A 288,358-nucleotide genomic window follows, 5' to 3' on the forward strand; every position below is an offset into this window, starting at 1 on the left:
AAACGAAACGGCCAAGCCACATACTTTTGGTGTAGAGCTAGTAAAGTTAGAGGGCTTGTAGAGTTAGAAGCTTGGCAAGAGATCTGATAACTTTTTGACTGTGCGAGCCTTATGGTTTCGTTTGGGCAACATTTTACATAAAAATGGTTTTGGTGGGATTTCACTTCTTTTTGTAAGTTGCTTATGACAATCTTCCATCCCCTAATTTAAAGGGTTGGGGTGATTTACTATTAAAAATCCTGAAATAAGTATCTGGGAGCATCTGTTACACGATGTCCTTCTTATTGATTCCCCATATAAACCCTTCACTCCGTAAGGGTAAACTTTGGGGTTGAAATCTGCCTTCACCCCGTAAGGGTAAACTTTGAGGTTGAAATCTATTCTATATCCTTCCCCATACCAATACCTATCTACATACCAAATTTCAAATAAATCGGTTCAGCGATTATTGATTCCCCATACAAAATTAAACCCCCTCTTCGTCCCCTTAGGGATAAAAAATTTCAAGTTTTTGAATTTATTTGTTGTTTGTGTACTAAAACTATCTTACATACCAAATTTCAGCTTCTTAGAGGACTTCAGGAAGTAAACGGTATTGATGATCTTCAAGTGAGTGAGTCAGTGTCGAAATCGAAGTTTTTAGATATGAATAAAATCTAAAGTAAAAGAGCTATGCAATTGATATGCTTATAAGTCCGAGAACTTTGTTTATCTGGTATAATCCAACCCCAAGTTATGAGGGTTCCAAAAAACGACAAAGCGCTTCGAGAAAAGGTAGATAGTGCTCTTGCGCTTTGCTCGTCTTGGCGGGGGCACTTCCGTGCCCCCGGATGTTAAAAGATGATACTACTGTAACTAATAAAGATTTATGTTTAGTTACCCACTATTTTCGCGTAAACTAGCCAATTTTTATATCTTTAGTTATTAAGGCCCAAAATAATTATTTTCACTTATTATAAATAAATCCTCCTGATATGAAGTATCAAATATTGTTATTTGTATATGTATAACTCTTAAGTTAAAAACAATAAAATCTGTTATTACCTACTGTCAAAATGATTCTTTTTTACGGGATTAAGTAATACACTGCTAGTGTTCAATAAGGCCCATAATAGGACTTTTATAAAAGGTATATATTCCAAGAGTATCGTAATATTTTTATAACTATTTTGGTATAATTAAGAAACTTAAATAAATGAGAAACCTATTTGAGTGAGTTTTTCATACTTCATATCCTGTTCATTAAAAAAAAAACATTTTAATTTAAGGTGGGCTGTATATAGGCATATACGGCCCACACGGAATATACAATAAGGTAAGTGAGGCCACTTACCTTATTGTATATTCAGGATGTACTTATACGGTGTAATATTGAGCAGTTGGTTTATAATATACAAATAATGATATTGACGTTGAATAGGACAGGACATGACAATAGGAACCAGAAATAGGTATAGTTGGTCAAACCGATTTGCCAGTAAATAAAAACAAAAAACTATATTCATCCTTTTCTTTTGGGTGCTAGTACTAGTGTAAGTCAAAGATAGTATGATGATTCTCTTTGTCTATGTTTGAAATGAGACAGTCCTTTGACAAACTATGTATAGTAAAAAATAGTTGTGAATATCTTATACATTTTTATTACAATATTAGTCAAGATAATGAAATATAGCTGGTCAAGCAAATCTTCTCACTAAAAAAAGGCGCGAAATTCAAATTTTTTATGGGACGATATCCCTTCGCGAATACATTTTTCAAATTTGCCGCCTCTGACAAGATCTGATTGACCAGATTGTATTTTTACGTAAAAAGATATTTTAATTTCACGTAATGTCCGCATCTAATTTATATATGTGCACGGTAAACCAACAAATGAATGATAAGAAAAGACAGATAGTGTTACTGAGCGGGAGGTGGGGCGAGGGGCGAGGTATAGGTAGGCTATGATAGGCTCTCGACCGCCGCGCCGGCGACTGACGGACCAGCGCGGCGTATGTATGAATTTCGCGCCTTTTTAACTAGATTTTACTATTACAATGCAAGCTACACACAGAAATTTCTTACTTTCCATAATATGGCTGCGTATATTATTTTATAGTAATAGACTTATTTTTACAGACTCTAATTCAATATTAGATATTATAGGACAAAAAACGTATATTAATTCTAAAGCATATATCTTATTCTTCTAATTTTTTAGCTTGCCTATTAACTTTAAAATTTAGATATGTTGTTGTGGATTTATTAAACTTTAATTCAATATCGACAAAATAATAAGCTAATTGTAGTTTGACAAAGAAGCACGTTAAAAAAAATTCTAATAATTTTACATTATAAAGCGTCATACATATTATTAACAATGGAACTTAAACATTGCACTTTAATTCAATATTAAAAAAACATTACTAAAAATATATAAATACCTAATTTATATCTAACGCTCGTTCTAACTTTTCATCGTATACTGCAAATATGCTTAAAAATATGTCCCATATGAGATAAGTATCACTTTTTCAACTTTAGAATTATCAAAACTTTTAGTGCAAAAATCCGGTCCCACTATTGAGCTAAAGGGAAAGTTCAGATATTTAATTAAAATACATAAATACCTACTAAGATATGTGTTCCGCAATAATTGAAATATTTTATTATATTCTAATATATTTATTATTCATTAGCATTTCAATATTAAGAATGTTTTTATTTGTAATTTATGTCTAATTCGTATAGTATATTCATATATATGGTACAAAAACAAGTCAAAAAACAATAAATAAAAATAACTTAAAATTAAACGAAATACAAACTATTCTAAAATAAAATAAAACTAATCTAAACTAAATCTAAAAAAGGCCCCTGTGGCAAGGTCCCCAAGATGCTGGCTGCGTTACCCCGCTGAACTGCCAGACTAAAGCGTTGAGCGAGGTAACTGCCAGCTCTCGGGTCCCCAGTTGCGTCCCTGAGTCTCTTTGAAAGGTTTCCAAAGAGACTCAGGGCGCCAGGACCCCACGGACCCAGGGTCTCGACGCCGAAAGGAACGAAAATGTATTCGGCGCCGAGACCGCGATACTTCCCAACCTTTGCGTTTTCGGCCGCCTCCGCAACAGCATTTCAATTATGTATATGTTTAACGAAGATATTGAAGCTTCAATTAATAGCTATTTCGTTCCGCTGTGTAGCGTTTATCGATATATAACATGATTAAAATCGACTTTTCACATCCCTAAAAGAACACACATACACGCTTTTACGCACACATTCACAGCCTGGATGCATCAAAAAAGGCAACACTTGATTTGAAGTTCACCTTGTCAGCAGTATGGTTGTCCTTTTTTGACAAATGGCATTTTAAAAGAGCGAGGAGAGAGAAATGATACTAGTTGCTGCGCCGTCAAATAGAACAATAAACGTAGGGGCCTTGGGCTTGGCTATATTGTGCTGCCAGACCGTTAACTATTATTTCCCAAGATCTGTCAGAAATTTTAACGGAAATTAGTAAACATTTAAACAAGCGTTCTAATGTAAATATCACTATTCATATGTACGTTTAATAAAAACACATTGTTTATTTGATTATCAAAATTTAGTTTTTGTTGACCGTAACATTTATAAATGATTGAATAATTTTCAATAAAAGGCAGAAAATTCCTATCACATTACCATAGATATAAGAATATATACAGATGCCTTCCAAGCGAGCTGTCAGTGGGACCACTTTTTGTTTAGTGTAAGAGCCGTAACACACTACCGCACCGCACCAAGGTCATTGTGGGATGCACCCATAAGTAAGAGGGAGAAAGAGATATCGCTTTCTCCCTTTTACTTATGGGTGCGTCCCACAATGACCTTGGTGCGGTGCGATAGTGTGTTAGCTACTTAAGATTAACAAAGCGACCCACTTTGCTGTAGCCATGTCGATAAAGTCATATCGATAAACTACCGACATTTCTTGCAATTTTAATTTTACTTGAAAGGTTTAACTATACCTAAAATGAACAAAAACGCTTTTTTTCTTTATTGTGGTTATCAGATCACAATTTTATAGTCACGCCCCAGGAGAGAACCAAGGGAAAGTTCAGATATTTAATTAAAATACATAAATACCTACTAGAATAGGTGGTCCGCAATAATTGAATTATTTTATTACATTCTAATATATTCATTATCCATTAGCATTTCAATTATGTTTATGTTTAACGAAGATATTGAAGCTTCAATTAATCGCTATTTCGTTCCGCTGTGTAGCGTTTATCGATATATAACATGATTAAAATCGACTTTTCACATCCCTAAAAGAGCACACATATACGTTTTTACGCACACATGCACAACCTGGGTCGCCTAAAAAGGGGCCACTTGGATTTGAAGTCCATCTTGTCAACAGTATAGTTGTCCTTTTTTGACAAATGGCATTTTATAAGAGCGAGGAGAGAGAAATGATACTAGTTGCTGCGGCGTCAAATAGAACAATAAACGTAGGGGCCTTGCACATTACAACACTTTATCATAGACAAGGAGTGGTAACGTTCAGAAACAGTCAAACTAGAATTTGGTTGGAGTATATTTTACACCATGGAAAAATATTTAACAGTGACATGGATTTAAAACGTCTATTAATTTACTGAATATAATTGTTCATACGAAACAAAGTTATAATATTCTATATTAAGTCCGTGTCAAGTTGGTGTCAAGGTTGTTTAGTGACAAGTTTAGACAAGTTGATTGCATAAGTTGCATAACGTATCGCCAAAGCCTCACCGGCATATTTTTGTTTTGACCTTTAAAAAGTTACAACTGTCAAATATTAATGTATTTAGCCCGGAAAGTTCTTTTGCAAATATCACCTGTTTTAACAAATCTTGTGCCAAATAAGCAAGCAACTGTTATTTCAAGTGGATTTGGCATCTTTGAGAAAAGGTATAATATTAGCGCAGCGCTGTAACACGCACTTTTTGCAAATTTATTTAAGCGTATGGCGTATTAATATTGTAAATTAATTGTGAGAACAGGTTGTGTTCTCTCGTGGTGCTCTTCCGCCTGTACCGGTATATTCACTACGAATATACCTTTCTTTTTTATCAATTGCTTATTAATGTTATTATTTTAAATATCAATATTATTATAATACTGGACTGGCCAGCGGGCACCCAAAACATTTAACAGTGAATCAGTGAGGAGACGGAAAGCGCAAATTAACTCCATTAGGGTGCCACGACTAAAAGGTTTAAAATAAATAAATAAGTTTGAAAAATGGTTTTATTATTGCTAACCGAAGATCACTGCTTGATCTCAACTTCCACAAGACAAGTAGTTTAATTGCGTTCGTGGTTAGTATTCCATTTGTCCGCACAAAACGATTTGCCTCGTCTTTTTTGGTAAGGATGGCTAAGGAAAGGAATGCGCTCCCGGCATCTGTCTTCCCTGAGAAATATGACCTCGGTCTCTTTAAAGCTAGAGTGAATTGGCTATTATTGAACTGGTGAGCCCCATCTTAGGCTCTGTCTTCACTTTCCATCAGGTGTGACTAGAGCCAATCACCGATCAGTTTATTATAAAAAATAAAATAAAAAACACTCAGTACAACATGTCTCCCCAGGTTCTCCAGCAACATGTCCAAGACAGCCCTAGTGATCCTGGCGCAGGGAGCCGAGGAGATGGAGACGGTCATCACAGTTGACATGCTCAGGAGGAGCGGAGTAAGTTATTTGACGACCGGGCTGGCCTAGTGGGTAGTGACCCTGCCTATGAAGCCGATGGTCCTGGGTTCGAATCCCGGTAATGGCATTTATTTGTGTGATGGGCATAGATATTTGTTCCTGAGTCATGCATGTTTTCTATGTATTTGTCGGAGTAGCCACAACACAAGCCTTCCTGAGCTTACTGTGGGCCTTAGTCAATTTGGTAAGATGTTTATTCAAGTGTCTCCTCAAGAACCAATACAAATTTAACAAATGCTCTTTTCAACTAGAGTTGCCATCTCTAAAATTTAGCAACCAGGACAAAAAGTTTTTGGTTTATATAAATGATTTGCCATGTGTAGTAGAAAATCTTTGTGAAATTGTTCTTTTTGCTGATGACACATCATTACTTTTTAAGGTTGATCGTAAATCTACCGATTACAGTGTAATTAACAGCACACTCGTTAATGTACTAAACTGGTTTACTATGAACAATTTGCTTCTTAATGCTAAGAAAACTAAATGCATTCGATTTTCTTTGCCGAATGTTAAACCAGTCGATACTAAGATACTTTTGAATAATGAATGCTTAGAGATGGTAGATAAAGCACTGTTTCTTGGTTTAACATTGGACAAAAATCTACAATGGAGTCCTCATATAAGAACTCTAGCAAACAAATTAAGTTCGGCCGCTTACGCTGTGAGGAGAATTAGACAATTGACTAATGTTGAGACAGCTCGCCTTGTTTATTATAGTTATTTTCATAGTGTAATGTCATATGGTATTCTGGTTTGGGGCAAAGCAGCTGACATACAGACTATATTTGTCTTACAAAAGAGAGCCATTCGTTCTATATATAATTTAAGGGTGCGTGAATCATTAAGAGAACTCTTTAAAGAAATTAATATTTTAACTGTAGCTTCCCAATACATATATGATAGTATTATTTATGTTGTTAAGAATCTAGACTCCTTCACTAAGAATTCTGATGTCCATAACTATAATACTAGAAATAAAAATAAGCTTGCTATCAGAAAGTTTCGTGTTCGTAAAGTACAGAAGTCATTCGTTGGGCAATGCATTCATTTTTATAACAAGTTACCTGAGGATGCTTTAAGATTACCCTTTCCAGCTCTTAAGAATTACTTAAAAAAGTCATTGATGTTGAAGGCTTATTACAGAGTCGAGGACTACTTGACAGACGAACATGCATGGTCCAAACCAGAAACTGTAATAACGACAAGTAGCAATTAAAAACATTGTATTATGTGTAGAGTTAAAGGTGACTCAGCTCAGGTAAGAAAGCACATCAAATTGTATGAAAGCATCTCATAACAATCAGTTAGATTCATATAATATGTATTCTCATTTCTTTTATTGATTTTATTTTCTTTTCCTTTTGTAAGATTTGATTTGTTTTCTGAAAGAGCTACGTATTTGTGATTTCATGTACATATATGTTTATTTTTTATATCAAATTCTATAAAGTTATGTACTCACTGAGTATAATTGCATGAATTCTATAGTAATTTAAATTGTATTTTTCTTAATTACTCGTAATGCATGTTAATTATAAGATGTAATAATGTTTTGAAAAGATGTGTCCCGCCGAGTTTGTTGCCGGTCCCATATTGGGATACCCTCCTCCAATTGAGGGGGGATTTAAATCTTCTCGGGGCAGAGGTGTACGGTTGGAGCCGGTAAATTTATTTGACGTTCATAAGCGCATTGTAATATGCCTACTTGAATAAACTATTTTTTATCTTTATCTTATCTTTAAAACCGTAAAATCCCCAGATATTATTTAAAAAAAAATCAAAAATTTTATTTCAATTCAGTTCAATTAACAATTTTAAGTAATTATACAGTGCTTTTCACAGTTACAACTGAATATCACTTGTTATACATATTTATATATGTACTTACATGAATACTGACACTGCACAAAACAAAAAACGGGACTCAAAAATTACCTGTGACCCTACACTAGGCTAGGCCTGTATCGTAGGCTGACACAAAAACGATTAAGTACCAAAAATTTGTCAGTTATCTAGCGCTAAAGAATTAAGAAATTAAACTAGTAAGTAACAGAATTATTATTGGAGCTCAGGAGTCTCAGGACCCGGACACGTCAAAGTTTTGACCACCCTAAATAGCCGAAAGGGTGGATATTGCCATACATTATCAAACTTCGGTTTTGTAGGAAGTGTCCTTTCTGTACGGTAGTACTACTATTTATCCTGTGCCTATACATTGTTGTATTCCAGGTGACCGTCACGGTAGCAGGTCTCGACGGGAGCGCCCCCGTGCTGTGCTCACGCCAAATCACTCTCGTCCCCGATAAGGCTTTAGCTGACGCTTTGGCCGACACTCCTCAATATGACGCGGTATGTAAATATTAATGTCGGCGGCCGACCGTAAAATCAGACAGATCATGAAATTCCTAGGCATATCGTGAACAGTCAGTGATGGTTATGGGTTAAATAACACGCGACCCTTGGAATGAATGCATGACCTGTAAAGATAGTTCTTAAATAGTCCTTAATGTAAAATAAATATATATTTCCGCCAGTAACTGGCCACCCTAAAAATGAATCCCATTCCCCTATAAATAGAATTCATTTTAGTATAAGGTGGCCAGTTATTAGAAACCTTATACTAAAATGAATTCTGTTTATAGGTGAATAGAATTCATTTTTAGTTTAGGGCCGCCAGTTATTAAAACCAACCAGTTACTGGCGAATTACCTTATAATGTATTTGCAGGTGATCCTGCCCGGAGGTCTCGAGGGGTCCGACCGTCTGTCCAAGTCGTCGGTCGTGGGTACTCTGCTCAAGGAACATGAGAAGGCAGGGAAAATTGTCGCTGCTATCTGCGCTGGTAAAATTAGTTTTTGGCAAAAAAACATTTTTGGTACAAGCTTTTATCGCTGACTATTTTTCTTACGACAGACAACTAACAATTCGACAGTTCTAAAAACCCCTAACACAATTGTGTTGTTCCATCACAGAGTTCCTATGGCCACCTCCTGTCTCCATCATCAGATCAGCTCGATGTTACCATAATATTGCATTGTCATCCGATTTATACATGCATACAAAATTTCAGCTCAATCGGAAACCGGGAAGTGGATCAAATTTAACTTGCAAGATTTTATTACAGACAGACAGGCAATGGGACAGGTCAAAGTAAATAAAAGCTTGTAAAAACCGGTCAAGCGCGAGTCGGACTCGCGTTCCAAGGGTTCCGTACATAAGTCCGACTCACGCTTGACTGGACATTTTTAATAGGTTTTCCTGTCATCTATTATGTAAAGTACTGTAGATGGTAGGCACTAGCACGAGGAATGAAAATGCGAAGTTACACTTAACAAGGAACTTTAATTAGATTTTGAGATACAGTCGAGTGACATAGATCGCGTCTAGCAGCGGACTGCCGCCGGCGCATGGCAACGTAGTGCACATTACTTGCATAACATATGACATACAATTTTGAACCTTAAATATTAGACATTAGCATCTAACCTAACCTACCGTATATTCTAATTCTTATGTCTCCGATACCCAAAGGTTGTCTGGAAGAGATCGCTCTTAAGCGATAAGACCGCCTGTTGTTACCTCTACTGTCTTTGTTTATGTTATTGTCCATTTATTGTAAACTACGTGTATGTGAGGTGTGCAATAAAGAGTATTGTATTGTATTGTATTGTATCTAAATTAATATGACAAAGTTTCCTTAAAATAAAACTTAACTAGTTACATAGGTAAACATAGGTATAAGTACTTGTATAGTGGGCGCATGGCTAACAAGTACTATTTTGTGTATTTTTTTCAATATTTTAGGCCCAGTAGATAAAGGGGGGGGGGGGGGTCGGATAGACAGACAGACGCACGAGTGATCCTATAAGGATTCCGTTTTTTCCTTTTGAGGTACGGAACCCTAATAAACTTACATATAATATTACTTTATGTACAAAGAATACTATTCATATTTATTTCTTGTTTTTCAGCTCCTACTGCGTTCGTGGCGCATGGAATCGGTCGCGGCAAGCGCGTCACGTCATACCCCACTACTAAAGACAAGATCACTGATGACTACACCTATGTTGAAGGCGAGAGGGTGGTCGTAGACGGCAACGTGGTTACTAGCAGGGTAAGTTAATTTATTGTTGCAACTGCTACTAGTGCTACGTCATCGGCCACAAGCGCGTCACGTCATACCCCACTACTAAAGCCAAGATCACTGGTGACTACACCTATGTTGAAGGCGAGAGGGTGGTCGTAGACGGCAACGTGGTTACTAGCAGGGTAAGTTAATTTATTGTTGCAACTGTATGACGTAGCAGTCATAAGTGCGTCACGTCATACCCCACTACTAAAGACAAGATCACTGGTGACTACACATATGTAGAAGGCGAAAGGGTGGTCGTAGACGGCAACGTGGTTACTAGCAGGGTAAGTTAATTTATTGTTGCAACTGTATGACGTAGCAGTCATAAGTGCGTCACGTCATACCCCACTACTAAAGACAAGGTCACTGGTGACTACACATATGTAGAAGGCGAGAGGGTGGTCGTAGACGGCAACGTGGTTACTAGCAGGGTAAGTTAATTTATTGTTGCAACTGTATGACGTAACAGTCATAAGTGCGTCACGTCATACCCCACTACTAAAGCCAAGGTCACTGGTGACTACACCTATGTTGAAGGCGAAAGGGTGGTCGTAGACGGCAACGTGGTTACTAGCAGGGTAAGTTAATTTATTGTTGCAACTGCTACTAGTGCTACGTCATCGGCCACAAGCGCGTCACGTCATACCCCACTACTAAAGCCAAGGTCACTGGTGACTACACATATTATGTTATGTAGAAGCCGAAAGGGTGGTCGTAGACGGCAACGTGGTTACTAGCAGGGTAAGTTAATTTATTGTTGCAACTGCTACTAGTGCTACGTCATCGGCCACAAGCGCGTCACGTCATACCCCACTACTACAGACAAGATCACTGGTGACTACACCTATGTGGAAGGCGAGAGGGTGGTCGTAGACGGCAACGTGGTTACTAGCAGGGTAAGTTAATTTATTGTTGCAACTGCTACTAGTGCTACGTCATCGGCCACAAGCGCGTCACGTCATACCCCACTACTAAAGACAAGGTCACTGGTGACTACACATATGTAGAAGGCGAGAGGGTGGTCGTAGACGGCAACGTGGTTACTAGCAGGGTAAGTTAATTTATTGTTGCAACTGTATGACGTAGCAGTCATAAGTGCGTCACGTCATACCCCACTACTAAAGCCAAGGTCACTGGTGACTACACATATGTAGAAGGCGAGAGGGTGGTCGTAGACGGCAACGTGATTACTAGCAGGGTAAGTTAATTTATTGTTGCAACTGTATGACGTAGCAGTCATAAGTGCGTCACGTCATACCCCACTACTAAAGACAAGGTCACTGGTGACTACACATATGTAGAAGGCGAGCCGGTCGTAGATGGCAATATTGTTACTAGTGAAATGTACGTAAAGGGCGAAATTAAAGAAACACGATGTGACTTCAATGGAGGTTTATTCTAAACTAAAAACATGGTCTGGTCATGGATCATCAGTGCCCTGTTTATCAAAAGCTTGTAACTTGTAATACAAGCGGAAGTCCCGCTTTGACATCTTTTGTTAGAAAGGGACTTCCACTTGTATTACAAGTTACAAGCTTTTGATAAACAGGGCACTGATCTTCCAACCCAGAAAAGAAACTATTAGGCCTTAGGGCCCTCCCACATCTAGCGTCTTTCGAGCGTCGGCGTCTGGTCAGCGCTATGGAAAATACGTCGCTGCGCAGTTGCGTCGACGTTGCGTCGAGCAGCGGCCATAGAATTGTAGACGCCGACGCTCGAAAGACGCCAGATGTGGGGGGGGGCCTTATTGGAATTAGTCCGGTTTCCTCACGATGTGACCCCGAAAAGTGACTGGTAAATATCCAATGATATTTTGTACAGTCAACAGTAAAAATATGGGTGCACGAATCATCTCAAAAATATGTCCCATAGCTCTTATGTCAGGGAATTAAGAACTATGCGACATATTTTTGAGTAAGCTGTCTACACCCATATTTTTACAGTTGACTGTACATATAGTTCGTTTTTTTAGCATTAGTAATAATAATAAGGTAAACAATCTTGATGTATCTTTTAATTGAAAAACACATTTTAATACGGCTAATATGTAACAATTATGAATCTAATACGATCATTTATATTCTTCTGCTTTCATAAGTAATAGTTACTGATTTTTAAAAAGCGTTTAATTTCAATTAAAAGACATATTAAAATCGCTTACCTTCTTCCATGTTTTTTTTTAATGCTAACGCAAACGTTAGGTTAGGTTAAGTGCTAACGTTTACCTTTCTAATGCTAAAAAAAAACGAACTATAAGTTCCGAAAAACTCATTGCTACAAGCCGGGGTTTGTTTGAACCCGCGACCTCCGGATTGAAAGTCGCACGCTCTTACCGCTAGGCCACCAGCGCACATAAAACCTAGCCAATACATGAAATTAATGTTTTTTTTTCAGGGTCCCGGCACGGCATACTGGTTTGGACTCTCTCTCATCGAGCAGCTGGTCGGCAAAGAGAAGGCGGACCAAGTGGAAAAAGGCATGGTCATCAGCTCCTACTAATAGCATTTATGGATACCGCTTATAGTTCGTTTTTTTTAGCATTAGATAGAACTTGCAAGAAGGTAAGCGATCTTGACATGTCTTTTAATTGAAAAACGCTTTTTAAAAATCAGTAACTATTGCTTATGAAATCAGAAGAATATAAATGATCGTATTAGATTCATAATTGTTACATATTTGCCGTAATATATTTTTAAAATGTGTTTTTCAATTAAAAGGCATATCAAGATTGTTTACCTTATTTCTAATGCTAAAAAAACGAAATATAGAAGAGGCCACATACATAACATAGAATATACACATGAAACTGCGCTATTTTAACACATCAGAGCAAGAACCCGACTGTCGCGTACACTGTTCGTAGCGACTACTCGCTACATACGGCGAAGACGTGGCTACGCGCTAAGAACGTAACCCGTAGCAATTAATGTGTTAAATGTGCACAGATGTAGTGGATAATTGTTTTCCATCGTATTTTCTCGGAAACTTTTTTTTAATTTATTTATTCATAATACACTAAAATACATTGTACAAATAACATAAAAACTCGCCAAACTGTGAAGTATGATGGCGAGATACGCTCTTTTTTATGCAAGTAACAACCTATTTGGGTCATACCCGTTTTATAGTATCTAGTACATACTTGAGACTCAAGTCATAAATAATAATAATAATGAAAACGTTCGTATTTGTCATGGTACTTCAGTAAACGTCAGTACTTTTTGTACCGAGACTGACGGAAATAGCAAGACACGTTCGTACGTTTCCGTGACAATACGATGGAAAATAATTATGCACTACATCTGTATAATTTTTTATTTTCATACCGTTTTATGTTATTTTTTAATTCTGTACCGCCATTCGTTTTATTCGCCTCTTCTTAGAGTTATAGCAAGAAATCTGCAGCGATTTTGACAGCCCACGCAATGCAAGTGTTATTTATGTCATAATTTCATAGAAGTTTGACGTTTAAAATAACACTTGCACTGCGTGGGCTATATAAATCGCTGCAGACTTTTCTTGGTCTAACTCTGAAATGCGGGAACTACAGTCACTATCCTGAAGATTTATCTGTAAGTGTTATTCGAATAAATATTGTCAATTAAACATGTGTCTTATTTCTAACGTGTTTTTTCTTTTTTTTTCGTCTGCGTAAGACACAGACAAAACATCCTCTAGACCGAGCATAGTCGCGCTACCCCCTCTGCCACGCATACGGTAGTTTTACTCCATGTTCGAGTCGAAAGTGTCTTTTGTGTGACGTCCGTGTCTTTGAACGGACCAATCACGGCACGGGACTTAGCTCACCCCCGCATTTTTGGCATCATCGGTTGCATGAAATAATTGTTCTAAACTCGGTCTAGAGGATTCCTATTCCACTCTCCTCCTGATCTCTGCCCTAGGGGCACGAGGAGAGTATGGCGATACGAGTCAGCGGACTGGGATGAGATGCGGCATTTCTTTGCGTCTTTCCCCTGGCAGCAGGTCTGTTTTTCTTCGGGTGACCCCTCGTGTTCTGCTGAGGCTGTTGCGGATGTGATTCGGCAGGGAATGGAATATTTCATTCCGTTCTCCGACCTATCGCTCGATCACAAGACCCGAGCATGGTACAATTCGGACTGTGCTCGAGCCGAGGCCCTTAAGCAGTCTGCATACCAGGCTTGGGTATTAGCCCGCGATACCAAAGCTGGAGCACAGAGGGTTCGCGCGAGGAAAAAAGCCTTTAACTCAGCTGCCAAGTCCTGCAAACGGGTGCTTCGAAAGGCTCGATTCGACCACGTCAGTCGAATAGGGGCCAAACTCGCCTCCTACCCTCCTGGTAGCAAGCGGTTCTGGTCCCTGTCGAAAGCGGTCGAATCCAACTTCTGCCGATCCACATTGCCACCTCTGCAGAAACCTGATGGGACACTGGCCCACTCCGCGACAGAGAAAGCAAACTTGTTTGCTTCTCTGTTTGCGAGCAATTCACGTCTAGACGCAGGCTCAAAACTTCCACCTACGCTACCTCAATGCAGTTCCTCTATGCAGAGAATTGCTATTCATCAAAAAGAGGTACGCCGAGCTCTGCAGAATCTTGACGTGAATAAGGCCAGTGGACCAGACGGTATACCTGCACGTGTACTAAAGCAGTGTGCGCCTGAGTTGTCTTCTGTACTGACACGCCTGTACCGCCTCTCTCTCCAAACAAGAACGGTGCCGATATCCTGGAAGCTTGCAAACGTGCAGCCAGTACCCAAGAAGGGTAGTCGTGCTGATCCCTGCAATTACCGACCAATCGCCATTACCTCCATGCTCTGTAAAGTCATGGAAAGGGTACTTAACGGCAAGCTGCTGGCATACCTCGAAGCAAATGATCTGCTCAGTGACCGTCAATATGGCTTTCGCCGAGGTCGGTCTACTGGGGATCTTTTAGCGTATGTCACGCACTGCTGCGGCGAGGCCATCGAGAAGCGCTTGCTGTTTCACTGGACATCTCGAAGGCCTTTGACAGGGTTTGGCACGCAAGTCTCCTTAGCAAGCTTCCTGCATACGGCATCCCTGCTGACTTTTGTAGCTGGCTATCTGATTTCTTGAGTGAACGGTCGATCAGAGTAGTTATTGATGGCTGCTCTTCGGACCTCATGGCCATTGACGCCGGTGTTCCTCAGGGGTCTGTTCTCTCCGCAACCCTTTTCCTGCTCCACATTAACGACATGCTGCAACCCAGCATTGTAGGTTATGCAGATGACAGTACGGTTGTTGAGAGATAAGGTAAAAGTACGCTCCACCGAACGCTCAATATCCGTCCGTATCACCGAATTTCTTCTATTTTAGGCTATAAGTCGATTATTTACAGCTGATATTTACTTGCGTATTTTTTTTCCACGAGTTAAATACCTATCCCTTCAACTATGCCTCAGAGTCGGCCAATTTGTCCCGCAGTTGGGACGTGGCAACTGATCGAAACGGATCGTTGCTCCCGATTGCCACTTTGTATGGGCAACCTTAAAGAAATCGGTAAGAAGTTGCGTATATTTCTTAAGGTCATAAAACCTTTTAAATTTATTTCTGTGTTTCAAAGTATGGTTTTTCAGTGTGACTACTTAATTAGTTTGTGTATTTTAGTAAATTTAATTAATTTAGTGCAGTCATATTATCAGAAATTAAGCTTAATGTGAGTTCGGTGATGAGTACACCGACAATTTGATTGGAAGGTATTATCGAACAGCGTCCGAAATCAGGGAAAGCGTATGTTTTTGAAATTATTTTTTTAATGGTTGATTACGAACTATTTAGATTAACTACCTAATTTCACAAATAACTTAATGTATTTGTAATTTTATGAGCAATTGCCGAACAACAATAACCTATATAGATTATTATAAAACTGCGTTTGAAATGTTCATGTTTTACGACTTTTTGGCATCAAAATAAGGTTTTTGGCAAGACTATTATCAAACAATAATTTTAGATATTTTACGTCAGTATTAACAAGAACTTTATACATGTACGGTTTTGTAATGGATTCAAGTATTAAATTTAATGATAGATTTGTAGTTATACCACATTGATTACGATTAAAATACTATTTTCAAAATCCGTTCGCGAAATAGGTTCCACATATTTTCCATGTTTCGTTCACCGAACGGCCGTTCGGTGAATGGTACCCATGGTCTCTGCTACCGAACTCATGTTTGCGTTGGCCATGTTTCTATTCGACGTTCATGAGAATATCATCCTTATTACGATAACGGCTAGGTCGATATTTATATGTTTATTTTTTGTGACCATTATTTCAATGCCAGCGCTTTTCAAACTTTAGACATACTTATTGGACGCCTGATAATAGTCTTGGAACGTGGACAAAAAAACTGAATAGGATAATAAAAATAATGAAGCATGATGTTCAAAAATTTTTTTAGATTCCTCTCGTCGTGGGCGATTGTGATTTTTTAAACTTTTATCTTTTGTTATGAAATTCCGGGGTTCACATACAGGTTGGCTAAAAATTAACTACATTCCCATTCCCAGGGAGGTTTTAGGATTATACTGAGCAACTTTTACTATGGGACCAACTCCGAAATCGTGAAAAAAAATTTACCCTTCCATAGAAAAAGGACCAGCCAAAATTTATGAAACAGCCAAATTATTTTATACATATGCGTACATGTTTTATAATTGTTGCGTACCTTACTTACTGACTTATTTTTCAAAAGAATTATTTCAATAAAAAAGACACGTCAAGATCGCTTACCATCTTTATAATGCTAAAAAACGAAGCATAGTAGGGATTTAATAGTGAACTACTGAAGTTTGAGCACCACTCATCACCATATTTTCATACAATTATTTCCTAGTTCGGTAATGCGGGCTCCCTATTCGGTATAATGTGCAAATCACGTTTCTTAGTTCGGTAAACGGTACAAACAAGGAAATTGGAAGAAATGACTTTAAAAATGTTTTTAATACACGTCCAATCAATTCAGTAATTTATAGGTATGTTTAAATGAGGACAAATTTATCTATGTTTCTATTTTAGTATTGAACATATTCGTAAGAAAATATCAGAACGAATAAAAAAATTAAACGTAAGTCTAGGGCTTAAGCATTCGGTGAAGCGTACATTTACCTTATTTGGCTAGTGCAGGGGACAGCAGGGAGGATATACGTTCACAGAGAGGCCATGGTTGAGCGAATGAACTTGACCCTTAGTCTCGTTTCCCAGTGGGGTGATGACAATCTGGTCACGTTCAATGCCTCCAAAACGCAGACGTGTCTATTTTCCGCAAAACGGAGTCCATTCGACCTGACTCCTTCTTTCCGGGGTGCATCTGTACCTATTACCGACAGCCTGGAACTCCTCGGCATGGAGCTGAGTTCAGTCCTCAGCTTCGGCAGCTTCATTGAGTCTAAAGCACAAACTGCGGCCAGAAAGCTGGGCGTCCTAAATAAGGTGAAGCGATACTTCACACCTGGACAGCTTCTAACACTTTACAAAGCTCAAGTCCGGTCGTGTATGGAGTATTGCAGCCACCTGTGGGATGGCTCAGCTAAATACCAACTCGCCGCTTTGGACTCAGTGGAGCGCAGAGCCAGGAGGATGATTGGCGACAAGAAGCTAACGGCTAAGCTTCAGTCTCTGGCCCATCGGCGGAAAGTCGCCAGCCTGTCGGTATTCTACAGGTTGCACTTCGGGGAGTGTGCCCAAGAGCTACACGAGCTTATTCCACCGTCCCCATTCTACCATCGGACTTTTAGACGCACGGCCGGTTTCCATCCTTACTTGGTAGATATTCCACCAATTCGCACGAAGCGCTTTGCTTCTACTTTCCTTATGCGCACTGCCAAGAAATGGAATTCCTTGCCGGCGTCTATATTTCCGTGTTCTTATAACCCGGCAACCTTCAAATCAAGAGTGAACAGGCACCTTCTGGGCGAGCTCGCTCCATCGTAGGCCACGTCTACGCCTCGGCTAGTCTGTGGCCATGAGTAAGCCCATTCATAATTAAAAAAAAAAAATGGCAGGGCTTGGAACCGGTTTTGATAAAACGGTTAATATAGTTCCTAAACCGTTATATTATTTCGTTCATTAATAAACCGGTTAATTGATGATTAATAAAAACTATTCAATGACCTGTGGGCCTCAATTTCCATACCGAATTTCATTTAAATCGGATCAGCGGTATAAGTACAGTCAGTAATAAAAACTTGTATCAAAAATGAGATTTTGACAAAGAACTTCAAGATTATTATTTTTACAGTCAGCAGCAGATATACCTGAGCGGGCAAGGTGTCCAAGAAAACATATACACTTCAATCGTCATAAAAATAAGGACATCTAAGTTGTCATTTTAGCGTAGACTTTCAGTTCGTCACATATATCTTAACTTCTGAGTTTTTCTTTAACACATACACCCTTATTTAATCACAATGACAATAATGGTTAGAAAGCCAGTGGTAACTAAGCAATCAAATTCAAGCTGCTGTCATTAATACCTACACGCACGTACGTCAAATCACGTACGTCAGCAGCCTGGGTGCCACCAGTTGCTAAGCAGTTGTTATTTCAATGGTAACTAAGCATCAACATTTTATCTGTTTAACTTTTAAAAAAATACTGTAGCAACTACGAATTGACACCTCCTTTCTTAAAGAAGTATTTTATCGTCAAGTGTCAAACTTAGACAATAAATAAGTATTAAGTACTTAGATTCTACGAGAATGATCGGTTTTTTATTTTAACTATCATAGGCGGCCGTTCTTCCAAACCGTAGAGCATATTATATGTTAATATATTTATTTAGCCCGCTTATTGTACTAAAATATACTATATAGTACTAAAATACGATGCTCCGAATCGATCAAAGAACGAAGGAGAAAATAATAGAATTGAAACTTAACACGTTCACTGTCCCAATCTGACATGTAAACCTTATGGCTTTGTAATAGAGGCTAGCCGTGGCCGAGGGCAGTAAAGGTGTTAAGCATATCCAACTATGACTCCTCTCTTTATTTTGTTGGCTGGACTCATGATCCGGAAGAACGGTGCCTCCTCTTCTATAGATGTACCTATGCGATAAAACCATCACTGCCATGCATATACCTACGTAATATGCTAACTGTTGACCATAGGAATGACGAATTTTGTTTTTACAACTTAGCAGAGAGGATAGAGTATAAGGAGGTATATGTATACAGTATGTATCAGAATCAGAACGAAAGGTCAAGAAAGAGACCCATTAATGTTTAGGTCATACTGAGCAACTTTTACTATGGGACCAACCCCGAAACCCCGGAAAAAATTTACTCTCCCATAGAAAATTTCAATATCAGACCAGCAAAATGTATGAAACTTCCAATTATTTTTCCGCGTTTTCGGGGTTGGTCCCATAGTAAAAGTGGTTCAGTGTTCATGCAGTTATGACCTAAACATTAATGGGTCTCTTTCTTGGCCTTTCGTTCTGATATATACTGTATATCTTTGAACTTATTGTTAGTATAACCTAGCAGTGAACATCAAATGGCATTCCGCACAGGAGTAATCTAAGGAACGCCCACTGCGGTTTCAAACCTACAACGTCCTGTTAGAAAGCCGTACATACGCTACATGTGACATATCTTCAAAAAACCGGGCAAGTGCGAGTCGGACTCGCGCACGAAGGGTTCCGTACCATAATGCAAAAAAAAACGGAAAAAAATGCAAAAAAAAAAACGGTCACCCATCCAAGTACTGACCACGCCCGACGTTCGACGTTGCTTAACTTTGGTCAAAAATCACGTTTGTTGTATGGGAGCCCCATTTAAATCTTTATTTTATTCTGTTTTTAGTATTTGTTGTTATAGCGGCAACAGAAATACATCACCTGTAAAAATTTCAACTCTAGCTATCATGGTTCGTGAGATACAGCCTGGTGACAGACGGACGGACGGATAGCAGTCTTAGTAATAGGGTCCCGTTTTACCCTTTGGGTACGGAACCCTAAAAACATATAAACGTATGCGAAATTATTATAAAATAAAACTACAAAGTAATAATAGAAATGAAACCCAAAAAAAAAAGCTGTAATCTCTAGGTGCGTCCGACTGAGATTTGAACCCGCGGTCTCTGCTTTGAAAAGCAAACGCCTTAGTAACAAGACCACAACGTGCCTTGACAATTGGCTCTAAATTCGGCTTCAGTTAGCTTTCGCTATGTGTCACTCATTCATTTTGATGATTCTATTCAATAATAGAAATAGTTTGCAGTAAGTTGACTGACAGGCCCCTGTCAATGGTTGAAGGGCAAAACGTGAGATAGATGTATGTGATGACAAGACTGTACTGCTTTCGATGATTGTCAAAACGCTTTACCTGAAATTAGCATAGCTATTATTCATTCCATATACGACCATACATGTATGCTTTAAACGTCTATTTTTCCATATTGTTCAGATATATTTGACACGTTGACCGCTTAGATACCAGTGGTTTTTCGACAGCTAAGGTATCAATGATTTGTTGTAAGTGTAGAAATTAATGAATAGCGACTGTTTAGATATTTGTGACATGTTGAGCGCTCACAAGTAAATGCTACCATGACAGACAACAACTTTTTGACAGTTTAAACGTTTACCTCTCTTTGAGCACCTGGAGAGTATAGCGACTTCTGCTGCTGACTGTATGTAACAAAAGACGGCGCTTCAAAGTCAAAAGATTTCGTAGAAAAATTACAAAAACATAAATAAAACAGTTTGTAAGATATGTGACCTTTAATCTCCGTGACTTAATACTTAATAATTAATAAATTACATCTATCGATTTAACACTTATACAAAAATTCTAGAAGTAATATTCGATAGTTTAACATTATGAATACATATTTACATTTCATCAAAAACGAGACAAATCCTTAACAAATTAAGAATATGGGAAAATTCGATAACTCGAAGAAAATACAAATGTATGCAATTGTATGTCAGATGTCACATTGTTTGCGTTACCTTTTGAACGCCAAACGGCGCATCTATATGCCGCGCCACTGACGCCACGGGGGTAATATTTAGTTTTGTGAATAAATAATGCCAACCTAAAAGTAGGGTGTTTTTCAGCAGATTTTCATAAAAAAACGATCGACGTCAATTGCCGTCTGTGGCGAAAAGGTTAACCGTCTAGACACCAAGTTTATAGTGCAGTGTATGCTGTAAATGTAACCTTCATGCTTTCAAATAAGGTTCATATTGGCTCGCTTGTGTCCATGATGTTGGCATGTAACATTTTTAATTATGGTATAGCAGCTGTAGCAGAATCCACGCAGCACTTCTAAAGTATTTTACCCATGGTTGTTTGATAGAAAATGACTTATTATAAATATATCAAAAATCTTAAGGCTATGTCTTTTATAAGAATTTAACAAAAAATAAAAAATATATTCTAATATACATAAAAATACAATGACAACAACTAACACTATACAAATAGAACGTATTTTCCTAGAAGAAGTTGAAATTTACTACATTTTCAAATACAACATTAATAATTAATAACTATGCTTCAAAAACGATTTTATATTACAATTCATACTAGTTGTTACTTATGTCATTATTAAGAGTAAAAATTATGAAAACTGTATTTACATTACATCCCCGATATAATACTATAGTTCGTTTTTTTTAGCATTAGAAAACTTGAAAGAAGGTAAGCGATCTTGACACGTCTTTTAATTGAAAAATGCTTTTTAAAAATTAATAACTATTACTTTTGAAAGCAGAAGAATATAAATGAAAGTATTAGATTCATAATTGTTACATATTTGCAGTAACTTATTTTTAAAATGTGCTTTTCAATTAAAAGACACATCAAGATTGTTTACCTTATTTCTAATGCTAAAAAACGAACTATAATATGAGAGTGGTATAGGGGGTATTACTGCAATGTTCTGCCGCCAGAGTGCAGCACTAAGCTAGCTAGTAAACCATAGAGTAACTTATACATACTGTAAACTGTAAGGCCCCATTCGCACGACAGCTTTTTCAACGCGCTTTAAAAAAGCGTTTGAATGACACAACACAAATGGATAACCTTATGTATGTATGCACACGACAGCGGTGGTCTTTTTATCAAGCGTTGTTGGATTTTCGACTTTAAGCCTTTGTCATTAAATCGAATTTAGAGTGCGGACAGATTCAAGCGCTTTTTTAACGCGCGTTGAAAAAGCTGTCGTGCGAATGGGGGCTAACTTAAACTGTTATTTGACAAGTTTTCACAGACAATAAAATATGACATTGATGCATCAAGGCGGTTTGTTAACAAGGGCCTACCGGGAAACGGGCAAATCGAAATTTAGTTATCTGCCTCTTTGTCGCTCGAATACGCAAGAGTTATAGAGAGGTTAGATAACGAAATTTCGATTTTCTTGTTTCGCCCCCTATGCACAGTTTCGCGTAATATTCCCTATTAGTCCATTTTATCGAGATACAAAAACAGAAATTAAATGTTTTATTTCTGTACACATGGTTATTTAATCTATGTACATAAAAATAATATTAAAAATACAAAAAGGCGGTCTTATCGCTTAAAATAAATCTATCACATATAAAATAGGCTGAAGATATAACAAGAAGTTTTTGTCATCGATTAAATTTTTTATACCACGACGGTGGCAAACAAGCGTACGGCCCGCTTTACGTGAAGCGGCCACCGCAGGCTATTTTTGAGATTTCTTATTATAAATTAATTTGTTTTACCTTAAACTTACAGATTTCATATAGGTACGTTACATTTATATACATCTTTTAATATGGACAAATCTACCATTTTGCCAAATCTTCGTTACGCTTAGCACACTAAAATACTATACAAAATTAGATACTGTTAGAATAGAGGCGTGTTTAGATATTTGTATCTGATGGCGACTGTACCAACAACGGTCTTAACTGACCATTATGGACCTTACAAGTTTGCAATAAGGCCCATTTTGCAAGTGTGCGAACGCGGTGCTTCCGAGCTCTGTGGTAACTGAAAACCTCGAAAACGACTAACATGACACTTGTTATTAGTTGCCGCCATCTTGAAATCTAGCCAGTTTAAAATGTAAATCTTAGTGTTTTGTATTGATTACCCTATTTCTCCTCTATCTCTCTCCTGCTTATGCGTCTCCCCTATATGTCTCTGTAGCTCCTTCAGCGCACTTCTATCTCGGACAGAGCATGCACTTGTGAGGGTGTGAACTAACTAAACCATATTGCAAAGACATAAGGTATATTTAAGACCAGACATTAGAAATCGACGCGACTACTTTTTACAGTGTTTTTACTCTATTTCTCCTCTATCTCTCTCCTCCTTATGCGTCTTCCCTATATGTCTCTGTAGCCCCTTCAGCGCACTTCTATCTCGGGCACATCATGCACTTGTGAGGGTGTGAACTAACTATACCCTATTGCAAAGACATAAGGTATATTTAAGACCAGCCATTAGAAACCGACGCGGCTACTTTTTACAGTGTTTTTACTCTATTTCTCCTCTATCTCTCTCCTCCTTATGCGTCTTCCCTATATGTCTCTGTAGCTCCTTAAGGCAATGCCCTGTCTTGGACAGAGCTTGCACTTTTGACGGTGTTAACTGATTATCCACTTTATTGCAAACATATAAGGTATATTCTTTGTCAGCCATTTAGGCCGAAAACCTAAAAAAATCACTAACATGGCGAGTGTAAGAATATCTTCTTTTAACCTATTTCTCCTCTATCCCTTTCCTCCTTATGCGTCTTCCCTATATGTCTCTGCAGCTCCTTCAGCGCACTTCTATCTCGGACAGAGCATGCAATGTGAAGGTGTGAACTAACTATACCCTATTGCAAAGACATAAGGTATATTTAAGACCAGCCATTAGAAACCGACGCGACTACTTTTTACAGTGTTTTTTACTCTATTTCTCCTCTATCTCTCTCCTCCTTATGCGTCTTCCCTATATGTCTCTGTAGCTCCTTAAGGGGCCCACTGATTAACAGTCAGCCGGACGGTATCGGCCTGTCAGTTAGAACAAAATTTTGACAGTTCCGAACAACTGACAGGCCGATACCGTCCGGCGGACTGTTAATCAGTAGGCTCCTTTAAGGGCAGTGTACTGTCTTGGACAGAGCTTGCACTTTTGACGGTGTTAACTGATTATCCACTTTATTGCAAACATATAACGTATATTCTTTGTCAGCCATTTAGGCCGAAAACCTAAAAAATGACTAACATAGCGAGTGTAAGAATAGCTTTTTTTTAACCTATTTCTCCTCTATCTCTTTCCTCCTTATGCGTCTTCCCTATATGTCTCTGTAGCTCCTTTAACGCGCTATACTGCCTCGGGCACAGCGCGCACTTGTGCGGGAAGGCGGAGGGGTCGCCGTGCGCGCGCGCCGTGTGCCGCGCGCGAGTCGTGCTAGACGCGAAGCTGCGGTGGCATGTTTCGCAGGTGTAGGGTTTTGAGGTGCTGTGAGACTGAAAGTCAAATGTTATTAGTTATTATAGTTAGTATATATGTTAGTAGTTATTATATTATATCTCTCGCGTCTATTGATGGTTCTAATAATTACAGTTCCTTCATATTTATTTTTCTTTAGCTTAATTTAAAAAAAAAATGTTTAAAGAAATATCGTCAAGTGACAAGCAAAAGTCACTAACGGGTTGTGCACAAATCACGCGAGGTGATTTCGGCTACTTTTTGACTCTCTACTTTTTGAAAATCTTGTTTATTTTTTTATTTTCGTTAAATAGACTCGCTATTTTGAAGTGCAGCTGCAGAGTGAAGATTTATGTTTAACGAAACCGACAAAAAGTATCTACTCACATGGTAGGTTTTTTTTTCTTAGTTTCGTTCACTGTAGAAAAATACACGTGAGGTTTCCTTATACCCCCCTCCCTTACGTGATTTTTTCGTGACCCCCCCTCCCCCTATCGAATCTCGCGTGATTTGTGCACAAGCCCACAGGCGTATGGTTGCCTGTTCATAATAAAAGTATACTCACAACTTTGAGGTGCCGCTTGAGACTGGAATTGGTCCCGAAGCTGGTCTTGCAGATGTCGCACGTGAATGGCCGTTCGTTGCGATGTGTCCTCTCGTGTACCTGTCAAAACATGTACTGGTAAATAATAGTACAAGTACCTATGAATAAAGAATAGAAATGACAATAACTCTGCACTTAGGGCATCTTATATAACTGACAACTACAAAGATTTACTGCATAATACCAATGACATATGTAACTTCGTATAAGATGAATAAAGTCTAAGAAAAAAACGTGCCTCGGAAATCAAGAAAAAGTCATTCTCTGATAGATGCCGCAGACACCTTTGGCCTACGCTCGGCTAGATGGCGTGACGACACCGTTTCATATTTAACAATATTAACACATAGATATCGGTGAATGAACATGGGTCAAAATGATATAAAAATAATAAAATCATTTATCCATATATATATTTTTGTTTTGATAATTTTATACGTCTTTATTTTGAGTTTTAGTCGTGTGTCGATAGATGGCAGTCATTTACAGTGACTACAAAATGTACTATGACAGGACCCCTCTATACTATCTATTCTCTTTGATTATACTACTTTGCATAGTATTTTCTCGGAAACGTTCGTATTTGTCATGCTACTTCAGTCAACGTCAGTACTTTTTGTACCGAGACTGACTGAAATAGCATGTTTCCGTTAAAACACGATGGCAAAGGATCATGCGCCAGGGGTGGTCCTTTGTCAATTATTTGACTTGTATTTGTATTTATTTATTGTATACATGTACAGTACAATGATGCATAAGAATACATGGTGTTGATTATATATCTTAGGAATAGTACATGCTACCCTGTGAGGGCATTACAATGACTTATTTCTATACTTATGTTATATTTTGTAACATCTTATATGTAGTACTAAAGATTAATGAATAATGGTATTATACAGTTTAATTACATACATTTAAATTTATTCTCATTAATTATAATAGTATTTGTCACATCTAATTAAGTGTCTAGTCAATTTAAATCTTTGTCATTAAGGAATTCGTCTATACTATAGTAGCATTTTTTTATCAGTAGGTCTACAAGCTTTTTCTTGAATACGCTATCTCTAATCTCGGTCGTTATACTGTGGGGTAATTTATTATATATTTTAATGGCTCTTGTAATCTTTTGTTCATAGAGATAGTCGATAATCCGTCGAAACTTCAAGATGGTTCTGACATAGACTAGGAATCCTCTAGACCGAGTTTAGAGCAATTATTTCATGCAACCGTTGATGCCAAAAATACGGGGATGCGCGGGACGAGGTGAGCGAAGTCCCGTGCCGTGATTGGTCCGTTCAAAGACACGGACGTCACACAAAGACACTTTCGACTCGAACATGGAGTAAAATTACCAAATGCGTGGCAGAGGGGGTAGCGCGACTATGTTCAGTCTGGAGGATGTTTTGTCTGTGGGTTCTGACGACTTTTTACTACGTAGTTATTTCTGTGTTTTGCGGTAAACGTAACAATTGCTTTGTATTTCAAAGGAAATTTGTTAATTGGCTTGGCCAAAAAGAAAAACGAAACACTAGAGTAAATTTCAGTTAATAACAACTTTTTCTTCTCAGTCGATTAATGTGAGGTCCTTTAACCTGTACAAGTGTAAGCTCATTTCCCTTTCCCAATTAAATGTGTCTGCCTGTTGCACCGTAGTTTCCGAATGGATGCACCGATTTGAGTGTGATTTTTAGGGTTCCGTACCCAAAGGGTAAAACGGGACCCTATTACTAAGACTTCGCTGTCCGTCCGTACGTCCGTCCGTCTGTCCGTCTGTCTGTCACCAGGCTGTATCTCACGAACCGTTGCCGCTATAACAACAAATACTAAAAACAGAATAAAATAAAGATTTAAATGGGGCTCCCATACAGCAAACGTGATTTTTGACCAAAGTTAAGCAACGTCGGGCGTGGTCAGTACTTGGATGGGTGACCGTTTTCTTTTTGCATTTTTTTCCGTTGTTTTTTTTTGCTTTATGGTACGGAACCCTTCGTGCGCGAGTCCGACTCGCACTTGTTTAATCGAAAGTATTGTGTAAGATGGTGACGACCGGTCTGGCCTAGTGGGCCTGCCCGCGAAGCCGATGGTCCTGGGTTAGAATCTTAGTAAGGGCATTTATTTGTGTGATGAACACTAATATTTGTTCCTGAGTCATGGGTGTTTTCTATGTATATAAGTATGTATTTATCTATATAAGTATGTATATCGTCGCCTAGCACCCATAGTACAAGCTTTGTTTAGTTTGGGGCTAGGTTGATCTGTGTAAGATGTCCAATATTTATTTATTTATTTTATGGTTTTTAGAATTTTTAGACACATTTCCACTAACTATAGTGCTAGTTACATTACCTGCAAGTTGTAGCTCTCGAAGAACCCTTTCCCGCAGTAAGTGCACCTATAGGTGGCGCCCCTGGCGGCCCGCTCGTGACATTTCATGTGCATCTTCAATAACGCCTGCGACCCGAATTTTTTTGAGCATTGCTCGCAGCTTTGGGTTTTTTCCTGCAAAAGTTGTTCGTTGTAGTGAAACAATTCTGGATACCACATCATAAACGCGTCTTAAGCGAAAAAAACCGGTCAAGTGCGAGTCGTACTCGCGTTCCAAGGGTACATTAGTCATTATTCAATTTTTAACAATGTATTTTTTTATGTGAAACGGAATGAAATGTTTTTAAAAGACCCGTAGAAGTCTGATCAAAAACTAAGTAATTAAGTCCGACTCACGCTTGGCTGCACATTTCCAATAGGTTTTCTAGGTTTTCCTGTCATCTATAGGTAAAGAAATATATTATGTTATGTATCTTTTTTTTCTTCAAAATTTTAGACGCAGTAGTTTCGGAGATATTGGGGGGGGGGGGGGGGGTCGGACAGAAAAACAGACGCACGAGTGATCCTATAAGGATTTCGTTTTTTCCTTTTGAGGTACGGAACCCTAAAAAATGAATATTATGAAACAATTTTGAAGAGACCGAGCGGATTTACTGGACTCAAAATTATTTCTTCGTTACTAACAGAACCTAAGTACAGTCGCCATCAGATATATCGGAGCAGCTAAGGCGCTCACAAATATTTGAACACGCCTCTATTGTCAAGGCGTTAGAGTGCGTGTTCAGATATTGTGAACACCTCGGCCGCTCCGATATATCTGATGGCGACTGTAATACAATATGTACAAATCATTTTTATTACACAACCTCAAACTAAATGTACTAAGAACAAATACCGAATTGATGTATGTAATATATGAAGGCAGAGGTAAATGACATGCGGCCTTATCGCTAAAGAGCGATCTGATTCAGACAACTTTCACTGTTTATTGAAGTGAAAACTTCTTTAGCGGACTGTGCACTTTATGTGATGGGGAATGTTAAACTCGTAACAGGTGTCACGTGACCGTAAGACGGACACGTGACCTGATCGAAAAACTGTTACATTGAGTATTTCTTTATTAATTTAAATGCCATCTAGTGAGTTTCCCTCTAACTGGTACTAATATAACTCGAGTACTAACAGTGATGTGCGTAGGGGTTTCAAGTGATGCGACGAAATAACGCTAGATGGCGTTAACCTCAATTATACATAGTGCGTCATTGAGTTTTCACTTCTGCCGGCACTCCCGGAGTGCAACCCGTTGTTTTTCACTTACTAAGTGTGTGTCCCTGTGTTTGGCCAGAGAGTGCGCGTACTTGAACCGCTTGGGGCAGTCGGCGCACGCGAAGCCGGGCGCCGCGCCCGCCGCGTGCGCCGCCATGTGCGCGCGCAGCGCCATCCACCCCGTCACCGACGCCTGACAGATCTTGCACTCGCGGACTCTAGTCGGGTGGTATCTGGGGCAGAATTCGTACTTTACGATACAAGTGCTAAAAGTAGGAAATTCCAGAGTGGCGATAAATTGAAATACGATCGAAGGGAGTGTTTTAAATCGACACGAGTTACGAATTACCTTTTCGCACGTGTATTGTACAACGTTTTACAGTACAGTCGACGTCAAAGATAAGTTTACACTTTTCGCCTTCTCACAAAGGAGTAAAATGAGTCACAAAGGAGTAAATAAACATATTTTTGACGTCGACTGTACATATGGCCCTTTAAATTTTTGACATAGGCACGTATTGACTTAATTCCGCCCCAAGGCGGTAAAGTAGCACCATATGTACTGTAAAAACAATATCAAACCTTGAACATCAACTAGAAAGAAACATAAAGTAGATTTTTTCATGCACGATATGTCTTTTATGAGCCGTAGACGAATTTTGTGCATCTGTTTTAAAAGGTTTTTCGTTGTCCGTGCTGCATCTAAGTATATTATATACAAAACCTCATCAAAAAGCTAATCTAATTTCATCTATAGTTTTAATTGTGTTTTTTTTTTATGATTTACGTGAAACGTGTTACAATTTGGTGCCGTGACCAGGAAATATGTCATTTTTCCCCAGCAACCAAAGGACGAACATAGACGGTTAAAAGTGGTTAAGGTAAACTCCACGTCCACGGATAGCGAGCTATCACTCATATCTTAATCTAACACGCTCGAGTAACTACAAAATCCACTAACATAATTGAGGGTGAAAATGTTGAAATCGTTACATAAGAAAAAAATAAAAAAGAATTGCCTAGTTATTGTAAATTAGATTTTATGTCTGCAGAAAGGCATCTATTTTTATATAAAGACGTATTTTATGTCTGCAGAGAAACATTCAATTAAAGAACACTTACTTCTGCCGATGATTTTTGAGACTGTTCTTCACTGAGAACACCTTGTCGCAGTCCTTACACGGGTGCACGTCGCCCTCCGCCCCATCTTTCACTTCCTGGGCATTCATTCTAAAAAATAATATTTTATTATACTCTGGGACCTAAAGAACCTGGCCGAGGACCGCGAAAACTGGCGCATACTCCACCGACAAGAGCCATACTCTTAAATAATGGTGCTGATGATGATTATACTCTGGTAACCCCACTATGTCAGTAGAAAAAAGCGCGAAATTAAAAAAGGACAACCCTAGGCATGCCTACGTCAATTCTTGGGATTAGTTGCCAAGCGAACCCAAACTCCCATGAGCCGTGGCAAAATGCCGGGATAACGCGAGGAAGAAGAACCCTACGCATATATACGTTAATTACTGGCCACCGGCTAATAACTGGCCACCCTAAACTAAAAATGAATTCTCTCTCCCAGTGGCCGCTCCCTCATGACTGAAGATCGTGGCCATCGGTGGATGTGGATGAATAATGAATTCTATTCATCTGTAAACTGAATTAATTTTAGTATAAGGTTTCAATAATTGGCTACCTTTCAATAACTAGCCACCTTATACTAAAATGAATACTGTTTATAGGTGAATAGGGTAATTCACCAGTAACTGGCCACTTTTAGTAACTGGCCACCCCATAACCAAAAAATGAATTCTATTCACCAGGCAGTTATTGAAACCTTATACTAAAATGAATTCTGTTTATAGGTGAATATAGTTCATTTTTACTTTAGGGTGGCCAGTTACTAAATAGTGGCCAGTTAATAACGAATTACCCCTACTACACATTTTATACAAGTTTTCACAGATTATTTGTTACAAGTCAATACGACATTAATGCATCAAGGCGGTTTGTTGACAGTTTTTGCTGGTGGCGCCCCCTACGCGTAATATTCCTTGTTAAAAGCATAAATTATCATACATCCCGGACATTTGATAGGCCTGCGTTGGTATACAGATCCAACACGTAGAGGCCCTTTATTATTATTTGAATCTCCGTTTTAAAACTCTCGGGTCTTTCGAGCCCGGTCATTTATAAGGCGTGCGTGGGGATATGGATCCAACACGTAGAGGCCGTTTGGAGAGATTTGATGTCATGTCATGTAGAACACCTGCTGGAACCCATTCATGGGTACATCAATAGATACCCATGAACCGGTTTCAGCAGGCATTGGAAGCTATTATAAGCCTGTTGTGTCCCATTGGTGGGCAAAGACCCCTCTTCTTCCACATAAATTACCTTTCAATAATCCTAGCCTCTCTCTTCATACTCTTCTGGAGCTCTCTCTCCTTCTCCATCCTGTGCCGCGTCTCGCTGGTCAATCCGAATGTGTGCCATTTCGTGTGGATCAGGAACCGTTTCGGGTGTCTGAAGAGGAGGCTACAGTGGTTACATTCGAAGTAGGTCTTTGGATTTGAGCCTGGAATATAATAATTAATTAAATTAAAAAAATAGATATATATATATTTGAAAAAAAATTAAATGAAAAGTTTGTTATAGGTGATTTGTACATATTGCAATTAGTTTTTATTTGAAATATTTTAAAAATCTCTAACTAAATAAAATGAACAGATTATAATAAAAACATTTCAAAGAACCGCCGCTAGAAAACTTGTAACATATAAATAAAATACATTTTCACTTCTCATGGTCGGAAAATTGACATTTAAGTCGCATGTAAGCGGCATAAAGTTGCTTATTATGCTGTAGAGCAGCGGTCGGCAACCCAACCTCACGTGTATTTTTTTTATTTTTTTTCATTCGACCTCATTTTAAGATAAATAGTATTGTATATAGAAAATCTTGTTTATTTTTCTATTTTCGTTAAATAGACTGGCTATTTTGAAGTGCAGAGTAAAGAAATCGAAAAAAACCGACCGAGAAAAAAATATCTACTCATGTGGTAGGTTTTTTTCTTAGTTTCGTTCACTGTAGAAAAATACACGTGAGGTTTCCTTATACCCCCCCTCCCCCAACGTGTTCTATCGTGATTTGTGCACAAGCCCTTGGCTGCTAAAAGGTTGCCGACCGCTGCTCTAGAGCTTAAGTAAAATCATCTATTACGACCCTTATTGATTTAGCAATAAAGTCCAAATTGTGCCATACAAACTGTCAGCCGTGCCGGTGCGCGCCCGACCGTCCCGAGTACAATTTTCTTTAGTCTTGAATAATTATGGTAAAATAACCTAAAATATATCAAATATTTTAGGTTATTTTACTCACAATCGAAGTAAAGGCAAGTAAAGTAAAGATCCATTTTTACCCAAGCAGGCATAAATGCATGCTTGGGTAAAAATGGATCGCGTTATGCCCTTGTTGCATAAATTACGATATACTATTGTAGCAACTACTTTACAAATAATAATAAAAAACCGCATATAAATCAGATACTCAGAAACACACACACACACACACACGCACGCACGCACGCACGCACGCACGCACGCACGCACGCACGCACGCACGCACGCACGCACGCACGCACGCACGCACGCACGCACGCACGCACGCACGCACGCACGCACGCACGCACCTACACTAATCTTACCCTTTCTCGCAGCTTCCTTTGCTACTGCAACGTTATTCTCTTCAACGATAACAGCGTCCGCGTCTAACACATCTCTCGGTATTGCGTTACTGTCTTTGAGGAACGGTGGACTCACGCTTTCGTTGCATTCCACAGGCTCCACCTTTAAGTAAGAAATATGAACTGAATGTTTGAAATATTGATTATTTTTTTCTAGTAGTAGGAAATTAAGACCCGCTTTTTGTTGAAACTATCAGTAATAAAGTAAGAATACAATTCCTACTAGTCAATCCTTAGGTCAAACAGAGATTAACAATGTACAATGATCACAATGAGAAATTGAAAACTTGCATAAAATTAGGTACAAAACCATTTAACCGCTAAAGATGTCAACTGACGCGTGGCTACAGCCCAAAATCAACCTTCCTGCATTACGAGAAGGTTCACAATGGTGCGCTATATAAGATATGCAAAATACAAGAATAAGAATACCTTTACTTGGACTACATCTTCAATAATCTCTTTCTTGATGTCAACTTCTGCTACTAAGTCTTCTTTCTCTGAATCAGATTCACTGGACTCTCTCCATCTTTCCTCTTTTTCCATCTGATTATTATTCATAAGACTCCGTCTTAAAGGTTCACAATGAATTTCACTCTGTATTTTATTTTCCGTTTCATTGTTTGTTTTACTTAAATCATCTGGCAATTCATTTATACCAGTTTTCTTTGTTTTAGTATGATCTTCCTCCGGATTTTGCAGTTTTGTATTTAAATCTATAGATTTTTTTGCGGAGCTTTTACTGATTAAATTTAGACCATGTTCTGATTTCGTATCTTTGAGTTCCAATCGGGATCTTAGCAAATCGGTATTGGAATTAGTATCATGTGTGCTTATTTTATGATTTAAATTAATATTTGTGCTTCGTAATTCTTCACTATTATCCAATCCATGTAATTTCGTGTTTCGCATATCAAAACTTGATCTGTTTAATGCATTATTTAAAATAGATTCATTATTTACATTTTTTGATTTTTTAGGTGTGCTATTTATAAGTATGTCTTCAATAAGTTTCACTGTATTCTCTAAGCTTTTTCTTCTATTACTGTCAATTATAGACTTTTCTGGTTTTGTTGAATCATGACCATAGAATGGATTTTCTTGTACTGTATTATACTGATCATGATCTGACTCCATTCCTAGATGTTTTTGGAAGACTTTAGGATGTAATTGAGGTATATTAATTGGTACCTTCCGACTGAGTTTCTCTCTGTAATTCAAGTTGTTTAAATCGAATTTTCTGCTTTCTGAATTATGGTAATTCATCAAACTAGGCCCGTGTTCGCTGTGTGTGTTCAAATTCATGGGCAGAATGTTGTTTTCAAGACTGATTGGTGTCGTATTATGTGGTAAATTAGGGTTTGGATGGACATAGTTTGTTTGAAAGTTAATTTGATGATAGTTTGGGAAAGGGCTCATGGGATGCCCCATATTTAAAGGCGAGTGACCGAATGATCGATAATCCGGTATATCGTAGACCGGAGCTGCAGTTTCAGGTGCTTGTTGAGGCATTTTGGGCATGTTACCCAAGTTATGCCCTAAATTCATTGGATTTGACATTTGAGTCATATTCACAGGCATTCCCATGTTAATAGGTACATCGTTCGGCCCGTAAGGCCCACTGTTGTGTAACATAACTAGTTCAACACTCCAATAAACACTCTATTTAGATTTAATGTCCATTTTGTGAGTTAAAATCGTAAAGTAAACACGACCGCAAACAGTGTGAAAGCCATTTTGACATATTTCTCGTCCACCCAAAAACCGGTAAGAAATAAGTGATAAGGATTGACTTTATACATAGATTCCGGTTTATTAGAATCGATCGATTGGTTGGTTCAGCGTATTTCATAATAGTCCGGGAGCCGGCTGCATGAAACAAACCTCATCAAAAAATAGAATATACCTACCCTGTAGAGGTACCTGACATTTAGTAGATTCCAACGCACTTGGTCGGCCTAGGCTTAACCTGGCAGATTTTGTACAAATGGCAAAAACGTTGGACAAAAATTCATCAAAAAAAACCTCATCGAAAAATAGAATGAAACTTGTATGGTAGGATACCTGACCTTGAGGACAGTAAAAAAAAAGTGGTCGGCCTCACCTTAGCCTGGCAGTTTTTGCAGTCCGACCAGATTTATTGGGTCACGTGAGAGCTACAATTTACCTCATCGAAAAATAGAATGAAACAAACGGATTATAATAGCTAAAATAAGCCTGTCGACGTATGTCTTGGTCGGCCTCACCTTAACCTGGCAGTTTTTGCAGTCCGACCAGATTTATAAAAAAATCATCAAAAATTTTTTATCGAAAAATCGTATGAAACTTGTATGGTACGATAGCTACCTTTGAGAACAGTAAAAAAAAAAGTGGTCGGCCAAATCCTGTGTTGGCAGGTTCCTGTGTCCGACCAATTTTGTGGTACCACGTAAGAGCTACAATTTACCTCATCGAAAAATAGAATGAAACAAACGGATTATAATAGCTAAAATAACCCTGTTGACGTATGTCTTGGTCGGCCTCACCTTAACCTGGCAGTTTTTGCAGTCCGACCAAATTTTAAAAAAAAAAAAACCTAAAATTTTTATCGAAAAATCGTATGAAACTTGTATGGTAAGATAGCTGCCTTTGAGGACAGTAAAAAAAAGTGGTCGGCCAAATCCTTTGTTGGCAGGTTCCTGTGTCCGACCAATTTTGTGGTACCACGTGAGAGCTACAATTTACCTCAACGAAAAATAGAATGAAACAAACGGATAATAATAGCTAAAATAAGCCTGTTGACGTAGGTCTTGGTCGGCCTCACCTTAACCTGACAGTTTTTGCAGTCCGACCAAATTTATAAAAAAATCATCAAAATTTTTTTATCGAAAAATCGTATGAAACTTGTATGGTACGATAGCTGCCTTTGAGGACAGTAAAAAAAAAGTGGTCGGCCAAATCCTGTGTTGGCAGGTTCCTCTGTCCGACCAATTTTGTGGTACCACGTGAGAGCTACAATTTACCTCATCGAAAAATAGAATGAAACAAACGGATTATAATAGCTAAAATAAGCCTGTTGCAGTAGCGTGCCTAGGGTTTTGGAGTAGGGCAAGCCGAAAGATATGTTTTCGTAATAACTGTCCAATCTTCACTCTTCGGGGTCAAATGCATCTGCTAGCGTGACGAGGCGAGCTAATCACAGCGCACGTCTGCTACGGAATGAATAATGTCATTTTGTTTTTTGTTAGACAAATAGCTCGAGCTTGGTTTGTCGCTTTGAACATGTTTTTCTAGAACGCCGTCATATTTTGATAGCAACGATACAAGTTCCAAAAAATTGCCCCTATTTAATGAAGTGTTTGACTCATCGTGTCCTCTAAAAGGAAGTTCTTGCTGTGCTAAATGGCACACAATATCGACTAACCTCTGAAAAACACTACGATTGTTGTCAACACGCATGTTATGTTTTGATATTTCTTCTGATAATTGTCGCGACAAAGAGGCCTCGATCCTTTGTTTCCCAAAATTGCTAAAAGAAATCACTGCACACATATGTTTACCGGAATTCATGTGCCTCTTTATTGCTCCAGATAAATTATTTAAATCGTTATAGCCAGAAGTATTCCAAACGTTAATATCGTTCGAAAAAAATATGCAACACCAGCAATACATCTTATTTGTATGGGAACAACCAACAATCCAATGAGTTTTGTAGACGGCCCTACAGAAATTTCTCATACGCGACTGACTTGACTGAGAAATACACAAGTCGGGTGTTGGTTTTGCCGCGGAAATTAGGTCCCGTTTTTCGACAAAGGTCAAAGACTTTACCTTGTTTTGGTTGACTAAAACGTGGACGCATTTCAAACCGTCACAAGGAACCACTTCTTGATCCATTGTTAACACTTATTAAACTAAGCGCCACAACAATGAACAAATTCACATTCACTGTTTAATCAAATTCACTTAAACAAACTTTCGTTACTTTCGACTCGACCACTGACTCGGCTCAACTAAATAATAATACACTTGAAGTAAACGCGAACGCGCGCTGTGCGAACTTATGCAGCTAACTTCACACAAAATCCAAGCATAAATCGTCTTATAAAATTGCTATACATACCAACAAATAGTTACATCGTTCTTTGACGGTTTGTAGGCTGATAGTGCCCAGAGCGGGACGAAAAAGCAAGCACGGTTGCAAGCCAACGAGTGCGAGTTCGAGCAGGATAGCTAGAACATCCTCCGCCTGATTTAGTTCGCGCGGACGAGGCGCCACGCCGCGGCATAATTTTGCAACACGCTCGTGCCGCGGTTCGAGGCCGCTGTGGCTTGAATTTAATAATACGGGTTCGTTTAACGCGCGATTTTCAAAATAATCTTTATTGATCTTATCACTACGTAATTTCGGTAAGGCAATTAGTTGCCTTAGGGCAAGCCCGGCTTTTGGGCTTGTATGGAAGTCCCGCCACTGGCCTGTTGACGTATGTCTTGGTCGGCCTCACCTTAACCTGGCAGTTTTTGCAGTCCGACCAAATTTATGAAAAAATCATCAAAATTTTTTTATAGAAAAATCATATGAAACTTGTATGGTACGATAGCTGCCTTTGAGGACAGTAAAAAAAATGGTCGGCCAAATCCTGTGTTTGCAGGTTCCTGTGTCCGACCAATTTTGTGGTACCACGTGAGAGCTACAATTTACCTCATCGAAAAATAGAATGAAACAAACGGATTATAATAGCTTAAATAAGCCTGTTGACGTATGTCTTGGTCGGCCTCACCTTAACCTGGCAGTTTTTGCAGTCCGGCCAAATTTATAAAAAAAACATCAAAAAATTTTTATCGAAAAATCGTGTGAAACTTGTATGGTACGATAGCAGCCTTTGAGGACAGTAATAAAAAAGTAGTTGGCCAAATTCTGTGTTGGCAGGTTCCTGTGTCCGACCAATTTTGTGGTACCACGTGAGAGCTACAATTTACCTCATCGAAAAATAGAATGAAACAAACGGATTATAATACCTAAAATAAACCTGTTGACGTATGGCTTGGTCGGCCTCACCGTAGCCTGGCAGTTTTTGCAGTCCGACCAAATTTGTGATACCACGTGACAGCTAGAATAGGACCACACATGCTGTATTCCATACGCATCATGACTTTGTGTACCTATCTGATGGGCGGGCGTATATGAAACGCCTTCTTGTACGTGCAGGTGATCCAGGTATACACCAAAGCTTAGTTTTCAATCGAACACTTGTAATATAAGAGGAAAAACTGCACGTGATCCTTCCAAAATTTAAATAAATGGTAAAATGTTCCTCCACGATGTTCTCAACGGGCATCTAGACTGCGTTGGATTGCTGTCACAGTTAGGGCTCCGCGCTCCCACGCGCCGAACTCGTCACACCACACTATTCCATATTCCCTGGCATCGTACCAATTATGGCCAAAATTCTATTCTATTAAATTCTGAGTAGAATCGCACGTACCTATAATAAATCGTTCCAAAACATTGACCCTTTCTTCTCCTCCAGACGTGTTTTCAAATCACAAATTGCAAAGCAACTTTCCTGGTAGTCACGCACTATCACACCCACTTACACACATACACCCACCCACCCACACACACACATACACACACACACACACACACACACACACACACACACACACACACACACACACACACACACACACACACACACACACACGAACACATAAATTCCAATAAATGCATACAAACTAATAGATTCGCTCGTTTATGTAGGTACTGTATGTATTTTTATTTTACTATTTTTTATTTATTGTTTACGCAAAATTAGAGCTATACGAGGGTTGCACTGAAAATGTCGGGAATAGAGAATACTGTCGCATCTAGACAGTCAATCTTTATTTTAATGCATACTTAATCTCAAACTGACCACGCATATAAATTTTCTTTTGAAAGTAATCATTCTGTAATGCACACGGCTCATAATCCCAAAGTCCTTTTTGTATGGCGATTTTGGAGCCTTAGTGGTTTTGTATGAAATTCGTGGAGTAGCCAACGGAATTGAAGTTTTTTTTACATATATATATATATATATAATATTTTTTTACTGTTGTCATATGAATATTTAGGAATGTCGAAATCTGCCGATATGCAACTTTTTTGGCAGTCTTTTTAATTAACAGCACAAATGCGATTTTAATTTTTGACGTCGCTTTGGAATGACATGCTTCTTTAAGATCATCTATGGGATAAAATGAAAGTGACTTTCATATTTAATTTTAACCGCAAACGAGCGTAGGATGAACTCTAGTTCATAAAAAAATAACAGAAGCCCATTGTAACTTTTATTTGTTCGCTGAGGGCATATTGAAAACCGTTTAAAAATTTGATCGGAAAAATCACTTTGCCAAAAATTCAAATAATGTTCGACATACAATTTTCAAATTGCCAGTAATTCTTAAATACAAATGACAACCAAATGAAATATACCTTAAAAGTTTTATAAAGAGTTACATTTTTATAAATTATATGCCTCTTTCTATTATGTTATTTCTAAGTGTCCCATTCCCGAATATTTCAGTGCGACCCTCGTACCTACTATTTTAGGATTTTTTTCCAGTTTACAGTTATTATTATTTTTTTCTCTTTTTCCTTGTACCTTAAAGACTTACAAATTAAGTTATATTTACGATTCTTGTACAGCACAAGTTACAAGTCTACCCACAGATGATTTTTTATTATGTATAAATTACAGGAAGTTCTGTTATTGGCTATGCTATAAGTTCTCATGTTTTTTGTATATTATTTAATGTAAACGCTGTTGAACTTCTCAATAAATATAAATAAATAAAAATACACAAGATAACCTCACATATATTAAGTGATTATCTTATTGTTATTTCTTCGACTCGCAAAGGCGTTATGTGTCCTTCAAACCATTTGATCTTATACATTTCATCTCTTAATGTCCAGCCACAATGTGTTGCATCAAATTTGATGCAAGTGGATTCTGCCGCACACTGCCACATTGAATTTATGAAAGCCGCCCGTAACAAGCCATACGTCAACAGGGTTATTTTAGCTATTATAATCCGTTTGTTTCATTCTATTCTTCGATGTGGTAAATTGTAACTCTCACGTGGTACCACAAAATTGGTCGGAGACAGGAACCTGCCAACACAGGATTTGGCCGACCATTTTTTTTTACTGTCCTCAAAGGCAGCTATCGTACCATACAAGTTTCATACGATTTTTCGATATAAATTTTTTGATGATTTTTTCATAAATTTGGTCGGACTGCAAAAACTGCCAGGTTAAGGTAAGGCCGACCAAGACATACGTCAACAGGCTTATTTTAGCTATTATAATCCGTTTGTTTCATTCTATTTTTCGATGAGGTAAATTGTAGCTCTCACGTGGTACCACAAAATTGGTCGGACACAGGAACCTGCAAACACAGGATTTGGCCGACCATTTTTTTATTACTGTCCTCAAAGGCAGCTATCGAACCATACAAGTTTCATACGATTTTTCGATAAAAAAAATTTGATGATTTTTTCATAAATTTGGTCGGACTGCAAAAACTGCCAGGTTAAGGTGAGGCCGACCAAGACATACGTCAACAGGTTTATTTTAGCTATTATAATCCGTTTGTTTCATTCTATTTTTCGATGAGGTAAATTGTAGCTCTCACGTGGTACCACAAAATTGGTCGGACACAGGAACCTGCAAACACAGGATTTGGCCGACCATTTTTTTTTACTGTCTTCAAAGACAGCTATCGTACCATACAAGTTTCATACGATTTATCGATAAAAAATTTTTGATGATTTTTTTATAAATCTGGTCGGACTGCAAAAACTGCCAGGTTAAGGTGAGGCCGACCAAGACATACGTCAACAGGCTTATTTAAGCTATTATAATCCGTTTGTTTCATTCTATTTTTCGATGAGGTAAATTGTAGCTCTCACGTTGTACCACAAAATTGGTCGGACACAGGAACCTGCAAACACAGGATTTGGCCGACCATTTTTTTATTACTGTCCTCAAAGGCAGCTATCGTACCATATAAGTTTCACACGATTTTTCGATAAAATTTTTTTGATGATTTTTTTATAAATTTGGCCGGACTGCAAAATCTGCCAGGTTAAGGTGAGGCCGACCAAGACATACGTCAACAGGCTTATTTAAGCTATTATAATCCGTTTGTTTCATTCTATTTTTCGATGAGGTAAATTGTAGCTCTCACGTGGTACCACAAAATTGGTCGGACACAGGAACCTGCAAACACAGGATTTGGCCGACCATTTTTTTTTTACTGTCCTCAAAGGCAGCTATCGTACCATACAAGTTTCATACGATTTATCGATAAAAAATTTTTGATGATTTTTTTATAAATCTGGTCGGACTGCAAAAACTGCCAGGTTAAGGTGAGGCCGACCAAGACATACGTCAACAGGCTTATTTTAGCTATTATAATCCGTTTGTTTCATTCTATTTTTCGATGAGGTAAATTGTAGCTCTCACGTGACCCAATAAATCTGGTCGGACTGCAAAAACTGCCAGGCTAAGGTGAGGCCGACCACTTTTTTTTTACTGTCCTCAAGGTCAGGTATCCTACCATACAAGTTTCATTCTATTTTTCGATGAGGTTTTTTTTGATGAATTTTTGTCCAACGTTTTTGCCATTTGTACAAAATCTGCCAGGTTAAGCCTAGGCCGACCAAGTGCGTTGGAATCTACTAAATGTCAGGTACCTCTACAGGGTAGGTATATTCTATTTTTTGATGAGGTTTGTTTCATGCAGCCGGCTCCCGGACTATAATTAAATATCATTCAAAAATTACTACTTGGATTGATCATTATACTAGACGTTATTTTAGTATGAAAATTTAAAGTAAAAACTTGAACGCGCATATAAATAAATAATGGGAATATGACAGACGTTTACCTCAAACCGATAATGCATAGTCTGCATAGCACTGTTGCGTCACTAGAACAATGTTGTTCTCATTGATTTTTTTTCCGGTTTTCAGTCATTGTCTCTTTGACATTTGTCAAAGATGGTCGTATTCGTAGTTTGTGTACTTTGAATTATTTACGCGTGATTCATTAACTGGATTACAAACATCCTTTAATTACCCAATTAAACTGAACAAAAATGGCGTTGAGCGCTAAAGCGGAAGATTACTTCCGTACGATGAATCCGCTGGCCGCAAAAATGTACGAAGACATTTGTGAGGCCAAAAACTCGTATGAAAACATCTGGGATACGCTTACTGAAAAGGAAAAGGTATGTTTATTTGCTTCCTTGTTTGCCGTTTTCTATTATTTAACCGCTGCTTGCGTTCTTAAGTAACATTTATGTAAGAATCTTGCACCGATGCACTAATTTCATATACATGAGGGCATTGCCCCGCAATTAAAAATAACTCTACCTCGAGTGATAGTATGGAATTAAGTTCACGTTAGTGAACATTGAATAGCAGGGAAACACACGCCACTCAGTTTTAATTATCACTTATGATCTTGGAGATAATATTAATTGAGCTTTTCTATTTAATCCTCTAAATGAGTAGGTACCTAGTAAGCATAGAGTTATTATTAATTGATTACTATAGAGAAGCCAAACCAAACAATGAAATTGTCGCAATCGCAACGTGTACCACGCGAACAAAACGTCGTAAAAGCCGTAATATTCATGGCGCTTACGCGTTTCGGTCGCGAGAGTCACACTCCGCTTCTATGGTTTGTTGTCAAAACAACAACAACTCATGGCGCAAAATACTGGTTATCTGTGCCGGTTCTATACGTTAGTAATAATAGTTGAATGGTAGCAAGTGAATAAAAATTAATTTATATCCATTTTTGTACACATTGTACAACATTCTATACTGCAAATCGTAATTAGATTCCAAAAAATGTTGCCACTGCAATATTTTTTTTGTAAAATAGTAAATTCCTATTTATAAATAAACACGCTAAGATAATTTATTTATTGGTGATTTTACTCCTACGATTTAAAAAAGTACTTTTACTTACTTATTTTTACATAAATACAAGACGCGCTAGTAAGAAGTGGCAACATTGTCCCACTTTTTTTGGAATCTAATTATGATTTTCAGTTTAACAAACTGTGCTAATGTTGCCCCCTTGCTGATGACACAGAATAACAACAGGAAATAGTTGATTGACCCTCATAGGGTCCACTCCACTCCACTACCACTCCACTCCACTCTAGGGTCGTCCACTTGAGGGATTAGCAAATAATATGTATATTTCATTTTTAATTCGCTACTTGCGAAATATCATTTTTATATACATATATATATATATATATATATATGTATTGTTTATTTATGTATTGTATTGTTTAGACATTAAGGATTATAATAAGTCCAAATTTGTGTAGCAATGTAGGTTTATATTCAAATTTCGTCAAGTGGACGAAAACTAGCACTGGACTAAAACTAGCGCAATGACCCTATCCCTTTGCTATTGTTTTAGTTATTATAATATATCTGATTATTCTATTGTTGACATCTGTATTGACAATTTATAGAATGTAATAATGTTTACGTCACAATAAAAAAGGAAAAATATCTCATATACATTTAATCTGATTATTCATAAAAAACGATTGTTCCAGACTGAAATAATTAACGAATCAATCATAAAACCCGAGATCTCTCTAAAATATGCTCTACTTGACACGCTAGAGTTTGATTTAGACAACCCGCCGGTCCGCAAAGATGACCTCATGTCATTCTTCGGCCGAGACCACGGGCAGAGGATCATTCAGGATGAGAACGCTTCGTATAGAGACGAGCATTCCGCTCCGTTCCTGTATCAGACTAAAAGCCAGCTGAATCTTTGTGTATTGAGTGAACACAGGTATGTTTAATCTATCTGTCTATTAACCGGATTAACCCCTTTATTCTGAGTTAGAGTATGTCTCTAAGCTCAGTGTGCCGCTAGGAAAATGCCAGCTCTTTCCATTGGGGTCTGTTGTGGGCCACTCTTCTCCAGTTCGGGCCCGCTGTGAGTTTGAGTTCATCCTCCCATCTTGTTTGAAGTCTCCTCTGGCTCGTGCAACCTCTTGCGTACCAATCCTTACGATCTTGCTCCATTTTCACATAAAACTTTAAATTGTTTTGTAACTTATTGTTACCTTTGCCAGGCCACCAAAAGAGCCCCCCACCTCGCCGCCCCCCGTGATGTCAGAGCTAGCGATGTCCCACTCTAAGGTCGTCAGCGAACTGAAAAACGCCCTGAAATCCCACGACATTCTGAAGTACAAGGAACCCCAAGAGAAGGATGCTTCGCCTGGATTCATTACCAAATTTATGGGTAAGGAAGTTTTTAGGGTTCCGTACCCAAAGGGTAAAACGGGACCCTATTACTAAGACTTCGCTGTCCGTCCGTCTGTCTGTCACCAGGCTGTATCTCACGAATCGTGATAGCTAGACAGTTGAAATTTTCACAGATGATGTATTTCTGTTGCCGCTATAACAACAAATACTAAAAACAGAATAAAATAAAGATTTAAGTGGGGCTCCCATACAGCAAACGTGATTTTTGACCAAAGTTAAGCAACGTCGGGCGTGGTCAGTACTTGGATGGGTGACCGTTTTCTTTTTGCATTTTTTTCCGTTTTTTTTTTTGCTTTATGGTACGGAACCCTTCGTGCGCGAGTCCGACTCGCACTTGCCCGGTTTTTTTTATTAGGGTTCCGTAGCCAAATGGCAAAAAAACGGAACCCTTATAGATTCGTCATGTCTGTCTGTCTGTCTGTCTGTCTGTCTGTCTGTCTGTCCGTCCGTATGTCACAGCCACTTTTTTCCGAAAGTATAAGCACTATACTGTTGAAACTTGGTGAGTAGATGTATTCTGTGAACCGCATTAAGATTTTCATACAAAAATAGAAAAAAAGCAATAAATTTTTAGGGTTCCCCATACACAGAACTGAAATCCAAAAATTTTTTTTTCATCAAACCCATACGTGTGGGGTATCTATGGATAGGTCTTCAAAAATGATATTGAGGTTTCTAATATAATTTTCTTCTAAACTGAATAGTTTGCGCGAGAGACACTTCCAAAGTGGTAAAATGTGTGTCCCCCCCTATGTAACTTCTAAAATAAGAGAATGATAAACCTAAAAAAAATATATGATGTACATTACCATGCAAACTTCCACCGAAAATTGGTTTGAACAAGATTTGGTAAGTAGTTTTTTTTTAATACGTCATAAACCGTAAACCCCAATTTTATTATGTTACTTGCTGTTACGGAACCCTTCATGGGCGAGTCCGACTCGCACTTGGCCGCTTTTTGCGTTTTGTCCTTTAAGCCGACCACTAACAGTCAGTGGTCGGCTTTATAAAGCACTTGTGGTTTTCGCAATCTCACATCAGTGTACGGAAGTAGGGTTACCAGATACAAATTTAGAATTTTCTGACAAAATTCCTGATTTCCGAATATTTTATAATGTTTTTGGATTAATTTCAGTAAATAAAAAAGTCCATCAATTAAAAAAAAATCCTGACATTGTCGTGTTCCGTGCCCATTCTTACAAAAGGCCAAAATTCCTGACATGTCAGGAAAATTCCTGTCATCTGGTAACCCTATACGGAAGACCTCAAGTTTCATGGCATGTTGAAATATACAAAAGTATGATACTTTTGTATATTTCAACATGCCATGAAACTGCATAAAATGCATAACAAGGAGTACCTTCGCTGCGCTCTGCAAATCAAGTCTGCAAGTAGGGTTTCTTTTTTGCGATAACACAAAAACGGCTTAACCAATCATGTTTGCTATAGTTATCATTGAAAGTATTTATGAAGCTTTACTTAAACGATTTTATGGACCCATGGTTCAAAAGCTACAGGGGGGGGGGGCACATATATTTTTTCTTACGAAGCAATTATTACCGCACTTTTTTTTACCACTTTGTCGGCATAATTGAGTTATATTGCCAAATGGCTATCGATCGATGTATCGTATCGATGGCTACGGAGCACAGCCGCGGACAGACAAACAGACGTACAGTCGCCATCAGATATATCGGAGCGTCCAAGGTGCTCATAAATATCTGAGCACGCCTCTATTGTCAGGGCGTTTAGAGTGCGCGTTCAGATATTGTGAACACCTTGGCCGCTCCGATATATCTGATGGCGACTGTACCACAGGGTTCCTAGGTCTAAACTATGTCAATTTCAGGTAACTTCAAACCCAAAGACGAGGAGCGCGAGTGCCTAGTGGGCGGCACCGCGGCGCAGATAGTGGCGTCCAGTGAAAACTTCTTCCGGACCAACTTCAAGAGTCCGCACTCGGAGAACAAGTTCGAGAACTATAGGAGTAGCATTGCGAAAAGCAGCAGCGGTAAGTAGTTCTCTGTTTATATCCTCCTGAGTCCCGATGTCCTTTTAAAAGGACAAAATTAAAAACTGCAAAAATGACTCCTGGGACTTATGGTAGTGGCCTCTAGCGAGAACTTCTTCCGGACCAACTTCAAGAGTCCGCACTCTGAGAACAAGTTCGACAACTATAGGAGTAGCATTGCGAAGAGCAGCAGTGGTAAGTACCCATTATATTTATATCCCCCGAAGTCCCAATCCCAATGTCCTTTTAAAAGGACACGTTTAAATCGAAATAAAAATGATTCTGGGACTTGAAATGAAAGGTGGCATGGAATGAAACGGCACATATTTACTCTTATAACCTCCTAAATCCCAATGTCCTTTTAAAAGGACAAAATCAAAAACTGCAACAATGACTTCTGGGACTTATGGTAGTGGCCTCTAGCGAGAACTTCTTCCGCACCAACTTCAAGAGTCCGCACTCGGAGAACAAGTTCGACAACTATAGGAGTAGCATTGCGAAGAGCAGCAGCGGTAAGTACCAGTGCTATATTTCAATCCTTCTAAATCCCAATGTCCTTTTAAAAGGACAAAATCAAAAACTGCAACAACGACTTCTGGGCTTATGGTAGTGGCCTCTAGCGAGAACTTCCGGACCAACTTCAAGACTCCGCACTCTGTGAACAAGTTCGACAACTATAGGAGTAGTATTGCGAAGAGCAGCAGCGGTAAGTACCAGTGCTATATTTCAATCCTTCTAAATCCCAATGTCCTTTTAAAAGGACTAAATTAAAAACTGCAAAAATGACTGGGACTTATGGTCGTGGCCTCTAGCGAGAACTTCTTCCCGGACCAACTTCAAGAGTCCGCACTCGGAGAACAAGTTCGACAACTATAGGAGTAGCATTGCGAAGAGCAGCAGTGGTAAGTACCCACTATACTTATATCCTCCTAAATCCCCAAGTCCTTTTAAAAGGACAATAATCAAAACTGCAAAAATGACTATGGTACTTGGGACTTAGGATAATAGTGGCGTCCAGTGAGAATTTCAAGACCAACCTTTAGGACCAACTTCAAGAATTGGCACTCGGAGAACAACTTCGAGAACTATAGTTCGTTTTTTTTTAGCATTAGAAAGAACTTGCAAGAAGGTAAGCGATCTTGACATGTCTTTTAATTGAAAAACGCTTTTTAAAATTCAAAAACTATTACTTATGAAAGCAGAAGAATATAAATGATCGTATTAGATTCATAATTGTTACATATTTGCCGTAATTTATTTTTAAAATGTGTTTTTCAATTAAAAGACACATCGAGATTGTTTACCTAATTTCTAATGCTAAAAAAACGAACTACTTATAAAGATTATAAACTGCAAAACGTAATTCAAGACCAAATAAAGTAAGACAATGTTGCCACTGCAATAATTTGTTTGTAAAATATTAAATTCCTTTTGATAAATAATCACGCTAAGATACTTCATAGTAATTTTACTCCTACGATTTAAAAAAGTACTTTTTATTACTTATTTTTACATAAATACTAGACGCGCTAGTAAAAAGTGGCAACATTGTCTTACTTTCTTTGGTCTTGAATTACGTTTTGCAGTATATGTAGAATGCAGTTTTGTTTCTTTATAAAAATAAAGGAATGTCTCCTTTAGGCACAGGGCGGACACGCCATACATCGAAAATCATTTGCGTTTATATGTGTGCACGGCACGTCTGTACACGCGTCATTGTGTGAGTAAGTGGCTTAGGGCTGACTCGTGCGGCGCGCGGGGAAGGCGAAGCCGAGGTTTGCCGAGGCCGGCCGAAGGACACGACGAACGGCCCGCTGCGTTGCATAATTCGACCGAAATACGTAAAAAAACAAAATATAGGTTTATGTTTAACAAAATATAGGTTTATGTTTTATTTCGCTCCAATTGTTGAATTGGCTTTGTCAGTTTATAGTCCTGCACGTACTTGGACTTTCAACACGCCATTATTAAATGTACCTTATTGTTGATGCCTATTGATTATTTTATATAACATTTTAAGAAATAATTATGTAAATTATTTCTTAAATTCTTAAAATTAAATTAAAAATCAAACGCGAATGTCCCGCGACCAACAAGTTTTTTTTTGTGAAAAGAGTGTTAAACTAAAAATAAAACATTTACTAGAAATATTTGTGTAGAAGGTCTAGTTACCTTAGGTACTTTAAATATTAAATGTTGGCTTAACATTCACAAATTCAACGAACGGGTTTTAATTCATATGATATTATTATTTTTACGCAAAAGTATAGCCTTATTTACTGATACATATTTCGTCTCTTTGGAAAACTATATTATTATTCATTTCTACAATAAGTAGGTATCCGTACTACCCGTACATCGCACAATACACCGGCATTTTGAACGTTGCGTCATCGCGTCGCGGCGTCGCTAGCCGAACTGAGCGTACGTCAGGAGTCCGTCAAAACTCAGTCGCGGGGCGAGGTAATCCGAGTCGGGGCGGGGCGGTGCGTGTCCGTTCTGTATGATATTGATAATACTATTACTTATTCTGTGCTTTAGGTAATATGACCCAACATAAGATAAGTTTTCCACACTGTATATCGGAGCGGCCAATGTGCTCAAAAATATCTGAACACGCACTCTAAAGGCTCCTCTTTACGTTGGGCCAACGCCAACGCCAACGAGGGACGCATTTATGCGTTAGAGGGAGCAAGTGATATTGCTATATTATTCTACCGCATGGCTGCGTCCCTCGTTGGCGTTGGCGTTGGCCCAACGTGAAGAGGAGCCTTAACGCCTTGACAATAGAGGCGTGTTCACATATTTGTGAGCGACTTGGCCGCTCCGATACATTTGATAGTGACTGTGTAATTACTAGAGTAGGCATACCTACTTTACGCACATGTATTTCTTAGTAAAGGTTTCAACATTGCCACATTGAATACAAGTTGATATAACACGTACCTATGTTACTCATAACAAATGTTAGCTTAGGCATTGTGCACATGCGTTAGGTCATCTATGTAGCTAAATGTGCTCCCTACCTTTATGATTTAACCCTCTTCTTCCTCGCGTTATCCTGGCATTTTGCCACGGCTCATGGGAGCCTGGGGTCCGCTTGACAACTAATCCCATGATTTGACGTACGCACTAGTTTTTACGAAAGCGACTGCCATCTGAACTTTCAACCCAGAGGGGACACTAGGCCTTATTGGGATTAGTCCGGTTTCCTCACGATGTTTTCCTTCACCGAAAAGCGACTGGCAAATATCAAATTATATTTCGTACATAACATAACTTACATAAGTTCTTAAAAACTCATTGGTACAAGCCGGGGTTTGAACCCGCGACCTCCGGATTGTAGGTCGCACGCTCTTACCGCTAGGCCACCAGCGCTTCTTTATGATTTAACCCTCAGTTCTCGAAATTTGTCAGTCAAAAAACGACCTTCGACATTAAAGGAATAGAGGTATACATTAGAGATGCGGATAGTTCCCTGAGAGAAAAGTACAACAAAAATACACTTAGAATTACAAAAATAAACTTAATCCGGGGACAAGGAGAGTTAACTAATAGGAACAAATTGACTTTTGCAATTTCTATTAGTTCTTGCAATTTCTATTAAGTATCTGTTTGTTGAAATTATATTTGGGATTACTGAGCTGTTTGTAGAAATAAATAAACTTTACAGAAATAGTGAAACGTCCATAATTATTACTAAAACTTCATTTTTTCCCCCAGTACAGAACTGTTTTTTAATTCCTGGTGATGATTTTTCTCTCAGTGTTGTTTGGCTGGATATCGGATACCGGATGTTCGGTATTCGGCCAAAACCACTGTTCGGGGCATCTCTAATTATGATTCAACCCAGCCGTATATGCAATAAAGTTTGTATAATTATTTTTTTATTTTTATATTTAGAGCAATTATGTCATGCAACCGATGATGCCAAAAATGCGGGGGTGCGCGGGACGAGGTGAGCGAAATCCCGTGCCGTAATTGGTCCGTTCAAAGACACGGACGTCACACAAAGACATTTTCGACTCGGACATGGAGTAAAATTACCGTATGCGTGGCAGAGGGGGTAGCGCGACTATGCTCAGTCTATACTTCGTTTTTTTTAGCATTAGAAATTAGGTAAACAATCTTGATGTGTCTTTTAATTGAAAAACACATTTAAAAAATAAGTTACGGCAAATATGTAACAATTATGAATCTAATACGATCATTTATATTCTTCAGCTTTCATAAGTAATAGTTTTATATTTTTATAAAGCGTTTTTCAATTAAAAGACATGTCAAGATCGCTTACCTTCTTGCAAGTTCTTTCTAATGCTAAAAAAAACGAACTATAGAGGATGTTTTGTCTATGACTGGCCTATTCCCTTTGTTAGTCATTACTCATTAGCTTATCTACGTGCTTAAATAGTTATATATGTCTCATCCGTACTAATTAGATAATGATATGAATCATAAGGATCCAGATACCTAGTTATTTAGTGTGAGTACAGTCACCTGCAATAATATGTTACACACCGAAGTCACCGAAGGCCGCAAAAATATCTGTCACGATCTTATTTGTAGATCCATATCATCCAAACCTCGATAAACTTTTATTTTTACATGTGAAAACTGAATGGTGTATAATAATAAGTGGTTCGGACGTTTGTATTTTATTTGGGGTAGTTTCATTTCATAACTTTGACGATAAAGAGGAAAACCCACCTCACCCCGTAGTGCCTCGTATTTGGGGTGAGAGGGTTTTTCATACAAAGGTGATTTTGGAAGATTGTTGGATTAATTATTTTTATTATGCGTATTACTAAAGCCCCATTTTAAATTGGACTACATTATTTTTGTAGCAGTAGCCTTAAAATCCCTTCTCACCCCCCTCTCAAACCTTCTCTCCCCATTCATAACCCAACTCTCCCCGCGAAACGTACTCACCCCGTTTTACAGTAATATTTGATAACTTTTTTATTTTCAGACCTCTCGGAAGAGAATCGCGGCCTCCTCTCCTCGAGCCAAGCGTCGTCGGGCACCGACTTCCAATCCACCGAGACCTTGACCGACTCCGTGCCAAAGACGGGTTATGATTTCTTGGACAACTGGTAATAGCTGTCCGATTGGTTATAAGCCTTGGACAACTGGTAATAGCTGTCCGATCGGTTAAAAGCCTTCCTGGACAACTGTTAATAGCTGTCCGATTGGTTATAAGCCTTCCTGGACAACTGGTAATAGATGTCCGATTGGTTATAAGCCTTCCTGGACAACTGGTAATAGCTGTCCGATCGGTTAAAAGCCTTCCTGGACAACTGTTAATAGCTGTCCGATTGGTTATAAGCCTTCCTGGACAACTGGTAATAGATGTCCGATTGGAGATAAGCAGACAGGAATCCGCGGGGCAAATTGAGAATTAAGACTTTATGTTTGTGCACTTATGGTACTATTACAACAAAATAGTTAAAAATTAGTTTTTTTAAGAGCGATGGGGGCCTAGCGGTGAGAGCGTGCGACTTGCAATCTGGAGGTCGCGGGTTCAAACCCCGGCTCGTACCAATGAGTTTTTCGGACCTTATGTACGAAATATCATTTGATATTTACCAGTCGCTTTTCGGTGAAGGAAAACATCGTGAGGAAACCGGACTAATCCCAATAAAACATAGTTTACCCTCTGGGTTGGAAGGTCAGATGGCAATCGCTTTCGTAAAAACTAGGACCTACGTCAAATCATGGGATTAGTTGTCAAGCGGACCCCAGACTCTCATGAGCCGTGGCGAAATGCCGGGATAACGCGAGGAAGAAGGAAGTAAAAATTAGTTTTTAATTGCCTAATCGTTTTAAAACAGCCAAAATTTTTTTGTAATTAGTACCATAAGTCTTAATTCACAATTTACCCCGCGGATTCCTAAGTCTGGTTTTTAAGTCTTCCTGGACAACCGGTAATATATGCCCCTATCGTCAACCAATGGGTCTAAACGTTACGTTACGATTGCCTAAAGAAAGGACGCACAGCATGAGGAATTTCGTACATTCACCCGCCTGTTTCTATCTCTATGGGCGCCATTTCATTTATTACGTAAGACGATTATGCCGGGGGGGGGGGGGGGTCCAATAAATAAAATAAAATAAATACTATAGGACAATATTACACAGATCGATCTAGTGCCACAGTAAGCTCAATAAGGCTTGAGTTGTGGGTACTAGACGACGATATATATAATATACACATATGTATAAATACTTATATAGAAAACATCCATAACTCAGGAACAAATATTTGTGATGAACACACAAATAAATGCCCTTACCAGGATTCGAACCCGGGACCTCCTGCTTTGTAGGCAAACAATATACATTATTTTTACTTACAAGGGGGAGGAAGGGGGTTTTCGTAAATTATGACGTTTAATTTAAAATAATATTTCCACACTGTATGCTATCAAACACAGAGCAGAGTTAGCTTAAACGGGCTCCAGTACCTTTGTAGATATGGGGTTGTGCATAAATCACGCGAGGTGTTTTTGACTACCCCCCTCACCCCACACAACGTCACGTGTGTATTTTTGAAATTTTTTCATTCGACCTAGGGGCTGTCCATAAATTACGTCATCGATTTTTGACCCTCCCCCCCTAACATCATCCAAAAATCATGCTTCGAATGACCCCGTTTCCTCCTACGGCATGCTACCATCATCCGATGTCCAGACCCCCAAGACCCACCGCAGCCCCAGACCTCAAGATTTATGGTTAACGAAACCGAGAAAAAGTATCTACGCATGTGGTAGGTTTTTTCTTAGTTTCGTTCACTGTAGAAAAATACACGTGAGGTTTCTTTATAACCACCCCCCCCCTCCCCCAACGTGATCTATCGTGATTTTTTCTTACATAGGGGAGGGAGGGGTCAAAAACTGACAGAAATCGTCTTACGTAATAAATGAATGGCACCATTGTAGGCGCATAATGATATTGGTATCCCGATCATACAGTGTCATTGTCGCCATCATCATGGGCAATATAAGGGCCCCCCCACATCTGGCGTCTTTCGAGCGTCGGCGTCTACAATTCTATGGCCGACGTCGACGCAACGTCGACGCAACTGCGCAGCGACGTCATTTTCCATAGCGCTGGACCGACGCCGACGCTCGAAAGACGCCAGATGTGGGGGGGCCCTAAGTAGGAACAGGCGTGTCAATGTACCGAATTCCACGTGCTAAGCGTCCTTTCTTTATTGTCACAATACAATACAATACCATTTATTTCTCTCATGTGTAGAAATACAATGATTCAACTATTTCTTGTCATTTGTTGAGATGGGTATTTTCACTAGGGAGCAAAGTTTGTTCAACCCTCTCGCAACGCTCATGATTAGTTTTCGAATCACTCGCTCGTGATTCAATTTTGGAGTGTTTTGCTCGGGTATCAATATTAGCACGAAAGGTTAAAACAACAACTTGGCCCCCTTAAAAAAACAACTTATTACTAGTATAAGTTTTAAAACGTAAAAGAATCTCAAGCGGACAATGTTGTGCCGAATTATTAGGGTTTTTTAAGTACATTTTATAATTTTTAGTGTTCCGTACAAAACTTTGTTTACGGAACACTTATGGGATCACTTCGGTCTTGCAAATCAGTTAAATACGTTTTTCTCAGAGACCGTTTGACATAGATACCTAAAATTTGGAACAGTTATAGCAATTACCACCACTCATATTGTGAATAAGTCAAAACTGCTTATTTCTTATTAAAGGGGTAAATTTAGGGGGTTGAGAGGGGTAGGCTGAAACTTTTTTCATTTGTAAGAATCGTGTGGGGTACCATTAGAAAGCTTGCAAAAAATTGAGTCGATGGACTGATTTTGACTTCATTTTAGACTGCAATAGTTTCGTCAAAAAATGCATTTAAAGTTGCAAGTTTTCATACAAAAATTTTCACCTCTGTCCTGGCGATTTTCGCGAAAACTATAGCTAACAGGCAGCTGACCAGTCAATACCCAACTTAAAGAAGCATGGAGACGGCGGGAAAATTATCAGCTTAACTTTATCTTTATTAGTTTTTCAACTGCAGCTTGACCTTTGGTTGCTTAGGGCTAGCTAACTGATGCTTACACTGGTCAATTCATATTAGGCGAGAAACATCCTTAGTTAAAACTTTGGCATTGAAATTTATGACTTATGTCTTTGACATAAAGTTTAATTCTGCTTGCTTATTTTTGTGGGATATTTAATTTTATCTTAATAGCCTACTATAAGTATGAGAGAGATCTACAAAATACGACCTTATTATATTGCAAATAAGTTTCAATTTCGAACGGGCTTTCCAAGCAATGGACTAGCATCTCAAAAATCTGAAAAATTCAAATTAAGAATTCCGTTCTTGACTGTCGTTGTGTTTTTTTTTTTCACAATAGGACACATAGAGTTAGTAAGGCGTATAGAGATAATAAAGTCATTTAATATTTATGAACAGCTTTGGCCTCATGTATAGATTTTATTGAGAGTATCTGATTCGTCGAAACAATATACACAATATTCCTTTTCATTAAGTACCATTACATTTCTGTATTAATTGTATAATTATAATATCTATTAATTATATTCAGTACTTATGTATATTTTTGAACGGATCGGTGAGCAACAAGATTCAGGGCTATAACCGCGAAAATAGAAGTTCGCAAATTGCGAGCATTTTTCTCTGTCACTCTAATTACGCCTTCATTGGAGTAAAAGAGAAAGATCCCCGCAAATTGCGAATTTCGGTTTACGCGGTAGCCCCTCAGTCCTGTTACGAGAAAATAATTTTGGAAGACATTAATAAATAGTACCTATATGACAGTTAAATATCACAGTTTTTTAGAAACAAAGGTAAAATTGACGAAATATTTAAAGTAAGCCGATCTTGTTTTTTAGCAGTTCTAAATAATATTAAAGTCTATATATATGGCATAGAACTAGAAACAAAATCAAATAAAAAATAATAATGAGTTCTAAATTCAAATTGAAGGAGTTATGTTACATTTTAAGGTATTATAGGCCAAGCGCGCACCACGATATAAATTTTTGCGACACGATTTTAGAATCGCGCTGTAATATATCGCGAAAATTCACTGCGCGCACTGCGATGAAAATGAAAAAGTCGACCAGTCGCTTGTCATGAAACGTGTCTTTAATATGCGATTGCTGTATGACTGGTGATCCCCGTCTATTTCCATAATTAAATGGTCAACATCTAGCGTCTCATTTTGAGACTCCATTGGAGGTGCAGGTGCCGAGATGTTGGGGTTTGGAGAGCGAAATGCCGACTGAGGTCCGGCCGGGGTGCGATTTTATTATCATAGTGCGCGCGGGGCCATACAACTCCGCATGCTGCAATTCACTTTGGGACAATCGCGTCGCGAACAATTGCGGAAAAATGTGACAAATCACAATTTAAAAATCGCTGCGATTTTTTTGTCGCATATGCGCGCACTAACATATAAACACATACGTTGCATTTCTGCGACAAAATTATCGCAGGACAAAAAATCGTGGTGCGCGCTTGACCTTACTCTAAATTATTATAATACATCAAGCATTCGCGAGATGCTCGACTTCGGTATTCAAACACAAAGCAATAGTACAAGAATCTAACTAAATGCAAAGGCCGAAGGAGCGATTCGAAGATCCGAAGCGTCCGACAGACGCGCGCCTCCCGTAACTTTTCCAAGTATTTTTAAGTACAAGTGTCTAAGTCGCAAAATCCAAAGGCTGAAGTCGCATTGGGCCGAAAGTCCGAAGCATCCAGGAGGTCAGTTCTAAACACAGGTAATTAATACAAGTGTCTAAATGCGAAGGCCGGAGGCCGAGCTCCGCGTAGGGCCGAAGGCCCGACGCCTGCAAGATGTCAGTGGTTAAACACAGAACTGACAGCCTGGACGCTTCGGGCCTTCGGCCCTACGCGGAGCTCGGCCTTCGGCCTTCGCATTTAGATACTTATACTATTGTTCTGTGTTTAAGTACTAACATCCTGGACGCTTCGGGCCTTCGGCCCTACGCGGAGCTCGGCCTTCGGCTTTCGCATTTAGACACTTGTACTATTGTTCTGTGTTAAAGCACTGACATCCTGGACGCTTCGGGCCTTCGGGCTACGCGGAGGTCGGCCTTTGGCCTTCACATTTAGACACTTGTACTATTGCTCTGTGCTAAAGCGATGACATTTTGCTAAAGCTCGGCCTTCGGCCTTCGCACTTAGACACTTTGTACTATTGTTCTGTGTGTGTAGTTGAATACGGTACCCTAAAAACAGGCAAACAACCTCTGTAAAATGTAACGATGCGAGCGGTACGGCTACCATCAGTTTGGCATTGACATAAACGCTACCGTGGGCGTGAACGTAATTTACTTTCTATGCATCTCGCTCGTACTGACATATTAGTGCGAAAGAGATATACCTATAGGAAGTAAATTACGTTCACGATATCGTTTATGTCAATGCCAAACTGATGGTAGCCGTACGGAACACTAAATGCCTCGAGCTATCTCGGACTTGGCCAAATTATTATATTATTAAATATATTGTTTGTGTTGCAAAATAAAAGACAAGAAGTATCAGCTGTTTTCCTAAATGATGTATGTCCTGAAGAAAAAAAACTGTAGTCGGGTATCAGTTTTATAATGCAATTAGCTATGTACAGATGTAGTGCTTAGTTGTTTTCCATCGTATTTTCTCGGAAACGTTCGTATTTGTCATGCTAATTCAGTCAACGTCAGTACTTTTTGTACCGAGACTGACTGAAATAGCAAGACACGTTTGTACGTTTCCGTGAAAATACGATGGAAAATAATTATGCACTGCATCTGTGGTCGGGTAACAGATTTTTTTATGACAACTTACTATAATCCTGACAGTTTAATACTTAATGTTAATACATATTAGGTATGAAAGATAACATATACTTATTTTGCATCCATTGTGCTAGTATTATTGCTTGCCAAATATTAAAATTAGTTATACTAATCAGTGGTAGGGGGCTATTCATAATTCTGCCGTGCTAACAACATATGTAGTAATCGCAGTTGAAAAGTCATGCAATTGTTTATCTTATTCTCTTTGAATAAGTTCTTTATTTAAACGATGATTTTCGTGCAAGTACTGCACATACAATAAGCAGGGCAGAATTTACGTCATTTCAAATTGGGGGGGGGGGGGGGTCTGGACATCGGATGACGGTAGCATGACGTTTAACGTAGGAGGAAACGGGGTCATTCGAAGCATGATATTTGGATGATTTTAGCGAGGGGGGGAGGGGGGCAAAAATCGATGACGTAATTTATGGACAGCCCCTAGGCCTGTAGCTTAATACAGATGTAGTCCATAATTATTTCCATCGTATTTTTACGGAAACGTGCGAACGTGTCTTGTTATTTCAGTCAGTCTCGGTACAAAAAGTACTGACGTTGACTGAAGTAACGTGACAAATACGAACGTTTCCGAGAAAATACGATGGAAAACAATTATGCACTACATGTGTACCTAGTGTGTGTGAAAATTAATTTATCCTAGTCTCCGTTTCAGACTAGATGTCACTAGTGGTCGAGTTAGATACTCATATTTTAATTACTACTTGCGTTTAAGTTTTTTTTATGTATTATTTATTGCTTTTATGGTCTATTTAAGGCTCTAAAATAGCCAAAATAGCAACTTTAACTGAGTGCATTAAGGTTGTTATTTCAATGTCAAACAAAGCGTTTCTATTTATATTTTTTTGATTAAGGGCCATCAAATGTTTAATGGTTCACGAAGTTAATTGTCTATAGCCAAAGAAATTTAAAGTCTGTCAAGCTATTTCCGTCAGTAGAAAAAAGCGGCAATTTTATGTAGGCGCGAATGGTAGGTTTATGGTGCGTCCCATGAAATTTGAATTTAGCGCCTTTTTCTACTGACAAAGTTGTTTAAAGTCTATTTCAATAGAACTTGCTAACTGTGTAAACAAACCGCCATATTGAAATTGTCTCTGAATGATCAATTTACTAGTGATGGGCAAGACTCCTACATACTACTTTACTAATGTCAAACCATATCGAATAATAAAATACCAAAAGTAAAAAACAAGTAGTTACTTATTTTTAATTTGTATAATCACGATCAGGAGACAAATTAGTACTTAAGAATCATGTATTGATGTATTTTATAACCGTGGCGGTAGGTACAGAGCGTGGGTTGGGTAGTGTGTAGCGGGTTTATATTACAAACTTTAGTCACAACACTACCCATCATAGACAATTGGGTAGGTAAAGTTTTTTGAAGATAGGCAAATTATATTTTTTTCCGATAGTATTCATTACAGCAATCACGGAAATGCAGCTCTTTTATTTTTATTTCATTTTATTGATTAAATATAATTTTTTAAATGATCGATATGACGTTTGTGAGGTGGAATGGCAGATCCCAATAATTCCTTTGCGCGTCGTAAATGGTACGAGATAGAAAAAAAAACGATGTCAACTGTCAGTGTCACTTAGCTCTCATTCCCGAAAAATAACGGACAAGCCTCATGTTACCTTGCGAATTGCTATTAATGTTATCATTGAGATTTTCGACGACCTCAGCACGACCCACGGACTTCTGATTCCCCACGACATCTGCGCGTATTTGGACAAAGATTGAATTTACTTTCGATAACTTGGCACTGCATAATTATTGGACAACGTTTTCTTCCCCACCCCTACACGACGGCCCCTGCGCTGACCCTTGGACAGAGTTTTGCAAGAAAAATAAGCGAGTTCATACGAGATTGCGAGCAGATTCTACAAATTTGAAATTATTATCATAACAGTGATAAGCACAATGCCGTTGAATTAGAGGAGCAATGGCCGTACAGGAGTACGTATCCGTGTAATACATAGGTACATAAAACTATCTTCACTTGTGTTTTGATTTTTATTATTAAATTGCCATGAGCTGTTAAGTTCGTAAACAAGAAATCGGTCTAATTTTTTCTAACAATTTCAACCATCTGTTAGTTTTGTGTGGTTATCCTCATTTTATGAATGTTGTTCTTATTTTCAGGTGGATGTGGAGTGTAGACTGTAACTTTTCGTGATGAGGGGTTCGTTGGGTGAAGCGTAGAAACTCGCCGCTGGAACGCGCTGGCCGTCGTGCTGTCTCGAAGTCCGCTATACCTCCATTTACCGGAATATGTGTTGTGTGAAATAAAAACACATATATCTGAGTTTATTTACTGGAGAGTGTTCAGGCAAGTGATAGAGTTAAGCTCTCTGAGTTCTCTGAATATGCTACAAATGGCGCGGGTTTATATAGGAATGGCCGGGCGATTTGTATCTCTGAACTAGTGGGCATTATATGCAGAGTGAGTTTTATTTATTTCTGTCAATCTCGTTAATTATAAGCACGTATGAAAGGAGCACGAATCCTAGACTTATAAATAGATACAATATTAAGCACGTATGAAAGGAGCATGAATCCTAGACTTATAACTAGATATAAAACATTCCACGCAATTCATTTGACATAATATGTGAGCACAAAGTAAAACATAATATACAAAAGTAAAAATAGTAACCTAAACGTAAAGACTAATCTAACACATGCATGACCCTAATAGCTATTTACGACAGTCTCCCCCACGTGTGTTAACACCGTCTTCATGCGCGGAGTAAATGGGGATGAGTCTAGAAACTGGGCGGCGGACGTCACCTGCGCGTGTGCGAACAATGGCCATCCAGGCCAGGATATAGCTGGGCGATTACGCCTCTGGGCCACGTTCCTCGTTACTACGTCACCTTCATGCAGTTTCTTTACGTTTTCTTAGCGAGCAATACGGCTTTGAAAACCTCGGCGGCAACCAGACTACCAGCGGTGGCGCGAACTAACCGTACATTATTAATGAACGATCGCCACGCGGGTGCGAGTGAGACGGATATAGGCCTGTCCCAATCGATCCCTGTCCGCCAAACGAAACGCAACATATCGCGATCTTGCTCTATTATTTCGATCTGTAAAAACATCTGTTTGACGTCGGCTAACACCGCGATTTTACTTTCGCGGAAGCGCATTAATACGCCAAAAAGTGACTTTAACAGGTCGGGGCCAGCCAACAGCGCGCTGTTAAGCGAACGTTCGCAAGCTGTGGCGGCCGTGTCCCAAACTAATCGCATTTTGCCGCGTTGCGGGTGAAAAGTTGGGAAATGCGCCAGAGGCCACGTCCGGGGTGCCTCGGGGGGCGGTGGCGAGTCTATTTTCTCCGCGTAACCTTTGTCAAGCAACATACACTTTGCATATTCGGCTTTAAGTTTCGCATCGTGGTCTAGCTTTCGTTCTAGACTGTACGGCCGTTGCAATGCTTGCGCTTGGTTATTGGGGAGTTTCTCGTCATTTGACCGCCAAAGTAAGCCCGAGCGATACCTTTGCTCCCCCGGTATCTTTTCGCAGGTGGCTTTTAGTAAATCTAGCGCACGTTGGTCGGGGTCGACCCGAGGCAACTTTTGCGAAACGCCTAATGATTCTACCTCAGAATGCCGTTTCACAAGTTGTAAGGCCTCGTCGTCCGCGGTATTAGGCTTTGCGTGCCCAACCAATTGTACCGCGGGCGCGATTCTGTCCGCAGTTCCGTGTAGCGTCAAAGTCATTGTCGCGCCTTCGTCAAGTGGCGCGAGGGTTTGGACGGTACCTAACGGTTCCGACACCTCTACAGGCATGACTTTGTGACACGTCTGCGGCAGTCTAACATTGAGTACTGCAGGTGCTGCCGGGACTCTATTACCGCTCGCGGACGCGGCCGCGTTTCGACCGTGTAATAGTTTATTATGTCCGGCTTCGCACTGATTCATGCCACACGCGACATATTGGCACCCATAAGGCTTAGGGTGACTCGCGCCTAAACATCTACAGCACAATTTAGCACCCTTTGCCAAGTCCCATCGCTTAGATATAGTCGCGGCTAGAAATTTCAAACACTCACTAACTTTGTGTTCTTTGCCGTTCTTACATATGGCGCACGCATCGCGCGAGACAGAGACAGACGATGTCTGCTGCCTGGGCTGAGCTCTGGTTGACGCTGGCTTTTTTTTTAAATTACTATCGCGGTGCTTTACTTGAGCTATAGTCGATTTATTAGAACGCGATCTATTTCTCGTATCACGTGTGTATGATTCGCGGGAATCTGACTCCGAATCCGAACTATAGTCGCGAAAGGACGCGGGGGCGCGGGACCCAGTGAGAGCGCTGCTCGATCGACTGGGCCCGCGCACAGAGGAAACCGCGCTTCGTTCACTTCGCGATCCACTAGACGTATCACGGTAGAATGCGGGGGCGCGAGACCCAGAGAGAGCTTGGCTCGATCTTCTAGGTTCGCGCACAGAGGAAACCGCACTCCCTGAATTCCGTGATTCATCAGACGTGTCACGGTAGAACGCGGGGGCGCGAGACCCAGAGAGAGCTTGGCTCGATCTTCTCGGTTCGCGCACAGAGGAAACCGCGTTCACTGCATTCCGTGACCTGTTAGACGGCTTATGTCGGTTTACGTGCTTGGCCGCAGTGCTAATTTCGTTAAGAAACTCGGAAATCGCAACTAACCCGGGTGATTCTACGTTAGACTGCCGGTATTTGGCCCATTCATAGCGCACTATCAGATTCAACTTATCCACGATTTTATTCACGAGCTCAGGCGCGTGCAAGTATTTCTCTTGACGCAAGGATCTAATGGTGGCGACGGCATTCGCTACATGCGCGGCGAATGAGGTTATATTAGAATTGTCTTCGGATAAACGCGGCATGCGTTTAACGTTATGAATTTCCGTAAGAACAATCTCCTCAGGGTCGCCGAACTGCCGTTCCAACGCTTCCATTATCTCGTACGGATCCTGAACCGTGTACATTATTGATTTTACGGCCGTCCGAGCTTCGCCCTTAAGTGCGCGCCTAATCCGACTGACGTTATTGACGGCACTAAACATGGGCGACGTATCTTCGAACTCTGCCCTAAATGATATCCATTCGGAGATATCTCCGCCGAATGCAGGTAATTCCGGCGGTTTATGGTACATTGGCGCGTAGGTACCGTGCGGTACCTCTAAAGTGCGCGGGGTTGGTTTGCTAGTACGTTCGACGGCTGCCCGCGGCGGCGGTGGCGCGGTCTGTTTCGGCGGCGGGATTTTAACGTTTTCCTGTGCGATCTCGTGCTGTAACCTCGCTTGTCGTTCTACCCAACTTCTGGTACGTTCTTCGACGGTCGCGTCACTGCTGCCGACAGACTGCGCCTTCAGTTGCGCAACCTGCAGCCGTAAATTTGCAGTGTCGGACTCTGTCTTAGCAACGACCAGACGGGCTTTATGAACCTCGAGCTCGGCCATTAGCACGGCCAATTGTTTATCGCGTTCCCTAACCGATTTGCGACTTTTATGTGAATCGCGATTAGACGGCGCCCGCGACGGCGACGGCGGCGCATCGGCGTCTTTATTCACTAGTGTACCTGACCTACTACGATTTACTACCGTGGCATCTAACGTTTCCGAGTGTACCGACTCGTTTCCACCGGTAGTATTCGGGCTGCCACTGGTGCCCTTGCTCCACGTATTTGTCTCGCCGGACGTAGTCTTACCGGACGAGGGGGTAGGGGTGTCCATGCTGGCTGCGGGCGCAGGCGGGCCCTTGGTGCGTGGTCGTAGGCTCCTTGCTTCCTTTTCGGACATCTTTCTGGCTGGAACCACTTCACTTCACTTAACACACGCGGGGGTCCCTAACTTGACCTGCCTATATCTATGACTGACCGTTACCGAGCGTAACGTCAGGCCCTAAGCGTAGCGTGGATCCCTCGTGGCACTGAATCTCCCGCAATGGCAAAGTGCAATGCCTAGAACGTTCGAAAGCAGTGTGTGGGTATCAACCATGTGACACATGCAACGAAAGTTGCCAGGACACGTGAGCGGAGGACGACCTACACGCTGCACGGTCCGACCGGCAAGCCGGTAAATGGGTACGGAAAGGTATTGGGGTTGGGTCTGAGCCGAAGCGAACCTCTAGGCCCAGCGCGTTCTTTATTCAGTCTTGCCGTCTGAGTCAAGCAATGTCGCTTAAAACTCAGCGCGTACTTGTTTCTTTTTTGCCGTCTGAGTTAAGCAATGTCGCTTGAAACTCAGCGCGTACGTGTTTCTTTCTTGATTCTGAATTAAGCTATGTCGCTTGAAACTCAGCGCGTACGTTTTTCTATCTTCATCCGGCTTCAAAAGGACCAAACTGTGGAGTGTAGACTGTAACTTTTCGTGATGAGGGGTTCGTTGGGTGAAGCGTAGAAACTCGCCGCTGGAACGCGCTGGCCGTCGTGCTGTCTCGAAGTCCGCTATACCTCCATTTACCGGAATATGTGTTGTGTGAAATAAAAACACATATATCTGAGTTTATTTACTGGAGAGTGTTCAGGCAAGTGATAGAGTTAAGCTCTCTGAGTTCTCTGAATATGCTACAAATGGCGCGGGTTTATATAGGAATGGCCGGGCGATTTGTATCTCTGAACTAGTGGGCATTATATGCAGAGTGAGTTTTATTTATTTCTGTCAATCTCGTTAATTATAAGCACGTATGAAAGGAGCACGAATCCTAGACTTATAAATAGATACAATATTAAGCACGTATGAAAGGAGCATGAATCCTAGACTTATAACTAGATATAAAACATTCCACGCAATTCATTTGACATAATATGTGAGCACAAAGTAAAACATAATATACAAAAGTAAAAATAGTAACCTAAACGTAAAGACTAATCTAACACATGCATGACCCTAATAGCTATTTACGACAGTGGATGTAAACATTCATTGGCGGTATTATACTGATGGCTAATTAGAACCATCGAGCCATGACATACTTCCTTGCAGTGTTATTCGGCTAAGCCTCGAGCATCCTGTGAATCTGAAGGATATAATTATTTCCATAAAAAAGAGCAATCGAATTAGGACCAAGATATCCCGAGAATCTAAAGACATTTTATAAAAAATGCAATAAAATGAAAATGGGAGACTCTCTTATTTTAACAATGTCATGACAATGTTATGGTCTATACTTATTAAAATTTTAAAACCAACATGTCTTTATCTTTGACTTGATAATGTACAAATGATTTGGGTTAAGTTTTATGAAATGCAACTTATGCTAAAAATCTATTATTATTATAGATGGTCAAGCAAATCTTGTCAGTAGAAAAAGGCGCGAAATTCAAATTTTCTATGGGGCGATATCCTTTCGCGCCTACATTTTTCAAATTTGCCGCCTTTTTCTACTGACAAGATCTGCTTGACGCAGTATATATAGACGGTCAAGCAAATCTTGTCAGTAGAAAAAGGCGCGAAATTCAAATTTTCTATGAGACGATAACCCTTCGCACCTACATTTTTCAAATTTGCCGCCTTTTTCTACTGACAAGATCTGCTTGACCAAGTATATGTCAAATTATCGTGAACTCGATGTTGCTTAAGGCGTATCCAGATTAGTCAATTTTTCGCCAATCTGATTAAATTGCCCGATCGAATCGGGACGTACGGACGCAAACGCCAATTTGGCTCGCCGAATTCAACCGCCGATAATGACCGATAAAATGAGGTGCGGACACAAGAACACCAATTTGTGAGGCTAGTATTTTCGTTATGGGGCATTTTTTCAATTTAAATGTCTCTAATATCACCATAAATCTAAAATTGGAGATTGACGCCAATTTCATTTCTGATCAAATCGACCGATTTTATCAGTCCCGTCTGGATACCGCTTTAGCACCGCGAAAGGGCGCTGCGCGGTGCGCGCGGATTGACGCATGCGCGTACCGTATGCTTAGTATCTATGGTAATATAATTTTAAAAAATATGCAAATAAAAGGCGGCAAAGTTTATTCGTTGTGCAATACTCAATAAGTTACCGCTTGTTATTTTAATACTCGTAATAAACAAAATGAGTTCGAGTGACGAAAACGACATGGAATAGACGGCACACCGTCTCATTTGAAAGCAGAAACAAACTTAATAATGAATAACTAGCTTCCTGCTAAGTCCAGGGACAAATACAACAGGACTTACGACATGCTCATGCTGTGGAAGGACACAAGAAGGACAGCCAAAACGCAAGAAACACCTACTCTGAAAGTGGTTTTTAGCGTATTTCTGTGACCAAGTGAAAACTAAAAAGCCATCTACATTTAATATAAACTAAGAATATGCGTTGTTTTTTTAATTGTATTCGCGTCACTTTACCCCTATTAAATACGCTTTACTAAATTGAATTTGTTTTATTTCCTCACATAATTTGAGAATAGTGCTTACTAAGTATACCTCAATGGAAGCAAAAATGTAGTATTTTTGCGAGTTGATACACTTGCTACTTGTGTATAGTGGCAAATGTATTAAACCCGCAATCAACACTAATCAATATGTAAACAGGCCCCAACGTGAAGCACATTTACCCTACAGACATACTTATCCATATTGACCATATTTGAACCTCTCAACTCTCTTCAAGGGCACGCCACACAGCGTGATCCTATATACTGTTGTAATGTTAATGCTTAAGGATAATAATTTGTGGATTTATAAAATAAAACGAAACGGAATTTACTGGATTTATATTATATTATTTTGGATTTATATTATAAGTTTTCTAAAGTACAGTCGCCATCAGATATATTGGTGCAGCTAGGGTGCTCATAAATATCTGAACACGCCTCTATTATCAGGGCGTGCGTGTTCAGATATTGTGAATACCTTGCCGAGCCCATATATAATAGCCAATAACGACCTAGTTATAAGACTATTACAATCTTAATCATCATGTATGTATAATACAACAATCACGTTTATATAGTCCTCACAAACGTATAAGTTACCATTTTGGCCAATATATCTTCAAAGCTTGGCACCGAATCGCTGTTAAAGACTTTGGTGTGCTCAAATACGCTGAATTTGGAAAGTAACGTCTGTACTGTCTTGTAGACGGTACGACGCACTTTGAGTTCATCTCTGTAATATTCTATTTCCATTCGAACGTTTCCGGGATCGTCTCCATCTATTGTGTTGATACTGAGATCCAAAATGACTCGTATAGCAGTCCAGGAGTCGTGGTGAAGGCGTTAATGAAAATGTTCTCCAAGAAGCAGTGCCAAGTAGTCGAAAGCAATCGTTATCATTATCAAAATATCCGTGTTGAGCGTGCTAGGGACGTTAAAAATACTTATTCTAGAAATCACACCGACATCCAATTACAAGAAAACACAAATGTTTCGTCCGACCATTATTTTCCAATTATTTGCAAGTTATTTTCCAAGAATGACACTGACAGTTGACATCGATTTTTTTTCTATCTCGTCCCATTTACTATGCGCAAAGGAATTAATTACTGGAATCTGCCATTTCACTTCACAAACGTCATATCGATCATTTTAAAAATTATATTTAATCAATAAAATAATATAAAAATAAAAGAGCTGCATTTCCGTGATCGCTATAATGAATACTATCGGGAAAAAATATAATTTGCCTATCTTCAAAAAACTTTACCTACCCAATTGTAGAATTTAAAAGAAACAAAACCGCCATTCCATCAGGTCCTAATAACCTAACTTATGAAACCATTTTAAACTTTTAATTAAATATCCAAGATACAGTTACATATTTATGTATTTTATGGAACGGATCGTTTCAATAGTGTATATGTGTATGGTTTCAATGGTATTTGATGAGGTGGTGTGAAAATTCAAAGAGAAATAGTGATAATCAAAATTGCGTTGTTTGTTTACATAGTTTGCAAGTTCTATTGGAATAGACTTTACACGGCTACAATATATGAATTAGGTATGGTTTAATACCATAATCATTAATCGGATCCATAGACATCTAAAGGTATTCTTGGATAATAGCCGTTTAGATCACATATTCATGCGTGTATAGGCGTGTTCACACGGGGACAATTTTTCGCCAATCTGATTAAATTGTCCGATCAAATCAGGCCGTGCGAACACACAACAATTTAGATTATGACCGATATAATGGGGTGCGGACGCAAGAATACCAATGTGTGACGCTAGTATTCGCGCTTGGGGTTATTTTTTTTTATTTAGAGCGCTCAAATATCACCATAAATTTAAAATTGGTGAAAGTGGCCAAATTGGCGTTTGCGTCTGCACCACCTGATTTGATCGGACAATTTAATCAGATTGGCGAAAAATTTTTCCCGTCTTGATGGCTTCAAAGCAGTTGAGGGTTAAAGATTTTCTTTGCATTTACGAATCTCGGTAGTCTGATTTTATAAAATATGCTAGTTATGTATAGAAAATATAGAAATTGGTGTGCTCTAAAAATAGTTCTTGCATTTGTTGTGTATACAATGATTTTTGAAACGATATTTATTGTGTTGTATATCCAAATATATGAGTGCTTTTAATTGGTTGTTTTATTGTAATACAAGCCTATAAAATAAAACAATACCGCAACAAGGTCGCGGTGCGGTAGTCTGTTACGGATTTTAGGTGTTACTGGCCTACAAAAAGGATTCCTATATAATAAAACAACGGTATAAAAGAAAACAAAACAATATCTCGAAAACTTTTAATCTTAGCATTAATACTTAAAGTACCATTAAACTTAAAAATAGAATCAACATATCCATGTACTATTAAAGTAATTCAGTTACAATGAAACATCTTTTACAAATAATTTGTAATTATAAAAAATCTGCAGAACTGTCATCTCCATATTATGGCGACAATCAATGCCCTGTGCGAGCGGGACAGAACTATAATTATTCGCGTGCGATAGAGATAGTGAATGGTCTGTCAGTGCACGAAATTCTCCGTGCTTAGTATCCTTACTTTAGCTTAAAGAATTATAAATTACTACAGATACCAAATTCCAAGCAGAATAATTTTACTTCTGTAGCTTTTTCTACACAAAAATATTAAGACATGTTAAAATTATCTTAAACGTAATTTTATCCGGTATCGTCTTGGGTCGTCCCATTAGTTTTTCGTCAAGTTCTTAAATTAGTCCTATTCTGCTTTCGTCACTCATTCTACATTGAGAGCCACCGACGACTGTGACGAAGGTAGAATGAGTGACGAAAGCGAAATAGGACTAATTTAAGAACTTGACGAAAAACGAATGGGACGACCTTTGGGATACCTTTTATCCCACGTCGCGCGCTCGCTAGAGACGGTGCAGTCTAAGCTCCTGACGAAGATTCTCAAAATGGATCGAAATTAGAAAGATCGACTAAAATTTACGTTTAAAATAATTTTAATTGTTAAAAAGACCCCATGACCGTATCTTAGGTTGGTATCCATCTCAATTTCTTTGTTCAATGCGCCTTGCGTCTCACTCTCTCACTAAGCAAAATATGAGACGCATATACACAGTGGACCCTTACAATTTTCCAAAGATAATATACAAGATTTGGCGTACATAGAAAACGTCAATCACACACACCATTGAAGTTCAATGCAAAATTTACATTATAGTAAGGACGCCGAGCACGAAGAATTTCGTACAATGACCCGCCTGTTTCTATCTTTTTTGCACGCGCGTAGTTTGACCAAGACAACTGCAACGTTTAGACAGCAGACAGTGCAAGCGTTATTTATACGTCATAGTTTCATAGAAGCGTTACGTTTAAAATAACACTTGCACAGTCTGGGCTATCAAAATCGCTGCCGACTTATCTTGGTATAATTCTAATTATATTGGTGTCCCGCTCGTGATGCCGGCGGTCAATGCCACTGTGCGAGCGGGTCAGCAACACAATAATGCGCGTGCAATAGAGACAGGAACAGGAGGGGGTCAATGTACGAAATTCTTCGTGCTTTGCGTCCTTGCTTTAATAAACTACCTAAATTTAATATTTCTGTGGAGATGACAATGCGTTCTTCATGTTTTTTAGTAAACTTATTCTAGATGTCAAAGAAAATTTAATGTGTCAAAGGATGTTTGCAAAAATTGCACTTAAAAGTGAGAAAAAACACACAACGCCAGCATCAAACAGATAAAGTGAGACCAAGTTAACTGTGCACACTTCAGTGACAGAGTGTAAAGTGACACCATAAACGTAAAATTACTATGAAAGTATTATGTTAACAATAGCACTTGCACACTTTGTTACTGCAGACTTAAGATTTGAAATGCTAGTACTAAATTTTGTTCTTATAAAACACACGGGAAAATCCTGAATTTCAATTAAGGATAGAAACATGACAATAGGGTAATTCGCCAGTAACTGGCCACCCTAAACTAAAAATGAATTCTATTCACCTATAAACAGAATTCATTTTAGTATAAGGTTACAATAACTGGCCACCTTATACTAAAACGAATTCTATTTATAGGTGAATAGTATTCATTTTTGGTTTGGGGTGGCCAGTTACTGACAAATTAATAATTGTTTGCAATGCAGCAGTTTTTTTTTAACTGGGCAAGATTCAATAAAGAATTTCAGTGACATTTAGCAATATTTCTACAAACACCCTTTCAACTTTATTTTATATTATGATTCACAATATAAAATAACTCCTACTTATTAAAATAAAAGCCCCTATAATCCACAGTATTTCTGTATTAGTATTAATGCTGCTTTACTGGAAGACATAGCACAAGTGCGCCGCAAAAGTCGCGCGAGAGACAAACTACGTCTTTTTAACTGTATTCATTAGAAAGGGACGGGTGGTCTATATTGCGTGCAAGATAATGACCGCAGTATAACATATCAATACAATGTTTACGAACACACCAATGTTTTAAATTTTTTATCACTCGAGTATGAAATTGAAAAAATACAGCACATCTTTACCCCTTTATTCATAAAAGTTTACGGGCCTGATTTAGTCAAATTATGATTTGTCCTTTTCTCACAAATACATAAGTCAAAATGACAGATAAGAACAAACGATTGTTAGCTAATTGAGGTTTTTAGTGCGTTTATTAGGGGATTAGATATTTATTTGTGTATATATAAAGCAGTGTGTGTACGGTAAGCATAAACTCTAATGATGTTATTATGAAACTCGCCTTCTGCTCGTTTCTTAAACACACTCGTGTTTTAATGCCTTTCTTTATGTAGCAGTCACATAAAGTACTATTAACAAAGATTACACATGTAGTGCATAATTGTTTTCCATCGTATTTTCTCGGAAACGTTCGTAATTGTCATGCTACTTCAGTCAACGTCAGTACTTTTTGTACCGAGACTGACTGAAATAGCAAGACACGTTCGTACGTTTCCGTGAAAATACGATGGAAAATAATTAAGCACTACATAATAGTATTTATTTATCTCTGATATCTATCGCAATTGCAAATATAATACTAATACAAATCTAATGTAGATTATAGAGAGCATTGGTGCTGGTCATTATACAAATGATTATTTTAATACTTTGTCCCATACATTTCTATAGGATCAGAAACTTTTTGGCGGCAAGCTCATGTGACTTAACCCTTTTCCTTAGTACGATATATCGACCACATACGCGCCAAAAGATTTTCAAATTTAGCATTCCGATTTACAGTTTAAATTCGATTGCACTTTCGGAAAATGTGAATTGGAATATATTTATTTTTATTCATTATTTTATTATTTCGTTTTAGACAGGCAGCTGATGCTGGTGCGTCTAAATCATAGTTCACTTAGCACGATTTCACTGTTTAGATAGTCTATCTGTGTATATATTTGGATTTTTTGGGAAAACGTTGTTGGTACGGCTTGGAAAAGGGGTTAACTTAGATCATGCGTAATATGTGACGTCCCACGGAAAAAGGTACCTTATGCCGGCTGGCGCTTACGTCGCATAGCGCCGCTTATAGGAGCGGCGTTAATAATAGCGTAAGCGCCAACCGCCATAAGCTACCTTTACCCGTGGGACGTCATATATGTAAAGACAAAGTAGAACAATAATCACAGTTTGAACGCTCTAGTCACTCTGTCCGGCGGCCTGACGCAGCAACACATATATCTTTTCCTTGATCCAATCCTTGTTGTACGGTGCGTATGTGTTGGTGGATTTTTGGTACACTAGACAGCTGAGATCGGCAAGCTGAAATGGAATATAGCTTTTATTGTACTGAGGAAAGAAATTGGTCCCCTAGTACAGCGGTCGGCAACCTTTTAGCAGCCGAGGGCCACATAGTAGGGGGTCATCCATTAATTACATCACACGTTTAGGGGGAGGGAGGGGGTCAAGAAAATGTGACATGGGGGAGGGGGGAGACACAAACTTTGTGACGTCACTTTAACTTCATCAGTAACCGAAAATTTATTTAAATTATTTTATTGTTGTACTTTTAAATAACAAGTTTTTAAAACGATAATCGTTTTTATTCGTTTAATTTTCTTTCCTAAGGAGTTTTGGGTTATAAAATTACTAATAATATCGTCAAAAATATTTTGATAAAATATTAATAATACTTAGGTACTTACTTAATACGGCGATACGATACGGCTTAATATTTGGCGATTTCGTAGAAAAGGGGTTTGCCAAATGTGACCAAGTGTGACAAGGAGGGGGGGAGGGGTCAAAAAACCTAGAAATTCGTGTGACGTAATTAATGGATGACCCCTAGTTAAAGTTGACGCGGGCCGCACTTTGATAATATTTATAACTTGCTCAGACGGCTGCTCTAGGGTAATCCGTACAAGGTGGGAAGAAGTTGATATCTGGTGGGAAAAAATGGAAGAAATTTGAACCTTATGTCATTTTATTTAAAGTTCAAATTTCTTCGGAAGAATATCTCGAGTTATCAACTTCCCGCTGTGTACGGAAATGTTCCCATACATGTTTTTCCTATGTATTTAAGTATCAATTTAACACATTTCACTGTGTATATGAATAAATATTATAAGACATTATTACAACAATATACAAAGTATAAATGTATTAAAATAAAACAGCTCAGGAACAAATATCTGTGATGAACAAACAAATAAATGCCCATACTGGGAACCCAGGACTTCCTGTTTCATAGGTAGGGTCACTGGGTAGCCCCGAATTATGATAATAAAATTTAATTAATAAACAAATAGTTATCATTCCAACAACTGAGATATCAAGTATGCCATCTTCAGGTTTATTAAAAGATATATGTGTTATACACTTTAAAAAGCAGTCCACCAAAAGAGGTGCAGTGATTAAGTTACTCTGAACTAAATAATATTTTTCATAAAATCAAAAAACACAACTTAAAAGTCTTAAAATAGGGCTCTAAATGTTTGTATTGCTTTTACCTGATCAACAAAGTCGAACAGTTGCGAAATGTCGTATGTGATAGTCGGCGTATTAGGGTTTCGTCGTTTTAAGTGCTCTTCATAGATCTTGCACACGCCCTCCATGCAGTCATTTACGCTCTCGTAGTCTGAGTATGTCCTGGTCTCAGGCCTGGGCCCCGGTTGAACCAGCAATATTGTGTGAGACTGAAATGAGAAACATAACCTCACTTACCGCCATTTTTTCCGTTGAAATATTTTATTTTATCTGTAAAAAGTAAGCGTTACTTACCATTTCTGAGTTGTATTATGCTTAGAGCTATATAATGCTGTTAAAGATTATCCCGCAAGTGGTTATTGGAGATGAAATAGGTTTATGCCCGCTTTCCAGAAAAAAATGTTTGCTCAAAATCGTGTACTCTTTTGAGGTTCGTTCAGAAATTGAAAAAACTCAAGTACAATAAAAATAATGAAACATCATACTGATAAAATTTAATTAGGTACAAATTATGAATATTAAATAAGTGTTGATTAAGTTTTTAAGATTTACTTTTTCCTTGCAATTCTTAATTATTATTAAAGATATAGCTGAATCTAAAAAAAACATTTATGTTCGCATTTCCAATGCATTTCTAAACGAAATAAATGCAATCCATTCTACGCATACTTATTTTTAAGGGCCTAAGCGACTCATATTTGCGTTAAGAATGTTAATGAACTTTCAATTATTTAAAAAAAGCAGTAATTAATGTTTTGTGGTACAATTTACTGGGCTAAACGATTCAAAACGGTAATTAGGTAATAAGATTAGCAATCCATCACCAGCTATCATGAATAGGAACGTTATAAATCCAAAAAAATTCCAAATGGCGGGATCATTTCTTCAATTGACACCCGCTTACCCAATCATCGCAAGCAAAATAGAAGAGCCTTATCTTCTATTGGTTCATTTGTAAGATTATGTCAAACTCCTAAGTTTTTTTATAAGAAATGTCAAAAAGCCATAACAATGCTGGATCCAAGATTTCCCAGCCATTATTCCTAAGTATTAGAATAAATAGATAGTAATTTTGTTTTAAAGTAACAAAAGTGATATTTTGATTTAAATGTATGCATGTATAATTATTTTATCCACTGTATAAGCAAACATACTTCGTTCACATAAATAACTTTAAATACTGCCAAAAATGGATGAAATCTCGCAAAATATCAACAACTTTGAATCTTTACTCAAGAAACGTTTAACTAATAAGCCCCTAGCACTGTACGCTGGCAGTGGACACAAAAATACTACTGAAACTAGTAAACTATGTCCCAAAGAAGTATTATTAAGTGTAACAAGACAGGTAAAACTGATGCAGAATGCGGACACAGCGGGCTGCAGGCGACTTGGTGATACACTTAATAAGTACAAGAAGAGAGGATTCTTGCCCGTTAACAAGATACCAGTTTACACAGAGGTAAGAGCTAAAATCTGTCATCATAACAAATATACCTATAGTTACAGACACACAGTTGACCATAGTTCTGTAGAAAGCGACCAACTTTTTATTTTTGTCAAAGTGACTTACACCCTAACTCAGTAGCTTTGGTCGCTTTGTGCATTGATAAAAAAATTGAGTTGGTCGTTTTCTGCATAACTACGGTCAGTTACAGGTACAGACAGTCTAACCTAACCACATTAACCACAACCTAAGGTTAATGTGGAGAAGACCAGGGCCTAATTTTATAAAGCTACAAGTTACAATTTACAAGCGGAAGTCTCTTTCTAACACATAGGGTCAGAAAGAGACTTCCGCTTGTAAATTGTAACTTGTAGCTTTATAAAATAGGCCACAGGTTAGACTGTCTTCTAGCTTTTTCGTTTTCCTCCTTTCTAACTTATTTTCTACGAAAAGAATCACAAAAGTCCAAAAGTCCCTTTAAATTTTCTTTGCTGCTGTTTGTGGAGACTGGTCTGTTTAAGCTAACACGAGCTATTATACTTAGTAACTTAATTTTTATTAATTAATTACAGTGAGATGCCTCATTCTGTTCTCGTATGTTTCTTTTCTCTTAATGAATGTATTAATTATACAGGATATTGACTCTTGGAGACCCTATACATCTCTAAGGATAACTTGATAAACTATATAATCTTATAGTTCTGACACCTAGAGACATTTACACCTCTAAATATTATAGATTTTTTTGTGTGTTTTTTTATCTGTATTTTGTATGTAATTCGACATTAAGAGACCATATACATCTCTTAGTAATTGTAATACGTTAGATTGTTAGTTTTATTTTATAAAATTGTTGATGTTATTATTTTTGCTTTTATGTAAATTCAATGTTGACATGTAAAAGTGCCCTTGTGGCCTATTTGCTGAATAAATGTTGATGTTGATGCTTATCTGGATCCAAGGATTGGGATGGGTTTTTTCTTCATACAAAAAATATGGGTATTATTATGTTCTTGTTCGTTCTTTGGTTTATTATTTCAGTTTTAATGGGACAATTTAATAATGCTGCCTAAATGATTCATCATGATCGTAGGACTGAATCATATGATCACTGAATCATATGATTCAGTCCTACGTAAAGAGCATAAAATAATTAAAAATATTGGGCTACTTAGGGTTTTTCAAAAGAACCGGTTCCAAGCCTTGTCAAGATCATTCTAATTAAATTATCTACATCTTTTAGGTACCCCAAAAACTCCCTACAAGATTCGAAACACAATGTGTCTCTGACACGCAACTGATCAATGTTGTAGAAAACGCTGAAATCATTGACAAACACAGAGGCGTTACTCAGGAATTTGACAAAACATTTTGTCAAAAAAGTGACAATGATACTGATGATGACAGCTTAAAATCCAAAACAATAATAGATGCAGAAATATGTAAAAGTGGAAATGATATTAGTAAGGACAAAAGAGAGGTGACTAACAAACTTAGTGGGTTAAACACTCAAGATAGTAAAATGTTTGACAATACTGATCTTACTTGTGCCATGGACACTGTCACATGTTGTGAAAATGATGTGCCAATTGATTTAAATGATGATGTTAATTTAAACACAAGTCAAGAGACCCAAGGCTTTAATGAATGTGTGGAAATTTTTGATGTCTCTGAAGTTGATGCAGAAAGGTCTGCTAGTCCTGTACTAAATACTATTAAAGGAAGTGCTACACCACCATTAGTTGTGGATTTGTATACTTTTGAAAAATTTGAAGATTTAGCCCTTCCCATTATAGAAGAATATGGAGACCTTAAGTTAGCTAAAAATATGATAAATTCTCAAATTATAGGCAGAGAAATATCTATAACTGATCATTTTAATGAACAAGTTGGCAGGGATAGTCCAGTTTTAAGTAAAATTGAATGTGTAACTACAAATATTAATAAAGAAGAAGTTGAAAATATATGTACATGTAGCAATAAATGTGTGGATAGAGATGTAGAGTATACAAATGAATCAAATGACGAAGATGTTAATTTGGGTAGTGGCAACAAGGCAGAGGCAAAATTTAAAACAGAAATTAAGGATGAGATCCTATTTAGTAGTGATGAGGAATATGAATATCTACACAAAAATGTCCAAGAATTACCATTGACATGTGCCTTGGAAACATCTTTTTATGATAGATCAGATGTATTAGATAAAACTATGTATGTAGGATTTCAAACTGCCAGCAACAAGTCTATACAAATAAATACAGATTCGTTTACAAAAGCCAAAAGCATATTAAGTGATATTGATAATGAAGAAACAGGAAAGTCTCTCAGTGATTTAGTAGAGATATTTGATACTGGTAAAGCTGTAAGCGCAAATGAAGAATGTGATAAGTTATATAGTAATAAGCTAGAACATGATACTTACAAAGTCGAAGAAGATGAGATTAAGGATTTAACAACACCATCTTCAAGTGCCAATGATTTTACGAAAAGCAAAGACGACACACAAACATTTTTTACTTATGAACGAGACGAGGAAGTTAAAGATGATATTGTTATGAGTCAAATCATACAATGCAAAAATATATCAAGATCTGGTACACTACATAACAGTATTATTTCTGATTGGAAAATAAGTGACGCAGTGAATTCATCCCCAATAGAACCAAATAAAGAAGTTGATGACGATATCATCATCAGTCAAGTCATACAATGTAAGAGTATATCAAGAACACCTAACATACATAATTTAAATACTGCAAGTATAGGTCAAGAATCATTACTTCCAAATGCAGGTATTGCAAAAAGAAAATTGGAAGGTTTTAAAACAGCCAGTAATAAAAAGATCAAACTATCAGATAAAGCATTAGCTAGATGTAAAAAAGTATTTCAAGATATTGATTTAGGAGATTCTGAATACGTAAGCTGTAAATCAGACGTTGTCGAAACAGAAGTAAATTTTCTTGAAGATCTCAAGTCTCAGGATTTTAATGTTTCGTATGATGACGGTTTAAAAACAAATTTTGATACAACAAGAATAGCACATTTATGTGAAAACGTATCTGATGTTGCTAATACAAAAACAAATCCAGATGTAAATAATGGTGATTCTAAAATAGACAGTATTAAAGAAGAACAGCTTGGAATTAAGGAAGTCGATTTGCAAATAAACGATAAAATTATACTACAAGAATTTGAAGACAACGAAATGCCTTTTGAAGAAACCAATAACAACACCTTCGTAGGTTTTAAAACTGCTAGTAATAAAAACATAGATGTTTCTGTTGACGCTGTGGCAATAACTAAACATATATTTCAAGATATTATAACTGTCCCTACTGCAAATGATTGTAACAGTGCAATGAAAAGCGCTAGAAATGTAATTGGTGATAGTGATAAAAACGATCACGTATTCAAAAAGCCTGCAGATTTTTGGAAATCAACTACAAATCAAACAAAATCATCGATAGACTCTTTGGACAAACTAAAAAATAACCACCGTGAAAGATGTAACAGTGAAAAGCCTCTGTCTAATGAATTCATTGGTTTTAAAACAGCTTCCCATAAAGAAATTATTGTATCAGAACAAGCTATGGAAAAAACTAAAGATATCTTTAAAGATATTGATGAAGAAGTAATAAGAAATGCCGATAATAAAGACAAAATTAATTTAAAAACCGAGAAGAAACATATTGATAAAGACGAGTTTAATTGCGCAATAGACACTCAAGATTTTCTCGCAGAAGAATTGACTCGTATTGAAGATTTATTCAAAGACAAGAGTATAGAAAACCAACAATCTATTAGTCCTACATTCCGAGGCTTTCAGACAGCAAATCACAAACCTATAAATATTTCCGAGAAAGCTTTAGAAAAGAGCAAAAAACTATTAGAAGATATAACTAAAAAAGAAATTGACGTTAAATGTCATTCAATAGAAAACAAAGTTGATATAGACCACAATGCAATCGAGAAAAGCAGAGTTACGTGTATTGATAATTTGAACAATGATACAGGTAAATTCAATGGTAACAAAAATAAACCAATTTTTACGGGCTTTCTTACTGCCAGTAACAAAAAAGTGGAGGTCTCGAATAAAGCGATAGAGGCTAGCAAAACATTATTTAAAGATATAGTACTGTCTCAACAGGAAAACATAGGACAAAACGAAGAAGCAACTGAGATTTGTGATTCTGAAATTACCAACAATAAAATTAAAAATTTGGAATCAATAATATCAGAATCTGATAGTAAAGCAATTCAAATATCAGGAACAGCTTTACAGAACCGAGCAAAATTTACTGATGGTTCAACAGATACTCATACAGAACCTCCTACTTTTGTAAGATTTCGAACAGCTAGTGCTAAACCTATAAACATATCTGCTCATGCTATGGAGAAAACGAAAAGGTTACTCAGTGAATTTGAACTTAAAGATGGCATAATGTTGGACGAAGTCTACTGGCAAACAGATGCACCCAGTATATTTGTTGGTGCTGTAAGTGATAATAAGAAAAATACTATATCTGCCAAAACTCCGGCTAAAAGTAAACAAATGCTGAACGACGTTAAATTGAGAGACAACTTTAACAATGACAATGACTTTCACGATGAAAATATAGCAAATAATTCTGTAAAGACTGAAACCAAAAATATTCAACAAGGATATGAAATAACTGACGATCCTTACCAAAATTCAACTAGTCAATTTATTGGTTTCCAAACGGCAAGTAATAAAGAAGTCAAAATTTCAAAAGAAGCTTTAGCTAGAAGCAAACAAATGTTTCAAGATGTTGGTCTTGATGCTAAAGAATGTGACATTGTTGAAAAATATTCTCGACACGAAGAAAATACAAATCCAGTACTCAAAGACTTTAAAACGGCTAGCAACAGGATAGTAAGTATTTCAGACAAGCAATTGCAGAAAAGCAAAGAAATCCACAATATGAATAACGATTTAACTAAAACAAACGTAGATGCTCTAGTGTTCAAAGGATTTCAAACCGCGAGTAATAAGAAAGTAGAAATATCAGAAAAAGCTCTAGCGAAAAGTAAAAAGTTGTTTGAAGATCTAAATTTGAGTCAGCTAGACAAAGATCCTAAATCAATTTTAGATATGCATGAAAAGCATTCTGGTGGATTCGAGACAGGTAACAAGTTAATCGAAATATCGGAACAAAAGTCAGCAAGAAATAAGGATGTACTTAAAAATGCACATGATGAACATGAAAACGACAGTATTAAAACTGACAGGTTCCCAGCATTTAAAGGGTTCCAAACTGCAAGTAAAAAGAATGTACCTATATCAGAAGTAGCACTAGCGAAGAGCAAAAGATTGTTTGAAGATATGAATCTCAGTCAGCTGGATAAAGATGTAAAAATACCCGAAGATAAACACAATTTTGTAGGTTTTGAGACAGCTAATAACAAAAGAGTCAACGTATCAGAACAAGCATTGGCAAAAACGAAAGTTATATTTAAGGATATACATCTTGAAAAAGAGAAAGAAAAGCTAACGAAAGATACTACTCCAGGTTTTAAAGGATTTCAAACAGCGAGTAATAAAAAAGTGGATATATCAGAAAAAGCGCTAGCTAGAAGTAAAAAGCTTTTTGAAGATATGAATTTAAGTCAGCTAGATAAGGAGTCAAAAATGACAGAAAATGAGAACTATGTTGAAGGCATTCAAACAGCTAGTAACAAAAAAGTCACAATATCAGCCCAAGCATTAGCAAAAACCAAGGAAATTTTTGTAGAAAAAAATTTTGAAAACGATAATGATAGTAATAATTCAACTAAAAATGTAAAAAAAGAAGCAGTGTTTAAAGGGTTTCAAACTGCAAGTAATAAGAAAGTGGTTATATCAGAAAATGCACTATCTAAATGTAAACAGCTTTTTGAAGACATGAATTTGAGTCAGCTTAATGACAATTCTAAAACTACAGTCGATTCATATAAATTACCAACTACAACAGCTAAGGAAGTAAACGCTCCAGTTAATGATCATAAAATTAATATTGTTAATTTCGAAACTGTTGCAAATAAGAGAGTCAAAGTATCTGAACAAGCTGTGGTGAAAAGTAAAAATGTATTCAAAGATATACAAAACGAAAACAATGAACAATATAATCAAGAAATTAGGACTCCAGAAAACAAAATGTCTACAAACAAAAATGTTAATAATGATGTAATAGACACACAAGTGTTAAATGATTTTCAAGAAACTTTGAACACGGAAGATTTTAGCAAAAACACACCAACATCCAAAAGATCTGGAAGTCCTATTCTTTCTTGTCCCAGAGCTAAAAAAAGGAAATTTGAAACACCGTACAGAACAAGTAAGAAATTGGAACCGAAAAACCCTTTTGTACCACCAAAGTTAGCTAAAACATATCATTTCGATGACAATTATAAGAAAGAAAAGAAATTCACACTGAAAGATATAGAACGTCTTGAAAAGGAATATACAAAATCAAAAATAGATCCATATATACGAGAATTTAACATAGAAAATCTACATAATTTTACATTTAAAGATAAAAGAAATGATTATACTGCTGAGAAAATTACTACAGATGACCTTAAAAGAATCTTTCTTGGTTCAGTGAATAAGAAAATTGTACCAGATGGCTGGTTAGATAATCATATAAAATTAATTATATGGAAACTGCTTTCATATGAAATAAAATTTCCAAATGTCATGGAAAACACATGTACGGTCAAAAATGTATTGGAACAGTTGAAATATAGATACAATAGAGAATTATATCATGTGCAAAGACCGATTTTAAGAAAGATTTTGGAGAAAGATGAAGTGGCATCGAAAACTATGGTGCTGTGTGTTGCGGCGATATATGTGGACAACGTCAGTGTTGCCAGGTAATTGTAACAATTTATCCTTTTTACAAGCTTTTATGTAACTTGAAATGTACCTATTTGATATTATCAAAGAGAATAGAGTGTATAGAGGCGGATTGTCAAAAGTAAATTATGTAGCCACTGTAAAACTACTGCCATCTTTCGACAGAAGATTAAAACTGTTAAAATGCCATTTAGGCCAAAGGTATGGTGCAATCTTTTCGAGCGATGGCACTATAACCTTCAGCCTACTCTCGAGTATCTACTCGAGAGTAGGCTGAAGAAACGCCATCTGGCGTTAATATTAGTATTTAACAAGTTAACACATCAGTGAAAGAATAATTATCAAACTCAAATGGTGTTCTAACAGTTTTAATCTTCTGTCGAAAGATGGCAGTATATGTACTGTAGCTACATAATTTACCATGACAGTAACTCTCTAGTTCAAATTCTCTTTGCTATTATGTATATAATGTCTGCTTGCACGGATCAAATCTTGCAAGTCAAATTTGACCCACTTCCCAACTTCCAATGAAGCTGAAAATTTGCATACATATGTAAGTTGGGTGACAATGCAATATTATGGTAGCATCGAGCTGATCTGATGATGGAGACACGAGGTGGCCATAGGAACACTGTGATCAAACAACGCAACCTAATTGTGTTTGCGATTTCTAGGATTGTCTCAATGAGTATTAGTTGCCTGTGGAAAGAAAAGTACAGTCAGCGACAAAAGCTTGTACCAAAAATGTTTTTGTTTAAACTTATTTGTATTTCAGTGTGAACCCGACATCACAGAACGTGGAATTGCTGCTCACTGACGGATGGTACTGTGTAAAAGCCTGCTTGGATCGTATGCTGGTGAGAATGGTGACCACTGGCGCTATTGTGGTAGGCACTAAGGTATGTAACTTCTTTATACAGATAGAGTCTGTATAAGAGTTGAGTCGTGAAATGTATGGGGCCCCATAGCCCCCCCCCCCCCACATCTGGCGTCTTTCGAGCGTCGGCGTCTACAATTCTATGGCCGACGTCGACGCAACGTCGACGCAGCGTCGACGCAACTGCGCAGCGACGTCATTTTCCATAGCGCTGGACCGACGCCGACAGACGCCGACGCTCGAAAGACGCCAGATGTGGGGGGGCCCCATACATTTCACGACACTTCTCTTTCCGCAGAGACTCTAGTTAGCATCAAGCCTTCTCTGTGTGAACGTTTTTCAGTGTAGACCTTGCTTGGATCGCTGGTTGGGCTTGGCGTGCATATATTTTTCAAAATTGAAAATATAATAGACACTATTTGTTAAACTATTTTGAATTGGCCATATTACGCAAAACTCTAAGTAGAGGGAGTTACTAACTTAATCACATGGCCTACCGTGAAACGCGACAGTCGAAAGCTCGGTTTCTGCCTCTATCACTCTTGCTTATTCGAACGATAGAGAGGCAGATCGATTTTCGCGTTTCGCTGTAGGCCACCTGTAAACAAACCGCCTTGGTGCATGAATGTCATAGTGAAAACTTTGTAAAAAAAAACTGTTCAAGGCCCAGTATGTATAATAAGTTACTCTATGGTTTACTAAACAAATTAGTACTGCACTCTAGCGGCAGAATATCGCAGTAATACTCCCTATTGATATGGTTATGTTCTTGTTAACAGATGGCAGTGTGTGGCGCTGAGTTGATAAACTGCGAGCAAGGCGTAGCACCCTGGGAGGTAACTTTTTGTGACGTTTCCAACCAAAAGGTACCACATTATCGGTGGTCCATAAAGGTCGATTTCAAACTGAAGCTGATATATGGAGATACCGGCTTATTAGTAACCGATAATAAAAAGACACTTTTGATTGAGAATGGCACATTTTTAGGGTTCCGTACCGAAAGGGTAAAAAAGGGGCCCCTATTACTATAGTTCGTTTTTTTAGCATTAGAAATAAGGTAAACAATCTTGATGTGTCTTTTAATTGAAAAACACATTTTAAAAATAAGTTACGGCAAATATGTAACATTTATGAATCTAATACTATAATTTATATTCTTCTGCTTTCATAAGTAATAGTTACTGATTTTTAAAAAGGATTTTGCAATTAAAAGACATGTCAAGATCGGTTACCTTCTTCCAAGTTCTTTCTAATGCTAAAAAAAACGAACTATAAGACTCCACTGTCCGTCTGTCTGTCACCAGGCTGTACCTCATGAACCGTAATAGCTAGATAGTTGGAAATTTTCACAGATAATGTATTTCTGTTGCCGCTATAACAACAAATACTGAAAAGTACGGATCCCTCGGTGGGCAAGTCCGACTCGCACTTGACCGATTTTTATAACTAGTCTCCCGCCTTTGACTTTGTCCGCATATCGTTTAACTATCTATATATTTTCAGGACACATCGTCTGTCCGTCTAAAACTCCACGGCAACAGCATCCGCCGAGCCCGCTGGCTCGCCCGCCTGGGTCCCCGCACTGACCTCATCCAGTGTCCTCTAGGTAAGCTATGGCCGAGCGTAGCGTTTCCGTTTCATTGAGCTTGGGCAAAAATGCTTTCGTCCGATTGCTCTCCTCTCTTTTGTATTTAACTTCACATGTTTTTTAGGGTTCCGTACCTCAAAAGGAAAAAACGGAGCCCTTATAATAGGATCACTCGTGCGTCTGTCTGTCTGTCCGTCTGTCACAGCCTATTTTCTCGGAAACTACTGGACCGATTAAGTTGAAATTTGGTACACATATGTAAATTAGTGACCCAAAGACGGACATGTAACGTAAATAAATGAATTTCAAACATAGGGGGTAATGGGGGTAAATAAGAAAGTTAAAAAATAAAGTTTTTCAAACTAGTTATATCGTGTTATATAGTTTGAAAAACTAAAAGAGCTCATTTTGAGAATATCAATTATTTTTTTATAATTTTAAAATAGATATATGAGTTATATGACCCTCCTATCCGGGGGGAACCTTATCTTTATCTCCGGAACTACTGGGCCTAAAATTTTGTAAAAAAATACACAAAATAGTTCTTTACCTGTAGATGACAGGAAAACCTATTAGAAATGTGCAGTCAAGCGTGAGTCGGACTTAATTTCTTAGTGTTTGATCCGACCCCCACGGGTTTTTTCAAAGACAGTTTGTTCACGTTCCACATAAAAAAATACATTGTTTAATGGGTAAAGTACGAAACCCGTGGAACGCGAGTCCGACTCGCACTTGACCGGTTTTTTTTGCAATAATTGACTGTTTTTCGGGTTCCGTACCCAAAGAGTAAAACGGGACCCTATTACTAAGACTTCGCTGTCCGTCCGTCCGTCCGTCCGTCCGTCCGTCTGTCACCAGGCTGTATCTCACGAACCGTGATAGCTAGACAGTTGAAATTTTCACAGATGATGTATTTCTGTTGCCGCTATAACAACAAATACTAAAAACAGAATAATATAAAGATTTAAATGGGGCTCCCATACAACAAACGTGATTTTTGACCAAAGTTAAGCAACGTCGGGAGGGGTCAGTACTTGGATGGGTGACCGTTTTTTTGTTTTTTTTTTGCATTATGGTACGGAACCGTTCGTGCGCGAGTCCGACTCGCACTTGCCCGGTTTTTCTCTAGGTGCAGCTAAAGCAGATGGCGGTAGAATGGCCGCCACAAGAGTGGTGGTGACGAGGGTGTACCCCCCGCTGTACGTTGAGAAAATGGAAGATGGAAGTACGGGTAAGATATTAACCTATATTTCGTTTTTTTAACCGACTTCAATTTCATAGAAGGAGGAGGTTCTGTATTCGGTTGTGGCTATGTTTTTTTTTTATGTATGTTCACCAATTACTCCGAGACCCGTGGGTCGATTTGAGTAATTATTTTTTTGTTTAGCATTAGTAATAAGGTAAACAATCTTGATGTGTCTTTTAGTTGAAAAACACATTTTAAAAATAAGTTGCGGCAAATATGTAACAATTATGAATCTAATACGATCATTTATATTCTTCTGCTTTCATAAGTGATAATTTTTGATTTTTAAAAAGCGTTTTTCAATTAAAAGACATGTCAAACTTACCTTCAAGTTCTTTCTAATGCTAAAAAAACAAACTATAAGATCGCCTTATTTATGAACTCTGAAGAACAGTTACTTCACAAACTAATATACCCTCGTAAGACCCAAGGTCCAACATAAAGTACTTATTCAGTTCGATGAAATTTAAATCATATTCAATTGGAACAGAGTCGAATTTCTTTTGATTCATTCAGTTCTCAAACAAAAGCAAAATCAACTCTATTCCCCGCACTAAAGGTTCAAATTTCTGTGGCGAATTATGGGTTTTTCTCTATGGCTGGGCCTTAGGAAGATATATATCTGGGTGACGGAGCTTTGCTCGGAAAACATATAAAAACTCAAAATTTCCCCCCCCCCCCCCCCCGAGATTTTTGGCCCCCAAAAATAGTAATTTTAACGTTTTTTTTGACAGTAACACTATCGGAGAGATTAGAGCAGATTCGTCAAATGAAATACGAGTCGGAGCGGCAAGTTATTATGGAGAAACTATATGAAGAAGTGGAGAAAGAAATGTCAGATCAGGTAAATAATGAAAATTTCATTTTTGGTACAAGCTTTTATCGCTGACTACTTTACTGCCCTCCTAACAATAAGTGCAATAACTCATATTAAATTATCATTAAATAATATACCTTGTTCTCATACAATGTGTCACACAAGCGACTGAGATTTCAAAATTAGTTATTGCACTTATCGTTAGGAGGGCAGTTTACCAGTGGGGAGACACTCCTGACTTCGTCCAAACTCGGCTCCGCTCGGCTCAGCATTGCTCCGAGCAATTATTACGGTTGGCACCACTTGACTTCCTCGTGCGTGCACGACCACAGATAAGATAATCACATGAATTTTACTTACTTACTGCCGTGGCGCAGCGACCCGGAGTGGATCTTGGCCTCTGACACTAGGGTCCCCCCACATCTGGCGTCTTTCGAGCGTCGGCGTCTGTCGGCGTCGGTCCAGCGCTATGGAAAATGACGCCGCTGCGCAGTTGCGTCGACGTCGGCCATAGAATTTTAGACGCCGACGCTCGAAAGACGCCAGATGTGGGGGGGGCCTAAGGAACGCCATGCTTCTCTGTCTAGCGCCGTTTCTGTCCAATCGACACACACAAATCAAATCAAATCGACACATGAATTTTGACAACCCTAAATAGCCGAAAGGGATACTGCCATATATTAGAAAGGGACATGATTCGACCCTGAACCGCTGTCAAACTTCGGGTTTGTAGGAAGTGTCCTTTCTGTACGGTAGTACTATTATTTCTACTGTGACTTCACTATCCACAGACAACTAATACTCATCGAGAAAAATTCTAATAACCCCAAACACAATAGGCATGTTGACATGAATCGCGAATATATAACATGTTATGTTTTTACCATAGCAGGGAATATTAGAATGCTGAAAATCATATTTTAAATATTTTTTTTGTAATAATTAGGGGTCATCCATTAATTACATCACACATTTAGGGGGAGGGAGGGGGGTCAAGAAAATGTGACATGTTGTGACAAGGGGGAGGGGGGGGTCATAAACTTTGTGACGTCACTTTAACTTCATCAGTAACCGAAAATGTATTTAAATTATTTTATACGCTAATTATCATTTAAATAACAAGGTTTTCAAACGATAATCGTTTTTATTCGTTTAATTTTATTTTTTAATCAGTTTTGGATTATAAAATTACTAATATTTCTTTTATTAAAATTAAGTATAGACTAAATAAATTAAAACTAAAACTAATAAAATAAATAAATAAATAAAACTTACCCACCTACCTTAGATCCCCCAGATCTGTCCCCTGCGGAAGTGTGCCCATAAGGCTGGCTACATTCCCACGCTGAATAGCTATGCCTATTCTTTGGCCTAGGAATGAGCCAGCCCTAGGGTCACCCGTCGTTTCCAACAGTCTTTTTTTAAGGTCTTTAAAAAGGTTGTGGGCGTCACGACACCACGGCCCCAGGGTCTCTACCGCGAACGCCGCAAATATGTGGTTGTTTGTAAGACCAGCATATTTGCGGCGTTTTAGGGTTTCAGCCGCTGCTGCCGCGCCGCCAGCTCTCTGAGACGTGGCGACTAGATGGGACGGCGCTAGGGTGTCTACACATGTGGCATCCCAGATGAGCGGCCGTCCCATCTGCCAGGGGATGAGGGTTATTCCATCGGGCCTCTTGCCATCGTCGCGCGCCAGACCGGCTGGTTCCAACGCGGCCGGCACGCCCACGCTGACAAAGGCCCGACGGATGACATCGTTGAGGCTGGCGTGGCGGGACAGGCGGCCGGCACTCCTTATATTTCTTTTATTTTGATAAAATATTAAATAAATATTTGCCGATTTCGTTGAAGAAATGTGACGTCACACCAGGGGGGAGGAGTTTGCCAAATGTGACCAAGTGTGACAAGGAGGGGGGAGGGGTAAAATAAACCTAGAAATTCGTGTGACGTAATTAATGGATGACCCCTTACGTGTCTATCTATACAATGAATACAGTTCCAAAAACTTGTCAACATGCCTATTAGGTTGCGTTGTTTTATAACACACCTATGGCCACCTCCTGTCTCCATCATCAGATCAGCTCGATGGTACCATAATATTCTTAGAGCATTTAATAACTGGATATGTCATCGCTGTCATTTTCTTTACGAATCAGTCTGCCGATTTTTGCGAGGGAGGGGACGACAAATGTATTGCTATTTCTACATGATTTGTAATTTTGTACGTAACGTACATCAACATCAACATCATCAACATCAACATTTATTCAGCAAATAGGCCACAAGGGCACTTTTACACGTCAACATTGAATTTACACAAAAGCAAAAATAATAACATCAACAATTTTATAAAATAAAACTAACAATTCAATCTAACGTATTACAATTACTAAGAGATGTATATGGTCTCTTAATGTCGAATTACATACAAAATACAGATAAAAAAACACACAAAAAAAATCTATAATATTTAGAGGTGTAAATGTCTCTAGGTGTCAGAACTATAAGATTATATAGTTTATCAAGTTATCCTTAGAGATGTATAGGGTCTCCAAGAGTCAATATCCTGTATAATTAATACATTCAAATAGCCATGTCACTCCATACAAAAGTTTGCACAATTATGCAGGTTTTTCGGCAGAGGGGAAGCTCCTAATGGCCACTTCAGTTATTAAATACTCTAATATAATATTGCATTGGCAGCTTTCTGGCTCAACGTATTAGCTTAGCAATACAGCGGGGAAATGCTGCCAGCGTCCTCGGCACCATGCCAAGGGGGAGGGGGCCCAATTTCTTGGACATTTTTTAATTCAATTTAATATTAGTTTTTAGTTTTAATTTAGTTTTATTATATAGATAAGTTAGTTTATTTTTATTTTTAATATTTGTATCTACCTTATAAATAAATATAATATTGCATTGTCACTCGACTTACATATGCAAATTTTCAACTTCATCGGGAGTGGGTCAAATTTATACTTGGTCCAACCAATTTGTGAGTCATTAAGAAAACACAGATTTTAGACATCCGATATTAGGGGGCAAAATTTAATGTCAGGGAGTTCCTAAATCGATAAACTTATTATTTCAGGAATCACAAGACTCTGAAGGCTATTCGAACGAGAAATGTATGGATAGCGGCTCGCAAATATCCAGAAATATGAAGAGAAGCAGAGACCCTGACGAATACAAAGTAAGGATTCTAATTTATCTTCATTTCTAAGCATTGTGGTATCGTTTCCACTTTCCGGGCGTTACAGCTTAACCTCCTGAGGCCCACTTGCACCGTTCCACTAACCCGGGGTTAACCGGTTAAACCAGGAGTTGCCACGGTTAGCCATACAATTTGACACTAGGTTAACAGTTTAACCGCTTAACCCCGGGTTAGTGGAATGGTGCAAGTGGGCCTAAGGCCCAGCCATACAAATGAAAAATGCAAAATTAGCCACAGAAATTTGAACCTACAGTGTAGGAAATAGAGTTGATTTTGCGTTGTTAATAAACTGAACGAAACAGAGCAAACGCAACTCTGTTCCAATCGAATATGATTTAAATTTCTTTGAACTGTATAAGTACTATAGGTAGGACCTTGGGCCTTAGGAGGTTATTACAAAATTTAAAAAAAAACATTTTTTTTTTTGCTACCTTGTGACACAATCTACTATTTCCAGTCTCACCTAACCAAATCTCAAAACCGGGTGCTAGAAGAGCACGACGCGAGACAGAGAGAGAAGCTGATAGAGCGAGTGAGAGAGAAGTTCCATCAGAAGCTAGAGAAGCATGGGTTGAAGAGTGACAGAAATGTGGTGCCGCTGTTCAAAGCGAGGGTGGCTGGTGTGACGGAAAAGGGGGGGAAAGTTGAAATAAGTAAAGGTAATTATAATTAATTTATTAATTTTATTATGTATGGTGCATTCGGGTAATTACGAAACATTATTGCACTACCTATAGTTCGTTTTTTTTAGCATTAGAAAAAAAATAAACAAATATTGACGTCTTTTATTGAAAATAAACTTTTTAAAAATAAGTCACGGCAAATATATAATAATTATCAATCATATAACAATTATTAACCTTCTTTTGCTTTAGTTTAGTTACTGATTTTTAAAAAGCGTTTTTCGATTAAAAGACACTTCAACCCAGCGTAGTCTTTTTCCAATGCTAAAAAAACCGGGCAAGTGCGAGTCGGACTCGCGCACGAAGGGTTCCGTACCATAATGAAAAAAAAAAAACGGTCACCCATCCAAGTACTAACCACGCCCGACGTTGCTTAACTTTGGTCAAAAATCACGTTTGTTGTATGGGAGCCCCATTTAAATCTTTATTTCATTCTGTTTTTAGTATTTGTTGTTATAGCGGCAACAGAAATACATCATCTGTGAAAATTTCAACTGTCTAGCTATCACGGTTCGTGAGATACAGCCTGGTGACAGACGGACAGACAGCAGAGTCTTAGTAATAGGGTCCCATTTTACCCTTTGGATACGGAACCCTAAAAACGATCTATAGTTAGTGTTATCTACATTTCTCCATGAACCATCTGGTATAGATAGATTTTATCAAAATATTGACTGCATTTCGTAACCTCGTCTTCATTTTCATGAGATTTTAATAACAACACTTCCGTGAGTCACAGACACATTAAATATATTAAGAACGACTAAAATACGTGTGTGACTCGTTCTTAATATATTTAAGACATTTTCATGATATTTTTAGGGTTCCGTACCCAAAGGGTAAAACGGGACCCTATTACTAAGACTTCGCTGTCCGTCCGTCTGTCACCAGGCTGTATCTCACGAACCGTGATAGCTAGACAATTGAAATTTTCACAGATGATGTATTCCTGTTGCCGCTATAACAACAAATACTAAAAACAGAATAAAATAAAGATTTAAATGGGGCTCCCATACAACAAACGTGATTTTTGACCAAAGTTAAGCAACGTCGGGAGTGGTCAGTACTTGGATGGGTGACCGTTTTTTATTTTGCTTTTTTTTGTTTTTTTTTTGCATTATGGTACGGAACCCTTCGTGCGCGAGTCCGACTCGCACTTGCCCGGTTTTATTGTTTTTATAGGCGGCGCGACAAATATTTAAATAACATAAGTACATAACAATAACGTTACTACTCGGTGTTAAAGTTGTTGTTTAACCCTTGTGCGTTGAAACCCTCGCAACGCTCAATCCCATTTTTCAATTTGGGAATGTTGAGCGCGTTGCGAGGGTTTCAAGAGGTCTCAACATTCCATTTTTCGAATTCAATTTTGGAATCTTTCGCTCGCTCCGGTATCAATATTAGTACGAGGGGTTAAACAAGTTTGCCCCCTTGTGAAACAATAGTTATTTGTACAACAAGAGATCAAAGTTTGATATTTCTTCGAGTGCTTATTTTGAGTCCCGTGCAAGCGAAAGATTCTATAATAATTTAGAATCTTGAGCGTAGTAAGGGATTCAAAAGCGCACGAGATGTAAATAACTTTGATCTCGTGTAGTACACAAAATTTTTCACCCGAAGCTGTGAGAACATACCTAGAGGGACAGAGATAATAGAACCCAAGTATATCGAACTTGTATTAGACCCCGCATGTTGAAGTGACATTTGACTATAAAGGTCACTTGAATGACATTTTGTCTCACTCAGTGAGCAAAATGCGATTTTGATCACTCATTTTGTCTCACTCAGTGAGCAAATTGCGATTTTGCTCACTTAGTGAGACAAAATGACTCAGTGAGCAAAATCGCATTTTGCTCACTGTTTTTAAGAATCAAAGTACCCTTGTTCGAGCTGCTGAGGTCAAAATATTTATTTCTGGTTTCAGGCTACTTGTCAATTTGGAAACCATCAGCTGCTGTCTTAGAGTTGTTGACCGAGGGCGCCTGGATCGAGATCCTGAACATCATCCCTACTGGGATAAGGTACCTATATCTTCTCCCTCGCGTTGTCCCCGCATTTTGCCACGGCTCATATGGGAGCCTGGGGTCCGCTTGGCAACTAATCCCAGGAATCTAGGCACTATTTTTTACAAAAGCGACTGCCATCTGACCTTCCAACCCAGAGTGTAAACTAGACCTTATTGGGATTAGCCGGGTTTCCTCACGATGTTTACCTTCACCGAAAAGTGACTGGTAAATATCAAATGATATTTCGTACATATAAGTTCCGAACAACACTTTGGTACGAGCCGGGGTTTGATCCCGCGACCTACGGATTGAAAGCGGTTCAGGGTCGAATCGTGCTGTCCCTTTCTAATATATGGCACTATCCCTTTCGGCTATTTAGAGTTGTCAAAAATCAAGCCATTATCTGTGGTCGTGCACACAAAGGGACGTCAAGTTGTGTGAACCCTAATAATTGCTCAGAGCAATGCTGAGCCGAGCAGAGCTGAGTTTGCCCGAAGGCAGGAGTTTCGCAGCCATGGTTATGGTAATCAAATGTAATCCTTGTTTGTTACAGGAATTCAGAAATTCAGCTTTCATCGGGCAGACAGACAATTTTCAATCCATACAAACAGACAAATGACAAATTTAAACAGTACATAAATACATTACAGCGAATGTGCTATGAAATCAAAGAAATAACCCAAAATCCTTCAATGGCCACAAATAATAACGAAATAGACACCGTCGGCATGATATTCTGCATAGAACCATCGACTAAAGACTTTAAGGAGCAAAACTTCCAAAATGTCTACCTAGCGGATGCAGAAAAAAATATTATCTGTGTCAATTTCTGGGGCGGATTAAAAAAATTCGGCTTCGAAAATGTTCTAGACACAGGACAGATTGTAACTTGCGTTAATTTACAGAAAAGAGCTGGTAACACCAGGAAAAGTATACCACAGTATAGGGTGACAGAGTTTAGCTATTTCACAAAAACGCCTAAGAACAAAAAGGCATTGGAAATCACGAATGAACTGACAAGCAAACTGTCAAAAGTTAAAGACAAATTTTGTGAAGATTGTCTTGTTTTAAAAAACAATTATTCCATTTTCAAAAGGAGGGACAGTGAAAATGTATCGCCGTATAGATTTGACTATAACTTACCTAAAAATATGGGGTCTCCGCTGAAGAATTGTGATGCAAATTTAAATCTTACCGGCTTGGATTTTGAGTCCAGTTTCAATTCGCAAGAAATTTCCCCACAAATGTTGCTTAGGAAAAAGAAAGTCAACGAGAAAATTGAAAAAATAAGATTGAACTACGGCGAGCCGCCTCCTTTGAGCTCGATACATATTATAAACAAATCGAAAAACGCCTCTGCGACGTACAAAAGCCCGTTAATTTCAAATTTGGAACGTTCAAAAATGGAAAGTCCCGGCGTACAAAATGTTGCCAGCCCTGTGACAGTTAACAGAACTTTTGTGAAAAATGTGAATCCTGTGAAATTGAATTTTTCTAGTGAAAATTTGGACGAGAGTGTAGATAATTTTGCGGAGGATTTCGACGCCAGTCCGCCATTGAGCCTTGATTCCGATATTTTAAATTAACAATTTTTATGAATAATGTAAATCTGAAGTTTATATTGTACCATATAGTAACTAGAGTTAGACCAAGATATAAGTCTGCAACGATTTTGATAGCACACGCAGTGCAAGTGTTATTTTAACCGTCGAACTTCTATGATATTATGACGTAAATAAAACTGCACTGCGTGTGCTATCAAAATCGTTGCAGACTTATCTTAGTCTAACTCTAGCACACTTTATGAGTACTTTTGTGATGGCATTTCAGTTGTAAAGCTTTTTAACTGATAAAAATAATGTGATAAAAATAAAATCATAGTGCCTAGACTCAATATTATCTAAGTATTGCGACATTTCATTCTGTATGTTATTTTTAAAGTTTGATATGGTTATTGTTATAAAAAATAAGTTCAAAAACTAAAACCCGACTACTGCAAATCGCGCTCTAAAAAGAATGAAACAAGATAGAATTCTTATCTAAAATTATCAAGCAGGAAATATTATAAATGTTACCATTTTTTTTATATAAAAATACAACGTAATATAATTTACTGATTTTTTTTATATATTTACAGAGATTCAGAGGATCGCCGTGGTCGTATGCCACGATTATAAACTTAAAAGTAATGTGGCATACGACCACGGCTATCCTCTGAATCTCTGTAAATATATAAAAAAATCAGTAAATTATATTACGTTGTATTTTTATATAAAAAAAAATGGTAACATTTATAATATTTCCTGCTTGATAATTTTAGATAAGAATTCTATCTTGTTTCATACTTTTTAGAGCGCGATTTGCAGTAGTCGGGTTTTAGTTTTTGAACTTATTTTTTATTTAATTAATTTTGGGGCATGATCTCGTTACTAACTTTTTGAAGTCACTTTATATTACTTTTGCGAGGGCGTCCTCAGTACAGAAATGCACGCAGAGCGCCGCCTATATCGGGCTACGCCCGACTCCTTTAGTGCCTATGAGGGCGCCGATGGCGGCCGTCTTTGGAACGCGTACGTCGGGTTACGCTCGACACTTTTAGTATGAGGGCGCCGAAGGCGCCCGGCTTTCGAATGCGTACGTCGGGCTACGCCCGACTCTTTTAGTATGACGGCGCCGAAGGCGCCCGGCTTTCGAACGCGTACGTCGGGCTACGCCCGACACTTTTAGTATGAGGGCGCCGAAGGCGCCCGGCTTTGCAACGCGTACGTCGGGCTCCGCCCGACTCTTTTAGTGTGAAGGCGCCGAAGGCGCCCGGCTTTGGAACGCGTACATCGGGCTACGCCCGACACTTTTAGTATGAGGGCGCCGAAGGCGCCCGGCTTTGGAACGCGTATGTCGGGCTACGCCCGACTCTTTTAGTATGAGGGCGCCGAAGGCGCCCGGCTTTCGAACGCGTACGTCGGGCTACGCCCGACACTTTTAGTATGAGGGCGCCGAAGGCGGCCGGTTTTGCAACGCGTATGTCGGGCTACGCCCGACTCTTTTAGTATGAGGGCGCCGAAGGCGCCCGGCTTTCGAACGCGTACGTCGGGCTACGCCCGACTCTTTTAGTATGAGGGCGCCGAAGGCGCCCGGCTTTCGAACGCGTACGTCGGGCTACGCCCGACACTTGTAGTATGAGGGCGCCGAAGGCGCCCGGCTTTGGAACGCGTACGTCGGGCTCCGCCCGACTCTTTTAGTATGAGGGCGCCGATGGCGGCCGTCTTTTGAAAGCGTACGTCGGGCTACGCCCGACTCTTTTAGTATGAGGACGCCGAAGACGCCCGGCTTTGGAACGCGTACGTCGGGCTACGCCCGACACTTTTAGTATGAGGGCGCCGAAGGCGCCCGGCTTTGTAACGCGTACAGCCAGCTTCGTACGGACAGCGTGCCTCGTCCGTCTCTTGTATGGCTGTTTCATACCTTTTAGCTGATCTAGACTTCTATACCTATTCACGTTATAAATAAAATATTGCAGGTCATTAAAAAAACACCATGTCTAGCGGCCAAACAAATTTCTTTTGCAAAAACCTTCTTGTATCGCCGTAGTCGCGTAACACGCGGATATAATCCAGAGCGCTTGTAGATTCATAGTTCGAATCTAACTAACCGATAAATTAATGTTTTATCTGGCGTATGCAAGCAAAGCCGGGTGCAAAAGCTAACAATATTTATATATTTGAAATGTGCTAATCGAGCTCTTTCCAATGATGTATAACACATCATCATTACTTAATTTTAGTTTTTTGGTTCGTGACTTTATGACCTCTAGAGGGCGCAGTGTTAATTTTTTTGTGACGCCATATAGCCTATAACCAGCGGACGATTAAGACGATTCGAATGACATATCGTTTGTTAAATTATAATAAGTACTTTAGAAGTTATGAGGGAACAGATGAACATACATACATACATACATACATACCCACATACATACCGGTCAAAATCATAACCCTCCTTTTGCGTTGCCGTAGTCGGGTAAAAATTCGATATATACTTGGTCAAGCAGATCTTGTCAGTAGAAAAAGGCGGCAAATTTGAAAAATGTAGGCGCAAAGGGACAGCGTCCCATAGAAAATTTGAATTTCGCGCCTTTTTCTACTGACAAGATTTGCTTGACCGTCTATAGTAATCATCATCATCATCATCATCAGGCTATATTAGTCCACTGCTGGACATAGCCCTCCCCTAAAGAGCGCCATAGCGCCCTGTCTTCAGCTTGCCGCATCCAGCATCTGCCTGCAGTCTTTCGCAGATCGTCATCCCACCTGGCCGAAGGGCGTCCTACACTACGTTTGCCGAGTCGCGGTCTCCACTCAAGAACACGTTTCCCCCAGCGGTTGTCGGTATGTCTATAGTAATACTTGTATGAAACTTATGAAAGTGCCTTAAAGTTACCAGTATTTAATATTTGTTGTGCTACTAAGAACAGTTTGTATATAGCCTGAGCGATAGCAACAAATGTTATTAAAGTATGTTATTGTTGAATTTTTGTTTTTATTTTATGATACATATAGAAATATAGAGTATAGACAAACAACATTATAAAAACGTTAACGCACTGGACAAGCCTGACTGGACTGCTTCAAATCAAATAACCTGAGCCATCTGCAAGCTAATATACTCTGTATGTTTAGGTACAGTCAGCCAAGAAAGTGGTCTACCACTTTTAGACTTACCATCTGATTGATAGAGTCGAACGACTGTACTTAAATAAAAGTAAACAAATAATTTGTACATTTTCAGACCAAATACAAAACCACCTGGATCTGTCACTGAACGACCTAACTTTAACCTACATTATTTGATCATGTTATGTTTTCATCTACCCTCTATAAGAAGCCATTTAAAAAAAAATATCCCCAATCATGCATACTAGGGTTGACAATTCGAAATTTTGCGTTCTAATTTGATCGGTCACAAGATAATCAAGTGGGATCAGGTCAGATTGTGCAGAAAATTGTCCCGTCTGGACTGCCCTTTAGAAAAAAAGACAAACGTAAAGTTAACGACTTTGAAAAACGCCCCAACGCTGTCACATCAAGGTGACCTTCAAGTAAAACCAGTTTGACGTTTGCTAACCTATAAAAACTATTTTCATTTGGATATTCTACCCGCGAAGTCATGTATCCCGCACCCGAATTTACGTAAATAAATTCCGTAATACCTCTTACAGTGCCAACTCGCTTCCCACCACGTTTTACTTAGTGTTTTAAGTGATAAAACTGTGTAGTAAAACTTCTTGCTGTCGGTGATAACTTACGTGTTTTTAATAGGTAAGTGCAGATATATATGAGATGTAAGACCGCTCAACGACGCTGCGTTTCATTCACGCGGCGTGGTTAAAAATAGGTTTAAATATCTTCCGGTTTTACGACGTAATTTGTATAACAAAACATTGCTTCGATTTACATTACTATGTATTCTGTCGGTCAATATTAAAACATAACGTATTATTTTACGTACGTAATATTTATCAGACTAGTTTCAGCGTTCAATACTCTCGGCACTATTTATTTTATCGTTCAATTATTATATAATTTATTATCAGTTTTAGTCTATTTTGTTATTCGTTAGTCATTTATGGGCTGTTTTACAGTCAATTTTTTTTCTAGATTTTACTAAAATTTGGTGGACCGAGTGTCCTATTTTGTACAATATAAGTAGGGAATGCAAATCGGTTATTTTTTGTATGGAAATAACCGCGGTTTCGGTTAATAACCAATTTTTCCATACAAAAAATAACCGAAAATAACCGATTTGCATTCCCTAAATATAAGCTCCATTTCGTATGTCCTAAAAATACAAAAAAGGTAGGTATTATCGTAACCTATTGTAACTCAACAAAAAATAATAGTTGTCGAATTTATTCAATAAAAAGATGTATTAATTAGTCTTGCAGAAAAGAGAAAGTCAATAAAAAAGACATTCTCCTCAGATCATTAATTCTCGTTCCTGTAAATAAAAACCTTGCTAATCTTGGATATAAAATATGTAATGATTGTAATGAAATGTTCTTGATCTGCTCTGTTTGCACCCAAGGGGTACAAATGGGACCCTGTTACTAAGACTCCGCTGTTCATCCGTCTGTCTGTCACCAGGCTGTAGCTCATGAACCGTGTTAGTGATTTCTGTTGCCGCTATAACAACAAACACTAAAAGTTCAAAGTCTATTTATCTAACTCTGCATTAATTAAGTGTGGCAGTGCTACTATGAACGTCATATATTCACACGAATTTGATGTATAATGTAATGGCACACTAGACACTGTCACTGCATAGTTTGTGCAGTCAACATGTGGTGTGACTCTACATATAATCACTTTTCTTATAACAACAATAAATAAATAAATAAATCTTTATTGTTCAAAAAACACATACATGCTTTTTTGAACAATAAAGATTTATTTATTACATAATCAACTAGAATTTGTAAGAACAATTTGACTTACTTTGTGTGTGTGTGCGTGTGTACTAATCCGGATACAAATACAAAATTTTGAGGTCCTCTCATGGTAAAATAAGCACCATTTGCACCATACCACTAACCCGGGGTTAACCGTTTAAACAGTTAACCCAGTATCAAATTGTACTGGTAATAATGGTAACTCCAGGTTTAACCAGTTAACCCTGGGTTACGGAATGGTGGAAGTGACCCTTAGTGTATTTAATCTTGGTTACAGCAAATACCGGTTATAACAACCATTATCATTTAGTCCCTTCAATGTCATTATAAATGGTTTTGACTGTACATGATAACAGTTTGAAAATTTAACAAATATGAAAACTTTATTAATTTAGAAAAAAAACTGGCCAAGTGCGAGTCGGACTCGCGCACGAAGGGTTCCGTACCTTACGCAAAAAACAGCAAATAAATCAAGTTTCTTATGAAAGGAAAGGTTTCTGGTGATGATGACCTGGTGAAGGTCACGGGAGTCCGCTGGATGCGGGTGGCGCAAGACCGGTCATTGTGGCACTCTTTGGGGGAGGCCTATGTCCAGCAGTGGACATCCTCTGACTGATATGATGATGATGATGATGATATGCGATATATCTTAAATATTTATTTTACTCTGTTTTTAGTATTTGTTGTTATAGCAGCAACAGAAGTATATCATGGGCCCATTTCTCAAACGATATTAGTCTAATATTATTAGTGTGTTGTCATGACAACCCATACTATTTGACAGTTCGTGGACTAATAATATTAGTCTAATATTGTTCGAGAAATGGGGCCCATCTGTGAAAATTTCAACTGTGTAGCTATCACGGTTCTGGATCCCGTTTTTACCCTTTGGGTATGATACCCTAAAAATTATGTCTATTTATTTGACAAGCTAATTGACAAGCGCTGGTGGCCCAGCGGTAAGAGCGTGCGACTTTCAATCCGGAGGTCGCGGGTTCCAACCCCGGCTCGTACCAATGAGTTTTTCGGAACTTATGTACGAAATATCATTTGATATCTGCCAGTCGTTTTTCGGTGAAGGAAAACATCGTGAGGAAACCGGGTCTAATCCCAATAAGGCCTAGTTTCCCCTCTGGGTTGGAAGGTCAGATGGCAGTCGCTTTCGTAAAAACTAGGCATACGTCAAATCATGGGTTTAGTTGTCAAGCGGACCCCAGGCTCCCATGAGCCGTGGCAAAATGCCGGGATAACGCCAGGAAGAAGAAGACCCTAAAAATTATGTCTATTTATCCCCCTTGCCAATACGTGTGGCTTTGGATAACTAGAGTTATACTGTTTATCACTGTAATAACGGCAGATAAGGCCGAGTTATATGCCGTTACATAATCGAAAACAAGATAATGGAATTGAAAGTGAATGAGTATTGATAAAATAACATTTACAATAAAAGTGAGGAGAGGTTAATCAACTTTGGATGCTTTAAAGTTTATTGCACATAATACAAATAAAATGTACAAATGGCGGACTTAATGCCTAAAGGCATTCTCTACCCGTCAACCATAGGGCTAAACAGAGATGTAATAAAAATGGTGCAAGAAGAAAAGTAAGAGAGAATTAGGAACTATTGCAAACAACTGAAAAACATAATAAACTCATGTATCGTGATAGCTAGACAGATGATATATTTCCTCTGTATTTCTGTTGCCGCTATAACAACAAATACTGAAAAGTACGGAACCCTCGGTGGGCGAGTCCGACTCGCACTACCGTATATAGTTACTCTTACTGCTGTGGTGCAACGACCCGAAGTGGATCTTGGCCTCCGACACCAAAGACCGCCATGCTAATACTCTGTTGACAAAGCCGTCTGGACGCCCTAGGTACCTACCACTGGAGAGACGAACCTTAGCGAACTCGGCGTAGTCGACTGGCAGAAACGGCTTTGGACAGTGTAGCATGGCAGACTCGTACTAGTCCGGTTTTATACTTATACTATAGTAAACTAGCAGAGAAGCACCAAGAATGTCGCCTCTGGTGGTTCGGCCACGTTTGTCGCAGGCCAGCTGACTACGTAGGAAACATATGGCTTAATCTAGCCCTTGACGGCCCCCGACCCCAAGGCAGATCAAAAAAGCGATGGCTCGATGTCGTGAAAGGAGATATGAGCGTGAACGGGCTCACAAGAGACGACGCCCAGGTTCGCGCAAAGTGGAGGAAAGAAAGTAGTAAAGCGGAACCTGGCAAAGGCCGGGATAACGCTAGGTAGAAGAAGATACTACAGTAAACTCCCTAGTACCTATTCTATTCGTGCTACAATGGTGCTTTTTAGGGTTCCGTACCCAAAGGGTAAAACGGGACCCTATTACTAAGACTTCGCTGTCCGTCCGTCCGTCCGTCCGTCCGTCCGTCTGTCACCAGGCTGTATCTCACGAACCGTGATAGCTAGACAGTTGAAATTTTCACAGATGATGTATTTCTGTTGTCGCTATAACAACAAATACTAAAAACAGAATAAAATAAAGATTTAAATGGGGCTCCCATACAACAAACGTGATTTTTGACCAAAGTTAAGCAACGTCGGGAGTGGTCAGTACTTGGATGGGTGACCGTTTTTTTTTTTGCTTTTTTTGTATTTTTTTTTTGCATTATGGTACGGAGCCCTTCGTGCGCGAGTCCGACTCGCACTTGCCCGGTTTTTTATACTAAATACGATGCGATCATCGGCCATGCACGTTTTACCGCCGCGATAAAATAAAGCGAGAAACGTAAATGATATGAGATTGTATACATTATGCATTTAGTTTACGTCAACATTCACGTCGTCGTTCGTCGTCGACGAACCTATTTCAATCATTTATTCATTTGCAAGAATGTAGTACCTAATAGCACTAGTAAATTGTACCTACACAAAACAAGTTCTTATAATACAAAAATGTCCAATACATTCTGCTTAACATAGCATGCAAAGAAGTTTGCTTAAACTAAACTTAATTAAATTACAAATATTTTAAAGTAAGATTTTTCTGAATAAACAAAACGGAGTCGGTCTCGCCCACCGAGGGTTCCGTACTTTTTAGTATTTGTTGTTATAGCGGCAACAGAAATATATGTGAAAATTACACTGTCTAGCTATCACGGTTCATGACTTTCATGAGATACACCCTGGTGACAGACAGACGGAAGAACAAATCTTTTGGGCACGGAACCTTAAAAAGGCGTCGTGACTCCCTAAGTGCTAATTTCCAAATCTCACGTTCTGATTTTCTACCAGTTCCTGATTTGGATTAAACACTGTTTTTCAGGCACTTAGCTCACTGGATACGATTCACACGCCGCGTCGCTCCGATGTTCGAGCGAAACAACCCTATGCACGTATTTTATTTACAACATGTCTTAATTTAAGGGGCCCTCTTAGGCAAGCTCACGTCGGGCATACGGCCTAGCGACCGATGTGCGAATCGGATCCAGTGTGCCTAGCGCCTAACGCTACGTCTTACGTAGGCGAACAACGCGCGAACGCGGCGCGGCGCGGCGCGGCGAAAGCGGCCGCCGCCGCGCCGCGCCGCGCCGCGCCGCCTGACATTCGCGTGCAAATCGCGCCGCACCGCGTTCGCAACGAGATCGCTTACGTAGGACACTTCTATGGGCATCAAAGGATTGATTTCGCCGCGCCGCGCCGCGCCGCGTTCGCGCGTTGTTCGCCTACGTAAGACGTAGCGTAAGTAAGTAATAGATTACATAAATTTACGTCTAAAAATCTGCAGTGAATGCCCACACCGGGATTCGAACATAGGATTTCCAGCTTCGTACTTCGTAGGTGCGCAGACTTCTAGAATCTCCTAATAATTAGGTATCTAGGCACCCTGAATTGTGTTTCTATACTTTTGAAATCTTTGCTCCCGAATGACTTAAAACTCATCACATTAATCTCATTATACATATCATGTCAGCTATATCAAGAGAATTATGCCAGACTAAAAGTTTTAAAGTGAAAACTGCATCGAAATGAGTCTAGTTTTTTTGCTGACAGACGCACGTAAATGGATTATAATTTTACACCTGACTTCATAGATAGTCATCTCAAACTGTATTATCACCAATAGACCGTATAGAAAATGCAAATAACATTGAGGTGTCTATGTCGGCGGCAGATCGTAAAACCAGGCATATCGAGATATTCCTAGGCATATCATAAAACGCCGCCATTTCACGATCTGACTAAGATTTGCCCAGGCATATCACGAATATGACGATCTGCCAAAAGAGGCGGCAGATCGATCAGAGCAATGCATTCGTTGATATTCCTAGCTTCATACCGGGCGCATCGTAAAATAATTCCTTTATAAGTTTATGTAAAAACATCGCTGAAGTCCCTCTTGCATTGGGTTACCAGATGACAGGAATTTTCCTGACATTTAACAAATCTTACTCAAGCATACTCCCCCCGCCCCCCGTTGTCGTCGTCGTCGTCAAAAATATGAATGTCAGGAAAAATATTCGGTAAACAGGAATTTTGTCAGGAAATTCTAAATTTCTATCTGGTAACCATACGCTTGCATGTAGTTATGTACTTCTTCATCCTGGCGTTGTGATGGGAGCCTAGGGTTCGCTTGGCAACTAATCCCAGGAATTGGCATAGGCACTACTTTTTACGAAAGCGACTGCCATCTGACCTACCAACCTAGAGGGTAAATTGGGATTGGGATTAGTCCGGTTTCCTCACGATGTTTTCCTTCGCCGAAAAGCGACTGGTAAATATCAAAATGATATTTCGTACATAAGTTCCGAAAAACTCATTGGTACGAGCCGGAGTTTGAACCCTCGACCTCTGGATTCCTGTTGCCTCGTATATAAAACGAATGTGATCTTAACACATGCGTGTGCGCATGTTTACACGAATGTCACGGCATATATAAGTAGTTTGTTTATATAAATACCTAATCGTATAGGCGCCGTGTGTGATATTCAGTGATATGATAAGAAACCATGCCTGTAAGACATTTCATAAACACGCATGCGTATTATATCTATAACGAACTTATCTATAATTATATTATATACCTACATCAACACGATGTTTGGTGTTACTGAACACGTTTTTACAAGGTTTAATCATCTGGTTATCTTGTACTCATGTCATTGTCATGTACTCGTACGAGACATTGTAATGTTTTACGAATGTATAGAATAGGTATTTTGGAGGTGTGTCTCATATCAGTCATATCATAGTGAAGTTAAGAGGAAAAGACCCCTCCATACAAACGTAGTCCCAAATTTCTTCTCTGCACTGAGAGAAAAATCATCACCAGGAATTAAAAAACAGTTCTGTACTGGGGGAAAAAAGAAGTTTTAGTAATAATTATGGACGTTTCACTATTTCTGTAAAGTTTATTTATTTCTACAAACAGCTCAGTAATCCCAAATATAATTTCAACAAACAGATAATAGAAATTGCAAGAACTAATAGAAATTGCAAAAGTCAATTTGTTCCTATTAGTTGACTCTCCTTGTCCCCGGATTAAGTTTATTTTTGTAATTCTAAGTGTGTTTTTGCTGTACTTTTCTCTCAGTGTGGATACTAACATACATACTTACATAGTAAGTTTGTTTGAGATATAAGTTTGTTTACATACAATTTGATGTACAGATGTAGTGCATAATTATTTTCCATCGTATTTTCACGGAAACGTACGAACGTGTCTTGCTAAGACCTATTACCCGTCCTACTACTATCCGTACTATCGTCGTACTAGACTATCCGTCTGTCTGTTTGTCACCAGGCTGTGTCTCATGAACTGTGATAGACAGTTGAAATTTTCACAGCTGATATATTTCTGTTTTTTTTTTGCCGCTTAACAACAAATACATACTAAAAACAAAATAAAATAAATATTTAAGTGGGGCTCCCATACAACAAACGTGAATTTTTTGCCGTTTATTGCGTAATGGTACGGAACCCATCGTGCGCGAGTCCAACTCGCTCTTGGCCGGTTTTTTTCTGTATTGACATAGTAGACGTTATATAATAACCACATTTTGGATATTCGCCAGACCCATCAGCCACTGTTATGATTTATATTTACTCGTTATAATAAGTACAACTGCACTTTCAACCCCCATTTCATCCCTTGAGGGGATGAAAACCGGGATAAAAAGTAGCCTACATCTTATTCTAGGATGTTAAATATATGTGTGCCGAATTTCATCTAAATCCGTTTAAGCATTATTGAGTAATAATCATGTAAACATTTACTTAGTTCGTCCAACCAGAATATTTTGTTTTCTAACTTCTTCTCATAATGTGACGTTCCACGGAAAAAGGTACCTTATGGCGGCAGGCGCTTACGTCGTACAGCACCGCAATAATATTGGAGCGGCGTTAATAATAGCGTAAGCGCCAACCGCCATAAGGTACCTTTACCCGTGGGACGTCAATTTGAACGTAAGTTAACTGCCAAATCTTATACCTTTAAACAAGCAATTCTTTTATATTTATTTATATATATATTTCAGGGATCTGGGAAACGGTTAACGATTTCGATGAAATTTGCTGTATGGGGTTTTCGGGGGCGAAAAATGGATCTAGCCAGGTCAAATCTCTAGAAAAACGCGCATTTTTGAGTTATAAAAAAAACCGGGCAAGTGCGAGTCGGACTCGCGCACGAAGGGTTCCGTACCATTATGCAAAAAAAAAACAAAAAAAAGCAAAAAAAAAACGGTCACCCATCCAAGTACTGACCACTCCCGACGTTGCTTAACTTTGGTCAAAAATCACGTTTGTTGTATGGGAGCTCCATTTAAATCCTTATTTTATTCTGTTTTTAGTATTTGTTGTTATAGCGGCAACAGAAATACATCATCTGTGAAAATTTCATCTGTCTAAGCTATCGCGGTTCGTGAGATACAGCCTGGTGACAGACGGACGGACAGACGGACGGATGGATAGCGAAGTCTTAGTAATAGGGTCCCGTTTTACCCTTTGGGTACGGAACCCTAAAAATCGCTTATTTCAGACTCGTAAGTCCATTGGGGTTAGTTGGGATTATTATATACTAGCTGTGCCCGCGGCTCCGCCCGCGTGGAATTCGATCTGTGTCAGTAAGCGGCTAATTTCTAATCCTAATTTCTCTCCCTCTCCCCTGGAGGCGGAACTTGAAGTATAGTTGACAGATGGATATGCTAGAGGACTGCAGTCCAGATACAATATTTTACAATTAGGTACCACAAAATAAAACTACAATCCAAAATCAATAGTTTTGCGATATAAAAAAAATTTCGATATAAAAACGCAATTTGATAGACATTTGTACATTTTTACTTTTAGTATGGAAATCAGTCACATCATTTTATCACGAAAATCAACAGTACTACAGCAGTCGCCATAATTATAAAGTCATTGAAAACGCGAGCGAAGCGAGCGCGAAAATTTTTCGATATAAAAACGCAATTTGATAGATAGTTGTAAATTTTTACTTTTAGTATGGAAATCGGTCACATCATTTTATCTTGAAAATTGACAGTGCTGCAGCAGTAACGTTGCAATAGAGTAATGCTGCTGCAGTCGCCACACATCAGAAAGTTGTTGAAAACGCGAGCAGGCGTGTCTCTCTCCGCGATTTCGTCGCTTTGCTACAGGTAGCTAAAAGTACATTCGTTCGGCCCCAATTTTGGGGTTTGCCATAAGCCGCGCGTGGCGCTGTCGCCGCCTAGCGGCCATATCTGTGCTGATCGTAACAGACGCGTTTTGTTAGATAGTGAGTCTTCTGAACTTAGTACTATCAATTATTCTGTGACGCGAGCGAAGCGAGCGCGAAAATTTTTCGATATAAAAACGCAATTTGATAAACAGTTGTATATTTTTACGTTTAGTATGGAAATCGGTCACATCATTTTATCACGAAAATCGACAGTGCTACAGTAGTAACGTTGCAACAGAGTAATGCTGTTGTAGTCGCCATACATTAGAAAGTTATTGAAAAGGCGAGCGAAGCGAGCGCGAAAATTTTTCGATATAAAAACGCAATTTGATAGATAGTTGTACATTTTTACTTTTAGTATGGGAATCAGTCACACTATTTTATCACGAAAATTGACAGTGCTGCAGTAGTAACGTTGCAACAGAGTAGTGCTGCTGCAGTCGCCATATCTTAGAAAGTGATTGGTAACGCGAGCGAAGCGAGCGCGAAAATTTTTCGATATAAAAACGCAATTTGATAGACAGTTGTACATTTTTACTTTTAGTATGGAAATCAGTCACATCATTTTATCACGAAAACCGACAGTGCTACAGCAGTAACGTTTAACAGAGTAATGCTGCTGCAGTCGCCACCCGAATGTCACTTTTATCATAACTTATAATGTTATTGTAGACGCGAGCGAAGCGAGCGCGAAAATTTATCGATATAAAAAACGCAATTTGATAGACAGTTATACATTATTTTTTACTTTTAGTCACAACCAGGCGCGAATCCAGGATTTCATACAGAGAAGGGACGGGACAGTTTTCTATCAGCCTAGCTTCGCATAGGGCTCGACATTTAAGGGTCTCAGCGAGGTTGTTTTCATACAGAAAAGATGCAAGAAAGCAGAGCTTTGAATTGACCAAGTAAATTGAATTGGCGAAGTGTGAGTAAGGCAGAAGGCCCAGCTGCGAAAGAGGAAAGCTTGGATTTGGATCCACGCCCAAGTGTAATTAAGGGAGAAGATCAACTTTGCCATAAGGCAGAAGACCTCGCGTAAGACCTTACGCCAAACTGCAAAAGAGTGGCTTGAAATCGAATCTATGCATGTAATCACGACTCTTCTACTGCTCGCTCTTTGGCTTCACTCGAAAGCGCTACTTCATAGGATGCTTTTAGTTTTCGGCTTTCACGGGGCCCCTTATAACACTTTGACAGTTAGGTCTCAGGATCGCGGCTAAGGAGCAACTCGGCTTGGCCGACAAATCTGGCGTGCAAGAGAGCAAAATTCGCTATAAAATCGGTAACCTATGTCGAAAAAACCGGCTGGCCGCAAGCCCGAAAGCAAGATTTTTTTCCATGACTTTAAGGGCCTCCGCGTAAGGTCAAATCGAAAGCCTACGTTGGAGATGTTCTTACGTACCCTCACTCTCTTACTTGATCCCTACGGCCCTTCGTTATTAGATGGGTACTTGTATGTACACGTATAAAAGTTTCATGTAGTTAGGTACCTACTCCACGACGACTGCAGTGCTGATGCAGCCTGCGCTTTTTTTTGCCTACGGTTTTGGTGCCATAAGCAAGTTCTTATTTTGCTTAAAAGGGTTAATCCGGCACTGCAAATGACAGAGGTCAATGTTTTTTTTTTCAAAGTACCCACCTTCGTGGTCATTATTATTAAGTGCTTAAAGTAGGCGATACGTATGAATATAGATTTGATATGGGTGCGATATAATTACGATTAGGTATAATTCATGATAGAGAAAATTAATAATTTTAAATAACTAATTATACGCATGTTGATATGTGTGTTTATTTTACCTCTATGTAACTATGTAAACTCATTTTTAGTTTTCTTGATTACTTAATGTTTACTCAGTTCCCCAAAAGATGGCACTGTGCAATGAGGGGCAATTAATTTACTGTTGTTTAATTTTGTTGTATTATTAATTTATTAAATCAACATAATTATTCCATTATTTTTGTTGATATATCCGTACCCCCCTTTCTAAACTTAGAGTTAATTTGGCAAAATCTTTCCTCGGTGGCTTATTCATGTCACAATGTATTAAATTCAGCGCCATCTGTTAGTTTACCAGGATACTCAATAGTTGTAGCACAACTATTGAGCAATAGTTGAAAAGAGTTTGACCCTCTTTCCTAAGTAGCGCCATAAGATTCAGAGGCAAACTTAAGTCAATCGAGTGTTGTGGCTACCCCCCCTTTTAGGGGTTGAATTTTTATAGCCTAAAACCTGGCCGGGGATTTTCTCGACAGATTAGTAAAGTTTTCATCAAAATCCGTACAGCCGTTTTCACGTGATGCGCGTTCAAATAAACAGACAAACAGATAAACAGACAAACAGATAAACAGATAAACAGACAAAAATTCTAAAAACTGTTGGAACGTGTTCTGTTATCGATTCTAAGTATCCCCAGCCAACTTTTTTTCAAATATCTTCCATGTACAGACTTTCGACCGTCTTCAGCTTTATTATATGTATAGATAGATATGTTTTCCGAACAAAGCTCGGACTCCCAGTTATTTTGATAAATATTGCATATACAGGGTGTGGCTTGTAATAAGAGCAAAAAATTAAAATATACGCCCTTTAAGTAATGAGGAATTAAATCCAAATAGTGTCAATTAATTAAAATGAAAAAATATTTTTCTGTTATTTTCTAACAAACTTAATCGAGCCAGCAATGTACTGCAGACGTTATGTGTCCAGTCGGAATAATTGACATTGACATTTACGATCGTTTTCAATAATATTGAAAATCCTATTAAATGTATTAATATTGTTTTTTAAACGTGTGCAATTTTCAATTAATGTTCAGTACTTAATGAGGAAATCAACATTACTTAACAGTTTTCTTATCAAACAGGCCTAACGGACAAAAGGGCGAAATGAGTAAAACGCTATAAAGTAACTTGAACTGTTTATTAAGCAGTTCCAACAAAAATAGTGCATTAAAATCACTGATAAATGATAATTATGCCAATTTAAATGGATAACCACTTCACGAGATAACTTGCACTTTTAAAATTTTGTAAGGATGATTCTTTTTCACGACAACGACTACGAACGATGGTACAACCTGTTCTCCGTTTGACTTCGCTCCGACACCACATCAACATGTGCTATACTGGGTGGAGGGCCTTCTCAAAAATAACGAAGAATTTCACTGCTGATTCATCTGGCTGTACAACTGCGATCACAACCAGAATCACATTTGGTGCAACCACAACCCACATTCGTAACTCTGATTTGACAATAAAGCTCGGTTTTCATTTACTGTTGTTTCGTTAAACCATATGTTTCATATTTCACGTGCATAATTGATTAGTTTACTAAATTAATATTATTATTTGTAAAGTTTGCCTTATTTTGATAAATTAGCAACTTGACGTACATTGTCATTGTCATGTATGTTGTAAGAGAGAATAGATTAAACAATCTAATGCATGGTTTAGGTCCCTGTGGAGGTTTATTACAATATTTATGATATTTTGAAAGGCGACGTACCCCGGCAGAAAACAGTTGTAGAGTTGGACCAAAAAAAGCCTGCAGCGGATTTAATAGCCCACGCAGTTCAAGTGTCATTTATACGTCATATTTTCTTAGAAGTTTGACGTTTAAAATAACACTTGCACTGCGGGGGCTATTAAATCCGCTGCAGACTATTCTTGGTATGACTTTAAACAAACTGTTTTTACGTATGCTGTCTTTATTATGAATACTTTTTATTTAAACAATAAACATAATTAATATCAAACTTACAATAAAATCTCGGAGTAATTAACAATGGAGCCACCATTAACAGGCGTTCCCCTCTGTCGAAAATCGGCGGCCAATGGTCAACCACATGTCAACCATATGTATGGACTGACGTTTATCTGACATGACGTACCTATACATTTGATGTGCCCCTCCCCCGCAAAAAACGGCAGACTATTTTGTACCGAAAATTTTAGACATGGCGTCTCCGTTGGTTATATCCTCTAAGAATAAAATGTAACCTAACATTAAAACAACCTACAAAACTAAAGCCTTAAAATAGAAAATACCAATTGAAATTAAAAACTAAACTAGATAGATAGGTACTGACTTTATTATTTCTATGAACTGGCAATAATAGAAAGGGCCTGTTGTCGCTAGAGTCAGACCAAGAATTGTCTGCAGCGGATTTGATAGCCCACGCAGTACAAGTGTTATTTTAAACGTCAACCTTCTATGAAATTATGACGTATAAATGACACTTGCACTGCATGGGCTATTAAATCCGCTGCAGACTTTTTTTGGTCCGACTCTATCTTTACCGTCTCGTTGCCCTTTACTTTAAACAAACTCTTTTGCATAACTTTTGTAAACTCGCTCACGCTTATGCCGGCTGTACGCTCTCGGCGAGACACCCCGAGACAGGCCGAGAGCGAGTTTGTACAGAGTGCTCTCGTCTTGTCTCGGTCTTCCTTGTCTCGTCTCCCCGTTCTCCGATTTTCATGTGGTCGGCTTTTCTCGGCCGAGTCAAAGGGTCTCGCTGCTCTCACGAGGGCAGCGCAGCGAGGCAGGGCATGTACACACTCATTGTTAAAACAGAAATTTGTGTATCTACCCGACCAAAACCTACGAACAAATTGGGGCTAGACATCACAAATGCAAATTACGTATGTTAAATATTACTATCAATAATTACCCGGTGTGTTTCTGTAAAGACGTTTTGGTGGTCAGCCGTTAAAATGTGGTCCAACGAGACTAAATTACAGTTTTTAAAATTTTACCAAATAGAGCCAGTCGTATGGAACCCAAAAAATTGGAAACAAATATTTTTTATGATATAGGCCTAAATAATTATAGTAGCTAGCAGCACAGAGGCCAACAGTTTCTATGTCCATCGTGGCGGGCTAACTTTCTGAGGGCTAATAAGTAGAACTATCTAACACGTAACTAGTCAAATGACGCAACGTACTTGTAAATGGAATGGTAAGATCATTTTGGCCACGTGTAAGGGTGGTATTCGACCTGTCCAATGTGTATTTTGTCTCACATTTTGCTTAGTGAGAGTGGCAGAGTGAGACAAAATGACAAAAAATTGGACAGATGGAATACCACCCTTAGCTACGCCTATTACTTCATGTAAATAATTACATTACATGGCAAAAATAATAAACATAAACGAATAGTTACTGAGTTTATTAATCTTGAACAACTACATAACACAAGTACTTACATTTCACAACTAAAAAAATAATAACAAACACTTTTCAGTTTCCATTCATAATCTTGGCCAGTCAGCAGCAGAAGTCGCTATACACTCCAGGTGCTCAAAGAGAGGTAAACGTTTAAACTGTCAAAAAGTTGTTGACTGTCATGGTAGTATTTACTTGTGAGCGCTCAACGTGTCACAAATATCTTAACAGTCGCTATTCATTAAATTCTACACTTACAACAAGTCATTGATACCTTAGCGGTCAAAAAACCACTGGTATCTAAGCGATCAACGTGTCAAATATATCTGAACAATATGGAAAAATAGACGTTAAAAGCATACAAATATGGTCGAATATTGAATGATAAATAGCCATGCTAATTTCAGGTAAAGCGTTTTGACAATCATCGAAAGCAGTACAGTCTTGTCATCACATACATCTATCTCACGTTTTGCCCTTTAACCATTTGACAGGAGCCTCTCGGTCAACTTACTGCAAACTATTTCTTTTAGTAGAATCGTCAAAACGAATGACACATAGCGAAAGCTAACTGAAGCCGAATTTAGACCCAATTGTCAAGGCACGTTGTGGTCTCAGTAACAGGCGTTTGCTTTTCAAAGCAGAGACCGCGGGTTCAAATCTCAGCCGCACGCACCTAGAGATTATAGCCTTTTTTTTGGGTTTTATTTCTATTATTAATTTGTGTCTTCTGGTTTTTTTTTATGTTAATTTCGCAGTAGTTTATATAATTTTTGAAGATATGTTACATATAGCTTATGTACGATTTTCTATCAGGACGTTGTAGGTTTGAACCCGCAGTGGGCGTTCCTTAGATTACTCCTGTGCGGAATGCCATTTGATGTTTACTGCTAGGTTATACATATATACATACTAACAATAAGTTCAAAGATATATAATATAACTCCGTATACTCTATCCTGTCTGCTAAGTTGTAAAAACAATATTCGTCATTCCTATGGTCAACAGTTAGGATTTTACGAATATGCATGGCAGTGATGTTTTTATCGCTTACCGACATCTATAGAAGAGGAGGCACCGTTCCTGCGGATCATGAGTCCAACCAACAAAGTAAAGAGAGGAGTTATGGTTGGATATGTTTAACACCTTTACTGTCCGAGCTCCTCACGTGGGGCCACGGCTAGCCATAAGGTTTACATGTCAGATTGGGACAGTGAACGTGTTACGTTTCAATTCAATTATTTTCTCCTTCATTCTTCGATTCGGAGCAAAGAACCTTGTCATCGATTTTAGTAACAAGAAAAACTACATTCATACATTTAAAAAAATGTATGTAAAATGTATTGAAAAAAATGGTGGTCTTTTCGAAAACTTACTAAAATGAATTAAAGGATATGAAAACAATGCATTTTATTAATTTCAAACATCATGTTTCATAGACTTCATAGTAACATTTACTGCTTAAGACCTACACAATGGATATTAAATAGAAATAGTCTTAGTTTTATTATTCAAAACGTTTGGGGTTCGATTCCCGAGCTGAATACACTTTTTTTATTTTATTTTTGAATGCAGTTTTTCTTGTTAGTAAAATCGATGACAAGGTTCCTAAGAAGAGATCGGTGTATATCTTATAGTTTCAGATTTTCCAATAATGACCTATCTAAATGGGCCAGCCTGTATAGTATATTTTAGTACAATAAACATATTAACATATATAATATATGCTCTACGGTTTGGAAAAACGGCCGCCCAACGGCCGCCTATGGCAGTTAAAATAAAAAAACTGATCATTCTCGTAGAATCTACTTATTTATTGTCTAAGTTTGACACTATACGATAAAATACTTCTTTAAGAAAGGAGGTGTCAATTCGTAGCTGCTACAGAATTTTTTTTAACGTTAAACAGATAAAATGTTGATGCTTAGTTACCATTGAAATAACAACTGCTTAGCAACTGGTGGCACCCTGGCTGCTAACGTACGTGATTGGCAGTGCGTCTAGGTATTAATGACAGCAGCTTGAATTTGAGTGCTCAGTTACCACTGACTTTGTAACCGTTATTGTCATTGTGATTAAATAAGGGTGTATGTGTTAAAGAAAAACTCAGAAGTTAAGATATATGCGACGAACTGAAAGCCTACGTGAAAATGACAACTTAGATGTCCTTATTTTTGTGATGATTGAAGTGTATATGTTTTCTTGGACACCTTGCCCGCTCAGGTATATCTGCTGCTGACTGGCCGAAAAATTGCTTTTTTGCTTTTTCGATAATACGATGTATCATTATTGTAGATATCCTTATTCTTTCAAATGACTCTGTTATGAATCAGGTAGGGACTTTTTCTCCTCTAATACGACTTCTGTGACAGATCCATAGAATACACATAGTTCTGTTTTTTTTGGTACTGGTGGTTGTCGAAATTGCGGACCATTCTTTAGTATAACGCCACACTGACTCGCATATCACCGCCTGCACGCTGGCTGAGGCTGCACCGCCGTCCCGGGCCCCGGACAGGCTCGTCCCGCAAACGTGGCACTACGTTCAACGTTGACGATGACGTCGATGACACTGTCAGTCTGCCTCTGCCTCCTATCGGGAAATCGTTTGCGGTGCAACAGCTTGGTTTGAACTTCTTCTGGCTCCACCGTTCAATTATGTAATTCCATCATAAACAAGATTGGATTACATAAATAATTGTTGTGCATTCGCTTGACAGTTGTCAATATTGACAAAGTTCAAATCATTTTTCAAATAGGTACGTAATGAAGTTAAGTGTTATATGGAGGTTTTTATTACGAAAATAAATTATTTTAAAAACTATTTCCATTCCATAGCAAAAAAAAGTATTTCGAGTTTGTCAACAAAACATAACGTGTCATTGCATATTGAATGAGTTCTGACTTCCTAATAATAAGAGCTACTTTTCTCTGTATTCATTTTTAAAATAACTTGTACTAAAAGGCGCGTACCAAGACGTCCCGGTACCATGACATCTTACGACAGTTAAGCGACCGTAACGCAATGTTAAAATCCATTGCTTGCTAAACTGGACTTTAAATTAAAATTTCTCCTAAATTAAGAATTTTGAACCATCGGGACCACTTGGTGGTAACTTTGGGTACTCCAAGGAATCTCCAGTTTAATTTTTTGCTCTTATTACAGGCCACACCCTGTAGAGTACTCAACATATGGTCTAGCAAATTATGTTCTAACAAAAACAAATATCCTAGAATCGAACAACAAACTGAATCTAGAATAAGTTTTTAGCAAAAAGTTTATTTTTGGTAGAAGCTTTTATCGCTGACTGTACTTTTCTTTCCACAGGCAACTAATACTCATCGAGACAATTCCAAAAACCCCAAATGCAATTAGTTTTTGTTGTTTTATCACAGAGTTCCTATGGCCATCTCCTGTCTTCATCATCAGACCAGCTCGATGGTAGCATAATATTGCATTGTCATCCGATTTATACATGCATGCAAAATTTCAGCTCAATCGGAAACCGGGAAGTGGATCAAATTTAACTTGCAAGATTTGATTACACACAGACAGACAGACAACGGTCAGGTGAAACTAAATAAAAGCTTGTAATAAAACTGAATCTTATTCGTTCTCCCACAGAGCACAATGTCGCGCGACAGGACCTCTCGCCGCTTCTACCGCTCGGAGTCTACGCACGATCTGCTCTCCTACTTGGATAAGGGGCAGGCGGCCAGCGATGAGAACCGGTGGACTTTCGAGACGGCGTGGGAGGCCGCCAACAAAGGTAGGTCCTATAACTCCGCGATTTCGTCGCTTTGCAACAGGTAGCTACAAGTACATCCGTTCCACACCAATTTTGGTGGCTAGCCATGAGCCGCGCGTGGCGCTGTCGCCGTCTAGCGGCCATATGTGACGTTATCTATGAAAAGGGACCTTATTGTCGATGGCGCTTACGCCATTGTTAACGATGCTCCGGTATACCTAAATGCAATCAAATCAAATCAAATATAATTTATTATCAGGCAACTAAGGCCCATAGATACATACCTTACAAACTAACATACATACAATAGTAAAATCTTACAAGCTAAAAAATTATTTCGGCGACACGGCGGTTTTCAGTTGTGTCGCATGTTCCGGTGTAGGATTTGGCAGATTCCCACGGAACCGCCGAAACACCACACCCTTAGGCCAGAAGTCCGCGCTCGCAATGGTTTCCAGCAGCGGCCGCGGCACGCGCACGACGAAAGAGCTGAAGTGCACGTAATGGCGCGATCGCAGCTGGAACACTTTCAGTTCGCAGTTTCAGCAATGCCGCGCGACGCTGTGCGGCGTAAGCGCCATCGACAATAAGGTCCCTTTTCATAGATAATACCCCATATCTGTCCTGATCGTAATAGACGCTTTGTTAGAGAGTGAGTCTTCTGTACCTAGTACTATTATTTATTCTGTGGTTTTGGTAAGAAGACTGAAGTATGGAGTTACCTACCACTCTTTCTTTACTTATATTACTCTATGATTCTATATTGATTCATAACAAGTATCCCTCGCCACTAGGGTTGCCAGGACCCCTATTCGACAAGCGACGTTTGACGTATCGTGTTGATCTCCCGTTGATGTGGGAAAAATCATAACTTCTCGAATACGTACAATGTCAAAATTTGACATTAACAATCCACAGTTAGGGTGACAAGCAAACCAAACCGAACCACCCTTAGTTTAGAGTTGAGTTTTGGTTGTACCAAATGATATTATCCACCGTTGATGGAATCAACACTCAGTATGGAATAAAATCATCTGTTGATTTGACGTGGATGCGAAATTTGACAGTTGCACATGTCGAATTTGGCCCCAGATCGAAAGGCGCTATTATCGGGAAACAATATAAATTTTTCGGGATTTTAGGACTTCAGTCGGGAAAAAAATACATTCAAATTAAAGTAATTGTATTAAAAACAACGTGATTTTACATTATTGGTACTACGTCAGCTCGCTCGCTCGACGGCAGTTCGGAACTTGAAAATATTGTTTTATAACGTGAAGCTGTTTATCGGGACAGTTTACACTTTGTCGGGAATCGGGAACACATGCTAAAAATCGGGAGAATCCCGCCAAATCCCGACCATCTGGCAACCCTACTCGCCACGCATCCTCGCTGGTGGAAACGTTGACTATTTAGCTGACTGTACATTTCCTTAACCTCATGTACTTTCTGTTACGTTCTAATACCTTCATGAGACATCTCTGTAACATAATACTGGCATTGTACTTACTCAAGACCCTTACAAAGACAGGAGGATAACCAGTTTAGGATTGTCTTACGACGTGTTTCGGAAACTGGGTAATATATTACCAAAGAGAATACAGTGTGTAGAGGCGGATTGTCAAAGTAAATTATGTAGTCATTGTAAACTTACTGCCATCTTTCGATTTGGAACTGGTAAAGGTCGCGAGAGGCTGCTGGATGCGGGTGGCGCAGAACCGATCGTTGTGGCACTTTGGGGGAGGCTTATGTCTAGCAGTGGACGTCCTCTGGCTGATATGATGATGATGATGATGACTGGGCTAATGTGATTAAGAGCCCTTCAACGTGCACACTAGCGCCACAGCTAAAAAAATCGTGATTATTTAAATTTAACGAAAGATATTGAAAAAAGGGGGCCGCTACGTACTATATTGTGTATTTACGTACCTTTTGAATACATCAAACTAGTTTCTATGTTGCTGGTTTCATCGATCTAGGAACTTGAAACAAAAACGGCCGTTTTAACTTTGGACGCATAGATTGACAAATCCAGCAACATAAAAACCAGTTTGATGTATTCAAAAGGTACTTAAATACACAATACAGTACGTAGCGGCCCCCTTTTTTCAATATCTTTCGTTAAATTTAAATAATCACGATTATTTAGCTGTGGCGCTAGTGTGCACGTTGAAGGGCTCTTAAAAACCGGACTAATACTAATTACTAATACCTTTATTAAAATCATTACAGTTGGTGGCATCTACACTGTGATCCGGTCGAAAGCCTATGTGTCTGTCGAAGAGATGGGAGAGAACTACTGTTTGCTTGGTACGTATACATGATACCAGGGATGGGCATCATTCGAATAAACAATAATTCAAGATTTTTTTATTCGCGAATGATCATCCGCGGATGAATTATTCGCGAATGAATTATCCGCGAATAAATCATCCGCGGATGAATCATTCGACCACTTTTCAAATGACAAATGATTTATTTGTTATTTCATTCGAATAAATCCACGAAAAATATTAAGTTTTTTGGCTTATTCTATTAAAATAAACAACACGAATAATAACACGTTTCATATGACTTGTTTTTACTGTTTGTTTGTTCTGAAGTTAAAGATTATTAAGAGCCCTTCAACGTGCACACTAGCGCCACAGCTAAATAATCGTGGTTATTTAAATTTAACGAAAGATATTGAAAAAAGGGGGCCGCTACGTACTGTATTGTGTATTTAAGTACCTTTTGAATACATCAAACTAGTTTTTGTGTTGCTGGTTTCGTCGTTCTAGGAACTCAAAACAAAAACGGCCGTTTTAACTTTGGACGCATAGATTGACGAATCCATGCTCTTAAGGATTAAAGGATAAGCCCAGGTAGTATAATAAACAAAGGATTAACGTGACGAAACGGGTTACATATCAGAATACCGAAAATCGATTTACCTAATGTTGAATCACCTACGCTCGTTTCACCTATTTTTTTAAATACCTAATGATCAATTAACCTAAGCTCGTAACACCTAATAAACGAATTACCTATTGCACGTTTCACCTACAATTGGTTTACCTAAGCTCAGAATACCTATGCTCGATTTACCTAAAGTTGAAACACCTAATACTCGAAATACCTAAAGCTAATATACCTAATACATGAAACACCTAATATTGATATACCTAATGCACGAAATACCTAAAATCGGTATACCTAATGATCGAATTGCCTAAAGTTAACATACATACTGCACGAATTACCGAAAGTTGGTATACCTAATGATCGAATTGCCTAAAGTTAACTTATCTAATGAACGAAATACCTACATTCGATACACCTAATGCACGAAATACCTGAAGTCGATGCACTTAGTGAATGAAATGTACCTAATGTACCTAAAATCAAAAATATAATTATTGTTTAGTAGAATATTATTAGGACATACAACATTTGGTATAAATTTTTTAGCCAAATCATTCAATTGGCTTACTATTTTTTATTATAATATAAGGTCTAGTCATTTGCCAGAGTCGAGATAGGTGCGACGACGAGCAAAGTGAGGAGGAGCGTGTTAGGTTAACTGCGACCAAACAGTGCCAAAACCGATTTTTATTTCATCGTCATGATGTTAACTTACAAAAATTAAGTTTTTGATAAGATAAGATAAGATAACTAATTTTGTATTAGACTTACGAAATCATTCTACTATCTAAAAAGTACCCGGGTATGTCCTTAAACTACGTCCAGGACCCGGGTATGTCCTTAAACTACGTCCAAGACCACCGGTGGACGGGCAGCAGCGTCCCTCAAATTCGGTGTACTCGACTGCGATCGCCAACCCGCCTGCCAAGCGTGGCGATTATGGCATTCACCCCCCATCATGATGAGCACAATAAAACCACGGCCCCGAGGTTCCGGCGACCCCCGGTGCTCTGGCTATGGTAGCGGTCAGGGCATTAGCGGGGTCAGGGGTGCTAAGAATCTCCGGCAAAGATCCGGCTACCCGCCCCGACGACGACTGGCCCTGGTAACACACAACATACGCACTATGAGGACTGACGAAAAGATCTGCGAGCTGGAAGAGGAACTGAGCAGGTTACACTGTGACATTGTAGGGTTATGCGAAGTCCGTAGAGAGGGGGAGGACACGACAACCCTGAAGTCTGGTAACTTGCTCTACCACCGGGAGGGCGACCAACAGTCCCAAGGTGGTGTCGGGTTTCTCGTTCACAAGTCCCTCTTAAACAACATAATAACCATCGACAGTGTGTCGAGCAGGGTGGTATACCTAATACTCAGAATATCCAAAAGATATTCGCTGAAGGTCATTCAGGTATACGCACCGACCTCGTCACACTCCGATGATGAAGTAGAAGCTATGTATGAGGACGTAAGTAGGGCCATACATACTTCTAAAACCTACTTTACTGTTGTCATGGGGGACTTCAATGCAAAGTTGGGCAAGAGAAGCGGGGATGAGTTGAGAGTGGGGCAATTTGGGTATGGGCAACGGAACCCTAGGGGTCAGAGGCTGGCCGACTTTCTGGAGAGAGAGGAACTCTTCATGATGAACTCTTTCTTCCAGAAGCCACCTCACAGGAAATGGACCTGGATGAGTCCTGACGGTTCCACGAGAAACGAGATAGACTTCATCATGACCGACAAGAAACGGATATTCAGTGATGTCTCTGTGATCAACAGGGTAAAGACCGGTAGTGATCACCGAATCGTAAGAGGCACACTGAATATCAATATTAAACTTGAAAGGTCCAGCCTGATGAAGTCTACGCTCCGACCTACTCGAGCCCATGTTCAAAACCCCGAAAGCTTTCAACTCGAGCTCTCTAACCGCTTTGCCTGCCTAGAGAACTTGGCTTCAGTGGACGAAATCAACGACGGGCTAGTGGAAACTGTCCACACAGTAGGGTCTAAGTTTTTTAGACCCCGCCGTAAAGATAGACCTCAGAAATTGACCGAGCAAACCTTAAACCTCATGGCTGAACGACGCTCGCTACAGTTGCAGTCTCCCGATGACGCGGAGTCATATAGGCAGCTCAATAGACGTATATCTAAGTCCTTGCGACATGATCTGCGTCTCTTTAATACTAACCGTATTAAAGAGACTATTGAGCGAAACCAAGGCTCCAAAGTGTTCGCAAAGGACAAGTCTATTGGGCAAAGCCAGCTGACAAAGTTGAAACGGGAAGATGGCAGCATAGCGTCGAGCAAAGCGGAGGTTTTAGGTGAGATCGAGAGGTTCTATGGACAGTTATACACTTCGATCGCAAAGCCCGTTGACAGCTTGGTAGGAGATCCAAGAGCCAAGCTGTCCCGACATTATACCGAAGATATCCCGGACATCTGTACGTACATCGTCTGTACGAGATTAGGATGGCCCTGAAGCAGCTTAAGAACAACAAGGCGCCGGGCAAAGACGGAATCACTTCAGAGCTTCTGAGAGCGGGTGGAACACCGGTACTTAAAGTCCTCCAGAAGCTCTTTAATTCCGTCTTGTCCGAGGGCATAACGCCTGAAACATGGAATAGAGGCGAGGTGGTGCTGTTCTTCAAAAAAGGTGATAACAACCTATTGAAGAACTACAGACCCATCACGCTTCTGAGCCATGTCTATAAGCTGTTTTCAAGGGTCATCACGAACCGTCTCGAACACAGACTTGATGACTTCCAGCCTCCCGAACAAGCCGGTTTCCGAAAAGGCTATAGTACCATAGACCACATCCATACGCTGCGGCAAGTTATACAGAAGACCGAAGAGTATAACTTGCCATTATGCTTAGCGTTTGTGGACTATGAGAAAGCCTTCGATTCGGTGGAAACATGGGCGGTGCTTGAGTCTCTTCAGCGATGCCATATGGACTATCGGTACATCGAAGTGTTGAAGTGTTTGTATAGTAACGCCACCATGTCGGTCCGAGTACAGGAGCAGAGCACGAGGGCGATTCCATTGCGAAGAGGCGTAAGGCAGGGAGACGTTATCTCTCCGAAACTGTTTACTGCCGTAATGGAAGACGCCTTCAAGCTCCTGGAATGGGAAGGACTTGGCATCAACATCAACGGCGAATACATCACTCACCTTCGGTTTGCCGACGATATCGTAGTCATGGCAAAGTCGATGGAGGAACTCAGCATGATGCTCGATGACCTCAACCGAGTTTCACAACGGGTGGGCTTGAAAATGAACATGAACAAGACGAAACTTATGTCAAATGCCAATGTTGTGCCCATCCCAGCCCAGTCTCTGTTGGGAACTCGGTACTCGAAGTTGTTGACTCGTACATCTACCTAGGACAAGTATTCCAATTAGGTAGGTCCAACTTCGAGAAAGAGGTCAACCGCCGAATTCAACTCGGTTGGGCAGCGTTCGGGAAACTACGTAATGTCTTTTCGTCCGACATACCTCAGTGCCTCAAGACGAAAGTCTTTAATCAATGTGTGTTACCAGTGATGACTTACGGCTCCGAAACGTGGTCTTTCACTATCGGCCTCATCTCAAAACTCAAAGTCGCTCAACGAGCTATGGAGAGGGCTATGCTCGGAGTTTCTCTACGTGATCGAATCAGAAATGAGGAGATCCGTAGACGAACTAAAGTCACCGACATAGCCCACCGGATTAGCAAGCTGAAGTGGCAATGGGCAGGCCACATTGCACGCAGAGAAGATGGCCGATGGGGTCGAAAAGTGCTCGAGTGGAGACCACGGACTAGCAAGCGCAGCGTAGGACGTCCACCCACAAGATGGACAGACGATCTTGTTAAGGTCGCCGGAAGACGCTGGATGCGGGTCGCTTCCAACCGGCACGTATGGAGGTCCAAGGGGGAGGCCTATGTTCAGCAGTGGACGTCTTATGGCTGAGATGATGATGATGATGATCTAAAAAGTAGCGTTTCAAAAAGTGTATTTTTAAGTTGTTACCCAAACAAACAGTTTCTGCTCTAAGGTTGGGAAATCATACGATTTATTGGGTGGAGTTGCCACTTGATCATTCGGCAAAATGATATGAATTTTGTACTAGGTATATAGACTTTAGGTATTCCGTGCATTAGGCATTTCGACATTAGGTAATTCGTTCAGGAAGTATATCAACTTTAGGTATTTCGTGCGATAGGTTTAACAGTTTTAGGTATTTCGTCCATTAGGTAAATCAAGTTTAGGTACATCGTTCATTAGGTATATCAGCTTTAGGTGTATCGTTCATTAGGTATATCAGCTATAGGTGATTCGTGCATTAGGTATAATAGCTTTAGGTGAAACGTGCAGTAGGTAAAACGTGCATTAGGTATATCATGCATTAGGTGTTTCGTCCATTAGGTTATTTGAGCTTAGGTATTATAAACATAGGTCAGTCAATGTTTAGGTAAAATGATCGATAGGTAATTTAAAAATAGGTGAATCAAGCATAGGTGATTCAACATTAGGTAAATCAGTTTTCGGTATTCTGATATGTAACCACGAAACGTGAACAATGAACTCACACACAAAGTTAGTAACTTTCTAGCCTGACCTAGAAAGAGACAGATATATAATAAAAGAGTGAGAAAACGATTTCAAATTTTCTTAGCAGTTGTTTGCTTCAGAGCGAATCTTAAAGCGTATCAGTAACTAACTATTTAAGTAGTTGCAGGTTGTTGAATTGCACATCACACTTGCCAAATCTTTCTAAACCGTGAAAAGTTACTAAGGTATTACAATAAACAAATTATTCGTGGCAATTCATTCGACGAATAAATTATTCGAGGATATATTATTCGCCGAATAATTTAGTCGAATAAGAATAATCATCCGACATTTTTACTCGTCATTCGCGATAAATTTTGTTATTTTTATTCGTCATTCGTCATTCGAATGAAATTTGCCCATCTTTGCATGATACCATAGGTCTGTGAGTGAAAATTCATCAATCATCATCTCCTAGCCGTTTTCGGCTACAGAGACTGCTTTTCTACCGCTGAGAGCGTCGCTGGTGCGCTCTCAGGTGACTGACGTAGCCAATGTTTGCAGCAAATGTGCGGCCACATTCGCTGCAGGTCAGCACCCCTCCGACGTAATTATACGTGATGGCCACAGGTGGAGTGAAAATTACTGGAAATCTGAAACTAAAAGAGATAAGTTGCATTAGGGCGTCCGCTAGGTGGCGCGGTTGCACGGACCGGGTTAACGGGTTAACGAAATAATCTGGGAGACCGAGCTGAAAACTTACAAAAACTCAAAAATGCGCGTTTTTAACCCCCATATAGCAAATTTAATCGAAATCGTTGGAGCCGTTTCTGAGATCCCGAAATATACAGGGTGAAATTTAATTCACTGGCCAAATTGAAACAACCGAAAGAACTCGAAAAAATATTAAACACGTGTTTTTTCTTTTAATACCGCTCAGTACATTTTTTTCGAAATAACTCATCATCAAGTTGTCCTAAAAACCTCGTACGTTATGGTGAACCGACAACTACCCACTACACCCGCTTCTCTCTTATCAGTTAAGGTCATTGACACCCCGCCCCTCCCGCTGTTTGCAATCGCGTCACCAATTATGAACCCTATTGCAGCGAGATTACCTACATAAGTTGCTAATTTTTCCTTTCATACTTTAACGGGCTTAGAACCGTCAAAATGCAAAGGCAACCCATTTTTAATCTAAAATGTTATTTCTGACTAATGATTATTAACAAAACGTCCGTGGCTTAAAAACAATGAGTAAAAACTAGGTCAGGAATCTTTGCATTCAGGCGTATTTAACAAATTGAATCAACTTATGTACATTTGATTAAAAATCGACGCAATTAACGAAAGTCCCACGAGATGGTACTCTTGGATTCAATCCTTGTCTGCGAAGGCGTGGAACGGATTCCATTTCGTATAATCTTTGTGCACCACGTAAACACTCACCACTTAATAAATAACACCGTACCACTTCGTAATATTCCCGGTTCGAAAACATTTTTTTTAACCTTAGTACGCGCGCGATTATTATTTTAAGGTTGGTGAGTGACGAGTGACTAATCATTTATGCTTACCGTTATGTTTACCGCTAGCGCGGAATGGTTTAGTTTAGACTACCCTCGAAATTGATAAACCTGCCTACCATCGCCAACACTAACTGGGTGGACCCTATTGCAACGATTATAAGGTTTAGTGAAGGTCAGATAAGGGTTTTGCTGATGTTGTTGTTAAAACCTACTATTAGGTTTGTTTACATTTGTGGTAATAGGGTGACCACGACTCGTGGAAAATATTTAAAAATTGAAAAACGAAAAAAAAAAATGTACTCTCTTTTTTCGCTAAATAGATTCCTTAAGTGTAACCTAGTGCCGGGAATGAATATGGCCAGTGATTTAAATTTCACCCTGTATATTTATAATAAATAAATATACTAGAATTGCTCGTTTAAGGGTATACTCGTAAGATTATAACTGGCGCGGACGCGTGCGACGGATTTTACCTACAATGGCACTGATGGGGGCTCACAAAAAGCAACATCTAATCACCATTGTAGGGGAAGGGGGGCGGAGTACCAAAGAATAAATACAAATACATTTATTTCATTACTTTTTTACCTCTGTTCTTAGGTATAATATAAGGGTTAGGTAGGTAATTAGTCCATTTTAGGTATAAAGAGTAACATCCCGCACCTGGATATAGAGGCCAACGACGCCGTTATACTGGGGTTCATGGTCGCACAGTTTATTACTAAATGGATTTATCTATGAAAAGGGACCTTATTGACGATGGCGCTTACGCCGCTCAGCGTCGCGCGACATTGTATTTATCTCAGAGCATCGATAATAATGGCGTACGCGCCATCGACAATGGGGTCCCTTTCATAAATAACGTCACAGATATGTATATAGGTTAAATATGTATTATATTTCGTACAGGTCCGTACAAGGAGCATTGTGCTCGTCAGGAGGTGGAGGAGCAGGACTTCCCCCCCAACTCCCCCCTCGCGGCCGCCGTCAACGCCATGAGGAGCCAGGGCTACAAGGTATACAATAATTACTACATCTTCCTCGCGTTGTCACGGCATTTTGCCACACGGCCTTTTGCCACGGCTCATGGGAGCCTGGGGTCAGCTTGATAATTAATCCCAAGAATTGACATCGGCACTAGTTTTTACGAAAGCGACTGCCATCTGACCTTCTAACCCAGAGGGGAAACTAGGCCTTTATAGGATTAGTCCAGTTTCCTCACGTTTTCCTTCACCGAAAAGCAACTGTTTAATATGAAATTATATTATGTTACATAAGTTCCGAAAAACTAATTGGATACGAGCCGGGGTTTGAACCCGCGACCTCCGGATTGAAAGTAGATCAAGTTCAAAGATCATATATATTATATAAAAATACATGCTATGTATATATTTGTGAATACGTTACTTTTTCGTCATCATCATCATCATCATCAGCCTACTCTCGTCTAATGCTGGACATAGGCCTCTCCTATTGCACGCCATTGAGCACGATTTGCGGCAACTCTGATCCAGCTCTTGCCAGCCGCCTTGCGAAGGTCGTCGCTCCGTCTAGTCTGAGGGCGTCCTACGCTACGTTTGCCGATGCGCGGTCTCCACTCGAAAACTCGTCTACCCCAACGGTTATCGGTTCTACGGCTAATATGACCGGCCCACTGCCACTTCAGCTTGCTAATCCGGTGGGCTATGTCGACGACTTTAGTTCGCTTTAGTTCGACTTTGGTTCAGGGTTTAGTACTTTTTAGGGTTCCGTACCCAAAGGGTAAAACGGAACCCTATTACTAAGACTTCGCTGTCCGTCCGTCCGTCTGTACGTCTGTCACCAGGCTGTATCTCACGAACCGTGATAGCTAGACAGTTGAAATTTTCACAGATGATGTATTTCTGTTGCCGCTATAACAACAAATACTAAAAACAGAATAAAATAAAGATTTAAATGGGGCTCCCATACAACAAACGTGATTTTTGACCAAAGTTAAGCAACGTCGGGAGTGGTCAGTACTTGGATGGGTGACCGTTTTTTTTTTGCTTTTTTTTTGCATTGTGGTACGGAACCCTTCGTGCGCGAGTCCGACTCGCACTTGCCCGGTTTTTCGTGCAATGACCTTATTTCTTCCAGCTCCACACAGGGACCTGGCTGGTTGACGGCAACCCTCAAATCATCCTCTTCGACATCGGCTCCGGCGCCTGGCAGCTGGACGGCTACAAGCAGGAGCTGTGGGACACCTGCTCTCTGGGCATCCCGCACCTGGACATCGAGGCCAACGACGCTGTTATACTGGGGTTCATGGTCGCCCAGTTCATTACTGAGGTACGACAAATACACGAGACCGATATATTCTTACTATGTCTGCCATTTCATGTGACGTTGAATAAAAATGTCCATGTCAAAGTTAGGCCAAACTATACCTTACCGCATTGTAATATGGTTGAAACTCTGTTGCAGTTCAGGAAGGCCGCGGAAGGGTACAGCGACACCCCGCCTCGGGTTGTGGCGCACTTCCACGAGTGGCAGGCCGGTGTCGGACTAATCGTACTTAGGTAAGTACAGGCCCGGATTTAGGGGCCTTAGGCCCCTAGACAGTTTTTATGGCATTTGGAATTTAGGGGGGCCTCCTTTTTCCACCTCAAAACTTAGCTACATTGCCTAGCCCCGGGCCTTGTGGGCCTAGGCGGAAATCCGGCTCCGTAAAAAGTAACGTTAATATTGTTATTGTTGTGTTGTTTGTATCGTTGTTGTTTGTGTTTGTTGTTGTTGTTGTTGTTTGTGTTGTTGTTGTTGTGTTGTGTTAAGGTAATTGAATAAAATTCGCGTTAGAACCGTCTATGATGTGAGTTAATATTGTTAAATGTTTGTAAATCTTATTGCGAAAGGAATAAGGTCCATATTAATGGCTGTACTAGTTCTTTACTACTTATTAGTAACTGATTACAGATGTGGTGCATAATTGTTTTCCATCGTATTTTCTCGGAAACGTTCGTATTTGTCAGTCAACGTCAGTACTTTTTGTACCGAGATTGACTGAAATAGCAACACACGTTCGTCCGTCTCCGTGAAAATAAGATATTATGCACTACATCTGTAGTATCTGTACCAGTGATCCAAAAGACTCGAGGTATTTGGGCGTTTTCTAAAATAAATATTGAGAACCTAATTCTTTCAAATCTGGACGTTCTTGGGCTCATTTTACTCAGAATCGACAGTATTCTCCATTCCGCCATTAAAAAAAGATGTCCCAAAATGTCCATTCCATTGCGTCACGTTTTAGTATGAAATTTTTTTTCACTTGTATGTGCGTGACGTAGTGGAACGTACAATTTTCATACAAATTTTTGGGACATTTTATTTTATCATCAGAATTGAATATGCTAGTGATTCTGAATTGAAAGAACCCAAAAACACCAGGATCTGGGAGAATCAGGTTTTCAATATTTATTTTAGAAAACGCCCATTTAGCACTTTTTTAGGGCTCGCCTCGTCTCTTGACGCATAAAAGGCTTAAAGCCTATTTTATTAATTAAATAGAAAAGGCTTTTTCACCTCAGCAGCTCGAACAAGGGTACTTTGCTTCTTAAAAACAGTGAGCAAAATGCGATTTTGCTCACTGAGTCATTTTGGGCTCACTGAGTGAGACAAAATGACATTCAAGTGACCTTTATAGTCAAATGTCATTTCAACATGCGGGGTCTAATACAAATTCGATATACTTGGGTTCTATTATCTCTGTCCCTCTAGGTAGGTATGTTCTCACTGCTTAGGGTGAAAAATTTTGTGTACTACACGAGATCAAAGTTATTTACATCTCGTGCGCTTTTGAATCCCTTCCTACGCTCAAGATTCTAAATTAGAATTATAGAATCTTTCGCTTGCACGGGACTCAAAATAAGCACTCGAAGAAATATCAAACTTTGATCTCTTGTTGTACAAATAACTATTAATTAACCTTTTATGCGTCAAGAGATGAGGCGAGCCCTAAAAACACGGAAACGTACGAACATGTCTTGCTATTTCAGTCAGTCTCGGTACAAAGGGTTGATTTGAGTACTGTATGTTTACCTACAGAGTACGTCACGTGGACGTAGCCACGGTGTTCACGACACACGCCACCCTACTGGGCCGGTACCTCTGCGCTGGCAACACAGACTTCTACAACAATTTGGACAAGGTATGACATTTAGAGATGCACCGGATATCCGGTTACTATCCGGTATCCGGCCTACCCGGCCATTATTTTACTATCGGCTTAGTGACTTATTATCCGGCCGGATACCGGATAGTAACATTGCTTGATTTCGGAGTAAACAAATTGGATTTAAGAAACAGACACGGTCATAATCGTACTTGTTATTATTTTAAAACAATTTAATCATTCCACCGGCTTGCAGGCGCACTCATTTCGAACCTAGAAATGAGTCCGCGCGAACGTTTACTAGGAAACAGGTCAAACCTGCAGAATGCGCACCTGAAAAACCAAAATATAGGTATAGTTCCGCTGGCCGAATACTCGGCGGCCGGATACCGGATATTCTGCCAATAGTCAGGCCGAATATCCGGTATCCGGCCAAACAACTATCCGTTGCATCTCTAATTGAAATTAATCTAACTGTTTAAAATAAACTGTTGTGAGGCATACTAACATTAAGTGTGATCTTACTCGCATTGTCCCGGCATTTCGCCACGGCTCATGGGACCCTGGGGTCCGCTTGATAATTAATCCCAAGAATTGACGTGGGCACTAGTTCTTCGAAAGCGACTGCCATCTGACCTTTCAATCCAAAGGGAAAACTAGGTCTTATTGGGATTAGTCGGGTTTTCTCACGATGTTTTCCTTCACCGAAAAGCAACTGGTAAACATGGAATGATATTTCGTACAATAAGTTCCGAAAAACTGATTGATACGAGCCGGGGTTTGAACCCGCGACCTCCGGATTGAAAGTCGTACGCTCTTACCGCTAAATAAACGAAAGATTAGCATAGACAAAAGATTCATAGCAAATTCAGGCCTGTAATGCTTTTCTGAATAACGCCATAAGTATACAGTGTGGAAAGATAAGTCGGGCCCTGGAGGGTAACTACTTTAAATCCTTAAGCTGGCTCATTTTACTTAAAGGAGACATTCCTTTATTTTTAAAAAGGAACAAAATGCATTCAAAGTTTTTTCTTTTTTTCTTCAATTTGGCTTGTCTAAAAAAATGTACTAAACATTAGATTTTATGGATATTTTGTATGACAGACGAGTGCAAGACCTAATGTTTCTTGGAGAAATATTATCATTAACATTAACTGTATCGACTAGTAGAATAAAATTGCGAGTGTTTATTTTTTTGAATTTTTAGTCGGTTCGAGTCCCGGGCGAGGCAAGCGAGTTTTAGAAAATCTTTGAATGCAGTTTTGTTTCTTTTTAAAAATAAAGTAATGTCTCCTTTAAGTAAAATGAGCCAGCTTAAGGATTTAAGGTAGTTTCCCTCCAGGGCCCGACTTATCTTTCCAGATTGACTTATCTGTTTGCCGTCTCTTTCAGTTCTCAGTGGACGAGGAGGCGGGAAAGAGACAGATATACCACCGCTATTGCATGGAGAGAGCGGCGGCGCACATGACACATATATTCACCACAGTGTCAGACATTACAGGTACCTATAATATACATTAATTTCAGCAAAATGTTCTATCTACAATATTCAGGGTACTTACCCTCCATGTGGCATAGCTGTGGGACGCCCTGTATAATAGTTCTTTACGATACAAGTGCGTAAAAGAGAAAATTCGAAACGAGTGGCGATAAATTAAAACACGACCGAAGGGAGAGTTTTAAATCGACACGAGTTGCGAATTATCTATTCGCACGTGTATCGTACAACGTTTTACAGTACATATGGCCCTTTAAACTTTTGACATCGCACGAAAAGTGCTATTTTACGCACTAGTGCGGAAAAATAGGACCATATGTACTGTAAATTATATGTATAAGGTATATTATACTGTCAACCACGCCAAACGAGCCTTGAAAATTGACTAAATTATTAAAGCAAGGACGCTAAGCACGAAAAATATCGTACATTGATCTGCCGTTTCCTATCTCTATCGCACTTTCATAATTGGGTCGATCAACTATTTCTTGTTGTTATTCTGTCCCATCAGCCAGGAGACAATAGTAGCATAGTTTCTTAGAAGAGCTGCTGTACCATGTTCTACAAACGTGCTTAGTAGATGTTCCATAATGGAAAAGCCTTATAACCACTAAAAAATTCAAGTTTGGTTCATTTAAATACGAAAAAACTAATATTTTAAGAGTGACCCAGGAGACCGTAACCATGGCAACTAGTGGCAAGAAAACATTGATTCTCCCAATTATATTGCTGTCCCGCTCCGCCGCTTGACCACCGTCATCATAGGCGAGATAGCAATATAATTACATTACATATTCAGAATCAGAATCAGAATCAGGTTCCGTACCCAAAGGGTAAAACGGGACCCTATTACTAAGGCTTCGCTGTCCGTCCGTCCGTCCGTCCGTCTGTCACCAGGCTGTATCTCACGAACCGTGATAGCTAGACAGTTGAAATTTTCACAGATGATGTATTTCTGTTGCCGCTATAACAACAAATACTAAAAACAGAATAAAATAAAGATTTAAATGGGGCTCCCATACAACAAACGTGATTTTTGACCAAAGTTAAGCAACGTCGGGCGTGGTCAGTACTTGGATGGGTGACCGTTTTTTTTTGTTTTTTGTTTTTTTATTATTATGGTACGGAACCCTTCGTGCGCGAGTCCGACTCGCACTTGCCCGGTTTTTTTATAGAATTTTTAGCTTCGGAACTCCAGAAAGAATCAATGTAGTCTATTGTTGCATTGTGACATTTTTGAAAATTTACATTTTCTTGCTTAAGAATGACTCACACTAGACCGGGACAAGGCGTCAGACACGTCATTTTCCCTCACGGCTGATCGGTGATCACGTGGTGCTTTCCATAGAAAACGAAGCGTTGGAAGCTCCGGCCCGGCCCCGGCCCGGTCTAGCGTGTGTCATCCTTTAATCTTAAGGGGCCCACTGATTAACAGTCCGCCGGACGGTATCGGCCTGTAAGTTACAGCTTGGCAAAAAAGAGTAGAAATTAAAAAGTGGCAACACTGTAGTGTCGTCCCGTTTTCTTATATACATTGGTTTGAAAGGGACGACACTACAGTGTTGCCACTTTTTAATTTCTACTCATTTTGCCAAGCTGTAGAACAAAATTTAGACAGTTCCGGACAACTGACAGGCCGATACCGTCCGGCGGACTGTTAATCAGTGGGCCCCCTTTAAACTAAATATTTGTTTCAGGCTACGAAGCCGAACATCTCCTTAAACGTAAGGCCGACATCATCACACCTAACGGCTTGAATGTGAAGAAATTCTCAGCACTCCACGAGTTCCAAAACCTCCACGCGTTAGCCAAGGACAAGATACACGAGTTTGTCAGGGGACATTTCTACGGGTGAGTCTCTTGTGGTCACTTAATGACATCATCACACCAAACGGCTTGAATGTGAAGAAATTCTCAGCACTCCACGAGTTCCAAAACCTCCACGCGTTAGCCAAGGACAAGATACACGAGTTTGTCAGGGGACATTTCTACGGGTGAGTCTCTTGTGGTCACTTAATGACATCATCACACCAAACGGCTTGAACGTGAAGAAATTCTCAGCACGTCACAAGTTCCAGAACATTCACGCGTTAGCCAAGGACAAGATACACGAGTTTGTCAGGGGACATTTCTACGGGTGAGTCTCTTGTAGTCACTTAATGACATCATCACACCGAACGGCTTGAACGTGAAGAAATTCTCAGCACTCCACGAGTTCCAAAACCTTCACGCGTTAGCCAAGGACAAGATACATGAGTTTGTCAGGGGACATTTCTACGGGTGAGTCTCTTGTGGTCACTTAATGACATCATCACACCAAACGGCTTGAACGTGAAGAAATTTCTCAGCACTTCACAAGTTCCAGAACATTCACGCGTTAGCCAAGGACAAGATACACGAGTTTGTCAGGGGACATTTCTACGGGTGAGTCTCTTGTAGTCACTTAATGACATCATCACACCGAACGGCTTGAACGTGAAGAAATTCTCAGCACTCCACGAGTTCCTAAACCTTCACGCGTTAGCCAAGGACAAGATACATGAGTTTGTCAGGGGACATTTCTACGGGTGAGTCTATTGTGGTCACTTAATGACATCATCACACCAAACGGCTTGAACGTGAAGAAATTTCTCAGCACTTCACAAGTTCCAGAACATTCACGCGTTAGCCAAGGACAAGATACACGAGTTTGTCAGGGGACATTTCTATGCGTGAGTCTCTTGTGGTCACTTAATGACATCATCGCACCAAACGGCTTGAACGTGAAGAAGTTCTCAGCACTCCACGAGTTCCAAAACCTTCACGCGTTAGCCAAGGACAAGATACACGAGTGTGTCAGGGGACATTTTTACGGATGTTACTCTTGTGACATAATCATAATCATAATCATTTATTCGATGCAATCCATGGTGTTTATACAGGTGTTTAAGTTTCATTCCTCTCGCGTCGAATGACTTCACTTCACGCTTCGTCACTTTATCTTTATTTCTACGTAATATAAATTTTACTCAGTTCAAAAAGCGCTGGTAGCCTAGCGGTAAGAGCGTTGCGACTTTCAATCCGGAGGTCGCGGGTTCTAACCCCGGCTCGTACCAATGAGTTTTTCGGAACTTATGTACGAAATATCATTTGATATTTGCCAGTCGCTGTTCGGTGAAGGAAAACATCGTGAGGAAACCGGACTAATCCCAATAAGGCTTAGTTGCCCCTCTGGGTTGGAAGGTCAGATGGCAGTCGCTTTCGTAAAAACTAGTGCCTACGTCAAATCATGGGATTAATTGTCAAGCGGACTCCAGGCTCCCATGAGCCGTGGTAAAATACCGGGACAACGCCAGGAAGAAGATAAATTTTACTCAGTTCAGAACGTAAATGTAATGTTTTGTTCGCAGCCATTTCAACTTCGACCTGGACAAGACGTTGTATTTCTTCATCGCCGGTCGCTACGAGTTCGGGAACAAGGGGGCGGACGTCTTCATAGAGGCCCTGGCGAGACTGAACCATTATTTGAAGGTTTGTGTGATCATATGTAGGGTCATTGCGCTAGCTTCCGTCCGTAGTTTTCGTCCATTTGACCATGAAAATAGAAATAGAATAGAAATAGAAATATTTTTATTCGTGAGCACAAACACAAGAAAGAAAATTATAGAAGCAGAGAAACATAAAAAAAGGAGAAAGTGCCACGAAATAGTCTCATCTCAGCATGTTGCTGGCGACTTCCAGGCCCCTGTTTCACCAACGTGACAGGTGCGACGAATTGTAAAATCACTGTTGCTGACGTCACAGGCATCCATGGGCTACGGTTACCGCTTACCATCGGGCGGGCCGTATTCCTGTTTGCCACCATCATTGTATTATTTAAAAAAACTTTATTATATCGGAAAAAAAACAGATATTTCTCTTGCTAAGTTTATGACATTGTCACAAGAAACACTACAATTGTCACGAAATTCCGACATATAACTCATTACCTGTCAAGACTTTGACAATTGTCAGAAACTTCGCAGGAGAAATATCTGTTTTTTCCGATATAATAAAGTTTTTTAAATAATACAATGATGGTGGCAAACAGGAATACGGCCCGCCCGATGGTAAGTGGTAATCGTAGCCCATGGATGCCTGTGACGTCGGCAACAGTGACTTTACAATTCGTCGCACCTGTCACCGATGTGAAATTGGGGCCAGCGCTGATCTTCCGATGAGACCATCCGGTGATACAATCACGACAGGTAACATGAATATAACAACATAAGAGTAATATAAGTAAAGAAAGACTGGTCACTTCATATATCAGTTTTCTTAACTGCCCTCCTAACAATAAGTGCAATAACTCATATTAAATTATCCATTAAATAATATACCTTGTTCTCATACAATATGTCACACAAGCGACTGAGATTTCAAAATTAGTTATTGCACTTATCGTTAGGAGGGCAGTTAACAAAACGCGAGTTATTTCCTAGTCGACATCTAACGTCAATTAGTGGAATTATAAGTACTGCTAGTTTACAATACGATACAATAGAATAGACAATAGACCGAGCTTTGCTCGGAAAATATAAAAACTCAAAAGTGTGCGTTTTCCCAGAGATAAGGCCTAGCAAGATCGATTTATCGGCTCGAAACCCCCTATATAGCAAATTACAAGGAAATCGTTGGAGCAATTTCCGAGATCCCCGAAATATATAAATATATATCTACGAGTAAGGTTTACTCGGGTAATTCCGAATGTCGAAAACTGTCGGATAATTCCGAAAGGAGACTTTTATTATGATGGAATTAAGGGTGATTTTCATCTGAATTTCGGAATTATCCGACATTCGGTATTACCCGAATACACCTTATATAAGTATGTATGTATATCGTCGCCTAGCACCCATAGTACAAGCTTTGCTTAGTTTGGGGCTAGGTCAATCTGTGTAAGCTGTCTAATATTTATTTAAATTTTTATGTTTTTTTTTCACAGGCTGCAGGTTCAGACATGACCGTCGTAGCGTTCCTCATATTTCCCGCCAAGACCAACAACTTTAATGTGGAGAGCTTGCGCGGTCACGCGGTCACGAAGGCTTTGAGGGACACCATTAGTGAGATACAGCAGAAGGTCGGCAAGCGGATGTACGACATCTGTCTGAGGTCAGTACTACAATACAATACACAAGACACGAGATACAATACGTGAGACACGAGACACAAAACACAAGACACACAAGACACACAAGACACACAAGACACTAGACACAAGACACTGAATTTCTGCATTTTTGGCCCGATCGTGTTGAGATATTATTGAGCGCAAGAGGTCACTAGCGTTCCTCATATTTCCCGCCAAAACCAACAACTTCAATGTGGAGAGCTTGCGCGGTCACGCGGTCACGAAGGCGCTGCGGGACACCATCAGTGAGATACAGCAGAAGGTCGGCAAGCGGATGTACGACATCTGTCTGAGGTCAGTACTACAATACAATACATTACAATACAATACAAGACATAAGACACAAGATACTAGACACTAGACACAAGACACAAGACACTAGACACTAGACACTAGACACTAGACACGAGACACGAGACAAGACACAAGACAATATGTATCCGGGAATTCTTTGGAAACTTGCCGCAATATGGACATCTATAACCAGTAGATCCTATATTATGGTCATGATTGTAAAGTACTTTTTGAATTTCTGCATTTTTGGCCCGACCGTGTTGAGATATTATTGAGCGCAAGAGGTCACTAGCGTTCCTCATATTTCCCGCCAAGACCAACAACTTCAATGTGGAGAGCTTGCGCGGTCACGCGGTCACGAAGGCGCTGCGGGACACCATTAGTGAGATACAGCAGAAGGTCGGCAAGCGGATGTACGACATCTGTCTGAGGTCAGTACTACAATACAATACACAAGACACGAGATACAATACGTGAGACACGAGACACAAAACACAAGACACACAAGACACACAAGACACACAAGACACTAGACACAAGACACTGAATTTCTGCATTTTTGGCCCGATCGTGTTGAGATATTATTGAGCGCAAGAGGTCACTAGCGTTCCTCATATTTCCCGCCAAGACCAACAACTTCAATGTGGAGAGCTTGCGCGGTCACGCCGTCACGAAGGCGCTGCGGGACACCATTAGTGAGATACAGCAGAAGGTCGGCAAGCGGATGTACGACATCTGTCTGAGGTCAGTACTACAATACAATACATTACAATACAAGACATAAGACACAAGACACAAAACACAAGACACAAAAGACACAAGACACAAGACGCAAGACACCAGACACAAGACGCAAGACACTGAATTTCTGCATTGTTGGCCCGATCGTGTTGAGATATTATTGAGCGCAAGAGGTCATTAGCGTTCCTCATATTTCCCGCCAAGACCAACAACTTCAATGTGGAGAGCTTGCGCGGTCACGCCGTCACGAAGGCTTTGAGGGACACCATTAGTGAGATACAGCAGAAGGTCGGCAAGCGGATGTACGACATCTGTCTGAGGTCAGTACTACAATACAATACATTACAATACAAGACATAAGACACAAGACACAAAACACAAGACACAAAAGACACAAGACACAAGACGCAAGACACCAGACACAAGACGCAAGACACTGAATTTCTGCATTGTTGGCCCGATCGTGTTGAGATATTATTGAGCGCAAGAGGTCATTAGCGTTCCTCATATTTCCCGCCAAGACCAACAACTTCAATGTGGAGAGCTTGCGCGGTCACGCGGTCACGAAGGCGCTGCGGGACACCATTAGTGAGATACAGCAGAAGGTCGGCAAGCGGATGTACGACATCTGTCTCAGGTCAGTACTACAATACAATACACAAGACACGAGATACAATACGTGAGACACGAGACACAAAACACAAGACACACAAGACACACAAGACACACAAGACACTAGACACAAGACACTGAATTTCTGCATTTTTGGCCCGATCGTGTTGAGATATTATTGAGCGCAAGAGGTCACTAGCGTTCCTCATATTTCCCGCCAAGACCAACAACTTTAATGTGGAGAGCTTGCGCGGTCACGCGGTCACGAAGGCGCTGCGGGACACCATTAGTGAGATACAGCAGAAGGTCGGCAAGCGGATGTACGACATCTGTCTCAGGTCAGTACTACAATACAATACACAAGATAAAAGATACAATACACGAGACACGAGAGACAAAACACAAGACACACAAGACACAAGACGCAAGACGCAAGACGCAAGACACAAGACCCAAGAGACACGAGACACAAGATACAATACACGAGACACGAGATACACAAGACACACAAGACACAAGACACACAAGGCACAAGACACAAGACCCAAGAGACAAGAGACACGAGACACAAGATACAATACACGAGACACGAGACACACAAGACACAAGACGATAGAATATTACATATTCACACACAACACAAAAAAAGCGCTGGAGCGTGCGGCTTTCAATCCGGAGGTCGCGGGTTCAAACCCCGGCTCGCACCAATGAGTTTTTTCGAAACTTGTGTACGAAATATCATTTGATATTTACCAGTCGCTTTTCGGTGAAGGAAAACATTGTGAGGAAACCGGACTAATCCCAATAAGGTCTAGTTTACCCTCTAGGTTGGAAGGTCAGATGGCAGTCATTTTCGTAAAAACCAGTGCCAACGCCAATTCCTGGGATTACTTGCCAAGCGGACCCCAGGCTCCCATGAGCCGTGGCAAAATGACGGGACAAGATGAGTTTTGAAGAGATATTTTCTAAAACAATTCCTTAACTTTGAGTTTTAACTTTGTTAACAGGGGCCATCTACCTGAGCCGTCGGATCTACTTCACAAAGATGACACTGTGCGACTAAAGAGGTGTATATACGCGTTACAGCGAGACGGTCTACCTCCAGTCACTACACATAACGTGGTAAGTGTATATAATACCTCCAGTCACTACACAACGTGGTAAGTGTATATATACCTCCTGCCACTACACATAACGTGGTAAGTGTATATATACCTCCTGCCACTACACATGACGTGGTAAGTGTATATATATACCTCCAGTCACTACACATAACGTGGTAAGTGTATATATACCTCCTGTCACTACACATAACGTGGTAAGTGTATATATACCTCCTGCCACTACACATGACGTGGTAAGTGTATATATATACCTCCAGTCACTACACATAACGTGGTAAGTGTATATATACCTCCTGTCACTAAACATAACGTGGTAAGTGTATATATATACCTCCAGTCACTACACATAACGTGGTAAGTGTATATATACCTCCTGCCACTACACATGACGTGGTAAGTGTATATATATACCTCCAGTCACTACACATAACGTGGTAAGTGTATATATACCTCCTGTCACTACACATAACGTGGTAAGTGTATATATACCTCCTGCCACTACACATGACGTGGTAAGTGTATATATATACCTCCAGTCACTACACATAACGTGGTAAGTGTATATATACCTCCTGTCACTAAACATAACGTGGTAAGTGTATATATATACCTCCAGTCACTACACATAACGTGGTAAGTGTATATATACCTCCTGCCACTACACATAACGCGGTAAGTGTATATACTCGTACTTGTCTAAGGGCCACCTACCGGGTGCTACATAAAAATGACACGGTCTAAAGAAGTCTATTGTATATACCGCGTTACAGCGAGACGGTCTACCTTTGTATTTTATCATTCACCACGCATAACCTAATGTTTATGAATATTTTTGTATTTTTTAGGCTAGATTGTCAATAATTGGCCACTTTATATTAAAAGGAATCCTGTTTATCAATTAATTTTTAGTATTAGGTGGCCAGTTATTAAACTACCCTTATGTCTTACCTTTTGCGAGATTTTGTGAATAATTATTGTCCTTTTTAGGGTTCCGTACCCAAAGGGTAAAACGGGACCCTATTACTAAGACTTCGCTGTCCGTCCGTCCGTCCGTCCGTCCGTCCGTCTGTCACCAGGCTGTATCTCACGAACCGTGATAGCTAGACAGTTGAAATTTTCACAGATGATGTATTTCTGTTGCCGCTATAACAACAAATACTAAAAACAGAATAAAATAAAGATTTAAATGGGGCTCCCATACAACAAATGTGATTTTTGACCAAAGTTAAGCAACGTCGGGAGGGGTCAGTACTTGGATGGGTGACCGTTTTTTTTTTTGCTTTTTTTGTTTTTTTTTTTGCTTTATGGTACGGAACCCTTCGTGCGCGAGTCAGACTCGCACTTGCCCGGTTTTATTTTGTTTTTAGGTGGACGATTGGAGCGACCCGGTGTTAAACGCAGTGCGACGTTGCCAAATGTTCAACACTACCAGTGATAATGTTAAAGTAAGTAACATAATGTCCGGACGCTATAGTTCGTTTTTTACAAGCTTTTATTTAGTTTCACCTGACCGTTGTCTGTCTGTCTGTCTATGTGTAATCAAATCTTGCAAGTTAAATTTGATCCACTTCCCGGTTTCCGATTGAGCTGAAATTTTGCATGCATGTATAAATCGGATGACAATGCAATATTATGGTACAATCACCTGCAATAATATATTACTCTTCGAAGGCCGCAAAAATATGTGACACGCTCTTATGGCTCTACAAATAAGATCGTGTCAGATATTTTTGCGGCCTTCGTTGTGTAATATATTATTGTAGGTGACTACCATCGAGCTGATCTGATGATGGAGACAGGAGGTGGCCATAGGAACTCTGTGATGAAACAACGCAACCTAATTGTGTGAGTGGTTTTTAGAATTGTCTCGATGAGTATTATAGTTGTCTGTCGTAAGAAAAGTACAGTCAGCGATAAAAGCTTGTACTAAAAATGAAATTTTTGTCACCAACTTATTTTAAATTCCTCTTCTTATACTTTTACAAATGACTAGTGAATTCACTAAATTAATTCCAGCATTTATATTTCCCAGGTAATCTTCCACCCCGAGTTCCTGACGTCAACCAACCCCCTGTTCGGTCTCGACTACGAGGAGTTCGTGCGAGGCTGCCACCTCGGCGTGTTCCCCTCGTACTACGAGCCGTGGGGCTACACGCCCGCCGAGTGTACCGTCATGGGCATACCTAGCATCACCACCAACCTGTCAGGTACATCTGTATAAGACCCCCTGTTCGGTCTGGACTACGAGGAGTTCGTGCGAGGCTGCCACCTCGGCGTGTTCCCCTCGTACTACGAGCCGTGGGGCTACACGCCCGCCGAGTGTACCGTCATGGGCATACCTAGCATCACCACCAACCTGTCAGGTACATCTGTATGAGACCCCCTGTTCGGTCTCGACTACGAGGAGTTCGTGCGAGGCTGCCACCTCGGCGTGTTCCCCTCGTACTACGAGCCGTGGGGGTACACGCCCGCCGAGTGTACCGTCATGGGCATACCTAGCATCACCACCAACCTGTCAGGTACATCTGTATAAGACCCCCTGTTCGGTCTCGACTACGAGGAGTTCGTGCGAGGCTGCCACCTCGGCGTGTTCCCCTCGTACTACGAGCCGTGGGGGTACACGCCCGCCGAGTGTACCGTCATGGGCATACCTAGCATCACCACCAACCTGTCAGGTACATCTGTATAAGACCCCCTGTTCGGTCTCGACTACGAGGAGTTCGTGCGAGGCTGCCACCTCGGCGTGTTCCCCTCGTACTACGAGCCGTGGGGGTACACGCCCGCCGAGTGTACCGTCATGGGCATACCTAGCATCACCACCAACCTGTCAGGTACATCTGTATAAGACCCCCTGTTCGGTCTCGACTACGAGGAGTTCGTGCGAGGCTGCCACCTCGGCGTGTTCCCCTCGTACTACGAGCCGTGGGGGTACACGCCCGCCGAGTGTACCGTCATGGGTATACCTAGCATCACCACCAACCTGTCAGGTACATCTGTATAAGACCCCCTGTTCGGTCTCGACTACGAGGAGTTCGTGCGAGGCTGCCACCTCGGCGTGTTCCCCTCGTACTACGAGCCGTGGGGGTACACGCCCGCCGAGTGTACCGTCATGGGTATACCTAGCATCACCACCAACCTGTCAGGTACATCTGTATAAGACCCCCTGTTCGGTCTCGACTACGAGGAGTTCGTGCGAGGCTGCCACCTCGGCGTGTTCCCCTCGTACTACGAGCCGTGGGGGTACACGCCCGCCGAGTGTACCGTCATGGGTATACCTAGCATCACCACCAACCTGTCAGGTACATCTGTATAAGACCCCCTGTTCGGTCTCGACTACGAGGAGTTCGTGCGAGGCTGCCACCTCGGCGTGTTCCCCTCGTACTACGAGCCGCGGGGCTACACGCCCGCCGAGTGTACCGTCATGGGCATACCTAGCATCACCACCAACCTGTCAGGTAAAATAATAGTCTCAGCTACCCCTTGATACTGCCAATTAACACTTATAACTGGCACTTACACCCTCAACTGCCACGTAATACTCTCAACTGCCACGTAATACTCTCAACTGCCACGTAACACTCTCAACTGCCACGTAATACCCTCTACCTGTCAGGTAAATATCTAAAGCCAAACATATAAGTAAGGAAAGAGTGCTGTCAGATAAATAAAAGCAGTAAATTAACGAAAAACATTTACTCAAACCCGATAATGTGTAGGTCACACTGAGCAACTTTTACTATGGCACCGACTCCGAAACCGCTAAAAAAATAATTAACTCTCCCATAGAAACAACGAGATGAAACAACCAATTTTTTTTCGTGATTTCGGGGTCGGTGCCATAGTAAAAGTTGCTCAGTGTGACCTACACATTAACGGGTTTGAGTAACCGGTGTTCCAATGGTTGCAGGTTCCACTTCGAGTCTTATACACGGTGGCTAAAAAATAACTGCATTCCCGTTGCCAGGGAGATTTTGGGATTATACTGAGCAACTTTTACTATGGGACCAACCCCGAGATCGCGATAAAAATTTACCCTCCCATAGAAAATGGTCCATTAAAAATTTATGACACAGCAAAAATTTTTTGCAGTTATTTTTTAGCCACCCTGTATCGCTCCTGCGTTTCTGTTTGATAAAAAAATAGTCAAAAATCAACCTTACCATATTAATAATAAAGTCCAAATTGGCAGGTTTCGGCTGTTTCATGCAGGAACACATCGCGGACCCGATGTCGTACGGCATATACGTTGTGGACAGGCGGTACATCTCGCTCGAGGGCTCCGTACAACAACTGGCCCAGTACATGTTCGACTTCACCAAGTAAGTATAATGGTCAAACAGATCACTGTGTTACGTTCTTTCCTGTAGACATACACAAGAGTTAAGGGCTATAAAGATTAATTTTCTTATTTAACCCTTATCCACGTAAAAAAGGTCCCCCTTTCATTTACAGAACTATGATAAAATCATTACTTACATGCCCACAAGCTGTTAACTATTGCCTACAGGAGAGAAAAATGTACAGTTCGCGCGAACACGCTAGTTTTCTCTCCTGTGAGTCTACAGGAAAGAACGTAACACGGTGATCTGTTTGACGCATAAGCAGGCGTGCCTCACTCCGCGATTTCGTCGCTTTGCTACAGGTAGCTAAAAGTACATCCGTTCGACCCCAATTTTGGGGAAAGCCATAAGCCGCGCGTGGCGCTCTCGCCACCTAGCGGCCATATCTGTCCTGATCGTAACAGACACGTTTTGTTAGAGAGTGTCTTCTGTACCTAGTACTATTATTTATTCTGTGGCAGTGGAGACACTCCTCCTTTCGGGCATTCTCGGCTCCGTTCGGCTCAGCATTGCTCCGAGCAATTAGAGTTGGCACAACTTGACGTCCCTTTGCGACCACAGATGAGATAATGACTTGAATTTGACAACCCTAACCGAAAGGGATAGTGCCGTACATTAGAAAGGGACAGCATGATGCGTCCTGGAAACGCTATCAAACTTCGGTTTTGTAGGAACGGTAGTACTATTATTTATTCTGTGGTATAGACATGTTTTGCTTTGTGAAACACATCGCGGACCCGTTGTCGTATGGTATATACGTTATACACGGTGTAACACGAGGAAACCGAATAATTTTAACAGCGTATTCCTGATCATATTTAGAGACAAAAATGTCATATAAACTTTTTTGAAATTCGCGTAGATTCAGAGATCATATTAATAAAAAAAAAAAACAAGTTTTTATTGTTACATAGTGTAAAAGGCCTTTTTAATGATGATGCTGCTGCTATGGGACGTAGTCTAAATATCCTTATTGATAGATGTCAAAAAGTGACAAGTAACACTTTGCAAAAAGTAGGTTTTACGAAAAAAAATGTAAAAATCAATTTTAAGTGACAAGTTTACCAATAACATTTATGTTTTATGTACAAATACGTTCAAAAAAATTGATAAAAACAAAACCAATAAACATTTTTTTTTGGCGAAATTGACCTAAACTCATATTACATTTATTCCTTTTTTTTGACCTCAGAAATGCGTGGTTAAAATAATTCGGTTTCCTCATGTTACACCGTGTATACAGACGGTACATATCGTACAATGGGCTGGGGTTCACCCACATAGCAACAGGGAGGGGGGAACGGGACTTTACCTTTAAAAAAAATGGTTCATGACCGATTTTCGTCACATTTGGTCAGCAGGTAGGTTCAAGAAATAAATCTTACACAAATCAACCTATACTTCGTTTTTTTTAGCATTAGAAATTAGGTAAACAATCTTGATGTGTCTTTTAATTGAAAAACACATTTAAAAAATAAGTTACGGCAAATACGTAACAATTATGAATCTAATACGATCATTTATATTCTCCTGCTTTCAGAAGTAATAGTTTTTGATTTTTAAAAAGCGTTTTTCAATTAAAAGACATGCCAAAATCGCTTACCTTCTTGCAAGTTCTTTCTAATGCTAAAAAAAACGAACTATAGCCCCAAACTAAGTAAAGCTTTCCTAAAAGCCTTCAGTAAGAAGTGCATATACTTGGAAAAATTCGACCTAAGCCGCTGTGGCCCGGTGGCCGAGTGGCTTAGGCACCTGCCGCGATAGCAGAGGACGCTGGTTCGATTCCAGCCTGGGGCACTGGAGGCCTTGGTCACTGTTTCTTAGTATATGACATTTAACTCAGTTTATAAGCAAAGCTTGTACACCCATAGTACTGGGCGACGATATAAATGTGACGTTATCGATGAAAAGGGACCTTATTGTCGATGGCGCTTACGCCATTATTAACGATGCTCCGATATAAATACAATGCCGCGCGACGCTGTGCGGCGTATACGCCATCGACAATAAGGTCCCTTTTCATAGATAATGCCCCAAATGATTAAGTATTGAGTAGTGATGATGAGTTAGTGATATATGAAACTTGATTGACAGGATGACGAGACGGCAGCGTATTATTCAAAGAAATCGCACGGAGCGACTGTCCGACCTTATGGATTGGAGAAATCTCGGAATTGTAAGTAAATGTAATTGTACCTATAGTTTGTAATTTCAAATTCTAAACTGTAAAGTGTGCTTGTTATTTTCCAAATTTTAAATGATGCTTGTTATATGTATATATTTTAAATCGTTCTTGTGGAATATCTTATTTCTTGAATGTTACTGTTAAACCAGCTTCTAAATTCAAAATACTTAATTTTTTTTTTCGGAGCAAAGGAATTTTGTATTAGCTGTAAGTGGAAACTGTTTTGGCTTATGTTCTAACTATATATTTTACCTTATTGTATTATTATGTGCTGTGTGTTTCCCAAAAAAAAAATGTTACCATTATAAATGTTTAGTAAAAACAGTATTTTATACAATCAAGAGCTTTCCAGAGTAAGCAAGGTACCTACGAGATTGAAATGCTTGATTTGATTATATCTCTAATAATACTTTTTTTTAATAAGGGGGAGGCCTATGTTCAGCAGTGGACGTCTTATGGCTGAGATCATGATGATGATGAATACTTTTTCTGCGATTCAACTAAAATAGTTATTTACGATACAAGTGCGGAAAAGAGGACTCGATCTCGAGGACGACACTCCCTTCGGTCATGTTTTCATTTATCGCCACTCGTTTCGAATTACCTATTCGCACGTGTATCGTTCGTTTTACAGTACATATGGCCGTTTAATCTTTCGACATATGCATGGAAATTGCTCTTTCCCGCGCTAAGGACCATCTATTTTTTTTATTAGCCTATGGGAGTGTCCCACTGCTGGGCAAAGGCCTCCCCTCTTTCCCCCCATTTGATCCTATCCGATGCACACTCCCGCCACTCTTTATAAGTAAAATGTGTCAAGGTCGTCCCGAACTAAGGACTAATCACCATATATATAATAATTATTTTTCTACTATAAACATCTAAATAATTAAACAGGTAAGTATATCAGTAGATAAAAATTTAGTACGAAAGACATCAACGCACTTCTTATTCTTTAAATAGTAGCGCGTTGATGTCTTTTGTACTATCCTTTGGTTTATTCCTTTTGACCACATTTTCATTTTCATTTTATGCGACACAGACAAAACATCCTCCAGACTGAGCATAGTCGCGCTACCCCCTCTGACACGCATACCGTAATTTTACTCCATGTTCGAGTCGAAAGTGTCTTTGTGTAACTTCCGTGTCTTTAAACGGACCAATCACGGCACGAGATTTCGATCACATCGTCCCGCGCAGCCCCGCATTTTTGGCAGCATCGGTTGCATGAAATAATTGCTCTAAACTCGGTCTAGAGGATTCCTAGTCTATGGTATGCGATTATAGTTTGGTATACGAAGTCTTAATTCAAACATTAAAGTCGACGAGTAGAAAAAAAACTGTTTCATCCACTCTCCCTATTCATAAAACTTCATGGGCCTGATTTAGTTGAATTATGTGATATCCCTTTCTTACAAATAAAGTCAAAATGACAGACAAAGACAAATGATTCATAAGCTAGGGGGTCATCCATTAATTACGTCACACGTTTAGGGGGAGGGAGGGGGTCAAGAAAATGTGACACATTGTGACATGGGGGAGGGGGGAGACACAAACTTTGTGACGTCACTTTAACTTCATCAGTAACCGAAAATTTATTTAAATTATTTAGTTCGCTGTACATTTAAATAACAAGTTTTTAAAACGAAAATAGTTTTTAATCGTTTAATTTTCTTTCCTAAGGAGTTTTGGGTTATAAAATTACAAATATTTATATCGTCAAAAATATTTTGATAAAATATTAATAATACTTAGGTACTTACTTAATTCGATTTGGCGATTTCGTAGAAAAAATGTGACGTCACACTAGGGGGGGAGGGGTTTGCTAAATGTGACCAAGTGTGACAAGGGGGGGGGGAGGGGTCAAAAAACCTTGAAATTGGTGTGACGTAATTAATGGATGACCCCTAGTTCAGGGTAGTAACGCTTTTATGAATAACGCCATCTCTATAGTCTGTATCTTTAGGTATTTAAATAAAAGTAAACAAATAATTTGTTAATTTTCGGGTAGTTATAACAGTTATTGGTTAACCGACCAAATACAAAACCGCCCGGATCTGTTACTGAACGTAGAGTTCGTTTTTTTTTAGCATTAGAAAGAACTTGCAAGAAGGTAAGCGATCTTGACACGTCTTTTAATTGAAAAACGCTTTTTTTAATAAAAAACTATTACTTATGAAAGTAGAAGAATATAAATGATCGTATTAGATTCATAATTGTTACATATTTGCAGAAACCTATTTTTAAAATGTGTTTTTCAATTAAAAGACACGTCAAGATTGTTTACCTTATTTCTAATGCTAAAAAAACGAACTATACATTATTTGATCATGTAATGTTTTCATCTACCCTCAACTGGCTTAACGAGCCATTTTGAGGGTAGATTTTGTTCATTTATTAGGGTTCCGTACCCAAAGGGTCCGTCCGTCCGTCCGTCTGTCACCAGGCTGTATCTCACGAACCGTGATAGCTAGACAGTTGACATTTTCACAGATGATGTACTTCTGTTGCCGCTATAACAACAAACACTAAAAACAGAATAAAATAAAGATTTAAATGGGGCTCCCATACAACAAACGTGATCTTTGACCGAAGTTAAGCAACGTCGGGCGGTGTCAGTACTTGGATGGGTGACCGTTTTTTTTTGCCTTTTGTTGCATTATGGTACGGAACCCATCGTGCGCGAGTCCGACTCGCACTTGCCCGGTTTTTTAAATACCTAGAGATACAGAGTATAAATCTCTGTTATTTTCCAGTACTACCGGCAGGCGCGCGCGCAGGCGCTGCAGACCGTGTACCCGGACTACGTGGACCGCATGTACATGGAGCTCGGCAAGCGGTTCAACTACCCGCGCCCCATCTCGGAGCCCCCCAGCCCCACGCACTCCAGTAAGTCAACACTAACGTATATCCTTTTCCTTTTCTTCCTTTTCTTTTAAGTAAGTGTTCACAAACGTATATCCTTTTCCTTTTCTTTTAAGTAAGTGTTCACAAACGGTTTTCCTTTACCTTTTCTTCCGTTTCTTTTAAGTAAGTGTTCACAAACGTATATCCTTTTCCTTTTCTTTTAAGTAAATGTTCACAAACGGTTTTCCTTTACCTTTCCTTCCTTTTCTTTTAAGTAAGTGTTCACAAACGTATATCCTTTACCTTTCCTTCCTTTTCTTTTAAGTAAGTGTTTACAAACGTTTATCCTTTTCTTTTAAGTAAGTGTTTACAAACGTTTATCCTTTCCTTCCTTTTATTTTAAGTAAATGTTCACAAACGTTTATCCTTTTCCTTTCCTTCCTTTTCTTTTAAGTAAGTGTTTACAAACGTTTATCCTTTTCTTTTAAGTAAGTGTTCACAAACGTTTATCCTTTTCCTTTTCTTCCTTTTCTTTTAAGTAAGTGTTCACAAACGTTTATCCTTTTCCTTTTCTTCCTTTTCTTTTAAGGTGGTTCGCCTAGGTTACTCAAAACTTAACTCTCGCTAGATGGCACCACTTCTGCAAAATTTCAGATTTTATTTTTTTGTGAAATGGTCTTGGTATTTGTATACTTAAAAGTATGTTTCGCGCACTCTTTAAGTAAATATTGAACTATTAAATAAAACATTGAATACTTCATTGTGCAAAAACCACCTTTTTAATTTGACGGAGTGTTGCTGTCACGCTTTTTCCTACTATTACTCACACATGCAAACAGTGTTTCCGTGATCCTTGTAGTAGACAATTTCACACAACGAAAGTATGTTGCAATAGCGTAACGGTATGTTCGTGGAAATACGTGCAAGAGGATTGGGGTTCAAGACTGGTGCGAGTAGGTAATTTCTTTTTGTTTCTCCTTTGTGTTATCTTACCTTTAAACGAGCAATTATTAGATATATAATTATTTATTTATATATTTGGATGGTATCAGAAACGGCTCTAACGATTTCGATGAAATTTGCTATAAGGGGTTTGATCTCTTAGCTAGGTCTATGAGAAAACGCGCATTTTTGAGTTTTTATGTTTTGTAAGCTTTGGTCGGTCTCCCAGATATTCAATCTCCGCTTGGCAACTAATCCCAGAATTGGCATGCGCACTAGTTTTTACGAAAGCGACTGCCCTGACCTTCCAACCCAGAGAGTAAACTTATTTGGATTAGTCCGGTTTCCTCACATTGTTTTCTTTCACCGAAAAATAGGTATCGGTGTATAAATAGGTAGGTATCAAATGCTATTTCGTACAAAAGTTCGAAAAATCATTGGTACGAGCCGGGGTTAGAACCCGCGACCTCCGAATTGCTTTCCGCTAGGCCAGCAGCGCTTCCCCCACATACTCAGTGTTATCAGGTTTTTCAAAATCAAAAACGATTACTTATGAAAGCAGAAGAATATAAATGATCGTATTAGATTTATAATTGTTACATATTTGCCGTAACTTATTTTTAAAATGTGTTTTTCAATTAAAAGACACGTCAAGATTGTTTACCTTATTTCTAATGCTAAAAAAAACAAACTATAGTAATAATTGTGTTTTTCATTTATAGACAAAATCCATTATTTTTAACCACAGGAAATTTTATACACTTCTTTTTAGGGTTTCGTACCCAAAGGGTAAAACGGGACCCTATTACTAAGACTTCGCTGTCCGGCCGTCCGTCCGTCCGTCTGTCTGTCACCAGGCTGTATCTCACGAACCGTAATAGCTAGACAGTTGAAATTTTCACAGATGATGTATTTCTGTTGCCGCTATAACAACAAATACTAAAAACAGAATAAAATAAAGATTTGAATGGGGCTCCCGCAGAGGCGTAGCTAGAGGATATGGCGCCCGGGGCAGGCACCAAATTTGCGCCCCCCCTCCCCCCCAAACGAAATGAACTAACGAAAGAGTTACTTTTTTACTTATTACTTACAGTTTACTTTTAATTGAGACAAAAAAGTGTTTTTAGTACATCGGTGGCTAACAAGCTTACGACCCACCTGATGGTCAGCGGTCACATGCGCGTTGCCGACCATTTTAAAACTTATACACTTATTTTTTGGAGATCTCCTTAGACTTAAAGGTTCAATATCGCTTGTGAGTTTGGGATCGTAGACTATTCACAGGTACGTGCCTTTGGACTGATTTGAAGGGTCCAAGGTGGCATCCAGATGCTCCTGCCCAAAGGTGACAGCAGTACTCAATAAATGGGATCTGTCTACCCCAGAGTAAAGTATCGCCTCCCTTTATTGAGCACACCGAGTTTTTTTTTGGATACGAGCGCAGCCTACCCAGCAAGGTGGCTACGAAATTATTGGACGTCACTGATGGAGATCTCAACCAACACCGAGGCTCCCAATACTCCCTGACATGGGAAGGCTTGTGCCTTGAAAAATGAGGTTTTCTTAGCCCTAAACGCGCAAAATTGAGTCTTGGTGGGATTGAATTGGACTAGATTGTCCCGATCCCACATCGAAACCTGACACAGGTTTTTCACGACATTCTAGTATCACAGAACGAGCGATGTTATCACGGCATGTCTTATACAGGGTGGTCCAAACCTTGACGTCCATCATTTTTTTAAATTTCTCACGCTGTGGGCTATCAGAATATGTACGTTAGCCGACGTTTCGTAGTTTTCGAATTATGATTTTTATTACTTTTAACGTTTGTTAAGAAATTCTGGGGTGAAGATTTAATTTAAAAAAAAACTATTGAACTTTATTGTTTCTTTTTGTTACATAATCCTTGACCAACGGCGCAATTGCTAAAACAACAGCATCCTCACTTGGCTGAGTTGAGCTGAGTTCAAGCTTAGATGTTGCCCTTACCTAAATAAATAAAAAATAAATAATGATAAAATACAAGCGATTTCAAGGATTTTTTGTTATTTTAGAAACTGCTAGACCCTAAGTTTTTTTAAAAGGTCAAAAAAGTGATACTTAATAGTCTTAATTTTTCAGAGTCGCCGGTCAAAGGAACTGAGGTGGAAAGCTTCCAAATTAGTAATTCATTAAAAAAGTCCTCTTTTGTTATTTCTACTATTATTTTATGGTGTCACTTCCCCATCGCTATTTCATGTTATATGTGCAAATACCACGAACATGTATTAGAAGACATAAAAGTAAAGCAAAGCTTCACCCCGGAATTTCTTAACAAAAGTTAAAAGTTAAACTCGTAAACTACGAAAAATCGGCTAATCATGGGGTATATATATTCTGATAAAGTGATAACCCACGACGACTATACAAAAAAAAATTTTTGGACGTCAAGGTTTGGACCATCCTGTATACAGGTTGGCTAAAAAATAACTGCATTTTCCTTGCCAGGGAGATTTTGGGATTACACCTACTGAGCAAGTCGCGAAAAAAAATTTGGCTGTGTCCTACATTTTGGCTGGTCCATTTTCTATGGGAGGTATTTTGCCCATTTTGGCGCCCCCCCCTTGGACGGCGCCCGGGGCACGTGCCCCCTCCAACCCCCCCCTAGTTACGCCTCTGGGCTCCCGTGATACAACAAACGTGATTTTTGACCAAAGTTAAGCAACGTCGGGAGTGGTCAGTACTTGGATGGGTGACCGTTTTTTTTTTTGCTTTTTTTTGTTTTTTTTTTGCATTATGGCACGGAACCCTTCGTGCGCGAGTCCGACTCGCACTTGCCCGGTTTTTATTGCAGTGAGGATGTCCTGATTGTAAAAATCAGAGAGATTAGGAAGAGTATAATTTCTAATTATCTTTGTAAAAATTAAAGAATACGTGTAGCCTATACTTAATAATCGATTTATGATAATAAGAAAAATTAAATAAAAATAAAAAACAATACGAAATGTAGGTGTAACAAAAATACAAAAAGTTATGTTCCAGCATACAATGACTGGGGATCGAACCGGGAATCTTCCGTTTGCAAGCAAAAAAGCGACTGTTTGCATAACACGCCATGATAGTTCTTAGCTAAGCTGACGAACTTCTCGCTTAGGTCAATTAACTACCTGTCAAATATCAGTGTCAACAAAATTGCACTAAACATTACGGCACTCCAAATTCGAGCCGTGGTCAGCCCGGCAACGTCGGAAATGGTATGGCAACGTCGCAAATGTATCTGTACACGACATTTGTGACACACACATACGTAAAATTGATGAAAAGTTAACTATGATTTTTGCATGATTTCTGTATGAAACATTGTTTTCCTGTTAATTTCGCGCAAACGAATATTCGAAAGAAGATAAATGCGGAAATATTTGTGTACTAATACTGTGTAGTTACTTAATGAGATTTGATTGAATTTTGTATGAAAAGCGAACCACCTTAAGTAAGTGTTCACAAACGTATATCCTTTTCCTTTTCTTTTAAGTAAGTGTTCACAAACGGTTACCTTTCCTTCCTTTTCTTTTAAGTGTTTACAAGCGTTTATCCTTTTCCTTTCCTCCCTTTTTTTTAGGAAAAAACGGAACCCTTATAGGAACACTCGTGCGTCTGTCTGTCCGTCTGGCACAGCCTATTTTCTCGGAAACTACTGGACCAATTAAGTTGAAATTTGGTACACATATGTCAATTAGTGACCCAAAGATAGACATATAAGGTAAACAAATGAATTTTAAACATGGGGGCACTTTTGGGGGGTAAATGAGAAAGTAAAAAAAATAAAGATTATTCCATTCGATTACACGACTTTCTTTTTAAGAGAATAACAGCGTGTTAGAGTACATAATTTTGAACACCTCGCCCGCTTAGCAACTTTAGCTGCTGATTGTACAATGTACAGTTAGCTGCAGGGATAATTTCGATGGTTGGATGCATTTGATGAATTTCTATAAACGATTATCACTTGACTAAGCCCCCTGAGATCTGTATTTTATTTTACTGGTATTATTTCAGACACTTCTCAAAAATTTATGTTCCCAAGTGGTAGACCGAGTGGTAGGTTGAAAAATGTTTATTGTAAACATGATGATGATGATGATGATGTAAACATAACAAAGCATGTTTTGGATCAAAACATAATTATTGTTAATAACAACATTTCGTTTAGAAATAGATTGTATGTTCACAATAATTACAATTTTACAACTGTTAGGCTGTGTATCCACCAGAGATGGGCGAGGATGCGTTGCGAGGGATGTGTTTGTTAAGAACCAATTTAATTTAAAAATCCTCGCTCGGTCGTGTTTTAATTTATCGCCACACGTTGCAAATTTCCTATTTTTCCATAGATGGTAGGATCCTATAGATGTGCTTTACGCATGCGTCCGTGAGGGACAAAATATACGCAATGCGACACTATGATTGGTTTAATTTATTTTTTGCCCACCATAATATACTAAATTTACGGTGGGGAATATACTGGAGTCAGTTACGGATCGCTGCCATATATGACCCAAAAATTTTTTATTAAGCTATGAGCTTCATCACATATGATCTCTGAGTAATTCTAAGCATTTCTAGCCTCCGAGGCGATAAGAAGCGTGCGTCTAGTCGAGGAGGGCGGGGTACAAAGATGGCCGCCACCCGTCATCATTCAAAAAAATCTGTTCTGGTCTTGGTGGCTACCAGGGCAAGTTTGGTATCATTTTCGTATAAACCGAAGACGTAGAATTCATTGCTGATATTTGTTTTTTTCAGTTTCATAGTAATTTTGCAATAAAAACGTAAAAAGATAAAAATTTGGGATGGAGGTTTTTGCTTTGAGAGCTAATAACTTTTGTATAGTGGCCAAAAGTGTCATACAAAAAATACTATAATAAAGCGCAATTCATGCAGCTTCTAAACATATACATATTTAGTAATATCCTACTGCAAAAAGATGGTGAAAAATTATTAAATGACCGCAGCGCGGGTAGTTGGACTCTCGCTAGGCGGCATTTATCTTACAAAATGGTCGAGTACGAGTATCTACGTAGGTAACTATGCTTACTTTGCTAGATTTTATGATGACGAATAAAATGCTTTCTGTATATTTAATGTCCGCAGTTTCCAGTACACAGACATAATTCTGGTATAGGTTAAAAAAATAGACACAGGTATCCCCATGTCTAAAGAGGAGGGTGGCTCGCTTAACAAATAAGTTCATGTACAACCGCAATTTCAGGTTGGGTTAGGTTAGGTTCGTTAGTTACCTTTTATCCCTCAGAGCAGAAAATAGAAGCCCCGCGAGGCGGGGCTTCGTTGGTTTGTCACCAAGTCATACTTGCATAACCTATATTAGTATGACAAATATACATAGCTGTTATGATTTCTAAATGTAAGCTCTCCGCATAATAGTTATTTGTTTTACAAGGGGGCAAAGTTGTTGTTTAACCGCTCGTGCTAATATTGATACCCGATCAAGCGAAAGATTTCAAAATTGAACCACGAGCGTAGTGAGTGGTTCGAAAAATGGAATCTTAAGCGTTGTAAGGGTTTCAAAGAACGAGGGTTAAACAAAATTTGCCGCCGATTGAAACACAGAATTTTTCACCACACCAACCTGAAGCAAATATTAAATGTAAAATATCAAACAAAATCAAACCAAATCAAATCCAAATGAATGTTATGTGCAGGTTGAAATTATTTATTAAAAACAACAAGTAAGTACCTATAAAATTACTTAAAGTGAGTTATAGCATGAAAATTATCGTGAAAATAAATATTTTGCCTCTTCCTAAGTAGTACAATTTCTCTCATAAATAGTGTTTTAATATTATCAGCAAAAATAAGAGCGCTATTTTATTAGAATAATTTCATTTGTAATAGTTATTTCTCGGACCCAATTTTGGACCCGGGTATATCCTTAAATTACGTTCAAAAGAGAGGTATGGGTACTGTAAATGTCATCTCGCTTTTTGTGGTAGGGCACAGCACAGATCTATCACAGATCAGTCATTCCAGATCTATCAGAGCAGAGCCCAACTGGGGAAGTACGTACTTACCTCCACCTTACAGAAAACACCGGTCAAATAATACTAAGCCCCACTCAAATCGTTGCAAGTGCATTAAAATTAAAGTGCATAAAATTATGTCTGTATGATGAATTATGTCTGGATGAAAGTATTTTATTCGTCATCATAAAATCTAGCAAAGTAAGCATACCTACGTAGATACTCGTACTCGATCATTTTGTAAGATAAACGACGGTCCGCAAGATAAACGAAAGTCCAACTACCCGCGCTGCGGTCATTTAATAATTTTTTCACCATCTTTTTGCAGTAGGATATTACTCAACGTGTATATGTTTAGAATCTGCATGAATTACGCTTTATTATAGTATTTTTTATATGATCTTTTTGGCTACTATACAAAAGTTATTAGCTCTCAAAGCAAATATCTCCATCCTAAATTTTCATCTTTTTACGTTTTTCTTGTAAAATTACTATGAAGCTGAAAAAAACAAATATCAGCAATGAATTCTACGTCTTCGGTTTATACGAAAAAGATACCAAACTTGCCCTAGTAGCCACCAGGACCAGAACAGATTTTTTTGAATGATGACGGGTGGCGGCCATTTTTGTACCCCCCCTCCCCTTATGGCCTCCCAGGCTTGAAATGCTTAGAATTACTCAAAGATCATATGTGATGAAGCTCATAGCTTAATAAAAAATTTTTGGGTCAACTTCATAACTGACTCCGCTAATAAAAATAATGTGAGACTGTGACAAGGACAAACAATAATAGCGGTTTCGCTGCTATTCCTACTGAAAGATACATAAGATGATACGTTCGGTCATTTCCCCCCGCCCCTCAAGCTTGATCCAGTTAAAGACTAGATTAATGTATTTTTCGTACTTGTATCGTAATGTACCGTAAAGGGTTACTTTAGCCCTGGAGGGTAAACGTTGGCCATTGAGATTTACTCGGTCCAGGTTAATATACCGGGTGTGGCCTGTAGTATGAGCAAAAAATTAAACTGTAGGCTGTACTTCTCATACTGACCAATATTTGTTCAGCGACTTTTAAAAATAACTTGTGGTTTAATTTTTAATATACTTTAAAGTTTATTCTAAGACGCGATGTATTACGATTTTTTTTATTTTTAAGGCTTGACAAGCAACGTCAATTACAATGATATGGCGTGGCGATGGCGTCCATTGAAGATAATATTTGGATGCTGATACGCAATAATGTGTCAACCCACATTAATTTTTCAATAAGATGTCAACTCAAAAAATTGAGGCATAAAGTTAACATTTGATTGCAAAATGGATGTGGGATGACTCATTTTTGCTAAACACCATCCATTTATTTTGTATGAAAAATAGGGAGTCTAAACACTTCATAATTTTTAAAAATTGTTGGATAAAAGTGTCACCGTTTGAGGAGTACAAACTATGTTTTAATTATTTGCTCGTGTTACTGGCCACACCCGGTAATAGGTATATTATTGCACTGTGATTATGGAACATGGAGATGAGGTTGGTTTTAGCTAACCTTTGTGTTTTTATGTTTTTAATTAGACCATTTTAAATGAGTTTTTTATGTGGGTCAAAGTTTCATTAGGTCAAAGTAACCCGAGTTTATGGTATGTATTAAAATCTCCAACATTGTCAGTACGGAACCTGCGGCCGGTCTACACAAGCACAAAAGACATGGACACACAAACCGAAAAGCCAACATTAAACGTCCAACAATCGCTCGAACTCCTCGACATCAAAAACGCACCTTCCACCGACGGCATAGAGCTCAATTTCGAGAAACCATTCAACGAGTCAGAGAACGAAAACTATAGGACTCCGGAGAACTTTCTGGAACCTCTGAGCGAAGCTGTGGCGGAACAGATAGACGAACTCATATCGAAGCTGAATGATTGTGCGGATACATAGGGTATTATGGTACGGCAGTGTTGGTAGAGTCATATGGTATAGTCATATGTGGTAGTGGCGTCACCTGCAATAAGGGGTCATCTATTAATTACATCACACGTTTGGGGGGGGGGGGGGTTAAGATAAATGTGACATGTTGTGACAGGGGGGAGGGGGGAGTCACTTTAAATTATTTAATTCGCTGTACAGTCAGCAGCAGAAGTTGCTAAGCGGGCGAGGTGTTCAAAAGTACCTTGACACTCTTATTCTCTTAACAATAAAGTCGCGTCAAGATCATTTTGAACACGTCGCCCGGCTAACAACTTCTGCTGCTGACTGGACAGTTAAATAACAAAATTTTGGAACATTAAGCATTTTTGTGCGTTTAATTTTCTTTTTTAATCAGTTTTGGCTTATACAATTATGAAGATAAAATATTATACGATTAGAAAAAATGTGACGTCACACCAGGGAGGGGTTTGTCAAATGTGACCATGTGTGACAATGAGGGGGGAGGGGTCAAAAAACCTAGAAATTCGTGTGATGTAATTAATGAATGACCCCTAATATGTATGTTATTTTTCGAAGGCCTCAAAAATATGTCACACGCTCTTATTTCCCTAAAAATACGAGCGTGTCAGATATTTTTGCGGCCTTCGTTGTGTAACATATTATTGCAGGTGACTGTACGGTCACAGACTTTAGTTGTGTCGCTTTTCGGCCCTCTCAGCAAATATCTACCCTATTAGAGCGTTTTCACATTGTCCGACCCATATCGGATGTCGGAAGGAAGTAAAATGTAAGATATATGTGTTTCTCTGTATTTATTTATGCATTTAATAAATCATTATTACTAAAAAACGATAAATATCGCAAAAAGGCGGACTTAATGCCAATGGCATCGGATATCGCAAAGAGCTTCCGATAAATTCAGCTATGTCGGAGCCCCCCGTCAGCTGTCGGACCGATGATATTTGTTTGTGTGCGTATGTGTAGGCATAATACTTGTTGTAGTGTGCGTGACGCCCCCGCGGCCTGGGCTATAACCGCGAAAATCTTCGCAAATTGCGGGGATTTTTCTCTGTCACTCTAATTACTCCTTCATTAGAGTAAAAGAGAAAGATCCCCGCAATTTGCGAATTTCGGTTTTGGCGGTAGCCGCTCTGACTACGCGGGTGTAGGATCCTACATCCGATATACCTACATCGGACAACGTGAAAACGCTCTTACGTCAGGCTTTGTTTGGGCTCACGGGTTCAATTTTTGCGTGGTTCACGGATGATAGCACCTGTATCTATAGTCGGTTTATTAGTTTATAAAAAAAACATGTAAAATATCATACGTTTAAAACACTTAGACTAGCATTAGCCGCATATTTTAATAAAATAAATTTCTACAGATGTAGTGCATAATTATTTTCCATCGCATTTTCACGGAAACGTACGAACGTGTTTTGATATTTCAGTCAGTCTCGGTACAAAAAGTACTGACGTTGACTGAAGTAGCATGGCAACTACGAACGTTTCCGAGAAAATACGATCGAAAACAATTACGCGCTACATTTGTACGATATTTTTCACTGCCGCGCGTTTTAATTAGATATTATTACTTTTTGTAGTTTTTGTCTAAGGTTTTTTAGTTAGGTTGTGTTGTAACCACTTATAGAGGTAGTATTACTTAGAACAGCCATTCTCAAAGTGTGTTCCGCGGAACCCTAGGGTTCCGCAAAGCCTCTGTTGGGGTTCCGCGAAAATATACTTGTAATAATAACAAAAAGACCAGCTCTTCTATAGGTATATCTGGTCCACAGTGATGAACGATAATTTTTAATTTGGGGTTCCGTCAAATATTTCGCTTGCCGAAAGGGTTCCGTCACTAAAAAAGTTTGAGAACCGCTGACTTAGAATAAGTACCTATTTGTGACGTTATCTATGAAAAGGGACCTTATTGTCATGGCGCTTACGCCATTATTAACGATGCTCCGATATAATTACAATGCCGCGCGACGCTGTGCGGCGTAAGCGCCATCGACGATAAGGTCCCTTTTCATAGATAATGCCCCATTTGTTGAGTAGACTAACAAAAACATTGAATAGCTCAGTACAGTCGAGTTTACAAAATATCTTTACAAGCTAACGTTCCATAAATATATTTACACGACTTTATAATAAGTGCCTTAAAGGCGTATAAATATATTTTTGAAAAGTAAAATATTATTACCTTGCTCCAATGCAATTCAATTACGAATGTTGAAGCAAAGTACAGATGTAGTGCATAATTGTTTTCCATCGTATTTTCTCGGAAGCGTTCGTATTCGTCATGCTACTTCAGTCCACCTCAGTGCTTTTTGTACCGAGAGTGACTGAAATAGCAAGACACGTTCGCACGTTTCCGTGAAAATACGATGGAAAATAATGATATACAGTCAGTGCAGTACCTGCAATCATTTGTTACTCTTCGAAGGCCGCAAAAATATGTGACACGCTCTTATGGCTCTATAAATAAGACCGTTCCAGATATTTTTGCGGTCTTCGTTGTGTAATATTTTATGGCAGGTGACTACTACATCTGCAGGCACATTTTAATGAGGTGTAATACAGGGTGATTCATGAGACGTGAGCAGGACTAATCCTGCACACTCAGCAACTAATAATTGATCGATCACCGTCGTATTTAGGTGAAACAACGACACTTTTTCCTATTTTTAACTTTTTGGTGAGGGCAAATTTAACTGTCTACAATCATGGTTACCCTACAAGACCTAATTAATAAACATAAAACCTCTTTAACCGTAATGACAGCATTTATATTACGAAGAAAATAAACTGTCGAACTTGAGTGAGATGCGAGTTTTCAAAAGTAACCAGACCGTGATGACAGTGATGACATTCAATTTGACACAGAATATCGGTAGTTTAGTATTCTAATTTTAGGGTGACCATGCATGTCGTAAATAAATTTATTAATTTTTTTTTCAACACGAGTAGAAAATTAACGTTAATCTCACTAATACTGATACGAAACAGTTGCTTATAATTGACAAAATGCGCAGTCTTAGTCCTGCTCACGTCTCCTGAATCACCCTGTATAATTATGTATATTTTTGTAGGAACAACGACCCCCGCGGCATCCGTACACGGATCAGACGACGAGGACGAGGTGGATGAAGAGAAAGAACTGGCTGAATTGAGAATCACTGACAAATAAAAAAATAGATATGTGTCTTCTAATGTGTATCTTATCGGCTAAGATATAGAGTATATTTTAGAAGGAACTGTAATATTATATTATATGCGGTTTTGCAAACTATTACATACAGCGACATCTCCTAAGGCACTGGTCCCACCGCGAGCTAGTAAGCTATGAGCTATCGGCTATAAACACGAACAAAAGATAAGCACTCCCGTGTAAATAAAAGAGACACGGCGATATTTATAGTTACTCGCCCAGCGGTGAGCTATAAATATCGCCGTGTCTCTTTTATTTACACGGGAGTGCTTATCTTTTGTTCGTGTTTATAGCCGATAGCTCATAGCTTACTAGCTCGCGGTGGGACCAGTGCCTAATATCCAGAAAAAAGTGTAACATGGCGTTTAGGTTTACTAGCGCGTTCTTATTGGTTATTCCCACTAATGTTGACTTTAATAGAAACTACAAAATAATGTTAACAAACCAATTTGCGTTAATTTCTTCGTAAACTTGCACTTCTTAAACATACCTAGAAATTTTTAATTTTGGGTAAGTTCTTTTTTCAGCTCTATGCCAGTTTTTCGTAATTTTGAAATTTTTACTTGCGCAGTAGAAAAAAAACCATGGCCATTTTTGTTTTTCTAGGCTCATGTCTTCTCATGAAGATAGCAAATGACAATCTATCTGCCGTTTTAATTTGGCAAACGATGTACCAAACACACTGTATACTTAAATCGATTATTTTTTAATCAATTACTATAGTTCAAATATTTTTATTTAATATTATCAATGAATCCACCGTAAAACTGTTAGGTTATACCTCAAATGCTAACAAAATTTGCCATATTTGTTTACATTATTTTTTATTTCTATCGAACTCAACTTTAGTTACGATGGGATTTCTTTTCTCACCTGTCCCCAGTGGTAATTGAGAAAAAAATCCCAGTAGTTACCACCAACTCACCTTTGTATTTGGATTCCGTAGTTAACAAGTTAGATAGAATGTGTTCTCTTCTTTTATGACAAGTGCAATATCAGAATATCACATATAAAATAAAAAAACCGGGCAAGTGCGAGTCGGACTCGCACACCAAGGGTTCCGTACCATAATGCAAAAAAAAAAAAACAAAAAAAGCAAAAAAAAACGGTCACCCATCCAAGTACTGACCACTCCCGACGTTGCTTAACTTTGGTCAAAAATCACGTTTGTTGTATCACTTTATTTTATTCTGTTTTTAGTATTTGTTGTTATAGCGGAAACAGAAATACATCATCTGTGAAAATTTCAACTGTCTAGTTATCACGGTTCGTGAGATACAGCCTGGTAACAGACAGACGGACGGACGGACGGACGGACGGACAGCGAAGTCTTAGTAATAGGGTCCCGTTTTACCCTTTGGGTACGGAACCCTAAAAAGACACGGTCTTTAGGAAATTGGACCTTATTGTCGATGGCGCTTACGCCATTATTAACGATGCTCCGATGTAAATACAATGCCGCGCGACGCTGTGCGGCGTAAGCGCCATCGACAATAAGGTCCCTTTTCATAGATAATGCCCCATATAATATATTTTTCTAATGTTATTTTTGTTAAGAAAATAAACTTGCCTTTTTTAAGTACATCTTATTACTTATAGTATATGAATTTATTTTTATAAGTTTTTGAAGTCTTAACTGATTTTAATTGTCAACTATTATCGTATATTAGCTAGAAGAGATCCTTATTAATAATAAGTATATATATATATATATATATATATATATATATATATATATATATATATTACCTATATTATGAAATCATGACAGGTATTTAATCTAAAAAGCAATATTAAATAGACAAAAGTTTTTCGAAATTCTATATTGAAAAAAATGTTTTAAAATTTTCGGTAAAAGGGTTTTATTTTTATGGATTTTAGAATTGTTATCTCTTTTTATGAAATTTTAGATAGGTAATTATGTATTTCTTATATTTTTGAATGTTCCATCTGCAATTAAATGAAAATGCTTCTAGTATTTTAAATATAATAAAGAAAGACATTGGCTAAGATTTTAACTCCTTGATCGTTGTAAGCGATGTCAGATTAACCTCGTAAGGGCCACTTGCACCATTCACTAACCCGGGGTTTAGCGGTTAAACCTGAAGTTACTACGGTTACCAATACAATTTGACACTGGGTTAACGGTTTAACCGCTTAACCCCGGGTTGGTGGGATGGTGCAAGTCGGTGTAAGTCTAAGAGTTGATTTAGACGGCGTGCGAACTCGCATGCGATTTTAGTTAAATTGCGTACTGTTGGTTACGTCCAATCCAACCGACCGATCAAAACCCGCAATGTAATGAAACCCGCATGCGTGTTCTCGCATCGTCTAAATGCGCCCTAAATGTACATTTAAATGTTCATATTCGTTGCAATCTAATTTGAACTTTTCATGGCGCAGATAATAGTTATTTGTTTTACAAGGGGGAAAAGTTGTTGTTTAACCGCTCGTGCTAATATTGATACTCGAGCAAGCGAAAGATTCCAAAATTGAACCACGAGCGTAGCGAGTGGTTCGAAAATGGAATCTTGAGCGTTGCGAGTGGTTCGAAAATGGAATCTTGAGCGTTGCGAGGGTTTCAAAGCACGAGGGTTAAACAAAATTTGCCCCCGAGTGAAACACAAAATTTTTCACCACACCAACCCAAAGCAAATATTAAATGTAAAATATCAAACAAATACAAACCAAATCAAATCCAAATGAATGTTATTAAATATTTATTATCCAAAGTCATAATTTAAAAGTCAATTCTACCGGCAAACATAAGACAACAACTCAAAATTTGCATTTTTTAACTTTGCCTCACATGTGGATAAAATACAACTTTGCTATCAGTTTTTGAAGTGCAAAGTAAGCCGTTCCGAGCTGGTGTGGTGAAAAGTAGCTTTTCTATTGTTTTCCATTGAGTTTTAAAACAAACGAAATTGGTTCCAATTCACTTATAGAACAAGGTTCAAATTAAAAATGGGAAAACTTTGTATCGTGGGTCTTGCGAGGTTAAAATAGTCTTTTTAACTGCCATTTTAGTTTTAAGAGTTGCAAATCGAAATAATTGTTGAACTATACAGGGTGGAATATCCAAATTAATTTGTGTGAAAATAATCTGAAGTTAATTTAACTTTTTTACGAACGTGTCTTGTTATTCCAGTCAGTCTCGGTACAAAAAGTACTGACGTTGACTGAAGTAGCCTGACGAATACGAACATTTTCGAGAAAATACGATGGAAACAATTATGCACTACATCTGTATGCAATAAAAATAAGACATTCTAGAGGTCTTGAGCCATTCCGCAACGGATCACCTGGTTAAAATTTAACTTACCTTTTTCTTTAGAAGTTCGAGCATAAAGTACCTACTTACAGTTATAGGTACCAAGATAATTCTGCAAAAATTTGACAGCATCATTTATGCGCCACATTTTTTTTATAGAAGTTTGACGTTTAAAATAACACTTGCACAGTGGGCTATCAAATCGCTGCAGATTAATCTTGTTCTAACTCTATATCCTCAAGATTGATCAATAATTGACCCATTTGGATTACCCACCCTGTATTCAAATATACCTCTATATGGTATCGATTTGGAAATAAGTTGTATTGACGTAATTCCTAGTAGGGTAATTCGCCAATAACTGGCCACCTGTTAGTAACTGGCCACACTAAACTAAAAATGAACAGAATAAACATATTTTTTTTGTATAAGGTTTCAATAAACTGGTCAGACTTCAATAACTAGTCATCTTATACTAAAATGAATTCTGTTTATAGGTGAATCTATTTCATTTTTAGTTTAGGGTGGCTAGATATTAACAGGTGGTCAGTTATTGGCGAATTAGCCTAATTTCGTTTAAATAACTTAATAGTTTTGCTCATATCAAGTGGAGATTTCCATATTAATAAAAATGTAGGTCAAAGAGCAATGAACTTGAATGATTAAGTAATTAACTAATTAGTTAATTGATTTGTTAATTAAAGTGCCATATGATCCAGTGGTTTTAATAAAATATGTTTTTAATTTTATTATAACTTGTTTTATTGTCGCCCATGGAAAAAGCCTAGAGATATGGGCATTTTCACTTAAAAATGGTACCATTTACTTTTTTTCGAAAATCCATCAACTTTTGGGTTATTTCTACTCAGAATCACGACGACTATCGATTTAAAAAGAAAAAAGTTTTAATTTTGTAACGCACATACATGTTGTATGGACCGTTACAACACTGACACCCTGTATGAAAAAATGAGGACACTTTTCTTTGTCTCATTCAATAGTACTCGTGATTCTGAGTCTAAACATTCGACATTTAGATTTTATTCTAGAAATTTTAGACTAGTATTTTTTTTATACGAAATTCTTAGTGTTAAATTTGATCTGTATAATAATCCAATGTTATTATGGAATAATATTAACATCAATAAATTGCTCTAATAATTAGATTAAGACTAATAATTAGATTAAGATTAATTACGATTCATAAGAGCTTGTTGCTAGGCCTACATGAATAAAGTATATTTTGAATTTGAATTTAAATAACCCAAAAGTTGATGGTTTTTCGAAAAAAAGCGAATGGTAAGTACCATTTTTTCTGAAAACCCCCATATAATGTTTGATACTAAATTATTAACATAAATAGTTTACGTAAATAACAAGATAGGTGTATCTAAAAAATCTATTGTCTGTATCTTTAGGTATTTAAATAAGCCAGTTGAGGGTAGATGAAAACATTACATGATCAAACAGTGTTAAAGTCAGGTCGTTCAGTGACAGGTCCGGGTAGTTTTGTATTTGGTCGGTTAACCAATAAATGTTATAACTACCCGAAAATGTACAAATTATTTGTTTACTTTTATTTAAGTACCTAAAGGTACAAGAGTTTTAGGTTGGAAGGGTAGCTATCGTAAAAAATTGCGCCTTCACCAATTCTTCAAATTATGTTTCTTGAGATAGTCGAGTTAGGTACATTTTTGTAGTAAAAATTAAGGATTTATATAACTTTTTATTAGTTTATTGTCTTATTTTAAATTCACATAATACTTTTTGGGAGTACGTACAAAAAATTAAATTAAATTTTAATTCACATACATATAGTTACAAATAGTCAAAATTTTAAATAAAATTATATACCTAAAGCTTAGAAAATTAAACTTATATGGCTACAATCAAAAATTTATATTGTAGAAGAGAAAACATGTTGTACAGCGACATCTACTTCAGCTGACAAATTCTAGTCAGTTTTCTTATACTATTATAACCTTTTTCTTACCTAATTAAGCTAAATCGTACGAGTACTTTTCTAATTTGATTCGCTTTCACTAGGTTCTAACTTTGAATCGTCTTCACGTTTTGATTCTTCTATGTCACTCGTGGATTCTTCTTTTTTGGGTTCTTTTGCATCTTTATTTGACTCTTCGTTAGCTTCCCCTTCATTTGAGTCGTTTTTATTTAATTCTTCGTTATCACCCTCACTTTCTTTGATAACTTCTTCATTATTAAGTTCTTCAGGTTCACTGTTATTTGATTCGTTTATGTTATCTTCGTTCGGTTCTTCCTTGCTAACCTCACCTTGGTTTGTTTCTTCATTATCACCTTCTTCCTTATTAATTTCACTTGTGTTAGATTCAGTATTTCCTAAATTAGATTCTGATGGGTCAACAACTTCAGTGGACTTCTCCTTATTTTCGTTTTCTTTTATCCTATCGTCAATTACTAAGTCAACTTCAGATTCACCATCTGGTTTCAAATTGTCTATAACCTCATCAGCTTTGTCAGCGGTAAATATAAACACATTTGTTACTTTCTCGTTTCCTACCGAATTGCCATAGATTGTAGATGCTTCTATCTTATTTTCATTTTTATTTTTCTTATCGTTATCGCCTTTATTGTTTTGATGTTTCTTTAGATCTTTGTCTAAATTATCGGTGTTTGTTATTTCTATTTCTTTACCGTCTACAATGATCTTCCCATCTTTGATTATAACACCATCATTATAATTATCTTCAGGCTTGTCTTCCAGGAGACACATTTGTTCACCAGATTTCTCGCGGTTGCATATTTCTTGGATTGCTATTTTCCTTATATGCTGTGAAATAATAAGAAACTTAGTAGTCATCCTGCAGAAGTGAACCTACACTCGTAGGTATCAGAATCATTAAAAAAGTAGTTATTAAAATATTCAGTGCTTTTTAATAAGTCAACGGTGGCAGCGTGGTTGCATTTTTATCGACTGTCACTATGCCTGTCACTTTCGCACTTACATATTTGTTAGAACGTGACAGGCGATAAAAATGAGACTATGATACCGCTAAACGTACCTTTTCTAATAGTTCCATGTATGTCGCGGTCCATTCTCCTAACCACTTCCAGAATTGTTCCTGTAATTAAATCAATATATTTTGGTGGTAACGCGGCAAGTATAATGGGCACCTTTGCACCCGGTACAGCCCGCGGAGGCCTTTTAGATTAAAATATTTTAATATTTAGATATATTTAAGTTACTTTTGTATGATTATTTATGTACCCTGTATATTCTTAATAAAATTGGTTTTCATATATTTTTTAATAAATGTTAGCCTTTATTGCCTATAGCTATAGCTATTAGCCTTGTTATATTTTCTACCATACACTGGTATATCAGAAGAAACAATGTTATAGGATTTTTAAGGTTTATAATCCTTATGATTTTAAGATACTTACGCTCTTAAGCAGTTCGCTCATGATATCCGGTTCATCATTATCTTCATTCGATTCTTCAGCTGGTTCTTCGCCGGTTTGTTCCGTGTCTTCGTTTCCTGGCTCTGGTACTAATTCAGGATTTTCTGGTTCTTCATTACCTGGTTCAGGTACAGGTTCAGGACTTTCTGTTTCAGGTACAGATTCGGGATTTTCTGGTTCAGGTAGAGGTTCGGGATTTTCTGGTTCATTTCCTGGTTCAGGTACAAGTTCAGGATTTTCTGGTTCGTTTTCTATTTCAGGTACAGATTCGGGATTTTCTGGTTCAGGTAGAGGTTCGGGATTTTCTGGTTCGTTTCCTGGTTCAGGTACAGATTCAGTATTTTCTGGTTCAGGTACAAGTTCAGGATTTTCTGGCTCGTTTCCTGGTTCAGGTACAGATTCGGGATTTTCTGGTTCAGGTAGAGGTCCAGGATTTTCTGGTTCGTTTCCTGGTTCAGGTACAGGTTCAGGTACAAGTTCAGGATTTTCTGGCTCGTTTCCTGTTTCAGGTACAGATTCGGGATTTTCTGGTTCAGGTAGAGGTCCGGGATTTTCTGGTTCAGGTATAGGTTCAGGATTTTCTGGTTCAGGTACAAGTTCGGGATTTTCTGGTTCAGCTACCGGTGCAGGATTTTCTGGTTGTTCTTTTCCTGGTTCCGGAACTTCTGGATTTTCAGGTTCAAGTTCTACTGTTCCTGTAGGTTCAGCAGGTTCTTCAATTGGTTTACTATCATTTTCTGGAGCTGGCGGTTCATGGTTTTCCTCGCTGGGGTTAGCAATAGGTTCTTCTGGTTTTTTCTCTGGTTCTGCGGGCTCTTCAACGGGCTTATCTTCTTCGCTCTCGTGTGTCTCTGATTCTTGACTAGGCTCTTCTTTTTCTGGTTCGGTTGGTTCTGGTTGTTCGGATACTGGTGCTGGAGGTTGTTCTTTATGTTCCTAGAAAGTTAATGTAGTCAAATTAATTAATATGTTTGTAATTGGCCATTCTTAACAATAAGGCTTCTTTCTTTCTGATTTGTTAGGAGTGGTCAATTACTATCTAATGGCTAATAATTATAGCAGTCGCCCTATTGTTGTCACAGAGTTAGAGGTGTTTTCTATGTATTTGTATATTATATATATATATATATATATTTTTTTTATTATGAATGGGCTTACTCATGGCCACAGACTAGCCGAGGCGTAGACGTGGCCTACGATGGAGCGAGCTCGCCCAGAAGGTGCCTGTTCACTCTTGATTTGAAGGTTGCCGGGTTATAAGAACACGGAAATATAGACGCCGGCAGGGAATTCCATTCCTTGGCAGTGCGCATAAGGAAAGTAGAAGCAAAGCGTTTCGTGCGAATTGGTGGAATATCTACCATGTAAGGATGGAAACCGGCCGTGCGTCTAAAAGTCCGATGGTAGAATGGGGACGGTGGTATAAGCTCGTGTAGCTCTTGGGCACACTCCCCGAAGTGCAGCCTGTAGAATACCGACAGGCTGGCGACTTTCCGCCGATGGGCCAAAGACTGAAGCTTAGCCGTTAGCTTCTTGTCGCCAATCAATATTTGTCTGAGTACCCACAACATGAGCTTTCTTGAGCTTACGGTGGGGCTGTGTAAGAATGTCCTGTAATATTAGTTATTAAATTAATTTTATTTACCTCTTCAGATCGGCTAGAGGATCCAACATCGTAGGAAACGGGTGGGTTTACCATGTCCTGTAGCAGAAGAATTTTTACATCATATTTTTGATGCCACTTTGACGGCAAACAAGCATACAACCTCCCTGATGAAAAGCTATCATAGCAGCCTATGAACGCCTGCCATCAAGAGGTACAGGCGTATTGGCGGTCTCCGCTCATTGTAACCATTTAGGTTCCAAACACTATAACTATAAAATTCCCTACAAATGTAGTGCATAATTGTTTTCCATCGTATTTTCTCGGAAACGTTCGTATTTGTCATGCTACTTCAGTCAACCTCAGTACTTTTTGAACCGAGACTGCCTGAAATAGCCAGACACGTTCGTACGTTACCGTGAAAATACGATGGAAAATAATTATGCACCACTTCTGTGGGCTCATCCATTAATTACGTCACACGAATTTCTAGGTTTTTTGACACCTCCCCCCCTCCTTGTCACACTTGGTCACATTTGGCAAACCCCTCCCCCCCTAGTGTGACGTCACATTTTTTCTACGAAATCGCCAAATCGAATTAAGTACCTAAGTATTATTTATATTTTATCAAAATATTTTTGACGATATAAATATTAGTAATTTTATAACCCAAAACTGCTTAGGAAAGAAAATTAAAGGAATAAAAACGATTATCGTTTTAAAAACTTGTTATTTAAATGTACAGCGAATAAAATAATTTAAATAAATTTTCGGTTACTGATGAAGTTAAAGTGACGTCACAAAGTTTGTGTCTCCCCCCCTCCCCCATGTCACAGTATGTCACATTTTCTTGACCCCTCCCTCCCCCTAAACATGTGATGTAATTAATGGATGACCCCGCCTGTACAGAAGGAAAAGTAGGTAACCTAAAATTCTACCTTGTGGCACTCCATTTGTACTTACATTCCAAACATGTCCGCCATCCGAAGTCAGATTCATGCCATACGTCTTAGGAATGTCTTCCACTGGTGGCATGGTGGCGAATATGCCCTCCATCTGGTCTTGCATCACTTGCTTGTCTTCCGGTTTCGGTTGAGGATTGATGTATGGGTTGTCGGTCTGTTCGTAGGACGCCTGAGGATTAGAGGCGAAGAAAACCGTTGATGGGTCCAACAGAAAATTGTGTTACGTCTCTCCTGTAGACATACACAAGAGTTAAGGTCTATAAAGGTTAATTTTCTTATTTAACCCTTATCCACGTGAAAAGGTCCTCCTTTTATTTGGAGAACTATGATAAAATCATTACTTACATGCCCACGAGCTGTTAACTATTTCCCACAGGAGAGAAAAATGTACAGTTCGCGCGAACACACTAGTTTTCTCTCCTGTGGGCAATAGTTAACAGCTTGTGGGCATGTAAGGAATGATTTTATCATAGTTCTCTAAATAAGAGGAGGACCTTTTCACGTGGATAAGGGTTAAATAAGAAAATTAACCTTTATAGCCCTTAACTCTTGTGTATGTCTACAGGAGAGACGTAACACAGTTTTCTGTTTGACCCTGATATCTAATAGTTTGACCCTATCCGTCATTTTGGTATGTCTGTTTGTTAACACATTCATTGCCACTAAGTTTACGGGTTACGCTCGTAGCGCGTAGCCACGTCTTTGCCGTATGAAGCGCGAAGTCGCTACGAACAGTACCCGACAGTTTTTTGGCGCTAAATGTGTTAAGGTACCAGGTCAGTGGCTAACGATGGGCCAAGCCAAGCCACTGCACTGGCGATTGGCTGCTCAGCACAGGCCACGCTACGCCACGATTCTTTTGAAGTGTCAAAACGGACTTGCCGATTCCGCACCACGATAGCCAATTGATGGTCAGTCGTCCACCATTGTACCCAATGGCGATGGCTTGCCATGGACTATCCTTGACCACTATGTACTGGGGCACACTGGGGTATTCATAATCATAATGGCTCCTCTACACGATGGCACAGCGCCAACTCCAAGGGACGCAGCCATGCGGTAGAATGAGACAGCAATATCACTTGCTCCCTCTAACGCATAAATGCGTCCCTTGGAGTGGCCGGCGCTGGGCCATCGTGTAGAGGAGCCATAAGCATTTATTCATTTTAATTTATGACTTTAGGAAGATACAAAATTTAGCAGAGTTAAGAGGTTGCTAAATTTAGAAGTTTTAAATGTAGATTACCGGTTTTTCGGTTTTGAAGCACTGGTGGCCTAGCGGTGAGAGCGTGCGACTTGCAATCTGGAGGTCGCGGGTTCAAACCCCGGCTCGTACCAATGACTTTTTCGGAACTTATGTACGAAATATCATTTGATATTTACCAGTCGCTTTTCCGTTAAAACATCGTGAGGAAACCGGACTAATCCCAATAAGGCCTAGTTTACACTCTGGGTTGGAAGGTCAGATGGCAGTCGCTTTCGTAAAGTAGTGCCTACGTTAAATCATGGGAATAGTTGTCAAGCGGACCCCAGGCTCTCATGAGCCTTGGCGAAATGCCGGGACAAAGATATATGGATTGAGTAAGATGGGTAAAATCTAAGACAATTTTGTGCTTCGAATTTGACAGATAAACGAGATGGCGCTGTACAGCTCCATACATTTTGCGGTAACTCTGATTGTCAAAAGTTGAAGTTTGACAATTAAGTGACCGCAAAATAGATGGCGGAGTACAGCGCCATCTGTTTTGGTTGTCAAACTAAGGGGCACGTTTTTATCTTAGACTTTACCTCTCTATTACAATATATTCTCTTTGGCTGGGATAACGCGAGGAAGAATTACCGGTTTTTCGGAAGATGAAATAGCGTCTCTTATGTAGTCTGGTAGACCGTCGTAGTTTAGCGGTGGGAGTGTAGGGGCCACTGGTATTGCCTGAAACACTCAGATTATTATACATACTTATTAGGGTTCCGTACCCAAAGGGTAAAACGGGACCCTATTACTAAGACTTCGCTGTCCGTCCGTCCGTCTGTCACCAGGCTGTATCTCACGAACCGTGATAGCTAGACAGTTGAAATTTTCACAGATGATGTATTTCTGTTGCCGCTATAACAACAAATACTAAAAACAGAATAAAATAAAGATTTAAGTGGGGCTCCCATACAGCACGTGATTTTTGACCAAAGTTCAGCAACGTCGGGCGTGGTCAGTATTTGGATGGGTGACCGTTTTCTTTTTGCATCTTTTTCCGATTTTTTTTTGCTTTATGGTACTGAACCCTTCGTGCGCGAGTCCAACTCGCACTTGCCCGGTTTTTTTTTGACAATTTGCCACAGAAAAAGAAAGTCCAATTTCACATCGGTGACAGGTGCGAGAATTGTAAAACTTCACTGTTGCTGACGTCACAGGCATCCATGGGCTTCGTTTACCACTTACCATCGGGCGGGCCGTATTCCTGTTTGCCACCATCATTATTATTAAAAAAAAACTTTATTATATTGGAAAAAAAACAGATATTTCTCTTGCGAAGTTTCTGACAATTGTCGCACCTGTCACCGTGGTGAAACTGGGGCCTAAAAATTTTCAAAAGTTTTGGTGGTTTGTTATATTTATATATTTGCGTATTTATTTTTGCGGTGGGAAGGTGGGAACATTAATTGCATGTAAAAATACGCAAGTAAGTATAACGGATTTTTATAATATTTTGGTTTTTATTTCTTACAAAATTCCAGTTGTACTTACTTATGCCGGCTACATACGTAACGATAAATCGTTGCGATAAAACTGTGCAGTCCGACTGTGCAGATAAATCGAACCGTGTGTATGACAAATCGTTACGATAATCGTATCGATTTGTCGTTACGTATGTAGCCGGCATTACAGGAAAATTTTTGAATGCTCCAAATGATTTATAACTCTCTATATGGGTACCTATCTAATTAAAGTTTCAAGGATTCGGACTCCAATATTTAGGATTTAAGATGTAATTATAGCCTACCTTAATTTGGTATCCTTCCGAGCTTTCTTCAGTCGAACCCTTCTTAGTTTCACCTGGTTGACCGTAACCGTAACCAGGATTTTCACTTGACTCTCCACCAGGATTTCCACTTATTGGATACTCAATCCCTTCAGGTTGTGGAACACTTGTTCCAGCAGTTCCTGGCTGCAGCGGAAGTTCTGGATTTTCGTACTCAGGTCTATTAGTAAAACCTTCATTTTCTGGTTTGAGGTTTGAATTTTCGTCACCGATAATTGGTTCAACGGGGTATTTTGCTACACTGTCACTTGGTTCTGGGTTTTCATTTATTGGTGCTGGATTATCATTAAGTATTTCTGGATTATCATTAATCGGTCCTGGATTGTCATTAATTGCTTCTGGATTATCATTAATCTGTCCTAGATTTTCATTAATGACTCCTGGATTATTATTAATTGGTTCTAGACTTTCATTACTAGGTTCAGGATTTGTCTCTGGTATAGTTTCTAACGGCTGTGCGATAGGTCTGTTAGTCACAATGTATATATCTTCAGAGCTTTCCGATTCGTTGGGCATAGCGGGGGGAATGTAAGCGTTTTCACTGGATGGTGGCGTGTTTTCTTGACTTTGTGGACCAGATGATCCCTATAAACATGTTCAGTTCAGTACTTAGTTTGCAGAAAAATAAAAATATTTCGGCAATTCTCAGAACCATTAAATTGTGTTAAAATATTTTTTCAGTAATATAAATATCCATAGAGTTTAAACGTGACCATATTTTTAAGACTTCACTGTCCGTCTGTCTGTCACCAGGCTGTAACTCATGAACCGTGATAGACAGTTGTAATTTTCACAGATGATGTATTTCTATTGCCGCTATAACAACAAATACTAAAAAGTACGGAACCCTGGGTGGGCGAGTCCGACTCGCACTGGTCCGGTTTTATTAAGTAGCTACTTAATTATTTGACGTACCTCATTAGGGTTGTGTTAAGTAGGTACATACTTAATTATTTGCGTACCTCATTAGGGTTTTGTTAAGTAGGTATTAATTATTTGTCGTACCTCATTAGGGTCTCCGTTCGACGATCCGAGCTCGTAGTATGTTGGAGGATTGTTCAAATTCTGCAAATATCATTTTAATATCGTATTACTGTCATATTATAATGTCTGAATCTGTTCCTGAATGTGTAGAAAGGTAGAGAGGGGTAGTAGAGAGTACTAGAGTAAACCAAGAAAGGTCTGCAGCGATTTTGATAGCCCATGCAGTGCAAGTATTATTTATACGTCATAATTTCATAGAAGTTTGACGTTTAAAATAACACTGGCACTGCGTGGGCTATCAAAATCGCTGCAGACCTTTCTTTTTTTTTTTTTTTTTATTATGAATGGGCTTACTCATGGCCACAGACTAGCCGAGGCGTAGACGTGGCCTACGATGGAGCGAGCTCGCCCAGAAGGTGCCTGTTCACTCTTGATTTGAAGGTTGCCGGGTTATAAGAACACGGAAATATAGACGCCGGCAAGGAATTCCATTCCTTGGCAGTGCGCATAAGGAAAGTAGAAGCAAAGCGCTTCGTGCGAATTGGTGAAATATCTACCAAGTGAGGATGGAAACCGGCCGTGCGTCTAAAAGTCCGATGGTAGAATGGGGACGGTGGAATAAGCTCGTGTAGCTCTTGGGCACACTCCCCGAAGTGCAACCTGTAGAATACCGACAGGCTGGCGACTTTCCGCCGATGGGCCAAAGACTGAAGCTTAGCCGTTAGCTTCTTGTCGCCAATCATCCTCCTGGCTCTGCGCTCCACTGAGTCCAAAGCGGCGAGTTGGTATTTAGCTGAGCCATCCCACAGGTGGCTGCAATACTCCATACACGACCGGACTTGAGCTTTGTAAAGTGTTAGAAGCTGTCCAGGTGTGAAGTATCGCTTCACCTTATTTAGGACGCCCAGCTTTCTGGCCGCAGTTTGTGCTTTAGACTCAATGAAGCTGCCGAAGCTGAGGACTGAACTCAGCTCCATGCCGAGGAGTTCCAGGCTGTCGGCAATAGGTACAGATGCACCCCGGAAAGAAGGAGTCAGAGGTCGAATGGACTCCGTTTTGCGGAAAATAGACACGTCTGCGTTTTGGAGGCATTGAACGTGACCAGATTGTCATCACCCCACTGGGAAACGAGACTAAGGGTCAAGTTCATTCGCTCAACCATGGCCTCTCTCTGTGAACGTATATCCTCCCTGCTGTCCCCTGCACCAGCCAAATATCTCTCAACAACCGTACTGTCATCTGCATAACCTACAATGCTGGGTTGCAGCATGTCGTTAATGTGGAGCAGGAAAAGGGTTGCGGAGAGAACAGACCCCTGAGGAACACCGGCGTCAATGGCCATGAGGTCTGAAGAGCAGCCATCAATAACTACTCTGATCGACCGTTCACTCAAGAAATCAGATAGCCAGCTACAAAAGTCAGCAGGGATGCCGTATGCAGGAAGCTTGCTAAGGAGACTTGCGTGCCAAACCCTGTCAAAGGCCTTCGAGATGTCCAGTGAAACAGCAAGCGCTTCACCGTTCCTCTCGATGGCCTCGCCGCAGCAGTGCGTGACATACGCTAAAAGATCCCCAGTAGACCGACCTCGGCGAGAGCCATATTGACGGTCACTGAGCAGATCATTTGCTTCGAGGTATGCCAGCAGCTTGCCGTTAAGTACCCTTTCCATGACTTTACAGAGCATGGAGGTAATGGCGATTGGTCTGTAATTGCAGGGATCAGCACGACTACCCTTCTTGGGTACTGGCTGCACGTTTGCAAGCCTCCAGGATTTCGGCACCGTTCTTGTTTGGAGAGAGAGGCGGTACAGGCGTGTCAGTACAGAAGACAACTCAGGCGCACACTGCTTTAGTACACGTGCAGGTATACCGTCTGGTCCACTGGCCTTATTCACGTCAAGATTCTGCAGAGCTCGGCGTACCTCTTTTTGATGAATAGCAATTCTCTGCATAGAGGAACTGCATTGAGGTAGCGTAGGTGGAAGTTTTGAGCCTGCGTCTAGACGTGAATTGCTCGCAAACAGAGAAGCAAACAAGTTTGCTTTCTCTGTCGCGGAGTGGGCCAGTGTCCCATCAGGTTTCTGCAGAGGTGGCAATGTGGGTCGGCAGAAGTTGGATTCGACCGCTTTCGACAGGGACCAGAACCGCTTGCTACCAGGAGGGTAGGAGGCGAGTTTGGCCCCTATTCGACTGACGTGGTCGAATCGAGCCTTTCGAAGCACCCGTTTGCAGGACTTGGCAGCTGAGTTAAAGGCTTTTTTCCTCGCGCGAACCCTCTGTGCTCCAGCTTTGGTATCGCGGGCTAATACCCAAGCCTGGTATGCAGACTGCTTAAGGGCCTCGGCTCGAGCACAGTCCGAATTGTACCATGCTCGGGTCTTGTGATCGAGCGATAGGTCGGAGAACGGAATGAAATATTCCATTCCCTGCCGAATCACATCCGCAACAGCCTCAGCAGAACACGAGGGGTCACCCGAAGAAAAACAGACCTGCCGCCAGGGGAAAGACGCAAAGAAATGCCGCATCTCATCCCAGTCCGCTGACTCGTATCGCCATACTCTCCTCGTGCCCCTAGGGCAGAGATCAGGAGGAGAGTGGATCGACACGGATTTCACTAGACAGTGATCGGACGATCCTAGCGGAGCTGAGACCGAAACCGAGTGCCTGTCTGGATCAGTTGTCAGCAGAAGGTCAAGGCAATTGGGTGTATGGTCAGTAACATCCGGTATCCGCGTCGCAACATTTACCAGCTGGGTAATTCTTGGTCTAACTCTATCTCCAGGAACCGAAAGTCCACTGAGAGTTGGTTAGAAGTTATATTATATTTATAGTAACAGTCAGAGCTCCGTAAGCGCGATGTGGAACTTGCTAACGCCATCTGTTACAATCTTGTGGCACGACGTTGTAGGTGACAAGAGGTGACGCCACGGATGTACAGTGGCATTCAAAAGTGCATACTTAGATAGATGTCGACCGTAATGGCTTAATATTACGTTTGAAACATTTACATGCACTTTTGAACGCCAGTGTACAATGTAGAATGTAATGTAACTATTATAAGTAATGATAATTATCGAAGAGGAAGTGATCGTACTTATGTGTAAGTATACGAAAACTATTTATTGGGGACAGTTGGGCTTAGTTAGTTAGTTAAGTTGCGTTTCTATCAGAGATTTGCGAAGAACCAATAAGATCAGGCCGCGTAGCCAACATGCCAATCGCTTACGCTCCGTAGCGATCGAAATTGTCACTGTCTCTCTAATATGGAAGAGTGATAGAGAGACACAAAGCGATTTGATGGCGAAACGATAGCGATTGTCACCTTCGCACAGACAGATTCGCTAATAGGGGATAGCATAGGACCAGTCAGATTTTTGGCGAGGCGTAAATGTATCGTTTATGCGGCCGAATGGCAGAATCTACTATACACAAGGAAAGTACCGACGAGAACGGTTAGATGGTAGCACTTGCTTTGGTGATGAACATGTGCACATATGTTTCCGATTCAGGCCACAAGATGGCAGACCCTCCAACGCGCACGGTCCTTATTAATAATAATAAAATCCATTCGCGCACTGAGAGAAAAATCATCACCAGGAATTAAAAAACAGTTCTGTACTGGGGGAAAAAATGAAGTTTTAGTAATAATTATGGACGTTTCACTATTTCTGTAAAGTTTATTTATTTCTACAAACAGCTCAGTAATCCCAAATATAATTTCAACAAACAGATAATAGAAATTGCAAGAACTAATAGAAATTGCAAAAGTCAATTTGTTCCTATTAGTTAACTCTCCTTGTCCCCGGATTAAGTTTATTTTTGTAATTCTAAGTGTATTTTTGTTGTACTTTTCTCTTAGTGCGGGCCGCAGATGGCCCGCGGGCCGTACTTTGCCCACCACTGCTAAACAAACACATCCCTCGCTTCGCATCCTCGCACATAAAGAAACGCAGCCTTAAGAAGTGGCTAAAGTTAGTCTTAGAAAAAAAAAGAGGGGGGTACGTACATTCCAAACGTAGCCTCCATCACCATTGAGGTTCATTCCATAAGTTTCCGGCTGCATGTAGGCCGCTTTGCTGTCGACATCTGATGTGGAGCTTGGTGCGTCGGAAACCGACTGAAATCAAAATAAGTACATTCATAGCTTGGTCTGCCCAAGCTAATTTGGCAGCTATTTTGTTAGCACAGATTGTGCAAGTGTACCATAGAAGTAGCATATCCTATAGAAGTGGTATACGCGTGCCTCCGTGAGGGACAAAACATACGCAAATGCGACACTGTGATTGGTCGAATTCATTTGTTGCCCACAATTATCCATACTAAAAAAAAGGTGGGAAACAAATAAAATGTGAGACTGTGACAAGGACAAACAATAATAGCGCTTTCGCTGCTACTCCTACTGAAAGATACATAAGACTATCCCGTTCTGTCAGTTATCCCCACCACTCATGCCCAATCCAGTTTAATACTAGATTTTATTTATTTATTTATTTAAACTTTATTGCACAGTAAAAATTGTACAAAAGGCGAACTTAATGCCAGAAGGCATTCTCTACCAGTTAACCTTTGGGCCAAACAGAGAACAAGTAGTAAATAGGTGCAAGAAAAATTAAAAGTACGAAAAATTCACTATTACTTAAGTATACATTTTTATGTTGAACAACATACAATTTCAAATATATATATTGCTATAATATACTTACTTATACATACATAATATACTAACATACATATGGGTACATATAATATTATATTATATTATATATATATATATATATATATATATACCTGCTTTCAGATTTTTATGAGACTTAGCTAAGAGACTTTTCTAAAAGATGTCTGCGCAACTTGATTTTAAACAAAGTTTTGGTCTGACTTTGCCTTATCTCGAGAGGGAGGGAATTCCAAAGACGAATCGCATGCATGGTGAAGGAGTTGGTCATGGATCCGGAGCGATACAATGGAACTGACAGAGTTAGTTTTCGGGAGGAACGTAGCTCACGGCCTGGCTGTGCGGTAACGAACTGGAATTTAGACCGCAGGTACTCCGGTATCGCTGGGTCGTTTAATATGTTGTAGAGCATACACAGCACCCTGAGGCACCTGCGTTCCCGTACACGAAGCCAATTAAGTTTCCGTCGAAAGGCAGAGACATGGTCGTACTTGCGGAGGCCGAAGATGAATCTAATACAGCTGTTTAAAAGTCTATCCAGTCTGTCTAAGAGTCCTTGTGAAAGGTTGGTAAGGCACACATCACTATAATCAATGACTGGAAGCACAAGATTATGAAGTAGATTCATGAAGTGTACCTATTTTAAACGTCATAATAGAATAGAAGTTTGACGTTTAAGATAACACTTGCACAGTCTGTGCTAACAAAATCGCTGCCAAATTAGCTTTGATCTGACTCTAGACAGTTTAGATGAATAGCGATATTTACCTCCATTTCGGCTTGTCTTTTTCTTCGACTTAAAGAAGGTTCAGGTACAGCCTGTGAAACAATAATAAAACATTACATGTATAATGTTAAAATTAATTACGCACGTAAATATATTCGTACCATGCTAATTATGTTTGTTTATTACCTTAAAAGTAAAAAAAAATAAAACTCCCAGTTACACATTTCTTTTCTTGAAGAACCCCTCATGCAGAGCCCCTCAAGAAAACCTCGACATCACCTCTTTTTTTTTTGACGGAGAGAGTATGGATTTACGCACAGTGGGACTTCGCCGCTCCTTTTTCCCCTCTTGGCGAGAGTGGGGGGGGGGGTACCCACTAAACCTACTTTGGCGTTTCACACGTCGTTCGCGCACTGGGATTTCACCAAACGCAAACATTCCACCACGGCGCCCACCGAAGATGAACACCCTGCTTACCGCGAGCGGGTCGGTGATAGAAAGCAGCTCTTGGTATCACGTGAAACAATTCATCAGAGCACATCCCATTGTATTTAACAAGCGGTACAACTAAATTGTCTATGTTACCGATTTCTTTGTTTTCTTAATGACTTTTTATCTTGTGTATTTGTTTTTTTTTTTAAGTAATGTGTATAGAAGACCAGCGCTGGCTTTATGCTGATAGTTGGGTCCATTTCGGGATGCACACTTAATGATGTCTTCTTTTCTTGTTTTTGTTGTCTGTACATGTCCGTACATGTTTGTGATATTCACGAATAAATTTTTATCTAATAAAAAGCTGACGCTAAGTTACCATTCGTTTTACTGCGTATCGTTGCCGCGCTTGGTCGAAAAGATAGCTTCTTGCCTTATAAGCCTGAAAAATAAACAGTTTCATGCTATAGACCGACCGCTTAAATGAGTCCTCGCCTGCGCGGTACGGGGGCGACAGGGAGGGACCCTATAGTCGTCCCACCCCGTCGCCCCGTGAGTTAAGCGGTCGGTCTATAGCCTCGTGCCTCCCAATGTACATTAGGGGCCAAATTCGACACGTACAACTGTCAGATTTCGCATCCACGTCAAATCAACAGTTGATTTTATCGCATACTGAGTGTTGATTCCATCAACGGTGGATAATATCATTTGGTCCAACCAAAACTCCACTCTAAACTAAGGGTGGTTCGGTTTGGTTTGCTTGTCACCCTAACTGTGGATTGTTAATGTCAAATTTTGACATTGTACGTATTCGAGAACTTATGATTTTTCCCACATCAACGGGAGATCAACACGATACGTCAAACGTCGCTTGTCGAATAGGGGTCTAGGATGGACACTCAGTGTCGATAGAATATCAACCTTAATCAAAAACGAAGTAGGTAGCATTTCATTTGTCTCGTTGAATTTTCGTGCAAATGAAATTGAACCCAATTGAAAATACAACAAAATTCTAACTTTCTTGGCTATAATTTTGTATAGGTGGCATGAGGTTAGAAGGTGCATGCAGGGTGTTCTATTATTGAGTGTACGAACTTAACAGACCAATTCGAACGTGCTACATCAAACGGTATTAGAATGATAATGAAAATAATTTCCAATTTGGAGAATCATATCAGGTAGGTAGCTAGCATCGCGCGTTCATTTCGCTATGTTCGTTTTTTTAGCATTAGAAATAAGGTAAACAATCTTGATGTGTCTTTTAATTGAAAAACACATTTTAAAAATAAGTTACGGCAAATATGTAACAATTATGAATATAATACGATCATTTATATTCTTCTGCTTTCGTAAGTAATTGTTTTTGATTTTTAAATAGCGTTTTTCAATTAAAAGACATGTCAAGATCGCTTTTTACCTTCTTGCAAGTTCTTTCTAATGCTAAAAAAACGAACTTTAAGACTTGTATGCACAACTAAGTAGGTATTGGTGCACCCGAAGCGCAAACTGGCCGCATGCAATCTATAGAATTTTACTTATTAGTTGCTCTTTTAAATGTAATTATTAATTTGCTTCGTTAAAATAAAAATTTGTCAGAAAAACTTACTTCCTTGACATCTTCATCCGTAAGAGGTTTTTGTGTCGTCGTTAATTCCTGTTCCTAAAATACAAAATATGTTTTATTATTTTCACCACACCAGCTCGGAAAGGCTTACTTTGCACTTCGAAAACGAATAGCAAAGTTGCATTTTATCCACATATGAGGCAAAGTAATCAAATGCAAATTTTGAGTTGTTTTCTTAGTAGAATTGACTTTTAAATGATGATTTTGGATGATAAATATTTAATAACATTCATTTGGATGATTTGGTTTGATTTTGTTTGATATTTTACATTTAATATTTGCTTCGGGTTGGTGTGGTGAAAAATTTTGTGTTTCACTCGGGGGCAAATTTTGTTTAACCCTCGTGCTTTGAAACCCTCGCAACGCTCAAGATTCCATTTTCCGAACCACTCGCTACGCTCGTGGTTCAATTTTGGAATCTTTCGCTTGCTCGGGTATCAATATTAGCACGAGCGGTTAAACAACAACTTTGCCCCCTTGTAAAACAATAGTTATTTGTTGAAAATAACTATTAAATACAGTATACCCTACCCTAACCTACCCTACCCTATACAGTATACCTCTTTTATGCTGCGCTGGGCAGTCGGTGTTACCCGTCTTGATAGAATACGCAATGAGCACGTGAGAGGATCTTTTGGAGTGGCCCCTATTACTGACAAAGTAAAGGAAAGTAGGCTTAGATGGTGCGGCCACATTATGAGACGAGATGATAGTTTCCCAATGAAGTCCGTCCTAAATATCCCCACAAAACCCCTGGGAAGAGGAAGACCTGCCGTCACATGATTTTCCAGTATCAAGAGGGAAATGAAAGCCCAGAATCTAACCCCTATGCCAACCCAGGATAGAGCGTCCTGGCGCCGCCGTACAAGGAGGCCCTACCCCAGATAGAACTGGGACTAATGGAAGTAAGAAGAAGAAGATACCCTATTACCTCTTCGTTCTCACTGTCCCCAGCCTGGTCATCCTCTCCGTCCGTCTGTTCCACATAGCTGCCGTCATCTTCATCCTCATGAGTGTCGTATGGGTCTTCAAGCAATGATGCTAGATCGAAGAACTGGTAGCCGTGGCTATTGGTGAACGAGCGCTCAGTGACGGCCGGTTCCTGAAAACAGGTAGATTTTTTTTCTTTAAAATATTGTTTTGTTTAATACAAAATTATTTATTTGGACATGTGAAAAGAATGAGTGAAAGAAGGCTGACAAAGAGAGTGTATGAAGGAGAATTGGAAGTGGGAGTTGGAAGGGGTAGACCTCGGCGGATTTTCTCTGATCAGATCGGGGAAATCCTGAAGAAAGGCCAGGTCAAGAGCACCCTAAACCGGCGAGCGTGTATGAGGAATGTTATGAATGCGAAGGAAGCGAAAGAGGTATGTCAGGATCGTAGCAAGTGGAAATCCGTGGTCTCTGCCTACCCCTCCGGGAAATAGGCGTGATTATTTGTAATGTAAAATTATTTATTGACGGAAGATAACATTCTATAATTTTTTTACACACTAAGATTGTTGCACTTACTTCGCGAGGCCGTTCAATGATGTGATAGTACAGGATCTCGCGCAGCGTCCGCTTGTCAACCTTCGGGTTTACAAAGCTGACACCAGACGAATCGTCCTTAACCTGATATACGCTGTGGGCATCCTGAAAATACTTGAATAATAAGCTATCTATCGTCATTGAGTTATCATTACTTCAAATCAAAGAGAATGTTGTATACCGGGTGTGACCTGTAATATGAGCAAAAAATTAAACTGTAGGCTGTACTCCTCATACTGACCGACATTTGTTCAGCGACTTTTAAAAAAAACTGGGCAAGTGCGAGTCGGACTCGCGCACGAAGGGTTCCGTACCATAATGCAAAAAAAAAAACAAAATAAAAACGGTCACCCATCCAAGTACTGACCACTCCCGACGTTGCATAACTTTGGTCAAAAATCACGTTTGTTGTATGGGAGCCCCATTTAAATCTTTATTTTAATCTGTTTTTAGTATTTGTTGTTATAGCGGCAACAGAAATACATCATCTGTGAAAATTTCAACTATCTAGCTATCACGGTTCGTGAGATACAGCCTGGTGACAGACGGACGGACGGACGGACGGACGGACAGCGAAGTCTTAGTAATAGGGTCCCGTTTTACCCTTTGGGTACGGAACCCTAATTACTTGTGCTTTGATTTTTAATGCACTTTAAAGTTTATTCTAAGACTCAACTTATTGCGAATTTTGTTATGTTTAAGGCGTGACAGACAAGCAACGTCAATCACAATGATATGGCGTGGCGATAGCGTCCATTGTAGGTAATATTTATTTTCTATGAAAAATAGAGACTCTAAATACTACATAATTTTTAAAATTTGCTGTTCAAAAGCAAATTTCAAACGGTGACAGTTTGATGAGTACAATCTATGTTTTAATTATTTGCTCGTGTTACAGGCCACACCCGGTATAGGCGTAGTCACAATAAATTTTGTAGTCACACTTTTACTGCCATCTTTCGACAGATGATTAATACTTTTAGAACACCATTTGACTTTGATCCTTGTGTGTGTGTGTGTTAAATATCAAAAAGTGTCGCCATCTACTCGAGTAATAGGCTAAAGGTATGGCTCGTAAAGGATGACTCACGTTAGACCGGGCCGTGTCCGGGCCGGAGCTTACGGCGCTTACTTTTCTATGACATGACAGGTGATCACGTGATGCTTTCCAAAGAAAACGTGAAAAGATGAAAGCTTCCGGGGCATTGATTTCTACGGAAAGCATCACGGGATCACCTCTGTCATGGAAAAGTAAGCACCGGAAGCTCCGGCCCGGACACGGCCCGGTCTGAGTGAGTCATCCTTTAGTTCAATGTCTATTCTTGTGTCTATTTTATTAGCATTGCAATGCAGCGGGGAAATGCTGCCAGCGTTCTCGGCACCATGACAAAGAGGCCAAATTTCTTACATGTATTTTAATTTTATTTAGTAACTAATACTAAGTTTCAATTTAGTTTTATTAACTTTAAGCAACTTTAGTTTTAATTTAGTTTTATTTTATAGATATATATATATAAGTTAGTTTAGTCTTCTCGTGTGTAAAACTGATTTTAATTAGGGATAGTTCTTACCTCGGCCTCTGCTTGCCGGATATAATGCCCTGAATTCAGACTTACTCCAAATAGTAAGAGCCCCCATGATACCTAGAAATAACAAAACAAAAACATCATTATCTTCAACTGTATTAAATTAGAGGTCATTTAACAAGAGATCAAAGTTTGATATTTCTTCGAGTGCTTATTTTGAGTCCCGTCACAGAATAAATAATAGTACTAGGTACAGAAGACTCTCTAACAAAATGCGTCTGTCACGATCAGCACAGATATGGCCGCTAGGTGGCGACAGCGCCACGCGCGGCTTATGGCAAACCCCAAAATTGGGGTCGAACGGATGTACTTTTAGCTTTTGTAAGATTTGATATGTTTTCTGAAAGAGCTACGTATTTGTGATTTCATGTACATATATGTTTATTTTTTATATCAAATTCTATAAAGTTATGTACTCACTGAGTATAATTGCATGAATCCTATAGTAATTTAAATTGTATTTTCCTTAATTACTCGTAATGCATGTTAATTATAAGATGTAATAATGTTTTGAAAAGATGTGTCCCGCCGAGTTTGTTGCCGGTCCCATATTGGGATACCCTCCTCCAATTGAGGGGGGATTTAAATCTTCTCGGGGCAGAGGTGTACGGTTGGAGCCGGTAAAGATTTATTTGACGTTCATAAGCGCATTGTAATATGCCTACTTGAATAAACTATTTTTTATCTTATCTTTATCTACCTGTAGCAAAGCGACGAAATCGCGGAGTGAGCCACGCCTGGTCCCGTGCAAGCGAAAGATTCTATAATACTCGCTACGCTCGTGAATCTAATTTAGAATCTTGAGCGTGGTAAGGGACTCAAAAGCGCAGATGTAAATAACTTTGATCTCGTGTAGTACACAATTTTTTTCACCCTAAGCAGTGAGAACATACCTATTAGCCAACGCGTTTTGTTAGAGAGTGAGTCTTCTGTACCTAGTACTATTATTTATTCTGTGTTCACGTTACGGTATCCAATGAGATTTACACTAACCACCAAACCAAACCAACCAAAACCAAAGTTACCAAAGTTAGACTAAGAAAAGCCTGCAACGATTTCGATAGCACACGCAGTGCCAGTGTTAACTAGGGTTGCCAACCGTACTATATTATATAGTATTGTACTATACAGGGTGATTCATGAGACGTGAGCAGGACTAATCCTGCACACTCAGTAACTCATAATTGATCGATCACCATCGTGTTTATGTGAAACAACCACACTTTTTCCTATTTTTTAACTTTTTGGTGAGAGCAAATTTAATTCTGTACAATCATGGTCACCCTACTAGACCTAATTAATAAACATAAAACCTCATTAACCATAATGACAACATTTTGTTACGAAAAAAATAAACTGTCAAACTTGAGTGAGATGCGAGTTTTCAAAAGTAACCAGTCCGTGATGACAGTGATGACATTCAATTTGACACAGAATATCGGTAGTTTAGTATATGGTTTAGTATTCTAATTTTAGGGTGACCACGCATATCGTAAATAAATTAATAACTTTTTTTTTCAACATGACTAGAAAATTAACGTTAACCTCACTAATACTGATACGAGACAGCTGCTTATAATTTACGAAATACGCAGTGTTAGTCCTGCTCACGTCTCCTGAATCACCCTGTATAGTACAATACTATATAATATAGTACGGTTGGCAACCCTAGTTAACGTGGCTATCTGTACGTCACGCTAAAATATTTTCGATTAAACGTAAATTACACCCATGTTTATTATTTTATCTAAAAGTACTATTTTTTTTTTTAATTTACTATATTTTTGATGCCTTATTCTGGAAAATACTATATTCCACCCTAGTGTTAACGTTAAATTCTAAACGTCAACTTCTATGAAATTATGGCGTAGGATAACATTCAATTTCACGCGTTATTAACACGCGTCGGTGTTATTGTCAATTTCCATGGTAGTGCTGCTGTCATTGGAAATGGACTGTCACCTTAAGGGGGTTTTCAGAAAAAAAAATTACTATTTACTTTTTCGAAAAACCATCAACTTTTGGGTTATTTAGACTCGGAATCACGAGTTGAATGAGACAAAAAAAAGTGTCCCCAGTTACTCATACCAATATTGGGTGTCAGTTTTGTAACGGTCCATACAAAATGTATGTGAAAATGCCTTACTAAACTGACATCTTTTTGGGAGATTTCTTTTTTTCTTTTTTAAACGATAATCCTCGTGATTTTGAGTAGAAATAACCCAAAAGTAAGTATTAAGTAGAATTTTCGAAAAAAAGTATTGTTACTCTTTTAAGTGAAAATGCCCATTAAATAACACTTGCCCTGCGTGTGCTGTCAAAATTGTTACAGATTTTATTAGTCGAAATGGGCCCACTGATTAACAGTCCGCCGGACGGTATCGGCCTGTCGGTTAGAACAAAATTTTGACAGTTCCGAACAACTGACAAGCCGCTTAAACACCGTTAAGTTACTGCTTAAACCGTTAACCCAGTGTCAAATTGTACTGGTAACCATGGTAACCTAGGTTTAACCGGTTAACCCCGGGTTAGTGGGATGGTGCAAGAGGCGCTTACTCTATTTGGAAAATGTTTTGATTGATTTAATTTAAATATAGAACACAGAACTCACCAGTAGTGTCTTCATATTTGGAAAAGTAAGTTAATTTGTGAGATAACACCTTAAACCTCACTTTATATACTAGAATTAATTGAATTTTTATCTCTACGGCTTTATCTTACGATACTTAATAGTCATTAGAATGATTTTGTCTGTCTGTGATTCAATGCATTAAGGATGACTCGCGTTAGTCCGGGCCGTGTCCGGCCCGGAGCTTCCGGGGCCTAATTTTTTATGACATGACAGGCGATCACGTGACGCTTTTCATAGAAAACGATGCACCGGAAGCTCCGGCCCGGACACGGCCCGGTCTAACGTGAGTCATCCTTTATTAAGATATAGTTAGACCAAGATAAGTCTGCAACGATTTTGATAGCACAAGTGATAATAAGTCAAATTTTAAAGAAGTTTGACTTTTAAAATGACACTTGCACTGCGTGGGGTTATCAAAATCACTGCAGACTTTTCTCGGTTTTTCTAAAAAAAAAAGCGCTGGTGGCCCAGCGGTAAGAGCGTGCTACTTTCAATCCGGAGATCGCGGGTTCTAACCCCGGCTCGCACCAATGAGTTTTTCGGAACTTACCTATGTACGAAATATCATTTGATATTTGCCAGTCGCTTTTCGGTGAAGGAAAACATCGTGAGGAAACCGGACTAATCCCCAATACGGCCTAGTGTACCCTCTGGGTTGGAAGGTCAGATGGCAGTCGCTTTCGTAAAAAGTAGTGTCTACATCAAATAATGGGATTAGTTGTCAAGCGGACCCCAGGCTCCCATGAGCGTGGCAAAATGCAGGAAAACGCCAAGAAGAAGTACAAAGGCATTCCGTAGTATTAGCCTAGTGAACTCAATCCTTTCGTCATTAATGACTACTACATTTCCCAGTCATTAATGATGATTAAGCATAGGTACATGAATGGTTGCGGTCACCTAATGTCCGGATAGGTCATTGGTTAATAGGTAAGAAGATAACAAATGAATCATTGTTAGATATGTTCATCGAATATCAAAAGCTGAGTAATTAAGTCCGACTCACGCTTGACTGTACATTTCTAATAGGTTTTCCTGTCATCTATAAGTAAAGGGACCCACAGATTATCAGTCCGCCGGACGGTATCGGCCTATCAGTTAGAACAAAATTTTGACAATTCCGAACAACTCACAGGCCGATACCGTCCGGCGGACTGATAATCAGTGGGCCCCTTAAATAAAGACCTATTTCATGTATTTTTTTCAAAATTTTAGACCCAGTGGTTTCGGAGATAAGGGGGGGGGGGTGGGAATTACTGCTAAACTATTTATTCTAAAATTATAAAAAAAAAAACTATTTGAGATTCTCACAATGAGCTCTTTCATTTGATGTGTAGCACGATATATTTTGAAAAACTTTATTTTGTAATTTTCTCATTTACCCCCCAAAAGTGGTCCCCATGTTTAAAGTTAATTTGTTTACGTTACATGTCCATCTTTGGGTCACAAACATACATATGTGTACTAAATTTCAACTTAATAGGCTGTGACAGACGGACAGACAGACGCACGAGTGATCCTATAAGCCTATAAGGGTTCCGTTTTTTCCTTTTGAGGTACGGAACCCTAAAAAGAATATTATGATGCTTTACGACGGGAAAGGGACTGGACAAGGGACAGGGATAGGGTTGGGGTACTGTAAATGGGGACCACCTAAATGGGAGGACGCTGTGGGCATAAAAATACGGTTTCTTCTGTGTGCAAATATATTTCAGCTAGTTTTACAATTAAATATCTACACTCGATCGCTGCCTCTAATCGAATCGAATGCCGATTGCGCACCGCGTTCCATTTGACAGCGGGCTTAAAATTCTAAATTTGAATATCGTGACTAGCCAGTCACAGATTAAAAAATGGTACCGTAAAATGGGGTGAGTTTGGACAAATCCCAAGTTCAACCATCTATACAAGTTTATTTGATTGCAAAATCATTTATTTATTTTCTACCTTATCAATAAACTTATTCCATTTACAAACAAGATATATACAGTGGTACTACTAAAAGAAACTAAAATATTAATAATAAAATAAAGTTTATTTGGCACGTTGATTTATGTACTTGAAAAGTGTTCCAGAAATATGAACTTTAGTTTTAGTAGTAGTATTCAGTAGTGGTAAATTCTTTATTGTACAAGAAGAATCTGTCGTTTCATTTCATACCTCAACCTGCCTCAACGATAAACATAAAATAGTAGGAAATCGCAGGTCACCCATTGTCGGGGTTAGGGGGGACAGGAATTGAGTGAGATGGGACAATTGCTAGAATTGACACAATATTATAACAGCTTGACTTCTCAAGAGAATAAAGTATTTACGTAACAATGTGATAACTCTGGTCTAAAAATACCATTTCACCCCCTACCATCCCTTCTCACCCCATTCATAACCAAACTGCCCTCGTAATCCCTACTCACCTCATTTTAAGGTATATAAAAATTATTAGTGGGCGACCGACTTTGAAGCAGTGGTGGCCGAGTGGATATGACGTCTGACTTTCAATCCGGAGGTCGCGGGTTCAGATCCTGGCTCGTACCAATGAGTTTTTCGGAACTTATGTACGAAATATCATTTGATATTTACCACTAGCTTTTCGGCGAAGGAAAACATCGTGAGGAAACCTGATGCATACATTTGCGAAGAAATTCAAAGGTGTATGTGAAGTCCCCAATCCGCACTGGGCTAGCGTGGGGACTATAGCCCAAGCCCTCTCGCGCATGAGAGGCGGCCTGTGCTCAGCAGTGGGACGTACTTATATAGGCTGAAATGATGATGATGATGAATGACCGACTTTTGCTCGGAAAATATATAAAAACTCAAAAATACGCGTTGTCCCAGAAATAAGATATAGCTAGATGGTTTTTTCGCCCCCGAAAACCCCCATACTTAAAGCAAATTTCATCGATATCGTTAGAGCCGTTTCCGAGGTCCCCGAAATATACAACACAATAATTGCTTGTATAAAGGTATAAAATTTTGTGGCATTCATTGGGTTGGTTTTTTCAAGGCGGTTCCCAGAGATATGAAATTAAGTTTTTTTTTCAATATTTTTATTATTTTGTACGAACATTTTTTTTTTCAAAGGCACGTATAAACAAATTTAAAGTTAATTTAATACATATATATGTACAGAGAAACATATGTCTTATATTTTACTTCTACTATCCCACATCCGACATCCAATCCAACCGGACCGGGCAATGTGAAAACGATCTGCTTCATCAATTCTTTTTTTTTTTACTCCAATCCAATATAACATCATTTATTTACATACATACAATATATATACAGTGGTACAACTAAACGAAATTAATAACTAGCTTAAATCTAAAATAGGCCCCTGAGGCATTGTACCAAGGATGCTGGCGGCATTTCCCCGCTGTGTCGCAATACTGATACGTTGTGCGAGGTAGCCGCCAGCTCTTCGGTCACCAGTTACGTCAACCAGACGCTTCGCGATTTCTGCGAACAACTTATGCGCGCTGGGACTCCATTCTTTAAATTAGTTGACTCTATCAGCTTTCAAATAAGAGTAATATACTGGTATCAAATCTTCATACCGTAGTTGAAATCTGAAAAAAAAAATACTTATAATAGTTATTCACGATACAAGTGCGAAACATAGGAAATTCGCGACAAGTGGCGAATATTAAAACACGGGAGTGTTTTAAATCGACGCGAGTTGCGAATTAAGTACCTATTCGCATGTGTATCGTACGTTTTAGTGTCGGTAGATACATCCTTTAAAATTTTCGATGTAGTTACGTAATGTGCTTATTATAGCACAGGGCGTCGTAATGGAAAACCAGATGTACCCACTGTAAATATTATTATTAGATATATAGAGAGGAGAGAAAGAAAAATACGTGTCCGTGTGTAGTTTGACATCCAAAACAGATGGCGCTGCACTGCGCCGAGCGCGGTCTACACAACTTTGACACCCATCCATCATCAGGGCTATAACCGCGAAAATCGAAGTTCGCAAATTGCGGGGATTTTTCTCTGTCACTCTAATTACGCCTTCGTTGGATAAAAGAGAAAGATCCCCGCAATTTGCGAATTTCGGTTTTCGCAGTAGCCGCTCAGTTACCGGTGAAGAAGCAAGTACGAGTAACTGAGTCGAAATATCAAGCTACTAAAAAAAGCTATAAAGCTACAATTTACAAGCGGAAGTCTCGTTCTAATACATAGGGTGAGAAAGAGACTTCCGCTTGTAAATTGTAACTTGTAGCTTTATAAAATAGGCCACAGGAGCTCGAAAACAATACAAAAGGTAATCACGGTCATAGAGAAACATAAAAACAAGAGTGCTCATTTCATACACCCGTTTTGGTACCAAAAATATAAGTACTTTCATAGTCGACGTCTATACCTCGTTTTTTTTAGCATTAGAAAAAAGGTAAACAATCTTGATGTGTCTTTTAATTGAAAAACACATTTTAAAAATAAGTTACGGCAAATATGTAACAATTATGAATCTAATACGATCATTTATATTCTTCTGCTTTCATAAGTAATAGTTTTTAGTTTTTAAAAAGCGTTTTTCAATTAAAAGACATGCCAAGATCGCTTACCTTCTTGCAAGTTCTTTCTAATGCTAAAAAAAACGAACTATAGCATCGAGTAGCGGAATTATCAGTACTTTAAGTAGTAGTAGTACTGTCAGGTGACAATAGATGTAGCGCCGACCAGAAAGTCTTATGTTTTTGAGATTAGAGTTTCCGGTCGGTGCTACATCTATTGTCACTTATGTGTAGAGTTAAAGGTGACTCAGCTCAGGTAAGAAAGCACATCAAATTGTATGAAAGCATCTCATAACCATAATAATCAGTCAGATTCATATAATATGTATTCTCATTTCTTTTATTGATTTTAATTTCTTTTCCTTTTGTAAGATTTGATATGTTTTCTGAAAGAGCTACGTATTTGTGATTTCATGTACATATATGTTTATTTTTTATATCAAATTCTATAAAGTTATGTACTCACTGAGTATAATTGCATGAATTCTATAGTAATTTAAATTGTATTTTTCTTAATTACTCGTAATGCATGTTAATTATAAGATGTAATAATGTTTTGAAAAGATGTGTCCCGCCGAGTTTGTTGCCGGTCCCATATTGGGATACCCTCCTCCAATTGAGGGGGGATTTAAATCTTCTCGGGGCAGAGGTGTACGGTTGGAGCCGGTAAAGGTTTATTTGACGTTCATAAGCGCATTGTAATATGCCTACTTGAATAAACTATTTTTTATCTTTTATCTTTATCTTATCTTGACAGTACTACCTAAAGTACTGATAATTCCGCTACTCGATGCTAGATGTCGACTATGAAAATACTAATATTTTTGGTACCAAAACTGATATATGGAGTGAGCACTCTTGTTTTACTATGTTTCTCTATGTCATGGTTCATATCCCGGTCGATATAAGAGTGACATTCCATTTCCAACTGCAACTGCAATACTGTTCATTTTACTATGGAAACGCGTCGCTGTCATTATCAATTGCCATAGAAAAAGAACAGTATTGCAGCTGCAGTTGGAAATGGAATGTCACTTTAAGTCTAGTACTTATGATGGATCTTACCCATATACATGTTTGATCATCAACACATATGATCTAGCGATCGCCCTCTCGGCCTCCGGTTTCCCCTTCCAATCAAACTTATTATGCCAATAATCTACTAAGAAGTCCTTCGTCGGATACCATTTCTTAATCGGCCCCAAGTTTCGTAGCTCTCTCTGGATGGCTCGTATTATATAAAAGATTTGGTGGTTCCAAAAAGTTGTCCATGCTAATCTTATTTCTTTCAATATTCTCCTGAATTCTTTACGCGCATATGATATATTCTCTGTTGTTGCTTCTATTGTATTTTCTGTTGTATCTTCTATTGTATCTTCTGTTGTATCTTCTGTTGAATCTTCTGTTGTATCTTCTGTTGTATTTTCTGTTGTATTTTCGCTTTCTTCGCTTTTTTCGCTTTCTTCGCTTTCTTTGCCTTCTTCACTTTCTTCTCTCTTTATTCTCGTTTTTTCGTGTCGTTTATAGCATGGTGTTACCGATGTATGTACTGTGTCAAACGCTTTTCTGTGTTCTTTGTCTTTCATTATTCTATTTTTTTCGTGTTTTCGTTTATAGTTTGGCGTTATTGATGTCTGCAGATCTGTGTCAAACGCTTTACTGTGTTCTTTGTGTTTCATCATTTTTGTGTTTTCGTGTTTTCGTTTATAGTATGGTGATAGCGATGTTTGTACTGTGTCAAACGCTTTCCTGTGTTCTTTGAGTTTATTTATTTTATTTTCTGTAAAGAGATAGCCGTTGTGTTCAGTGTTTTATGCTTTTGCTGCTATATGATTCATTTTATGTGTTTTTACGGGATTTATTATGTTTCTATACTCTGTATCTTTAGTTATACTCTGTATAAAAGTAAACCAGATGAGGGTAGATGAAAACATTACACGATCAAATAATGTAGGTTAAAGTCAGGTCGTTCAGTGACTGATCCAGGCGGTTTTGTATTTGGTTGTTTAACCAATAAATGTTAAAACTACCCGAAAATGTACAAATTGTTTGTTTACATTTATTTAAATACCTAAAGGTACAGAGTATTGGCTGAGTTACATTTTTTGTTTTGGTTTTATTCTTAGGCGAAAATATTAGTATTTTATTTATTTTCGATTATAGTCGTAACGGTACGTTTTTGTATTTTCGTTTTGCTCTCTAATATATGTGACGTTTTGAAACGAAAGGTACCACATTGTCGGATGCCGATAAGGTTGATTTCAGATTGAAGTAATATGGAAAGGAAATAGGTAAGTACCCTTTTTGTTAAAAATGGCACATAATATGTCTGTCTACAGCGCACCAAGATTTTTTTTAAATTAAGTATAGGTAGGGATTATAGTAACGAAAACAAAATGTTCAAATAACTTAGTGTTCAAAAGTAGGTATCATTTTTAAAATCAAAATACCAACATTGGATACTTTTGTATAGGTACTTGTAAGTAAAAGTAGGTACTTTTTAGCTACTTCTAGGTAAAAGTAGAGTCGGACCAAAAAAGTCTGCAGTGGATTTAATAGCCCACGCAGTGCAAGTGTCCTTTATACGTTATAATTTCATAGAAGTTTGACGTTTAAAATAACACTTTTCACTGCGTGGGCTATCAAATTCGCTGCAGACTATTCTTGGTCCGACTCTAGGTACTTTTCATAAGTATTTTTACAAGCTGTTGATTAGTTTTTAGGGTTCCGTACCCAAAGGGTAAAACGGGACCCTATTACTAAGACTTCGCTGTCCGTCCGTCCGTCCGTCCGTCTGTCACCAGGCTGTATCTCACGAACCGTGATAGCTAGACAGTTGAAATTTTCACAGATGATGTATTTCTGTTGCCGCTATAACAACAAATACTAAAAACAGAATAAAATAAAGATTTAAATGGGGCTCCCATACAACAAACGTGATTTTTGACCAAAGTTAAGCAACGTCGGAAGTGGTCAGTACTTGGATGGGTGACCGTTTCTTTTTGCTTTTTTTTTGTTTTTTTTTTGCATTGTGGTACGGAACCCTTCGTGCTCGAGTCCGACTCGCACTTGCCCGGTTTTTTAACGTATGATATCACCCCTAGTTTAAATTTCATTCGATAGCGTGACGTGACGTAAGAGTTTCCGTGAAACATATTTTTTACGGGATTTTGAGTTTCCATAATAACGTCCCGCTTGGCGCGCTGTTCTAAATCCCATACAAAAATTTAATAGACATAACGCAAACGCGAACGCTCGTCACGCTATCGAATGAAATTTACACTAGAGGTTCAGGCCGCGTAGCCAAGATGCCAATCGCTTACGCTCCGTAGCGATCGAAACGCAACTGTCACTGTCACACTAATACGGAAGAGTGATAGAGAGACATAATGCTTTTCGTTGTCGAAGCGATAGCGATTGTAACCTTGGCTAGGCCGGCTGTTACCAGCAAATGTTTTTTTTTTTTTATGAATGGGCTTACTCATGGCCACAGACTAGCCGAGGCGTAGACGTGGCCTACGATGGAGCGAGCTCGCCCAGAAGGTGCCTGTTCACTCTTGATTTGAAGGTTGTTATCGAGTTTTTAAGCAAGTACACACTGATAGAACTACTGCTACTACTGACTACTACTACTACTACTACTGCTACTACTGGCTGTAACTACTGATACTGATAGTGTCTGTGACAGACTGATTTCTTAATTTTGTAGTCGACTGGCTGAAATAATTGATTTTACATTTCCTATCATAATTTTCGAGGCACATCCTTGTGTTAATAACAAGTAAAGAAAATTTGACACATGTATTATTAATTATTTATTAAAAAATTAGTACAAAACATGCAAACTACAAATTATATACAAAATATGGCACGCGTCACACTTGTGTTAGTAGTGAGTGGAGTTATTTTGTACAATTGCGTTGTTATTCATATTATTATAAATATGGTTGTTATCGAACGCCTGTGATAGGTCCGAATTGATATTCGAAATTAAATCTGCATTGAGCTTACTTGTTTTTTCTTCATCTAGTCGATTTCTAACATTTGACTCATGCGGCACAGTTGTCTTATTTAAAAAAATTGTATCCATAAAATATTTTGCTTGTCCTTTTCGTCTTGGATCGTTAGTATTACTGGCTTGACTTATGGGTATATCCGCCCTTCTGTCAATCTTTATACGGTTTTTCAGCACAGGTGATGGATTTATGACATTTAGTTGATGCGTTCCTGCTGGTTTTATACTAACTTTTTGTGTGACAGGGATTTTTTCAGTCGTAGTTGTAGTGGTAGTATAAATGTCAGGTAGCTTAGCTATTTCACTAGAAATTTTTGATAGGTATTGTTGTAAAATGTCAGTGTTTTGGTCTATTCGATCCAATATATGGCTTGTCAATTGTTGATTCTGTGACATTGCTTTCAGAAGTTTTATCTTTAAAGGATCAACAGTCGTTGTGGTGGGAGTAGAATGTTTTTCCTCTTTGATAGTCGTCGCCGTTGTCGTCGGTTTTATAGTAGTAGTAGTTGTTGTAGTCGTAGTTGGCATAGTTGTCGTCTTTTGTGTATAATTTTCTGTCTGTGTTGTGGATGGCTTCTCTGAATTTTGTGAATATAACGTGTTGCAAAGTAGCTTGCCTAAATCAGCAACGCTTAAATGAAATATTTTACGTGGACTCGACGGTATAATAATATCCAATAAATTCATTTCTACATTAGATTCTGTTGTAAAACTTTCATTTGTTTCGTTATTATTATCCTGTTTGTGAATCAGGGAATTATTTCTAAGACTTTCTATTTGTATGGGATTCTTAGTTTCATTTATGTTTGGTGTTGTTGTATTCAAATGCTGATTGCAAATATGGGTTCTATTTATGTTATCATTAGGCATTTCTACTTTAGAAATTTCGGTAAAATTAACTTGTGATGAATATAGTAAACCACTTTTGTTATAAGACTTATTAATGCTAGTGTGAATTTCTTTAAACCCATTTTTTGTATAATCTGTATAATTGTTATTCTCGCGAGGTATTAGTCTTATACTAACTTTGTAATTATTCTTATGTGATGGCACGACAGCATGTAATAAGTCTTGCACGTTTGAAGACTGATACATATCTTCTTTATCAAGAGGAGTATTAGATTCTTTACTTCTTAAGTATGACTTCTGTTTTTTTAAGTATGAGCGGTCTTCTATGGTCTCAGTATCGGTAAAAATATGAGGATATTTTGCCATGAGTGGATTTTCTATCATTCGTTCCCATGTCGGATTTTTATTTGAGAATATAAAAGTATTATGATCAAAATTTACTGGTTCTTTGTACATATTTGGTATATTATTCAACGTGCTAATATGATAGTCGACCTTTTCATCATTTTCGCTGTTTACTATTTGTGGTCCATCTAGTTCAGCTATTATTCTTTGGTTTGCATATATATCAGAGTTTCTTTGACCCATATCTCTGTCGATTATTCTTAATGTATGAAGTTGTCTTTTATTTCTTTCTTTATTTTTTTGTATTTGTATAAAATCTTTTGACGTGCTTTTAATAAACATAGGATTTGTAATATGCGCATCCGGTTTTTTTATTCCTGAAATACGTGATCTGAATGGTTCGTTGCTTGGTTGAAAAAGATTTTCATTTTTAAGACGAGGATTTTCTTGGTTCGATTTCATTACTTTAATAATAAATAAATCTGGTTTTGCAATGTTATCATTATAGACATCATCAGAAACTATGAACATGTTAGTATTTTCACTCACTAATCCAGTTTTATCTACTTGCCGTTTACTGCGTTTGCTCTTTCCGTAGTTTCTTTTGTTGAGATGTCGCGGAAATGCATTTGTATTTAAATATTTGTATTTGAGTCTCATCTTTTTATTGGAATTCATAATCGTCTGGAGGGCGACAGAGCGCCTTTTTCTATTCCGGTTCATTATAGAAGATCTTCCTTTTCCTTTAAAAATAATGCCTTGTATATTATTATCTCCTCGAAATTCAGTACTTCTTTTATAAATATCATGTATCTCTTTATAGGTATTGAAAGATCGGTAATGGTTGTCGTTAACTTTTTTAACAGACTGTCTAATATTTTGTCTGTTCATAACAAATCTTTTTGTTCGTAGAGGTGCCTCATGATTGTTGACCTCACGTTTTTTCAATTCCTGTCCATATATTTCGTAGTCACCCTCGTGGTCTCCTTGGTCAAGATTATCATTCTTCTGGTAATACTTTTTTACTATATTTTCAATTCCGTGGAATAATTTAATACTTTCTGGATCTGGTACCTGATCTACATACTGATTATAGCCAATAGAGAACCCTGTGCCTTCTATGTCTTTAAAAAGAAGCTGTAATTTACCAAGGTCATCTACATTTATATTTTCTGGACTCGAATCTATCGATAAAGGAAGTTGGATCCTTTTACCAACTGCGGGATATCTGATATCTTTTGTATAATCAACCACTACTTGATTTAATTCAGCCGAATTTATAGATTTTGAACTACTAAGGAATTTTGGTTTAGTATAATGTTTTTTCCATGTTTCACCGTTTTGATCAGCTACAAGTGGGTCTACTAGTGGCGTAGATTTGCTAATAGGATCCACAGCCCTATATATACTTGAGTGACTTGCGATAGGTTGAACCGGAAGGCTTGTTACCGTTTCATGACCAAGTGGAGTTTGGATTCTTTTTAATAACGGTTCACGTTGATTCCTGACATCTTGCTTATTGGCGTGCGTGATTGGCGTATTTTCACGACTTGAATGAATAGCGTTCTGTATTTTTTCGATAAGACTCATTACTAACTTTCGTTTTTTCTCTCCTTTTAGTCCACTCTTATCGAAGTGCGTTTCTATTTCTACAAAAAGTTCATCATCGTCCTTTGTGTGACCGTGTGGTGATTCAGTTTTTTTCTCATAAGATTCTACGTTTCTTTTTATTCGTATTTTTTTCTTTTCAATCGCTGACATAGTGTCGTTAGATTTTTCAAACTTTTTAAGATACTCCATTGTAATTGTTTTTAAGTAGTTATCTGGCAGGTGTCTATTTTTAAACGTATTTTTTAAGACACCAGCGAAATCTTCGACGTCATTTTTTATTGTGTTTTGTACCGTTTTCTTATTCGTTTTCATTGTTGTTGTTGTTGTAGTTGTTGTTACAGGAGTTGTTGTTGTTGGTTCAGAACTGTCTTCGCTTCTGATTTTAATTGGTTTTCCATTGTATATAAATTTGATGATGCCTTGAAAACCTCCATTTGAACTCCTGCAACAAACAGTAATTTAAGTTTTTTGTCCATTTTAAGTTATAATAGTTATAGTAATTTATGTATAAAATATTTGGGAAACCGAACTTTGCTCAGAAAACATATAAAAACTCAAAAATACGCGTTTCCCCAGAGATAAGACCTATGTGGCGTTATCTATGAAAAGGGAGCTTATTGTCGATGGCGCTAACGCCATTATTAATGATGCTCCGATATAAATACAATGCCGCGCGACGCTGTGCGGCGTAAGCGCCATCGACAATAAGGTCCCTTTTCAGAGATAATGCCCCTATAGTTCGTTATTTTTTAGCATAAGAAAGAACTTGGAAGAAGGTAACCGATCTTGACATGTCTTTTAATTGAAAAACGCTTTTTAAAAACCAAAAACTATTACTTATGAAAGCAGAAGAATATAAATGATCGTATTAGATGCATAATTGTTACATATTTGCCGTAACTTATTTTTAAAATGTGTTTTTCAATTAAAAGACACATCAAGATTGTTTACCTTATTTCTAGTTAATGCTAAAAAAACGAACTATAGCTACTGATGTACATTTAGTGGGAGATTGTAATACAACCACAGTGAACATTGTTTGAAGAATATTAAATTCTGACTTACGCCTCCTTTTTATCGTCTTGTTTTATATCGACTAATATATATGCTGGATCTGAAAATAACAATTTACAAATCTTAAAAACAAATAAGCAATAAAAACGAAAACTAAATATTTACTTAATATACGATTTCAAGCTTGCGTGGTTATTTATACAGATGTCGTGGAAAGTTTCCAAAAAGTTGCAAGTTCTCGGAAATTTCAGGAAAATTTCACAGGAAACAAAGGAAACGTGCATTGTGATCTTATGCAAAAATATAAGAAGTTTCCAAAACTTTTCCATATGGATTTATTTATTATTTAAGTACCAACCAAGTGAATTTAACCTCAGTAAAGCAAATGAACCCTTTTTTTTTATTAAATTTGCATAAATACACATAAATATAATAAATGGTAACTAACAATATGAAAAAGCTTAATCCCTGTGAGGGATTTCTTCCAGTTAACCTTTGAGTAGGGGAGAAACTGAAAAGAGTTTGACAAATGCAACAACTTATACAACAAGGTATTAGAAAGACAAAGAATATAAATATATAGGGGTATCTAGAACACTATTGAAAATCATCATCATCATCATCATCAGCCTACTCTCGTCCACTGCTGGACCTAGGCCTCATTGCACGCCATTGAGCACGGTTTGCGGCATCTCTGATCCAGCTCTTGCCAGCCGCCTTGCGAAGGTCGTCGCTCCATCTAGTCTGAGGGCGTCCTACGCTACGTTCTACGTTACTATCGGCAAACGTAGCGTAGGACGCTATTAAAAATAGACGCCGAAAAATAATTGGACACTTAATACGACACGACTTCTTTAAAACTATCCTGGAGGCCCGGATAGGATGCAAGCGGGGTAGAGGAAAACCCAGACGCAGCTTTTTAGAGCAAGTCAAAGAAAAAGTAGGGTCCGTGTAATATCAAAAAATCAAAAGAGCTGGCGCAAGATAGGGAAAGCTGGAAGATACTCCATCGTCATGAGAATAACTCTTAAGTTAATGATGATGATGATGTACATAATTTATAGGATGGACATATATTACACTAAGGAATAAGGTGGTGGTATTGGTTGTCAATTAGCGTTGAAAATTTCCGGAAAAAAATCCGTTTCTTTCCAAACGGCTCGTTTTTTCGGATATTTACGGACAAAAACCATGAGATCTCCCGCTTCAAATTTTCCGAAAAAAAAACGATTTAAACAGGTTTCAATCGGTTATTTTTCTTAATACTGGTGAGTAGGTGAATATAGACTTACTTTGCCATTGACATCAGATCGGTGTCTGTTCAGTTGTGGCATTATAATGACTTATTGGTTTTTTTCTTTAAAAATCCGAAAAATACGGAAAAAGCGAAAATTTCATAAATTCCCAAAAAAATCATTTGATTTTTTCCGACGTTTTCAACGATATTTTGTCAATAGAGGTGGCAGGAAGGGGCATTAGCATGTCGAGCACTAGTACCACCACCTTATAATATGTCTTATTACTAACGTTTACTATGTCTCGAAGTTTTAGTTCCTGTTTCGTTGTCAGCCTCTGTAGTATCGAAGGCATTTACACCCCGTAGTGCCTTATTAAATTTGTATTTCATTTCATTAACCAGATTTTGCTGCTCATTCACGATTATTTCTTTTGGTGTAGTTTCTGAGTAAAATTCTCCATTAGTCTCTGCATGTTCATTATCTGTAAATAAGTAGGTACCTACAATGTACATCAAATAATTATCAGTTTCCCTTTTTTGTGCCAACCATTGTATAATTTTGTTGTAATCCGTGGATAATGTCGTTGGTTATGCATTAAGTTAATTTTAATTCTACTGCTAAATGTAACACTGTATTTTATAGCTGTTTGTTACCCCTAAAACGAATAAAAAAAAATTAAAAAAAAAATCTGAAAATATTGTACGTATAAAGATCGATACTATTATCAGATTATTATATGATTTATATGAGTGAATTCACTCTCTCTTGTTAATTGTTGCTATGGTTACGTTCCTTGGACGACCCGTAAATCCCCAATTTTAATACCATTTAAATTTACCAAAAATATTTTTTTGTCTCCGGTACATAATAACAACGTAAAATAGCTGATCCACCCATCTGTTTGTGAAAAATTGAAAATGTTCTTATTCCCTTATCATTATTTTCTATTAGTTTCATATATGTTATGCTTACCTTTCTGACCGTCTCCACGCTTGAAATTCCTAACCAGCGCCTTAATTTTTTCAATCAATTCATACATATTTACATGTCCGATTCCTTGCAACATTTTATGTAACGCCAAATATACGATATCTTCACCCCTCTGTTTTTCCGATTGTAGGTTATTAATTTCTATATTATTCTTTTGTTTTACTGTTTTGATGTAAATGTTGCCATTATCTGGTTTCGGCGTTGTTATGTCTGAATCTTCATCGTCTAACACCTCTAGTAATGTGGCTAGCTTGTTAGTTAGATAGCTTTTGGTTTTTGGACTGTTTATTCTAAGGAAGTAATTGTCGGAGTCTGAAATTACAATTACAATTTCAAATTAAAATCTAGGTATCTATTTTTAACCTTTCACCATATTTATGATTGTTATAATATTCAACTCTATTGACTGCAATTAAAGTTCAAATTCAAACAAATATTGTTATATGAAGTAAAACTGTTGAGAGACTATATATCACAGGAAAGTGGATGAATTAGTCAAATCAGTTTCTTTTTTCGAACTGTCAAAACGATTTTGCTCCTATGGAATTTATATGAAACACTAGCAAGTGACGTCACAATCAAATTACCTACTCTTTATAGTTTTAATACGGATTTAAAATAAAAATTGTGTCTAAAATCAACTGCTGTCTACGTTTCTCTATTAATCTTCGAGTGCTTTATTTCGTGCATGGTGTAAAATAATTTATTTTAAATTCAGCCAAATACTCAATTTGGATTAATTTTTTTTTCGTCCTTCTGGACAGGCTCCAATTTATAGTTCGTTTTTTTTAGCATTAGAAAGAACGTGCAAAAAGGTAAGCGATCTTGACATGTCTTTTAATTGAAAAACGCTTTTTAAAAATCAAAAACTATTACTTATGAAAGCAGAAGAATAAAAATGAACGTATTAGATTCATAATTGTTACATATTTGCCGTAACTTATTTTTAAAATGTGTTTTTCAATTAAAAGACACATCAAGATTGTTTACCTTATTTCTAATGCTAAAAAAAACGAACTATAGATTAAAAAACAGTCTTACCTAAAGACCTCTTTTTTCTGTAGCGTCCCCCGTCGTTGTCAACTCCAATGTAATAGTCCGGTATATCTGTCGTAGCTTCATTATTATCTGTGACGTGTTCTATTACTCCTACGTTCTCTGTTGATTCTGAAATATATAATAAATAAATAAAAATTTATGGTCCTATTCCCGCACTAGTGCATAAAATAGCACTTTTCGTGCGTATGTCAAATTTTAAAGGGCCATATGTACTGTAAAACGTTGTACGATACACGTGCGAATAGGTAATTTGCAACTAGCGTCGATTTAAAATACTCCCTTCGGTCGTGTTTTAATTTATCGCCACTCGTTTCGAATTTCCTCTTTTCCGCACTTGTACCTATCGTAAATAACTATTATCGAACGAGCCAGCGAAGCGAAGTTAAGTTCTTAAGCCTCCTCCACACTCGTGCGCGAATCGCGGCGCGAAGCCGCGAACGCGAGTGTGGCGTCGATTTTCGCGGACAGCGAAATCAACCCACACTCGCGTTCGCGGCTTCGCCCGCGATTCACGCGCATAGTCTGGAGGGGGCTTTACATTCAACTTGGAACACACGGCAGGCTAGGGGCACGTCCCAAGCATATCGATGTTTTTAAGCTGAACTATCAAAGGATAGTTTGATACACAATAACTTAAGTAAATTTGTTTTAATTTAAATGAATTTTTAGGGTAAGGCTATTTAGGGTTGTAAAAATTCAAGTCATTATCCAGGGGTCGGACAAAAAGTGCAGATGACGTAAAAATGACGTAATCTTGCACACAGGATGATGTTTGAGTTTGTATTTAAACTTCCGATTCACGTACCTCAAAAAACGGAAAATTGCCACAATATTCGAGTAAAGATGACATTTAGAGCGTTTTCTTATACATTAGTAAATATAAATTTTAGCTAAATATAATCGTGATGATACAATAGCTAAACAATAACGAAGTCAATTTATTGTTCATCTGATTGACAATGTGTCAGTCAAAAACGTACTTACTCATTTCAAGTGGCGATATCGTTTAATAAAGAGGTTGATAAATGATAAGTGATAATTGTTTATGAAAATCAAAAATACTATTTGAAATCATCCTATAAGTGGTTTGACGTCATCCGCACTTTTTGTACGACCCCTGGCTCATTATCTTATCCGAGGTCGTGCACACAAAAAGGACGTCAAGTGCTGCCAACCCTAATAATTGCTCGGAGCAATGCTGAGCCGAGCGGAGCAAGGTTTGCCCGAAGTTAGGAGTGACTCCCCACTGGAAATACCGGGTGTGGCCTGTGATTGTACGAGCAAAAAATTGAACTGTAGGCTGTACTCCTCATACTGACCAACATTTGTTCAGCAACTTTTAAAAATAACTTGTGGTTTAATTTTTAATACACTTTAAAGTTTATTCTAAGACGCAATGTATTGCGAATTTTGTTATGTTTAAGACGTGACAAGCAACGCCAATCACAATGATGGCGTGGCGATGGCGTCCATTGAAGATAATATTTATTTTGTATGAAAAATTGGGACTTTAAATACTTCATAATTTTTAAAAGTTGTTGAACAAAAGTGTCATCGTTTGAGGAGTACGATCCATTTATTAATTATTTGCTCGTGTTACAGGCCACACCCGGTATAATAGTAATTACCTCTCTCCCTCTTGCTGAGTAAGTTGTCAATGTCAACGAAAACGTGTGTCAGAATGACGGTGAACGTGAAGGCGGTGACCAGCAGACTGACGCAGAACACCCTGTAGAACACGCCTTCGCAGTCGCATCGTGACATCGGGTATACAGGGTGGAGGCAAGTTCTGCCGGCAAAAATAAAGTAGTTATTTGTACAACAAGAGATCAAAGTTTGATTTTCTTCGAGTGCTTATTTTGAGTCCCGTGCAAGCGAAAGATTCTATAATAGATAATCTAATTTAGAATGTTGAGCGTAGTAAGGGATTCAAAAGCGCACGAGATGTAACTTTGATCTCGTGTAGTACACAAAATTTTTCACCCTAAGCAGTGAGAACATACCTAGAGGGACAGAGATAATAGAACCTAAGTATATCGAACTTGTATTAGACCCCGCATGTTGAAATGACATTTGACTATAAAGGTCACTCGAATGACATTTTGTCTCACTCAGTGAGCAAAATGCGATTTTGCTCACTCATGTTGTCTCACTCAGTGAGCAAAATGCGATTTTGCTCACTGAGTGAGACAAAATGACTCAGTGAGCAAAATCGCATTTTGCTCACTGTTTTTAAGAAGCAAAGTACCCTTGTTCGAGCTGCTGAGGTGAAAAAAATATGGTTGTCTGTAAAGTCAGCTGCCGGATGATAATTTTGAGTGATAAGGTCATAAGAAAACGTGGCCGAAACGTTACCAACATCCAGCATCAACATTTATGCAGCAAATAGGCCACAAGGGCACTTTTACACGTCAACATTGAATTTACACACAAGCGAAAATAATAACAATACATCAACAATTTTATAAACCATGGAGATCTGTCCACAACGTTACCATGGAAATTTGTCCACAACGTGACACTTTTTAGGGTTCCGTACCTCAAAAGGAAAAAAACGGAACCCTTATAGGATCACTCGTGCGTCTGTCTGTCTGTCCGTCTGTCACAGCCTATTTTCTCGGAAACTACTGAACCAATTAAGTTGAAATTTGGTACATACTTATATGTAAATTAGTGACCTAAAGATGGACATATTTATGTATAATTTTAAAATACATAGGTTCGAACTTATTTAAGAAAATAGCCAAAAATTACCATCCCCCCCCCCCCGTTTATCTCCGAAACTACTGGGGCTAAAATTTTGAAAAAAATACTCAAAATAGGTCTTTACCTATAGATGACATGACAGGAAAACCTTTTAGAAATGTGCAGTCAAGCGTGAGTCGGACTTATGTACGGAACCCTAGAAACGCGAGTCCTACTCGCACTTGGCTGGTTTTTCGTGCATCCTACCGGTGTTCATCGATTTATAAGACGTTTATCACAGTCAAGTATCAAGTCCAAAAAAGTAAGAAAATGTCACCACTTTTTACTAGCGCGTCTTGTATTTATGTAAAAATAAGTAAATAAAAGTACTTTTTTAAATCGTAGGAGTAAAATTACTAATAAATAAATTATCTTAGCGTGATTATTTATTTGTCAACAAGAATTTACTATTTTACAAACAAATTATTGCAGTGGCAACATTATCTTACTTTATTAGGGTTCCGTACCCAAAGGGTAAAACGGGACCCTATTACTAAGACTTCGCTGTCCGTCCATCCGTCCGTCCGTCTGTCCGTCTGTCTGTCACCAGGCTGTATCTCACGAACCGTGATAGCTAGACAGTTGAAATTTTCATAGATGATGTATTTCTGTTGCCGCTATAACAACAAATACTAAAAACAGAATAAAATAAAGATTTAAATGGGGCTCCCATACAACAAACGTGATTTTTGACCAAAGTTAAGCAACGTCGGGCGTGGTCAGTACTTGGATGGGTGACCGTTTTCTTTTTGCATTTTTTTCCGTTTTTTTTTACTTTATGGTACGGAACCCTTGCCCGGAACGCACTTGCCCGGTTTTTTGGTCTTGAATTGCGTTTTGCAGTTTAGGTAGTGGGAAAGTAGCCTATAATGTTAATACCCAGAGAGGAAAATGGGGAATACGTTTGTATGGAAGACCGGTTTCGAGGCTGTCGTTCCATTTCCTTTTAACTTTTACCTGTACGGATATGATGGTCGTTTTTGTCTACGTGACAGCGTGATAAAACGGTGTCCGTCACTTTCTATCCCGCGCGAAAAGTGACAGTTTTTTACCACATAGATATATGTGGATAAAGCGATCGATAATACGCTTACTACAACTAATTAGGTCTAGACACATTGTAACAAATGATAGATCTAATCAAGATGAATGACTCGGTGTTATCTAAATATTGAGAGTTATTTCAAAACACGTTTAGTAAATAAATAGCAATGACGTCTCCCTAATGTGTACTGCCTGATGGTACAGTCAGCATCAGTAGCAGAAGGCAAAAAAACCGGGCAAGTGCGAGTCGGACTCGCGCACGAAGGGTTCCGTACCATAATGCAAAAAAAAAAGCACAAAAAACGGTCACCCATCCAAGTACCGACCACTCCCGACGTTGCTTAACTTTGGTCAAAAATCACGTTTGTTGTATGGGAGCCCCATTTAAATCTTTATTTTATTCTGTTTTTAGTATTTGTTGTTATAGCGGCAACAGAAATACATCATCTGTGAAAATTTCAACTGTCTAGCTATCACGGTTCGTGAGATACAGCCTGGTGACAGACGGACGGACGGACGGACGGACGGACGGACAGCGAAGTCTTAGTAATAGGGTCCCGTTTTACCCTTTGGGTACGGAACCCTAAAAAATCACGTTTGTTATATGGAAGTAAGGTTACCAGTTAGATACAAATTTATAATTTCCTGACAAAATTCCTGATTTCCGAATATTTTTCCTGACATTCTTATTTTTATGACGACGGGGGGGGGGGGGGGTTCTTATTATTTTATTTGTTAATTAAGTTGAGTGCATCTCATTTATTATTTTTTACAATGTTTTTGGATTAATTTAAGTAAATAAAAAGGTATATTACAAAAAATCTATCACTTCAAAAAATTCCTGACATTTTCGTGTCAGGGATCCCTATATGGGAGCTCTACTTAAATATTTATTTTATTCTGTTTTATTTTTGTTGTTATAGCGGCAAGATAAATACATCATCTGTGAAAATTACAACTGCCTAGCTACGAGTAGGTATCACGGTTCATGAGATACAGCCTGGTGACAGACAAACAGACACACAACTTCACAAGCAGTCAGACTGACGGGCATCGGAGTCTTAGTAATAGGGTCCCGTTTTAACCCTTTGGGTACTTATATAGCACCATATGTGCTGTAAAATACATTACAGCCTTAGATTAAAATTAAGGATTTACGGACCATATAAACGCCTTTTACGAGCAAGTGTGACGAAAAATAAAATAAAACTTACCTTATTTGCCAGTTTCCAAAAATTTACAAATGTTCACGTGTATTGGTCTCAAGAATCCGTGGCACAGTGCCATATCTGGTATCGAATGGGATGTTTAAAAAACTATAAGCAAAGAGGTGATAAGTATAGCATCCTTTTGTTAAACTTGACTCTATTCAGTAGGAATGTGCAGCCGCTTTTGAAGATATGATTGTATACACGGTGGCACAGAATAAATAATAGAACTAGGTACAGAAGACTCACTTTCTAACAAAACGCGTCTGTTACGATCAGCACAGATATGGCCGCTAGGTGGCGACAGCGCCACGCGCGGCTTATGGCAAACCCCAAAATTGGGGCTGAACGGATGCACTTTTAGCTACCTGTAGCAAAGCGACGGAATCGCGGAGTGAGTCACGCCTGACGGTGGCCAAAAAATAAAAATAAATAACGTCCCCGTTGCCAGGGCGGTTTTGGAATTATACTGAGTAACCTTTACTATGGGCAGGCGTGGCTCACTCTGCGATTTCGTCGCTTTGTTACAGGTAGGTACAGTCGACGTCAAAGAGAAATTTACATCCAAAGTAACAAAATAATGTTTACACGACCTAAATGCTATGACAATAAAGTCGTGTAAATAATTTTTTGTAACGTTAGTCGTAAAGATCTCTTTGACGTCGACTGTACAAGTACATATTGGTGTGGAACGGATGTATCCGTTTATCCACACCAATTTTGGTGGTTAGTTATGGCTTATGAGCCGCGCGTGGCGCTGTCGCCACCTAGCGGCCATATCTGTCCTGATCGTAAACAGGCGCGTTTTGTTAGAGAGTGAGTCTTCTGTACCTAGTACCTACTATTATTTACTCTGTGCTATGGGACCAACCATCATGAAATCGGTGTCTTTTCTGCATTATGGTACGGAACCCTTAATTCGTACGCGAGTCCGACTCGCACTTGCCCGGTTTTTAGTACAAGTTGACGATTTAGCCCTACAATTAGCTGTTACCGCGGCTCTGCGTGCGAGGGATGTCTGTGTGACTGCCCTCGCAGGGAGTTGGTTAAAAATAGAATATGTGCAGCCCTAACTGATAATCAAAGATGTGACTTATTTGAAATACTTGTATTTAAAATGCATATACAAAATACCTATTTTGTATTTAAATACGTTTTGAAGAAAACTATTTTGTATTTTATTTGAAATAGTTTTTTGGACCTATTTTCTATTTTCAAAATACTTTATAGTAGGTATTAGGTAATGTAGGTAGGAGTTACAATCTCTTCTGATGTTACAATCCTGGCAACTCTCTCATTCTTTTAACATGGAACTGTTGAATCTGTTTAGTAACGTCGCACATGACCACAAGCACAGACTAGGTATTCACTACTCAGAGTACCTTTTATCGCAAAGTATTTGTATTTTTAAAAAGTATTTTGAAAATACCTATTACGTATTTTGTATTTAAATACAAATTCAAAAACTATTTTGTATTTTGCATTTGAAATAGTATTATCAAGGAGGTATTTGTATTTTGTATTTAAATACTTTTTATAAAGTATTTTTCACATCTCTGCTGATAATCATTGAAATCGGGTTAGCAGTTTAGCCATGAAAAGTTGACTATACAGATATATTTAAATGCAAGCGAAGCCGCGAGCTGAGCTAGTTCAAAATGAAACAACAACAAACATTTTGGAACTGGAATATTTATTAAAATATTATTTACAAGGTATTCAAAGTTTCATAACTACACTTATGGCAAACTATCGACCTAGTATCTATGACAGTAAGGTACATTATTGCTTGGCCGGGGCGAAGACAATAAGTAGAAAAATGCACATTCTCATCTCGCCTCCGCGCGTACCTTCATCATATGTGGCTTTCCATCAGAGAAGGGTCCTTATGTTTCATGAGCAATAAGGACCTTATTACACATGAAACACCCTACCCTTCTCTGATGGAAAGCCACATATTATATAACTTATATAATACATACAATCAGAAACGCATCTACAGTTATTTACAAAGCATTTATTATTAAAATACCTAAATACCAGGCTTGGGTATTAGCCCGCGATACCAAAGCTGGAGCACAGAGGGTTCGCGCGAGGAAAAAAGCCTTTAACTCAGCTGCCAAGTCCTGCAAACGGGTGCTTCAAAAGGCTCGATTCGACCACGTCAGTCGAATAGGGGCCAAACTCGCCTCCTACCCTCCTGGTAGCAAGCGGTTCTAGTCCCTGTCGAAAGCGGTCGAATCCAACTTCTGCCGACCCACATTGCCACCTCTGCAGAAACCTGATGGGACACTGGCCCACTCCGCGACAGAGAAAGCTAACTTGTTTGCTTCTCTGTTTGCGAGCAATTCACGTCTAGATGCAGGCTCAAAACTTCCACCTACGCTACCTCAATGCAGTTCCTCTATGCGGAGAATTGCTATACATCAAAAAGAGGTACGCCGAGCTCTGCAGAATCTTGACGTGATTAAGGCCAATGGACCAGACGGTATACCTGCACGTGTACTAAAGCAGTGTGCGCCTGAGTTGTCTCCTGTACTGACACGCCTGTACCGCCTCTCTCTCCAAACAAGAACGGTGCCGAAATCCTGGAAGCTTGCAAACGTGCAGCCAGTACCCAAGAAGGGTAGTCGTGCTGATCCCTGCAATTACCGACCAATCGCCATTACCTCCATGCTCTGTAAAGTCATGGAAAGGGTACTTAACGGCAGGCTGCTGGCATACCTCGAAGCAAATGATCTGCTCAGTGACCGTCAATATGGCTTTCGCCGAGGTCGGTCTACTGGGGATCTTTTAGCGTATGTCACGCACTGCTGCGGCGAGGCCATCGAGAGGAACGGTGAAGCGCTTGCTATTTCACTGGACATCTCGAAGGCCTTTGACCGGGTTTGGCACGCAAGTCTCCTTAGCAAGCTTCCTGCATACGGCATCCCTGCTGACATTTGTAGCTGGCTATCTGATTTCTTGAGTGAACGGTCGATCAGAGTAGTTATTGATGGCTGCTCTTCGGACCTCATGGCTATTGACGCCGGTGTTCCTCAGGGGTCTGTTCTCTCCGCAACCCTTTTCCTGCTCCACATTAACGACATGCTGCAACCCAGCATTGTAGGTTATGCAGATGACAGTACGGTTGTTGAGAGATATTTGGCTAGTGCAGGGGACAGCAGGGAGGATATACGTTCACAGAGAGAGGCCATGGTTGAGCGAATGAACTTGACCCTTAGTCTCGTTTCCCAGTGGGGTGATGACAATCTGGTCACGTTCAATGCCTCCAAAACGCAGACGTGTCTATTTTCCGCAAAACGGAGTCCATTCGACCTGACTCCTTCTTTCCGGGGTGCATCTGTACCTATTGCCGACAGCCTGGAACTCCTCGGCATGGAGCTGAGTTCAGTCCTCAGCTTCGGCAGCTTCATTGAGTCTAAAGCTCAAACTGCGGCCAGAAAGCTGGGCGTCCTAAATAAGGTGAAGCGATACTTCACACCTGGACAGCTTCTAACACTTTACAAAGCTCAAGTCCGGTCGTGTATGGAGTATTGCAGCCACCTGTGGGATGGCTCAGCTAAATACCAACTCGCCGCTTTGGACTCAGTGGAGCGCAGAGCCAGGAGGATGATTGGCGACAAGAAGCTAACGGCTAAGCTTCAGTCTTTGGCCCATCGGCGGAAAGTCGCCAGCCTGTCGGTATTCTACAGGCAGCACTTCGGGGACTGTGCCCAAGAGCTACACGAGCTTATACCACCGTCCCCATTCTACCATCGGACTTTTAGACGCACGGCCGGTTTCCATCCTTACATGGTAGATATTCCACCAATTCGCACGAAACGCTTTGCTTCTACTTTCCTTATGCGCACTGCCAAGGAATGGAATTCCTTGCCGGCGTCTATATTTCCGTGTTCTTATAACCCGGCAACCTTCAAATCAAGAGTGAACAGGCACCTTCTGGGCGAGCTCGCTCCATCGTAGGCCACGTCTACGCCTCGGCTAGTCTGTGGCCATGAGTAAGCCCATTCATAATTAAAAAAAAAAAAATATTTTAATAAACTATATTTGGAATAAATTATTTTATTTAAACATCATATACAGAGTGCATACTATATACATTGGTGAAGTGGATATAATTAATGTACACCTACGTACCTATATTCAATAACAAATCAAACAAACCTATATTATTTTAATTCGATATAAAAAATACGTAGGAATTGGAGCTAATACATTCAATTATGTAACAAAATTCTAATAAATTTATTACTAAACTGTTTAGACGACAACGGTTTCACTCGCTTGAATTTTTAGGCGCTATTGTTGCACGAAGCGCAGCCGCCGCGAGCACTCGAGCCTGAGGAAGGACCCCCGACGCGCACGAAACATGTCGCCAACAGCGACTAAAAATTGAAGCGAGTGAAACCGTTCTCGTCTAAACAGTTTAAAATATGTCTGAAAGTTTAATTTCGAAATTTATTACTATTTAATGTTACAAAATTGAATAAAAATACATTATTTAAGTTTTCGCTGTAGATTTGTGTCAGTCGTGGTCTCAGTACGTAAGTCCGCCAAGTAAGTTTGTTGCAAAGTAGTAAGTTCAACTCTCCCGTAGATCAACTTTAACCCAGTCTCCCCTACTGACATGACAAACGACACAGGCACTAAGCTATAGTAAAACGTAATATAAAGATGTTATTCCATCTGCCCAATGTGTATTTGCGTCTCACATGTTTCTTAATGACAGAGTGACTCGCTACGCTCGTGAATCTATTATAGAATCTTTCGCTTGCACGGGACTCAAAATAAGCACTCGAAGAAATATCAAACTTTGATCTCTTGTTGTACAAATAACTATTACCCTAATCTATACGAATTTATATTATGATCGTCAGGTAGGAAAAATAAAAAATAAGTTCAAAAACTAAAACTTTACCCGACTACTGCAAATCGCGCTCTAAAAAGTATGAAACAAGATAGAATTCTTATCTGAAATTATCAAGCAGGAAATATTATAAATGTTACCATTTTTTATTATATAAAAAATACAACGTAATATATAAAATACTAATTTTTTTATATATTTACAGAGGTTCAGAGGATAGCCGTGGTCGTATGCCACATTACTTTTAAGTTTATAATCGTGGCATACGACCACAGCGATCCTCTGATTCTCTGTAAATATATAAAAAATTTAGTAAATTATATTACGTTGTATTTTTTATATAAAAAAATGGTAACATTTATAATATTTCCTGCTTGATAATTTCAGATAAGAATTCTATCTTGTTTCATACTTTTTAGAGCGCGATTTGCAGTAGTCGGGTTTTGGTTTTTGAACTTATTTTTTATTTAATTAATTTTGGGGTCATGATTTCGTTACTAAATTTTTGAAGTCACTTTATATTCCTTTTGCGAGGGCGTCCTCAGAAATGCACGCAGTAGTATGAGGGCGCCGAAGGCGCCCGGCTTCGGAACGCGTACGTCGGGCTCCGCCCGGCTCTTTTAGTATGAGGGCGCCGAAGGCGCCCGGCTTTGGAACGCGTACGTCGGGCTACGCCCGACACTTTTAGTATGAGGGCGCCGAAGGCGCCCGGCTTTGGAACGCGTACGTCGGGCTACGCCCGACTCTTTTAGTATGAGGGCGCCGAAGGCGCCCGGCATTGGAACGCGTACGTCGGGCTATGCCCGACTCTTTTAGTATGAGGGCGTCGAAGGCGCCCGGCTTTGGAACGCGTACGTCGGGCTACGCCCGACACTTTTAGCACGAGGGCGCCGTAGGCACCCGTCTTCGGAACGCGTACGTATCTTGTAAAAAAATTGACTGTAACACCATGTATAGCGGCCAAACAAATTTCTTTTGCAAAAACCTTCTTGTATCACCGTAGTCGCGTAACACGCGGATAGAATCCAGAGCGCTTGTAGATTCATAGTTCGAATTACCTAACCGATAAATTAATGTTTTATATGGCGCATGCAAGCAAAGCCGGGTGCAAAAGCTAACAATATTTATTCATTTGAAATGTGCTAATTGAGCTCTTTCAAATGATGTATAACACGACATCATTACTTAATTTTATTTTTTTGGTTCGTGACTTTATGACCTTTAGAGGGCGGCCGTGTTCATTTTTTTGTGACGCCATATAGCCTATAACCAGCGGACGCTTAAGACGATTCGAATGACATATCGTTTGTCAAATTATAATGCGTACTTTAGGAGTTCTGAGGGAACAAATGAACATACATACATACCCACATACATACCGGTCAAAATCATAACCCTCCTTTTGCGTTGCCGTAGTCGGGTAATAACAATTGATTATAATTATACAAATGTCAAGCAATACACAATTTAAAAACCATTAAAGTAAAAGTATATAAATTATAACTATGTAGTTACCTACTGATATACGTAGGTAAATATACCTACATCTTCATCTTAATTTGTCAATGATTGTCCTATGTATAAGTATATTATGAATAATAGATAAAAAACACACGAATAATAAAAAAAAATGGTTCTAAGGTTCCGATTGGATTAGTTGGCGAATTCTGGTGTCAGTAATAAAATAATAGCGAAATTGAAGCCTCCGGCGCTACGTGTGCGCTACGCCGTAGCGCGTAGCAGCACTGAGGGCCTAGCCAATATGCCAATTGTTTGCGCCATAGCGAACGAAACGGTAATCTCTCTCTATCACTCCTCCATATTAGTGCAGCAGAGAGCCATTAGCGTATCGTTCACTACGGCGCAAACGATTGGCATCTTGGCTAGGCACCCTGTTCCGCTTCGAGGAGCGAAGTAATGTGTTTCACCCTAAGCTGTTTAGTTTTTGATTCTCCGATAACACTGTAGAAAGCTGGTTGATTATATCAAGTTTTTCTCTTAAGGAACTTTTTATTCTGTTTTTCAAAGCGAGGCTCTCACTAACAATCTCTTCTGTGCGTGTACAAGCTTTGCAGGCCTCGGTGGAGACAGTCGGCGCTGCTGGTGTGTGGAGCGCCGCGTCACACGCGCATGCGGCTCGGGGCTTCGTGCGGACGAGTATAGCCTCACTAGGGTCCGACCACACCCTGTCGTCTACTGCGCCCTCAAGTCTTTGGTAAACCCGCTCCTCGTAGTCGGTGTCCGGGTACGGGAGGGGTAACGCGAACTTGCACACACCATCACCACAGCGCACAGACGTCGTGTCCGCCTGTCGCCATTCATCTCTGAATGCCGGCAGCCGGAACTCCATTCTGTACACACAAGTATCACGCTTATGCGTATAGTACTTCCATTTCGAACCATGAGCGGACTGCACCAGTACATCCGGACTCCACCACCTCATAACAGTCTCGTGTGAACTTGTTTGTAATTCTTTTAAGCCCGAAACCGTTTGTAGTTTTATAAGCGAGTTAGTATTTACATGAAATGATTCATTATAACAAAATGTTTCATAGCAAGTCATAAGTAAAAATGAAATATTTTGGTTCAAAGTGAACTTTTCTTGGAAATGTTTCTTACACTTATTATTTATCTCGCCCGGCACACTGTCACGGAGTGTCGCTGCTTTTTCGTAGTTATATGTATAAAACAGGCTAAATGTAAACCTGTCACTCGGATACCGCCACGTACACTCCAGTATACGCCAGTCATGTATAACGCACCGGAAATGTTCACTCTGCGGGTAGTAGTCCACTATAACCTGTATCACGTTCGAAGCGCCGGATACTTTACCGTCTACCGTTGTTACTGTATCCGCGCAATAATACAATACATCCTTTTTTCCGCGGTCCGCTCGTGTCCTGTACATCAATGTTGTACTGTTGACTAATCCTGTTCGTAGCTTATTTGCAACAAAAACTTCTTTAATCCGGAGAGAAGCACTACGAGGCCCCCTGCAGAGCACCCGATGCATATCGCCGTGAGGCACGAAGTAGTGGTCATATCCATCATATCGTTTATACTGAGCCCTCCGCGACTGGACGGTCATCGCGGGATCAACCGCCACAGTCAAGGAGTTTCCGCAGCCTGTTCCACTGTCGGTGCAGCTGTAGTTATAGTAACCGAGGTCCGGTTTGTACACCTTCAGTTGCACGGTCGTCTTGTTCACTGTAACAGCTGGTATTGGTCGGCCGTTTACTTTCATACTGATGTTGCGTATATCCTCGCTGGAACAATGTATTAGAAGTGTTTTTCCGTAGGTACTCGTATAATAGTCGTCATAGTCACTATGGAGATTAACAGTCATCTTCGGCGGCGGTTGGTCCCCCGCGCACGGGCGGGCGCGGGCCCCGCCGGCAGCCCCGGCCCGCGCCGCGCTCAGCACCAGCAGCGCCAGCACGCTCACAGCACCCATGTTAGTACACATCGTAGAAGGACACTACTGTAATGAGCCAGTGCTGCGGCGCGCTCACTTATATACACGACTTCTTGTATCATGGGCCGATAAACAGGTAATAAATGACTATTTTGGAATTTAATGCAACTTAATTAAATATGAAATAATGAACTGTTTGCGAAGATAAAGCTCTGTACCTACATGACATCAGCCTGTTGTTTTCCTGAAGTGGTGGAGATTTAATATTACAAAATATAGTCAGGTCGTTTTAGAACGATTGTGATTAATTGATTATTATATAGTTTAGTTTCTTAAACCTATACGTAGCTAATTTATAAAGAAGCGCTAAGTAAAAGCGCTGTTTCCAAGGGGTAAAGTCGTCGAGCCAGGTTTCGTCAGCAAGCCGTGGCAAAAAACTAAGAATATAGTATGATTAAATGGGTCAATTTCTGAACACGATTTTTTTTCTGTCCGTGATGAAAATCGCGGGTTAGCATCAAATAATACTTACCATTTTTTTTTTACATAAAGAAGCCACACTTTCACACCGGGTTCCATATGAATTCACTGATTAATTGGTTTTTAGAGTACACTTAAAAATACCTAAAGGCTCAAATTACTACTCCCGTGCCCTGTCCGGAATCTACTTTTGAGCATAATGAAAAATCCTACGAAAAATTCTACATTAGTATCACTAATTTAGTGTCAAATACTTAAACTAGATGATATTTACTATCACTGAGCACATACACTATTAACTTCATTGTGGTAAATAACTCGTGATCGAAGTTTAAATTTGGTCCGAGCGCGCGAGTAAAATTTCGTCGGCAAAACTCAAAGGGCTCTCACAGCCGACGTCTGTATCTGAACCGCCTCGTGTCCCGCCTCACCTGTACTGGCAATATTCTGCTGATTCTCAAAGCAAGCGGATGTACGTCAAGCCGCAGCGTGTTCGAGCAAATCGCATAAGTATTTCGGAATCCGGGTGGGCGACAATTTTTTTCTAATTTCGATGCCCCTTATAAATTTTATTTCCCACATAGCTTTTCAAAAACAATTGTCATATTTAGGAGCCCTTTATGTATCTTTATGTAAGCGATAACATAACAGTTTGGTTAAAAACGATTTAAATTTTTGGCGAATTTTTTTATTACGAATTCTAATTTCCGTGCCCTAATTCCCATAGAATATTTACCTAAAACAGCTGATTAAGTGGCACGGGAATTAGAAAGTATTACATTTATTGTCAACAAATTTTTAATTGGGGGCACTGTAAGTTAATTGGTAATGTTTACGTCATATTATTATTACATATATATATATATTGGCATTGAATATATATTATATGTAATAATAATATGACGTATATCTTTCTATTTTACATTTAAGGAAATCTCAGAGAATGCACAAAAATCTATGAACGGTTTTTTAGTATAAGTACTATAGTACATACTTACAGGGTGGACCCGAATAACCCGGGCAATTTTAATACGTAAGGTAAGGTAGGGTAAGACCATACTGGGGTAAGACTATCACTTGTATGGAATCCTCGTACTGTTAGTCTTGCGCCACCTTACCTTATTCATTTATCATATTATAATATTAAAATATTATATAAACATAAAACTATTTTTGGAATTATTACATATTATAATACCCGTACCTAAGGTTACATGAAACAAAATGAATCAAATTTACAATGGTTTTTTTTTGTAAAACATATACCTACCTAAAAACTCAAAAATGCGCGTTTTCCCAGAGACACCTAGCTAGATCGATTTTTCATCCCAGAAAACGCCCATATATGATCAAATTTCATCGAAATCGTTAGAGCTGTTTCCGAGATCCCCGAAATATATACAAGAATTGCTCGTTTAATAGATTAGTTGTTATAAATTAGCTTTTCTAATAGGTACAAGAAAAAATAAATATATCCTATTCTTACTATATTATAAATGCGAAAGTATCTCTGTCTGTCTGTCTGTTATCTCGTCACGCTTAAGCCGCTGAAACAATATCATCTTGATGATACATATTTGGCATGGAGATAGTTTGAGGCCTGAAGAAGGACAAAGGATCTGGGGGCATGGCAGTGCCGCCGCCAAGTCAAGCAAAACAAAGTGGCACGGCCGTACCATCAAATCTCAATAACATTCTATCTAAATAACATTTAATTTGAGCATGTGTCTAAGAATTAATACACTTCAAAATCCCTTAGTTTTGTCACTGGCACAATCACTCTCAATCAATATTATTTTAAGGTACTTCTAACATACCCACAAGTTCCAAATTTGAAACGTAATTTGGTTTTAGCTTTTTAAGCCAATAAAAATCTAATAATACTGCAATATTAGTCACGTTCTAAAGATAAATGCATAATTAAGTTTGTAATCCTATAGAAATATATGCGATAACAACGTTACCTTTTAGTTCTTACAATTAGTAGGGAAAATAAAGGTACACTACGATGGACGATGTGTGAATAAAGATGTATTATGATATGTATATACATAGTATCAGTATGGTATGGGTATGTTTACCCGAAAAGAAGGACAGCCTACAAAAAGAGATGGGATCATTTCAATTCATGTAAAAAGATGCAAATCTCGCAACGCAGTTCTTCTACTCTACTACAAAAAAGTTTTGGGATGTAATGTGAAACCAAGTCGGTTATTTTAGTCAGTGCCAGGGGGTATTTTGTAAGCAAGTTTTTTTTAGGAAGATTATGATATTTTTGAGAAATTACTTAACCAACCTTTGAAGATTTTCCCACACCCCGTATACCTATGTGTAAAGTAAGGCGGGGTAAGACTAACTTAGTTTATTTTGATCGGGGCAAGAATAGTATGAGGATTCCATACAAGTGATAGTCTTACCCCGGTGATAGTCTTACCCCACCTTACCCCATATGTGTTCAAACAATTTTTTGGGTTATTAATTTATGAAGGCAGCATATTCGATTTCTTCAGATTAACTCACACAATAACTTCTTCTCACTGTGCCCCTATTTATTTCTTAGTATCATTTCCTATAAGACCATATACCAGATCATACACCTTGTACCTATCTACATGCAGATACATAATGACACTTTTTAATGAATAGTTTTGTATGTAAAGGCGGACAAGTTTACGAAACTACTCAAAGTATTGTTTTGAAATATGTACATTTTACTAAGAAAGAGAGATTAGTTGCCATTAAAATAAAGGAAAGGATTAGTCATATACGTAGTTTTTAGTGTAACATACTTTCGTAGATTTGTCGTTCGAAACTAAAATTAAAGAAGGTAAATATGTCCGATGCCACTTCAGTATGGTTGCAGTATATTATTGTACATTAAAATATACATAAATAATAGTTTTAAGTACCAAAATAAGTTGAGAAAACAATTCCCGTGCCGTGTTCTAATTTCCGTCCTAGTAAAATCTAATTTCCATGGACACACTAATTCCCGTGCCCTGACCAAAATTTTAAATTTAAATAACTTTTATAGTTTTATGAATATTTTTATCCCATAAGAAAATTAATATTTATTATATTTTTTATCAAATTCTCAGCATATTTTTTTTTGTGTAATGTTGGTATTTCAACATTCCATGGAAATTAGACAAAAATGCTCGTTTGGTGAAATTGACCCTAATTCATGATTGAGTTTGCCAAAGTTTCTCATAATAAGGTATCTTAAGAAAGGTATTTACCGAATACAATTTTATTACCAGCAGACCACCGTCTGCTGGTAATAAACTTGCCCTCACAAAAAACCGGGCAAGTGCGAGTCGGACTCGCGCACGAAGAGTTCCGTACCATAATGCAAAAAAAAAAACAAAAAAAAAGCAAAAAAAGATACGGTCACCCATCCAAGTACTGACCACTCCCCACGTTGCTTAACTTTGGTCAAAAATCACGTTTGTTGTATGGGAGCCCCATTTAAATCTTTATTTTATTCTGTTTTTAGTATTTGTTGTTATAGCGGCAACAGAAATACATCATCTGTGAAAATTTCAACTGTCTAGCTATCACGGTTCGTGAGATACAGCCTGGTGACAGACGGACGGACGGACGGACGGACGGACAGCGAAGTCTTAGTAATAGGGTCCCGTTTTACCCTTTGGGTACGGAACCCTAAAAACGACATCTAAGATGATTCAGAGGCAACACCGCTGTGGGCTGTGGGGGCTGAGGCATAGAGGTAGAGTCTGTGCGGAAAGAGAAGAGTCGTGGGATTTGAGGGCGCGCCAGTGCTATTTTATGGTTTTTGCTATGCTGACAACACTGGTCACGTGATTATAGTACGACACTAAAGGTCATGATACTTGAATCCCTTTTGTTCCGTTTTTTTACCACGGCTTACGAAACGGAGCCTGGTGGTGGTGTCGGCTCGTCAACTCAATCCTCTGATTTAGCGCAGGCACTAGTTTTCTTTTTAAAATACACTTGTTTTTATATCTCAGATACTATTATGACTCCGATTGACAAAACTGCTAAAACTATTTAAGAATCTGCCCAATACAACTGTAATTTTAGTACCAAACAAGATACGAGTCTCATTTATGTACTGCCTAATCTGTGCAGTCTAACAGTTATTAAAACTGGGTAGATCGGGTAGAAATTGGGCAATAGAACTGTAATTTTATCTGGGATATATTTCACCCATTGTAAACTTGACTTGTAATGTATGTGTATACTTTATTTCTTTGTTTCGCTTATACTTTATTAATAATAAATATGAATATGAATAAAAATAGTGCATAAGTAGGTAGGCCTTATTGGGGATATGTCCGGTTCTCTCATCTCACGATATTTTACTTCGCCGAAAAGTCACTGCTAAATATGAAATAAAATTTCATAACTAACAGAACCTACAAATAAAGAAATATTTTATTAGAAAAAGTTTTATTCTTTGTAATCGAAGTCTGAATTAAAATATTCAATGTCACTTATGTTTGAGCTAGCTTCAAAACAACCAGGGACACTCATAGAACTATCTTCATCTGAACTGGATGTGCTTGAATCCGGCACGTAGATTACGAATTCTTGTATATCACCTACTTAGCGGTCTTTTATTCGAGATACCGTAGGTACTTTTACACAATCCTGAAAAAGAAATTACATATAAATATGCATAAAATGGCAAGTATCAAGACTATTTGTCAGTTATTTTAAAGATCATGAATGACCTGCATATTTATGAAAATTTATATATTTTGAATGAATATACTTACCAATTATGTACCGGAGACAAGTTACTTAGGGGGCTTATTAAATAGGTAATTATTTAATATTAAATACAACATCAATACCCGCGAATAGCGGAAACACGTTCCGCGACTTTTTGTAAGTCGATAGTCGGCTTTTAGCCGTTTTCTTCCCGGTGACAAAACCGAACAATGTTAAATATAATTTTCCTTGTGGTTTTATGTACGGCTTTATCGTGTTTTGAAAATATTTTATACATAAAACTTGCGGTTTTTGTTAATAAAAATATACATTGACAGAAGTTTGTTCACTTTTTACAAGACAGGTGTCAAAGGTTTGATTGCCATATAAAATTTAAAATGTTAGTTCCCGTTTCTGCCACGACTCTTCTCTTTCCGCACAGACTCTACAATAATATAGAGAAGACATGGGGGAGGGGCCAAATGACCGAACGAGATACACTTATAGAACTTTCAGTGGGAGTAGCAGAGAAAGCGGTACTATTGCTTGTCCTTGTCACAGTCTCACTTTTTGTTTGTTCCCCACCTTTTTGTTAGTATGGGCTATGGTGGGCAACAAATAACCCGACCGAATTACGTAGATTGTTTTTGGTATATTGTCAGGAATGTTAAAACGTGTTTTTAATATTGTCGCATTGCGTATGTTTTGTCCCTCACGGAGGCACGCGCACACCACTTCTATAGGATGCTACTTCTATGGGGCTGAGGGTAGAGAGGTGTCTGGACTTTAAACATATAGCCAAATCGCTACTTAGGGTAGACCAAGGTAGACTAACCCATTAGGTAGGTATAAAAACTATTAGGGAACTAATTCAATTATTTTATACATACGATTCGTATATAGGTACAGGAGGGCTTGGTCACTTTTTGTTTAGCATATGAAGTTAGTGCGTTAGTAGAAGTGCGCGAAGTAGTTGTGTTCACACACAAACCGGCTAAATCACTTTATTATCAGAGCTCAGAATAATCAAAGCCCCTGAGCCCTGACTTTACTCACTCCACACCTCGGTTTAAAAACTATTGCTTGGTCGTTTCATAGATCTTCTATTGCATCATCGTGGACTAGTTTTTTGTTGAGATCTGATAACTTTTTTATCAGTAAAAGCTAACGAGTCTTGGCCGCAAATTTTACATGAAATGTTTTTGGTGGGTTTATTTTTTCTACTTATTTCCTTCTAGGAATATACTGTTTCATTTGTATTTATCCTATCTGCTACCTGTTAGCGCTAATGGTATGATATCACCAGTGTGCATGTTTCCAGGATAATATGGATCTACTGACGACAATAACTGATTAAAGTACCTATTTGTCGCCCGGTTTTTCAAAATATCAAACTGAAAAGGAAAACTTGTTGTTATTGCGCACTTGTGAACAATATTAGGTATATACAGGGTGATTCAGGAGACGTGAGCAGGACTAACACTGCGCTTTTCGTAAATTATAAGCAACTGTTTCCTATCAGTATTAGTGAGGTTAACGTTAATTTTCTAGTCGTGTTGAAAAAAAAAGTTATTACTTTATTTACGACGAGGATGGTCACCCTAACATTAGAATACTAAACTACCGATATTCTGTGTCAAATTTAATGTCATCACTGTCATCACGGTCTGGTTACTTTTGAAAACTCGTATCTCACTCAGGTTTGACATTTTATTTTCTTCGTAAAAGAGGTTTTATGTTTATTAATTAGGTCTTGTAGGGTGACCATGATTGTAGAGAATTAAATTTGCCCTCACCAAAAAGTCCAAAAATAGGAAAAAGTGTGGTTGTTTCACCTAAATACGACGGTGATCGATCAATTATCAGTTACTGAGTGTGCAGGATTAGTCCTGCTCACGTCTCATGAATCACCCTGTATATAGGCTATATATTATAGTTATAGTTTAACTGTTTTTATATTGACGGTAAATCGTACTGAAAATAAATTCTATTCACCTGTAAACAGGGGGTATATTCAAGAAGGCACATTAGACGTATCCGCGGGATATCCAGTTGACGCGGATAAATCATGACTTGTGGAATTGCGTACAATCGCCACCTGTCAGTGAACTCTATTCACACTAGAGGTGGGGCGTTGTACTGAAATAGTTTTTGGGACAGGTTTTTCTTAATGGACGACTTTTTGTTTGTCATGTATTTAAAAGCACGTACTTGAATTTTCGAAATATAACAAATATGAAGTTGCCAACACCTCGTACCTCCATTCTTACCTTTAAGTAAAATATTTTTTTGTTAACTGACAAGTCGTCTGGGTGTCTATTGGATCAAAAAATAATGGAAATAATTTTTAACATTGTTAATATGTCATTTGATTAATGGCCTTGACTCAAAACGTCACGATACGTCAGATCCCTACTAATGAAAAGTCGATATTTGCATAAATAACCCTTATTTGTAAACGCTTATGTACGGTAAAACACGTAAATTGCCTATTTGGGGTGGTACACGTAAAACTGGTATTTTCATAGAAACGTACTTTTGGTACGCATTTTGCCAACGTGTCCCAGCTCTAGTTAGGATCGCAAGTTGTTGCATTTGACAACGTGCGATCGTAATTGTTAAATGAACATGCGATACAATCAACTGTGGATTTGAAATGTCAGTTTTGCACATGTCGAATAAGGCCCCTGAATTCATTCTAGAATAAGGTGGCTATAGTTGTTGAAGGGTGGCCAGTTATTGACACTTATACTAAAAATGAATTCTATTTATAGGTGATTTGAGTTAATTTTTAGAACAAGGTGACGATGTACCTTATTAGCCGTTGCCGCGGCTCTGCGTGCGAGGATGTCTGTGTGACTTCCCTCGCAGGGAGTTGGTTAAAAACAGAATATGTGCAGCCCTAACTGATAATCATTTAAATCGGGTTAGCAGTTTAGCCATGAAAAGTTAACTATACAGATATAAATGCAAGCGAAGCTGAGCTAGTTCAAAATGAAACAACAACAAACATTTTGGAACTGGAATATTTATTAAAATATTATTTACAAGGTATTCAAAGTTTCATAACTACACTTATGGCAAACTATCGACCTAGTATCTATGACAGTAAGGTACATTATTGCTTGGCCGGGGCGAAGACAATAAGTAGAAAAATGCACATTCTCATCTCGCCTCCGCGCGTACCTTCATCATATGTGGCTTTCCGTCAGAGAAGGGTCCTTATGCTTCATGAGCAATAAGGACCTTTCTCTCAGAATATCACGGACCTTATTACACATGAAACATAAGGACCCTTCTCTGATGGAAAGCCACATATTATATAACTTATATAATACATACAATCAGAAACGCATCTACAGTTATTTACAAAGCATTTATTATTAAAATACCTAAATATTTATTTTAATAAACTATATTTGGAATAAATTATTTTATTTAAACATCATATACAGAGTGCATACTATATACATTGGTGAAGTGGACATAATTAATGTACACCTACGTATATTCAATAACAAATCAAACAAAGCTATATTATTTTAATTCGATAGAAAAAATACGTAGGAATTGGAGCTAATACATTCAATTATGTAACAAAACCCTAATAAATTTATTACTAAACTGTTTAGACCACAACGGTTTCACTCGCTTGAATTTTTAGGCGCTATTGTTGCACGAAGCGCAGCCGCCGCGAGCACTCGAGCCAGAGGAAGGACCCCCGACGGGCACGAAACATGTCGCCCATAGCGACTAAAAAATCAAGTGAGTGAAACCGTTGCGTCTAAACAGTTTAAAATATGTCTGAAAGTTTAATTTCGAAATTTATTAAATGAATGTTACAAAATTGAATAAGAATACATTATTTAAGTTTTCGCTGCAGATTGGTGCATATGTCAGTCGTGGTCTCAGTACAATTTATATTACTCTAAAAATGTTAACGATCCAGAGGCTACTTGTTTACTGTAAACCTTTTCTCGTAAAAGGGGTCATCCATTTTACATCACACGAATTTCTAGGTTTTTGACCCCGTCATTGTCACAATTGGTCACATTTGGCAAACCCCTCCCCCCTGTTGTGACGTCACATTTATACAACGAAATCGACAAATCGAATTAGGTAGGTTGTACCTATTTAAAAAAGAGATATTAGTAATTTTATAACCCAAAACTGATTAGGAAAGAAAATTAAACGAAAAAAAAACTGTACAGCGAATTAAATAATTTAAATAAGTTTAAGTGATGTCACAAAGTTTGTGACTCGACCTTCCCCCCCCCCCCCCTGACGTGTGATGGATGACCCCAAATTATAGTCACAAAAAAATTACAATATTACGAAGTCTTCTGAATTTAGAGAATAGTGACAGTCATTACGTTTGTTAATAATTTTGTATAGGAAGTTTCGTAATTCCCGATTGACTCCGCCATAAGTCCGCCAAGTGAGTTTGTTGCAAAGTATAGTATTAAAGTTCATCTCTCCCGTAGATCGACTTTAACCCAGTCTCCCCTACTGACATGACAAACGACACAGGCACTAAGCTATAGTAAAACGTAATATAAGGATGTTATTCCATCTGTCCAATGTGTATTTGCGTCTCACATGTTTCTTAATGAGAGAGTGAGGCGCAATGCTCATTGTACAAATTGAAATACCACCTTTGGGTACAATATTTGTTCACTTCGACGTTATTATGGGGGTCCCTTTGTTTCCCATAAAGTTTTAAGTCATAATGTATTGTTTGTCATATTATCGTTAGTCATAAAACTGAAACCGTTAACTTTTCAGGTTTTTCGTAAGGTTATTCTGTAGATAGGTTAGGTTAGGTTAGGTTTGTGTTATGGCAAACCTGAAAAGTTACGCGTTTCTGAGAAAAACCAATTATGACTAATAGTCCGGGAGCCGGCTGCATGAAACAAACCTCATCAAAAAATAGAATATACCTACCCTGTAGAGGTACCTGACATTTAGTAGATTCCAACGCACTTGGTCGGCCTAGGCTTAACCTGGCAGATTTTGTACAAATGGCAAAAACGTTGGACATAAATTCATCAAAAAAAACCTCATCGAAAAATAGAATGAAACTTGTATGGTAGGATACCTGACCTTGAGGACAGTAAAAAAAAAGTGGTCGGCCTCACCTTAGCCTGGCAGTTTTTGCAGTCCGACCAGATTTATTGGGTCACGTGAGAGCTACAATTTACCTCATCGAAAAATAGAATGAAACAAACGGATTATAATAGCTAAAATAAGCCTGTTGACGTATGTCTTGGTCGGCCTCACCTTAACCTGGCAGTTTTTGCAGTCCGACCAGATTTATAAAAAAATCATCAAAAAAATTTTATCGATAAATCGTATGAAACTTGTATGGTACGATAGCTGCCTTTGAGGACAGTAAATAAAAAAATGGTCGGCCAAATCCTGTGTTTGCAGGTTCCTGTGTCCGACCAATTTTGTGGTACCACGTGAGAGCTACAATTTACCTCATCGAAAAATAGAATGAAACAAACGGATTATAATATGTAGCTTAAATAAGCCTGTTGACGTATGTCTTGGTCGGCCTCACCTTAACCTGGCAGATTTTGCAGTCCGGCCAAATTTATAAAAAAATCATCAAAAAATTTTTATCGAAAAATCGTGTGAAACTTGTATGGTACGATAGCTGCCTTTGAGGACAGTAAAAAAAAATGGTCGGCCAAATCCTGTGTTGGCAGGTTCCTGTGTCCGACCAATTTTGTGGTACCACGTGAGAGTTACAATTTACCACATCGAAAAATAGAATGAAACAAACGGATTATAATAGCTAAAATAACCCTGTTGACGTATGGCTTGTTACGGGCGGCTTTCATAAATTCAATGTGGCAGTGTGCGGCAGAATCCACTTGCATCAAATTTGATGCAACACATTGTGACTGGACATTAAGAGATGAAATGTATAAGATCAAATGGTTTGAAGGACACATAACGCCTTTGCGAGTCGAAGAAATAACAATAAGATAATCACATAATATATGTGAGGTTATCTTGTGTATTTTTATTTATTTATATTTATTGAGAAGTTCAACAGCGTTTACATTAAATAATATACAAAAAACATGAGAACTTATAGCATAGCCAATAACAGAACTTCCTGTAATTTATACATAATAAAAAATCATCTGTGGGTAGACTTGCAACTTGTGCTGTACAGCACAAGTTACATGTCTACCCACAGATGATTTTTTATTACAAGAATCGTAAATATAACTTAATTTGTAAGTCTTTAAGGTACAAGGAAAAAGAGAAAAAAATAATAATAACTGTAAACTGGAAAAAAAATCCTAAAATAGTAGGTATAGCTCTAATTTTGCGTAAACAATAAATAAAAAATAGTAAAATAAAAATACATACAGTACCTACATAAACGAGCGAATCTATTAGTTTGTATGCATTTATTGGAATGTATGTGTTCGTGTGTGTGTGTGTGTGTGTGTGTGTGTGTGTGTGTGTGTGTGTGTGTGTGTGTGTGTGTGTGTGTGTGTGTGTGTGTGTGTGTGTGTGTGTGTGTGTGTGTGTGTGTGTGGGTGGGTGTATGTGTGTAAGTGGGTGTGATAGTGCGTGACTACCAGGAAAGTTGCTTTGCAATTTGTGATTTGAAAACACGTCTGGAGGAGAAGAAAGGGTCAATGTTTTGGAACGATTTATTATAGGTACGTGCGATTCTACTCAGAATTTAATAGAATAGAATTTTGGCCATAATTGGTACGATGACAGGGAATATGGAATAGTGTGGTGTGACGAGTTAAGGGACCAGGGTATGTCCTTAAACTACGTCCAAGACCACCGGTGGACGGGCAGCAGCGTCCCTCAAATTCGGTGTACTCGACTGCGATCGCCAACCCGCCTGCCAAGCGTGGCGATTATGGCATTCACCCCCCCTATCAAAGGGGGAGGCCTATGTTCAGCAGTGGACGTCTTATGGCTGAGATGATGATGATGATGATGATGACGAGTTCGGCGCGTGGGAGCGCGGAGCCCTAACTGTGACAGCAATCCAACGCAGTCTAGATGCCCGTTGAGAACATCGTGGAGGAACATTTTACCATTTATTTAAATTTTGGAAGGATCACGTGCAGTTTTTCCTCTTATATTACAAGTGTTCGATTGAAAACTAAGCTTTGGTGTATACCTGGATCACCTGCACGTACAAGAAGGCGTTTCATATACGCCCGCCCATCAGATAGGTACACAAAGTCATGATGCGTATGGAATACAGCATGTGTGGTCCTATTCTAGCTGTCACGTGGTATCACAAATTTGGTCGGACTGCAAAAACTGCCAGGCTACGGTGAGGCCGACCAAGCCATACGTCAACAGGTTTATTTTAGGTATTATAATCCGTTTGTTTCATTCTATTTTTCGATGAGGTAAATTGTAGCTCTCACGTGGTACCACAAAATTAGTCGGACACAGGAACCTGCCAACACAGGATTTGGCCAACCACTTTTTTATTACTGTCCTCAAAGGCAGCTATCGTACCATACAAGTTTCACACGATTTTTCGATAAAAATTTTTTGATGATTTTTTTATAAATTTGGCCGGACTGCAAAAACTGCCAGGTTAAGGTGAGGCCGACCAAGACATACGTCAACAGGCTTATTTAAGCTATTATAATCCGTTTGTTTCATTCTATTTTTCGATGAGGTAAATTGTAGCTCTCACGTGGTACCACAAAATTGGTCGGACACAGGAACCTGCAAACACAGGATTTGGCCGACCATTTTTTTTTACTGTCCTCAAAGGCAGCTATCGTACTATACAAGTTTCATACGATTTTTCGATAAAAAAATTTTGATGATTTTTTCATAAATTTGGTCGGACTGCAAAAACTGCCAGGTTAAGGTGAGGCCGACCAAGACATACGTCAACAGGCTTATTTTAGCTATTATAATCCGTTTGTTTCATTCTATTTTTCGATGAGGTAAATTGTAGCTCTCACGTGGTACCACAAAATTGGTCGGACAGAGGAACCTGCCAACACAGGATTTGGCCGACCACTTTTTTTTTACTGTCCTCAAAGGCAGCTATCGTACCATACAAGTTTCATACGATTTTTCGATAAAAAAATTTTGATGATTTTTTTATAAATTTGGTCGGACTGCAAAAACTGCCAGGTTAAGGTGAGGCCGACCAAGACCTACGTCAACAGGCTTATTTTAGCTATTCTTATCCGTTTGTTTCATTCTATTTTTCGTTGAGGTAAATTGTAGCTCTCACGTGGTACCACAAAATTGGTCGGACACAGGAACCTGCCAACTAAGGATTTGGCCGACCACTTTTTTTTTACTGTCCTCAAAGGCAGCTATCTTACCATACAAGTTTCATACGATTTTTCGATAAAAAATTTTTGATGATTTTTTTATAAATCTGGTCGGACTGCAAAAACTGCCAGGTTAAGGTGAGGCCGACCAAGACATACGTCGACAGGCTTATTTTAGCTATTATAATCCGTTTGTTTCATTCTATTTTTCGATGAGGTAAATTGTAGCTCTCACGTGACCCAATAAATCTGGTCGGACTGCAAAAACTGCCAGGCTAAGGTGAGGCCGACCACTTTTTTTTTACTGTCCTCAAGGTCAGGTATCCTACCATACAAGTTTCATTCTATTTTTCGATGAGGTTTTTTTTGATGAATTTTTGTCCAACGTTTTTGCCATTTGTACAAAATCTGCCAGGTTAAGCCTAGGCCGACCAAGTGCGTTGGAATCTACTAAATGTCAGGTACCTCTACAAGGTAGGTATATTCTATTTTTTGATGAGGTTTGTTTCATGCAGCCGGCTCCCGGACTATAACGAAAATTCGGACAAACAATACATTATGACTTAAAACTATTTGGGAAACAATAGAGACCCGTTATTATGCTATCAAAAATCTTGGATAATGTCCGATGGCAGAATGCAACTTTTAAAGGCCAGAGCAACGCCCATCGTATATTAAAGTTAAACTGATTTATACGAAAATGTAGCCGAAAACACCTCGCGTGATTTGTGCACAACCCCTAACCTGGTGTGCAAATTTAAACTTTCTAGCTTTTGTAGTTTCGGCTCTGGACCCCTATTCGACAAGCGACGTTTGACGTATCGTGTTGATCTCCCGTTGATGTGGGAAAAATCATAAGTTCTCGAATACGTACAATGTCAAAATTTGACATTAACAATCCACAGTTAGGGTGACAAGCAAACCAAACCGAACCACCCTTAGTTTAGAGTTGAGTTTTGGTTGTACCAAATGATATTATCCACCGTTGATGGAATCAACACTCAGTATGCGATAAAATCAACTGTTGATTTGACGTGGATGCGAAATCTGACAGTTGTACATGTCGAATTTGGCCCCTGCGTTGATTAGTCAGTCAGTCCATCAGTCAGGACACGTGCATTTATATGTATATCTCTCTAATATATACCTGTAAACTTTTAAATATTTCGGGGATCTCGGAAACAGCTCTAACGATTTCGATGAAATTTGCTACGATTATATAGGGGTTTTCGGGGGCGATAAATCGATCTAGCTAGGTTTAATCTGTGGGGAAACGCGTATTTAGATTATACACAATTTCACAAATTTATCGAATTGTATTGTAAATGGGGCATTATTTATGAAAAGGGACCGTATTGTCGATGGCGCTTACGCCGCACAGCGTCGCGCGGCATTGTATTTATACCGGAGCATCGTTAATAATGGCGCAAGCGCCATCGACGATAAGGTCCCTTTTCATAGATAACGTCACAAATAAAATAAGGCCAAGAAACAATGTAATTGCAATTATTTACAATAAGCGTCACTCTTGCCTTTCCACAACACATCATTTTCGTAAAAACTCTAATATAGTCTGTCAAGACATTTCCGTCAGTAGAAAAACGCGGCAAATTAAAAAAAAATAGGCGCGAAGGGTAATCGTACCATAGAAAATTTGAATTTCGCGCCTTTTTCTACTGACAAAGTTGTATGACCGGCCATAGATATCAAATTGTTCGCAATGTAGGAATCAAATTCACTTGGAATGCAAAATATAGGAAATATCTTCAAGGTTTAGGAATTTCGAGTCGAATAGTATTAATAGTTAATGTTGGATTCCCATTCGAGCGGCCGTCGCTCAAATACCTCAAGTGGGGGAAGTCCATCATCAGATCAGCTCGATAGTAACACTTTATTGTATTTTCTTCCATCTTACATAGGGGCTGTCCATAAATTACGTCATCGATTTTTGACACCCCCCCCCCCCCCCCCCCCCGTAAAAGCATCCAAAAATCATGCTTCAAATGACCCCATTTCCTCCTACGTCATGCTACCATGTCCAGACCCTCCCGCCTAATTTGAAATGACGTAATTTATGAATAGCATATGTATGTTCAGTTTCAGCTGAATCGAATTTGGGAAGTGGGTCTATGCTTGCAAGATTTGACCCCAAGATAAATACATTGCAAGTTACACATGTAGTGCATAATTATCTACAGTACATATGGTCCTATTTTTCCGCACTAGTGCGTAAAATAGCACCTTTCGTGCGATGTCAAAAGTTTAAAGGGCCATATGTACTGTAAAACGTTGTACGATACACGTGCGAATAGGTAATTCGCAACTCGTGTCAATTTAAAACACTCCCTTCGGTCGTGTTTTAATTTATCGCCACTCGTTTCGAATTTCCTCTTTTTAGCACTTGTATCGTAAATAACTATTTCCATCGTATTTTCACGGACACGTGCGAACGTGTCTCGCTATTTCAGTCAGTCGGTACAAAAGGTACTGACGTTGACTGAAGTAGCATGACAAATACGAACGTTTCCGAGAAAATACGATGGAAAACAAATAAGTACTACATCTGTAAACAAGCTTAGATGTTCAGACCGTGAGACTGGTGATGAGTTGCTGGCACAGCTTGCCGTACTCCCTCTGATCCCCCGAGATCCTCCTCATCTTCAGCCCCTTCTTCTCCATCGCCTTATTCTCACACAGCACCAGCTCTATCTGAATACCCCCCGAATACTCCAGGTTCAAGCCCGTCAGAGTATCATCGGGGCTCTCCTGAGTCTCCACGAATATATTCTGCGGCGGTACTCTGGAGTTTATCGCGTCTTTTAATAACTCTACTATACTTTGTGAATCCAACTTTGAACATACCGTCGACAACATTATTTCGTAAGATTCCTGTATACATGAGACTTTTTGAGGGCTTAATAATATAGGTATCTTTTCATCCGGCCGACAGATGTCTGTCAACCTTAAGTCCATAGTAGATTTCTGTAGTTTCTCTATTTCCTCGCCTTCGTCGCATTTCTCTAACCTATCCCTAGGGAAAAACTCCTCCTGCACATCTCCTAAAACACCCTGATTTGAAAAGGACGATCTGGGCGTTTCACCCTTTTCCGAGAAGCTGCCTCGGCCGAAGTCGCTCCGCTCTGAAAAGGACGATCGTCCGAAATCGCCGCGCTCCGAGAAGCTACCCCTATCTGAGAATGAGAAAGATTCCCTATGTTCCGAGAAGCTTCCGCGATTCTCGCTAAACCCTGAGCTAATAGAGACTATATTTGAGTAAATTGACTGTATATTCTGCTCGCAATTCGGAGAGGCGTTAGCAGAATCGTTGCTCAAAGAATCATCGCTGAAACCTAAGCTCTTTTCACTGTTTCTTCTGCTCTTATCCTCTTCTTTCGGACTCTGCATTTCCGTGTCCTTCTCTTCAACAGCCTCTGTCTCCTGACTGACTTTTCTGCCGATGCCCTTGGTTATGGAGGGTTCTAGGTCAGAGGGTTCTGATATGACGAACTGGGGGAGGGGGTATTTGGTGTTCTCCAGGCTGTCCATGCTGTCCTCTGAGGAGGAGGCGACGAGGGTGATCTCGGAGCCGAGACAGTCGGTCAGGCTGATCTGAGGGTGCGTGGAGACGTAGTGCTGGAACTGCTGCTGAAGGTTGCGGTTCATCTCCTGATAGATAGAAAACTTTATTCTTACAGATGTAGTGCATAATTATTTTCCATCGTATTTTCACGGAAACGTACGAACGTGTCTCGCTATTTCACTCGTTGTTGTTGTCTTTGACATGTCTTTGACAAGCCTTATTGAGCTTACTGTGGTGGGACTAGGTCGATCTGTGTAAAATTGTCTTATAATACAGGGTGTCCCAGAATTCGACGTCAAGCCGTAAACGGATGATAGACCAAGTCATAACAGTTATCATAAAAATACAAAAAAAATTCCAACTCATGTTCTTTAAAAATTATGGTCACTTTAAAAATTCACTAAAAAATCCGCACCCTGTAATTATTCAAGATTACACAATAATAAAAAAATTAGAATAAATTATGGAATTTGTAGTAACAAGAGTTAAAGAACCATTACAGGTTGTGGATTTTTTAGTGAATTTTTAAAGTGACCATAATTTTTAAAAAACATGAGTTGGATTTTTTTTTGTATTTTTATGATAACTGAGGACTTGGTCTATCATCCGTTTACGGCTTGACGTCGAATTCTGGGACATCCTGTATGTATCTACTATATTTATTTATTCACTCAGCCTCGGTCGGTACAAAACGTACTGACGTTGACAGAAGTAGCCTGACAAAAACGAACGTTTCCGAGTAAATACGATGGAAATTCAATTATGCACCACATCTGTACACATTTTTGATATTTATAATTATAATTTAGTCGAGGGTAAAGGATGGCTCACGTTACATCGTTTTCTATGGAAAGCATCACGTGATCGCCTGTCATGTCATAGAAAAGTAAGCGCCGGACACGGCCCGGTCTGGCGTGAGTCATCCTTTATGTGTTGTGGTGTGGACGTACATGAGTGTGTACCTGTGTGTACATGTGTGTGTGTTGTGTATCTCCTCCCGGATCATATCGAGCGGCGAGCTGGGGTTCGAGATCGGACTTTTGTTCAGCGACCTGACACACAATACACACATGTATGTGTGGTGTGCACGTACATGAGTGTGTACCTGTGTGAACCCGAGCTGCGGGCAGCCGTTGTGTATCTCCTCCCGGATCATGTCGAGCGGCGAGCTGGGGTTCGAGATCGGACTGTTGTTCAGCGACCTGACACACAATACACACATGTATGTGTGGTGTGCACGTACATGAGTGTGTACCTGTGTGAACCCGAGCTGCGGGCAGCCCTTGTGGATCTCCTGGATCATGTCGAGCGGCGAGCTGGGGTTCGAGATCGGACTGTTGTTCAGCGACCTGACACATAATACACACATGTATGTGTGGTGTGCACGTACATGAGTGTGTACCTGTGTGAACCCGAGCTGCGGGCAGCCGTAGTGTATCTCCTGGTACATGTCGAGCGGCGAGCTGGGGTTCGAGATCGGACTGTTGTTCAGCGACCTGACACACAATACACACATGTATGTGTGGTGTGCACGTACATGAGTGTGTACCTGTGTGAACCCGAGCTGCGGGCAGCCGTTGTGTATCTCCTGGATCATGTCGAGCGGCGAGCTGGGGTTCGAGATCGGACTGTTATTCAGCGACCTGGCACACAATACACACATGTATGTGTGGTGTGCACGTACATGAGTGTGTACCTGTGTGAACCCGAGCTGCGGGCAGCCGTTGTGTATCTCCTCCCGGATCATGTCGAGCGGCGAGCTGGGGTTCGAGATCGGACTGTTGTTCAGCGACCTGACACACAATAAATATAAAAAAATTAACAAAATAAAATAAAAGTCATTTTTTTTACAAATGGTGATACGGACTCATTTCTAAGTTCGAAATGAGTGCGCGTGCAAGAAGTGGAATTTTTAACAATTAAAATTTTTTTACTTATTATTTTAAAACAATTTTTATGACTGACAAATATGACCGTGACTGTTTCATAAATCCAATTTGTTTACTCTGAAATCAAGCAAAATTACTATCCGGTATCCGGCCGGATATTAAAATAATATTAAAATTGGCCGGATAGTAACCGAATATCCGGTGCATCACTAGTGAATACCCAGTCACCGAGGCGGAACCGGTTAGGGCAGGATGATGATGATGGTGTACCTGTGGACGTGGTGCAGCGGGTGCAGGCTGGGGTGTATGTGGCCGGTGTCCATGTCGGCGTTCTGTCGGAGGTCCAGGGGCGTCGCGTTCGCTTGAGGGGTCCCTGCGAACATGGGAACATATACAGTATTAGATAATTTTCCAAAAATATTTTAATTTGCTCTCTCGCTAACTCGGTATAACCTGAGATGATCCAGTTAAAAGGTCCGAAACATATAGTTCTACCTTAGGAATGGCCAGGGGGCGCCATAAGCCTACAGTGAGATGTGCATATACTTGGAAAAATTCGACCTATGCCGCTGTGGCCGCTTGCGGTGGCTTGGGCATGTGCAGCGTATGGATAGCACTCGTTTGCCTAGGCAGATTATGTTGAGTCAGATAGCATTTCGAAAGCGCCGCATTCGTCGTCCGAATGCATGCGACGTCCCTTGCTGCGTTTTAAGGACTGCGCCAAACGCGACATGGTTGCTTTTGATATCGATAGGGACACTTGGGAGGAGCTCGCATCAGATCGCGATGGATGGAGGGGTACCATCGCGAAAGGTCGCGAAATCCACGATAACGCATGGTTTCAAGACCTTGCCCGAAAACGCGCAGAGGCACAATCCACCTGATGATGCCGGCATGACTCCCTGCTTCTGGTGCCATAAATGCGGTCGCAAATGCCGGTCCCGCATTGGCTTATACAGCCACGAGAGACGTTGTTCTTCGCTAACAGACGCTGCATAAATCATCTGTCAAGATGCTAAAGGCCTGTAGGTGTGTGTGTGTGTGTGTGTGTTACCTCTAGTTATGGAGCCACTGTGTGAGTGTGTTACCTCTAGTGATGGAGCCACATGGTGAGTGTGTTACCTCTAGTGATAGAGCCACTGTGTGTGAGTGTGTTATCTCTAGTGATGGAACCACTGTGTGAGTGTGTTACCTCTAGTGATGGAACCACTGTGTGAGTGTGTTTACCTCTAGTTATGGAGCCACGGTGTGTGAGTGTTAACTCTAGTGATGGAGCCACAGTGTGAGTGTGTTACCTCTAGTGATGGAGCCACTGTGTGAGTGTGTTACCTCTAGTTATGGAGCCACTGTGTGTTTGTGTTACCTCTAGTGATGGAGCCACTGTGTGAGTGTGTTACCTCTAGTTATGGAGCCACTGTGTGTGAGTGTTACCTCTAGTGATGGAGCCACTGTGTGAGTGAGTTACCCCTAGTTATGGAGCCACTGTGTGTGTGTTACCTCTAGTTATGGAGGCACTGTGTGAGTGTGCTACCTCTAGTTATGGAGCCACGGTGTGTGAGTGTTAACTCTAGTGATGGAGCCACAGTGTGAGTGTGTTACCTCTAGTGATGGAGCCACTGTGTGAGTGTGTTACCTCTAGTGATGGAGCCACATGGTGAGTGTGTTACCTCTAGTGATAGAGCCACTGTGTGAGTGTGTTACCTCTAGTGATGGAACCACTGTGTGAGTGTGTTACCTCTAGTTATGGAGCCACGGTGTGTGAGTGTTAACTCGATCTAGTGATGGAGCCACAGTGTGAGTGTGTTACCTCTAGTGATGGAGCCACTGTGTGAGTGTGTTACCTCTAGTTATGGAGCCACTGTGTGTTTGTGTTACCTCTAGTGATGGAGCCACTGTGTGAGTGTGTTACCTCTAGTTATGGAGCCACTGTGTGTGAGTGTTACCTCTAGTGATGGAGCCACTGTGTGAGTGAGTTACCCCTAGTTATGGAGTCACTGTGTGTGTGTTACCTCTAGTTATGGAGGCACTGTGTGAGTGTGCTACCTCTAGTGATGGAGCCGGTGTGTGTGTTACCTCTAGTGATGGAGCCGGTGTGCAGATAGCTGAGCCCCTCGGTGATCTGCCGCAGCGGGGAGCCGGGGGGCGCGGGGGGCGTCGCGAACTCCCCGCCGTACTTCAACCCCAACTTTAACGCTAAGTCCTGCAAAGGTCATTTATTTAAAAATTAGTTCATTTTGCTCTCACACAAGAAATAACGTCGGTTAACGGTCATATTTGGAATTTAATATTACTATTAATATACTGAATTATGAAAGAGCCACTTTTTAGATCTAATTAGGGTGGTATTCCACTTGTCCAATTTCTTAGTCCAATGTGCATTGCGTCTCACTCTCTCATTAAGCAAAATGTGAGTATAATCATCATCATCATCATCATCATCTCAGCCATAAGACGTCCACTGCTGAACAATAGGCCTCCCCCTTATGGGGGTTGAATGCCATAATCGCCACGCTTGGCAGGCGGGTTGGCGATCGCAGTCGAGTACACCGAATTTGAGGGACGCTGCTGCCCGTCCGCCGGTGGTCTTGGACGTGGTTTAAAGACATACCCGGGTCCATAATATATAATCATCGAAACAAAAATCATTTAGGCGACAGAACAGTTTTAATATCACATCACGTACAATCACCTGTGTGAGGTCCCATCACCTGTGTGAGGTTACTTGCATGTGTTAGACATAATTTCTGTAAGGTAACAATCATGTATGAGACCACAATCACTTGTGTGAGATCACATTACCTATGTTTGGTCACAGTCATGCATGAAATCACAATCTATGAGAGGTGACATATCCCCTGTGTGGAGTCACCTGTGTGAGGTCACATCACCTATGTGAGGTCACAATCATGTGTGAGGTCACAGTCATGTGAGTGAGGCACGCACCTGAGTGAGCAGCATGTGAGGCAGTTCAGGTTCAGGCAGTGAGGACAACTCTAACGCGGGCGGGGAGGCGCCGTGGATCGGCGAATCTGAAATAAATATGTAAAATTCAGTTTTACGGATTGTTTTACAAGGAGGCAAAGTTGTTTGACCGTTCCTGCTGATATTGATACCTAGCGAGTGGTTTCAAATGTGGAATTTTGAGCGGTGCGAGGGTTTCAAGGCATGAGGGTTAAACAAATTTTGCCACGGAGTGAAACAAAAAAAAATTCACCACACAATCTTCTTACAATAAATGATTACTTACTTACTTACCAATGCAAAGAAAACTAACTGTAAAACATGCCGGTGTGAAATGAATTTAAGGGGTATAAAGATAAATAAGTTTTTGGCAAAAATAGTTATTTACGATAAGTGCGGAAAAGAGGAAATTTGATTAAAAATCATTTACAGTCCATATGGTCCTATTTTCCCGCACTAGTGCGTAAAATAGCACTTTTCGTGCGTATGTCAAAAGTTTAAAGGGCCATATGTAGTGTAAAACGTTGTACGATACACGTGCGAATAGATAATTCGCAGCTCGTGTCGATTTAACACACTCCCTTCGGTCGTGTTTCAATTTATCGCCACTCGTTTCGAATTTTCTCCTTCCGCACTTGTATCGTAAATAACTATTATGGTACAAGCTTTTATGCCTGTATTTTTCTATACACAGGCAATTAATATTCATCGAGACAATTCTAACAACCCCCAACACAATTAGGTGGCGTCGTTTCATCACAGAGTTCCTACGGCGACCTCCGGTCTCCATCATCAGATCGGCTCGACGACACCATAATATTGCATTGTAACCCGACTTACGTGTGTAGGCAAAATTTCAGCTCAATCGGAAACCGGAAAGTGGATCAAATGTAATTTGCAAGATTTGATTACAGACAACGGGACAGGTGAAAGTAAGGGCCCCCCCCCACATCTGGCGTCTTTCGAGCGTTGGCGTCTGTCGGCGTCGGTCCAGCGCTATGGAAAATGACGTCGCTGCGCAGTTGCGTCGACGCTGCGTCGACGTTGCGTCGACGTCGGCCATAGAATTGTAGACGCCGACGCTCGAAAGACGCCAGATGTGGGGGGGGGGGGCTAAATAAAAGCTTGTAATGAGATGGATGGTAGAGTAGAGAGGTACTGACTGGGCATGGAGGCGGCGGGCGTGTGCAGGCGCGCCTCGTGCGGCGGCGACGCGCCCGCGCCCCCCGGCACCCCCGCCGCCACCCCCGCACCCCCGCGCCGCTCCAGCCCGCGCTGCAACAAACAGTCACTTTACTAATAGGGTTGTTGACACATTTTTAATTCTATAACTAAATCTATTGTTCGTTTTTTAGCATTAGAAATAAGGTATACAATCTTGATGTGTCTTTTAATTGAAAAACACATTTTATAAATAAGTCAGGGCAAATATGTAACAATTTATGAATCTAATGCGATCATTTACATTCTTCCGCTTTCATAAGTAATAGTTTTTGATTTTTAAAAAGAATATTTCAATTAAAAGACATGTCAAGATCGCTTACCTTCTTGCGAGTTCTTTCTAATGCTAAAAAAACGAAGTATAATTAAATAGATAAAAAATGAACAATCTATCACAATAAATTGGAAACTTTAAATATATATGTCCGAGCGTGACACCAGAAGGACGTATTGCAGCGTTATAGTTCATTATTTTAGACGCCTGTATTAAATCGATTAGCAATATTTGGCTACGTAGTACTTGGTTGTACAGAAATTCTTAACGTAGAGAGTAACGCCGTCTATTGGCGTATTGTTGGACTAAAATGACAGGTAGAAGGCTTTGGAACGTCAAGTGGTTTAACTTGTGTGAAGTTCGGTTCGAGGTGGCATTTTTGTCGTTATGTTGGTAGACTGGTCGAGCAGGTTTGCCAACTTGACTGAGGCGGTAGCGGAGAGGCTCCGCCGCTGGTGGTTCTTCTTGATCGGACCGCGCTAGAGATCGGACATTATCGTTAGCCGTACCTCCTGCCTAACTCGCCACGTTCCTGAAGGCTTATACCTGAAGGATTATTCTGAAAGCTTATAGATCCAACGTTCTTTTACCATTTAGCCAAGAATTTTAAATAGTTTTATTACAAGTGTTATTTTGATTTCTTATGTTTCATTAGAAGCTTACTTTTGTGAAATAAAGAAAGGATGTGTTGTTTTGAAAAGATGTGTCCCGCTGAGTTTGTTGCCGGTCCCACATAGGGCTAAATCTTCTCAGGTCAGAGGTGTAGGGTTGGAGCCGGCCTAGTTTGACTTGAATAAAGATTTGACCGGATTTATGTGATCCTTTTTTTCCAATTTAATCCGTTAGCATCCCAATAGCAATTAGAACTTTTTATCATTTAGTACTGAAATATAGTAGGCGCTAGTATGGAATGTTTATTTCATGCACTGGTAGCATACTGGTTGAACTGTGAAGTAATACATCGAGGTACTACTCCCATGCGCCCACCGCCAATAGGACCATCGGTCTCCGACATATATGAGAATAATAAAAAAATACAAGACCTCAAAGTTTAAAAAAAAATTTTTTTTTCAACTTCTAAATAAATAAAAAAATAATGGTACCATTCGATTCCTTACATTTTTCACACACACTGTTCTTACCTGTAGTTGCTGGTACTCTAGCCTCGCCGAGGCGAGGTCGTGCGCGGCTCGGGGCGGGGAACACTCGGCGCGCCGCACCGGCGAGTAGCGCTCCGCGTGCTCGCGCGCTACAGACAGACACACATACATTGTTCAATGTGCTTATAGTACCTAGAGGTAGAGGACTTAAGTTTTTTTTTCATTCTTTAGTAATAGAATTTATGCAATTTGCTATTATAATTAACGGGACTTTTTTAGACCACGTCGGTGGCAAACAAGCTTACGGCCCGCCTGGTGGTAAGCAGTCGCCGTAGCCTAAAACTAACGACGCATCAAACCCCTACTTTCAATTAACTGGAATATTGATAACGGGGGTTTGGTCATATACAACAATATGTGACGTCCCACGGGTAAAGGTACCTTATGGAGGTTGGCGCTTACGCTATTATTAACCGATTCGGGGCTGATGACAAGCCTGCCGTGTCATCAATGTTTTTTACGTGTGGCGTATGACACGGGAGGAGTGTCATCATATTCTATGGCGCATGGCATGGCTGCCGTGTCATGAATTGATTGTTCCGCGCCACAGCCAAAAGTTTTCGAAAATGGAACACGCAACGAATCGGTTAACACCGCTCCAATATTATTGCGGCGCTATGCAACGTAAGCGCCAGCCGCCATAAGGTTTTTGCCTTGGACCGTCACATATGTTTTTGTCCTTGTATACTTCGTTTTTTTAGCATTAGAAATTAGGTAAACAATCTTGATGTGTCTTTTAATTGGAAAACACATTTTAAACATAAGTTACTGCAAATATGTAACAATTATGAATCTAATACGATCAATTATATTCTTCTGCTTTCATAAGTAATAGTTATTGATTTTTAAAAAGTGTTTTTCAATTAAAAGACATGCTAAGATCGCTTACCTTCTTTCAAGTTCTGTCTAATGCTAAAAAAAACGAACTATAGTGTTAAGTTCAGAACCTCTGGTGTAAATTTGATTCGATAGCGTGACGAGCGTTCGCGTTTGCGTTATGTCTATTTTTGTGGCTCCTCTACACGATGGGCCAACGCCGGCCACTGCAAGGGACGCATTTATGCGTTAGAACCGCAAGTGATATTGCTATCTCATTCTACCGCATGGCGTCCCTTGGAGTGGCCGGCGCTGGCCCATCGTGTAGAGCCATTATATACGATTTTGAACAGCGCGCCAAGCGGGTTTGGAAACTCAAAATCCCATACAAAATGACACTCAACGCAAACGCGTACGTCACGTCACGATATCGAATGAAATGTACACTGGGGGTACAAAAAAAGGATGTAATTTATAAACCGGTTAATTTTCTATGTCACTATTAGTAGTTCTTTTTTGTAAAAGGCTTCACAAATAACCAGGCAATGTTTAAAAACTGCTTCAAAAAACAAAATGTAAAATCTAAACTAAGTTTATAATTTATCCGAAAATATTTATTTCATGTCAAATGTTACGATACTAAAAACCGAATTTAAACTTTGTCTAGTATGTAAAAAATATCTCCGGATAAAAAGATTTTTAAATATCCAAACCAGTTCAAAATCGCCATGAAATAAGCTAGTTTTAAGCGAAAAATAAAAAAAATGTGATCTCTTACAAACGTGCACACACACTAATGCCAAAACACATTAAACACACACAAACATCTAACTACATGTGCCAAAACTGTGCTACATACTATTATAAATATTTTCTTTTCTCAACCTGAAAATATTAAGAAAAAACTTAATGTATTTAAAATTGGTTAAATTCCCGGATCCCAAATAAATATAATGGCTGCGAAGGCAAAGATCTTATTTCTTACGTTTTCGTATTTATTTTTTATAAAGTTATTTCGAAAAAAATGGTAATGATAAACAACTGTGAAAACATCATTATATAATCGTAATTTACATATCTAATTCTTTAAATTCGAGTAGATCTTCAAAATGTAGCAAATACCGGGTGTGGCATGTAACACGAGCAAATAATTAAAACATAGATTGTACTCCTCAAACGGTGAAACTTTTGTTCAACAACTTTTAAAAATTATGAAGTATTTAGACTCCCTATTTTTCATACAAAATAAATATTATCACCAATGGACGCCATATCATTTGTGATTGACGTTGCTTGTCATGCCTTAAACATAACAAAATTCGCAACACATTGCGTCTTAGAATAAACCACAAGTTATTTTTAAAAGTTGCTGAACAAATGTTGGTCAGTATGAGGAGTACAGCCTACAGTTAAATTTTTTGCTCGTATTACAGGCCACACACGGTATGATGACTAACTAACTAAACTAACTATTTTGGCTCAGCGATCCAAAGAGAATCTTGGCCTCCGAAACGAGAGCGTGCCACCTGTCCCGATCCTGCGCAACTTCCTGCCAGTACCGGCAGGCAGGCAGGACGGTATGATGAACCAATACGAAATTAGGCACATTTTAATTTTTAATTCAACTTCTATAACCTCTATACCGCCACCGTTCCCAAAACAAAAAATAATAATTACCCATATTCTCCTGTACAGTCGCTAACAATTGTAACTTGACTCGCTGCGGGCCCGAATACTTTCTCTGCCTGTTATTGTGCGTCTGAGTGTACTGAGCGGGCGGAACCGGTACTTGGAAACCGGTATTATGCGTCTGAGTGTACTGAGCGGGCGAAACCGGTACTTGGAAACCGGTATTCGTTGTTTGATTCTGATACGCCACTGGCGTCCCGCTGGTTATAGATCCCGGTACGAAATTATTGTAATTATAATTGGCTTCAAAACCGGTATTGATAGGCGTTCCAGTCATTATAGATCCTTGGTTTGTGTAATTTGAGAGTACGTTAGGCGTGTAGGGCGTTACGGCTTGCGTAGTGATGGGCGTGCCGGACATGATGGAACCGGTTTTCGGTACCGGTTCTATATTTGGTATGGGGTTGGGCGTGCCGGCGGTGATGGAGCCCAGCGTTGGGCTCTGTGAGGGTGGGCTCTGGTATCCACTAGGGTACTGGTATTGGTATCCGATGGACGGCGGGAGGTAGTTCCTTTTCATGCGCGCCTCCACTTCCATTACTAATTCTGGACTTATTACTAGAAGTGGGTTTAGCAAATTAATTTAAATAAATTTGTAGCCATGCAAATAAGTCGTCCATTAAATATTATTGTAAATACCTAATTCTATTTACTAATCTGTCTACTGATAATTTCTAATTAAAAGCAGAAATTTAATTTAATATTATATGGACGACTCAAAAGTAATTATCAGACTGAATTATCAAAAACCAATAAATAATTAATGATTTTTATTGGTTATTTTTTGTTTATAAGTTAAATGCGAGATTAGCAATATTCTTTTTTTTACCGTATTTAATTAGAAAAAGTAGAGTAAACATTTTAATTTGCAGAACCTAATAAAAAAACTATTATGCTAAACGCGATTTTATCAATACAGTCAGCAGCAGAAGTTGCTAAGCGGGCGAGGTGTTCACAATTACCTTGACACGCTCTTATACCCTTAACAATTAAGTCGCGTCAAGATCATTTTGAACACCTCGCCCGCTTAGCAACTTCTGCTGCTGACTGTCCTAAGTATATTAAATGAAACTAAATTCGGTCTGATAATAATAATATTAACCATGAAAACAGAATAACCATTTAAGAACTTTTATGATAAATATATTTAAAACTTATTTATATACCGTGTACAGTCAAGTGTAAAAATATGGATGCATACAACTTACTCAAAAATATGTCACACAGTTCTTAATTCGCTGATATAAGAGCTATAGGGCATATTTTTGAGTATGATGAGTGTACCCATATTTTTACACTTGAGTGTACCATTTCTCTAACCAATTTGTTATAAGCATATTCTTATATGTTTGCTCTTAAATATATATGTGACGTTCCACGGGAAAAGGTACCTTATTGCGGCTGGCGCTTACGTCGCATAGCACCGCAACAATATTGGAGCGGCGTTAATAATAGCGTAAGCGCCAACCGCCATAAGGTACACTTACACGTGGGGCATCACATATGAATGTCACGGTATATTTACATTAAAAGTTCTCAAATTCCAAAATACTCAAAAACAGCAAAATAATCCAAGCAAGAACTACAAAAATACTGTCAAACTACAACACATATAAACATAAACTATATAGCAGACATACGAAGTATTACAATATCGAATTAAATGTATAGTCCGGCATCCAACGGCGTATTATGTATGTCGTGAGACTTTTTGTACATGGGAAGAAAGAAACAATTTGTCGTTGTTGTCAAATTATTATTCACTAGCGACCCGCCCCGGCTTCGCACGGGTAAACTTAAACAAACTATACACCTAAACCTTCCTCAAGAATCACTCTATTGATAGGTAAAAACCGCATGAAAATCCGTTCAATAGTTTTTGAGTTTATCGCGAACATACAAACAGACAGACGTGGCGGGGGACTTTCTTTTATAAGGTGTAGTAATTAGAATTTTATACTTTGAGTGTACATATTATGTTTCATTAATAAAAAAACAAGTGCGAGTCGGACTCGCGCACGAAGGGTTCCGTATATTATGCAAAAAAAAAAACAAAAAAAAATGCAAATAAAATCGGTCACCCATCCAAGTACTGACCACGCCCGACGTTGCTTAACTTTGGTTCAAAAATCACGTTTGTTGTATGGGAGCCCCACTTAAATCTTTATTTTATTCTGTTTTCGGTGAAATTGATGCAAATGTTGCCATTGAATTAATTGTAGTATTGAATTGGAAGTGTTTCGCAATATTGAGAATGCGAATATAAAAATATTGTTTTTAGTATTTGTTGTTATAGCGGCAACAGAAATACATCATCTGGGAAAATTTCAACTGTCTAGCTATCACGGTTCGTCAGATACAGCCTGGTGACAGACAGACGGAAGGACGGACGGACGGACGGACGGACGGACGGACGGCCGGACGGACAGCGAAGTCTTAGTAATAGGGTCCCGTTTTACCCTTTGGGTACGGAACCCTAAAAATAAGCAAGTTATATTTAGTTTAATGCAAAATATAGGTATTAATTGTCAATCATTGTATCAATGAATCAATAATATATTATTGCAAGTAATCATTTTAACAGACACACAAATGTACTATCATAAGTTCGAAAGAAAAAAAAAAAATATTATATTTATAATAGTGTTAGACCGAGAAAAGTCTGCAGCGATTTTGATATCCCACGCAGTGCAAGTGTTATTTTACACGTCAAACTTCTATGAAATTATGATTGAGTATTCACGAGCTTTCAAATTTAAAAAATTAAAAATAAAAATCTTACGAGATGAGTAAACATAGAAACATACAGCCGTTGAGTAAAAATATGGCGAACTACTTCAATTTCATTATTTCTTATAAACGTATCACGGGCGTTTGGAACGTCTAATTTCTTTGGATTTTTTTTTTATAAAGAGTCTTTACATTTTCTTATATTTCTGGTTGCTCGCTAATATCCAGCGACCTCTGTCAGAAAACCAATAATATCATCAAAATATCAAAACACAAAAATGTGCCCAAAGAAATTAGACTCAGAAATTGACCCAAAACATCTTGCAATGTATATAAATACGCGGTCGGATGCTAGACTATCTGTAGCGGGTGTCGAACTGTCGACAATCTTACCGGGGGGGCGCTCCGTCACCGTCAGGAGGCCCGTCCTTCTGACGCGGATGTTGGCCGAGGACGACGGGGACGCCGCCGGCTGTGGGTCAAAAAAAAAATTAAATGTAGAGACATCCACAAAGAACGCGGGATTCATGCTAGAACGGTACGGGCCCGGCCCCGGGCCGAGGCCTCCGACACTTCAGTTTTCTATACATATACAGGGTGTCCCAGAATTCGACGTCAAGCCGTAAACGGATGATAGACCAAGTCATAACAGTTATCATAAAAATACAAAAAAAAATCCAACTCATGTTCTTTAAAAATTATGGTCACTTTAAAAATTCACTAAAAAATCCACACCCTGTAAGTTATTCAAGATTACACAATAATAAAAAAATTAGAATAAATTATGGAATTTGTAGTAACAAGAGTTAAAGAACCATTACAGGGTGTGGATTTTTTAGTGAATTTTTAAAGTGACCATAATTTTTAAAAAACATGAGTTGGATTTTTTTTTGTATTTTTATGATAACTGTTATGACTTGGTCTATCATCCGTTTACGGCTTGACGTCGATTTCTGGGACACCCTGTAGAAAGCATCACGTGATGGGTGATCACGTGATATAGATCGTCATCTGAGTTTTGTAAGAGTTGCTAAGTTTTATCATAGAGAAATATAGCTATACAAGAGTGCTCACTCCATACATCAGTTTTGGTCCCAGAAATATTAGTATTTCCATAGCAACTTTCATAGTCGACATCTAGCATCGAGTAGCGGAATTATCAGTACTTCAAGTAGTAGTAGTAGTACTGTCAAGTGACAATAGATGGTAGCACCGACCGGAAACTCTAATATCAACAACATAAGACTTTCTGGTCGGCGCTACATCTATTGTCACTTGACACTACTATTTCTATTGTATAGTTGCTTTATATCGTTCTAATTCTTTCCAATTTTTAGTGTATTTTCCCCTTTCCTTTTTGTGTAATATATGTATGTTTATCGGGTCTCTATTGTTTCCCAAATAGTTTTAAGTCTTAATGTACTGTTTGTCCGAATTTTCGTTAGTCATAATTGGTTTTTCTTAGAAACGCGTAACTTTTCAGGATTGCCATAAAACAAACCTAACCTAACCTAACCTATCTATAGAATAACCTTAGGAAAATCCTGAAAAGTTAACGGTTTCAGTTTTATGACTAACGATAATATGACAAACATTACATTATGACTTAAAACTTTATGGGAAACAAAGGGACCCCATGTTTATCCTATAAATTTTGTATGTATTTATATCCTTTATCTTTCTGGTACCTTGTTGTACATTTTGCTGCATTTGTCACCCTCTTTTCACTCTCTCCTCTCATCTACTCAAAGGTTAACTGGAAGTGATCCCTCAAAGGGATAAGTTCGCCTTTGTACTTCTTGCTAATTGTATGTTATTTTTAATATGTCTTTTTGTACAATAAAGAGTTTACTACTACTACTACTACTACTTACTGATGTATGAGGGACCAAACCTGATGTATGGAGTGAGCACTCTTGTATAACTATATTTCTCTATGGTTTTATGAATAATTTAATTGACTAGAGAAAAAAATTTAGGTCTAATTGATAACCTCCTCCTTTTTCGAAGTCGGTTAAAAATACGAGTCCAACATTTTTTGGTAATCGGAAGTATTATACATGCGCGAAGTTAGGTTTAAGCATTTGTTCTGTTTGACTTTAAAACAAACGAAATTGAATTGTATTAACTCAGTAGTTTGATCTAAATTCGCTTGTAATATAAATGACCGGTACAAGTTGACTTTGTTTTTTAATTATTGTATTTTTTTTTTAAATTCCATTAAGCACTTACATATAATTTATTATTGTTTCACATTTCGTAATATATTAATGCTTTTGTAAATATTAATTCTGTTTATTTTTAAGATAATAGTTTTTTTTTTTGTTAGTGTTCCGAAATTTTGTATATTTTTATATTTGATACACAATTACTATTGTTCATGAATAAAAAATGATGATGATGATGATGAATGTGTGTGTAATCTCACCATGGGCCCGGCGGCGGTGTTGGCCGCGTCCTCGGTGGTCGCCATCGTGTGCCGCTTACTGCTGCCGCGGTTCATCATATACCTGCAGACATATCATCATATACAGGGTGGCAAAAAAAGAAGTGCAGCCCCGTTGCCCGGGAGGTTTTGGGATTATACTGAGCAACTTTTACTATATGTCCTATGTACAGGACTATGTCATGTCCCTAGACATTCCATAAGAATGTCATTCACGAGATGGCTATAAGCTAGTAAGGACAGAAAATGTTTATACCGGGTGTGGCCTGTAACACGAGCAAATAATTAAAACATTGATTGTACTCCTCAAACGGTGACTTTTAAAAATTATGAAGTATTTAGACTCCCTATTTTTCATGCAAAATAAATATTATCTTCAATGGACGCCATCGCCACGCCATATCATTGTGATTGACGTTGCTTGTCACGCTTTAAACATAACAAAATTCGCAATATATTGCGTCTTAGAATAATCCACACCACAAGTTATTTTTAAAAGTCGCTGTAACAAATGTTGGTCAGTATGAGGAGTACAGCCTACAGTTTAATTTTTTGCTCATATTACAGGCCACACTCGGTATACGTGACGGCTTCCCTTTTGCCCAGCCCCCCCCCCCCCCCAGCCCTCTTCCCCCTATCCCCACCCCGCGGGGTGGGGGAGATAAATACCTAATCTGGGCTAGAACTCTCATATATATCCTCCCTACTTCAGTACCTGCATATGTCTTCCGTCTGTTCGGTGTCTTCTTGCGGCGCGGGCGCTCCGCTATCCGACACCTGCCACCAAACATTACTTTACTGCATGACATATTTACTAATAAAAAAAAAACTACACAACAACTAAAATACACGGATATAACTAATTTACATTTGAATTATTAAAAACCGGGCAAGTGCGAGTCGGACTCGCGCACGAAGGGTTCCGTACCATAAAGCAAAAAAAAACGGAAAAAAATGCAAAAAGAAAACGGTCACCCATCCAAGTACTGACCACGCCCGACGTTGCTTAACTTTGGTCAAAAATCACATTTGCTGTATGGGAGCCCCACTTAAATCTTTATTTTATTCTGTTTTTAGTATTTGTTGTTATAGCGGCAACAGAAATACATCATCTGTGAAAATTTCAACTGTCTAGCTATCACGGTTCGTGAGATACAGCCTGGTGACAGACAGACGGACGGACGGACGGACGGACGGACAGCGAAGTCTTAGTAATAGGGTCCCGTTTTACCCTTTGGGTACGGAACCCTAAAAATGGGGTCTCTATTGTTTCCCAAATAGTTTTAAGTCATAATGTATTGTTTGTCCGAATTTTCGTTAGTCATAATTGGTTTTTCTCAGAAACGCGTAACTTTTCAGGATTGCCATAACACAAACCTAAACTAACCTAACCTATCTATAGAATAAACTTACGAAAATCCTGAAAAGTTAACGGTTTCAGTTTTATGTCTAACGATAATATGACAAACAATACATTATGACTTAAAACCTTATGGGAAACAAAGGGACCCCCAGAAAAATGACACAAAAAAAATAACCAAAAACTAGATATATTTAATATTTAAAATGCATTCTTAGAAAGTCGCTAAATACGAAGGGACGTTTTAAAGCATTGCTGATTACATAATATTTTATTTCTATCATGGGTCTGATTTCATGACTCGGCGGACTACATTCATTAATTTTGTTCAACATAAATATATAATCTTAGCAAACGTTGTGTTTCGTCGGTGAACAGTTTTCATAATAATGCGATTCAGCCGAGAGAGGGGCCGAATTTTCAGTATTCGGCCAAATTCACTATTACCCCTAATAGTGAATTTGGCCGAATACTGAAAATTCGGCCAAATCTCTAATTTAAAGTCTTTAGAGAAGGTCGACTCACAGTACCTATATTTTCTAAAGGACCATGGGCAACTTTGTATGGAGCCTTGCTCCAAAACCAACAGAGTCGAGAGTTAGGTCATTAGATAGGTATTTCTCTGTACTTCATTTCGTTCTATGGGCACCAAGCGGAATTCCATTGCAGAACTGAGATACTGGTATTTTAGCCAAAATGTGTGTGTGGAATGGAATTCCTTGCCGGCGTCTATATTTCCGTGTTCTTATAACCCGGCAACCTTCAAATCAAGAGTGAACAGGCACCTTCTGGGCGAGCTCGCTCCATCGTAGGCCACGTCTACGCCTCGGCTAGTCTGTGGCCATGAGTAAGCCCATTCATAATAAAAAAAAAGAAAAAAAAAAGAATGTCGTCACCCTTATTATCTAGGTAATAGGGTCCAATTAAGCTGCAGGGTAGATGTTCGCGCACCGCCGGGCGTATTTGTCGCGTTCGCCCGGCGGTGGACTCTATCGCCTAGGTAATAAGGGTGACGAGATTTTGACTGAAATAGCAGTATCTCAGTTCTGCAATGGAATTCCGCTCGGTGCCCACAGAACGAAATGAAGTACAGAGAAATATCCTAATGACCTAACTTTCAAATTTGTCGGTTTTGGGGCAATTTTGACACATAGTCCTTTGCCTCCATTCTCGACAGACAAAACTTCAGTAGTATCATAGAGTAAGTAAGACAAGAGTGCTCACTCCATACATTAGTTTTGGCCCCAGAAATATTAGTATTTCCATAGCAACTTTCATATTCGACATCTAGCATCGAGTAGCGGAATTATCGGCACCGCTAAGTAGCAGTAGTAGTACTGTTGGTATCGTCTTGGGTCGTCCCATTCGTTTTTCGTCAAGTTAAATTAGTCCTATTCTGCTTTCGTCACTCATTTTACATTCGTCACAATCATCGGTAGCTTTCAATGTAGAATGAGTGACGAAAGCAGAATAGGACTAATTTAAGAACTTGACGAAAAATGAATGGGACGACCCAAGACGATACCGTACTGTCAAGTGACAATAGATGTAGCATCGACTGGAAAGTCTTATGTTTTATGTTGTCGAGATTAGAGTTTCCGGTCGGTGTTACATCTATTGTCAAGTTAGCAGTGCTGTATGGAGTGAGCACTCTTGTATCACTATATTTCTCTATGGTAGTATGTGTGTGTGTGTGTGTGTGTGTGTGCTCACGTGGTGCGGCGGCGCGCTGTGGCAGCAGGCGCGCTCCCTCCCGCGCGGCACGTGCGCGCCGCCGTCCGAGGCGCGGCGCCCGAACGTGTGTGTGTGTGTGTGTGTGTGTGTGTGCTCACGTGGTGCGGCGGCGCGCTGTGGCAGCAGGCGCGCTCCCTCCCGCGCGGCACGTGCGCGCCGCCGTCCGAGGCGCGGCGCCCGAACGTGTGTGTGTGTGTGTGTGTACTCACGTGGTGCGGCGGCGCGCTGTGGCAGCAGGCGCGCTCCCTCCCGCGCGGCACGTGCGCGCCGCCGTCCGAGGCGCGGCGCCCGAACGTGTGTGTGTGTGTGTGTGTGTGTGTGTGCTCACGTGGTGCGGCGGCGCGCTGTGGCAGCAGGCCCTCTCCCTCCCGCGCGGCACGTGCGCGCCGCCGTCCGAGGCGCGGCGCCCGAACGTGTGTGTGTGTGTGTGTGTGTGTGTGTGCTCACGTGGTGCGGCGGCGCGCTGTGGCAGCAGGCGCGCTCCCTCCCGCGCGGCACGTGCGCGCCGCCGTCCGAGGCGCGGCGCCCGAACGTGTGTGTGTGTGTGTGTGTGTGTGTGTGTGTGTGTGTGTGTGCTCACGTGGTGCGGCGGCGCGCTGTGGCAGCAGGCGCGCTCCCTCCCGCGCGGCACGTGCGCGCCGCCGTCCGAGGCGCGGCGCCCGAACGTGTGTGTGTGTGTGTGTGTGTGTGTGTGTGTGCTCACGTGGTGCGGCGGCGCGCTGTGGCAGCAGGCGCGCTCCCTCCCGCGCGGCACGTGCGCGCCGCCGTCCGAGGCGCGGCGCCCGAACGTGTGTGTGTGTGTGTGTGTGTGTGTGTGCTCACGTGGTGCGGCGGCGCGCTGTGGCAGCAGGCGCGCTCCCTCCCGCGCGGCACGTGCGCGCCGCCGTCCGAGGCGCGGCGCCCGAACGTGTGTGTGTGTGTGTGTGTGTGTGTGTGCTCACGTGGTGCGGCGGCGCGCTGTGGCAGCAGGCCCTCTCCCTCCCGCGCGGCACGTGCGCGCCGCCGTCCGAGGCGCGGCGCCCGAACGTGTGTGTGTGTGTGTGTGTGTGTGTGTGCTCACGTGGTGCGGCGGCGCGCTGTGGCAGCAGGCGCGCTCCCTCCCGCGCGGCACGTGCGCGCCGCCGTCCGAGGCGCGGCGCCCGAACGTGTGTGTGTGTGTGTGTGTGTGCTCACGTGGTGCGGCGGCGCGCTGTGGCAGCAGGCGCGCTCCCTCCCGCGCGGCACGTGCGCGCCGCCGTCCGAGGCGCGGCGCCCGAACGTGTGTGTGTGTGTGTGTGTGTGTGTGTGCTCACGTGGTGCGGCGGCGCGCTGTGGCAGCAGGCGCGCTCCCTCCCGCGCGGCACGTGCGCGCCGCCGTCCGAGGCGCGGCGCCCGAACGTGTGTGTGTGTGTGTGTGTACTCACGTGGTGCGGCGGCGCGCTGTGGCAGCAGGCGCGCTCCCTCCCGCGCGGCACGTGCGCGCCGCCGTCCGAGGCGCGGCGCCCGAACGTGTGTGTGTGTGTGTGTGTGTGCTCACGTGGTGCGGCGGCGCGCTGTGGCAGCAGGCGCGCTCCCTCCCGCGCGGCACGTGCGCGCCGCCGTCCGAGGCGCGGCGCCCGAACGTGTGTGTGTGTGTGTGTGTGTGTGCTCACGTGGTGCGGCGGCGCGCTGTGGCAGCAGGCGCGCTCCCTCCCGCGCGGCACGTGCGCGCCGCCGTCCGAGGCGCGGCGCCCGAACGTGTGTGTGTGTGTGTGTGTACTCACGTGGTGCGGCGGCGCGCTGTGGCAGCAGGCGCGCTCCCTCCCGCGCGGCACGTGCGCGCCGCCGTCCGAGGCGCGGCGCCCGAACGTGTGTGTGTGTGTGTGTGTGTGCTCACGTGGTGCGGCGGCGCGCTGTGGCAGCAGGCGCGCTCCCTCCCGCGCGGCACGTGCGCGCCGCCGTCCGAGGCGCGGCGCCCGAACGTGTGTGTGTGTGTGTGTGTGTGTGTGTGCTCACGTGGTGCGGCGGCGCGCTGTGGCAGCAGGCGCGCTCCCTCCCGCGCGGCACGTGCGCGCCGCCGTCCGAGGCGCGGCGCCCGAACGTGTGTGTGTGTGTGTGTGTGTGTGCTCACGTGGTGCGGCGGCGCGCTGTGGCAGCAGGCGCGCTCCCTCCCGCGCGGCACGTGCGCGCCGCCGTCCGAGGCGCGGCGCCCGAACGTGTGTGTGTGTGTGTGTGTGTGTGTGTGTGCTCACGTGGTGCGGCGGCGCGCTGTGGCAGCAGGCCCTCTCCCTCCCGCGCGGCACGTGCGCGCCGCCGTCCGAGGCGCGGCGCCCGAACGTGTGTGTGTGTGTGTGTGTGTGTGTGTGCTCACGTGGTGCGGCGGCGCGCTGTGGCAGCAGGCCCTCTCCCTCCCGCGCGGCACGTGCGCGCCGCCGTCCGAGGCGCGGCGCCCGAACGTGTGTGTGTGTGTGTGTGTGTGTGTGTGTGCTCACGTGGTGCGGCGGCGCGCTGTGGCAGCAGGCGCGCTCCCTCCCGCGCGGCACGTGCGCGCCGCCGTCCGAGGCGCGGCGCCCGAACGTGGACGCTGCGGGGAAACATACGTGTTAACACAATCTATACTATATAGGGTCACTGCGTCAGTTTACCGCCCGGTGCCAGTTTCCGTCCACTTGGCGTAGTTGCTACAGTATTGCCTAAATAAACTAATAGTATAAAGACCCATTAAACCATCCTTAAATAGTTATTTGTACAACAAAAGATCAAAGTTTGATATTTCTTCGAATCGCATTTTGCTCACTGTTTTTAAGGTGCAGTGAGTTCAGAAAACGGTGTTTTTTAAAAGCCGTAGCTCTTTTTTGGATCACGATACAGCTGCCATACATTCAATTAGCAAACTTGAGGGCTTTTTCTACTGATTAGAGTGATTAGAATCCTAAGTTTTTGACTTTTGCTCGATAGAAAACGATCACGAACATAGGTCTAAAACGGACTTTCAAGATTCGTAACAATTTGTGCACAAAAGATAAAAATATGAAAGCTGCTTCTAATAACGCGCAATTGTATGCTTGAGCGACTACCAGGATTACTTTTTTTTTTAATTTCACATTCAATAAATAAGTTCCAAAATATGATATCAGCGGTTCCGTGCACGCAACTTCTTTGATCAGATGCCCGCTGGGCTCGGATCAAAGCACACGTATCGCAAATTTAATTAAAATGACAGTTGATTTTGGCATTTATTTCGACATTAAATCATATACATATACGAAAAAGTATACCAGTAGACAAATACTATTTAAAAAAACAGGGTAAATAATTATCATCAGATGGAGCTCGAGTCTCATCTTAGATTTGATTTGTTGGGGCATAATGGTTGAAAAAGGCAGTAAACTATCTTAAAACAATACGATTCCAATATCATTTAAGTAATTTGCTCCTTGAAACCCGGCTTAGAATGAAAAAAGTTTGAAGACTCATACTTACTGATAGGAATTAATTTTCATTATGCTGGTATTAATATTGCATACCTATTTGACGTACTTTTGTACGTCAACGTCAATGAACTGTGAAGACAATGTTGTGATCTTGTATTTATGTTACAGAACTTTTGATCTTCAAATATTACCTATTAATACGGAACATTATGTAAATATTTCGTGTACTACTTGAAAATCGTGCAGTGGTAAACCTGTTTTGTTGCTGTGAGGTCCGTCTAAGATAGATGTATAATGCGGTTACGTACTGTTCTGCAAACCTTCATGAAATCAAGAATAAATAAACGGCTACGGTCTAGACTCAGTCCTAGCGAGTTTTTGCGGCTTGTGAGGCCGATATATACCTACTGGCCTACGAGGCTTACAGCCCAAAATCGCTGCGGCCTGGATTGTGATTGCCTGTGTATCGAGTGTTATACTAATTTACTATAAAATAAAACAAAGTTTTTAATTCAATGATATTCTGTGCATATTTAATTTTATTTTTTATACCTCGTCGCTAACAAACAAGCATACGGCCCGGCCCGTCTGATGATAAGCAATCTTCGTAGCCTTTGGACGCCTGCAACTCCATGCGCATTGCCGAGTCTAACACTCCGCACCCCTCGTTGATAACTGGCAACCATACTCACCGGCAGGAAGGACACTATGAGTAGAGTCTAGTGCTAGTGTTATTTGGCTGCAGATTTCTGTAAGGTTGAGCTCTGCTCTAGATCTGGAATGACATCCGCTGTGCTGTGCCCTACCACACGAAGCGAGATGTCATTCTCAGTTCCCATTCCCATACCTCTCTTTGGACGTAGTTCAAGGACCAGAGGTATGTCCATATATTTTAAATATTTTCGTCTTAAATTACTATAGAGATTCAGAGTCTGAACATATAACCGTAAGTTTACCAAAAAATTGCCGTAACAGCTATAGGTACAGTCAGATGCAGAGAGAAAGAATCCGCCAAAATGAAAGTTCCACCCTGCCAGGACTTAATTTATTGATAAAGATAACCATATATTTATTTGCAAAAAATACATATAGTGATGAACATAGGTGGACAGTAATTTTGGATGCGTAGGGTAGAGCGGGGAGAAACGTAACACTTTGTACTTTGACCTTAGTTTCTGGTTAACCCTTATTATTTTGATGAGTTTAATGTATCATATATAACGTCAGTGCATGATCTGTACATTAACGTCTTGACTAACATTATAATTGTGTATTTTGTTTTTAAAAAATCCTTTTTTGTTACTAATCACCCCGTTGGCGTGCAGAAAGTAACACGTTGTGGGTCAAAAGTAACAAGACACAGTGGGCTGTAATTTAATATAATATGACATATCAAATCAAAATAAAAACCGGTCAAGTGCGAGCCGAACTCACGTCCCAAGGGTTCCGTACTGCACACATTTTTGAACGAGCGAGCAAAGCGAAGTTCTTAAGTACATTCAACTGTTTATTCAATTTGTCCACACACAGCTGGCTATCTTAGGATAGTTAGGTAGTTACCCATTTTTTTTGTTCAAGTATTATGTTAAGCATAGTGCCTACATTTTTCATTGTTAGGTGTATCTCTGTTAATTCAAGATAACAGGGCTATAACCGCGGAAATCGAAGCCCGAAGTTCGCAAATTGCTGGCATTTCTCTCTGTCACTCTAATTACCTACGGTTTCATTGGTGTAATAGAAAAATCCCCGCAATTTGCGAAATTATATGGTCGCGATATACGGCAGTTCAGCCTTCTCACTTAGCTACTCGTACTTAAACCAATTATTTGTTCTGTTTGAGCACTAACCTCCTAAAGGTCATGCTTCGACCTTGCGTGGAGGTGCACCTCTCTCGGATGCGTCAGGCCTTCGGCCCAACGCAGAGCTTGGCCATCAACCTTCGCACTAGCTGTCCGCACCACGTTTCACGTAAACAATTGCGGTTGTGGCCCTGACAGAGCTTATCCACAATTCTTATTATCAAGACCTGCTCACGCTTAGTTGCAGACTTCTTACGCGTTTTTCCAGTAATGTATAGGTATTGGGCCCAATCGCTTAGGGGTCATCCATTAATTACGTCACACGAATTTCTAGGTTTTTTGACCCCTCCCCCCCTCCTTGTCACATTTCAGACGCACGGCCGGTTTCCATCCTTACTTGGTAGATATTCCACCAATTCGCACGAAGCGCTTTGCTTCTACTTTCCTTATGCGCACTGCCAAGGAATGGAATTCCTTGCCGGCGTCTATATTTCCGTGTTCTTATAACCCGGCAACCTTCAAATCAAGAGTGAACAGGCACCTTCTGGGCGAGCTCGCTCCATCGTAGGCCACGTCTACGCCTCGGCTAGTCTGTGGCCATGAGTAAGGCCATTCATAATAAAAAAAAAAAAAACTTGGTCACATTTGGCAAACCCCTCCCCCTAGTGTGACGTCACATTTTTTCTACGAAATCGCCAAATCGAATTAAGTAAGCACCTAAGTATTATAAATATTTTATCAAAATATTTTTGACGATATAAATATTAGAAATGATGACTTACGGCTCCGAAACGTGGTCTTTCACTATCGGCCTCATCTCAAAACTCAAAGTCGCTCAACGAGCTATGGAGAGGGCTATGCTCGGAGTTTCTCTACGTGATCGAATCAGAAATGAGGAGATCCGTAGACGAACTAAAGTCACCGACATAGCCCACCGGATTAGCAAGCTGAAGTGGCAATGGGCAGGCCACATTGCACGCAGAGAAGATGGCCGATGGGGTCGAAAAGTGCTCGAGTGGAGACCACGGACTAGCAAGCGCAGCGTAGGACGTCCACCCACAAGATGGACAGACGATCTTGTTAAGGTCGCCGGAAGACGCTGGATGCGGGTCGCTTCCAACCGGCACGTATGGAGGTCCAAGGGGGAGGCCTATGTTCAGCAGTGGACGTCTTATGGCTGAGATGATGAAATATTAGTAATTTTATAACCCAACACTGCTAAGGAAAGAAAATTAAACGAATAAAAACGATTATCGTTTTAAAAACTTGTTATTTAAATGTACAGCGAATAAAATAATTTAAATAAATTTTCGGTTACTGATGAAGTTAAAGTGACGTCACAAAGTTTGTGTCTCCCCCCTCCCCCATGTCACAATATGTCACATTTTCTTGACCCCTCCCTCCCCCTAAACGTGTAATGTAATTAATGGATGACCCCTTAGCAAAAGATAGAACAAAATCGACAATCTCCTTTCAGGGGAGCATGCACTTGTCGGAGGCTCCGGGCCTTCAGGGCTTTCGACCTTCGCATTCAGACAATTGAACTATAATTGTTCTGTGTTTGAGCACTAACCTCCCGCAACTCGGCCTTCGGCCGTGCGTTTTAAAAAGCCTCTGAGGGATGCTTGGGCCTACGGCCCTACGCGTAGCTCGGCCATCGGCTTTCGAAAAAGCTGTCCACAGCTAGTTTCACGTAAACCATTACGGCTGTGTCCTTAAAACAGCCCAACCGCGTTTTCTTTCTTAAGTCCGGCTCACGCTTGACTCTAGATTTCTAATAGGTTTTCCTGTCATCTAGAGGTAGAAGGTTGTGTATTTTTTTTTTTCAAAATTTTAGACCCTATATTATCGGAGATAAGGGGGGGGGGCGGTCATTTTTTGCCTATTTTCTTAAATAATTTCTAAACTGTTTTATATAAAATTATAAAAAAATATATATTTGAGATCCTCAAAATAAGCCCTTTTAATATGTAACACGATATGGTTTGCAAAACTTGGTTTTCTAATTTTCTCATATTCCCCTTAAAATAGCCCCCTATACTTAAAATTCATTTGTTTATATTACATGTCCGTCTTTGGGTAGCAGACTTCCATATGTGTACCAAATTTCAACTTAATTTGTCCAATAGTTTTGGAGCAAATTGGCTGTGACAGACGTATAGACAGACGCACGAGTAGGCGTCACAAACCCGGTTTCACCGAAATCGAAAAAACCGGAAAAACCGGGTTTACAGCCAATTGTCAAAACCGGGTTTTTACTTTAATAAAACCGGCTTTTTCGAGTTTTTCGATTTTACACTTTTGTAAACATAGTTTCATTATTTTGAAGAGCAAATTAAAAAAACAATACATTATACGCACTAATTGTATAAATGAACAGCTTTTTAGTCTCCAACGTTATATCTATTTGCCCAGTTTTGCAGATAGACTGCTTTGATGGTCCTTGAAGTTAAGGCTTCAATCCAGGATGCTTCGGAGATATTTAGGAAGAAAGTTGTGTCGGAGAAGATTGCCTCTGAATTTTAATATCAGCTCCGTGTTGGCTAGTTTGTTGCACTGGTGAACGCAGAACACCTCGGTCTTGGAAGGGCAGGGGCACAAACGCCACTGAGAGAAATAGTCATCTAATAGATCCAGGTCCTTTTCCAGGATATTTAGTTCAATTTTCAAGCTGTCTTTTTGTGTCACAAGGGCATCATCAGCATAAGCAAACTTCCGCGATGTGGTGTTAGGCAGGATACGACTCAGACCTTTTCAGACCTATGACAACTAATACTAGGCCGTGTTGAGAGTGTGGAAAATCCGCTAGCGCGTACAGCTCGGCGGCCACTGGGGTACCGTCTATTGCTCTTGTTGTGAAGACTAGGTCCGGGTTCACTTCTCCATCGAGCTGATTTGAAAGTTCCTTTGCCTTTGTGAGAAACGACTAAAACAGTGTTGTTTTGTTGCTATCTGCCCAGTCCATGATCGCCTTCTCGTTGGCGTCAGATTTCCTTTATCCCCAGCCGGTATGGTGGCTATTCAAGTCTCAAATGTAAAGGGATGGGTGTTCCAAGTAAGGAAGGCGTGGAGTATGCCAGCAGCTACGTGGAGGATTATATATGCTGCATATCCGCGTTCCGCCGATTTGAATAATCGTGGTGGCGATATTGTTGCCATCGATGTTATTTGAAATCACGTTGACCAGGGCAGTAAGAGAAGACCGGCCGCATGTCGAAGTTCTATATTAATTGTTTATGGTATTATAATGCCGCTACCAAATCAAATCCCGGTATTTTATCTCGTTTAGCGAGTTGGGCATCATCAGCGGTGTATTTCCAGAAGGAGGACTATGTCAACACCGTTGTCATATAATAGGTTGCTTAGGCAAACCGGTTTAGAATTACTGCTTAGTTAAAAACTTTATTGATGGATTTGGATTAATTTATTGATATGGTCTTGGTAAAGTAAATAGAAATGTCGTGGAAGACGTAATATCAAAACATTGAACCTAAAAATAATTGCTTATTTTACAAATTATACGTAAGATCGAAATCACCGAAAAAACCGAAAACCCGGTTTTGCAATCTCACAAAAACCGAAAAACCGGTTTTATAAAATACGCACGGTTTTGTGACCCCTACGCACGAGTGATCCTATAAGGGTTCCGTTTTTTCTTTTTGAGTTACGGAACCCTAAAAGTACCTACTAATCATGTAAATTATTATTGATAACACACTTTAATATTTGCATTTCAACTACATAAACATTAGTATTTTAAGAAAACAAATCAATATTAATTCCTCGTTAGAAATTGTTTTTATTTCAAGTGATGAGATCAATTATTGTCTTATAAACATGTTATCTAATCAGATAATTCAGGGGTCAGAGTTTTTTCACTTACAAATATGGCATACATCGTTTACTAATATGGCATAGATCCAATAGGTATATTGTATGGGATGTAAATGTTACTTTTGTATGGCTTTGTTACTTTTGTACCCGATCGCATTTTTCTGAAAACATGAAAGATATCTTTGAATTTGAAACGCAACGTGTGCGAGAAAAATAAATTGCAATCAATCTAATCAATATCCCTTCGGGTGGCAGGGCCTCCGGTTGAACGGTAGGAAAAATGGCGCGGCCATTTTTAAAACATGCCCCTGCGTGGCAGAGGCCGGGAGCCAGACACTCCCCAATTAGCGGTGAATCGGGAGACGGTTCCGTCACAACAAGCCCGTGTGTGGCAGAGACCGTCTCCCGGCCTCTGTGCGACGCCGTATTTTGCGCCTAAAATAAAACTATTAAAACTATGCCTTGCTTGCTCACTTTTGCAAGATGCATTCTTCATTAAACAAGGATGGTATTCCTTAAAGGTTGAATTCCCGCGTAAAATAATGTTTTTTAGAAATGGCGTGATGTTCACGCCCCACCAGACCTCGTACGCACCGACCGTCGAGCCGCGAACATTCAGAAACCAGAAATTTATTTGCTAACAACATTGTCCTTACAAAGGTACACAAATGGAATACGCAGTGATAAAAAGTGAAATAAACTGTGTGAATCGTGTTAAATGTAATGTTTTGTCATAAAGACTGCTTTTTTTCAATCAATTGTTTTATTTCCTAATTATACATATTTTTATACTTACATGAAAGAAAAAATAATTGGTAATATGAGATTTGATCAAGTCCAGCATAATTCAAATAAATATAATGAAATTCATTGGTACCTATACAATCAAAAAAGCTATTTTATGCTGAATTCAATTCAATCATACATATTTTTGAGAATTGGTCAAATTTCTAGCACACGTCAAATTCGCGATGACCACCCATGGAGGCGCCGCCACTTGACGTATATTTTTCTAAATTTGCCGCACCACTCAACCTCAAGCCACCGTTAAATCTGAGGCGCCGCCATTCAACGGCTTGTTATATCTGTCCATCTCCCGGCTCCCCGCCACCATAGAGACCTAGCCAGACAATGCCACTCTAGGGGATATGCAAATATTCAGAAAATGTATGAATTTTAATACAACATAAACATCAAAGAACTAAAAGTCAAAAAACGTACTTTTGATTCGAAAAATTTTGCGTCACGTTGCGTCCTCTCACACAACCTAATAGCACGTGGCGCTCGTTTCGACTGAATGCGCTGACTGAGTGAAGGGGGCACCACTGTCTATCGCTTAATAGCAGCGGAGTGGTATTTTGTCTATTAGATAAACCTACAGAGCAATAGTTACTTTCCACCCGCAGTTACCTTTGTCCCCGCTCTCCCCTATATTTCACTTGAAGAAGCATGCAAATTTTGCTTAGTAGCTAGGTAGTATAACTAAATATATACAAATTGAAGCTAAGCTAAGGTAAGTTATATAATAATAATAAAATAAAGGTTGTCTGGAAGAGATCGCTTTTTAGCGATAAGACCGCCTGTTGTTTACCTCTGCCTGTATTTCTGTTTTCTTTTGTATTGTCTTATTTTATTGAGGTGTGCAATAAAGAGTATTTGTATTGTATTGTATTGTAATAATATCATCGGAATACACATATGATTTTAATGAAATTGTCATTGAATTGATTTGTGCCTTATCGAAAGCCCTATTAATTAGAGTAGTACCTAAATAACTTTTTTCATTTGACGACTTCTGTATTTATTCGGTTTATTTAGTTCGAGTATCTAATGAATTCGATTATTTAGTTAATTTACATTTAAGTACGTCACATGTGACATGAACAGACAAGGAGAGCAAGATAAAATATATTGTTTTGTCTTCCTTCTTTCAATGGAACTTTTTTAGAGTTTCTCTTCCTCAAAGGAGGCTAGTTGTTAAGACGAAACTCAAAATACTCTCATTTGCATCTTAAAAAAAATAGGATGGGTCACTGACCTGTCCCGGTAAAGTGAGGTAGTGTGCGTGACGTGTGTTTGTGTGTGAAATGGGGTAATTTGACAGAATCTGAAAATTTTCCCCGGGCATACCTCACCTTAAGTAGATTTAAAGGTATGATTTAAATATACCTAATAATGCTTTTCTATAATTTAAAAAATCAATGCATGGCGCGAAGGTTGAAACAGTCATTCTGTCAGTCTGACACGTTTGAAAAAAGAAAATTACTTCTGAAAATATATATTTGACTAGTAACATACCCTGACTCTGCATGGCTATGGGCGGCTTCAGTAAGTGCTGGTCCTTGACGCTAAAGTGGTGCCACGCGGGGAGAGCCGGATGGGTTGGAGCGGGGCAACATGGACTACATACCCTGACTCTGCATGGCTATGGGCGGCTTCAATAAGTGCTGATCCTTGACGCTAAAGTGGTGCCACGCGGGGAGGGGTGCGGCCAAGTTGGTGTGGGGCAACATGGACACCACCGGCGCCTCGCGCGACGAACTTTGCTGAAAGTTAAAAGCTCATATATTGCTTGTGAAAATAAAGTGAAATTTACAGATATGCCGCGTGATTCCGGGATTCGTGTGCGATATAGGAGAGTGTTTTGGCATGTAACTGTTAATCAATGAATCATGCATTATCTAAGCCGACTGAATCACTTCTTCAAACGCTTATCTTATCTACTAATTATTAGCACCGTAGAATGACATTGTAAATACAAACCGCACTGCAGCTGCTTTTTGCACTCATTATAGTATTAAGTGCAAAAATACCACGTGTCTTAATGACAAACATCATCCCGACATAACTGTTAAAATAGAAATACGTACGTACATGTGTACGGTTTTATAAAAATGTTTTACTTAAATTATTATATGTACTTATAAGAACATTTTTGTATAACTTAATAATTTTTTTGAATAATATTTTTTCTTTAAATCATAACCAACACTGTTTTTTTTACAGTCCTTTATTTTATAAACGAATTACCAACACCGAAATAGCGTTTACTTTTCGAACAGTTTTGTTCCTATCGCGGGCCAAGCGGCGTATCCATATTACCATTTCGACTTGATATCCCGCGGTGTGGCATAGAAATCCCCGATCACTGGACATTACACAAAAAATCAAGTAACAAAAGAGAAAATAAAGTGACATTTCACAAAATATAAAGTAACAAAAGAGAAAACAACAGTACGTAAAGTAACAAAAGAGAAAATAATAGTATGACAATTATCGTGAAAATAATAATATTCGGATTGGGCGGAATTCGAGTGGTTTTTCTATTTTTTTCTAAACAAAAAATACAATAAGTAGATGAAATTACCAAAGAAGTCGTAAACAAAACCTTTTATAAAGAAACTGCGTCATCGTTTGCGTGAAATGATCAATTTTATCTTAATTGCTTTAGCGCTTTAAAGGATGACTCACGTTAGACCGGGCCGTGTCCGGGCCGGAGCTTCCGGCTCATCGTTTTCAACGGAAAGCATCACGTGATCACCCGTCATGTCACAGAAAAGTAAGCCCCGGAAGCTCCGGCCCGGACACGGCCCGGTCTAACGCGAGTCATCCTTTAAGCGGGAAGAGGTAACAGACTTTGTTTTCATACTAGCTTTTGCCCGCGACTTCGTCTGCGTGGAATTAGTAGGTACCAGCAGCTAAAGTACTGCGCCTGGATAAAATCTAATAGCAATTCGAGCATAATATGAGGCATTATCTATGAAAAGGGACCTTATTGTCGATGGCGCTTACGCCGCACAGCGTCGCGTGGCATTGTATTTATATCGGAGCATCATTAATAATGGCGTAAGCACCATCGACAATAAGGTCCCTTTTCATAGATAATGTCACATATGTTTTTGTTTACACCAATTAATAGGCACTTCATTAATTTTTCACCCTCTTTAGACATAACTTCTTCTGACGTAAAAGAAGAAGACTTCTGACATAAAAACTATCCTATGTCCTCCCTCGGGACTTAACTATCTCTATGCCAAATTTAAACTAGATCCGTTCAGCGGTTTAAGCGTGAAGAGGTAACAGACAGACACACTTTCGCATTTATAATAAAAAATCCGGCGGGTTCGAATCCTGATAAGGGCATTTATTTGTATGATGATACAGATATTTGTTTCTGAGTCATGGTTGTTTTCTATGTATTTAAATATATTATATATGTATATCGTTGTCTGAGTACCCACAACACAAGCTTTCTTGAGCTTACCGTGGGGCTTAGTCAAATTGTGTAAAAAATTTCCTATAATATTAATAGTATGGAATAACATAAGAATTAGAATAGTTACAGCGAACTCGGAGACGTAGAGCGGCGCGTTGCGGCCGTCCGCCGACGCCGCGGAGCCCAGCGCCGCGCCCACCTCCATCTGGCACAACACGCGAGGTTCATTTGCAAATAAATAAAACAGCGGTGGTAAGAAGCGCTGGTGGCCTAGCGGTGAGAGCGTGCGACTTGCAATCTGGAGGTCGCGGGTTCAAACCCCGGCTCGTACCAATGAGTTTTTCGGAACTTATGTACGAAATATCATTTGATATTTACCAGTCGCTTTTCCGTTAAAACATCGTGAGGAAACCGGACTAATCCCAATAAGGCCTAGTCTACCCTCTGGGTTGGAAGGTCAGATGGCAGTCGCTTTCGTAAAAACTAGTGCCTACGTCAAATCATGGGATTAGTTGTCAAGCGGACCCCAGGCTCCCATGACCCGTGGCGAAATGCCGGGATAACGCGAGGAAGAAGAAGAATAGTAAAACAGCGGTGGTGGCCGAGTGGATATGACGTCCGACTTTTGATCCCGAGGTCGGGGGTTCAAATCCTGGCTCATACTAATGAGTTTTACGGAACTTATGTACGTAATAACATTTTCACCACACCAGCTCGGAAAGGCTTACTTTGCACTTCAAAAACTGATAGCAAAGTTGCATTTTATTCACATGTGAGGCAAAGTAATCAAATGCAAATTTTGAGTTGTTTTCTTATGTTTTCTGGTAGAATTGAATTTTAAATGATGATTTTGGATGATAAGTATTTAATAACATTCATTTGGATTTGATTTTGTTTGATAGTTTACATTTAATATCTGCTTCGGGTTGGTGTGGTGAAAAATTTTGTGTTTCACTCGGGGGCAAATTTTGTTTAACCCTCGTGCTTTGAAACCCTCACAACGCTCAAGATTCCATTTTTCGAATCTTTCGCTTGCTCGGCTATCAATATTAGCACGAGCGGTTAAACAACAACTTTGCCCCCGAGTGAAACAAATAACTATTGAAATCTACAACTAGCTCTTCGGTTCAAGAAAACATCGTGAGGAAACCTGCATACATCTGCGAAGAAATTCAAAGATGTATCTGAAGTCCCCAATCCGTATTGGGCTAGCGTGGGGACTACAGCCCAAACCCTCTCGTGCTTGAGAGGAGGCCTGTGCCCAGCAGTGGGACGTATATAGGCTGAAATTATTATTTTTTGTACTCCATTTTGGATTTCACGGGCCTATTATAAATCCCGGTTTTTAGGGTTCCGTACCCAAAGGGTAAAACGGGACCCTATTACTAAGACTTCGCTGTCCGTCCGTCCGTCCGTCCGTCTGTCACCAGGCTGTATCTCACGAACCGTGATAGCTAGACAGTTGAAATTTTCACAGATGATGTATTTCTGTTGCCGCTATAACAACAAATACTAAAAACAGAATAAAATAAAGATTTAAATGGGGCTCCCATACAACAAACGTGATTTTTGATCAAAGTTAAGCAACGTCGGGAGGGGTCAGTACTTGGATGGGTGACCGTTTTTTTTTTGCTTTTTTTTTGTTTTTTTTTGCATTATGGTACGGAACCCTTGGTGCGCGAGTCCGACTCGCACTTGCCCGGTTTATTTATAGGTTTGCGTGGGGAGATAGATCCAACACGTATAGGCCCTTTGAAGAGCTTTAATGTCTTGTTGTTATTATAATAGTAATACAGATACAGACCTGGTCGTGGCGGGGCTGCGGGCCCACGGTGTGGCGCCGCTGCGGGTCCGCGGGCTGCGCAGGCGCCGCCGTCACCGCCACGCCGCCCGCCTCACCAAACTATAAACAACACACACATAAACACTACTGTTTCATATAAAACATTATCTTCCTAAGGCCAAATACAAATGTAAAATCCAAAAATTGCCACTGAACTTTGAACCTACAGTGTAGGAAATAGAGTTGATTTTGCATTGTTGGAAAATGGAACGAAACAAAGCAAAAGTGACTCTGTTCCAATTGGATAGGATTTAAATTTCATCGAACTGAAGAGGTACTATAGGTAGGACCTTGGGCCTCAGGACGTTATACTGATATCACTTTCACATACATATACAGGGTGCTTCCTGTAACGGGAGCAATAAATTAAACTAAAGGCTGTACTCCTCAAACTGACCAACATTTGTTCAGCAACTTTAAAAAAATATAAATCCTTTAGACTTCCTTTTTTCATACAAAATAAATATTGCCTTCAATGTACGCTGACATCAGTGTGTTTGACGTTACTTGTCACGCTTTTAACATAACAAAATTTGCAATACATTGCGTCTTAGAATAAACTTTAAAGTGTAATAAAAATCAAAATATGAGTTATTTTCAAAAGTTGCTGAACAAATGTCAGTTTGAGGAGTACAGCCTACAGTTTAATTTATTGCTCCTGTTACAAAAAACACACTGTATAGTCTAGCACACACAACTTGTCAGTCAGTAAGAACCAGTAATATAGAGGCGATGGATCCGGCACAAGCGTCGATTTGTAGCTATAGACCAGTGGTGGGCAAAGTACGGCCCGGGGGCCATCTACGGCCCGCGAATGGATTTTATCCGGCCCGCCGCGGATCCTATGAAATAATTAGAATATGGGCTATATCGCATTCGCCACGATATCACAAATCAAAATAAATTTTGGTTACAATTCTGGCCCTCCACTTAAATTTCCTAAACTTTCTGGCCCCCCATGAAGAAAGTTTGCCCGCCACTGCTATAGACAAGGGATTCGGGGCCAGCTACAAATCCAACGACTATACATGTAATGCTCGCGTCCTCACGCAGAATTCGTGTTGCAAGGGCTGCTACTTATGTATGCATGGAATGGGCAACTTACTGGAACTATATTAAAAATATATATATAACATATAAAAATGGAACTCTTTGGAAGCAAAATACAGTTTGTTTCACATGTCTATCAATTGGTTTTACATTGTAGCATTATTTAAAAAAATTCTTTGTTGCACCTTCAACGGATTTACTTGTGAAAATTTTCGTGCAGATGTTATTTTTACGATGTTCGGAGTAGATAAACTCAAATATAGTGCATGGATCGACTTTTTTCGACTTTTGGGGAGTAAGTTCCATCGAAGGTCAATGTTTTAGTGAATAAATTGTGGTCGTAGTACATTACGGTATTTACGGTAGGACGAATAAAAAAAAAACGTTCAAAATCGGCTGTTATCCCACAAAATATAGATGCTGTGAACGAGCTCATAATGCAAAATGGTTATAGTATATATCGCAAGATAGAGGCATCTCATGGCAATAGTATGACGAGCATTTGTAAGATATTACATGAACATTTGGTTCAAAAAAAAAAGAAAAAGTCGCGAAAGAGCCGTTCTTGCCTACAAAATGCACGTCTTGTATACCAAGATCAGAATGGAAAAAGTGCTATGAAAAGTCGTTTCAACATTTGCAAAAGTGCATCATTCATCTTGGTGGACAAATACAAAGGCAATAAAACCATTTATAACTATAGATATTTGTTATTTTTTGTGTTTCTACATACATAAGTAGCAGCCCTCGTACATACATTACATCCGTCTGGATCCGGATTAATCCTTCGTATGCCTTTGTCAAAAATTTGCTACCGAATTAATAACATTGAAACTGTAAATTACAGACATTACAGTCCAAATTACGTGACGTTACGGGACGAGGCATACAAAAGGTTAAGGTGGTTCGCCTAGGTTACTCAAAACTTAACTCTCGCTAGATGGCACCACTTTTGCAAAATTTCAGGTTTTATTTTTTTGTGAAATGGTCATGGTATTTGTATACTTAAAAGTATGTTTCGCACACTCTTTAAATAAATATTGAACTATTAAAATAAACATTGAATACTTATAATACTTAGGATGGCTCTGTAAAGTTAAGGAAGGATTTCTCTTTGAATGTGCGGAAGGTGATTAGAAAACTAATACTTTTACAGTACATGTGGCCCTATTTTCCCGCACTAGTGCGTAAAATAGCACTTTTCGTGCGATGTCAAAAGTTTAAAGGGCCATATGTACTGTAAAACGTCGTACGATACACTTGCGAATAGATAATTCGCTTCCTCTTTTCCACACTTGTATTGTAATAGTTATTTACGATACAAGTGCGAAAAAGAGGAAATTCGAAACGAGTGGCGATAAATTAAAACACGACCGGAGGGAGTGTTTTAAATCGACACGAGTTGCGAATTACCTATTCGCACGTGTATCGTACGACGTTTTACAGTACATATGGCCCTTTAAACTTTTGACATCGCACGAAAAGTGCTGTTATACGCACTAGTGCGGAAAAATAGGACCATATGTACTGTAAATAACAATTTTTTGAGCACTTAAATTTTAAACGCCTATAATCTATCTTGGAGTTATAATATAATTATACCTGTTCCAGGCTGTCGGTCCGCTCAGACAAGTAGTCCGCAGCGTCGGGCAGCACCAGGCAGTCTTGAGACGAATCCTCGGCGTCCATCTGCTCCTCTGTCCCGCTCTGACAACATACAACAGACAGAAATAGATCATTCACCTTTCATATGTATGTGGTGGTCGAAAATCGTGGATTCGAACCTCAGTTTTGCTTTAAAGGCCGAGCCACATCGGCTTGCGTGAGCGTGACGTGCGCGTGTGCGTGCACGAAAATGTTGGAGCCGCACACGCACACGTCACGCAAGCGGTGTGCCGTCTCTCATAAGGATCTGTATACCACAACTCCGCACGCGCACGTCACGCACACTCAGCCGGTATGCACAGGCCTTAAGGGGCCCACTGATTATCAGTCCGCCGGACGGTTTTGACCTGTCAGTTGTTCGGAACTGTCAAAATTTTGTTCTAACCGACAGGCCGATACCGTCCGGCGGACTTAATCAGTGGGCCCCTTATCCCGTCGACTGCCTTGTCCCGTATACGTCACAGACAATTTGAACTTTAATTTACAATTTAAAGATTATTAATTCAATACCAAATTCTCCTCTTTTAGGGTGGTATTTTTCTTTGTCCAATGTCATTGCGTCTCACACTCTCTTTAAGCAAAATGTGAGACGCAATACACATTGGACAAAGAAATTGCATAGGTTAAACAACCTTAGGAAACTATAGAGCAGAAAATATCGTCAAAAAGTAGCTGATTTCGCTTGTCAGTCAAAACTAATACTTACAGATGGTCAAGCAAATCTTGTCAGTACAAAAAGGCGCGAAATTCAAATTTTCTATGAGACGATTATCCCTTCGCGCCTACCTTTTTCAAATTTGCCGCCTTTTTCTACTGACAAGATCTGCTTGACTAATAAAATTATAATTAAAATGCTAGAAGTATTTTAATTATGCCTTTACAGTTCACATACCTTACAGCTTGTGAGATCTAGGGCTCCGCCACCTTGGTCACCTGTTGGCGACTCCAGGGAATCTAGAAAACATAACGACGTACCGTCACCCGGGGTGAATAGGAATGGCTGGGGTGAATAGGGACACCCCTTAAAATGTGATTTACCTGACAATTTCTTAAAAAGTACCCATACAAATTGAATCATTCGATTGAAAATCACAGAAGATTTTGTATGATACAATTTGTATGGGTAGTTATTAAGAAAAAGTCAGGTAAATCACATTTTAAGTTTGTCCCTATTCACCCCATCCATCTCTTTACAACCCGGTTGACGGTACATGAAAATTACAGTGTTCAAAAGCTGTAGACTCTGTACGCACAGACTCTATTTAGATACATCTTATACCTTTAAACGAGCAATTTTTAGGGTTCCGTACCCAAAGGGTAAAACGGGACCCTTTTACTAAGACTTCGCTGTCCGTCCGTCCGTCCGTCCGTCCGTCCGTCTGTCACCAGGCTGTATCTCACGAACCGTGATAGCTAGACAGTTGAAATTTTCACAGATGATGATGTATTCCTGTTGCCGCTATAACAACAAATACTAAAAACAGAATAAAATAAAGATTTAAATGGGGCTCCCATACAACAAACGTGATTTTTGACCAAAGTTAAGCAACGTCGGGAGTGGTCAGTACTTGGATGGGTGACCGTTTTTTTTTTGTTTTTTTTTGCATTATGGTACGGAACCCTTCGTGCGCGAGTCCGACTCGCACTTGCCCGGTCACATCATCTGTGAAAATTTCAACTGTCTAGCTATCACGGTTCGTGAGATACAGCCTGGTGACAGACAGACGGACAGACGGACGGACGGACGGACAGCGAAGTCTTAGTAATAGGGTCCCGTTTAGGGTCCCTTTGGGTACGGAACCCTAAAAAAGAACAGTTTTTTCGGGGGCGACAAATTGATCTAGCTAGAGTAGCTGGGCCAAGCGTATTTTTGAGTTTTTATATGTTTTCCGAACAAAGCAAATTAGAAAATAATGAGATAAATATCCGATGGTGTACCTCTGTGTATCCGCTGAGTCCGCTGCTGCACTTTGTCCATGAGGAGGTGGTAGATGGCGGAGATGTGGTCGAATCGCTCTTCTTGCACAGACTGGAACACCGGGGAAATTACATTTAGGGCTTGTGCACAAATCAGGTTCAATAGGTCACGAAAAAATCACGTTGGGGTATAAGGAAAAATCACGTGTGTTTTTCTACAGTGAACGTAACTAACTAAGAAAGAAAACCAACCACATGAGTAGATGATTATTCTCATAACATAACTCTCAAAAAAAAATCTTTTCATAAATCATATCTTGGTCGGGGGTGAGCCCGGGCAAGGTGTCAAGTGTCCGTACCTGTTGTATGAGGTCGGGGGTGAGCGCGGGTAAGGTGTCAAGTGTCCGTACCTGTTGTATGAGGTCGGGGGTGAGCGCGGGCAAGGTGTCAAGTGTCCGTACCTGTTGTATGAGGTCGGGGGTGAGCCTGGGCAAGGTGTCAAGTGTCCGTACCTGTTGTATGAGGTCGGGGGAGAGCCCGGGCAAGGTGTCAAGTGTCCGTACCTGTTGTATGAGGTCGGGGGTGAGCGCGGGCAAGGTGTCAAGTGTCCGTACCTGTTGTATGAGGTCGGGGGTGAGCCCGGGCAAGGTGTCAAGTGTCCGTACCTGTTGTATGAGGTCGGGGGTGAGCCCGGGCAAGGTGTTAAGTGTCCGTACCTGTTGTATGAGGTCGGGGGTGAGCCCGGGCAAGGTGAGCATGTGGGACAGCACGGTGTCGCGCGAGGGCGTCGCCGCCACGCCGGCCGGGTGACACGTGCACGCACCCGTCGATGGATCTGTCAAAAAAAAAAATTGTATAATACATTTGTACATACTGCAAAATTAATTAAACATCTCCGACACGGCCGTCCTGACTTTGGAAGCGTCCCAACAACTCGACCATCCTGATATTATGTGCGTCCCCGTGTACTTATACATTAAACATTAAAATTAAACATACCTACTTTGGACAATTTTGATATAATGTTTCAATTCGGCCATCCCGATATTGTATCCCGACGTTGTACAGCGAACTGCAAAAGTTAATGAATTCCTTTCATAAAGTGGGTATGCATTTTTGCAGTTGTGCATACCTATAGGGGCAGGAGGACCGGGGCCCGCGTGGTGCGAGGAGAGCCAGCGGTGCTTGGCGACGCCGCGGAGCGACAGTCTCTTCTCGGGCTCCACCACCAGCATGTGCCGGATTAGCTGCTCGCATTCTGTGATCAAACCAAATCGTATATTTAATAATACAAAGTTAAGCTCGTATTGGATACCAGACCAAGTTACGGGCGGAGGTTTTACTATGTTAGACTGTTTTTAACATGATAAAGATACATCATTTAAATATTTCTAAGATGCCGTCTCTTCTTCTTATCTCTACTTAGTATAAAACGAAGTCGCTCCGTTTGTCACTACGCCTAAGTTTTATAAAGCGCTTTTCATGAATGGATATTATTGAAATGAGGAAGATAAATTTGTATAATTCATTAATATTTGTGCAAATCGATTGAAATATAACCATGATTAGTGTTAGTATCTACATTCCACCCACGCGAAGCTAGTTTCTCCTAATAAACACGTTTAATGTATCATGTTTCACCTTGCGACATGAAGTACGGTATCCGGAACTTGCCGGCCAGCACGACGGCCCGCAGCTCGTGCAGCGTGCCGCCGTCGAAGGGTAGCGCGCCGCACACCAGCACGTATAGCACCACGCCCAGCGACTACAAAAACGGAACATAATTAGTAAGTTATCCTTAAAAGATAGACATACACCATCGCGGACCTTTTTTGTAGACCAATGAAAGTCTACAAAAGGCAGCAGTGGTGGCCGAGTGGATATGACGCCCGACTTTCAATCCGGAGGTCGCGGGTTCAAATCCCGGCTCGTACCAATGAGTTTTTCGGAACTTATGTACGAAATATCATCTGATATTTACCACTAGCTTTTCGGTGAAGGAAAACATCGTGAGGAAACCTGCATACATCTGCGAAGAAATTCAAAGGTGTATGTGAAGTCCCCAATCCGCATTGGGCTAGCGTGGGGACTATAGCCCAAGCCCTCTCGCGCATGAGAGGAGGCCTGTGCTCAGCAGTGGGACGTATATAGGCTGAAATGATGATGATGATGATGATGATGATGATGAATGAAAGTCCGATATGCTCGCGAGGTCTACAGCTCACAAAGCCACTAGTATAATCTGTGGGATTGAATTGAATATACTCACCCATATATCCGCCTTGGGCCCGTCGTATCTCCGTCCCTCGAACAGTTCCGGCGCGGCGTACGGCGGACTGCCGCACCAGGTCGCCAGGGCTCCCCCGCGTACGTACTCGTTGCTGAATCCGAAGTCTGCCAACTGAAATATGACGTACACTATTACAAGACAGTCCTGATAAAGAAATAATAGTTTATGTGACTGCTACACAATGAGAAGCATTAAAATACGAGTATGGGTTTAAATGCCTAATTATGTACACGCCTCTATTGTCAGAGCGTTAGAGTACGTGTTCAGATATTGTGAACACCTTGGCCGCTCCGATATATATGATGGCGAATGTACAGTTATAAACACTACTCTTTATCTACACATATATATATATTATCCTCCTGAGACTAAATGTGTCGCTTAACATCAAACTCGGGTAAATCCATTCGACCCTCTCAGCAAATATCTACCCTGTTACCTTTTCGTAATACCAAAATCGCATAATCTGACATGGATTTACCCGAGTTTGAAGTTAAGCGACTCAAATGTACATTACAATGTACATAATCGCGCAATCTAATTTGAACCTTTCATGAACCACATAAAGCAGCATTTATTTTGCTTCATTGTTTTTTTTAAAGAAACGAAATTCATACCATTTACTTATAGAATAAGGTTCATATAAAAAAATTGAAAACTTTATATGCTGGGTGTTACGAGGTTATAAGCGTATGATGCGTTCAGGAACGGAATATTACGACCGCCATTGCGGTATTTGATCACACACACTAACAAAACGTCATTTCGACGGATACTAGAAATGCTGCCCACTCTACTTCGCTGTCTCACATACCTTGATGTTCACGTGTGTAGCAGAAGGTTCTCCGCCTTAAGGTCTCTGTGCACGACCCCTCGGGCGTGGCAGTACCCGACTGCCATCTGCTATACTGATGCTGTCCCACTCTCTGTACAGCTGTCTCACGTACCTTGATGTTCATGTGTGTGTCCAGGAGGAGTTTCTCCGCCTTGAGGTCTCTGTGCACGACCCCTCGCGCGTGGCAGTACCCGACTGCCATCTGCCATACTGATGCTGTCCCACTCTCTGTACAGCTGTCTCACGTACCTTGATGTTCATGTGTGTGTCCAGCAGGAGGTTCTCCGCCTTGAGGTCTCTGTGCACGACCCCTCGCGCGTGGCAGTACCCGACAGCCATCTGCCATACTGATGCTGTCCCACTTTCTGTACAGCTGTCTCACATACCTTGATGTTCATGTGTGTGTCCAGCAGGAGGTTCTCCGCCTTGAGGTCTCAGTGCACGACCCCTCGCGCGTGGCAGTACCCGACTGCCATCTGCCATACTGATGCTGTCCCACTTTCTGTACAGCTGTCTCACATACCTTGATGTTCATGTGTGTGTCCAGCAGGAGGTTCTCCGCCTTGAGGTCTCAGTGCACGACCCCTCGCGCGTGGCAGTACCCGACTGCCATCTGCCATACTGATGCTGTCCCACTTTCTGTACAGCTGTCTCACATACCTTGATGTTCATGTGTGTGTCCAGCAGGAGGTTCTCCGCCTTGAGGTCTCTGTGCACGACCCCTCGCGCGTGGCAGTACCCGACTGCCATCATACTGATGCTGTCCCTCTCTCTGTACAGCTGTCTCACATACCTTGATGTTCATGTGTGTGTCCAGCAGAAGGTTCTCCGCCTTGAGGTCTCTGTGCACGACCCCTCGCGCGTGGCAGTACCCGACTGCCATCTGCCATATTGATGCTGTCCCACTCTCTGTACAGCTGTCTCACGTACCTTGATGTTCATGTGTGTGTCTAGGAGGAGGTTCTCCGCCTTGAGGTCTCTGTGCACGACCCCTCGCGCATGGCAGTACCCGACTGCCATCTGCCATACTGATGCTGTCCCACTCTCTGTACAGCTGTCTCACGTACCTTGATGTTCATGTGTGTGTCTAGGAGGAGGTTCTCCGCCTTGAGGTCTCTGTGCACGACCCCTCGCGCGTGGCAGTACCCGACTGCCATCTGCCATACTGATGCTGTCCCACTCTCTGTACAGCTGTCTCACATACCTTGATGTTCATGTGTGTGTCCAGCAGGAGGTTCTCCGCCTTGAGGTCTCTGTGCACGACCCCTCGCGCGTGGCAGTACCCGACTGCCATCATACTGATGCTGTCCCTCTCTCTGTACAGCTGTCTCACATACCTTGATGTTCATGTGTGTCCAGCAGAAGGTTCTCCGCCTTGAGGTCTCTGTGCACGACCCCTCGCGCGTGGCAGTACCCGACTGCCATCTGCCATATTGATGCGGTCCCACTCTCTGTACAGCTGTCTCACATACCTTGATGTTCATGTGTGTGTCAAGCAGGAGGTTCTCTGCCTTGAGGTCTCTGTGCACGACCCCTCGCGCGTGGCAGTACCCGACTGCCGACACCATTTGTGAGAATAGCCGCGCTGCCTGCGGCTCCGGCATGCGCCCTTTCGATACTAGGTGATCTGAAAAGGTACAAGTAAGTAAATATTCTTTATTGCACCAATCTTCTTCTTCTTCCTCGCGTTATCCCGGCATTTTGCCACGGCTCACATAGGAGCCTGGGGTCCGCTTGACAACTAATCCCATGATTTGACGTAGGCACTAGTTTTTACGAAAGCGACTGCCATCTGACCTTCCAACCCAGAGGGGAAACTAGGCCTTATTGGGATTAGTCCGGTTTCCTCACGATGTTTTCCTTCACCGAAAAGCGACTAGTAAATATCAAATGATATTTCGTACATAAGTTCCGAAAAACTCATTGGTACGAGCCGGGGTTTGAACCCGCGACCTCCGGATTGCAAGTCGCACGCTCTTACCGCTAGGCCACCAGCGCTTTTTTTTCGCTTCTTAGTGATCTTTATTGCACCAATAATTATACAGTTTCATCATCATCATCATCATCCCAGTCATAAGACGTCCACTGCTGAACATAGGCCTCCCCCTTGTTATGGGGGGTGAATGCCATAATCGCCACGCTTGGCAGGCGGGTTGGCGATCGCAGTCGAGTACACCGAATTTGAGGGACGCTGCTGCCCGTCCACCGGTGGTCTTGGACGTAGTTTAAGGACATACCCGAGTCCCATTCCATCTGCCATACTTCCATACCCATACATTATACATTTTACATACATGTAAAACTACAAACAAATTTTAACGGAAAAATAGAGCCAGGTAACAACAGGTGGTCTTATCGCTAATTATACATGCATGCAAAATTTCAGCTCAATCGGAAACCGGGAAGTGGATCAAATTTAACTTGCAAGATTTGATTACAGACAACGGGACAGGTGAAATGGATTTAAAAACAATACAAAATAATATGTAGTTACAAATGTGCCGAATCACTACGCATCCAAACAAGCATCTCGTCGAAGATAATTAAAATGGGTTGTTGTTGGCAACACATACATTACTCGCTAGAAACTAAGATTTCGAATTTGTCGATTGGAAACATTAAACTAAGTAGTTAAGTACCTAATTATTACATAGTGCCTACTGTGGAGTATTATGTGACTTCGAGCAGTGGGGAGACACGCCTCATTTCGGTCGAACTCGGCTCCGTTCAGCTCAGGATTGCTCCGAGCAATTATTACGGTTGGCACTACTTGACTTTTGCGTGCACGACCACAGATAAGATAATCACTTGAATTTTGACAACCCTAAATAGCCGAAAGGGATAGTGCCCTATATTAGAAAGGGAAAGCATGACTCGACCCTGAACCGCTGTCAAACTTCAGGTTTGTAGGAAGTGTCCTTTCCGTACAGTAGTACTATTTTTAGGGTTCCGTACCCAAAGGGTAAAACGGGACCCTATTCCTAAGACTTCGCTGTCCGTCCGTCCGTCCGTCTGTCTGTCACCAGGCTGTATCTCACGAACCGTGATAGCTAGACAGTTGAAATTTTCACAGATGATGTATTTCTGTTGCCGCTATAACAACAAATACTAAAAACAGTATAAAATAAAGATTTAAGGAGGGCTCCCATACAGCAAACATGATTTTTAACCAAAGTTAAGCAACGTCGGACGTGGTCAGTACTTGGATGGGTGACCGTTTTCTTTTTGCATTTTTTCCCGTTTTTTTTTGCTTTATGGTACGGAACCCTTCGTGCGCGAGTCCGACTCGCACTTGCCCGGTTTTTTTATTCTGTGCTTCTAGCCGCCGATAGAACAGCGACATCTAGTGTGATATTAGGCAGCTATGAAACTAAACGTGACTGCATTAACACTAACTCACCGAATATTTCCCCGTTCGGAGCGTATTCTGTCACTAGGTATATCGTGTGTGTGCTCTCCATCACCTATAACAACAAAATAGCGTTTAAATAAAACTATAAATAAATATGTCGGAGAACGGCTGAAATGTGCCATCTATCGCCTTCAAGAGGCGTTTTATCATGCAAACCTTGACAAATAGAGCAAACTAGGGTGTTACGTACACCGAGTGGCGTTCGACGCAGTACCGCCTAGACGTCATAGAGCGCGCTGTTAAAAACAATTGAAGCCCAGAACAATTGAAGTTATGCTGTCAATCAATCTTCAGAGGAAGCACGATGAGAACGAACGGGAGAAGATGACGTCTGTGGCGGCTCCTGGGTCAAATCCACTAGTTTGCTTAAGATAAGAACGTATCGCGTGCTGTGATTTGTAATGAGTCTTGTGCAGTAAAGATTGTGAGTTGAACATAGTATTTCATTGAAGGCCCTCGTCATCCACGATTGAAGGTTCGGATGTGCTGGAGATAGTATGATACGCCCACAATTCCCGACAAATAAATAATAAAACTGCAATGTTCTGCCGCCAGAGTGCAGCACTAGCTTCTCTAGTAAACCATAGAATAACTTATACACACTGTGCCTTAACCGATTCAGTGCTGATGACACGCCTGCCTTGTCATCAATGTTTTTTACGAGTGGCGTATGACACGGGAGGAGTGTCATCATATTCTATGGCGCATGGCATGGCTGCCGTGTCATGAAATAATTGTTCCCCGCCACAGCCAAAAGTTCTCGAAAATGGAACACGCAACGAATCGGTTAAACTGTTTTTTTTTGACAAGTTTTCACATACAATAAAATATGACATTGATGCATCAGGCGGTTTGTTAATAAGGGCCTACCGGGAAACGTGAAAATGGAAATTTTGTTATATGCCTCTTTATCGCTCGAATAAGCATTGATAGCGTACTGGGGTGGACTTCCACGCTATCGCACCGGGCCGTCAAAACGGTGCGATCCTACACTACAGTGCCACACACCAATATTTCCGTGTTTTTCAACCAATTTCTGCCCATGAATCCATTCAGATTTAACTTAGAGGTAGATCAAGGGCCAGAGGTAATATAGCGAAACGGCCAAGCCACATATTTTGACTAAGGTGTAGATTATAAGGCTTGTAGAGTTAGACGCTTGGCACTACATGAGATCTGATAACTTTTTTAAAGTCTGGGCCTCATGGTTTCGTCTTAAAATGTTTTTGGTAGGATCTCTTAAGGTATCCTTCAGATTGCCTCACAACCTGATCTGATGCAGGGTTATCTCGACCCTGTACTGGGTCTCTTACCTGGTATAATCGGACTATGTGTGGGTGCCGCAGTCTTTTCATAATTGCTATTTCTCTAAAGGTCTTCTTTAGGTTGTCTTCGTCCAGTCGGCTTTTGTCTATTATTTTTATCGCGACCTGAAATTAAAGATATTTATATGATTAAGCCCTAGGGGATATATTTCTTACAATAAAATATAAACTTTATTTCAAAGTGATAGGTTCAATTAGGGAAGGGGTGGGTAGATCCCCCACAAGGTGGGCTGACGACCTGGTAAAGGTCGCGGGAGTCCGCTGGATGCGGGTGGCGCAAGACCGGTCATTGTGTCACTCTTTGGGGGAGGCCTATGTCCAGCAGTGGACGTCCTCTGGCTGATATTATGATGAGGGCTCAATTTTGCGAAATTACTTAAACGTTTATGATAGTATTTACGAAATAAATAAATATGAAATATGTAATATAGTTAACTATAAGAGTGTAACATAAATACTGCCCTGCTAAGCCGAAAAGCGCTATCTCAATAACAAATGATTTTGAAAATGGAATTCTCAGTTATAGAAACTAAAGTATAAATTAGCAATGGATTTTCTTTTGAGATAGCGCCACTCGGCTTAGCAGGGCAGAATAATGGATCCAAACCGATACCACTCTAATGGATTAAGAAAAAAATACAAAGCTTCGCACGCTTCTGGTAAGCTTCTGTAGCTCAGTTGGTTACGAGTGATCGGAAAGGTCGCAAGTTCGAGTCTTGCCAGGAGAACCACTTGTTTCGTCTACTACTAATGATGCTGACTGTACATTTCCTCCTTCGATTGACGTTTTCTATAAGCTACTGCCACTTGGCTAGGGGGCTATTCATAAATTACGTCATTTCAAATTAGGGGGGGGGTCTGGACATCAGATGACGGTAGCATGAAGTAGGAGGAAATGGGGTCATTTGAAGCATGATTTTTGGATGATTATAGGGGGGGGGGGGGTCAAAAATCGTCAAAAATCGATGACGTGGAGCCCCTAGGCTCCCTGGTATTTAAAAACCGGCAAAGTGCGAGTCGGACTCGCGCACGAAGGGTTCCGTGCCATTACGCAAAAACGGGCAAAATAATCGCGTTTGCTGTATGTTTAGTTTTTAGTATTTGTTGTTACAGCGGCAACAGAAATACATCATCTGTGAAAATTTCAACTGCCTAGCTGTTAGGGTTCATGAGATATAATAGCCTGGTGATAGACAGACGGACGGACAGTGGAGTCTTAGTGATAGGGTCCCGTTTTTACCCTTTGGCAGGCGTAGCTCACTCCGCGATTTCGTCGCTTTGCTACAGGTAGCTAAAAGTACATCCGTTCCACCCCAATTTTGGGGTTTGCCATAAGCCGCGCGTGGCGCTGTCGCCACGGCCATATCTGTGCTGATCGTGACAGACGCGTTTTGTTAGAGTGAGTCTTCTGTACCTAGTACTATTATTTACTCTGTGCCTTTGGGTACGGAACCCTAAAAAAGTAATAGTTTATTTTGTTGCAACGAAACGCACCCCTTGGCACGATGAAACCCTGACCCGTTCGGTTCGAGGTCAATCGAAGACCTTATACAGAACCAGACATGACCTAATAAACACGTAGGTACACCTAGTTCAACGTTTAACTGAGCCGGTTGGTACGAACTGTAAAAAGTTATTATTAACTATAGCGACCCGCCCGGCTTCCCACGGGTTAATACCAGTAAATTCAAAAACTAGCCAAAAACGTATGACGTGATTAATGGATGCCCCCTTATTTCCTTATTCCTTGTAATTGCCTGCCCCTCTCCCCTAACACTCCCTCTAAAACGACGAAAAATATCCTAAAGGCCTTTTCACAAATGTTTCAATTGGTATTCGACCCTCTGTACACGCCCTAACACGAAAGCTCGGCAAGGCCAGGTCGGGAGCTTCCGCGGCACAGACGTACACACAGGTCAAGGCGAGCGGGCGAGGCCGACTGGAAGACATCCCTTGAAGGGTTAAGGCCGACTTTAAGTTATATTGTAAGTTTTGTGTTTAATAAATGAGGTTAAATTAAAATAAAACACATTACAAAATGGTTCTAACTATAACGAACCCAAAAGTCTGAACTTTTTTTTAATACCACGTCGGTGGCAAACAAGAATACGGCCCGCCAGATGGTAAGCAGTCACAGTAGCCCATGGACGCATAAAACTCCAGTGGTATTACATGCGCGTTGCCGACCCTTTAAAAATCTGTACTTTTTTGATCAACCCAATTGCTGTAGCCCCCCTCGACAAAATGTCTTCTTTCGGTTGGCATATCCTCTAGCCGCCCAGACGTCAAACCTTGCCAAGCAAAATTAAATTTTATTTTGTTAACACAAAGTTGAAATTAGAATGGAACAGGAGACCTTTTTATAGGTCTCTGGGCGGCTAGAGGATATGTATAACGACTACAGACTAAGAGCCAACAAGAGTGGTCATTTCTCCATACAAACTTACTTACTTACTATGCATGATTATCTTCATCAAATAATTTGGAAAAAAAAAGCTAAATCGACAAAAAAAACACACACGAAAGCATTTTCGCCCAAGTTACAGAATAAATAATAGTACTAGCGTACTAGGTATACAGAAGACTCGCTCTCTAAAAAACACGTCTGTTACGATTAGGACAGATATGGCCGCTAGGTGGCGACAGCGCCACGCGCGGCTTACGGCTAGTAGGGCATGCTCCCGGGAATTCCCGGTTCTCATATTCCCGGGAATTCCCGGGAATTTTATGGTATCAAAAGAACCGGTACTGAAGACCCGGTACCGGTACTTCCCGGTTCTCATCATATGACTATTTATTCCCATTTCAATAGTAGTAATGTATTAGTATTTTGGTTCGGGACATTATATAACATTTAATAATGGTGCTATGAAACGGGGGACCCAAATAACCCGATAAATTAACCTAGTAAAGTAGGCATTCGTGAATCGACTACGCTACGGCCGTGTGGCTCGGCCCAGGCGGAGCCAATGTGTGCCGGTTAACTTCGTAAAATAGGTTGGAACGCCAATTAAGTGTATGTTTATAATAAAAAAAAATCATTTATTAATTCTTATGCAATTATTTATATGAAAATAAGCCATTCATAAAGATTGTACGCTAACAGAAACAATTTCTAAAAGTAATCAAAAGATGCCTTGAGAACCGGGAAGAACCGGGAATCCCGGTTCCGGCCATGCCCAGAACCGGGAAATGAAATTCTTGGTACCGGGACCGGTACTGCATGCCCTAACGGCTAGCCACCAAAATTGGTGTGTAACGGATGTACTTTTAGCTACCTGTAGCAAACCTGGAGTGAGCCACGCCTGCCCAAGCTGTGACGGAGACCTTCGCTTCGCTCGCTCAATTAGTATGACTTTATAATATTTTAAACTTTCGCGTTTTGAATACATATTAACTCACATTATAGACGGGTCTAACGCGAATTATATTCAATTACCTTGATTTACCGACGTTTCGACACAGGTTTCACTGGTCGTGGTCGCGGCTGACTGATGTGGCTGTGTGATGTGATGTGTGTGTGATGTGATGTGTGACTGGTGATGGTGTGTGGCTGTGTCGAAACGTCGGTAAATGAGGTAAATCAAGGTAATTGAATATAATTCGCGTTAGACCCGTCTATAATGTGAGTTAATAGTATGACTTTAATATGTTTTTGAGAAAAACTCGTAACCCCCTCCACTTTCCAAGTACTAAGCAATAAAATAAAATAACGGTCGCTGAACTTGCCGTTCTAAACAGTTCTAAACTTTTGTAACAAAAAATCGTTTGCAGAGTTTCACTTTAAAGTTAACTTTTAAGGGTTTCCTTTAGAATTAAACTCGGAATGTTTAGGTGCTCTGCTTTGAAGAAATGGAAGTACAGCCGGCTGCAAAAATATCTACACAATTGGCTCTGCGAGCTGCAGACCTGGCGATAAGCTTTAATAATGTAAAAAAACATCGTGGAATTATTTTATCACAACGAAATACCTACAATATGTCTTAGAGTTATGGCTCCCTGCCGAGGTTTGCTCGAGGGGCTACCAGTATCTAAGGTCTGCTTCAAACAAGTGCGAGTCGGACTCGCGCACGAAGGGTTCCGTACCATAATGCAAAAAAAAAAGAAAAAAAAGAAAAAAAAAGGTCACCCATCCAAGTACTGACCACTCCCGACGTTGCTTAACTTTGGTCAAAAATCACGTTTGTTGTATGGGAGCCCCATTTAAATCTTTATTTTATTCTGTTTTTAGTATTTGTTGTTATAGCGGCAACAGAAATACATCATCTGTGAAAATTTCAACTGTCTAGCTATCACGGTTCGTGAGATACAGCCTGGTGACAGACGGACAGACGGACGGACGGACGGACGGACAGCGAAGTCTTAGTAATAGGGTCCCGTTTTACCCTTTTGGTACGGAACCCTAAAAAGGAGTGTACAGGTTTTTAAAGGGTCCGCAACGCGCATGTAATACCCCTAGAGTTGCTGGCGTTCATAGGTTACGGTGACTGCTGCTGCTCGCGTCGAATGGTGGAAGGGAAAAATTAGAGATGCAACGGATAATTGTTTGGCCGGATACCGGATACCGGATGTTCGGCCGAATATTCGGCTGGCGGAACTATACATTCATTTCGGTTTTTCAGGTGCGCATTGTGCAGGTTTTGATCTGTTTCGTAGTAAACGTTCGCGCGGACTCATTTCTAGGTTCGAAATGAATGCGCGTGCAAGTCAGTGGAATGTTTAAATTGTTTTAAAATAATAAACGAGTACGATTATGAGCGTGACTGTTTCTTAAATCCAATTTGTTTACACCGAAATCAAGTAAAGCTACTATCCGGCGGGATCCGGCCGGATAGTAAGTCACTATCCGGTATCTGGCCGGAGATTAAAATAAGAGCACAGGATAATTAATAGTACTACCGTACAGAAAGGAAACTTCCTACAAAACCGAAGTTTGACAGCGGTTTAGGGTCGAATCATGCTGTCCCTTATGGCACTATCCCTTTTGGCTATTTAGGGTTGTCAAAAATCAAGTGATTATCTTATCTGTGGTCGTGCACACAAAAGGAAGTCAAGTGGTGCCAACCCTAATAATTGCTCGGAGCAATGCTGAGCCGAGCGGAGCCGAGTTTGACCGAAATCAGGAGTTTCGCACCCCTGATAAGGGTCGGATACCGGATAGTAACCGAATATCCGGTGCATCTCTAGAAAAAAATATTTGTAACAAGCACACAAATAAATGCCATTACCAGAATTCGAAGCTGGGACCTCTTTCGCTACTTACTATGCTATTGACTAGGCTAGGAGGTTGGAATAGTTATTTGTACAACAAGAGATCAAAGTTTGATATTTCTTCGAGTGCTTATTTTGAGTCCCGTGCAAGCGAAAGATTCTATAATAGATTCACGAGCGTAGCGAGTGAATCTAATTTAGAATCTTGAGCGTAGTAAGGGATTCAAAAGCGCACGAGATGTAAATAACTTTGATCTCGTGTAGTACACAAAATTTTTCACCCTAAGCAGTGAGAACATACCTAGAGGGACAGAGATACTATTATCTCTGGTTCTATAACCCAAGTATATCGAATTTGTATTAGACCCCGCATGTTGAAATTACATTTGACTATAAAAGTCACTTGAATGACATTTTGTCTCACTCAGTGAGCAAAATGCGATTTTGCTCACTCATACTGTCTCACTAAGTGAGCAAAATGCGATTTTGCTCACTGAGTGAGACAAAATGACTCAGTGAGCAAAATCGCATTTTGCTCACTGTTTTTAAGAAGCAAAGTACCCTTGTTCGAGCTGCTGAGGTGAAAATTATGTTTACTACTTGGTATAATCATTAATCTGTGTGTGTGCGTGTTAGTACTGTTTCACCCCAGAATCAGGACAAACCTGAGTGCCTACCGCGAACCACGTTCGACGTGTATCTTTGTCACACTTGTAAATTTGTACGTAAGTGTGACAGGGAGGCAACACGTCGAACGTGGTTCGCGGTAGGCTCCCTGGGCAGCCAGAAGTAAGGGAGGAGCCCAAGAGGATGAACAGGAATAGCATGAAAGACTACCTAGCAAGACCAATGGCTGAACCCACACCTGGACCGTCTTCAAAAAACTAAGAAGAAACAACAAAAACCGGAAATCAAAATCAAAACAAGCACCAACTGATCACAAACAAAAACATTTAAGAAAAAGAAATAAACAACAACAACATATAGAACAACAACAACAACAACATTGGAGGAGGCCTTTGCGACCTGGCAAACGGACCCACAAAAAAAATGGAATTAGAGCAATATATGAACAAGAAATGTATTGTCCGAGTAACAGGCTAAATAAAATAATCATTAATTAATCTATCTTAGTCGCCATTCATTTATTACGTAAGACGATTTTTGCCAGTTTTTGACCCCCTCCCGTAAGAAAAAATAAGATATGTTCCCCCCTAAATCGTCTTACGTAATAAATGAATGGAGCCTTACACCACCCACCCACACACACACACACACACACACACAGCACAGATATTTGTTCCTGAGTGGTGTTTTCTGTCTATTTACATAAGTATTTGTATATTAATATCCTTGTGTGAGTACCCATAACACTAGCTTTCTTGAGCTTACTGTGGGTCTTAGCACAGAATAAATAATAGTACAGAAGACTCACTCTCTTACAAAACGCGTCTGTTACGATCACCACAGATATGGCAAACCCCAAAATTGGGGCCGAACGGATGTACTTTTAGCTACATGTAGCAAAGCAACGAAATCGCGGAGTGAGCCACGGCTGACATAAGTATTTGTATATTAATATCGTTGTCTGAGTACCAATAACACAAGCCTTCTTGGGCTTACTGTGGGGCTTAGTCAATTTGTGTAAGGATATTCAATTACACAAACGGGTCTACCGCGATATAATTTCATTGTTTTTATATTATAGGAAAGAGACAGTCTTTCCGTGACCACAGCTGGTGCAACTCAGCTGAAACGTCGGAATTAAAGGTAAAAACAATGAAATTATATTGCGGTAGACCGTTTGTGTAATTGAATATTTGTACAAAACGCGAGAGTTTAATGTGTTATATTGTGTAAGGATGTCCTATTAACATTTATTTTATTTACTTATTTATTTAATCATAAGTTAGCAAAGTGCTTTTATATTGGTTTGTATAATACAATAATATTAATCAAATGCAGCTTTGATGTACGAGATTTCCATGAAAATCTGAACAAATATTAGTTTTGAAAACATTAATATTGACATTGGCCGAGCCAGTTGCTTATTTTCTTTGGGCCATGGAGGCCAAGCCATTTATCATCCAAACAGATATTCATCTTCCTCGCTTTATCCCGGCATTTCTGCCACGGCTCATGGGAGCCTGGGGTCCGCTTGACAACTAATCCCCAGAATTGGCATAGACACTAGTTTTTACTAAAGCGACTGCCATCTGACCTTCCAACCCAGAGGTAACCCAGAAGTATGCGGGGCAGTATGGTGGCTGATGATGAGTACCGAACTAAGTATTAACTCATATTCAATTTATAAATAAACTATAAAACTCAAAACCTGAATCTAAAAAAGAAATAATACTAATTTTAAAATAAAATACAAAAAAATATGCCCCTGTGGCATGGTGCCATAGATGCTGGCACCATTTCCTCGTTCTATTGCAAGACTAATTCTTTGAGCGAGGAAGCTGCCAGATCTGCGGTCACCGGTGACCTCTGCTAACCTTTTGGAAAGTTCCTTAATAAGCTTAAGGGCACTTGGACCCCACAGGCCAAGAGTCTTGACGACAAAAAGTATTAAACTGTATTCAGCGCAGAGACCCCTATATTTGAGAGAGAAAGAGAATTTTTTTTTATTTATCAGTTCACCCCCCAAAAAAGGGGGAGGCCTATGTTTAGCAGTCGACGTCTTATGGCTGAGATGATGATGATGATGATGATGAGTTATTGACATTAAAAATAAAAGCAGTGTTATGCTAAAAAGGGTCATTTTAAGTATTAACTTCCTTTTCTAGTCACAATACTGTCTATTTCAGAGCATAATATGTTTAAAACATGTATATAAATAGTAGTATTACTAAGGAAAACATATTAAATCTCAGACAAGCAATGATTTGCAGGTTATGTTCTTTGACATTCCAATAACAATCTTATTAGAAAAAAAACAACAAGGAGTTTGTTATTCTGTTTTTTTTTTTCATTATCAACCATAGATAAAATGTAAAAGTGGTACACAATGCTGGCATACTCAGTACAGTAATTGACTAAGGACATTGAAGTAGTCAATTGACAATAATTGAGATCGTTTGCGAGGTCAAATAAGAAAAAAAACTGAGTGTATTTCCCACACTTTTTTTGAAGATAACACTTACAGATTAGAAATTGCACTATTTCAGTGAAAACAAGCACGTCCAAGAAGTGCAGCGAAGCAAAATTAAAAAGTAAACAAGGACCTAGCAAAACGAGTTGCGTAGTTTTTTTATAGCAACAAAAACCACGGTTCGATGTATAAAAGACAGTGTTTTGGATGGAAACCTGTTCCTATGTCAAACCTGACGGAGTTTTCTTGATGGAAAAAAACCAAGCGCACAACACTTTACACTAAACTTCACATCGCACAGATGTACGGCAACAGCAGCTAAAACAGCGTAATAACACTAATTTAAACACTAAAAGATCACTTTGAGACGATACGCACCTTACATTTCGTTATTACATGTGTAGCTAGTTTTACCACCGCAAAATTCCCCGTTCCTATTGTCTTTTCTAGATTGTAATTGCCGACTCGGACTAGCTGATCTATCGGGAAATGCTTTGATTTGGCCATCGGTTCGAAACTGTTGGCCATTTTCGTGGAAAATTAAGAAAATCGCTCGGTGTCGCGACGTACCGAGCGATTCTTTAGCTACTGTCGTTTAGTTCAGAGCTTCTGCCGCCGCGGCAGCACTGCCGCTCACGTCACCCGCCGAGGGAAGCTCAAGTGCGTAACAACACATTTCATTAATAAACACATTAATTTATTGTACAAACTTTGCTTTATGCCACATTCTCACAACTTTATGACATTTTCAGACCATAAACACTTCTCGACAGCATCAACGACGTTAACTTTATTCAACACTTAGCCCTTATCACCTTGTTTGTTATCATTTCAATGGGTTGTACTTGAACGTCACTCAGTTACGAAAAAAATAACTCGATTCACAACATTTACGCGCTACAGTGATCTCTTTCGCGCCCATTCATTTTTCATGCGCTAGAAGGAGCAAGACGATAGATGCCCAGTCTGTGACGTCACGCGTCTCTGCTTACGTCATACGCGCCAATTTTCAAATGGTCGTACGTCAAAGAAAATATCGATTTTTAGAACGAACTGCACATTTTAAAGTTCAAAGCTCACGACCGTTTTTCTTTCTTTAAAATGTTAATTTTTTTAGGGTTCCGTACCTCAAAAGGAAAAAAACGGAACCCTTATTGGATCAACTCGTGCGTATGTCTGTCTGTCACAGCCCATTTTCTCCATAACTACTGGACCAATTAAATTGAACGGTACACATATGTATTATTATTAAATTTATTAATTCAATTTATTCATGTAAAATAATTACTGTTACATATACATATGTGACATAATCTATGAAAAGGGACCTTATTGTCGATGGTGCTTACGCCATTATTAATGATGCTCCGATATAAATACAATGCCGCGCGACGCTGTGCGGCGTAAGCGCCATCGACAATAAGGTCCCTTTTCATAGATAATGCCTCATATGTATACAGGGTGATTCATGAGACGTGAGCAGAACTAATCCTGCGCACTTAGTAACTGATAATTGATCGGTCACCGTCGTATTTAGGTGAAACAACCACACTTTTTCCTATTTTTTTACTTTTTGGCGAGGGCAAATTTAATTCTCTACAATCATAGTCACCCTACAAGACCTAATTAATAAACATAAAACCTCTTTAACCGTAATGACAGCATTATGATTCGAAGAAAATAAAAAGTCAAACTTGAGTGAGATACGACTTTTCAAAAGTAACCAAACCGTGATGACATTCAATTTGACACAGAATATCGGTAGTTTAGTATTCTAATTGTAGGGTGACCATGCATGTCGTAAATAAATTAATAACTTTTTTTTCAACACGACTTGAAAATTAACGTTAACCTCACTAATACTGATACGAAACAGTTGCTTATGGAGCATTCCACGGGCTGTCCTGTACAAACGCATTTTATTTCCTGTGTTGCGACTTTTTTTTTGGCATTTATAGCAATCGATTATTTGTCTGTGCATATTTTTGACTATTTGTCATAAAAAAGAAACTCTTATACCTGCAAATCTTCAGAAAATTCACGTTTGTACGGGACAAACGGTAGACGATTTCATGGAATGCCCCTTATAATTTACGAAATGCGCAGTGTTAGTCCTGCTCACGTCTCCTGAATCACTCTGTATAATAAATGCGCTAAGCTGGAGTAACCAGTTTTTTGACGCGCCGCGCTCTAGTCCCCAAAGACAGACATGTAATGTCAACAAATGAATATTAAACAGGGGGGACACTTTTCGGGAGGCAAATAGGAAACTTAAAAAAAAGTTTTTGAAACTATATCGTGTTACGTAGTTAAATACATATCTAATTAAATAGGTCATTTTGAGAATCTCGAATATGTTTTTGTAATTTTAACAAAACTGAAAATGAAGTTTATACATATGCACGTAGGTCTATGTTGCTCTGTGGTCTGTGACCGATTAATCGGTCTTTGGCGTTGAACCTGCGGTGCGGATATATCGGTCATTGGCGTCCAAAAGGTTAACTTTTGGACGCCAATGACCGATATACTATATTAAACCTATTAAGGCCCCTGTACAGTCAAGGAATTTAAATTCCGACCTATTTCGTACTTTGTCACAGTGACAACCGTATGAGGTCTCTAGCGGCTTTCATATTGATTGTCACTGTGACAAAGTACGAAATGGGTCGGAATTTAAATTCCTTGACTGTACACAATGTCCCAGCGTGGGCCATTCTGGGGGACGCATTTATGCGTTAGAGGGAGCAAGTGATATTGCTATCTCATTCTACCGCATGGCTGCGTACCTTGAACTGGCCGGCGATGGCCCATTGTGTACAGGGGCCTTTAGAAATGTGCAGTCAAGCGTGAGTGGGACTTAATACTTATTTTTTGAGGGGCTACCGCGAAAACCGAAATCCGCGAAAACCGAAATCTTTCTCTTTTACTCCAATGAAGGCGTAATAAGACTGACAGAGAAAAATGCCCGCAATTTGCGAACTTCGATTTTCGCGGTTATAGCCTTGATCCCACCTTTACAATTTTTTTAAAGACATTTCACTCACGTTCACATAAAAAAAAAACATTGTTAAAATTGTGTAGAGTCAGACCAGGAATAGTCTGCAGCGGATTTGATAGCCCACGCAATGAAAGTGTTATTTTGGACGTATAAATGACACTTGCACTGCGTGGGCTATCAAATCCGCTGCAGACTTTTTTTGGTCATACTCTAGCTAGGTAATGTACGGAACACTTGGAACGCGAGTCTGACTCGCACTTGGCCAGGTTTTTTTTATTATCTATATTTTGATCTGACATGACAATAGAGATACACAATAATTTATATGCCGATTTATAATAATACGAACAAGAACGATAACTATAATAATAAGAGGTGTTTATTTTTTTAATTTGATATTTATTATTTTAATAGAGTTTATAATTTCATAGAAGTTTGACGTATAATCAAAATGGCAAAATCTCTGCAGACGTTTTTTTCTTGGTTCAATCAACTCTACCTCTACCTATTATAAATTGCTGAACCACTCCTTTTAAATTCATACTAAGTAATAAAGGACACTATTCTAGGGGTGATTTAAAAATACTTTGACGTAAGTTTCATACATTTGTGTTAATTTTACTTTCAGAACTATCTGTAGAAATTATTTTATTAAATCATTATCAACCTGTTTTACAGTACGCTCCAGCAATATTTGTAAACAGTGCCATCTATGTTTCTTTCTTAATATTACCTTACTACTTTGTTCGTTTGAATATGTATAATATGTTTGTGAACTACGTAGTTAAACTACTCGCCGTCAGATGGCATTATATTCAAAAATTGCATGATGCGTTTAAAACATAGATATAAGAATATATACAGATGCCTTCCAAGCGAGCTGTCAGTGGGACCACTTTTTGTTTAGTGTACGATTAACAAAGCGACCCACTTTGCTGTAGCCATGTCGATAAAGTCATATCGATAAACTACCGACATTTCATGCAATTTTAATTTTACTTCAAAGGTTTAACTATACCTAAAATGAACAAAAACGCTTTTTTTCTTTATTGTGGTTATCAGATCACAATTTTGTAGTCACGCCCCAGGAGAGAACCAAGGGAAAGTTCAGATATTTAATTAAAATGCATAAATACCTATTAAAATAGGTGGTCCGCAATAATTGAATTATTTTATTACATT

General features: G+C 39.8%; 10 protein-coding genes and 2 long non-coding RNA genes across 13 annotated transcripts; 5 read left to right on the forward strand and 7 right to left on the reverse strand.

Annotated features, from left to right (window-relative positions):
* The first annotated feature begins 768 nt into the window (after window positions 1–768).
* Window positions 769–13,455, forward strand: LOC134677896 (protein dj-1beta-like). Of its 2 annotated transcripts, none has more exons than XM_063536340.1 (6): window positions 769–774; window positions 5,597–5,696; window positions 7,947–8,066; window positions 8,445–8,559; window positions 9,689–9,831; window positions 12,244–13,455. In XM_063536340.1, exons 2-6 carry the CDS (start codon window positions 5,610–5,612, stop codon window positions 12,346–12,348), a joined length of 570 nt encoding a protein of 189 aa, XP_063392410.1. In that variant the 5' UTR covers window positions 769–774; window positions 5,597–5,609; the 3' UTR covers window positions 12,349–13,455. The 2 variants fall into 2 exon arrangements, with proteins under 2 accessions (XP_063392410.1, XP_063392409.1); XM_063536339.1 differs by lacking the exon at window positions 769–774 and adding an exon at window positions 4,743–4,917.
* Window positions 13,456–23,938: 10,483 nt separating this feature from the next.
* Window positions 23,939–33,946, reverse strand: LOC134677863 (zinc finger protein 184-like). Its single transcript, XM_063536286.1, has 8 exons — window positions 32,631–33,946; window positions 32,160–32,301; window positions 30,851–31,031; window positions 29,573–29,680; window positions 28,503–28,683; window positions 27,206–27,358; window positions 24,818–24,916; window positions 23,939–24,290 (listed from the first exon to the last, which is right to left on the reverse strand). The coding sequence occupies exons 1-8, from the start codon at window positions 33,831–33,833 to the stop codon at window positions 24,072–24,074; spliced, it is 2,286 nt and encodes a 761-aa protein (XP_063392356.1). The 5' UTR covers window positions 33,834–33,946; the 3' UTR covers window positions 23,939–24,071.
* A 7,262-nt stretch (window positions 33,947–41,208) lies between these two features.
* Window positions 41,209–50,786, forward strand: LOC134677895 (uncharacterized protein C1orf198 homolog). The gene is made up of 5 exons (XM_063536338.1): window positions 41,209–41,458; window positions 42,815–43,059; window positions 43,346–43,515; window positions 45,388–45,549; window positions 50,519–50,786. The coding sequence occupies exons 1-5, from the start codon at window positions 41,327–41,329 to the stop codon at window positions 50,644–50,646; spliced, it is 837 nt and encodes a 278-aa protein (XP_063392408.1). The 5' UTR covers window positions 41,209–41,326; the 3' UTR covers window positions 50,647–50,786.
* A 16,312-nt stretch (window positions 50,787–67,098) lies between these two features.
* On the reverse strand, window positions 67,099–72,184 carry LOC134677906 (enhancer of rudimentary homolog). Its single transcript, XM_063536351.1, has 3 exons — window positions 72,044–72,184; window positions 71,773–71,958; window positions 67,099–70,585 (listed from the first exon to the last, which is right to left on the reverse strand). The coding sequence occupies exons 1-3, from the start codon at window positions 72,044–72,046 to the stop codon at window positions 70,463–70,465; spliced, it is 312 nt and encodes a 103-aa protein (XP_063392421.1). The 5' UTR covers window positions 72,047–72,184; the 3' UTR covers window positions 67,099–70,462.
* Window positions 72,185–72,759: 575 nt separating this feature from the next.
* On the forward strand, window positions 72,760–92,186 carry LOC134677856 (breast cancer type 2 susceptibility protein homolog). The gene is made up of 11 exons (XM_063536275.1): window positions 72,760–73,211; window positions 74,440–80,072; window positions 80,831–80,954; window positions 81,712–81,768; window positions 82,436–82,538; window positions 83,650–83,751; window positions 84,501–84,610; window positions 87,675–87,776; window positions 88,255–88,456; window positions 90,405–90,501; window positions 91,040–92,186. The coding sequence occupies exons 1-11, from the start codon at window positions 72,939–72,941 to the stop codon at window positions 92,070–92,072; spliced, it is 7,836 nt and encodes a 2,611-aa protein (XP_063392345.1). The 5' UTR covers window positions 72,760–72,938; the 3' UTR covers window positions 92,073–92,186.
* Window positions 92,187–95,531: 3,345 nt separating this feature from the next.
* On the forward strand, window positions 95,532–157,762 carry LOC134677919 (glycogen [starch] synthase). Its single transcript, XM_063536365.1, has 18 exons — window positions 95,532–95,801; window positions 113,426–113,570; window positions 115,782–115,859; window positions 123,424–123,530; window positions 124,633–124,824; window positions 124,960–125,054; window positions 126,577–126,679; window positions 128,036–128,144; window positions 129,839–129,992; window positions 131,531–131,651; window positions 133,105–133,271; window positions 135,945–136,059; window positions 137,429–137,506; window positions 138,094–138,268; window positions 140,251–140,380; window positions 142,496–142,577; window positions 145,343–145,475; window positions 157,416–157,762. The coding sequence occupies exons 2-18, from the start codon at window positions 113,432–113,434 to the stop codon at window positions 157,511–157,513; spliced, it is 2,076 nt and encodes a 691-aa protein (XP_063392435.1). The 5' UTR covers window positions 95,532–95,801; window positions 113,426–113,431; the 3' UTR covers window positions 157,514–157,762.
* A 1,504-nt stretch (window positions 157,763–159,266) lies between these two features.
* On the forward strand, window positions 159,267–161,557 carry LOC134677939 (uncharacterized). The gene is made up of 2 exons (XR_010100129.1): window positions 159,267–161,131; window positions 161,359–161,557. It is a non-coding gene; the product is annotated as an uncharacterized LOC134677939 (long non-coding RNA).
* A 1,112-nt stretch (window positions 161,558–162,669) lies between these two features.
* On the reverse strand, window positions 162,670–165,948 carry LOC134677821 (sporozoite surface protein 2-like). The gene is made up of 4 exons (XM_063536247.1): window positions 165,895–165,948; window positions 164,232–165,185; window positions 163,850–163,909; window positions 162,670–163,617 (listed from the first exon to the last, which is right to left on the reverse strand). Exons 1-4 carry the CDS (start codon window positions 165,946–165,948, stop codon window positions 162,832–162,834), a joined length of 1,854 nt encoding a protein of 617 aa, XP_063392317.1. The 3' UTR covers window positions 162,670–162,831.
* Window positions 165,949–169,762: 3,814 nt separating this feature from the next.
* On the reverse strand, window positions 169,763–170,911 carry LOC134677822 (uncharacterized). The gene is made up of 2 exons (XM_063536249.1): window positions 170,858–170,911; window positions 169,763–170,437 (listed from the first exon to the last, which is right to left on the reverse strand). The coding sequence occupies exon 2, from the start codon at window positions 170,366–170,368 to the stop codon at window positions 169,763–169,765; it is 606 nt and encodes a 201-aa protein (XP_063392319.1). The 5' UTR covers window positions 170,369–170,437; window positions 170,858–170,911.
* A 3,932-nt stretch (window positions 170,912–174,843) lies between these two features.
* LOC134678017 (uncharacterized) lies at window positions 174,844–178,328 on the reverse strand. Its single transcript, XR_010100151.1, has 4 exons — window positions 178,273–178,328; window positions 177,046–177,108; window positions 176,276–176,326; window positions 174,844–174,952 (listed from the first exon to the last, which is right to left on the reverse strand). It is a non-coding gene; the product is annotated as an uncharacterized LOC134678017 (long non-coding RNA).
* Window positions 178,329–192,993: 14,665 nt separating this feature from the next.
* On the reverse strand, window positions 192,994–201,475 carry LOC134677823 (uncharacterized). The gene is made up of 7 exons (XM_063536250.1): window positions 201,304–201,475; window positions 199,658–199,783; window positions 198,599–198,928; window positions 197,916–198,107; window positions 196,440–196,488; window positions 194,555–195,816; window positions 192,994–193,127 (listed from the first exon to the last, which is right to left on the reverse strand). Exons 1-7 carry the CDS (start codon window positions 201,437–201,439, stop codon window positions 192,994–192,996), a joined length of 2,229 nt encoding a protein of 742 aa, XP_063392320.1. The 5' UTR covers window positions 201,440–201,475.
* A 25,317-nt stretch (window positions 201,476–226,792) lies between these two features.
* Window positions 226,793–285,089, reverse strand: LOC134677824 (uncharacterized). The gene is made up of 31 exons (XM_063536251.1): window positions 284,557–285,089; window positions 275,859–275,975; window positions 274,534–274,597; window positions 272,606–272,760; window positions 270,278–270,409; window positions 269,650–269,773; window positions 269,141–269,266; window positions 268,725–268,843; window positions 268,030–268,120; window positions 266,984–267,045; window positions 266,029–266,133; window positions 263,338–263,436; window positions 261,661–261,738; window positions 259,728–259,863; window positions 250,503–250,834; window positions 249,585–250,163; window positions 248,873–249,130; window positions 248,621–248,755; window positions 245,914–245,975; window positions 245,181–245,262; window positions 243,146–243,224; window positions 240,011–240,580; window positions 237,500–237,606; window positions 236,026–236,137; window positions 234,845–234,930; window positions 233,975–234,101; window positions 232,172–232,274; window positions 231,572–231,805; window positions 231,278–231,508; window positions 231,106–231,214; window positions 226,793–230,098 (listed from the first exon to the last, which is right to left on the reverse strand). Exons 1-31 carry the CDS (start codon window positions 284,704–284,706, stop codon window positions 229,016–229,018), a joined length of 5,847 nt encoding a protein of 1,948 aa, XP_063392321.1. The 5' UTR covers window positions 284,707–285,089; the 3' UTR covers window positions 226,793–229,015.
* Window positions 285,090–288,358: the final 3,269 nt, after the last annotated feature.

The sequence above is a fragment of the Cydia fagiglandana genome, chromosome 27 (assembly GCF_963556715.1).
Source record: "Cydia fagiglandana chromosome 27, ilCydFagi1.1, whole genome shotgun sequence".
NCBI lineage: Eukaryota > Metazoa > Arthropoda > Insecta > Lepidoptera > Tortricidae > Cydia > Cydia fagiglandana.

Excerpts from the sequence above, each read along its gene's own strand:
- LOC134677896 (XM_063536339.1), top strand. The coding sequence starts at position 4,808 with ATGTATTTAGCCCGGAAAGTTCTTTTGCAAATATCACCTGTTTTAACA. Across the intron at positions 4,918-5,596 it reads TTTGGCATCTTTGAGAAAAG|GTTCTCCAGCAACATGTCCA; the intron begins GTATAATATTAG and ends ATGTCTCCCCAG. Across the intron at positions 9,832-12,243 it reads GCAACGTGGTTACTAGCAGG|GGTCCCGGCACGGCATACTG; the intron begins GTAAGTTAATTT and ends TTTTTTTTTCAG.
- LOC134677863 (XM_063536286.1), bottom strand. The coding sequence starts at position 33,833 with ATGTTACACAACAGTGGGCCTTACGGGCCGAACGATGTACCTATTAAC. Across the intron at positions 32,302-32,630 it reads AAGATGTAGTCCAAGTAAAG|GTGGAGCCTGTGGAATGCAA; the intron begins GTATTCTTATTC and ends TCTTACTTAAAG. Across the intron at positions 31,032-32,159 it reads AAAGGAAGCTGCGAGAAAGG|GCTCAAATCCAAAGACCTAC; the intron begins GTAAGATTAGTG and ends ATTATATTCCAG.
- LOC134677895 (XM_063536338.1), top strand. The coding sequence starts at position 41,327 with ATGGCGTTGAGCGCTAAAGCGGAAGATTACTTCCGTACGATGAATCCG. Across the intron at positions 43,060-43,345 it reads TGTGTATTGAGTGAACACAG|GCCACCAAAAGAGCCCCCCA; the intron begins GTATGTTTAATC and ends TACCTTTGCCAG. Across the intron at positions 43,516-45,387 it reads ATTCATTACCAAATTTATGG|GTAACTTCAAACCCAAAGAC; the intron begins GTAAGGAAGTTT and ends TGTCAATTTCAG.
- LOC134677906 (XM_063536351.1), bottom strand. Across the intron at positions 70,586-71,772 it reads TGTTCGACTTTGTTGATCAG|CTTGCCGATCTCAGCTGTCT; the intron begins GTAAAAGCAATA and ends ATTCCATTTCAG.
- LOC134677856 (XM_063536275.1), top strand. The coding sequence starts at position 72,939 with ATGGATGAAATCTCGCAAAATATCAACAACTTTGAATCTTTACTCAAG. Across the intron at positions 80,955-81,711 it reads CTATTGTGGTAGGCACTAAG|ATGGCAGTGTGTGGCGCTGA; the intron begins GTATGTAACTTC and ends TCTTGTTAACAG. Across the intron at positions 88,457-90,404 it reads GAAAGTTGAAATAAGTAAAG|GCTACTTGTCAATTTGGAAA; the intron begins GTAATTATAATT and ends TTCTGGTTTCAG.
- LOC134677919 (XM_063536365.1), top strand. The coding sequence starts at position 113,432 with ATGTCGCGCGACAGGACCTCTCGCCGCTTCTACCGCTCGGAGTCTACG. Across the intron at positions 125,055-126,576 it reads GTCGGACTAATCGTACTTAG|AGTACGTCACGTGGACGTAG; the intron begins GTAAGTACAGGC and ends GTTTACCTACAG. Across the intron at positions 129,993-131,530 it reads GTCAGGGGACATTTCTACGG|CCATTTCAACTTCGACCTGG; the intron begins GTGAGTCTCTTG and ends TTTTGTTCGCAG.
- LOC134677821 (XM_063536247.1), bottom strand. The coding sequence starts at position 165,948 with ATGGTAAACCCACCCGTTTCCTACGATGTTGGATCCTCTAGCCGATCT. Across the intron at positions 165,186-165,894 it reads CCTCTAGCCGATCTGAAGAG|GAACATAAAGAACAACCTCC; the intron begins GTAAATAAAATT and ends TTAACTTTCTAG. Across the intron at positions 163,618-163,849 it reads ACATGGAACTATTAGAAAAG|CATATAAGGAAAATAGCAAT; the intron begins GTACGTTTAGCG and ends ATTATTTCACAG.
- LOC134677822 (XM_063536249.1), bottom strand. The coding sequence starts at position 170,368 with ATGCCCAACGAATCGGAAAGCTCTGAAGATATATACATTGTGACTAAC.
- LOC134677823 (XM_063536250.1), bottom strand. The coding sequence starts at position 201,439 with ATGTCACGATGCGACTGCGAAGGCGTGTTCTACAGGGTGTTCTGCGTC. Across the intron at positions 198,108-198,598 it reads GCGTGGAGACGGTCAGAAAG|ATAATGAACATGCAGAGACT; the intron begins GTAAGCATAACA and ends ACTTATTTACAG. Across the intron at positions 195,817-196,439 it reads CAAGACGATAAAAAGGAGGC|GAGTTCAAATGGAGGTTTTC; the intron begins GTAAGTCAGAAT and ends TGTTTGTTGCAG.
- LOC134677824 (XM_063536251.1), bottom strand. The coding sequence starts at position 284,706 with ATGGCCAACAGTTTCGAACCGATGGCCAAATCAAAGCATTTCCCGATA. Across the intron at positions 268,844-269,140 it reads CGGTCCTCCTGCCCCTATAG|ATCCATCGACGGGTGCGTGC; the intron begins GTATGCACAACT and ends TTTTTTTGACAG. Across the intron at positions 245,976-248,620 it reads ACAGCGCGCCGCCGCACCAC|GTGTCGGATAGCGGAGCGCC; the intron begins GTGAGCACACAC and ends GTTTGGTGGCAG.